At 56.2% G+C, this 264,524-nt stretch overlaps 14 protein-coding genes across 29 annotated transcripts; 4 read left to right on the top strand and 10 right to left on the bottom strand.

Moving 5' to 3' along the window:
- Window positions 1-7,325: 7,325 nt before the first annotated feature.
- On the bottom strand, window positions 7,326-10,548 carry ACTG1 (actin gamma 1). 2 transcript variants are annotated; one of them, XM_030534598.1, is made up of 6 exons: window positions 10,472-10,548; window positions 9,817-9,952; window positions 9,466-9,705; window positions 8,744-9,182; window positions 8,386-8,567; window positions 7,326-8,284 (listed from the first exon to the last, which is right to left on the bottom strand). In XM_030534598.1, the coding sequence occupies exons 2-6, from the start codon at window positions 9,937-9,939 to the stop codon at window positions 8,141-8,143; spliced, it is 1,128 nt and encodes a 375-aa protein (XP_030390458.1). In that variant the 5' UTR covers window positions 9,940-9,952; window positions 10,472-10,548; the 3' UTR covers window positions 7,326-8,140. The 2 variants fall into 2 exon arrangements, with proteins under 2 accessions (XP_030390458.1, XP_030390459.1); XM_030534599.1 differs by having other exon boundaries at window positions 9,817-9,949; window positions 10,472-10,543.
- A 16,179-nt stretch (window positions 10,549-26,727) lies between these two features.
- Window positions 26,728-32,617, top strand: FSCN2 (fascin actin-bundling protein 2, retinal). 2 transcript variants are annotated; one of them, XM_030534595.1, is made up of 5 exons: window positions 26,728-27,550; window positions 31,007-31,163; window positions 31,558-31,679; window positions 31,966-32,133; window positions 32,214-32,617. In XM_030534595.1, exons 1-5 carry the CDS (start codon window positions 26,728-26,730, stop codon window positions 32,417-32,419), a joined length of 1,476 nt encoding a protein of 491 aa, XP_030390455.1. In that variant the 3' UTR covers window positions 32,420-32,617. The 2 variants fall into 2 exon arrangements, with proteins under 2 accessions (XP_030390455.1, XP_030390454.1); XM_030534594.1 differs by having other exon boundaries at window positions 31,558-31,683; window positions 31,883-32,133.
- A 5,824-nt stretch (window positions 32,618-38,441) lies between these two features.
- On the bottom strand, window positions 38,442-53,970 carry FAAP100 (FA core complex associated protein 100). Of its 6 annotated transcripts, none has more exons than XM_030534585.1 (10): window positions 53,913-53,970; window positions 53,202-53,395; window positions 51,115-51,233; window positions 48,898-49,862; window positions 47,106-47,259; window positions 45,319-46,112; window positions 43,383-43,519; window positions 41,381-41,497; window positions 39,791-39,880; window positions 38,442-39,304 (listed from the first exon to the last, which is right to left on the bottom strand). In XM_030534585.1, exons 2-10 carry the CDS (start codon window positions 53,364-53,366, stop codon window positions 39,179-39,181), a joined length of 2,667 nt encoding a protein of 888 aa, XP_030390445.1. In that variant the 5' UTR covers window positions 53,367-53,395; window positions 53,913-53,970; the 3' UTR covers window positions 38,442-39,178. The 6 variants fall into 6 exon arrangements, 4 of the variants coding, with proteins under 4 accessions (XP_030390445.1, XP_030390447.1, XP_030390446.1 ...); XM_030534587.1 differs by having other exon boundaries at window positions 39,791-39,877; XM_030534586.1 differs by lacking the exon at window positions 53,913-53,970 and adding an exon at window positions 53,870-53,887.
- Window positions 53,971-56,409: 2,439 nt separating this feature from the next.
- Window positions 56,410-60,979, bottom strand: LOC115635743. The gene is made up of 4 exons (XM_030534890.1): window positions 60,593-60,979; window positions 59,552-59,651; window positions 58,891-59,020; window positions 56,410-58,481 (listed from the first exon to the last, which is right to left on the bottom strand). Exons 1-4 carry the CDS (start codon window positions 60,977-60,979, stop codon window positions 58,352-58,354), a joined length of 747 nt encoding a protein of 248 aa, XP_030390750.1. The 3' UTR covers window positions 56,410-58,351.
- A 3,114-nt stretch (window positions 60,980-64,093) lies between these two features.
- NPLOC4 (NPL4 homolog, ubiquitin recognition factor) lies at window positions 64,094-110,935 on the bottom strand. Its single transcript, XM_030534596.1, has 17 exons — window positions 110,839-110,935; window positions 107,159-107,239; window positions 99,026-99,138; window positions 96,989-97,171; window positions 94,221-94,269; window positions 93,249-93,343; window positions 91,931-92,054; window positions 91,031-91,210; window positions 88,173-88,259; window positions 86,565-86,636; window positions 85,415-85,541; window positions 82,588-82,748; window positions 73,467-73,538; window positions 70,592-70,687; window positions 69,174-69,290; window positions 67,543-67,645; window positions 64,094-66,906 (listed from the first exon to the last, which is right to left on the bottom strand). Exons 1-17 carry the CDS (start codon window positions 110,851-110,853, stop codon window positions 66,749-66,751), a joined length of 1,833 nt encoding a protein of 610 aa, XP_030390456.1. The 5' UTR covers window positions 110,854-110,935; the 3' UTR covers window positions 64,094-66,748.
- A 3,406-nt stretch (window positions 110,936-114,341) lies between these two features.
- Window positions 114,342-122,345, top strand: TSPAN10 (tetraspanin 10). The gene is made up of 3 exons (XM_030534600.1): window positions 114,342-114,618; window positions 119,267-119,871; window positions 120,956-122,345. The coding sequence occupies exons 1-3, from the start codon at window positions 114,499-114,501 to the stop codon at window positions 121,278-121,280; spliced, it is 1,050 nt and encodes a 349-aa protein (XP_030390460.1). The 5' UTR covers window positions 114,342-114,498; the 3' UTR covers window positions 121,281-122,345.
- A 933-nt stretch (window positions 122,346-123,278) lies between these two features.
- On the bottom strand, window positions 123,279-131,696 carry PDE6G (phosphodiesterase 6G). Of its 3 annotated transcripts, none has more exons than XM_030534961.1 (4): window positions 131,145-131,696; window positions 125,171-125,375; window positions 124,286-124,326; window positions 123,279-123,592 (listed from the first exon to the last, which is right to left on the bottom strand). In XM_030534961.1, the coding sequence occupies exons 2-4, from the start codon at window positions 125,314-125,316 to the stop codon at window positions 123,516-123,518; spliced, it is 264 nt and encodes an 87-aa protein (XP_030390821.1). In that variant the 5' UTR covers window positions 125,317-125,375; window positions 131,145-131,696; the 3' UTR covers window positions 123,279-123,515. The 3 variants fall into 3 exon arrangements, with proteins under 3 accessions (XP_030390821.1, XP_030390820.1, XP_030390819.1); XM_030534960.1 differs by lacking the exon at window positions 131,145-131,696 and adding an exon at window positions 129,940-130,567; XM_030534959.1 differs by lacking the exon at window positions 131,145-131,696 and adding an exon at window positions 125,998-129,349.
- Window positions 131,697-134,178: 2,482 nt separating this feature from the next.
- On the bottom strand, window positions 134,179-136,061 carry OXLD1 (oxidoreductase like domain containing 1). Its single transcript, XM_030534332.1, has 2 exons — window positions 135,963-136,061; window positions 134,179-135,335 (listed from the first exon to the last, which is right to left on the bottom strand). The coding sequence occupies exons 1-2, from the start codon at window positions 136,035-136,037 to the stop codon at window positions 134,856-134,858; spliced, it is 555 nt and encodes a 184-aa protein (XP_030390192.1). The 5' UTR covers window positions 136,038-136,061; the 3' UTR covers window positions 134,179-134,855.
- Window positions 136,062-136,225: 164 nt separating this feature from the next.
- On the top strand, window positions 136,226-142,247 carry CCDC137 (coiled-coil domain containing 137). The gene is made up of 6 exons (XM_030534685.1): window positions 136,226-136,342; window positions 137,401-137,531; window positions 138,296-138,491; window positions 139,031-139,113; window positions 140,762-140,841; window positions 141,249-142,247. Exons 1-6 carry the CDS (start codon window positions 136,278-136,280, stop codon window positions 141,459-141,461), a joined length of 768 nt encoding a protein of 255 aa, XP_030390545.1. The 5' UTR covers window positions 136,226-136,277; the 3' UTR covers window positions 141,462-142,247.
- Window positions 142,248-153,558: 11,311 nt separating this feature from the next.
- GPRC5C (G protein-coupled receptor class C group 5 member C) lies at window positions 153,559-175,254 on the bottom strand. 3 transcript variants are annotated; one of them, XM_030534687.1, is made up of 6 exons: window positions 175,117-175,254; window positions 174,365-174,438; window positions 160,549-161,604; window positions 157,568-157,662; window positions 156,706-156,852; window positions 155,754-155,890 (listed from the first exon to the last, which is right to left on the bottom strand). In XM_030534687.1, exons 3-6 carry the CDS (start codon window positions 161,561-161,563, stop codon window positions 155,837-155,839), a joined length of 1,311 nt encoding a protein of 436 aa, XP_030390547.1. In that variant the 5' UTR covers window positions 161,564-161,604; window positions 174,365-174,438; window positions 175,117-175,254; the 3' UTR covers window positions 155,754-155,836. The 3 variants fall into 3 exon arrangements, with proteins under 3 accessions (XP_030390548.1, XP_030390547.1, XP_030390546.1); XM_030534688.1 differs by lacking the exons at window positions 155,754-155,890; window positions 174,365-174,438; window positions 175,117-175,254 and adding exons at window positions 153,559-155,744; window positions 165,370-165,502; XM_030534686.1 differs by lacking the exons at window positions 174,365-174,438; window positions 175,117-175,254 and adding an exon at window positions 165,370-165,502.
- A 2,889-nt stretch (window positions 175,255-178,143) lies between these two features.
- On the bottom strand, window positions 178,144-183,017 carry GPR142 (G protein-coupled receptor 142). The gene is made up of 2 exons (XM_030534696.1): window positions 182,876-183,017; window positions 178,144-179,310 (listed from the first exon to the last, which is right to left on the bottom strand). The coding sequence occupies exons 1-2, from the start codon at window positions 183,015-183,017 to the stop codon at window positions 178,445-178,447; spliced, it is 1,008 nt and encodes a 335-aa protein (XP_030390556.1). The 3' UTR covers window positions 178,144-178,444.
- A 20,260-nt stretch (window positions 183,018-203,277) lies between these two features.
- BTBD17 (BTB domain containing 17) lies at window positions 203,278-209,020 on the top strand. The gene is made up of 3 exons (XM_030534695.1): window positions 203,278-203,388; window positions 205,392-205,668; window positions 207,014-209,020. Exons 1-3 carry the CDS (start codon window positions 203,295-203,297, stop codon window positions 208,092-208,094), a joined length of 1,452 nt encoding a protein of 483 aa, XP_030390555.1. The 5' UTR covers window positions 203,278-203,294; the 3' UTR covers window positions 208,095-209,020.
- Window positions 209,021-210,353: 1,333 nt separating this feature from the next.
- On the bottom strand, window positions 210,354-239,738 carry KIF19 (kinesin family member 19). Of its 3 annotated transcripts, none has more exons than XM_030534692.1 (20): window positions 239,275-239,738; window positions 235,630-235,710; window positions 226,970-227,080; window positions 225,979-226,066; window positions 225,286-225,422; window positions 223,824-223,949; window positions 223,085-223,279; window positions 220,289-220,435; window positions 219,821-219,943; window positions 219,085-219,241; window positions 218,266-218,440; window positions 217,804-217,987; window positions 216,663-216,933; window positions 216,108-216,229; window positions 215,534-215,691; window positions 214,623-214,728; window positions 214,002-214,095; window positions 212,972-213,366; window positions 212,493-212,637; window positions 210,354-211,609 (listed from the first exon to the last, which is right to left on the bottom strand). In XM_030534692.1, the coding sequence occupies exons 1-20, from the start codon at window positions 239,311-239,313 to the stop codon at window positions 211,458-211,460; spliced, it is 3,006 nt and encodes a 1,001-aa protein (XP_030390552.1). In that variant the 5' UTR covers window positions 239,314-239,738; the 3' UTR covers window positions 210,354-211,457. The 3 variants fall into 3 exon arrangements, with proteins under 3 accessions (XP_030390552.1, XP_030390554.1, XP_030390553.1); XM_030534694.1 differs by having other exon boundaries at window positions 223,142-223,279; XM_030534693.1 differs by lacking the exon at window positions 239,275-239,738 and adding an exon at window positions 235,796-235,889.
- Window positions 239,739-242,408: 2,670 nt separating this feature from the next.
- On the bottom strand, window positions 242,409-264,289 carry DNAI2 (dynein axonemal intermediate chain 2). 3 transcript variants are annotated; one of them, XM_030534711.1, is made up of 14 exons: window positions 264,221-264,289; window positions 263,110-263,300; window positions 261,462-261,623; window positions 261,188-261,309; window positions 260,194-260,336; window positions 257,222-257,335; window positions 254,088-254,227; window positions 253,638-253,760; window positions 249,215-249,438; window positions 248,608-248,743; window positions 247,837-247,983; window positions 245,781-246,005; window positions 244,932-244,976; window positions 242,409-244,041 (listed from the first exon to the last, which is right to left on the bottom strand). In XM_030534711.1, exons 2-14 carry the CDS (start codon window positions 263,290-263,292, stop codon window positions 244,033-244,035), a joined length of 1,773 nt encoding a protein of 590 aa, XP_030390571.1. In that variant the 5' UTR covers window positions 263,293-263,300; window positions 264,221-264,289; the 3' UTR covers window positions 242,409-244,032. The 3 variants fall into 3 exon arrangements, with proteins under 3 accessions (XP_030390571.1, XP_030390573.1, XP_030390572.1); XM_030534713.1 differs by having other exon boundaries at window positions 263,110-263,297; window positions 264,221-264,243; XM_030534712.1 differs by lacking the exon at window positions 264,221-264,289 and adding an exon at window positions 263,906-264,141.
- Between the last annotated feature and the right edge of the window lie 235 nt (window positions 264,290-264,524).

The raw sequence follows: 264,524 nt of genomic DNA, 5'->3' as shown, positions 1-264,524 counted from the left end.
GCACACCCTGGGGATGACAGACTGGATTTGGAGCGGAAACTCATCAGCGTTGGGTTCAAATTGCTAGTGGCATGGGAAGGGGATGGGAATAAAAACACTCCCGGGCCTTCTCTGGCAGGAAACGTTGCCCCGCCGCCACCTGCCTCCAGCCCATGTCCTGCATTTGGCTGTAAACAGTGCAGGGAGCCAACCACACAAACCCGCCAAGCTGTTTGCAGGCCTGGTGGAGCTGTGTTGGCCCCAGGATATTAGCGAGACCTGGGGGTGTGTGTGTGTGTGTGAGTGTGTGTGAGAGGAGGTAATAGCTTTTATTGGCCCAGCCTCCAAGGATATGTACAGGAGCAAACCCAGCCACTACGTTACACCCGCCTGGGGAAAACTGACCCACACAGCTGTAGAAGTGAGGCTAGACTCATCAGCCAGGAACAGAGCCTGCTTCTGTCTCAGCAGCCTCCACAGACAGGCAGGCAGATGGATAGATCAGGGACATTTGGGGAGAAATCTAACAGCTCCTTTACTCCCATTGAAACACACTTGACCGGAGGAGCTCTGGGGAAAGAGGGCAGGAAAGCTCCCCATAGTTTGTTAAAAAACACTAAGGGCTTCCTCACAAGGGCTATGTTCTGCTCCGAGTTACTTCAACAAAACAGGGAGCTTTTTTTCTCCAGTGTTCGGACCCCAATTTCGAGTTGATTGTACTAGAATTGGGGCTTAAAATAAACAACCCCTCCCCCCAGCCAGAATGGAAACGGTTTCATGGATGATTTTGTTAATTTCCGTTTAAATCAATTTTTTAAAAAAGTTTAAATTTTCACCCAAAAGGCTGGGGGGCTGGGGGTCGGGATTGAGGGGCAGCGGTAGAGTGGAGTGAGCCCTGGCTGCGATCTAGGGGGGCTGTGGGTCAGGACTGCAGGTTCTAAGTTACCCCTTCAAAATCTTTGAAAAGAGAAAAAAAACCAAACAGACTAAAACTGCTCCCTGGAGCCGTGCGTGGGTGCATCCCCCAAAAGCCGCAGCAACTCTCCCCGGTGGACACACTGGGATCCTACAGACAGAGGCCAAGGCCGGCCCGTTCGCCAGGCTGCCGAGCTGCAAACCCGCACAGCAGGCCCCAGCCCCCTGGCCGTGGGAACGGAGCACAGAACAGCGGTGGGAAGCTGCAGGCGATTGGCCTTTGGTACGCAGGGCTCTGTGCCTCTTACCCAGAGCAGGGCAGGAACTGGGAAGGGTAGGAGGCCAGGCTGTGGCAGGAGAATCGCTCCCAAGGGCAGAGGAGGAAGCAGGTGTCAGGGAAGCTGATTCTTATACACTGTGGGCATCGCACGCCTCTCCTGGCACATCTGAGCCGTCCCTGTGACTGGAGCTAGTGTCTCGGCTGGAGCCCACCACATGCCCAGCTGGTGCAATGAGACGCCACCTGGCTCCCATGGACCAGCTCCCTTTACCAAGGCTGCAAATTCTGAGCATGTTAACCAGACATTGGCCCCTAATGTCCATCGGTGGCCAACTGGCCTCTTGGCGTAGCACCCCCTGCCCACCTCCCCCACCCACAAGGACCTGGCACCGTGGGCATTTGCTGGGCTGAAGCTGCCTCATTAGCAGAAGAGAATCAATATTTCCCTATAAAAGGGGAGAGCAGAATTTATTAGCCAGACCCCTCTGGGCCTCCACATGGGACAGCTGGCTGCTGAATCCTCCGAGAGGACGGGCCTGTATCCTGAGACAAAAGAGAGGCCAGGCAGGGAATGGCGGCGCCGTGGGGACCCTGGCAGGCCCGGAGAGTTGGGAACAGAAGAGCCTGGAATCAAGAGAGCAACGGGGGGCTGGACCACAATGTCGGGTTCTCTGCAGCCACTCTAATCGGCTTATCACACACGGCTCGGCCAGGCAGCCGTCGCCCCGACTGCGCTCGCCTGCACTCGCGCCCCAGCTTGTCCAGCGCACGCTGCTGCCAGGCCACAGTGAGGAAAAGGTGCTAGGAGAACTTTCATGAAGCCACCTCTGCTCCAGGGATTCGCTACCAGAATGAGCCCAGCTCTGAGCCAAGCCCCATCTGGTGAAATGACAGCGCAGGCTCTCAAAGCCCCACTGAGAAAGCTCAGGGGACTCTTCGGCAGAGGGGGGTTATTGATTTTTTCCCTTCCTTTTCTTTTCTTTACATCTTCCAGTCAGGCAAATGGTCAATATTAAGAGAGGAGGAGGAGAATTCCACAGCTCTGCAGAGTCACCGTTGGCCCCTGAACGTCCTCTGGCACCGGGGCTCGGAGGCAGACGGAGAATGGCCATGGCACAGCAGGTGTCCACTGCCATTGACAACGGCAACGCTTGGTCCAGAGCCCCTGGGACCGCCTGCAGGAGGGAGAGCTGTGCAGTATGTGGGCAGCAGCATCAAGGACTTAGGAGGGTCAAATCCAAGGTGCTGATGCTATTTTGGCCCAGTCTTTGCTCAAGCAGCACTCCCAGTGACTCTGGGGTGGGAGGGGCTGAGCACCAATTGCAAGAGGAAGCGCAGCCTAGTGCTTATGGCCTGTGCTGCATCTCAGGAGAGCCAAGCTCAACCCCCAGCTTCGCCACAGACTCACTTGGTGACCCCAGCCAAGTCACTTTGCCCAGATGGCTGGCACCTTGCGACCCCCTGATGGGTCCTGACCCCCGATTTGAGAAACCCCCCTCTAGGGCACAGTGCCTGGGCCTGGCCCTTAGACAGGGGAAGCCCACCTAATGCAGAGAGAAGCAAACAGCCTAACACCCCTTTATCTGCAGGAGCCAGAGGGCGGTCACACACTTGCATTAATTCAGGATTGGGATCACTAAGAAATCCCAGCATAGGGCCAGATCCTCAGCTGGTGTAAATCGGTGTAGTTCTATGAAGCCATGCAAGTCTACCAATAGAGCAGCTGTCCCACAGGAGCTGAGAATCTGCAACCCCTGTCGTTCCAAGGGCTGGCTCAGTGTATCCCTTCCCTCCCTGCCCCCTTGCCACGCAAACACAAGGTGCCTTGGGAGGCCCCGAGTGCCTCACCCCTGTGGCATTGCCATATATGTCCAGCCAGAGACCGACGTGAGAAAGCCGCCCTTGGCCGGAACGCCTGCAGCTCTTAATTCGAAGGTGCAGGATGAGCTCACAGCTCACTGCTCTGGGATGCAGAGTACCGGCTACTGTGACTAAGCAGCCACATCCTTCCGCTCCCACTGCAGATTCCCCTGCAGACTTTCGTTCGTTCGTTTTTTTCCTGGAGTGATTAATGTGCAAACATTCTACCTAGGAGGTTAAGATCACTACATCATATCCTGTAATATGCGAACACTTGAAAGGGGATTTAGAGCTAAGGCCTTTGTGAATATATAGAAGCAAGCGGCTGCCAACGAAAATTTCTCCAACAGACAGATTCCACTGATTTAGCTTGACATCTGTTAGGCATCCCGAGCGGCACCTCTGAAGCCTGAATTGTTTTTCCACAGGAGAGGAAATCTTCCTGCCCTGCAGAATCCAAACCCAGCCTTCCACTCTGGTTGAGCCTTAACCATCCCTCTTGTTCATTTTAAAGGATATTTATGGATGAACAAAACACCTTGACTCTCCCCCCGCCCCCATCTCCCTGGCAAATCACACAGCAAAAAGCCAACGTGAGACAGGTTATGACTCTGTTATAGCACCAAACAGCTTGGTAAAAATTGCCACCTGGTGTTTTTCAAATCCGTCCCTACAGTGAAAATCTAGTCTGCTGTACCAGTGTAAATGCCTAATGCACCAGATAAGGCACTTGCCCCAACCCTCCAGTGGGACTCAGCATACAGCACAGTGCATGTTGGAAAACACCTTCTTAGTTACTTTTACCCACCAGAAACAACTGGTTTCTCTTCACACATATGCGAGAACTCACTGCCACAAGTTAGAACAGTGACCAGGTGTGTAAAGTGCAGGACTGCTTCTGTGTAGACACTCCCTTCGGCGACAGGAGGGGTTCTCCCATGGGCATAGGTACTTCACATCCCCGAGAGGCGGGAGCTAGACTGACAGAATTCTTCCGTGGACCTAGCATGGTCTGCACTGGGGATTAATCAGATTAACTACGTCCCACAGGGGTGTGGATTTTTCACACCCAAGTGACATAACTTTTTAGTGTAGACCAGGCGGAAGAACTCTGGCAGGTATATAAACCCTCATTCTCCAGGGCCCAGCTGATCTCTAGCTAGCGGGAGTCAGGAAGAAGCGTTCCCTGGGGGCAAGCTGCCTCATGCAGGATTTCTCCCTCTGAAGCATCTGGTGCCAGCCACTGTCAGAGACAAAACACTGGCTAGAGGGACCCCAAGTCTGATCCCATCTGGCCATTTTTAAAATAGCGATTGATGAAGGCATGCTTAAGGTAGGATTTTGCATGGAAATACTTTCCGTTGAAAAGAAGCTGTCCCTCCCATAGCGTTTTGTTCAGCTCAGAGATCTGAAAGCTTGCTTGGTTGGAAGCTCTCAGCACCCCCTTCCCCCCCTTCAGGGAGATGGGCCTGGAAGTGAAATTTTTAATTAACATTGGTATTTGTACCCAGCTGCCATCAGGAGTCAAGACCAACAGACTCAGGCGGGGTCCTCAGCCCCAAGATGGGGCTTTCCCTCTGCAGGTCAGTGGGGAGCCCCATGCCTCATGGAAGTGATGAACTCTGAGTCACGTCATTACAGCTGGGGCTTCACAAAGCATTAACCCCTCTCACTGTTGCTAAGGGAACGTAAGAATCTCTGTAATAGTGGGAAAGGCAAATGCAGAAATGACCTAGGCAGGAGGCCTTGGAAATGGAGAATAAAAAATGCAAGGAAAGTAAGAGTCCCTGGAGAACCTCCCAAGAAACGCCCAGGTTCTGGCCAGCAGTGAGCGACAAGGGCCAGGTGAGCAATGGAAAGGAGCCTAAATACCTCTTGTGGATCTGGACCAAGCAACCTTGTTTAGTTCTGCTTTTCAAATCGTGTGATTTGGCTTTTCTCCTTAGCCTAGGACTCCAAAAGCGTCTGTAAGGTAATAGGCCAGTCCTGTATCCCCGCAACCTCCTCGTGCTTATTGCCCTGTCCTGCCCCAACCCCACCCCCCCCCCGTACTCTTACTCCACATCATACATGCCCCAGGGGTGGCTGGTCACCACATTATTTCTATTTGCAAAGAGAGACTAAGCGGCTGAGGAGTCAGCTCATCTGAGCGCTGTTGTACAAAACCCATCTGCAACGTGGATTTGCCGCAGCAGCTTGTGTGTGACGAGAGAAATTCTGTGAGACTGTAAGCGCAGTTGCCATGGTGCTTTAACACAGCAGCACTACTGTTTAACATTTAACCGCAAGGTTCTGAACAGTGGTACAGCAGTAATTAGAGAAGCAAATGCAAGAACCTAATTGCAGCTCTGCCACTGATTCACTGCATGACCTTCAGTATTTCAATTAATTAGCATCTCATCTTCTCCCCCATTTAAGCCGAGAACAATACTTACCCTGCAGGGATTTTCTATGAGTTAGTTTGTGCAGCACATTGAAATTTACAGCCCTCTGTTGAATGCTCCATGTTATGGAAACCATAGTTTTCCACATGGCGCCTCTGCATATGGCTGAAAACTCATCTCTGCCTGCTGACAGGAAACTCACGAATGCTAAGCCCTAAAAGTGAGCTGCATATTTCAAACCCTATAGGGTGCCATCCCTTGGAACTTTCATCCTTATTTATACTGGGCAAAACTAGGCACAAACTCTTTGAATTCATCAACTTCCAATGACCCTGCCAAAGAACAATTGAAGTTTGAGCTACATACAAACTAAAATGGGTTGTTTGCAGGATCCCACCTGAACACAGGCCAGAAGCATTACTAGGGTCAAGACCTGTGCATGGGGCATCAAGGCCTCTAACTCTTGCAACCATTACACACACAATAAAAGGAAGGTTCAGGAAAGGAAAAGGAAATTGCAGGTAGTGAAGCACCTTAACATGTTTATACTACTTGAATCAGACACCAAACTGCACATTTAGGATAAAGTGAAAGCTGAGTGATGCTCTCCAAGACCAGCAACTGATGAGTTTCTGATGGGGGAAAGGAATAATCAGGAATCTACTGATTGGTCTGTTCACCAATGTGGCAGCAGCTTGAGTGATTAAAAGGGAAGAGTTGAGTCAGCACTGCAGGGAGGTGCATTAGCCCCCCAGCCAAGCTCCAAGGACTGTGGTTGTTACGGTGCCCCTTTCACAGCAGGATCCCCATGAATAATGGTGTGAACTCATTCCCCTTTCCCATGGAAGTTTAGGAATGGGTTAGCAGGGAGGAAGGGCTGTTTCTTGCCCCTCCATTAGCTCGAGGGGGGGTGGGGGCTGCCTGCAGGAAGGAGTTAGTGAGCTCAGGCAGGCTTGCTGGCCCCAATGAGTAGTCCACTCCTACCTTCAAGAACCACCAAGTGATGTTACACAGCTGAAGGTCTTGTGTATCCTAGAGGCCTATTCACCTTGCTTTGCTCCTTATGCAAAATTCTAGGTGGTTTAACAGAAAAGTCAGAAAGTGTAATGGACATTCAAGATCCTTTTCCCCTTACATAAGCCAGTAGCATAACTTATCAACATGGATCAGGCCCTGTCTGTATCATTAGGCAGCAAGCTAGGGGATGTTTCTCCTACCTGCACTACACTAAGGAAGAGATAGATTAAGAATGTGAAATTATTCTGAAGCCTGTCCATCTAGACTAGTGGTCCCTAAACTTTTCCAGGTGGTGGGTACTGGATTATGAACCACTGAGGACTGTGGCCAGCAGACAAGCATCTGCTGAAATGCCAGAGAAGCAGCATCAAGAGATGTTGCTGCTAAAAATCAGTGGCAACATATCTTTATGACACTGCTTTTCAGCAGCATTTTTGCAGTGATGCCACTTGCTGACACTGCTTTTTGGTGGATGCTTGTCCACCAGCCCGTATGTGGCAGCACATGATGCCCTGGTGCTTGCAGGCAGCATGGTAGGGACCCTGATCTAGACCAAGGTAGGCTTGAGATATTACCTAATTAGCTTTTCCCTGGAAAGGAAATTCCATTGTTAGAGCTCTAGTAGACCCCTACAAGCAAGATTTGAGAGGATCAAGTCATTGTCTGCACAAGAGCTGGCAACTTAAAGTAGGAAAGGAGGTTTGGCTTTAGAGCCAGTGTAGGCCAAGGAAGCCTGTTTTAGTTTGACAAATTGACCATTCAGGCAAGACTATACAAGAAGCCTGAGAATGTCACTGCATGTTTAACAAACCTTGCATACTATTTAGATCAAACCCACTACTTGGGATTCCAAGATCTCTCTCCCCTTCTGAAGAGACACACCCATGAAGTCATTTACTGCAGCGCTTTATTTTTCCTTACACAATGATGTGTTGGGCATTACAATTTCTCAACTTCAGGATGACTTACAAATTTTGGTTTTCTACTGTCATGTGAGAACATTAAGGCAACATACAAAAATCTTACATAAATTAAACTTGGTGTAAAATTTACAGGTGTAAATGCAAAGTTACTCAACTTGAGTTAAGTAACTTTAGCCCCAAGGATATTCTGCTGGAATACAGGAGGGGTAAGAAAATGAAAACTGGTTCCTAAGGCTTGAATGTAATGTCTTCCAGCCTTGCTAGAACAGCAACAACAGAAGTAGTTCTGATGAACTCCTACCAGCCTCTATATCAAAATCTGGAATACTCAGCGCTTTGTGTAGTGGAAGTCTGACCTCCGATACCCTGTACAAATCAGTCTCAAGCCCTGCAGAGTTTAAACAAGGTGTCACTAGTCAATACTAGCCCACTACCAGAACTAGCATGTCACAGGCCATTCTCTTCCACAAAGACAAGTTAACCTAGCATTTAGGTCACAAGAGCAATGGCACCTGTACCAAGGTTTAGATCAGATATGTACAGGGTATATGCTAAAATGTACACCAAGGGAACAGTTAACTTGAATACAGGGTCAAATCAGTGACAGCTCAATCCACCACTGATCTGTGTCTCAGATACAGACTTTCCAAGGGCAAGTTTCTTTTGAAAGAAGGCTTAATTCCAGTTTTATGAGGCTAGCATGAAGTGTATAAATTTGCCCAGGCAAATGTATACTATTGAAAATTCATGCAGCAAACGCTGTGCATCTGCTAGCAGTCCATTTAGAAGCATTTACGGTGGACAATGGATGGGCCAGACTCATCATATTCCTGCTTGCTGATCCACATCTGCTGGAAGGTAGAGAGAGAAGCCAAGATGGAGCCACCAATCCAAACAGAGTATTTACGTTCAGGTGGAGCAATAATCTAAAAAAGTCAACAAGAGGAGAAGTTAGTCAGTTGTCAGCACTGGCTCTATCTAGACAGGCAGTGAGTTATGGATAGTGGCTATTTTCAGTTTTGTTTACCTTAATTTTCATTGTACTGGGTGCCAGAGCAGTGATTTCCTTTTGCATTCTGTCAGCAATTCCAGGGTACATTGTGGTACCCCCAGACAATACTGTGTTGGCATACAGGTCCTTTCGAATATCCACATCACATTTCATGATAGAGTTGAAAGTGGTCTCATGAATGCCACAGGATTCCATACCTAGAGACAGGATGGTCAGACTTAGTACACATCTACAAGAGCACCATCCCAACCCCAGCCTGTTGTTGCAACCACAGGCTCACTGGAAAACCAAGACTTGCAGTTCAGGGATTCTCATTAATTGGTGATCCAGGCAAGGTGGGATTGGTCCTTGATATGGTTTAGTAGACACTTACCGAGGAAGGATGGCTGGAAGAGGGCCTCTGGACACCTAAACCTCTCATTGCCAATGGTGATCACCTGACCATCAGGAAGTTCGTAGCTTTTCTCCAGGGAGGAAGATGAAGCAGCAGTGGCCATCTCCTGTTCGAAATCCAGTGCAACGTAGCACAGCTTTTCCTTTATGTCACGGACAATTTCCCTTTCAGCTGTTGTGGTGAAGCTGTAGCCTCTTTCTGTCAGAATCTTCATGAGGTAGTCTGTCAGGTCTCGGCCGGCTAAGTCCAGACGCAGGATGGCATGGGGAAGAGCGTAACCTTCATAGATGGGCACAGTATGGGTAACACCGTCACCAGAGTCCATAACAATACCAGTGGTACGACCAGAGGCATACAAGGACAACACTGCCTGGATAGCAACATACATGGCTGGGGTGTTGAAGGTCTCAAACATGATCTAGAAGAGAAAAGTTCTATTTCATTACAAGAAATTAAAATCCCTCAAAGTAATGTTAGAAAACATGCTGGCATGCAAAAATTGATGTGTTGAGAAAGGAAAAGAAAAGAATGCAGGCAGAAATAGACAAATAAAAGAAACCTGAGACTTCAGGAAGGAAATGCCAGGAGTACAGAACCCTGAAAATATTTAAAGAACATGGTTTTTAAAAGATGTCAACTCAAGAGATGGTTTGTGAAAAAACAGATGAAGGTAGATCAGTGTTGTACTGCAGCAAGTGTACCTGTGTCATCTTCTCTCTGTTGGCCTTGGGATTCAGGGGAGCTTCTGTCAGCAGAACAGGGTGTTCCTCAGGTGCCACACGAAGCTCATTGTAGAAGGTGTGATGCCAGATTTTCTCCATGTCATCCCAGTTGGTGACAATGCCATGTTCAATAGGGTACTTCAGAGTCAGGATACCTCTCTTGCTCTGGGCCTCGTCACCTACATAGCTGTCCTTTTGCCCCATGCCAACCATGACGCCCTTTAACACAACAAGACAAGCTGTAAGTCCCAGAGCCCCATCTTGGTCATACCTGGCAGCATACCGGCGTGCTCTCATTTAAACAGAGCCTGCCACTGCTCGGCCACTAACCTGGTGTCTTGGGCGCCCAACAATGGAGGGGAACACAGCGCGGGGGGCATCGTCTCCTGCGAAGCCGGCTTTGCACATACCAGAGCCATTGTCAATGACCAGGGCGGCAATTTCTTCTTCCATCCTGGAGAATCTGCTGGAGAGAGGAGAGAGGAGCCTTAGCGCCAGCGCCCTGCACCCCGGGCCCCACGCCAGCAGGGCCGGGCTGCCCCACCCACGAGGCTGCGCCGCGCGCGGGCGGGCTCCACCCAGGACACGTGGGAGCGGAGTCCGGCTCCAGCAGCAGGGGCTCCCCTCCCCCACAGCCCCGCCCCGGGGGCCTGTTGCCGGAGCAACGCGGACGCTGCAGGCGGCACAGCCCGCCCATTCAAATCTCCCGCTCCGCCGCGTCACCGCCCCCAGGACCAATCACAGGCCCTGCCAGGCCGGGGCCCGCCCACGGACTCGCGCCATTCAAACGGCTGGCCAGGCGGTACCACCGCGAACCGGGCCGGGGGGGGGGCAGAGGCGCAAGCGCTGCCCACGGGCCCGCCGGGAGAGGAGCCCGAGTCCCCCGGCGAGGCGGCCGCAACGGGCGGCTCCGGGGCTGGAGCCGGACGGGGCCTGGCGGAGGCGGCGCGCCCCGCGGACGGGCTGGCCCAGGGCGCGGCCCTACCTGTGCGGCGGAGGCTTCTCTCGGCGCTGGGAGACACGAGGCTGCTGGGTCCGCTGCCGCTGGCTGAGTGAGACCGGTCAGCGCGCTGCCCCGCCCTTTTATACCCGGGGGCGCCGGCCCCGCCTCGCCGGCCGAGAACATAGCCATATATGGAGATCTTTCAGAAACACGCGCTTCCATTGGCTGGCGCGGCCCAGGCCACGTGGGGTGGCTGGCAGGCCTGGCCCCGCCTCTCTTGCTCAGCGCGCCCTGGAACCTGCATCGAAAACGAGCCGGGGGAGGGGAGCCCGGGGTGCAGCGGGGCGCGGGGGTCCCGTTCCCCCGGCAGCCGCGGCGGGGTGCGCCCTGCCCAGCCCCAGCCCCAGCCCCAGCGCAGCCCGGCCGCCGCCACAGCTGGAGCCAGGCCTCTGAGTCACAGCGCAGCCCGCTGCCAGCACCCCCGGTCCCAATAGCACCCGCAGATCCTGCACCATGCTCCCCAATAGCACCCCCAGACCCAGCGCCGAGCGCCCAGTAGCACTACCAGAGACTGCACTGTGTGCTCCAATAGCACCCCAAGACCCAGCCCCGTGTGCCCCAATAGCACCCCCAGATCCAGTGCCATGCGCCCTAATAGTACCCCCAGTCTGCGCGCCTCAATTGCACCCCCAGACCCAGCGCCGTGCGCCCCAATAGCACACCCATATCCTGCACCGTGCGCCCTAATAGCACCGCCAGACCCAGCGCCGTGCGCCCCAATAGTACCCCCAGTCTGCGCGCCTCAATTGCACCCCCAGACCCAGCGCCCAGTAGCACTACCAGAGACTGCACTGTGTGCTCCAATAGCACCCCCAGACCCTGCACCGTGCGCCCTAATAGCACCCCCAGATCCTGCACCGTGTGCCGCAAGAGCACCCCCAGATCGTATGCCCCAATGGCACCCGCAGACCGTGCGCCCCAATAGCACCCCCAGATCCTGCACCGTGTGCTGCAAGAGCACCCCAGATTCTGCACCATGCTCCCTAATAGCAGCCCCAGACCGTGCGCCCCAATAGCACCCCCAGACCCAGTGCTGTGTGCCCCAATAGCACCCCCAGATCCTGCACCGTGCGCCCTAATAGCACCCCCAGATCCTGCACCATGCTCCCCAATAGCACCCCCAGACTCAGCGCCGAGCGCCCAGTAGCACTACCAGAGACTGCACTGTGTGCTCCAATAGCACCCCAAGACCCAGCCCCGTGTGCCCCAATAGCACCCCCAGATCCAGTGCCATGCGCCCTAATAGTACCCCCAGTCTGCGCGCCTCAATTGCACCCCCAGACCCAGCGCCGTGCGCCCCAATAGCACACCCATATCCTGCACCGTGCGCCCTAATAGCACCGCCAGACCCAGCGCCGTGCGCCCCAATAGCACCCCCAGATCCTGCACCATGTGCCGCAAGAGCACCCCCAGATCCTATGCCCCAATGGCACCCCCAGACCGTGCGCCCCAATAGCACCCCCAGACCCAGTGCCGTGTGCCCCAATAGCACCCCCAGATCCTGCACCATGTGCCCTATTAGCACCCCCAGACCGTGTGCCCCAATGGCACCCCCAGACCCAGCCCCGTGTGCCCCAATAGCACCCCCAGATCCAGCGCCATGCGCCCTAATAGTACCCCCAGTCTGCATGCCTCAATTGCACCCCCAGACCCAGCGCCGTGCACCCCAATAGCACACCCATATCCTGCACTGTGCTCCCAATAGCACTCCCAGACTGTGTGCCCCAATGGCAACCCAGACCCAGCGCCGTGCACCCCAATAGCACCCCCAGATCCTGCACCGTGTACCGCAAGAGCACCCCCAGACCCAGCACCGTACATCTCAATCCGCTGGCACCCCCAGACCATGTGCCCCAATAGCACCCTCAGACCCGGCGCCATGTGCCCCAATAGCACCCCCAGATCCTGCACCATGTGCCCCAATAGCACCCCCAGCACCATGCACCCCAATGGCACCCCCAGACCCAGCCCCATGTGCCCCAATAGTACCCCCAGTCCATGTGCCCCAATGGTACCCCAAGATCCTGCACTGTATGCCCCAATAGCACCCCTAGACCTAGCACCGTGCGCCCCAATGGCACCCTCAGACCCAGTGCCCTGGGCCCCAATAGCACCCCCAGATCCTGCACGATGCACCCCAATGGCACCCCAAGACTGTGCGCCCCAATAGCACCCCCAGTCTGTGTGCTCCAATGGCACGCCAAGACCCTGCACCATGTGCACCAATGACAGCCCCAGACCCTGCATTGTGCTCCCCATGGCAACCCTATAATGAATTCTCTCAGCAGAAAACCTTTCCCTCTGTCCACATTCTTGGCACCTTTCACCTTGTAGCCCCACAGAAAATGACCTTTCCAACATTTCATGGCTGTGATCTGTTAACACTGCACAATGGCAGCCCCAGACCCCACATTGTGAGCCTGAATGACACTCCCAGACCCTGTGCCACGTGCCCCATTGGGACCCTTACTCCTTGCACATTGCGCCCGCATGACACCCCAGGCCCTGCAACGTGTGCTGCAATGACACCACCATCCATAGCAGGCACTGGGTGCCCAAAGGTATCACTGCCCCATGCCAGGCACTGGGTGCCCTGGTGGTGACATTGTCCCAATGGCACTGCCAGCATATCCCATTGACACTCCCACCCCTTTCCAGCCCTGGCATGTCCCACCCACAACACACTGCAGTTGTGCCAATCGCAGTACGACCCCACCACACATCTTCATCCGAACAGTGCTGCCCTCGTCCCAGCAACAGCGCCATCCTCTAATCCCCCGGACCCCCATCTCACTCTGACAGTGCCCCTGCCCCGTGCCCAGAGCCACCCCCGCACTGCCACTTCAGCTGTGCTGCTGCTTGGGAGCGGCATGGCTGCATTCTCACCACACCCCTGCAATCCGGCCCTGCAACTCGATGGCTTAATTCAGGGCAATTAGAGTCCTGTAGTGCCTTTCCTTCTGATGGATTCCAAAGCACTTTACAGCAGGGACTGGTGTCTCCAGATGGGCCTAGCGCTTGTGGTTAATATTGATTGCCATCTTCAAAAGGATTTACAAACATTAACTAATTCATGTTTCTCTTTGGTTGTTTTCATGGGCTCTTTGAGTGCCTCAGGGAGCCATTGCCAGGACGAAATACCATGCAGTCGGCTCCTCCTGGGCATCACAGTTGCAAGATAAAGCAAATACCAAGTTACTCAGGTTTATTCAGGCTTCAGTGCCCAGCCCTACTTTCCAGTGCAGCAGACCCTCAGCTAGGGGATTATGGGAACACTGAATAAATATGGATGATGGAGGACATGGTCGATGTAATTAAAAACCAGGGGAGGTGGAACAGGGAGTTTTGCGTAAATGTGATTTGATAAGCAAGGTTGAATTGAATATGCAAAAAGCAGCAGTGAAATGCAGCCACCTCTGGAGTGAAGGGCGACACAGCAGGCCCAAGAGAGAGCATCGTTGTGCCCAAGCACATCAGGGTACAAAGTGTCTCGGATGTGTCCGTGCAGCCGGAGCTCAGTTTCTGACGCCTCTTCCCGGAGCAAGCAGCGGTACTCAGCATATCTACCTGGATGGAAAGACCTGCTAGGATCTGCTTCTTTGGTTCTGAGGAATCTAGGTCAGTCAGGCTGGGGAGATGATTACTAATTGTCGATCGAAATCTCTCCATCGGATACATGTGTACGGGGGCTGGAGACAGAATGAAATGTGGAATGTGACTCTTTGCAGGGCTGTTCTGCCTGTTAGCCTATTGGCTGGGTGAGTCAGTGTCGTTATCCCCACTTTACGGTTGGGTAAATGGAGGCTGAGAAAGGTGAAGCGTTTTGTCCGAGGTCAAAGGTCAGCAGGTCAGTAGCAGAGCTGGAGCCCTGATGGCTAGTTACCGCTGTCACCGCTCTGCCTTTGAGGATGTTGAATGAAAATGCTGCATTGATTCCGGGCATGGCACTGTGCGGCCTGCAACCCTGGTTACCGGGGCTCCTCTGGTCAGAGTGACTGAAACGGCTGTTCTGGGGGGCAGTCCCCAGCATTTGTAATATCACCTTTATTAGTGCGGAGACTCAACCTCCGTGTGGAGAAAGGACCATGTCTCCTTGTCTCCAGAGCCCTGAGCACAACAGGTTGGTGCTACATCAACAAATACCTGTCATTAGCTTTAAGCAGGAAATGTAAGATTCATTATGGCAAGCCAGCGCATCCAAATGAAATAATACATGGCTGGATTAGGTGGAATAACGACCTACACAGGAGCCGACACAGTATCATCTCAGAGGAGGAACAGCTCGGAGAAGTTCCTGGCACAAGGTATATAGGGATCTCGGGTGGGGCTGGAAGTTACTATTTGGACGAGATCTTTAAAATGTGGGGGGGGTTCTTTAATATTAGATATTGGGTGATGAATAACCAACTCGTGTTTGGCTGGCTGTCCTGTTGGGTTCCCTCTAACAATAGAAGAGGCTGCTTTCCTTTCCTGTTACAGCCCAGGACACCTCCAGTGCATCTAGGAAAAACACATAATCTTCCATCACTCAGACCCCTGGGCCTTGGGGGGAAAATGGGTTAATCACCTAGTTAGAGAAAACAGCCATTATTCATCGCCACAGCACTGAAAGACTTTTACAGCCATACTCCAGAGGTGCTGATGGAAACCAGCTATGCCTGTTGGGACAGGGCAAGGGAGAGGGGCAGCTGCTGCTGTTAATTGTTCTCCTGTCCTGGCTGAATGGCCTGCAAAACCCTGTTTGCAGACAAGGGTCTGGATAGCCTGTTGCATACACGCAACACTAGCACCAGCCAGGTAAACTGCTGGGCCCTTCCCATCCCCTTTCTCCACACGCAGCCAGCCAACCAGCCCTGGTGCAGGTTCCCGTGACTCGTCCCCTCCCACAGACAAGTAACCTGTTTCTCTTCCTCTTGCCCAAAGTAGAACGCAGACTGCCAGCCCCACCAATCCCCACGGAGTCAATGTTAGTGTATCTGAGTAACTCCATATCAGACCCTGGGAGGGGCAGGACTAGCCCCCAGGTGAGCAGAATGACCCACCGCTGGGCAGAAAACTATTTTGCCTCTTTTAGACATACAGAGAAATGCTCAGATAATCAGTCTGACCTGCTGCCCCTTTACCCAGATCAGCTTGGATACCTCCTTCCCATCCTAAATCCAGTCCTGCTCGGGTATGGCTGCCTTCCTCTCTTCCCACCCTCCCCACTTCGGCGGGCTGTGGTACCCATCCTCCCGCAGGAGCAGTCGGGCAAATGGGCATCAAAGCTGCCACGGGGATATCACAACAACCCGCTGTCTGGCTCAAGGCTGCGTGTGCCGGGCGTCAAACCCAGCGATCCCAAGCTGTGTTAAAAGGACCTTGTCAAGGTTTCTCCTATTGCACTGTTCTTTTCTCCCTTCAGGGACTGATCTTTTCCCTCCCATAGTTATTTAAAAAAGAAACAAGTGGCCAGGAATTTAGCAACAATACAAAGAAAATGTGCGACTTCTTCTAGGTTGCCCCAACCCCCCAGTGTAAGGTATGAGGGCAGGGCCTGACTCCCTCCCTCCCATGTGGGGTATGAGGGGCAGGGCCTGACTCTCCTGCTCCCTCCGTATGCGGTATGAGGGGCAGCCCCCCCCATGTAGAGTATGAGGGGCAGCCCCCCCCCCGCTGTGGGGTATGAGGGGCAGCCCCCCCCGTGTGCGGTATGAGGGGCAGCCCCCCCATGTGGGGTATGAGGGGCAGCCCCCTCCCCCCACTGTGGGGTATGAGGGGCAGGCCTCCCCGGTGCAGGGTATGGGAACAGCCCCACCCACACCCCGCCGGTAAAAGGGAACTGCACTGTTTCGCTCTTCTGTGCCGTGCCCAGCTGGTGAGGTCCCCGCCCCAGCCAGGCTCTCCCCAGAATGTGTCACTCGCCGGCAGCGTGACGTGCAGAGGGAGCCGCCTGCATCGAAACCTCGTGGGTGTGGGTAGCAGGTGGAGCTTGCCCAGGTGGCACCAAGAAGCAGGACAGAGCCCGTGGCATGTCTATATTTGGTGATTTCAAGCTGCTGGCGGGGAGCCAGGCCTGTATGAGCTGGGAACCACCCACACCTTGCAAACACACCCAGCTGGCTCCGGGGCTGGACTTCGGCTCCCTGCCTGGTGATGGGGAGAGATCGGGGGCAGATAGGTGCATTCTTAAAGCAAGCATCATTCCAGCAGTGCCATAGGAACAGCCCCGGTGCCGACTCCCCAGGGACACCCAGCTGCTCCCAACATCTCTGCCCTCCACAGCCACAAGGGCCCCATGGGTCATCATGACACACCCACCGGCCATGTCCTCTGCCCTACCAGGAGCAGGGGGAGACTGTGGGTGGGGGGATTGGCTGGAGTCAGGGGAAATCTAGGGGTGAAGGAGATGTGGGGAGTGAGATGGAGGCAGGACAGGACCGGGGTGATTTGGCAGGTGGCAAGGTTTGAGGGTGCAGGGGGAGATCTGGGGGTGAAGGTAGTCAGAGATTTGGGATGTGGGGGAGGGGGAGTCTCTTCCATTTGGTCCTTTCCTGTTTTCCCCCAGACCATGCTGCACCATGACCTTTCCTGGGTCGCAGCCTGTGGGCAGGCAGTCCTTGTCCGTGAGCGCCAGTTTCTGTAGTGCTGGGAGGGACTGGGGAGGGGGGTCCCTCAGTGGCTGTGCAGAGCAGGGAGCAGAGCCCTGAGGAGATGCCTGGCCCCCCGGGGACAGATCAGCTGGCACTTTGGAGGAAGGGAGCATCTCTTCTTCCTCACAAGACCCTCCCCTCCCCGGACAGGTGCCAGCCCCAGGCAGTTTGGGGGACTCTACTTGCTGGAAGTGGCCATGTGATGATGGGAGCATCGGAGCCAAGCAGCCCCTGGTGTCTGTGTCATCAAGTCACCCGATCCCACCCAGCCAGCCTCCTGTGCCACGTGGCGTGCTTCCTGCCCAGCGCCCACCCTGCGCAGAGGCACCGTCTGCTCTCCCAGGCTTGCCTGCTCCTGGCTCTGCAGCCCAGCTCTGGGGGAGGGAAGTGGTGACCCCTGCTCTGACCCAGGACACATGGAAACCAAGCTGGGTTGCTCTTCACTAGGGCCCTGGCTGCAGCCCTGCGATTGCTCATCCCGTCCCAGACCTGGGCTTGCTGGGAGTGAGCCCCATGCTGCCCGTGTGCTGGGCTGGGCTGCCTTGGTGCTGATCTCCAGTCCCTCCCCAGGGGTGCAGCTGGAGGGTTTGCTGGCCAGCCCATGGCTCTGACGGGCAGAGTTCAGCCTGGTTACATAACTGCTCCTCTGCAGGGAACACAGAGCCACCCTGCCAATGCAGCCAGAGTGTCTGCCCGCCCGCTGCCTCCACAGGGCCACGGCTCTGACGGGCAGGCTCCCAGCAGGCACTGCATAGCCCTTGTGATGCGCAAAGAGGAGTCCAGCATGCTAGCTCCGTCAGGAGCCCCCCCCAAGGATCACGTCCCCCAACTCTGAGCAGGGATATCTCGCTGCGGAGGAGGGGCCAGGCTGCCTGGAGAGAAGGAACCTTAAAGACACATGTTGAGCAAATAGCATTTCAGTGTTGAGTCATCTGCAGCTTCAGGGCCTATAGTTGGGGTCAGGAGGAAACTCCCCGACCCCACATCCATGGCTACACCACCGCAGGCACAAACCCCCAGTGTGTCACCTAAGCAAGGGGGCCTTACGTGGCATCCCATTAGGCCATGGCAAAATCTTCAGCCCAGCTGCATGATGGGGTTTTTCCACCTCCCTCTGCTGCAGCCAGTGGCAGGACTCTGGGCAAGAGGGACCGTTCTGCCCCACTGGATTCCCCACTCACTCGGCTGAACAATTGGCTTTGTGCTGGGCCTCGACTCAGCGGGGCCCTGCTCTCCCCCGTGCTGCAGCTGAGCAGGGGGTCTGGCGGGGGGTGGGGTGGGGTCTGGCCCTGTCTCCCCTGGCTGTAGCAGCATCATACATCGAATTGTCACGAGCCTGCACCCGACGAGCGCCACAGGGATGCTGCCCGGGGGTAAGGCCAGCCCGACGCTGGGTGGCTCGTTGGAAAGGAAGGCTGGAGCGGATCGGAGCAGGGGATCCCCCGTGCCCCAGGCAGGTGCTGGGAGCTGGGGTTTGCTCCCCTCAAACAGCATATTTCGGTTCTGCAAATGCAGAACAGCAGCAAGTCACTTCCCTCTGAAAGGTCCGACCAGGCAGGGAAAAGTCCTGCCAGTAAAGGAAGAGAAGAGCTGAGGACAGCGCCACAGCCATGCTCCCTGCCCCCCTTTGGCGGTGCCACTGGCAGTTCTCCTCAGCGAGTCTTCCTGGGCCCCGGCTCCGCTGGGCAGAGCAGCCAGCTATTTAAAGACCATGCCCCAGTCCACTACCATGCTATGAACAGGGGCTTTGTGTCTCCATATTTCCCAGGAGGGCCGGGTGGGGCGGGGCCCCTGCTCAGACTCCAGTAGCCAGGGAGAGTCCTGGGCAGGGGGTGGACATGAACGGAGGGCACGGTGAGGCACAGCCTGCACTCTCCAAAGGCCCGGGGATGAGCCACAGCTGGTCCCCGCCCTCAGGAGGGAAGTTTTTCTCAGGTGAGAGCAAGAAGAGTCGTCTGCTGAGAGAGCCGATGGACAGCCCGGAGTCTTTCCAGCAAGATGAGTGTTTATAAAGTGCCATCCAAGTGATTTCCCTGTGTCCCAGCCAGGCCAGGCCAGGCCAGGCTGCCGCTCTCCCTGGCTCCTGTCCTGGGACAACTTGGGTGTCAGTAACAAGGAGTGGAAATAGCCTGCGAGATAATCGCTTTGGGTGTACATTCGGTTGGGTCAAGACGGGGTTAAGTCCTTGGGATGGAAGAACTGACCTGAACCTTCCCCCGGCCTAGAGCAAACTCAGACATTGCCAGCCCAGAGCCAGGACCCCGAGTTCAGGTGCCAACTGTCAACTGTGTTTAGAAACTGGTTGGAAGGAGCGTCTGAACTGACCCTTGCAGCCCATGTCCTGGGTTCAGCAAGGCCTGGTCTGCAGTGGCTGGGCCTGGAGCCCTCTGTACCCCGTACGTGGGCCTGGCTGGGGGACGCAGTTCCACCTGGCCTTATCCTTCACCCTGCGGGCAGCGGGTGGCTGCAATGTCTGGAGTGGGTGTTCATGATCAGGTGAGGTTGCCTGGCTCATTTCACCTGGTACAGGACCCACATCAGCTTTGCATATTGGGCTGTGGGGGCTCAAATCTCCACCCTCTCGTCTCTAGGGTAGTGCCCAGATGTGCTCTCAGCCGTGGGGCTAGAGGGAAGGAGGGAGGGATCGGGGTGTAGAATGGCTGGATATGCCCTGATTTCCTGTCTGGGCTGCTTGAGTATCAGCCTGCTGCCTTCAGCTTTTGGGCATCTTCCTGGCAGAAGCATCAGATTGTAACAGCAGGCTTGGTCCTCCGAGGTCCAGTGTGCAGCCAGGAATCTTACTTCCAGGAATGCCTCCGATGACGCGGCCTCTTCCAAGTGCCTTATTCATCATGACGCAGCTACCGGCACCCCTTGACCTCGGTCTTGTCCCAGTAGATCGATAGCCCTGGCTAGAGCCCCAGTGCAGGGAGGTGCAGCTCTGCTGTTGGCCCCCGCCCAGCTCCATCCGGCCTAGCTGTGCCGATGGCCTAGGGTGGCTCCTTAGCTCTAGGACAAAGCTAGCAGACCGATCACTGAGCCAGCCTGGGAGCCCTCACTAAGGCCAGCGGTCAGGGACAGCGGAGTCACCCCTGGCCCCAGCACAGGGTCAGGTCCTCACTAGCTGGGTTTGCCTGAGGAAAGCGCAGCCAGAAATGACGTTGGAACCGCCCCAGAGCCTAGCCCAGCTGCTCCAGTGAGCGTTAGCAGCCCACTTCCCAGTGGATGGAGAGCAGAGGGCCGGGGGGCTGGAGCCCTGGCCTAGGCAGGGTTAATATGTTGCTTCTGAAGCCCTCTGGGGTTGATGTTTATTTGAGATCCGGAAGCCAAACAGCCAATAAGGAGAGAAGCTCCAGGCCTCACCCTGAGTGGGGCCAAGCTCCTACAGAGCTGCAGGTGCTCAGCGCCCCCAGGACCAAGCCATATCCCCAGCTAAGAACACTCCCCCCCCCATTTGCAGAGACCCTCTGGCAGCCCAGGCACCCCAAGGGCTGCTGGCCATCAATCGCAGGCCCCAGGGGCTGGTCATTTTTGGGACCCACCCACCCCGGTTAACACAGAAACACACACACCAGTAAGGGCCCACCCAGCCCGTCGTGCATTATGTCATTTCTGGCCAGCCCCCCCAGCCCATCCCCATTGGCCCAGCCAGCACAGGGTCTGCCAGGAGGATTTCCCCAGAGCCTGGGGGAGCTCTCGCTAGCCAAGCACGGCTGGGCCTGCTCCGTGCACGGGTGGGAGCCCCCACGCCTCCTTGCCTTGTTTGCACAAAGCGAAGGGAAGATTCTGGGTTGGTTTCACGCTGCCTTTGCACGGGTACAGATGGCTCCCTAAGGCTGGGGGTTGATGGGACTAGTGGTGCTCTCACCGCTCCCCAGACAGCGCCCCCATGTGCACCCCGCTCACCTCCCCTCTCTCCGGGAGAGCTCTGCTCGCACAGAGCCCGGGGCCGGGGCACTGTAGTTCTGTGTGGAAGCCACCAGGTGGGTCCCTGGTGCCCAACAGCCGCTGTCCTGGCAGCCTCACCCCCGCTGCAGCATGTGCACATAAGGCCAGCGCCGGGGACCTCGTGCCGAGCACAGCCGCGGGGGTTTGCAACATCGCTGCAGCCTGAGCTCCGGTGACCTGCGCCCAGCTCGGAGGTGGGCACCAGGCCAGGGCAAAGGGGAACACAGCAGGATTATGGGGCAGAGCAGTGCACACTGGGAACAACCCTAGCTCCAAACCAGGGACATGGGATGAGTTGCTCAGTTCTCAGCTTGTTGCTTCTGGAGTTGGGCTGGGGGTGTGGTTTGCTCAGGCTCTCTGGCCTGGGAAGTTTCAACATATGCAGGAGACTCTAAGTGCTTTATAGATGGTTAGCTCAGGAATCGCTTCACCTTCCACAAGAATGCAGCCACTTCTGGGGTGGAACCCAGCAACGATTTAACAGCCACACAACACAACAGTTTCGGACAAGAAGTGAACCCTGGATCAGACACTGCAGGGGCAGTCTGGATCCCTCCACTGTAGGCTAGCTATAAGTGGGCTTAACTAAAAGGTGGAAGAGGGATTTTTTTAAACTGATCCCACTCCTATTCCTATCCAGATGGGGGTTCAGAAATGTGCCTTTTGCCATCCTTCCAGTGGGCAGGTGGCAGAGACATTTCCACCCACTAACAATCCTTGACGGGTACCCAGTGGGTGGGGGAAGGGAGCGGGCAGCTGTGGCTAGACATGGTGAAGTGCCCACCCAGGCGTGTGCGCTCACACCCACCCTGTGATCCCACCTACAAGGGACGGCACTAGCTTGGTTTCTTCTGCAGCTCTGATTACCTATGGTCGAATTCTGCCTTCCACTCCAGCCCAGCAACCCCACTGGCTCCAGGCGCTGAATTTGACCCATAATCTTTTAGCCTCTCCGAGCCCAACAGAAACCCAGGTCCCTGCTCATTTCCCTCCCCCGCCCCCGTAACCCACCGGGGGGCGGGCTGGGGTGGAAGGCAGGTGTGTCTGAGGAGCAGGCCTGGAGGGCAGCAGTCGGCCCTGCGAAACACTGGCACGGCTGAGTTCCAAACATGCCAGCAATCCAGCGCTGGCCAGCCCCCAGCCCAGCCCAGAAACACAACCTGCCTGCCGCGGATACATTACAGCGCTGCCTCCCTTCCAGCGGGCGTGACATGTGGTGGTTACACTAACCCGTGGCCGTGCGGCTCAGGTAATGTGCACCTGGCTTCAGGCAGGCGAGGAGCTGGCCGCGGGCAGCTGTAAGCGGAACCGCCAAAGAAAGCGAGAACTCAAGCATGAAAAAATTATTAGGCAACCAATCCCCTGGACCTATTTTCAGGAACAATGGCTGCCCCTTGGTCCCGCTGCAACTCGAGTGGCCTGTCAGCCAGAAGCTGCCCGAGCAATCAGAGCCTGGGCCTGTGGGAGCGAAACCATTTACCCAGACCAAGGGAGCTGCTCACCGGGGCCCGGCACAAGGAATCGGCCCCTCCAGCCGGCCATTGCTGATCCCCAGCGACCCAGCAGAGCGTGGCCGAGTCCCTCGGCTTCTCTGCTGCCTGCAGCGGTTCTTAGGGCAGCTTAACCCCTCTCCAAGTGTGTCACAGCTTCCCTCTTCCCTTTCAGCACCTGCAGCTTGGTGCCCAGCACTACACCAAGCACTGGAGGTCCTGGCCAGGATCAGGGCCCGTTATGCTCGGAGCTGCACAAAACTCACAGTAATAGAAATACCCTGCCCCAAAGAGTTAAAATCACAACAGAGATGGGTGGGAGGGGAAACTGAGGCATGGAGCAGTGCAGCGACTTGCCCAAGATCTCCCAGCAGCTTAGTGGCAGAGCTTGCAATAGAACCAGGTTTTCTGAGTCCCACCCCAGTGCCCTGTCTGCTAGCCACATGGCCACTCATGCTGCCCAGCCTGGTTCCTTGGGCTGGGAGATCCAGTGCGTCTGAGCCCTTGCACGAAACCCAGCCCCAAACTCTTTGTGGGCTGGTAAGTGGAGGTGTGGTCTCGTGGGAGTGATGCTGGGAGCAGCCGAGCATCTCACACTCTGTGCCAGGAGATGCTGAGCGCTGCGGGGGTCCAGCCAGGAGGGAAGCAGGGAAGCATAGAAGGAGCACATCCTGTTATGCATACCCACTTGGTTTCTTATCACCTCTTCCCTGAGTGCAGTGGTGGATTTGATTTAAGCCTTGTGACACCAGCCTGGGGTGGGACCCTTATGCCCATTTTATAGATGGGGAAACTGAGGCACAGAGCAGGGAAGGGACTTGCCTAAAATCACCCAGCAAATCAGCAGCGGAGGCAGGATTAGAACCCAGAGCCCACCATACTTAGCCAGGAGCTTTAACCACTAGGCCATGCTTCCAAACCTCTAGGGTGCTCCTGGGATGCACAGCTGAACTCCAAACCATTGCCCTGAATGTGGCCCCCAGCACCTGCCCCAAGCTCTGCCTCCCACCCACCCATGACAGGCCAAGACATGCAGCGTTATGCCAGCAGGACAAGCCCAGCTGACCTGGCTGGCGCTCAGGGGGAGAGGCATCAGCCTGTCATGCCCAGTGCTCTCCTAAAGACCTAGGCCCAATGGGGGGATCTGCAGCCTTCCGGCTTGGGCCCCGGCATTATGATTTCCACTGGCAGAGGATTTTGGTTATTAAGACACTTCCTTCTCTGCCTAGCTCAGCTCCCGGCTGGAGTGGGAGACGCTCTGGAGAACCGGAGAGCGGGGGGACGTGGCCTGGGCCAGTGGCTGAACACTGAGTGCCTGCATCCAGCTGGCCCCATCTCTTAGCATTTTGTCACTCCTGCACAGTTTGGAGAGTGAAAGAAATAGCCCTCCGTCAACCACTAGCACGCGCCCTGCAAGCCAGCCGGCTGACAGGCCCCAGCTGGAGCAGAGATGGGCATCGCGGGGGGCCCTGATATTTCTAGGGGACCTCTGCCCTCCCAACACACACATTTTTCAGGCCTCCTTGCCCATCAGAAAGAAGCAACCCAAAGGCAGGAGCCCGGTGTGTTCAGAGCCCTTTGTAGGTCAGGATTCACGTCAGCAGCCCCATTAGCCCAGAGACCCTCACCACACCGGATGGGACTTGGGAACGGCGAGCAGAAGGTGTGCAGGCTGGCATGAAATGTGGGCGAGGGGCTGGCATCCACTTCTGCTTCTGCTCCCCCGCACTGCCAGGGCAGAGAGGGACTCTGGAGGGGCAGAGCTGGCACGACAGGCCTTCGTGGAGGGAGAGATGAGTGTGTACTGGAGCCCTGGGCAGCGCTTTGTCCCCCACCAGCGGCCCCCCAGGAGGCAACGCGAGAAGGTACCAGGAAACCGCAGGGTGGGCTGGCACGTTTGACTCCCGATGTGTCTGATTTCTCTCAATCTCCTTCTCTCGCTGTGGGCGCCTCGGGGAGCTAGGCGAGGGGCCGGGGGGAAGCCGAGGGGGAGCCAAGGAGCTGGGGAGCACATGTCACCTGACACACAGGACACCCCAAGACATACGAAGGACCCCTGGGCTGCAGGACCCCTGCAGTAGTAACACTGCCCCCCATGGGGCCTGTACCCCATTGAGGAGGAGCACATGGGACCCCCTGGCACAGCTGCAGGCTCAGTCCCAGGTGCCCTGACACCCATTGCTTTGGGCCCCCTCTGAGGGCCAGGGCCACCCCCGAACCTGTTGGAGCCTCTCTCTGAATCCAGTGGGAAAAGGGCTTATCCCCGAGCAGCCAGCATGGCCATGGGTCAGGCAGAGCCGCCCCCCACACAGCCAGCCCAGCTCCCAACGCCCCCACCCATGGGGCTGCCAGCACTTCTCTGCCGAGATGCCCTGGCCCTGCCTCTGTGGTCAGCGCTTACCCTGCGCAGGGGACCGAGCAGCCCCAGCCCATCGAAACCCCACTGCGTGTGCCAGCCGGGACTCGCACCCACAGAGCCTGGGGGAGCGACACCAGAGGGCTGGGGACAGCCAGGCTGGAGCGCAGGCCCCCTGGCTTGGCTTCATCCCATGCTCCCATAGGCCACCTTCCTCCCCACTCAGACCCTGCCGCCTGCCACCCCATCCACCCCCCTTCTTTCCCCCTGCTCTTTCCTCATTGCAGGCCGAGGCCCCTTTGGCTGCTCTTCTCCACCCCGCCACCCCCCGCCAGAGCATTAACAAGGAATTTTTGCGCCTGAGGCAAGGGCCAGCTCCAGGCTCTTCGGCGGCGGGTCCCTGAGTCCCTCCGGAGAAAAGGACCCACCGCTGAATTGCCGCCAAAGAATGAATGAAGCGGCGGCAGCAATTCGACGGCAGGTCCTTCCCTCCAAGAGGGAGTCAGAGACTTGCCGCCGAAGTGGTGGTGGCAGAGCTGCCACCGAAGCGATGCCGATCGCGGTAGAGCTGCGCCCCTCTGCTTTGCCTGGCCCTTGTTACAGCTCTGCCCCCCGCCCTCTCCTGGCTGTCAGGCTCTGCCTGGCTGCCAGATGGGGGCAATGGCCCGGCTGGGCTCACACCCTAGGGCCACAGAGACGGGCCCTCCCCCTGCCCAGGGATGGCAGCCACGCTGGCCCTGGCCGTTTGCACCCCTGCTATGTCCCCTTGCAAACTCCCACAGGCTGCCTGCTCCCACGGCCCCCGGGCTGGGGTGACTGCCCCCCGGGGTACTAGCTGCCCCATGTCAGGTGGAGCTATTTGTGGGGCTGTTCCCCTGTGCTCACGACTTGGCCATGGGGCATCCTGGGGGCCGCCTGGGCTGCGGGAGGATTTGGAGCAGCAGGGGGTGCAGGACAGATGGAGGCCAGAGGCCCAAAGGGGGATAAACGGTTTAAACTAATCAAAGGGCCAGGCTAATTGTTAAGGAGCTTAGCGGCTGGGCCAGCCTGCTGCTGGGATGACCTCCTGCCGAGTCAGAGACGCCCGTAACCCTAGCCGGGTGCCCACGGGAAGGCAGCGCGGCCCCGGCAGGGGCGGATCGGGTTGCTGCCCAAGTTTTCCACCTGAGGCTCGGCGGCTCAGAGGAAGGAGGCAGAACCGGCCGCCGGGGGCAGAGCTCACCGGCTGCGGAGGGGTCAGGAACTCAGACACCAGCCGCGGCCCCAGCCCCAGTGGAACAGCCTTTGAGGCCGGCCCAGCGGAGCCGAACACCGGAGCAGAGGCTCCATCAAAGGCCCATTGTCTCCTGCGTCAACCCCCATGCTTGTGCCCACGCAAACCCCGCAACTGAGCCCATTGAAATCCAAGTGAGCTCCGTAATCTTAGCTGGGCCTCTCTAACGCCGGCCGCAGTGCCTCAGCCCGGGTGTTTCCTGGTCTGCTCCCCCGGCACGCCGGAGCGGGAGAGGTCAGCCGGAGCAGCTGCGCAGGGGCTGCTGGTGCTGCTGGCTGTGGGGCCAGACACCCAGATGAGGTTGGCATTCCAGGCTGCAGGTTAGATGAACGCAAGAGAGGCTGCACCCGGCGGAGAGGGACCAGGAACTGGGGCAGCGGCACGTCAGTGTGGCTTGGACTGAGGCACTTCGCTCTAATCCAGGTCTGCCTGGGGCCAGCTGCGCGTGGGAGTGAGTGTGCGAGCACGCACCCACCAGTGTCCTCAGCAGGGCTGGGAGAACCTCGGCTCACACCCCACTCCCCGGGAACCAACAGAAGATGCCAACCAACGGTATCCACCAGGTCCTGAAGATCCAGTTTGGCTTGATCAACTGCCAGAACCGCTACCTGACGGCCGAGAGCTTTGGCTACAAGGTCAACGCCTCGGCGCCCAGCCTGAAGAGGAAGCAGATATGGACCCTGGAGCAGGACGAGGCCGACAGCTCCGTGGTCTTCCTGAGAAGCCACCTGGGCAGGTACCTGGCCACTGACAAGGACGGGAAGGTGTCGTGTGAAGCCGAGAAGCCGGGCAGAGACGGGCGCTTTGCTATTGTCACCCAGTCGGATGGGCGCTGGGCCCTGCAGTCTCAGCCCTACAAGCGCTTCTTTGGGGGCTCGGAAGACAGGCTGTCCTGCTTCGCCCAGGCCGTCACTGAGGCAGAGCTGTGGACTGTCCACCTGGCCATCCACCCGCAAGCCAACCTGCTGAGCATCAGTCGTAGGCGGTACGCGCACCTGAGCGCCCTGGAGGATGAGATCTCCACCGACAGCAATATCCCCTGGGGCGTGGACGCGGTCATCACCCTCACCTTCCAGAACCAGCGGTACTGCCTGCGGGCCTGCGACAACCGCTACCTGCAGAACGACGGTGCCCTGGTGCCGGAGCCCAGCCCGCGCACCGGCTACACCCTGGAGTTCAAGGCAGGGAAGGTGGCTTTCAAGGACTGCAACGGGAAGTACCTGGCGCCCATAGGGCCCACGGGCACCCTGAAGGCTGGGAGGAGTTCCAAGCCGGGCAAGGACGAACTCTTTGATCTGGAGGAGAGCCACCCGCAAGTGGTTTTCCTGGCATCCAATGGCCGATATGTCTCCATCCGGCAAGGTAAGTGCCCCCCCCTTTTGCCCTCTTCCCTCCCCATGGGCAGCTCCCCTCTAGAGATGCCAGCGGAGTCTGTGTTTATGATCTATGGGGTGGGAGGGTGTCCTGCCCCCATACACCTCAACACCTAGAACCTGTGTTTCCTGGGTGCCACCCTGCCTGTTGTAATGGCTCTTTAGCCAAGCCAGCTTGGAGGGACCTGCTGGGGGCTCTGGGGCGGGCCCTTTGGGCTCGTGTGGGTCCGGGGCTGCCTGGTCAAGGCTCTCCTCCTCTCCCCCCCCTTTTGCTGTGGCATTTCAAGTGCACTCCCCACCCCTTCCCGGGCTCCTTCTCTGTCTGGAGTGGGGGCACGCCCCACTCACTGTCAGCCCATGCTCGGGCCCAGCCCCCCTGGGTCAGATTCCCAGGTGGTCCTGCTGTGGGCCTGGCTGGCGGGAGGCGGGGGCTGACACTTACCCTTTCTCCAGCTGTGCTCCTTAGTGGCCTTGGCACCGGAGCCGTCTGTGCTGAGAGGGGCTCTCCTGCTGTCTCCCTGGTCACGAGCAGCCCCTCTGGCTGGCACCCACGCCGTACGGTGGGGTGGGCCACACCAGTTGGTTCTTCAATAAACCACATTCCTGGGCCACCAGGTAGTGACCAGCCAGCTCCCTGCTGCACCTGAAGCCCATCAGCCCCGGGGAATGTGGGGTTCTCTCCTCCCACACAGCAACAGCCCAGCGGGTCCTTTGCCTGGTATCCTGGTAGCTAATAATCCCCTGTTGGTGGCACGGCCTGCGGAGCGGCCCCAGGGGCAGTGACCCGTCTTAATCAGCAGCCTGCTGTCCCGGAGCCCACATCAGCTCATAGTCCTTCTCCAGCCCTGTTTGCGATCAGGCGCTAGAGCCAGGCCCAATGCACCTTGCCAGGTGCAGACTGTCCTTTCCAGGGGTCCTGCCGACAATCACTTTCCGTGCACCGCAGCCCCATGCCTGCAATCCTCACTGCTGCAGCTGCTGTTGTTACTGCAGGGCCTGGGACCAGCGACAGGCATTTCCGGGGGCAGCGTCTTTGGCGAAGTGGGAGACTTTTCTCTCTGCACAGCACCTGCGGGCCTTCCCAGAGCCCAGCCCTGGCAAGCCGAAAGGGTATCAAAGGCGGCCCCCAAGGTGGTCCCTTCTCCTCCAAGAGCTGCCCTGGAGCTGCAGCAAGCAGTGCCTGCTGCCCAGCCCTGGGTTGCCGGCTGCCCCATGTCAACGTGGGTTGCACTCACCCAAGTTAGTGCCAGCTGGAGGCCACTGCAGGCCTTTTGCCTCCGTCCTGCCAGGCTAGTGTGCAACCTTACACTAACACACGGGTACACAGCCCAGTGCTAGTGCACAACCCTACTCTAACAAAGGGGGGTGCACAGGCCCCAGGCTAGTGTGCAACCCTACACTAACAAACAGGGGTGCACAGCCCAGTGCTAGTGTGCAACCTCACACTAACAAATGGGGGTGCACAGCCCAGTGTTAGTGTGCAACCTTACACTAACAAACAGGTGCACAGCCCAGTGTTAGTGTGCAACCCTACACTAACAAACGGGGGTGCACAGCCCGGTGCTAGTGTGCAACCCTACACTAACAAAGCAGGCTCTGCGTGTGAGTGAGAAAAGCCCACCAGAGAGCAGATTTCCACATACACTTTGACCAGTGGCGACGGCCGACAGTGTCCATCCCAGGAGAGCCGGTGTCTCCCGGGCCCAGCTGCGTGTTGGGGTGAAGCTCACATGTCGTGGAGCTGGAGAACATGCACCAGGGTGCCGTGGAGCTGGGTGTTGCCCCCCCTTCCCCTGCCGGGGGGAGCAGGGGCCTCCCTTGGGGCAGTGTGGCCCATGGAGGTGAAGGATGGTGAGGAGGTTCCTGCTGTTTAGCAGGCATGGGGGGTCAAAGCAGGTGTATCTGGGACATGGGCTGGCTCCCCCATGGGAGTCATGGCTCCGGTCCAGCCCTGGCAGATTTCAAGGGAGCTTGGGTGAGAGGGGGCAACATGGGACAGGCCCCCGGTCTCCGAACCAAGGCCTGATCCCCCCACAGCAGCCCTGGGGGCCATGGGAGGCCATGGGAGGCCATACCCAATTGGGGGGCTGCCCCTCCTGCCCCACCCTCCCCGCCAGCAGAGGAGACCCAGAGGGGCAGGGGCTGCCCAGCGCCTGCCTCCTTTTGCACTGAGCCACCTCCTCTCCCTGCCCAGTGAGTCAGCCTGGGCCATATGGGCCCGACGGGGAACAGGTGGCAGCGGGTGACGCTCCCTCCGCCAAGGGGCGCGTGCGGGCGGCGCTTTGCTCGCTGCTCCATCGCCATAGTAACCTGGCCCCACAACCCGGCCTGCGCACCACGGGGTTGGGGGGGGAGTGCAAGGGTGTGTGTGAGAACAGGAGTCTGGGGGGGTGTGCATAGGTTGTGTGGTGTGTGTACACATGAGTCTGTGTGAGAGAAAGTCTGTGTGTGGATCTGGGGGTGTCAGAATCTATGTGTGCGTGCACATGAGTGTGTGTGCACGTGGGATATGTGTGTATGTGTGTGTGTGTGTGTGTGTGTGAGCCTGGGTCTGGGTGTGCATGTGTACACATGGGGGTGGGTGAGAGACCATGGGTCTCCCTGAGCCCCTCCTGCCAGCTATGCTGCACGGCCTGGCGGTGACGTTGTGCGTGGGACGAAAAGCTGGTGCTGGAGGGAGACCCACCAAATTCAGGACACTGGTGGGGGGAGACCCAGTAATCTCCCAGAGTGCAGCAGCCAGCCATTGCCAGCACGCCCTGTGCCCCCTGCAAACTGCAAACACCTCCTGGGGGCAGGGCCCACAACCCCCTGGCTGCAGGCTGAGTGGTGGCTCTTTTGGGCACAGGCAGGGGGGCTGATGGGCACCCCATGGAGCGCCCGGGTTTGGGGCAGTGAGGGGTGGTGGGGCTGCCCCATGCAGCCAGTGAGCTAACCGCGCTGCTGTGCGCGGCCCAAGCAGCTTATGTGCGGGTGACGCTGAGGGCTGAGTTATAAATAGGGGGGTTGTGGTTCTCAATTGCTAAGCAGATGGAAACAGCAGCAATCAGGTTAACGAGCCCAATTAGTGCCGATTGTTTGGGAGGATTTGCTGGGCGGGGGGCACCCGCAGCTCAGCGGCTCACCCAGTGGAAAAGGGGGTGAACAGGGCATGGCTGGGGCTGTGACACAGGGAATTAGGGCTCCATGACCTGAGCGGTCAGCCATGCTCTGCTCACCCGGGTGCACGCCCTGACGGCAGGGGCTGGCAACGCTGGCTCCTGGCAGGTGCCATGCAGGGATGCTGGGGGGCTGGCCCCCCAGCACACATCCTTGTTCTCTATTAATCCTAACCGCAGCCCCTGCTAGCCCAGCCCTGGGCTCTGCCTCCCCCCAGCTCTGCCAGTGTCCCTCAGTCCTGACCCCCAGCCTTGCCCATGCCCTGCGGCCTCCTCGTTCCCTGCAGGTGTCAACGTCTCAGCCAACCAGGATGAGGAGATGACTCATGAGACTTTCCAGATGCAAATTGACAGAGAGACCAAGAAGTGCATCTTCCATTCCAACGCGGGCAGCTCCTGGACCCTGGTGTCCCACGGGGGCATCCAGGTCACTGCCACCAGCGTGTGAGTATGTGCGCCATCCTGCTCGCTCTCCTGGCACGCTCGGCCAGCCTGCAGCGCTCAGCTGGCCAGCCCTGGAGCCACAGCAAGGGCACCAGGGGGCAGGGGCACCAGCAGGACAAAGGGCAAATCAGGTCTGGGGTCAGCCCTAGGGGCTGAGCATGCATCATGGGAGCTGTGACCAGGCTGTTAAAGTCACTGGGGTCGCTGGCTGTTGGAGCACTGTGCTGGGGGCAGGTGCAGGCACCTCCTGGCAGGTACCTGCCTGGGCCAGTCTGCTGGGCTTGCCAGGCACTGAGCACCAAGGAGATCAGCTGCTGCAGGTGGCCCCTGCCCTGCCCAAACTGCCCCTTCCAGAGCCCGTCTCTGACTCGGGCTGTCTTGCTTGCTCCCCCAGTGCCGCCAACAGCATGTTCGACATGGAGTGGCGTGGCCGGCGGGTGGCCCTCAAAGCTGGCAATGGCAAGTACATCTGTGCCAAGAAGAACGGGCAGCTGGCCGCGGTTAGCGACTCCGTTGGTAAGTCCTGCTGCAGCCAGGGGATGCAGGAGCCTGGGACTCAGCGCCTACAGGGCCAGGCTGAGGGCAGCGTTGCTGGGGGCCGGTGGGTGAGAGGGGTTTGCAGCTGCGACGCCCAGCCTGTGCCAGCGAGCTCCGCTGCACCCCCAGCAGACTATCAAGGGGCAGGGTTACTGGGTGAGCAGGGGGTGCCTGGTGCCCAGGCCCTGGCAGAAGGGGTGGCTGTGGCCCCACTGGGCAGGGCTGCCCCACGACCCGCTGCCCACAGCCCTGCCGTGCTCCTCAGGGGAAGACGAGGAGTTCGTCCTCAAGCTGATTAACCGGCCCATCCTGGTGCTGCGGGGTGACCACGGCTTTGTCTGCTGCCACCGCGGCTCCAACCTGCTGGATGCCAACCGGGCCACCTACGACGTCTTCCAGCTGCTCTTCAGCGACGGGGCCTACCACATCCGGGGTGAGTGCCAGGCCGGGTGGGGGGGCGGGCGCGGCCTGGCAGGGCCCTGCCCTCACCCGCCCCCTCTGCTCTCTCCCCAGGCCTCAGCGGTAAGTTCTGGTACGTCGCCAGCAGCGGTGCCATCTGCAGCGATGGGGAGATGTCCGAGGATTTCTTCTTCGAGTTCCGGGAGCGCGGGCGCGTGGCCATCCGGGGAAAGAATGGGAAATACCTGCGCGGGGACCCAGCCGGCACCCTGCGCGCCGACGCCGACTCCCTGCCCCGTGCCACGCTCTGGGAATACTGAGCCTGCCCCCCGCCCCTAGTGCATAGACCCCTAGGACCCGTGCCAGCTGCCTGGCACACGCCCAGCGACCCCTGCTGGACTCTCACCTGCTGCGCGGCAGGGAGGGGCACAAGGGGGCATGCCCCCCCCCGCTGGGCAGCCGTGTGGGGGTGGGCTGGCTGGGAGGGGCTTGTGGGCTTGCAAGAGATTGACATGGTAGATGCCTGGTGTTAGTGCTGTCCTTGACCCCCCATGCCTGTCCCCTCGGCCCCCCCCCGCTGAGCTCATTAAAATCCAGTTGAGTTGCACACCGGGAGGGTCGCTCGTCTTCCTTCACCAGCAGCGCCCCACAGGGCCCCTGGCACCAGGCTGGCAGACCCCATCCTGGGACAAGGGGCCCTGCTTGTGCCAGGGCTGTGCACCACAGCAGCACAGCTGGGCGGGCTGCCACCAGGCCCCCAAGGCACCGCCCTGCCACTCGCTCAGCCCCTCGGCCTGGGGCCCTTGCTCCCCCAGCCCTGAGCAGCAGATTCTGCACATTTACCAGCCAAGCCTGGAGAGCGAGGGGAGGGGAAGGGAGAGGGATGGGGGCTGCAGAGGGAAGGGGGCTGGAGCGGGTGGGGGAGGGGGAAGGGCTGCAGGGAGGAATGAGGGGCTGTGGGGGGTGGTGGGGGGGAGTGGAGCCCAGAGATGGAGGGGGCCCAGTCCCAGCCTCTGGGTGCAGGCAGCTGGTGTCTCCCTGGGCATGTGGGCAGAGAGAACCCTGCCCGAGGAATCCCAGCTATGCAGCTGCTGGGAGCTGGCCACACCAGGCACGTCCTGCCCACCCCACCCGCTGCCAGGGCTGCATGCACTCTCTGCCCAGAGGCCAGGAACTGTCTCTGTCGCTCCAGCCCAGAGGTGGCTGCACCTTGCGGGCTTAGCAGGCTCAGGCCAGGATGGCACTGGGAGGCCCCTGGCAGCGGGTGGCCCGGGCGTTGGGCTATGGTGCCCCACACAGGGCCGGGGTCGCACTGGGGAAGCCGACAGGCAGCAGGCTTCCTGCAGGATCAGGCAGGAGGGATCCTGCCCTGGGCCCCGCTTGGAGCCGCAGCTGCTGTGAGCCAAAGCCTGAGGCTGGCGCCGGGGGGCTGGAAATGCAGGGGCCTCAGTGCCCAGCCGGGGCCCTGGGTTCGGAGGGCAGCGCAGGCTTGGCCGGGTGCCACCAGCGCTGTTCCCCAGCCCACCCCCTCGCTCAGCTGGCCCCAAGGAATGGGGTCTGGTCAGAACAGGGTGTGATGGAGTAGGGACTGTCTGTGTGGGGAGTGGGAGAGCAGGGGAGGACTTTAGGGGATGGACGATGCCAGGGCCTGTAACCTGAGCTAGGGAAGGGAGGGGAAAGGTCAACACCTTTGCCCGGGAAGGGGACAAAGGAAGGGAGTGGCAGGAGGGAAGCAGTTGGAGTTTGGGCTTGGGGCTGGGTGGGCGGAATTCAGGGTATCCTAGCTAGGATCCAAGCACCCTGAAAGCCCAGAGGGACTCGGTGGAGGGGTCCTGACTGTGCCTGCAAGCCCTGCTGTAACCTGTGTTCCTGTTGTCCAATAAACCTTCTGTTTTACTGGCTGGCTAAGAGTCACTGTGGGTCCCAGGAAGAGGGGTGCAGGGCCGGACTCCCCCACACTCCGTGACACAGGGCTCTTGGAGTCCCTGCGTGGGGCAAGCCTAGGTGGGGGGTGGCACTGCCCCTCCTGGGTATGGGGGGGGGGGGGACTCAGCATTTCAGCTGCTAAGCGAAGAGCAGGGGAGCGGCTGCAGCCCTAGGGGGATGTGTCAACTGGAGCAGCTCCCCCAGCAGGTCAAGCTAGTGCCCCCTGCTAGCCCCCCCCAGCTGTGCCAGGACCCCCTGCTAACCCAATCCTGGGCTCCCCCCCTCCAACACCCTGCACCCCTGGCTGCTCCCAAGCCTGCATCAGGGGCTGGGTCTCTGAGCTGTCACCAGGGCAGAGGTTATGGGGGCAGATGAGGAGCAGCAGGCCCAGTGCACTGGAAGCCCAGCTGGTGCCCCCCCCCGCCCCCTTCCTGGCAGCTGGCTGGGATAAGGGATGTGTGGAAACACCAGGCGGAAGCGAGGGGGTCAGAGGGAAATGGCAGGAAGAGCAGTGGGGGGGGATGGGACCTTCCACAAACAAAGCCCCCCCTCTTCCCCTGGGGTGGCCAAAGCCAACTTCACACCGAGCCAGGATGGGGGTGGGGGAGGGAGGGGAAGCATGGGGAGCGCAGGATGGGCGTGGGGGGAGGAAGGGCGGGAAGTGTGGGGAGCGCAGGACGGGGTAGGGGTAGGGAGGGGATGCGTGGGGAGCACAGGATGGGGGTGGGGCTAGGGAGGGGATGCGTGGGGCAAGCAGGAGGGGGCAGGAGGAGGGAAGGAGGAGATGTGTGGGGAAGTTGGGGGGGGGAATACAGAGCAAGGCCCATAGTGCCCCAGGGTTAGTGTATTTGCCTACCCAGCCAGGTCCCAAAGATCACAAGTGAAGTGAGTTGGGTGGGACTCGGAGAGCAGCCGTGGCCCAGGGTCTGGCCAGGGCTGCGGGTTGGGATTGAGGGGCACTGGCAGAGCTGGAGATGCGGGGGAGCTGGGTCAGGTCAGAACAGACCGCAGGAGTCCTGACCCCCAGCCCCTGCTTCCTGCCCCCAGCCTGCACCATCTCCCCCTGGCCTGGAGCGGGAGGGTCCCCGTCTCTGAGCACTCTGCTCCCTGCTGGGGGTACTGGAGACCGCAGCAGCTGGGCTGAGCCTCCTGTGGCTCCCTCCTGTGGGGGGCGAGGGGCTTTGGGCGCTGGCAGGCCCATGTCCCCGACAGGCAGCCCAGGGGGCAGGGCTCAGGCAGTCCTCAAAGAATCTCCCCTAGCTGCCCTTGGGCCAGGGGGTTTGGGGCCTCCCTCTGGCGGGCGACGGGAACTGCTCAGCTCTGTGTCATAGCCCCTGCACGGAAGCCAGCTGAGGGAGATTCTCCAGTAGCTCAGCGGTCAGGGGCCGTGCCTGAGGAGGAGACTCTGGGTCTGCCCCCGACCCTGCCGAGATGCTCAGATCATCCTGCTGGGTTCGCTGCAGCAGCTGCCTCAGCTCTAGCTGGGGCCCTGCGGCACTGCAGGGGTTAACGATCCTGCACGGGGGGGGGGGGGGGGGGGGGGCTGGGTACCGGTGAGCGTAGCTCTGCCGCCCTCTAGCGGGGGTCGAGCGCACTGCAGCTGCTGGGCCCGCCCCATTAACCCCGCAGCGCCCGAGGCCGGGGGAGGAGCAGCTGGGCAGCCCCCCCTGCAGGAGCTGGTCCTGCCTCAGCCCAGCGCCAAGGGGCCCCCTCACCCCCAGCGATGCTGTTTGCTCAAGCACTCCTGGCTGGCAGCTGGCCCAGCTCGCTGGGGGACCCCATCACCTCATTGCAGCACCATTAGCAGCCCGCCCACGGCTGCGCTGCCCCTCAGAGCCCCTGGGGCTGGACAGAAAATCAACAGCAGCCCAGACAGGGGGGTACCCCTGGGAGTGTCCAGCCCTGCAGAGACACCAAAGCCAGAGACCCCCGGCAATCCCAGCCCTGGGCTCCCCCCACCCAGCTCTGCTGGTGCCCCGCACTCCCGACCCGCAGCCCCTCGGCAATCCCAGCCCCGGGCTCCCCCCACCCAGCTCTGCTGGTGCCCCGCACTCCCGACCTGCAGCCCCCTGGCAATCCCATCCCCGGGCTCCCCCCACCCAGCTCTGCCAGTGCCCCTCACTGTCAGACCTGAGGGGCAGTGATGCGGGGGGAGCACCAGGAGGCCCAGGCTAAACTGCACCCCACAGGGCTAAGCCGCCAGGACCGGGCACTGAGGGCTGGGGCAGGCTGGGCTGCTCGGATGCCTGGGCAGCAGTATCCAGGACCGGGGAGGGGGCCTAGAGCCAAGCGAGCCAGAAGCCCCCCTGTGCGTGGCACTGGGAGCACCACAGGGACAGGGGGCACAAAGGACCTGCTCCCAGTGCAGCCCTGGGGGGGTGCAGTATGAGGACTCCTCACACTGGGCCAGGCCTCACCTGGCATCTCCCAGCTCCAGGCAGAGCAGAGAGAAGCATCACTGAAACAAGAGCATGTGACCCTACGTGGTCCCCTCCCTGGGCAGACCCTGCCCAGCACTATGCCAGATCAGCATGGGAATCCTACGGAGGGGCTCTGTCTGCACTTGGCTGGATCCTCCCAGCTCCAGCAGAGGGGGCGGCTACTCAGCTCCGTCGAGGGTGGGATCAGACAGCAGCGGGAAGGGGGACATAGCTACATCCCAGGCCCTGCTGAGACTGCAGGGCCCCCTGCCCTGTGCTGCGATGTGGCTCACAGCACCAGCGCAAGAGGGCTGCGGAGGGCCAGCCCGTGGGGAGTGTGAGTGCAGGGGCTCATATGCATCCTATAGGCCTCAGCGAGCTGGGCCAGCTGCACGGAAATCACTCTGGGGAGGAGCGGCCAAGTCACACAGTGCCAGCACTCCACCTGCTGCCAGCCCAGCCGCAGTCTATTCCTAGCTCTGCTACTGGTGAGGATGCGCCAACAAGAACAAAACCAGCTTGACTCTCAGCTCCCAGGCTTGCGACCAGCCCATGAACAGCACTGGCAGGGCAGCCACACGCCAGAAGCCGGGAGTATCCGGCTGCTCAACCCTCCCGCTGCAGGGCACGGGAACTGTCTGAGCAAGCAGCTTCTCCCTGGCAGGGGCCAGCGGGGCGGGGCAGAGTAGCGTGGGCTCTGGCCCAGCCCCTCTAAGCACACAGCGCGCCTTGAATACACAGGCACCAGCAGCTCAGCAGAACTCGCTCTCTGGGCTCGCTCGGCTCTGCCTGGCAGCTGGCTGAGATCCAATTAGGTTAGTCCTGCAGGGGACTGAAAGGACCCAGAGACCCAGATCTGTCAGCTCTGACTCCGTCCCCCACGCAGCGGAGGAGTGAAGGCAGCGGGGTGGATAATTACATTAGACAGCACCCAGCGCAGCCTGCCACCATTAACTTTTCCAAAACCCAGCCTGCTGCCCCCTGCCAGGGCTTGGTACCCACAGCAGCCAGCATGGCCAGGGGCTGTTGCCTCCTGCCAGTGGCTCTCTGCCCAGGGCCAGCCCTCCCGGCCCTGCCTGGCACTGTGCCACGGCTGCCCACGAAGGCAAGGCCACTGCAGAACAAAGCTCCCACGCTGCCAACAGAAAGGGGCAGCTGGGGCTCGGCTTGGGGGCGGTGTTCGAAGTGAGGTGCAGGAGGAAAGTGCATGTATGCACATGGGGGGGTGCTAGTTTGAGGCCACTGGTACTCCAGTGCCAGGGCAGTAGGCTCCAGCACCTCTTTTCTCAGCCAAGCGGGGGGAGGTTCCCACAGACCAGCTGTGCGAGCCAGGCACCAGCCAGCACTCGGCAGGGACAGACCCTCCGCAGCTCCCACCCCCTCAAACCAGGAACGTCCTGGGCTGAGTTAGCCCTTTGCACGGTGCCTCACACCAACGCTGCAGGGCCGGGAAGCCACGGGACGCTGAGTCAGACAGGACCAGCCAGGGACAGTGAAGCTGGTAACGCCTCACTCCAGCCAGGCTCGCTTTGTTCTCCGAGTGGATCTGGTGCTCAGGGGAGGAGGCCAAGCCCTGGAAGGGCCAGGCTTTGTCTGGCAGGTGCTGAGCAATCATTCCAGTCAAGTGTCCCTGCCCTGCCAGCACAGGCCCTCAGCACCCCTGCCCCAGGTACCATGTAGCATGGCAGGCTGGGGAAATGGTGTGAGCTGGCCAACTATTTGAACCCAGGCCTGCAGAGGGCAAAGGCCGCCATCCCACCCCTTTAGAGCCATAGCTCTCCCCCCGCCCCCAGCTTGCCTCCGGAGGGGCAGCGGTACCATGCTGGAGTGTGCTGCAGGGTGCCGGGTCCGGCGCAAAGGCTGCTCATGGGCAGCAGAGGGCACTATGCTCAGTCCGCGCGCTGGGGAACTGCCCGCACAGCATGGGGCAAGGCGCTTCGCAGGCCCAGGGGGACGGAGGCGGCTGCGATGGAAAGGAAAGAAGATGGGCACAAGCTGAGCGACAAAGGGTGATTTTCAATGGCACACGACAGATTCACAAACACTGGGACCTGCTGGCTTGCCACAGCACGGCGAGGAGGAACCCACCCCACAGAGACGCGGCAGATCCTTTCTAGAAATGACAGCTACCCAACCCCCCAGTAAAAAAAGGGGCCCCGTGGGTTGGGGGTGGGAACCCTGGTGAGCCCGTTAGGCACCCCAAAGCGAGACGCTATAGGGAGGCATAGCCCTTTCTGGAGGGAGGGGAACCAGCCAGAAAGCACATTCTCTGCGAAGATCCGGTGCCCGGCCAGGGAGCCGACTCTCAGCGCTGCGCACAGCAAAGTCACGGCCATTGGAACGAGAGAGAAGCTAAACGAGCACTACCTCAAACACGCCACCTACGCTGGCTGCCACACCACACACAACACAGCGAGCTCAGCCCTGCCGACACTCCCACCTCGGCCAGCTACTGTGAGGGGTGGGCCGGCATCTGGAGCCCTGGGAACGCCCCCTGCTGCTTAAAACACATCCACAAAACACACACACAAGCCCTGAGCTCAGCCTCGGGCTCCCCACTCAGGGTGGGGACTTGCACTGCCAGCATCCTCCCCCCTCCCCAAATCCTCCTCCTGGCAGAATCCAGGATTAGTGAGCAGGCCTGGCTCTGCCTGCTGCTCTGAACCCAAACGAGCACTGCCTGGAGTCCAGCGTGGAGCTCGCTGGCCCCAGCGTCTCAGGCCGGCCCTGTGCTCACAAGAGGATGAGGCTGGGATTGCGCAGCTGCCTGTAGACGTGCAGGAGCTTTTCCGCCGTGGCACTGGCATCGTCCCCGAGGCACAGACGGTCCCGCAGGGACTGCACGTCCTTTAGCAGCATCTGCCAGGCAGAGAGGAGAGGGGTTAGGAAGCTGGATCTGCTGCTGCCTGCCAGGCGCTGGCCCCTCCACACAGGCATCCTGCAGCCACACCAGGGCCCAGCTGTAAATGTCAGGGGCAACTTACAGATCTCGTGGCATGACCTGAAGAGAACCCCCCGGCCTCCCAGCTAACACCCCCCAGCCCTGCTGCCTCCCGGCTGCCAGTAGCTAAGCACTCAGCGGGACCACGCCGCTCTGGGCCTGGAAGCCTGTGCCAGTCTAGTGTGTGTCAGCCTCTGCAGGGTCTGGTTTTGCTGCCCAAGACCAAGGAGCCCCACCTACACGGGCACATGGCAGGGCTGCGGTCGGTGCCTGGGCTCGGAGTTTCATGCCCCGCAGTTCGGAAGAGGGGCGTTCTGCCCCCCTCTGGGGTTACACAGACGCACTCGCCCAATGCACAGATTACTCCCTGCCCGCACCACGTACCGCCCAGGAACGCTACCTACCTCGTGATTGGCTTGGATCTGGCACAGATACTGCATGCGGAGGTCAGGGGGACTGGAGCCCTGAGCTGCCTGCTCCAGCACCAGAGTCTGCTTCAGAACAGAGAACGTGGCGTTAGAGTGAGCTGCTTTGACGGTGCACTCTGAGCTTCCCCTAGCCAACGGTTGCCAAGGGAGGGAGCTTTGCCAGGCCAGACACCTCAGGCACGGCTACGGCACTGAGCCACCTACCCAAGGCTCCCTTCCTCCAGCTGGTTGGAGTTCGGCCAGGCCCCAGACCCTGCTCTGCGCCGGCACCTGTCTTGCTGGGACTCTGCCTGCCCAGGGCTGGCCTGCTGTTCCTAGCAGCCATTCCCAGCCTCTCAATGCAGCAGCATCTGAAACACGCCCCCGCCCACCCAGCCCAGGTTTGAACGCATTGCAGCACTGACTCCCACTCCCGTGTCTGCTCCAGCCTCCAGGCTTTCCAGGCCTCAGCACTCCCCACTGACTGACACCTAGCACCCTTCGCCGCTGCTCTGCCCACAGGGGCTGGGTATTCCTCGCTGCCTAGATGGCATGCAGGACCCTTGGGCACAGGACAGACCTTGGCACACACTGCAGGTGCCCCGCTCTGCTCCAGCCACGGTCCCCTTTAGCCGGGGCTGCAGAGCTCCGCATCACACTAGGAACTGACTGTCTGGTGCATCTTGTGCAAGGAAGCTGGCTCCCCGGATAGCTACAGGTGCCCTGCTCCATTTAGTCACTGCCCTTAGCACGGCCCACTTTTGGTTCAGGCTGCTACAGGCTCCAATGGCTTCTAGCCTGGCCTCCGGTGATGGGGAGTGTGTTAGCCAGGGCCAGCTCAATCGCACATTCCCCGGTTAGTGCCCCGTTGATTTCAAGCTGAATTGTACAGTTCTGCCAAAGGGTGGTGCCAAGGAGACCCCGTGTAAAGCAACTGCTCCAACCCAAACTGCACTGGGGTCCCTCTGAGCTCAGGCTAAGGTTGCTCTGCCTTTGCCCAGGCTCAGCCCCTACACAGCCCTAGTTCTGCTGGCTGGTCACGCAGTTTCTTGGCTCTAAAGCCCTGGCAGGAGGAGCAGCTGCTGCACTGCGGGCAAGGAGAGGCCATGCACAGCAGCTTATGCAGCAATGCCAGTGGCAAGCAGCAGGCTGGAGTCCGTTCTGGGGCCACGCTGGTGGGGAAAGCGCCAGGTGTCCTGGGATTCCCATGGAATAGCCGTGCAGCCACGGGAAGGACTGCCGGCTGGTCAGTGCAGCGCCATTCACACTGCCCACTGGGAGCAGCTGGAGGAAGCACGTCCTGGGTGCAACCAGCACAGGAAGGAAGAGTAGCAAGCCCAGGTGATGAGGGTCAGAAGCAGCAGCTCCAGAGAGTTGAAGGGCTTGGAGACACTAAACCCCTCTGACTGGTACGACCCAGGGACCCCAACTTAGCTCAGAACCAGGGCAATGGAGTGAAAGAGACAAAGCTCACTCCCAGCTAAACAACCCCCAGTGCAGGCTGCAAAAGGGGCAGCTCCTAGCAGCGTTCCCAGGCTGCTGCTGCAAGCATAAGCCCCCTCTCTGTCTGGGGGGTGCGATCTGCACCTGGATGCGCCGGACGACGGCTTGATGCACTCTGCACATATCTGCCAGAGAAAGGCTCTGGATCAGGATCTCCACGGCCTGGATCGGGCCTGCTGGACAGAGATTGTCCACGGCCACCTGCAAGAGAGAGAGGAGATCCTTACTGCAAACATTGCCAAGCCACAGGAGGTGTCTGTGCAGAGGGCAGGCAGACCTCTGGGGGATCCCCTCGGCAATACAGCGTAGCTGTGGGTGGAGGAGGGTTAGATGCGGATCCCAACAGCCAGAGATATCTGTGCTTTAGAGGCAGCAGCATGGGGCATTCATTCCTTGCCCCTTCCCGTCCACCACTCATCTGTACTAGGAACACCTCCAGGCTGGTGACAGTAAAGGGGACAGCAGCAGAAGAGGGGGACGATTCCCCAAGCCAGGCTGCCCTGGCCCAACCAACAACCTCATTTGGTCTCCTGAACCGAAACTATGCGGGGGCCTAGATAAGTGCAGAGACCCATCAAACTCATGGCATTTGGACTGGAACCCAGAAGTGGCAGTACTGCAGGAGGACAACAGGCTCCAGCCTTGCCCGGCAGCATACGGGGATGATTCGATGGCCATTCCCCGAAGGATTTAACCCGGGAGGCTTAGCCTGAGCAGAATTAACGCTGGCACTAATCACATTGGCAATATTAACGCTCTCATGCATGAAGCAACCTGAGCCAGGTCATTGCCAGCACACTGCCAGCTGGGACTCTCTCGCCGGAGGGTTAACCGGCCATGGCAGGAGAGCCGCTTCGCAATTAGTCTTTTTCTTTTGCACTTAGAGAGGGATTTTCGCATTAAGGGAAAAGCCAAAGCAGATCTGACTTAAACCAGTATCCAGACACATTTCCCCTCACTTCGCAGAAGTAGCAAATCCCAGCAAGCCAGTCAAGCAATGAGATGAGCAGTTAAAAGCAAAGCTTTACTGCTTCCCAGCCCCATGGATCCAGCAGCCGAGTCGTGATGCCGAGTCAGGGCCACCACTGCCAAGTTATGGCAACTCAGTAGGATCGGGAAGCAGCAGCTGGGCAGAGCCGGAGAGAAATCCTTATTCACACCAGCCTTGGCAACAGCAGCCAGACTGGGGAGTGGAAGTGCCAGGGGAAGGCAGCCATCTCAGAGCCGCTGGCTCTGTTTACGTTCTAGCTCGGTGCCTGGTGTCTGCACTCCTCAGGCACGAAGGGATATAGCCTTGGACGATCGTCAGCCCCATAGGCAGAAAGGAGGTCGTGGATTTTAAGGCATCACACTGGGACCTGAACAGTGCCTTGCTCTGCAATGCACCTGCATAAGCTTGGCCAAAGTGCCCACCTACCTGGCAGGGCTGGGCAGCGCAAGCATCACAGGGACAAGGGCCAGATAAGGCCACTGGCAGATCTGACGCATGGCTGAACAGACGCAGAAAAGGCAAGGCCGGGAACTGGCTCCTCATCTCGTTCCTTACCCACAAGACAATCCTGTGGACAAGGGGCTGTGTCCCCTTCGGGTCTGAGAAGTGAGGAACTCAGCTGACTCCTGGCCACCCTCGTCCCATGGACAGCAGGGGGCAGCACAAGCCTTTGAAGAACCCGGGGGGCAAAGGCAGGGGAAGCAGCCAGTTGGGCTTTCAACCATTAGCACGCCAGATCCCCAAACCTGGCAATGCAGCCAGGTCCATGTGGCTTTTCCCTGACCCCCACGAGTGCAACCCCTTGACGCCCATGGGCTTGGGCACCTGACCCCAGGGGACGTTCCCAACGGGGGCAGCATGGAGTTTGTGAGGAGGAGGAGCTAATCCTGGGCTTTGTCAAGCCCTGAGCGATGAAGGGACCTAGACCCTTCCTTCCCTTCCCACCGCAGTGGTTCCCTCCAGGTCTCCACAGGCAGAGCCAGGCCCCCAGCTTGCCATTGGCTGATCCCTGGCCCCAGGACCCTGGGGCAGAAGCCAGCTCTTCGTGGGGATGGAGCGGGGGCTGTTTCCCTGCAGAGCTAACCCATTCCTTGCCTCTCGGACGAGCAGCTGCACCTCGCCTCCACGTGGGGCCAGGCCCCGCACTGCCGACACATCGTGGCTCCTGAGTACCGCAGCCGCAGTGTTCTCCGCCAGCAGCCACTGCAGAGCAGCGCAGCAGAGCGAGGGTCCTGGGGGAAAAGGAGAGAGAGCAGAGCTGGTCAGGTGGCTGCACACGCTCCCCTCTGCAGCAGCAGCTGGGGTCTCTCCAAGCACGAGCCCGGCGCCTCCCCCGCACCGCTGTCATGTTAGTCACGCTAAGTGAGCCCACTTGGAGAGGAACGCTGCCTCAGAGCAGGACTCCCCTGGGCACCCTGCCACACTCCTGTGGCACTAGGGAGGGCAGCCACACACGCCACACAATGGGAGGGGGTCAGGGCCTCCAAGAAACAGTCCCCAACCAGTGCCACAGGATGCCCATAGGAGCAAAGGAGACAGCAGGTCTGGGCCCTTGTGGCCGCTCCTTTCTGTCAGAGGCAGAGCCTTCCCATCCGTTCTCCGAGGGGAAGGGGATCCGCGGACACAAAGGAGCTGCTGTGAGGGCTGGTTCTGTGTGGCCCCAGGACACTCGCTCTGTTAGACACTTCCCCTCCCGCAGGAGCCGAGTGCTGCCCTGTGGTTCTGGGTTCCCACCATCTCGTGGGAGACTCCAAAGTCTGATTTCTCACCCTGGTCTCTTGCGCAGCACAGGAAGGGTTTGCTACAGAGGAAGCGCCTCCTGGAGAGAGGAGAAGAGGGGGGCAACTGTGGTGCCTGCCACAGCAGTATGGTGGGGTTAACTCTACCCCAGGCCGATTTTCATTTCTCTGAGATCAGCGCTCAGCTCTGGCTAACAGTGCCACCGGCGCGAATGCTCCACAAACTGGCACGACCAACGGACCCTGCTCAGGAAGCCAGAGGGAGAGGCGCATTGGCAGAGCTGCGTAGGCGAGGTCTGCATCACACCTGGACACACACTGTGCAGTTCCTTCACCCTCAGCCACGTTGAAACCCACTCTGTTCAGACACAGCTCTAGCTTACCCCAACGGTGCCTTCACCCCACCTCGCACAGCCACTTCGAGAGACTAATCCAAAGGAGAGGGTGAGTTCTGGCACAGCCAGCAGGAGACAGACTGCCTGCTCCTCCTCGACAGGTGGCGACCCCACGTCCTGGCCAAGGAGAGATGCCACCCCACTGCAGCAGGCCTGGATGGGTTCCAGTAGGGGCAGCAGGAATGGAATTCCAGCCCCTGGTTTCTGGGCTGGTGGGGCTGGTCCCTGTCCATGGGTGTCTGTCGGGACTGACCATGTTCCTAGCCCTAGCTCGGCGCGGCAGCCATGGGCCAAGAGAGTTTACACACACAACCCCTGCTTGGCCCAGTACGTGGCTGTGGCTCCTTCTGCCCAGAGAGGCCAGTCCCCACATGAAGGTTTGACCCCATGGGAAGGGCTTTCCTGCCAGATCGCGCAGCGGTGGCAGTGCTGCACAAGTCCAGTACAAGCTCACGAGCCAGGGGATCATGCCCGGGCAGGGGAGGGTCACAAAATCCTGGTTTATAATAGTCAAGAACTAGCACAAACATCAGCAGCTCCAGGCAGCCGGCCTGGGTCTGGGCTTCTCGCTGCAGACACAGCTGGGGCAGAGACCAACTCTGGCAACCCTCATTTGATCACTTCAGACGGCATTTGAATATTTGAACACCCAGGGAGGCCAGCCACGTAGCTCCCACAAGCCTCAATGTCCATTATCTGTGGCCAAGTGGCCCCCTAAAAAGCCCTGGACACCAGACAAATCAAAGAGTGTCTGAGCATCCGAAGGGAACAACTGGAAAGCGATCACAGAGCCCAGCCCTGCACAGGGGAACGACTGCAGGGAATCCACCCCAGGACAACGCTGCCCGGACAGAAAAATGCACTACGACTGGACAACCGCCCAGGAGAATTACCAACCTTCACAGAAGCTCTTCAAGGCATTTTTCAGTAGCTCCGACGACACCTTGATAGAAGCCACTGATGGGGGTAGATACTCATCTCCTAGGGCGTCCGGTGCCTTGGGAAGCAGCTGGTCACTGACTTCCACGCTGCTGGGGTCAGACTGCACCCTGGATACTTTCAAGAAGGTCTCCACTGGGTCTGACAGTGTGGCAATGGAAGGAGGGGCTCCAGGCACTGTGCCGTCATCCAGACGAAGGCACTGCAAGATGTCAATGGTGCATTTGCTCAGGGGCAGGCAGATCCCTTCTTTATCTGGGGAGAGGCCAGGAGAGTCATCAGGAAGCAGGTCGTCCAGTGACTCATAGGAGTCCGACGCACTGTCCAGAATCTCTCGCAGGCTGTAGAAGAGAGCACAAGAGACGGTCAGAGGCAACTCCAACTTGGTCCCTTCGGCTGTGCCAAGCGGCAGCGTCACCTCTTTCTTGCTCCCAGGCAGAAGCTGGTCGATTGGAAAGGTGAACGTGGTGGCCGAATCAGCAGAGTCTTCGTCGAAGGCACAGGAGCTCATGAACAGCTGAACGCAGAGGGTCCAGCCTTGCTCCAGGCAGTATTCGCTCGAGTTCTCCAACACACAGGAGATGGTCCAGGTATCTTGGAGCAGCAGGCGGCTCCAGCTGGCGGTAACAGTGCAAGTGACAGGCTTCCGGCCATCTTGGTTGGACAGTAAGGCAGCACTCACATTCATCACCTGGTTCAGGCTCGTCAGCGCGCGGTTCTTCTGGTCCACCGCCTTTTTCAGGAAAGAAACTCTGTGGGGAGCAGGGGGAGAAGACAGCTCAGAGGTAACGGCTTTGGGACACAGAGCTAACGAATCGGAAACGCAGCCAGGCGAGGTGGCCAAAGGCTAGTAGTACACATGGCTACACACACCTAGGGCAAGTGGCACTCTCACTAAGGTGGAGAAGCCAAACTTCCACGGATCATTTCATGAGCCCTTCTAAACTCCCCCAGACACCACTGCTCTGGAACTTCAACAGCTGAGAGTGCTGGACAGGCTGAGTGCCCCGTCATCCCTAGAACTCTCCTGCGACCTGGCCAGCCACAGCACTGCTGCTCTTGGTACCCCAAATGCCCCTTTCACATGTGACACCAGATCAGCCTGGGCCCATTCAGTTCACGCAATGCTAGCCAAATCAGGGAGGCGGTATGATCCCACTCCCAGCCGCTTCCCTAGGAAGGCTCCTGATTTCAGCTGTGGCTACAAGAGACAGCAGTACAAAAAGCGGTGGCAGCTACAAAAGCAGGTACCTGGCGCTCTAGGAAACACACGCACACAAACCCCAAGGAGAGAGACTGGTTTAAAATAAGGCAGAGATAGATGAACGTTCAGGCCCAAGGCACACATCTGCCCTGAACAGGATCCCCATATGGGCATCCACTTTGGGATGCTTGGGAGTCACCAGCATCTTGGCCTCCCACCGTCTGTTGCAGAGGCTGTAAACACCATGCCATTCTCGGCATACAAGAGCGCTCTGGTTCGAAGGGAAAAGGGCAGCGGGCAGCACTGGCTGCAAATAAGGCTTTTATCATCCCATGGGGCTGGGGGCTTCTTCCCAGGCTGTCTCAACTCCGGATCACTCAGGAAAGGCAAATGTTTGAGCACAGCAGCCAACTACTAAAAGCACTTTACTGCCAACCTCTGAGCCGGGAGCTGATGCAGGAGAATTGAGTTCACTTCCAATAAAACCAAGGACTTCACAAGCTAACAGCCCACTCACAGCCATCAGCACGCTGCCCTTTACCTCTCCGAGACGTTGCCTATCCCAGACAGCAATTCCTTTATCCTTTGGCCAGCTTTTTCTGGGGTCAGCCTGACGGGATGAGCGTCATCAGGACTGCACAAGTCACAGCTCATCAGTCGGCCTTTAGCAGACAGAGCCAACAGCTCCGAGTCACCTGGAGTGGGGGACAGGCAGAGAGAACCAGGTTAGCCCTCAGCAAACAGACTAGGATCTCACACACAGTCCCCCGATGCAACTAGGGAGCAGCGGTCTACGTCCTTCATTCTGGCTGAGCCCTGCACCCAGCCGTGAGAGAGAGGAGCCATTCCCCCTGAAGATTGCAGGGATGACTGTACAGCCCTGCCTGCGGCCTGCAGACTGTACCTTCCTCAGCAAGCTGGCTCGGAGGGGAAGCTGTGGTGTGGGGAGGCAAATGCCTTTTGCATCCAGGGCTGTGGGTGTAACTCTGCCGAGGATTGTCTGATTAATCCCGACATAATGAGACATTCCTTTCCAGGAGCAGTTTGGGGACTGGGGAGTTACTTCTCCCCACCCCCAGACCCACCCAGGGCCTCCCAGAATACCAGGTGTCCTACAACAGGAATTTGGAGAGAGTTGCAGAGACACAGACTGTGAATGACTGTCAATGGGCTACAACGGGAAACCAAATACACAAAACGTTACACAGCATGCCCACCCTGAGCCACCAGTCCCCTGCAGTGGGCTGCACTCACTCAGCTCCTGCCCCTTCCCTCACTCACTCTGTTACCAGGGACACATGCATGGGAAGTGGCTCCATGCTGCCCACTGCTCCTTCCCTGCCCCAGAGACTTCAAGAGCTGGGCAGTGCCTCAGGATGACGACAGATGCAGAATAAGCAGCTGCGAGGATGCAAAGAGTGTTTCCATGCAGGTGCCCTCTGATCAACAGACATGCTCAGGCTGTGTACACAACCAACCGCTGCTGGTGCAGGCTGCTCCCCGAGTTCTGCAGAGGTGCCAGCAGCGCCCTGCCTTGCCCCACTTGTTCATGCTTTGGCAAATGTCACCTTACTCTCTTGCCGATTCTTTGGTGCACACATGTTCACAAAGCCACCAGCTTATGGGGCTCTGGTAAGAGTTAACAGAGCTCCCTAGCTCCTTCTCTGCCCCCATCTCTACGCATGGCAGAGAGCAATGGGAACAGAGCACTTTGGACTGTCCCCAGAATGCTACAACAGCACCCCACTCTGAGAAGGCAACACACTTGCTTCCCCAGCCCTCACTGGGGAGCAAGGCGTGGACATAGAGCTGTCAGGCAGAAGAAGGAAAGGAGCTTACGGACTCTGAACGGCTGTGTCTGGAGCTCTTCCCTGCTGAGCCCTTTGTCCGGCCAGCCGCGGTGTTTGGAAATTGCCTTTTGGGAAGTTTTTCGCTTAGGTCGATTTGGACTTGCCCCCAGCGCCACTCCACGCAGGATCCTACCTCTGACACAGACACAGCAGCCCCAGGTCCTCTTTATAGAGAGCACAACCCCTCCGACCGTGACCACAACGCCTACTGCTCCAAGGTGGGAGAGACACCCACACAAGGGACACCACAAAGACAGCCACATGGGGAGTTGATCTCTGAACACACATGACATTTCCTCTCCCATCCAATTCCTGGCTCGGCATGCTTGATGTAAACAACTTACAATAACGAGGGTGAGCCAATGGAAGCTGGACCTTTAACGAGGAATGGTGGAGAGGTAGAAACGGGAATACGCAGTTAGGACAAAGCTATTCCTGCCCATTTCAGCCCCAAGAATGACAATTTTTTACTGCTGGCAGTACCTTCTGAGGCCCGAGAAGACAAGGAAAGCGCCACAACGCTACAGATACTTAAACTGGCTGGAGACAGAACAGGAGGCAGGACATATGCAGTGTTATCTATGTTCTCGGGGTCGGAAGCGTTGCTGACCCAATCCAGGTCGACTGCGGAGATGTCCGAATGTGTGCTGTAATACATCCGGCTGCCGCCACCACAGGCGGCGCACAGGATGGGCCCTTGCAGGTAGTACTCCCTGACCTCTGGGACCTTGGCCTCTTCTCCCCGCTCTGCCTTCATGGCCACCATCTTGCCGTAGTGCCCGACCACCACAACACAGTCGCAGCCTGAGTCTCCAAACAGCTGCTCATCATCGGGATCGTCAGGGGCTTTGTGTTCTGTTCTCAAGGCTCCAATGAAGACAACAGGTTCTTCCAAATGGTGAAGGATCTTCACAGGTGGAGCCTGGCCTGCAACCTCACTGCAGCCATCTACAGCTTCCGAAGAATTGAGGGCCTTCAGCGGCACACAGCACAGCTGCCCGTCCGGGAAGCCACAGAGAATCATGGGAGAGTCGAGCATGGCAGCGTCTATGCCAAAGAGCAGGCTGAAGAGGGGCTCCTCCAGCGTGAACCCCCCCGAACACCACAGACCCTCCCCAGGCCCAGCTGTGCCTGGTGCGGACGCACAGCACAAGACAGGAAGAAAGTGCGAGGACAGTGCGTCCCCGTCGTCTCCGGTTTGGTCGCAGGTGGAGAATCCCACTTGGCTGATTTGTCGACATGGCTGGCTCTCCTGATCAGGGTCCAGAAGCACATGGAGTTTCACCCACCACTGGTCCTGAGCCTGGGACAGGGTGATGAGAACGTCGTTCAGCAGTGTGAAGGTGCACAGCGTGACGTCTGGGACGATGCAGGCATCGGAATCTATGGGGAAGACGCTGGAAGGGCAAGCGTCCTCTTTGCCATCGCCATCAGTCTGCTTCAATAACCTTCAAGCAAACAAGGAAAAGCTTTCAGTCAAGCCAGAGGGCTAAGCCAGCACTTCCTTAGCTCGCCTCTCACCCCCACGCTTACAGACAAGCTTACAAAAGGAGCATCCGCTTCAAGGAACCGCACTGGGTGCAGTGATCTGGAGAGAGCAGGAAGAGCCAGGGCTCCAGAGGGGTGAGTGGTTTGGAACATCTTAACCCTTTCAGTAACTTATGGGTGCATGAGGCCGTGATGGAGAACACCTGACCCTGCCATCCCATTCCTCTCTATCCCCCAACACCAGTGGCTGTTGGATGTGTGCATGCTGAAAGGATGAAGCACAGGTGTCAGATACAGGGCTGTCTGCATGGGTGGTACCGGTCCAGTCACACAGCCTCGGGACTTTAACGTCTAATCAATCACACAAACTGCAAACCTGCTAACCTAAGGGGAACCATGACCTTGTGCTTCGAGCTGACCCCTGGTGGAGTCAGATAGATTTTCCCCTTCTACCAACATGTAGCACTGCACAGGGGGCTAGGAGCACGGTTGGGCTGCCTCTGAAGCACCAGGAATCAGTCAATGCAAGTCACCACTCTCAATGGACTGGGAGTCTGACATGTGGATGAGATTTACTGCCAGGACAGTGCACAATCCAGCCCAGGAGCTGAGCCTTTTAATGGATTTTAACAAACATGCCTTGAAGCAGGCGGACTCCCACACACCAGGAGGACAGCCCCATTGGGAGGGCCAAAACTCTGCCCCATCAGCTCCCCTAGGATCACGGGGGGGGGCACCCCCACCACTTATCATGAGTAAATAAGGCATTGACAGTGACTAGACATCTGCCAGTGCCGCCTCCTGCCCTCTGGAGGACTCCTCCAACAGACAGCATAGGATGGTGGAGAGCACACTGCATGGACGGGGCGCCGGGAGACACTCTGCTGCCAGGGGGTTGATTCTTTTAGGGTGACTCAGAAGAGCAGGTGTTTCCCCTCTGAAATCTAAACCCCACTGCAGTTCCTTCAGGGCCTGGGGTAACCACACAACAGTTGGAGGCTAACAGGAGGAATGTGTAGATAGTCATATGGAAATCTTGGAGTCAGGAATGCTTGGAGACCACCATCCTTCAGGGTAACCCCTAGACTCCAGCCAGGTCTCGCTGCAGAGGGCTGGAAGCATGTGCCATTAAACCACCTGCTACTCTCCTTCGGACTTTAACGAGCAGAGACAAACTTCATTGTCCCTGCCAGGCTGCATTCCATGTCTCACCTGCTCTGCTGGTCCAGGGATACACAGTAAATGCCGGTTCCGGCACACAGGATGTAGAGCTTCCTATGAAGGGGGAGGAGTTCCACATGCCAAACTTGATCAGGAAACCTATAGATGGCCTAGATATCAAAAAGGGAAAGAGAATGTCAGTTTTATGCCGCAAGGATGGAGGCAGGAGGAAAGGTTGCTCCTGGTTTTTAAGCAGGCTCCCAGCTGCCCCTGCAAGAGCTCACCACAGGGACACAACTTATCAAAGCAGCACCACACAGAACCAAAAGGCATTGGGGCCACCTACCCAATGCCAGCTATCACCATCCCGCCTCCCCTTCAGCAGCCACATATCCAGCACCACCACTGCAGTGTGAAGACAAGACCCATGAAACTTCAACAGAATTATGCCACTGACACTGATGGAGGATCTGGCCTCTCAAGTCTCCCCAGTGCTTACTCGAGAACTCTATGTACAAGTACGAATGGGGTGATAACCAGCCAGCGCTGCATGAGGTACTGGCTTACGCTCAGCATTCTGTACATACACTTGGACCAGTGATGCTATGTGAGAACATGCATGTGTGACTGCATGTGTGTCAAAATTAGCCATTCAACACAAACATTTGCAACCTTCCTAGGAGCAAACTTCTCTCAGATGAATAAAGGAAACATTAGCTGGATCATATTTTCCCCTGGTCATTAGTTGAGGATGCACATATAGAACAACTGCAAGTTAAAACAGCCATTTTCTGAATATACTAATTGCCAGGAGTAAAACCATTAATGGGCAATATTGCATGTGTATTTCCAAGTTCAAAACAATCATTTTAAGACATGGTATGGCATTCTGCACTTCCAGTCTAAACAGTTGTGTAGTTGCTGCTGTGTGCTGTAAGCAGGTGACATTTCACCCCAGAGGTGGCTGCATTGCTGTGGTGATGGAAGCAATTGTAACTTGTACAGTGTTTTCGGACAAGCGGTGCTATAGAAATGGAAGATCATTATCGTAGGATTGAAAGAGTGGTGTGCGCACACACACACACGCACAATTTCAAAGCAAACATTCAGTGTTTTACACTAGCTAAGGATAGAAAAAAGAAAAATTCAAAACCCAGAGATGGCCTACTTCCTTGAGAAAGAGAAAACCATGTAGGAGGCTAATCCTGGTTTCTCACTGATGGTTTCCTTAGAAGTGATAAAAAGAATAAAATTAAAGAAGATGACATGTCTAATTCAGTGCTAAGGCTGCTGCTTATCACGGCAAAGAAAAGGGAAAAATCCACGGTGCACATAACTCAAAAATCGTCATCTTGTTGAAAAAAGGAAAAAATCTTTCAGTAATGGAATGAAGTGGTTCGTCCCAGGAAATGAGGGAAAAGGTCAAAGAGCGCCCTTCATTCGCCAGTGAAAAGGTTATTTGAAGCCATACTAGTATTTCACTGAGTGTTTGAAACCCTAACTCTGCTAAACTGGACATACATGGAGCTAGATTTGTGAAAACTGAGGGAGGAAGCCAGCTGGCTAGTCATTGGCGGCAGGAACTAAACCCAAGATTTTCAAACCTGCTCCGAAGCAAGTGGTGTAATGTCACAAGTGCTGAGAACCCAGAAGTGCGCAAGGACTCTCACAGGCACTCTGTCGTTCTGAAAAATCAGCCCACTAAGGACTTTGGCGCCAAGCTTTAGGCAACTGCAAGGGCACACCTGGATACGGAAAAGATTCTAGAAGCTACAGAAAGCCAGTGCCGCTTCAGCCATGCCCCCTAGGAACGGCGGACACATCTACATGAGCATTGTGTGTGTGGCAAATGGGGCGCAAGTCAGCAGTGCCCCAGCCTGCCCACACCGTTCAGCTGTGCGGATCCTGCTCCCACACACTAAAAGTTCCTTAGTGCGCATGACATACTCGTACTGTGGTCTTCCCTTCTCTCAGTGTGAGCCTGTCATGGCTAACCTCAGGCTTTACCCCTTCTCCAGGGGCCTATTTTGGCTGCAGTTACCCCGGGCGTGGGCACCTGGGCTAGCCCAGCCTGGGGGCGAGTGGCTACCTCACGCCACGGCCCAGCACTGCAGTCCCGGCGCAGGCTGGGCGCTCACCTTCAGCACCTTCCCTTCCTGGTCATACACATAGACGAACTCGCTGCCGTTGGAGAGGTAGATCTCGTTCTCATGGCACAGCACTCGGGGCTTGCCCGCAGCCAGCCCCCCGACCGGGCAGCAGAACCCAGCCAGGTAATCGACCCTGTGGCCCACGTGCGCCATCTCCTGCCGGATGGGCACCCGGTGCCAGCCTGGGGGGGGGAACGGAGAGAGTTATTGGAAGGGGGGAGCCTGACGGAGCCCATCCCAGAGCCCCGTGGGGGGGCACAGCACTGTTCCCGGGGTGCTGGGTTCCTGCCGGGGGGGAGGGGGCAATGCCCATCCCCCCCACGCTGCGGGGGGCACCCCAAGGCAACCCCCCAGGAGCCCCAGCTGCCAACCAGCAAAAACTCCATGAGAGAGACGCCGCCCTGCGACCTGTCCCAGCTGGGGGGGGGATCTATGGGCCTGCGGCCCCCCCACCTCCCGGGGCCCGCGCCCCCCCAACCTCCTCCGCCCCCCCGGGAGGGGCCCCGCGCCCGCCGCCCCCCCAACCTCCTCCGCCCCCCCGGGAGGGGCCCTGCGCCCGCCCCCCCCAACCTCCTCCGCCCCCCGGGAGGGGCCCCGCGCCCGCCGCCCCCACACCCGCTCCCCGGGGCCCCTCCCGGGGCCCCTCCCGGGGCCACCGCGCCCCTCTCAAGCCGCCCGGGGGCTTCTGGCCGCAGGTACCGGGCGGGGGCGTCTCCGCCTTACGGCTCCCTCCGCGGCCGCCGCAATGGGGCGGGGGGCGTTTGCGACAGGCCGTAAAGCGAGAATGGCTGCAGGGGGCGGGGCTCGCTGTGACACCCCCTGGCGGCGCCTTGTCCTGTAACCACTGGCCCCCACTCCCCTCCAGAGCCGGGGGGAGAACCCAGGAGTCCGGGCTCCCAGCCCCCCCCCGCTCTAACCACCAGCCCCCACTCCCCTCCAGAGCCGAGGGGAGAACCCAGGAGTCCTGGCTCTCAGCTCCCCCCCCACACACACACTCTAACCCACCAGCCCCCACTCCCCTCCAGAGCCGGGGGGAGAACCCAGGAGTCCGGGCTCCCAGCCCCCTCCTGTAACCACTGGCCCCCACTCCCCTCCAGAGCCGGGGGGAGAACCCAGGAGTCCGGGCTCCCCGCCCCCCCCCCTAACCACTGGCCCCCACTCCCCTCCAGAGCCGGGGGGAGAACCCAGGAGTCCGGGCTCCCAGCCCCCTCCTGTAACCACTGGCCCCCACTCCCCTCCAGAGCCGGGGGGAGAACCCAGGAGTCCGGGCTCCCAGCCCCCCCCCGTAACCACTGGCCCCCACTCCCCTCCAGAGCCGGGGGGAGAACCCAGGAGTCCGGGCTCCCAGCCCCCCCGTAACCACTGGCCCCCACTCCCCTCCAGAGCCGGGGGGAGAACCCAGGAATCCGGGCTCCCAGCCCCCCCCGTAACCACTGGCCCCTACTCCCCTCCAGGGCCGGGGGGAGAACCCAGGAGTCCGGGCTCCCAGCCCCCCCCTCCTCGAACCCACCAGCCCCCACTCCCCTCCCAGAGCTGGGGAGAGAACCCAGGAGTCTGGGCTCCCAAGGCCCCCCCCACACACACACTGTAACCACTGGCCCCCACTCCCCTCCAGAGCCGGGGAGAGAACCCAGGAGTCTGGGCTCTCAGCTCCCCCCCCCACACACACACACACTGTAACCACTGGCCCCCACTCCCCTCCAGAGCCGGGGAGAGAACCCAGGAGTCCTGGCTCTCAGCTCCCCCCCACACACACACACTCTAACCCACCAGCCCCCACTCCCCTCCAGAGCCGGGGAGAGAACCCTTGAGTCTGGGCTCCCAGCCCCCTCCTGTAACCACTGGCCCCCACTCCCCTCCCAGAGCTGGGGAGAGAACCCAGGAGTCTGGGCTCCCAAGGCCCCCCCACACACACACACTGTAACCACTGGCCCCCACTCCCCTCCAGAGCCGGGGAGAGAACCCAGGAGTCCTGGCTCTCAGCTCCCCCCCACACACACACTCTAACCCACCAGCCCCCACTCCCCTCCCAGAGCTGGGGAGAGAACCCAGGAGTCCTGGCTCTCAGCTCCCCCCCCCACCACACACTCTAACCCACCAGCCCCCACTCTCCTCCCAGAGCCGGGGGGAGAACCCAGGAGTCCGGGCTCCCAAGGCCTCCCCCACTGTAACCACTGGCCCCCACTCCCCTCCCAGAGCTGGGGAAAAAACCCAGGAGTCCTGGCTCCCAGCACCCTCCCCCACAACCCACCAGCACCCACCCTCCTCCGAGAGCTGGGAATGGAACCCAGGAGTCCTGGCTCCCAGCCTCCCCTCCCAGGGGAAGGGGAGGTTGAGGGCTGGCCTGATGGGGGCCACTGGTTGCCCTGAAAGCAGGGAAGCTGTGCTGTGAGCACAGGGGTGGCTCCAGCAGGATCAGGGCTGGGAGCTGGGCCAGGCTGGATGTTTCCAACACGCTCTGGCTGGCTGGAGTTCCCCTGGAGAGCGAGGGCAGTGCAGAGCCCTGGGGAGAGCATAGGGCTAGGAGTGGGGAATCCAGGATCCACTTCTCAGCTCTCGCAGACTTGCTGTACAGCTTTAGGGAAAGTCCCTTCCCTGCCTCAGTTTCCCCAGCAGTGGGATGCGTGACACCACTGCCCTTTTGTGAAGCATTTGGGATCCACAGATGGCAGAATGCCAAGTGGCAGCCCTCCGTTCACCCCAGCACAGTGGGGAGGCAGCGATGGTCTCCTATACGCCCCCCACCCTGCCTAAGAAGGGACTTGAGTGGCTGGCCAGGTCAGCCCCAGTCCAGCCTCACTGCTGAGACGGGGGCCAGTTAGCACTGCTGTGGCGGGGATCTAATGAGGGGGACAATGACTTGGAGACGCCTGCCCTTGGCTGGATTTAAACCAGCAACCTAGAACTAAGAGGCCAGACAGCCCTTCCGCCGTCAGAACTCGGGTCTGGAGAGGGCTGGAAGTCACCGAAGGTTTCTTGCGAGAGCTCAGGCTTTTGCCTGGCTGAAACTGACTCAACAGCCTGTGTCCTGGCACTCGCGCCTGGTTGGCGTTCCCGTGCGTACACAGTGCCATGCTAGTGGTAACTAGCAGGGTGGGGACAGCTATTTCTCCTCCAGGATCCCAGCCGTGCTGGCCTCTGGCCGGCCGGGGGCGTTTGCTGACGTTTCTGTTAAGATTCCAGCCGGAGAAAGCGGTGATGGTAACAGAAAGATCTTTATTTGAGGACGGTACACAAACTTCACCCTGCTGCACCCTGGCCCCACGCGCGCAGGGACCTGGGCAGCGCAGTGGGAGGGAACGCCACATATACTTGTGAAAGCGAGAGAGCAGGAGCTTGTTATTACAGCCAGGCAAAGCGATGGGCGAGCTGACACTGGCGCGGCCCTGGCCCGCAGCGGCCCCAGGCCTCTCCAGTTGCACTAGGGGCTGGAGCAGGGCCCAGATACTGTTATTTCCTCTGGGGCCCCAAGCCAGATTTGCTCTCGCAGCTCCAAAATGCTGATGCTTTGAGCCTCCTGCACCTCACCAAGTTGAATGTGAAACGCAGGCCATGGGGCTTGTCAGGGCGGGGGGGGGAGGGGCAGCGCCTGCAGCTCTCACCCCAGAGGGAACAGGCCGGGTGGCTGCATCGGTCGCTAGCCAGCTGCAGCATATCAGGGCAAGTTGGCTACGTGGCAGCTTGGCGTTCCGCTGTCCCTGCTGTCCCTCCGTCTTCCCACTCATGGATTCTGGCTCCCGCGGACAGGCGGGGATGAAGCAAGCAGAACAGGCATTTCCAAAATTTCTGTTTGTTTGTTTTGCCTCAAAACTTGAACGTTCCAGAAACTAGGGCGTCTCACCAGCGAGTGGCTGGAGGGGCAGCCAGCCATGTGTGCGAGGGGCGGGTTCTCCCTCCCTCCCATTGAGGGCAAAAATCAAGGAACGACTCATTTCCCCTAGAGCCCAGCAGGCTGAGCCAAGCCCCCCTCTGGCCCAAACACACCATGACCCGGGCTTTCAGAACTGCCCTGGCACAGATCGCTTGCACCTGCAGCCCCTGCCCTCGCTAAGCATGCCCACTGCTGCCCAGTCCCGCACCCTGCTGGGGGGTTTCCTAGGGCTGCCTGTATAGAAGGCTCTTCCCCACACACACCTGTGGCTCGGTCTGGCTGATTCCAGATTGGCTACCCACTGTTGGGGTCTCAGGCCCAGGGGAATGCAGCTGTGGGACATGGAGAACCAGGTCTGGCTAGTAAAGAATTCACCTGCACGTGCAAGCGAAGGGCAAGCTAGGCTGGCCTGGGCTTTGCAGGTGCTCACCAGCCTCCCCCATGCACCCAAGCCAATGCTCCCTCTCAGCCCCTGGCTCTGGTCCCACAGCAGTCTGGGCCAAGCAGGCCTCAGTTTATCTTATGCAGTGAGCAAACTGGGGGAGGGGAATGAGCCCCAAACCCCCTAAACTCACTCCCATGCGAGAGGTAAGTGCCTGATCTGCTGTGCTGTCCAGAGCCAATGGGCACTTGCTGGAAGGTGGCACCCCAGCATCCCCCTCCCCTTCAGCTCCCCTCCCACAAGCCCCAGCGTGTGCTTCAGTACAGCCAGCAGTGGATTAAGACCAGCTAGAGGCTGGATTCAAAGAAACCCACGCTCCCTGCAGCTCATGGCACTGCTGCCTGCTCCCGGTCATGGGCACAACACCCGGTCACGGGGTCCCTCCTCAGAGCCAAGCTCTGGGGCCAGGAGCTCCCCCCAGCATGTGATCCAGTGGATCCTGCCTGAGTCCACCCTGCTGGCAACCCTGCAGCTGTGGGGCGGTGAGCGGGAAGTGCCACATTGTGCCCCACCTAGGAGCCAGTGCTGATCCAGAGGGCAGGGGAATGCCCAGGTGCCCGGCTCCCAACTGCAGCCACCTGCGAGGAAACGTCTCTTTAGGGAAGAAAGAAAGACACATGCAGCTTCTAAACGCATGGGAAAGTCTGCAGCATTTCTGGCCCCCGAGGAGTGCGGTTGGGGCTGTCCCTACTGAGACCCATCTCCTGGCTGCTCCACAGGCTTCCGGTTATTCCTGACCAGGACCCGGCGGCGCTTGGCTGGGGCCACTGGTTTGTCAGCCTCCGGCTGGGCAGCCCTGATGGGAGGCTTGGCCGGAGTCTGGCCTCAGCTCGTGTTCATCTCATCCACAAAGGCCTCCACCCCCTCGAAGCGGGTGGTCAGCTCCCCCAGCCGGCCCTTCAGCGCGTTGAATTCTTTGTACAGGTCATCAAGGGCTTCGGAAAGGGATTTGATCCTATGGCGGGACAGTGAGGGAAGAGGTGAGCTTCCCCCCAGGCTGCACAGAGATGTACAGACCCCTGCCCCCCTGCAACAATGGGGGGGGGGAGCCCTTGCTGTCTCCCCCTGCCCCAGCACTAGCTGGTCAGGCATACCCAAGGCAGGCATCGTGCGAGCTTCCCACCCCACCACCTGGGCCTGGTCCAGACCAGCGTCTCCCCAGCAGTGCCCTATGGAGCCTGGACACGCGTCCATTAGCAACCAGACACCACAAATGCCTCTTGCTTGGGCCCACGTCTAGAGTGGGACCTGGGCTCGGTGAGCCCCAAGCCCTTGGTGGCTCTGGTCAGCATGTGGCCGGCACTGGCACAGGCTGGCTCCTGCGGCTGAGCTGCCCGTTGGAGTTTCCTGGCGCCCCGGCTCACCTGCCATAGTCAGGGAGCACGGTTTGGTGGTCGTACAGGAGCAGGTTCTTGATCTCCGTTACGATGGCGAATTTCCAGTTGTCCAGGACCACGGTGAGGTTGGCACATCCCCTCAGGCTCACCTTCTCAGCTGGGAAGGAGACAAACCTGGCTGCTGGGGGAGCTGGCGCCAGCGACTAGAGCTGGGGAAGGCTTGCCAAGCCCACAGAACCCCTCCCCTCCCTGCCCCCAGGACCACGATGGCTCCAGCTCTTGACTTTGGCCACGTCCCTCAGAGACATCATGATTCCCACGCCAATTGCTTGTCCCTAGCACTGTCCATCCGAGGCTCCCAAAGCACAGCACAGATGCGCTGATTCCTTTTCCCAGCCCTGGGAGGGAGCACAGGGTTATCAGCCCTGTCATCTAGCGGGGAAACTGAGGCACAAAGGGGCAATGAGTGGGTTCAAAGTCACACAGCACGGCACTGGCGGAGCTGCCCTGGAACGCAGGAGTCCTGGTCTGAGCTAGCAGCCACCTCTCCCTGGCAGAACCCACAGAGACAGAGGTGACTTGGGGTCAGCTGGGAGTGGCTGCTCCATGGCTGGGCCCCCAGCTCTGTGTCTGCAGCCACCCTGGGCCAGATGATTAAAGCTGTGCTGAGATTTTGGGGGGGCTTTACCTTCGGATCTGTAGTCCCATTCTGCTGGCTGCTGCCTTTGCTTTGCGGCACAGCTGAGAGCCACGCAGAGCAGGATGGGGAGAAACCGCTTCATGGTCCTCTGGGCGTGGACAGGGATTAGGGAGAGATCAGTACAGACAGCTCCACCGGCCCTATCCTAAGTGCACCCCCCTCAGCCACCCCCACAGGCCCTGGCCAGAGAGCACCCCCCTCCACCCCCCCAAGCATGTCCCCACTTCGGCTGCCTCCCCCCACCACTGGCCACACTCTCAGCATGCAGGACGCCAACCCTCCAGGACTGCCCTGCAGGCACCGAGGATTAATCTGGAATTGAAGATTGCCCTGTGATGAAACCTCCAGGAATACGTCCCTCCGGAGGTGGCGAAACTCAGATATTGGGCCACAAACATCTCTGGCCTTGTGCAGCCTTTGGCCCGTCCCCTCTGGATTCCTGATTTTATGAGCGTCCCACCCATAGATCTCCTGGCGGGAGCCCGGCAGGAACTGGGCCCTGGGCACCAACGCATGGGGCAGGGCGGGCAGGGGAGTACCCCGGTGCTCAAAGTGGAATTTGCTTCACACAGCGATTTCTGAGCTGCCTATGGGGAGCCGGGGACAGAGCATTAGCCAGAAGCTGGCAGTGAAGGACCCCAGGGTCCCTCGGTCTGTCGGTTCCCTTCCCAGCTCTCATCACCTTTGCTTGGAAACAGGATCTTTCTCCCTGCTCAGGCCCCCTGCTCTAGTGAGGTGGCAGAGGATGAGTGGCAGGGGCACTGCCCCCAGAGAGCCCTCAGCCCTGCTAACACCGGGCGATGCTTGGCCAGGGCCTGGTCCCCCCTGGAGCACCTCCACCCGGTGCCAGCCCTGAGCCACTCGTGTGGAACCCCTGGCCCTCGCCAGCAGCTGAGATGTCGCACAGCCGCCGAGTGCTCTTCCCCGAGCCAAGAGGGGCTCTGGCACGCACCGCGTGGGGAAGGGCTGGTGCCGCACGTGAGCCAGGCCAGGACGAGCTGAGCCAAGGGGAGTTTTTCCCTCTCCTACCTGCTGCGCTGAGATCCTGGGCTGGTGCGGAGAGAGGCAGCGTCTCGGCTCCCCCTTCTCTCTCTGGCTCCAATCTGCCTCCCTCCGTCCCCTTTTAACACGCTGCCCTGGAAGGTGGCCAAGCCAGATGTGGGCCTGGCAGCTGTGCCGCTGATTGCAAACAGACCCGTTTGGCCTGCCGCGGGGCCTGCGAGCTGCACTTTCCTGCTCCCTGGGGAAAAGGAAGGCATGGGCAGAGTGCGGAGCATGGCCGCGGGCCCCTCCCCAGCCAGTGGGAGCTGGCCGGGGAGACCGCACAGCAGATGGCAACAGCAGGAGCGCAGCGCTGCAGTTACAGCAGCCTTCGCTGTGGTTTGACTTCATTCGGGGGGTGGGGGGAGCTCTCATCCCGCCCCCAACCCAACACCAACTCTGGCCTTGGCACATGGTCATGCTGCCTCCCAGGGCTTCAGTTAGCAGCAGCAGTGACCCTTTGCCCCTGTGCCAGGTCCAGCATGGGCAGGGCAGAGCTTGCGGGGATCCCTGGAGGAGCCGAGGCCGTTGTGAACCCCAGTGATGCTGAGGAGGCATGAATGATGGGAACCTTGGGCTGGTGCCAGCTAGCAGGTTCCCAGGCTGGGCCAGGCCAGAGGGAGAAAGCCGGGGATGCAGGAAGTGAGTAGGCATGTCAGGAGCCAAGAGCCATGCCAAGGGTGGTCCCAGCTCAGAAGGGCTGCAAGGGCAGCATCTGGTCACTTGCGCTCGAAAGGGCAGTTCTGTAAGAACTCTGGGCCTCTTCTACAGCCTTCGCCCTGCGGGCCTGGCCTTCCGCAGCCTCATGCTCTGGAGAAGAGATGGTCCTTTGGTTCCTGCCCTTGGCCACTCCACTGACATTCCAATAACACCACATCCCACCCCAGAGGCGGCTGCATTTTGATGGCAAGGGAAGTGGCTCTTCTTGATAGCTTGTGATGCTATGAAGCGTCTCACAGCCCTGTCAGTTCATGCCACGCCTTGCATGCAGATAGCGTTACATGTAGTGCCCAGAACCATGGCAGCACCTGGCCCCGCCATGGACACTGCAGCCACGTCATCACCTCTGTCCTAGGCAGAGCTCTGCACACAACGGTGGCCATGAAATGACCAGGGTCTCTTGATGTGGCGTGTGTGCTCATGGCAGCAGAGTGCCCCTCTCCCCAACCTGATGCTGGCCGACAGCAGCCACCCCACGGTGAGAAAGGAGGCTGCCCCACAGCCTCCTGCCAGAGTGCCTCACATGTCTGCAGGTGGCTTTTCTCGTCAAGGGTTCCCGCCGCTGCTGCATTGCCCTGAAAGTTATATCAAGAAGCACCATCTTGCTGAGCTGCTGTGTCCAGCGCTGGCGCCCAGCCTGCACTGCTGTGGGCAAGCGGGGGAGTCCCGAGCCTGGACGCGGCTTCGCAAAGGCCAGGTTCAGACCTTTGTGCCTTTGTTCTGCATGAACCTTGTGTGCTCCTGACTCCCCCGCTGCAGCCCCCTCAGCTCAGCCAAGGGGGAGAGCGGTGGGGTTGGGCAGATCAGCAGAGCGCCATAGGTGATGCCCATGTCTCGTGGCCCTCACTGCCCCTCCCTTTTGCAGAGGATGTGACCCCCACCCCCCATCCACCCCAGGAGCCAAAACTTCTCACAGACAAGTTCAGCCCTTGGCTCCCAGCTTGAGGCTGATGCAGCCGGCTCCCTCCAGTGTTCGAGCTGAGGCTCAGCTCTGCTTTCTGAAGGTGGAGACTTGGCGAGCCCGGCTCACGCCTGCACTGGGGATGCGGATGGGGGTAGTGGGGGTGGTTTACACATAAAGATCAGAGGAAAAGCCATTTTCAAAATGCTTCCTAACTACTGCGTTGTGGAGCTAATTCAGTCAAGCTGGAGCAGCCGGGTTGTGGAGCAGCTGGTTTGTGGAGCAGCCTCCCTTGGGCCAGCTGGATTTTAACCTCCATTGCCTTGGTGCAGCCTAGCGCAGCTGCATCCTGGGCACCAGTTGCTCGCTGAAGGTGGCAGGGAGGCAGCCGGGAGGAATGGTGCCTGGGTGGGGTCAGCTCTGCCACCACCCCTCGGGGTACAGCAGAGAGCCCATCGCTCGTGATTGAGGGGTGGTTCCAAGCTCTCACGTCATGGCTCCTGGGGTCGCTCTAAGTTTCTGCTCACAGCCCGTTCCCTGCCAGGGCCCAGCCCGTGAAGAACCCCCGTTAAGCTGGCAGCTGGGGCCGGATTGACCATAGCAGGCGAGTCGCGTAGCAGCGCGGTTGGGGAGCCCCCGCCACACAAGGCCAGTGTTCCCCCAGAGCTCCCGCCACTGTCTCGGGGAGGGACTCTCCTTTCAGCATCAGGCCACATCCTGCTGGGCAGAGGCCTGCCGAGGGCTGCCCGAGGAGAGGTACAAGTCACCCACCTTTCAGGCAACCAGGGCTTCTTACTCCTCCTGCTACGGTGGCAGAGTCAGACACTGCCCCATCTACTCAGCGCGGGCTGCAGACCCAGCTCTGCTCCCCAGCGCCGGCAGGTGGCCCGGGGCAGACGGTTAAGATCTTACTGAACTAGCCAAGGAGCCTGTTTTGCCACCCCAGGGCCAGCCCTTTACCACCACCAGCCGGCCCAACCCCGGCCACCACTTCCCTTTTTAAAATGTCAGCTGACCCAAACGAAGGCCGGCTGGGACTGGCTCCTGGTCCCTGCTCCCTGCAGGACAGCCACCTCCTGCCTTCGCTGCTGCTCCCACCCCTAGGCTGGATCAATCCTCACCTGCCAGCTCAGGATCTCCAGCACTGCCAGGCACCTGCCTCCGAGCTGGCAGCATTCCCAGCTAGTCCAGTCCTGGGCCCTGGCTAAGCAGATTGCTGCTGGTGCCCTGGTGGGGGGTGGATAACGAACCTGGTCCGGCTGCTCTCGCCCCATTGCACCATCCAGTGGCTCCATTCTGCCCCCCGTTTCCTGTGGCCATCCAGCTCAGATTACTGACAAGAGCTGTCTCCATTTGTGGTTACGCCACATACAGCAGGGGCCAGGCTTCAGGGTGTCTGAGACAGGCACGTGAGCAGAAGTGGATGAATTGCTCCACCCAAATGTAGGACTCCTTGTAGCCCCTAGCAGCAGGTGAGCTGTCTCCCCGAGCCTCAGCCCCGTCACCCTGCTCCCAGGCACTGTGGACAGGAGGTGGCTGTGCAGCGGGGAGGGTTGGATTGTTTCTTTACCTGCTGGACGAAGCTCCCTTGGGGCACAGGCGAAGGATGCTCCTTGTGAGCGAGTGCCCACGGCCCTTGCCTGGTGCAGGCCCCATGGTGATGTGGCTTTACGTGCGGACAGCACAGGCCTGGCTCTCAAACCCCTCGTGTCCCCCGCAGCCTACACAGGCCCTGGTCTCACTGCTGCCCTGAGCAGTGGCAGACACAGGCAACAGGTTGGAGCAGAGGCAGCTGCTCAGCCTGGGTCAGAGAACCAAGCAGAATTCTGGCTGGAGGTGGGTCAATAAACACACCAGAGCCCAGCAGCCTGGTTCACATTTCAGATGCTTTTATTAGGTTTTACTTGCAGGGCTTTACTGAAGAGAACTCCAGTCCACACCCAACACGCACACCTCTGCAAGCCGAAGAGCACAGAAAAGTAAGAGCAGCTAGCCCCAGGGAGCCCAGGAGAGCCCCCCACACCAACCCCGAGCCGGACAGAGCCGCCTGCCCTCCAGGCAAACACAGCCAGGCAGCAATGAACTACTCTTCAAACAGCAGCAAGATGGCGCGAGGGATCCTTCAACTGCAAAGGGTAGAAACCATGTCACTCCTGCCAGCTGTTCGTGGGCTGCAGCGAAGGGGGTGGCAGTGCAGGGATGAGCTGTGAGAAGTCAAACTGTGTCCCCCCTACCAGCTTGCCCACCCCACTACTGGCCTGCTGGAGGGAGGGCATAAGGGGAAAAGCCCCACCTGATGGATGGGGTACCAAGGGTCTGTTTGACCCATTATGATCAGCCAGTCTGAGTTCCCCTATCAGTCTGGGAGGAAACAAGCTTGCAGCATTATCCTGTCAGGGGACTCACTCCTCCTGTTTCAACCCTGAGCTGCTGGTTCTCTTTGAATAACGAGAGGAAGGGCCTCGCTGACCAGCTGGGAAGGGGTCCTTACAATGCAGCTCAGGAAATGTTGGGGCATTTGCATGAGTACAACTGGAGAGAGGCAGTGAACCCTGAGGCCAGGTGCTGCTCCGGGAATGGCAAACAGGCCAAAGCTCAGCGAGACTCCGGGAGAGGGGAAGGCAGGCGTTGGACGGGCACTTCCCCAGGCTACCAGCCGCCTCTAGCCTGGGCTTGGGCTGGCCAGCTGGGCTGCTATTAAGGTCACTAATGCGCAAGCAGAGGAAAAAGGGACATGCAATTCTGCCTCAGTGTGGTTAAAAACAGAAGCAGCAGTGGCAGCCGCTGTTCTAAATTTAAAGGAGCAGTAGAGAGTGGTGATTTCATGGGAGACCTGCCCTTTGGGGCCTGGCCCCTACCCACACCCCGGCTGTGGCCCCCGAGGCCAGCGCTGAACCTCAGGCACTAGAGAGCAGCTAACAAGACTGGATTTGCCGCGAGGAGACCCAGGCAAGTTGGAAGGATGGAACATGCTGCATCTTTGCTATGGGGCTCACTTTGCTCCAGGGGAGCGGATCAGCTGCTGAAAAGGTGTGGGGCTCTTCCCTTTGCTTGGGCACCTGGGCTCTGGCTAACTCCCAAGCAGTCAAACGGAAAAGAAGCCAGGCCTGGCCTGGGGGGTCTAATGCAGAACGGGTGCTGCAAAGCAGACTTACAAGTTACATTCGCTTCCTAAGTGCCCCAGCCTCGCTCTGTAGAGGGGAGACGGCCAAGGACAGTAGTTCCTCCAGTGGCTGGCAGATGGAGGAGCTGGCACTAAATGCAAGGCAGTGGCAACAGCAGGAGCATGCACCGTATTGCCGTGCCTGGCTTGCACCCTGCGATGGGCTGTCCCCTTAAGGGAGAAAGGCGTGAGTGAAAGGACGCCTGCTCCACAGAGCTGGGGCGGCTGCCCACCAACCGCTTTAGCAAAAGCCCTAAGCTAAGGTGCCAGCCTCACCTCTGGTCTGGGACAGCGAGCTCCCTCTGCTTGTTCGCTAGCCCTTGGGAGATGTAGCCGGCAGGAGCAGACCCAGCCCTGCATGCCCTTTCAATCAGGATGCCATGACCCTAGGCAGGGGAGAGCCGAGGAGTGACTGCCAAATCTGCTTTGTGGAGAGGCAGCTCAAATACGTCTGGGCACCGTGCTGCTGGGCTGCAGTGAGGGGTCACCCAGGAGAGACAGGGCTCCTGGGTTCGCAGAGGGATGGATACCAAGCGCACGCCAGAAGCACTGCGGATGAGCTCCGGGGCGGGGCCGCTTTGCTTCTGGCCCAGCGCTGGTGCTCACTGTAGGTTCACCAGCTGCAGACCATTTAGTCAAAGCTGTAATTATGGTGGAGGCTCAGCCGAGTCAGGCACTGATGGCTACAGAAAACCACTGGAGAAGAGCCGACTGTTGACAACCCAACCAGGCATCGGAGAAGGAGCGCTGGGGAGGGGGGACAGCGATCCCCAGCTAAGAGCAGGCTGTGGGACCACGCCATGCCTACAGCATCACTTCCTCCCAGGCCATCTCCTGTGCTAAGGTTGCTGGGACAGGGGAGCTGCAAGCTAATCAAGGGAGGTCAGCCCCTTGCGGCCATGCACCTGTGGAGATGGCCCCGGAGCTCGCTCAGCTCTGAGGGAGAAGCAGCTGCTGTCGAATGAGATCAGCACAAAGTCTAGAGAGCCCCTGGAGCTGGCAGGAGAGCCAGTCACAGGATGACAGCGTGGGGAGGTCGCCCGAGTCATGGCAGGGGCAGCGGAGTGTGTGGACATTGAAGCAAAGAGTCTCCTCATGCTGGACTAACAGCATGGGGCGTTCCCGTTTCCAGCTAAAATCCCACCCACAGCCAGCCTGCCTCCCCTCCCTATTGCTAGGCCCCAGAAAGGACAGTGCAGAGCGCTCTGCAATCAGAGAGACAGACCTGGCAGCCCCCCCTCACTCGGTCTGCCCCTTGTGGCGCATCAATACGGGGGAGTGGGGCATGAGAAACCAGCCTGCTTTTTAAAGGGTTTGCCTCTGTATTTGTCAGTCTGCCCCTAGCCCCAAGCAGCGGGGGCTAGGTCCTGGGGAGGCTGCACATCTCGCAATGGTCTGTGCCGGGCTGGTTCATGAAGGTGCAGTGTTGGCAAGCCCACATGGCTGAGGACGCAGCATGTGTTGAACTGCCCATGGCACCATATTCATGTAACCCTGAGAGTGGGACACCAACCGTGCCTGTAAGGGAGAAACAGAGCAGAGGTCAAGGCTGGGAAGAGGGGAGGACTGGGGGCAGGAGGAGATTCACATGGGAGCTTCTACATGTAATGCAACACCCTAGGACAGGGGAGTGGTGCGGCCTGACCCTGGGACCTCTGGGTCTGAAACTAGCAGTTTCTCCTACCTCGGCTTAGAGCCAGAGAGGCTCATGCTACTAAACCTGCATTCCCCATGCCTGTGCCTGTGCCCAGCCCACTGTCTGGGGTCTGTGCCGAACGGGGTGGGGCACTGCACGGCAGACTGCTTGCGGCTGTGATGTCACAACGCCTGTCGCAGGCAGGAGACTGAGGCAGACAATGGCATCCAGAGATTTCCGTGCTTCTATCTCCCAGGTTTAGGATTGGCTCAGGTAAATCAGGCCAGGATTGAGGGTATCTGCTTCATGCTACAGCCCTCCCGTGGCGCTCCTGCCTTTGGCCCAGGAGGTGGGTACTGCCTGGGCCACCAGTGCTCTGAGCCCCTGCTGGCCTTGGGGGCCAGCTCATTCCCTGTGCAGGAGCACGGCTGTGCCAATCAGCAGCCAGCCCAGGCAAACCACTTCGTTACTCCCCATTGCTGGTCACAGGAGAACAGCAGGTAATTCTGGGAACTCACTACAGAGCTGTTCAATGGTGGCCCATTGCTCCGATTTCTTCCAGGTCTGCGCCAGCTCCTCGTTCCTGGTCCTCACCGCCTCCAGCAGCAAGCTGATGCTATCCTGTACAAGAGAGCACGCAAGTCTCAACCAGGGCACACGGACCAGGGCTGGGCTCCTGCAAGCCCCTGCCCCTCCACCTCGCACTTCAAGCTCCATAGTGAGTTTATTCCCCAGTGGCAGCCAGGAATTCTAAAAAAACCCTTTAGTTTGATCTTTCATCCTTTTTACAGAGGTGCCACTCTGGGGACACAAGCAAGCGGCCACTCCCTGCCTGGAGGGGGCTAGTCAACAGCGTTTGATTGGCTTTATAAATCCTGCTTCTAGTTTCTCCCCAGGGCTGACATGTCCCCTGATGCTTGGCCAAACAGAAGCTAGAGCAATTAATTCAGGGCGTGTCTAGAGCAGATCAGATGGTCACAGTGGTCCCTTCTGGCTTTAGAATCCATAAATGAACATAGGCTGGAGCCAAAAGGCATTCGTTGCACCCTCTGCACAGACAAGTGGGCCAGAAGTATCTGGTAACTTTGTATTCATGTTGGGCTGTAAGATTTAGCAGGACTGGATGAAGGCACCATGCACCTAATCACCATGTGGAGCCTTTACTCAAGAGGCCAAGGGCTGGAATAGCAGGAGGGCTCAGACAATAGTTTCGAGGTGTATGGGCAGGTTTACACAGGGGAAACTTGTGCAGTGCCTACCTACATTAGGTCTGGCTCTAGTCACCACTCCTAGCCCCTCGTTTCAGGAGCACTAGAGCACCTTCCGGGAGTTAAAACAGCCAGTCCACTGTCCCCCCGAATGGCAGCTGCTGCCCATTTCTGAAGCGAGCCTGCGAGACAGCCAAGGCTCGCTCACGCTTTTATCACAGAGAAAAAAGACTGGACAAAATTCCGAACACAACATCTCCCTGATTGGTCCTGATCTCCAGCTGCCCACTGGCAGCCCAGCTGTGCTGCACATGCTCAGTCTGTGCAATTCTCGAAGCCTCTGGAAAACACATGGCTTTTCTTGTTGGTCTGTTATTTAAAAATGGGAAAATATGAGTGGTGCAGATGTTAATGCAGGGCTTGATACACAGCCAGCTCCTCGTGCCAAGCCAGTACAGCAGAGCTGCAAAGACAGGAAGTAGTTGTCCTGGAAGAGATTTGGTGGCTCCGATCTTGTTATCATTATAAAAGGAATTTCTGATTCCGATACTTTTAAACCTTTCCAGCTACCTGAGCTGGAGCCAAGGGGCTGTATCCAGCCTGTGACCCTGCTCACACAGCCACCACCGACTCGCTGCTTCCAGCCATGCAGAGGCTCAGATAAATCTAGCCTCTTACCATCAGCCAAAAGGGTCACCGAGAAGGAAGGACAGTTGCCAAGCTCTATTTTCTCAGCAGGAACTACAGATAAACCAGCAAACAAGCTGGGTCTGAGGACTCAGACTGAGCGAACAGACGCACAGCGCTTTCCACCGCACATGCAACTGATGCTCCTGCCTTGATTCCTGAGGAGGAGAGGCTTGGTGCTGGTCTGTAATGCGATGCTCACTGCAAGCCCTTTGTGCCTTTGTCATTAGCCAAACTCATTTTCTATTACATACCTGCAGAGGCATGACCTCGTTGGTGACCAGAAAAAGGAGCAGATGGAAATCAGAGATGACGTCTAGGAAAACAGAGGAAGTGTTCTGAGATAGGTACGTGGCCAAGCTGTGGAAGTCCTGCAGAGATTGGAAAGGGGAAGAAAAACAACACAGAAGTCATATTTCCTTACCCCAGTGTGATAACCTGATTTTTCCTTTCAGATACACCGACAAAGAAGATTCTGGTAAAATTCCTTCCTCTATCAACAGACACAACTGCGATGCAGACTGACATCCTGAAATCAGAGAGCCTTGCAGACTGAATTGCAGCTGTTCACATGTCCAGAGAAAGGGAATCTGGAATGATTCAGACATCTGAAAGACCCCAGGGAGAGAGAGCTGAGCCCAGACACTGGAGCACTCAGAATGGCAGCAAGTCAGAGCCACACCAGTTTGGGGCAGAGAGGGAACAGGAAGATAATGCCCCAGTGGTGTCTTGGTGCCCCAGTCAGGAATGAGTGAGCTGGCTAACAGGATCATGCCCTCTGAAGCCTGCATCAGCCAATTGCGCTGAAGTGGAGTAGGCTCGCCAGGTGCAGAAGAGACCCATGTCTCACAGCAAGGTGGGTCAGGAATCCTTTAACCATACAGTTACGCTGACTATTTCATTATCCAGCAAACCCCTGAGTTGCTAAGTGATACATTCTAGCTGCCTCTCTCACAGCTTCTACAGGAGTTTGCATTTGTGCAGGAACTATTCACTCCCGATTCATTTTATGTCCAACTATTTCCGAAGAAATCTGCTACTTTCCATGCCAATCCCTTTTGTGAGACTGACCATTACTATTACCAAGAAACCCCAAATGCCTGCTGATTTGGCCAGCTCACATGTGGCTAGGGCAATCTGATAGCTGCCCCGTTCTGTAATGAACAGTTCAGCTTTTGAAAACCATTCCACAAAAGCAGCCAGTATTCTCGGTGTCAGCACTAAACCCAGGAGCCACTGTAGACCCTGGATGTCGTTTGACCGACCCCTAGCAGTGCGATGAAGCAGCGCAGTTTTGTCACATACAGGATGCACTCTTCACTAATTCTTAATCAAACACACGCCATGGAATTGGCAGCTCCTTTTTTAGAACTTACTTGCAAGAGGCAATTCTTGGCAAGCAAAACGGCCTAATTCATATCACTGGGATGGGTGGGGACTGGCGCATCCAGCAGGGATGATTTATAGGGAGGTGCAAAGCATTCAAAGAGGGAAGTTTTAATAAGCATATTGCCAAGTGTGGATCAAACTATGAGATGGCTCGATGGAACAGCTGCTGCAGTCTCTCTACTGCCGTCCCCTTTCAGGGGGCTTAGCGTAAGGAAACATGTAGAAGATTACATACACATGTATGATTGTACAGGTAGGGGAGACACTTTAAAGCATTCCTCACCTGAGTTTCTCCCAGCACGTCACGGTTCTCAATAGGGAACGGATTTTGAGAAATAGAAAAAGTGTAAACGGGATCCTTGGGGAAAGTTGTGGTAATCTGAAAAGGCAAGGAAGAGCTATTAGAGCAGAGCACTAGGATGCTGAGTAGACAGGCCAGGCCCGGTTCACAGGCGCCGGAGACCTCAGCCCACTGCCTCCAATAGCTGAGAAACACCACTCATGGCACAGCTCAGCGTTCAGCCAGGAAGGTCACAAAGTGATTATTATGTGGAACTTCTAAAGCCTTTTTCACATGTCAAAGGATATTTGATCAGCATTTCCCTTTTCCAGAGCAGCCCCAGCATTCAGAAACAGCGACATGGCAGCCGACTCTCCCCTGAAAACATACAGGCTCACACTGCAGACCTTCTCCCCACGCCCACTGATCTGACAACTGCGCCTGAGGCTGGCAATTTGGAACCGGCTCTTTTTATGCACTGGAAGAATTACACGGAGGAGGTTGGATTAGAGAGGCACTGGGGGGCACTGCTGAAATCTGCAGCTGGGACTTGGGGCAGTCTGAGAAATGAATAAAGAGGTCACCCAGATCACCTCTTTACATACATCTGTTTTCTCTGCACTACAAGGCCTGGCCTTGAGCACAGCCCAAGGAAAAACAGCATGAAACACTCAGGCCATGCGACTCAGCCCTAACCAATAGTCTAAGCCAGTGAGGTTCCAGGAGCGCCCCCTCCTGGCGTGGCGCGGTTATCACCTGGACAGGGTGCAGGTTTTGAACACCACTGGATAGAGGGGTGCTCTGTTACACACAGCGTGTTGGGGAAGGGGAACTTACAGCAAGTGAACTGAATAAAAATGGGGTTCCTTTATTTCTTGCCAAGGAAGATTAAGGAACCAGAAAGCTGGTGTCTTATCGAGAACTTGGCTTTTGCCATTTGTATCAGTCCAGTCCGAAACCTTTCAGCAACACGAGGTGCCTCAGTGCAGTGCACAGTCAAGGTATTAGAAAGAGCATCAATGGCACTGAAGCTGATACAAGCTTTTATCCAAACGGTAAGTGATTCCTCAACTGCTTGGCCATCCAAGTAGGCTCTCCTGCCTGTCTCTAATCTCGTGCAACTTTCTGCCACTGGAATCAGTCACTCCAGCAAAGGACGAGACCCTCTCTGATGCAGGGTTTCCCAGTCTCCTCCTAATCCTGGAATCCCCTGCCATCGATACACTCTTTGGTCAGCTTGCCCAGGCCCCCCAATCCTGTCACTGGATTGGTGGGGACTTTGCCAGATGCTCAGAAATCCCATGCAAGCAAGTGGACTCCTAAGTTCTTACTAGGTGGAACTGAGCCAAGTAGGGCTCAAACAAACCCTTTGCTGTCCTCTTCTGGCCTTGTGCATTTTGTTAAATTGAGCTATAAACGCACTGTCCTGGGACTCACTAATATTCCTCCTCTTTGCCGCTTACATCACTTGGAAGGAGGGTGACAGCTGGGCCAGAAGAACGTACAGGCCAGCAAGGTGCCTTCATACTCTGATTCTAGGCTATTAAAGTCTTATTAAAAAAGAGCTTTTCAATCAAGGATGTGTGTGCAGTTTGTAGCTGACATCAAAGATGCAGAACTAACACCCATTGAAATATTAACCAGAAAAATACTTGGTTAGTTTTTGGTTTTTTTTAAAGATGCTTCAGAAATTCAGTTTTCCATCATTCCAGACTCCTCCTAAGTGCATGTTCTGTCAATCTGTTTTCCTCTTAATTACACCCCAGGTAGTCCAAACCAGATGCCTTTACTGCTGGGGTAATAAATACGTTCCAGTGCTGTCAACTGGAATGGAACGTCTACAGGCTCCACACAATGGGTCTCATTGTTCCAAACGCAACATTTCACTGCATGAAGCACGTGTCAAAGTCTTCAGCCCAACATGGCTTTGATAAGTGACACACCCCACAGAAAAAAAAACAACAGAGAAGAAGAGTGCGTGTTGGTTTCCAGTCCATCTGCTTCCCCACATCTGGGCTTTCCTGGGGCAGTGCTTGGGACTTTTGTATTCACACTAGCAGCAGCTGGAGTGGACCAGTGCTTTGACCGGATTTAATCATTAGTGGCACCACCTCCACTCCCGCATTATTTTCTGTCATCTGAATGATCTGCCTCCCAGGCTCCCATCCAGGAAAGGCCTCCATTAAAGTTGAAAGACAGTTTGAAAGCAGAGTTTTAATGCTGCTCCCAAGTGCACTGGCAACACTTACTAAACAAGGCAGGGCTCTCAGATCCATTGCCCTTTGGCTCCCAACACTCAAGGATGCATAGCCCAAGAAACAACGCTGCTCCCTGGGGGGACACATTGAGTGGTGGGCAGATGGGACCTGAACACAGAACTGCAACTAGGATTCCTTCTCCAACATGAAAGCATTAGGAATTGGCAATGAAGGAGCTGTAGCCTTTTCTTAGTACAAATCCAGCTTGCTGATCACTGGAATGAGCAGTGTTCTTAGTCACTGCTATGAAAGAGACAACTGGAGCTTTCTAATTAGCTCCCAGTGATTTAGTGCCCAGAACGTCCATGGGGCTTACTGCTTCCTTCATTTTATGGATCCATTCTGTTTCATAACAGCGGTAAGACACTCCAAGAAGCGCCTTTTGGAGACGTAAATGCATTTCTCTGGCATCACGTCACCACCCAACCCAGAGTGCTGCACTCACGCAAAAATCTGCTGCCTGTTGCACTCCCAGGCTTGAAGAGCTGTTTAAAGAAAGCAAACTCGAGTTAAAACCTTCAGACCTTGTAGGCTTTTCAGAAGGTTCAGTGGTGCGAAAGGAACTCTGCCTCGATTCTACAGCCAGCTGCAAATGAGTAAACACTGCAGCGAATACTTACATCTATGATTAGATACTCGACAGGGAGCGGGCGAGCCAGCTGAGTGATTTCATTGCCAAACTTGTCTATGTCCTGAAATAAGAAGAGCACAGTTAGTGAACTGGGTGGGACTGGTGTAGTTCCCTAAGCTGGAACACCCGGATAAACCAGGAGCTTCTAAACTATTGGGATTGTTTTTCAGATTTATGAAAGACACAGACAGCTATTCAGCTTCCTCTGTCATTTTGTTGGGTGCTAAGTTACTGTTCGAAGGGCAGATGTGGAGCTGTTCCTGCAGATGAGGCAATGCTGGACACGATAGCTGCCCTTCGAACAACTTCCCTGCTTCTCAGATAATTCCACCCCAGGTCTCAGTTGACGTTTGAAGCAGACAAGCCAAAAGGTGCCGTGTTCCACAGCTGGACACAAAACTGACTTTCTGCACAGGCTGAACTGTCAGGTCAACACGCTGGTGTCTCCATTCAAATTACGAGCGCTTGTGCCCAGCACGTCTATTCACAGCCATTGGAAAACCCACCACTTTTTTTTAAATACACAGACCTGGAAAAAACATACAATCTGCCAAAGCCAAAACTTGTTTGGCTTTGTCAGACGAATTGAACATAAAATTTAATTATGAAGAAAAATGGCCAGCATATGTTCATTAATCATGAAATGACAATTAGACTTGATTTATGTTAAACACGCTGAGTTCAAACAGCTTCAGAAATAAATGAATAAGAACTGACTCTTTTCATTGCAGATTCTGTCAGAGGGGATTGTGTTTTCTACCTAAATCATCCCTTCACGTGATATAAATCATTCATCAAGCCACACATAAATCACACACCCATGATTTCCAGTCACAGACCTTACGGAAAAGTTCAGTTGCTGAGCTCTCTCAGCGTGGCTGGGAGGCAGGGCCCATGACAGTTACACAGACTCACACACGGCTCTCGCCCCTGGCACACACGCAGACTCGTACATGGCTCTTGCTCCGGCATGCTCAATTTACTTCCTGGGGAACGTTGTAAAAAGGCCATGAAATTGTCCCACACTGCAGACAGAGGGGGTGTCTTCTGGGGTTTTGTGAAGCACTCCTAAAACATAGCCAGCAAGCCAAACACTTCAGAGAGACACTCACAGATAACATTGTCCCTTTAAAAGCTACATTTTCTGCCTCTGAATATGCCGCTACTCAGTTACTCTAGTACAGTGATTCTCAACCACTGTGGGCCACATACGCACCTCTCTACGTGTTATGTGAGCTGCATCCACACAATATAAATATACTACCTGTACGGCCCGGAGGGTGTCACATGGGCCGCAGCTGTGTGCTGATTGGGCAGCAAGTGGCCTGCAGGTTGAGAACCACCACTCCAGTATTTATATATCAGAAACATGCAGGACTGTGGCCAGCACCCCCTGCAATCACTCTGGACAGTCCCCACATGCTCAAGCATGCCTTGGCATGCTACTCTGCTTGTAGAAGCCAATGGCACCCCTAACACCATGTGTCCCTGGAAATAGTTTCCCCTTTGTAGAATCAACCGTCCCATCTTTGAAGTTTCCTTTACAAGTAATTCTGATAAGAATCATTTCTCCTTGAACGTGACAGGTTGTTGGCCCCGTGGTTATTTTAGCAACAAGCCTGGTTGCTTGTGGCCTTAGAGCTCCCTTGCTCTGACAGCAGCAGCAGGAGACTTGGAGCCTTTTCAGAGGGATCACAGGGCCCGAAAGCCAGTCCGTGCCTAGAGCTCAGCAACACTGCAAGAATTAGGAATCAAATCCAATCAAGCTACATCAGTTCCCCAAACACTCTCCTGCCCCTGCAAGAAAGAACCTGCAACAACTCACACATAATTAGCCCATCTGGAATTCATTTTCAAATCTAATTAAGTTCTAATATGCAGAAACATTTTTCCAGCACCTGTTCGCTTTAATCTTCCCCTCTGGGGATTTCCATGATAAAAGCCTTCTTTTTAATGTCATGCTACTAAGGCCTGAAAGATATTTTCTAAAATTGTTACTACCAAATTGACACCTAACATCCCCCAGCTAAAGGAAGTGTCTGTGCCTCCCTCCCTGTGGAACGAAGTAGGCACCTTCCTCCTCCCCACATGTACAGTTTTATTAGGCAGTTACATTTTAAAGCTTAACAAATGGCAAGCTGGGAGGATTGCTGTGAGATCACTCCAAATTTGGCAGTCACCAGAGCACTAGCAGCCTTTATCCACATATGTGGTATACTATTCCTGTAACTCGGGATTCCGGGATTCCCAGTGCCAGGCAATGCCATGTGCTCTGCTTAGCAGCCACAGCTTCAAATGGAGGGCAGCAAGGAGTTAATGAAGGCTCAAATTCTACTCACTGTCTGGACAAGAATCAAGCAATAGGCCCCAGAGGAATTGGGCAATGAATCATCCTAGAGACAGGAGCGGAGATCAGCTCCTGCAATCCCAACAGTTTGAAACAGTTTGACCTAATGATACTGCAGCTTCTGTCTCCCAATAGGAAAATGATTAATCCATCGGCGCAGAGAAATATCATTAACCAAGGAAGTTACTCTCAACTTTCTCATGCTTCTGCTGGCAAGCTGGCTGCAGGCTTGCAACGGGGAGAGGACAGCTCGGGAAGGGTTCAGATTCTGAGTCGTGATGAACCAACATACATACGATCAGCCACCCACTAAGGGTGAGGGCAATACTCCAAACTCTCCTTTGCCATGATGCCTACAAAAAAACTTGACAGCAAATTGGACTGCTAGTGATCTGAGATCACCTACCACACTGCCCAATATCATCCCACTTGTGTTCCCCTGTCTGTATCCATCTATTGTCTCTTGTCTTACACTGACTGTCCTTGCAACAGGGACTGCCTCTGTGTTCCATGGGGTCCTGGTCCATGACTGAGGCTACTGGGGCCTATGCACAACAAATGGACCAGGACTCCTTATTCTGCAAGGGAAGAACGTTTTCATATGGAGACTCATTTACACTGATGATATTTTCCCTCATGATCAGATCTTCCCTCAGTTCACACTGCTTATGTTGCTTTGGAGTTAGACCAAGTTTATTTGGGTTTTTGAGTACACTATGACTTAGCTTCTACCTCGTGCTTTTCGCCTGTAGATCTCAGAGTTACACTACAAAGGTAAGCGGCATCCTCTGAGGCAGAGGTGAAAGACCTGCCTACGCTCACACAGCACTGGAAGCAGAACCCCGGAGACTCCTGACTCCCTGTCCAGAGCAGTCTCCATTGAGCCACGCTGCGGGCTCCCACTGGGATATTTCTGAGACTGAAGGAAACCTCTCCCAGCTCCAACACGCACAGCTTGGAGAAGGCCAATACAAGTGGGTATTAGTAGCATATTACATGCACACGCTTCCTCTTAGCACAGACCTAGGAACAGACTTTTCACTCCCAATCGCAATGGCATTCTAATGAGAACTCACTCACTCAAGACGCTGTAAAAGTCCACAGGGCCTGCTTTTGATTATTTAATCTTAGCCAAACTGCTACAGGCACAGAACTAGCCAATTTTCTGAACTATGCTAAGGACTGCCATGTGCTTTATACTCACTGAGAGGCAGCAGCATTTCCTGGTACAGACCAGGTGGCTACTGTAGGACGGCTCTCCCCCACCAACTGAGACAGGGTGACCTTTGAACATCTATCAAGTCTCTCACTGCTGGGAACTCTCTAGGTGTGGCAAGCTTCTGCAAGAAGAATAAACCCAGTGTCCGTCCTTCCATCCTCCCCCACAACTATCCTCGGCTGGGGACAGAGGACTCTATACTCAGGGAAGCTCCTCCCACAAAACAAAGGCATGCGCAAGAGGAGAACCTTTGTGATATGAGGTTTGTTAAGATTAAGATGGAAACACCCCCCGGTCCATTCTCTAGCCGCTCCTGAGCAATGGCCGGAGGGAGCAGCCACTGCAGCACCCTTCTGCAGGTTTTAAAGGAAGAACAAAAAACGGATTGCAGAGCACTCTTTTCTCCACTTACGAGAACTTTCCTCCATGTTTTGGTTGCTCAGAGAATTCCCGTTGTCATAACCTGCAGGCATTCCTCTAACGAAGGCCAGAGGTGGAGTTGTGTTGTGTTGTATGTAACACTCATCAGGCAGGAGGAGAGGAATTTATATATTGAGCTCCTGTAACACAGTCCAGTCCGAGACTGGCATTGAGCTAGGAGAAACTGGGCTTGGTAATCCCATTCGGCCTTAATAAAAAACAGCAAAATGCTGTCAAGTCACTCCAAGAGCTGGACGGAGTGGGGTTTTCCAGAGCTGGAACTGGAAGGAAAGTTGAACAGCTGATGCTTCTCACGGCTGACTCTGCATGAGGCTGAGCAGTCATCCAAATGCAAGGACCAAACTCATGGACCTCCAGCATGAGGGGAAATGTCCCTTTTGTAACACAAGTGTCATTAAAAAAAGCTTCAATCTTTTCCCATCCCAGAGCACTACAAGGATGACATTGTGTTTGTGCTGAGATCCCACATATTTGCCTAAAGTTAACAGGAGAACCAAGTCCCACAAAAGTACCAACCCATGACTACTTCCAAGGGTCAATAAAACTCAGCTCTCGCATTTTTTTGCTCCACCTGATAGACCGTTGAGACATTCGTTAAATAAGTCTAAAGCTTGAGTCCTGCAGTACTACCACCGACTTCAAGACAGCGCTGCAACCTGAGGTTCGCAACAAAATGCCACAGCTTGCTAATGGAAAGCCATGAATTCTGCAGATTAGCTCAAGACAGCTTGAAGAGTTTGCGACATTCACACACAATGCGGAGCAATGAACAGAAGCACAAAGCACACAGATGACTGTAAGGATACATACACCATCAAATTTCCAAAGGTGCTGAGCACCCACAGATCCCACTCCCTTCAATCCCAATATCAGGCCCCCAGTGTTTAAGTTACATTCCTCGCTTAAACAAGCTGGACAGATGCACTTATTTACTTCCCAGAAACAGGCAAAAAGAGTGAGGAGACAGATGGCAGGGACTTCTAACCTATTAGGATAAACCCAAGACTTCTGCAGTCCTGATACAAAATGAAATCTTTAGCCTGCCCATACTGCTGGAAAATGAACTAAGGAGGAGGTTAACAATACTGTGGTGTTTCGTGCTAGAGGAGAGAATGGTTACCATCATAATTACAGCCATTGTGTGTCTGCATATTGAGAAGAGAGGGGACCTTCAGCAGATTTGCGTGGAGTTACTGTTGTTGAGAAGTGCTTACCAGTCTTTCTGCAACATCGTTATAACACAGAATGTTGCACTGCAACACCTGATAGTCTTCACGAATCCCGCACCTTGAACTGCTCGGTTTACCAGTAGGATGGTTTTTCCTTTCGAGTTGATCACGATGAGAAAATTATTTAGCAGAATAATTTACATTCCTGTTCCCGAAAGCTCCCGATTTTCACTCCAGAACACATTTACAGCTTTCACACCCCATGGACTGAATATCCACTCAGAGAAAGCGCCATGCTACCAGTGCTAATGGGATGGTTTCTGTGAGTAGCAGGGCAAGAGGCCAATACAAAGAGAAAGGTAAAAACATACAGGAATCATTAGGCAAGCGGCTAAAGAAAAATACTTTGGGTTATGAAACAGAGCAAATCTGGTGCCATCAGTTTCCTGTTTTCATGATGTTTAAGACATGTCTCCAGCTGATAGAATATTGAGTCACACTGGTTCACATGGGAACCTTATTTTCAGCAACAGCTGTAACACACTGAGGGGCATACTAGCCTCTGACCCCATTCCACAAATGCATCTTGATGTGCGCCATACAAGAAAGCCTTGATGAGTGAAGAGAGCTGTTATTTTGCCTTGAAGCACCTCTTTGCCTGCTTGCCAGAGTCCTCGAACCTGTAACTCTCTCACTAATTTCTCCCAGCTGTATAGCTTTGATCCCTGACATAGGCTTCTATTTCTGCAGCATTACTAATTCAGAGACATTTCTTAAGTCATTTCAAAAGCAAAGATGACACATACTAAGAGCAAAGATACAAGATCTTTTCCTTATGTGATGAGCAGATTGTAGTACACTTGCAGCTTTCGACTTCTCCAGTTTTACAAACATCACCTTTTCTTACTGGCAGGAATTTAAAATGCATCTACTCCTTTATGCAACTAGTGGAGACAGGAATTTAATAGTTCCCTTCCCACACTCGGATGCTAAATTGTTCTATAAATATATTCTACACGACACAAACATTGGTTTTTTGGTTCTCATCCAACCATCACAATAAACTTACATTAATATAGCCCCTTTCATCCTAAAGTGCTTTTCAAGCTGATCCACACACTACATATATGGATTATTCTTGCTCATCAGTGAAACAGCCAACTGAGGTGAAATGTGGCAGCTGCTTAAGAGCACACAGCAACCCTGCAGGACTGCTTAGGGCAGGAAGCAAAAGGCTGAAGAGTAAAGGTAGGCAGACTAACTATCAAGCTGGACAATGCTCCTGCTATTGTGCTGACAGGAGTGGCCAGGGTGTTACATTACTAACCATCTTTGTCTTCTCACTGCAAGGTCAAACCTACTCAGGACTGTTGCTCCCAACAAAATGCTTAAGCAATGTTTCGCCAACCTTGCTGTCACACACCCAGTGACTATAAGGTAGTGTCTCTGACCTCAGGCCTTTTTGCATTTAATGAGACCCAAATGGTCTTTAAACCCAGAAGTGACTACGCTTCCCATCAGTTTAAAAATGTTCCAGAAAAAGTAAAAGGTACTGAATTCAAACATGTTGGGCTGCAAAGGACAACTACACCCACCCGAGCACCCCTCAAGCCTTCCTAACGCACATACTGAAAAAGGCAAATATGGGTCCGAGTTATAAAACATTTGAAATAATCTGAAGCTGACCCAATGAATCACTGGTTCATGGAAATTTCCACAGAACTCTGAAGTAATCTGTGAGCATTTTGTTTATGTCCACCAATTCGGGTTAAAAAGTGGAATTTAGAACTTGCTAGAACATACACTGGTTTCTCGCGACTCTGAACGTCTCATTAAAGTGCAGCACTACAATGGCTCTGGACCCGGAGACATGGGCTGTGGCCAATGCGATGCTCTTCCTGGACCCGAGTCGAGTCTTTGCCTTCTGAGATGGAACACGGCATGCGGGGATCCGCAGTCAGCATGAGCTGCACCTTCACATTCAAGATAAGCGCAATTGCACCAGCTTTATTTATTCAAATTAGGCATAGCCCCTGGCCACCTGTCAAGGTCCCAGTGAGAAGCTCAGTGGGCCATTTGGGCACCCTTTGGGAATTGCCTGTATGTTGTGGTGGTGGGGACTTAGAATCAGCTTCATTGGTGAGAACACACTTTGCAAGCACCACGTGAGGGGAAAGCCTGCTAGAGCGATGAAGAGATGTGGCTGGAAAGCGTTTCACAATTGCTGGTGGCTTCAGGGCAAACCAATAGTGTGGTATTGACAGGAAAAAACCGTGCAGAGTAGCTCACCGATCAGCAGTTTCCTGAACTTCACTCAGCACCACTTTGGGGTACACAAAAGCGTTCCTGCAAGATTTGCTATCGGTGGTGAACGCTGCCCTCATTTTAACAGCGCCAAGCAAGGCAGCCTGGCCTAGCCAACACTTCTCGAACAGGAAGTGCCACAAGCAGACCAGATCACGAACGTCAGATATAAATAAAGATGAGAGACCTGGCTTGGATGATGGATGGCCAATTCATTGGCAAGCATCTCCATTAATGTAATTTTCTCCATCCCTGTTTGTGAAGCACCAAAACACAGCAAACAGGATTTCTGAGAAGCAACACCATTATTCTCAACTTTCCAACCCAATTCTAGAGAGGCAAGAGGTTTGAAAAACTCTAGGAATGAATGTCTAAAGGGAATACTCATCTCTAACAAGAACTACAGACTCCATACATGCAGTAGTCCAGTTACTGACAGGGCTTTTGCATGCCACACTGCACATGTGGTTCTGATGGCCTAATCCTCTTGTAGATTCCTGCTCTGAAAGTAGGCTGCCTCCACTGTGCATCAGGAGGGGCTTCTGAGGCTTATCATGCAACCAAAGAGAAAGGCTCTAATAGCAGGCACCAACTGCAGCACGAGAGAGAGAAAAGACAGGGCTGTGGAATTCATTCCCAGGGGATGTTGTGAAAGCCAAAAGTATAACCGCGTTCAACAAAGAACTAGATAAATTCATGGAGGGTTGGTTCATCAGTGGCTATTAGCCAATGTGGTCAGGGATGCAACCCCATGCTTGGGGTGACCCTAAACCTTTGACTGCCAGAAGCTGAGAGGGGAAGACAGAGGTGGCTATGTTCTGTACACTCCCCTGGAAGCTCTGAGACTGGCCACTATCAGAGACAGGATACTGGGTTAGATGGACCATTGGTCTGACCAGTGCGGCCGCTCTTATATATTCCAGTCCCTGCCCTTTTTTTAAAAAGGTCTAACAACCCCTTCCTTCCCTGCCTTTATACTCACAGGCTATTGTTACCCTTTGGTTGGGGTATGCGTGGCGTCTCTCTCCTCTGGCTGGCGCTCTATTTGGGCAGACGGAGCCTTATTTTCCATTTTCCTGCTCAGTGTGTTATTGTAGAGTGCCTGATGCTGTTCCGTAGGTGTCTTATACAAGTATTAAATACAATAAATTCTCACCATCTTGTTAGGAACCTGCTTTTATGGCGGCTTTAACTTGGTACATCAATTTGCTTCACTGCACTCTGTGTGTAAATGTAATTAGGGAGAGCAGGAAGCAAATACACTCAGCGGGGGATTAAAAGTCAACAGAGAAGCATGGCAGCCACCGCCAATAAACACAGAAGACGTGGTTAATTCAGAGTGCCTGCTACAGGCCCTACGTGGATCACTGCAGACCTCATTTATAGGCTAGATAGCCAATGGCTACTACTGCACTGGGAACCATAATAGCACTTCTAGGAGGAGGAAATGGAGCTTACGCAATTACTTCCTGTGGACACGTGGTGAATGGTTACTACCGAAAATAGTTCAAAACCTCAAAGTGTCCTTTCACTGAGTTGGATAAATCGACTTCCAGACCCTCGGCAGAACTAGCCCATATGCCCTCTCTCACACATACTTCAGCTGTTATCTTTAGTCCTTACCCCTTACCTTATAGAATACGTCAGGCACATATTGCTCACTGCTGGACTCCTTCGCATAGCCGAGCTCTGGTGCATCCCGGCACGGCAGCAGGCACTCATCCCGTACCAGTGCCATGCACTGATTAGAGACTTGGTAACCCTCAAAGTGAACCTGGTTGTCGGGACCACCTAGAATAGAAAGTTACTTTTAAACCACTCCAGTGGAGGAATGGACTTATTCTTCTAAGTCCCCACTGGACAGCATTATGGATTAAACAGCCAGATTAAACATGACATTGGCTTTAGATATTGATGCAAGTTGTGTGCATGGTTTGCTATATTAGGAAGTACTTTTAAACAAGGATTCCCATAAATGTCCTATACTTACTTTATACCTCACCCGGCTTCAAGAGCATTTTCCCAGCTAAACTAATGGTATCAATTCCTGGGGTGAAACCCTGGCTGGACTCAAATCAATGGGAGTTTTGCCATTTATTTAACTAGGCCAAGATTTCAACCTAGCGTCACAGCCCTCAAGCCTCCCTCTTCAGCAGAAACACTCTCCAAAATTAAAACCAGGACTGTGATTCCTGCTGTCCTGTTTTATTTCTGTGCACTAGACATTAAGGTCTACACAACAAATTCCAGGCTACAACAATTTAGGTTGATCACCTGGCAAACAGGACTATGGGCAAAAGCATAACATTTTCTCAGCCAGGAATGGATGGGCCAGGGGAATTTTGACACACAAAACTGGAAGCCAAGACACTAGCTTCAGGTGGCTTTGTCACGGATCACAAAATCAGTGCTTTAATTTGGCTAATTTAAGCATCAGCAGGCTGTCCGCTATTAGAACACGATGAGATATCAGAGAGAAAATCAGGCACATATAAATGGTAAGAGTGTGTTGCTAATGTGTGACACCGGACGCTACAAAGAGAAGTGAAATTAATCCATGCAGGGGATCTTAAAAAGGCAACGGTGATGATGCAAACCGCACATTTACATTTACACTGCATACAAGGAACAAACCAAGTGCTTGTTGAGAAACCTGATGGGCTGATTTAACAGAACAGAATGAAATTATCTGGACCAGATGATCAGGAAAGGAAACATTCATTTCCTAGCCTCAGATTCCCTCTGTTCTGGGGCAAACACTCCCAGAAATGAAACGTGGGCCAAGACACGAGGAAGGCCCGAACAAAGGGAACCACCATTTCCTCAGTAAAACACCTTGTTTGAAAAGGGATATACACATTTATCTTGTAAGAAAAGATGAATGTGTTTAGCAGCCTGGAAGGTGTGAGGCAGCTGTCTGGTCACATGGACCTTTTACTGAAAAAGGCCCCAGAAACATCTATAAAGCTTGGGGCTCAGAGGAGGCAATATCATATTGCACTTTAGTTCTTTACATTGGAATTCATGCTTTTTTCATTGTTTAAAATAGACCCCAGAACCTGGCCCAGGGAAACCTTAAACGACTACATCTGTGTCATCTTGGAGATGAACGGCAGATTGAACTTTTAATTCTGTAATTTCCCCACCACATGCCAATGGGTCCAGGAACTGGCCATGTGCATCAGAGTATTCTACTCTACTCTGCAGAAGGTCTCTGAAAAATTCTCATGTGACAGAAGCCTGCAAGATGCTTTAGACATTTTATTTTGTTGACAAAAACATTTCACACACTTAGGAAGATTCTGAATTTATTTGAAGGGTTTTTTCTAGTATCTGTTTCTCACTGATGGATACATGAGGGAATTAAAGGTCCCTGGCTTTACAATGAACCATCACAAGTAACTTTCAAGACCCCAAAATTCTTGTGTACCGGTACTGCAGCCTCCATCATTTCAGTTTACAAGGCCTGTACATAATACCCTTGGGAGTTAGAGAATGGTGTTCCCCAAATTGTCTAGAATACATCACCACTGCTGGGTAGCAAGAGCATGGAAATCAAAGCCACTTCTCATGCACAGCAGTGCTCTAACTGGCACTCTGGCCTCTTCCACCCTTCCTATGGAGCTAAACTTACAAGAGATTAATTAGCATGGTCTAATGGACTGAATACTGGGCAGGGAGTAAAGAACTCCAGAGTTCAAATCCTGGCTCGGCAGCCCACGGCCAGTCACCATCTCTGGGTCTCAGTTCGTAATGTGGCCAGTACTCATTCCTAATCTCCCTGGAGAGAGGCTGCTGTCACTGAGTGCAGAGTGCTCTGAAGATGTGACATGTCACGCAAGCACTAGGTATTATAATTCTATTAGCTAGAAGTAACTAAAAAACAGAAGGGGCACTTGAGAGAGAAGTGCCTCCCAGAGCACAATTACGTTCAACTGGCTGAAATCTGTTTTATGAATCGGGTCTCGAGTTCCACAAGTCCACGCTCCCTAAAGCATGTTATTCCAGGGGCTCAGGCTGCTGCTTCTGTGGAGTCTCAAGAGCAGGTGTAACATTTAGAAGACAAACAGGCAGTCACCCTTTGGCCATATGGTATTTGTTGTTAATGCTAATTTTTTTTCACTCCTGGGTGAAAATTCTACGGAGGTGAAGTAAGTGTGTGTGTGTGGGTGGGTGGGAGTACCCTCCATTGGTCCTAACTGCATTGAAGGGGCCTAGAGAAACAGTTGGAAAAAGAACAGTTAGAACATGGAGTAAGGGAAATCTATTTTACTTGATGCGTTTGAGAATGACCTAAAACTTGTTACTAGGACTGATGGGAGACAGTTTGAAAGATTTCAGGTGGTCAGAACAGTTTGTAGCTTGATTGGGAAGAAGTGCATGTTCCTTTGGGGTGACCACAAGAGAGAATCCCAGGAGAAATGAGGGTTTAAGGGCAACTCTATGCCACTTTATACCTGTAGCCATAACAGTGACAAATTTGGATCCAAAGTGACCATCTGGAGATAGGCGACATATGTTGGGATGCCGGTTCTGAAAGTTTCCAGCAGTGATGCACTCTTCCGCACTTAAAAAATATGTATCCTAGGAAAAAATAAAAACAAAACACAGCAAGATGATGGAGCTATGAGATGTGCCCCACCTCCATTTCACTGGGCTGCAACTGAAGATACCTCATTAAAAATATGCTTCTGAGTAAAGCATTTGTGAAAGCTGTGAATTGAATACTACAAACAGAGGGTGTAAAGGACAGAATACAGGGGACTAGCAGTCAGGAAGGCCAGAATCCTAAACCTGGTTCTGTCCAGGATGGTGTGGTCCTGGTAAATCATTTCACCTTCCAGTGCCTCGGTTTCTCCATCTGGGAGACAGGGATAATATTGATCTACATCACAGGAACATAGGAAGGTTGAAGTTTTGAAGATAAAAAGCACCATTCAGATATTACAGTATATCAGGGGTTCTCAAACTGGGGGTTGGGATCCCTCAGGGGGTCACGAGGTTATTACATGGGGGGTTCGAGCTGTCAACCTCCACCCCAAACCCCGCTTTGCCGCCAGCATTTAGAATGGTGTTCAATATATAAAAAAGTGTTTTTCATTTCCAAGGGGGGGGGTCGCACTCAGAGGCTTGCTATGTGAAGGGGGTCACCAGTACACAAGGTTGAGAGCCACTGTACTATAAGCACTCTGAGGTTCAGGCAGCAATGCAGTCTCCAGAGGAGGCCATGCTGATTTGCTCACCAAACTCTCACCCCTTACGTGAATCTGTGCCTGCTCCCTACACTCTGCCAAAGTGCCTCTTAATCAGTCGTTCTGTCTCCGGAGTGGGGGAAGGAGACTTCATGCTGCTTCCCATCCCTGTGAGGGTTCCCAATCAGCATTCACTGATCACGCTCCTGCCCCTCCAAATGCCTCTGAAGACCCAGGTGTACCCTGAAACCCTGTAATTACAACAGACACACCCCACCCTACACTGCATTGGCTCGACTTGCGCCTTTCATTTCTGCTCTTCGGGGCAGGATTCTGCTGGGCAGAGCCTGCATTTTTGATGCTCCATAAACAACAATAAATACAGAAAGTAATTACTGATGCTCTTGCTCCTCACCTTGTTTCTGCTGTATCGAACAGTCCCCTTCCGTGTATCTTCAGAGACCAGATCCGTAAATATCCAGCCAACCTTTGAATTGAAACAAAATAAAACAACAACCCCCCCCCCATTTTTTTTTTAAAAGGGCAATCTCTTTCACTCGACCGAGAGGTTCCTCGGACCTAGTTGCAAGAGCCTGCTGTGCGGCACCTGATGAAAATTACTCTCCCAGCTGCATGGTGCTCATCTGAACACAACTTGCACATCTGCAGTATCAGCTAGCCAGCCGAGAGGACTTGCAGTTCTTTATGTCTTGCTGGGGAATTTTTTCATGGAAAAACCTGGAGGCTGCAGGGCTTCCTTCCCCTCCCCCACAGCAAAAAGCCATTTGCTGTGCAATATTCACAGTGAAGGAGCATCAGCAACACCAGTGATCTCATTTTCTGACACTAGTAGTCACTCGTTAACATAAAGCTAACATTTCCCACTCAATTCTAATGTATCCCCAATCCCAGCCTGCTCTGCTCAGAGCAGCAATTTATTCATGCCTTTTCACTGCACATATACTACAGATACCCTCTTTATTCAAATCCTCTCCTGCAACTCACTTCTACAATATCAAGCCGTTCAACTAAGAAATGCTGTTACCCACTCGCAGGGAGGCCACGAGACAGACGAACCATGCACTGCAGATCTGCAGCCAACAACTATGCATTTTTAACCTTGGTGATTTTAACAGACTCAATGTGAGGAACAAAGAAAAAACTGGAGTCAAATAACATCCACAGATTCCTTGCTTCAGACTCTGTCAGTAAGACACAGATTTTATCTTGAGAGAGCAACAGAGCTCACCACAGACGTGCGAGTACGCCTGCCTCTGAGCAAGACCTCCAGCTCGAAAATATTCAACATCAGAAAATCTCAGAACATTCAATACTTAGTGGTAGCATGGCACAGTGAGTGATACCCTCAGACAGCCTGGAAAATTAAGTATAGATCTGAAAGTCATCTGCACACAGAGGACACTGAAATCCATGTATCTTGATTAAATCACTGACAGGTTGCAGATACAAGAGAAATAAAGGACTAAAAGCTGAACTCCACATCTAAATTGTACACAATATAATTCTTGCCATATGTAGCCCCAAATGAATACTGAGAGATAGGCACTATGGTTTTGATAGCTGGAATCCTGACCAAAAAAACCCCCCAAAACACAAAAATACTCCACAGAACATCTCAAAGACAGAATAAAAGCCACAAGAAAACTCAAACCACAACTGTGCCAAATTAGCACCTGTCAGAGATGCTGCGGAATGTGTTTATCTGAGGGGAAAGCACGGCGAAACATCTAATCCCTTTGATGTCGTTCGAGACAGCGGACTGTTGAGTTGCGCAGAACAGCCCCGCTGTACTGCTCAATATTTATGCACAGAGACAAATTCTTATTTTACTTTAACCCCTAGAAGCGTAAGAGCTATCGGCCCCAGTAAACATACATTAGATTTCAAAATGCGCCCAGCCTTCATTTTACCCTGTCAAGCCAGGTGCGAGGAGTGACTGCTGCACAGAGAGACCCAAGAACCCCTTCTCCCAGACACGCATTAGCCAGCAACATCTTCCTACCTTTCTCAGGCCAAGTTTTGCAGCAATCTCATCCACAACCTCGGCTTTGGGATCTTCTAGGAGCTCCAGGCTGTTCTGTGTACCAATCTGTAAGCAAACAACAGAACTGGCTCATAAATCAAACATTCAAAATCCAGGGCAAACCAGTTCCTATGATTCTGGCCATTTCAAGAGAGGCTGTCTAGTGGGTGAGGCAGGGGGCTGGGAACTCAGCTGCTGGGTTCCATTCCCAGTTCTACCACTGACTTGTGAGGACCCTGGGAAAGCCAGTTTATACCCACCTCACAGGACTCCTGTGGCTTAGCCTGCAAAGCACGAACAAAGGGGCTCTATCTAGACAATTACACATCGAGCCCATCACTATGGTCTCGGAGCACTTCTAGAGAAAGGCATAGATGAGACTATTTTTCTGAATCCCCGTTCGACTTGGCAGGTCTAAGCTCCTGTTGTGTTTGTTCGAATGTTAGAGTAGCACGTAGGAAGGGACTTGGTGAATCCAAAAGCACGCTCAGGCCTTCCTCCCAGCTCTGGAAATCAAGACTCAGCCATCTGGGTGTGCTTTCAAAGGCAGGAGTTTTTGTTGTTGGGTTTTGGGTTGGGGAGGAGGAGGAGGAGATGCTCTGCCAGACAGAAGAGCAGAGTTTTCTCTCTCCAGAAGAGTGGAGGAAGCTTCCTCGCTTCTGCCTTACACACCATCGTGGTGCTGGAAAAGACACTACAAGCTGTACTGGCTTCCAATGCTTGTGTGTGTGTCTCTAAAACATATAAAAGGCTTATAATAACACTGTGCCAACAAGCTGGGCTTGGCTGTCCTGGCATTTAATAAAACCAGCAGAGCTGTTAAAGGCTTGAGAGACTATTCACATACGCATGCAGTAATCATTTCTCAAAGAGCTGAATGAGACTTTCAGTATTGACTGCGACTTTACTCCTAGTGAATCCAACGACAAATCAGGATTAATGAAATTCATGCTCCATGCCTCCCTACACAGGGTGTGTACATATACACGCTAAACACATACAATTTGAATTCACTACAGAGGGGACGAGAAGAGTCAAACTTGATCTAAAATCCATCCCTGGGAATGGCAGCTTTATCTCTCCTTCTATGCTGCAATACTGAAACACACTGAAACTGCTGAAGATGCCAAAGCTTTAACACTCAGCTTCCTAGACTGTGTGGATTTCAGGGAGATCTTTAAACATGACGCGAAGGCAGTTGTGGTTAGACAGAAATACGACATCTGCTGCTTTTCAGGATAACCCTACGGGGCTTCTTAGTCCTTAAAAAGAGAAGTTAAATACTACTCCAGCTTCACTTTTTTGTACCCTTACTTGCAGATGAAGCCTTGTATATAATGCAGCCCTTCAGTGAGCAACTATCCAAGGAGATACCTCCAATATCCTTTGCTAGTCTTAATACTGCTAAAGAGCCTAAGGCTCTGTCTACACTACGGACCTTACAGAGGCACAGCTGCACCACTGACGGCATAACTAAACCACTCCCAATGAGCAGCAGTAGCTATGTTTTTGCCAGTGAAACCTATGTCAGTCCGGGGTGTGTTTTTTCACAACCTTGACCAACATTTCTGACAAAGGTGGTAGTGTAGACAAAGCCTAAGATCTGGCTGCTCAGTTCCATTCTAAATCAGTAGGAAGTCAGGACTTACAATAAGATTTCTGAATGCCCTTGCACACCACGATCCTGAGGTACTATTCTTACTCTACAGTGTTGTTGTAGGTGTGTTGGTCCCAGGATACGGGAGAGACAAGGTGGAGGAGGGAATATCTTTTATTAGACAAGCTTTTGAGCTACACAGACCTGGAGAAGACAACAGAAATTAGTCTAATAAAAAATATTACCTCCCCCACCATGTCTCTCTACAGTGCTAGACATTTTCAATTACATTGTTAAACTTACACAGCTTCAGCTTTTTAATGTCTGATTCAATTATTAAAAATCTATTTTATGCCTTTGGTTTCGCTGGAACTCCTATTCCTAAAACCAGCTGTGGTCCAACACTTTGAAGTTAGGGCCAGAAGGGTTCTCAGGCAGTGACCGGCGCCACCTAGTGACTTTTACAAGCAACAAATCTTAAATCTTTATTGTAAAGTTCACTGTGTATTTATGGCCCTATACGCAAACAAAAGACAACCCAAAATGCCACAGTAGAAGTTAAAATATGAAACTGGTGGCCAAGCTAGGGCATCGGACCAGTCTTCACTAAGGTGTCAGCCAGCTCATCATCAAACTTTAGAGTTTGGAACAAGAGCAGCAGAAAGAGAGAGACAGTGTCAGGTAAAATCAAATGCTAATTTACTCTCTTCTAAAATGCAGGCTACCAAGATAGTGTAAAGTTAAAACTTGAGGCATTCTGCTCCAAACAGATCTGGCCACCCTCGCATAGCAATGGTAGATTTCTGCATGGCCGATTCTTATCTCAAAGAGAAACAATGCAATGTTGACTCAAAATGTTGGTTTTGTTGATGTTTTTACAACATTTAAGGGCAACAGAAATATTTCCCTGGGCACATTTTGAAACAAAAATTTCCCACTGAAGCCTTTGCAACCCAAACAGTTCCACAGAGAACCTGAAAGCGAAACCCACTCTAAGGAAGTCACTTGCACTGTGTTTTCTTTTGCAGTTCCCTGTGCTTGGGCAACTAAAATCATAGAGCACAAACAGGGAAAAGCAAATGTGAATGGTAATAATCTATGATTTTTATCTTGACAGATTCCCTCTAGGATCTTCTGCAGAAAACATCACGTGATTTCCTGAACAAAGTGGGTTCTACGTTCCCCGATCGCCATCTTTAATAAATAAAGCTACAACATTCTTATGCTGAGTTATTTTTACCTGTGGAGGTTCATAGATGGCAGCTACCTCAGCCCTGATGCCCAGAGGGATGTCCTTGTGCTCTGTATATCGTCCGTATAAGTACCCAAAATGCTGGTTCCCTGTCTTTCTCCAGAAGTCGAGGAAGCGATCAGCAAGTGTGTGGTTCTCAAACATTATGTTGTCAACGTGCCTGTATTTCTGTTAGATAGAATGCAAGAGTGCTTTAGGCCAGCAGCCTGATTCCAGACCAGTGTAAGAAATTAGCGTGTCTACTTCCAGTCCAGTCACGTCTCTCCAGACCTGCCTGGGGTGTCCCCCAACAATTAAAGAAAAAATCAGAATCCTGCTGAAGTAAGGGGAGGGAAGGGGAAGCTAGCTTGCTCCATCTCCTCCTTCCCAGGACTGCTCTATCCCTCCCTGCTCCAAGCTCCTGCGGCAACACCACACGACTCTCCCCACCAGAGCAGAACGCAGCACAGGCAGGACGCAGGGAAAGCACTCAGAATACCCAGCACCCAAAATCAGTTCTGGCTTCTTGCTAGGACCAAACTCCCTCAATCCTTTCTGACTGCAAAGTGTTGCAGAATTTCAGTGGATTGCAACAAGAAGTTGCAGGTGGTTTTTCGGATCCCATGTGGACAGAGAGTTGAGAAGCACTGTCCCAGCTCAGGTCAGTGCAAATGTCCTCTGCACTATGGGGAAATTCCTGAACCCAGCACATTTCAGAGTCGCTCTCTGCAGCAGCTGAAGACATTATCCAGCCATTTCCCTAGCACCTGCCAATATGCAAAGGCTCCCAGACTCCAAGACAGCTGCTCTCCTGGACGTTTTCTCCGGCTCAGAAATAAAAAAGGTAAATAACGGCTTCTCTGTGTAGAAGAACAAAGAGACCTCAGCACAGCCAATGCCAAGACTCACCTGTCTGTTGAGTGTGATAGCACTTGGCTGGCACTTGGTGCAAATGCCTTCTGGCCAGGGAGGATGCCCCTCACAGCCAGATTTAATCTTGCAGCTGATATTTTCCAGTGCAACGAACTTCCCCCTGAATAAGATCAGAAGAAAGGTGGGTTTTCTTTAGCATATTAGGATACCCTTTGCCTCCTAGAAAGAATCTAGCAAGTCAAGCACCTTGTATGTAACAAGGCACGGAACAGACATTGTGCACTGATAGTTTGCACCTCTATAGGATGCTGCAGCTTGTCCAAAGTCACACAGTAAATTCAGCAGCAGAGCTAGCAATGAAAGCCAGGAGTCCTGGTCCTTCTGCTCTAGCTACTGGACAACTTTCCAGTAAGCTGATGGCACCAGCAAAAGTGTCAGAAATGCACATAAAAGTCATTTGGTTGCAGTTTAAACAGTTTATATTGCACATGGCAAGGAATGTGTTACACTGCATGACCAAAATTAGTTTCCTTTTTTGTGCATAAAATTTATTGCAAGCTGGAGTCCTCTTAAAATGAGAATCCATGCTTGAGTTTCATTTCAGCAAGACAACCTCCTCAGAGAATGAAGGGAAGGTTCCACTTGTTTCCTCTTTAAAGGAAAGGCATGCTAGAATACTAATGAGTTCTCAGCTCCAGGGAAAGGGACATCGTCCTTCACAGAATGCTGCTGATCGCCTCAGTTTGTGGCCTTGCTTTGGAGCCATAGGTTTGCATCTGACATCCACTGGCTAGCTGAGTGTGTTCAGCACTTCCTCTGCCTAAGGTACTTACCTGGGCCTCTTAACGGCGTTATCTAAACTATCTAAACTAGTAATGAATTTATCTTCACAACCCCGTGAGGGAGGGAAGTCCTGTCACCCGCATTTTGCAAACAGAGAACTGCTGCAAAGAGTCTTTCCCGAAGTCACATAGGGAGTCCGTGGCAGAGGGGAACTAGGCCCCAAGGGAATCTGAGCTTTGATTTTCTACAAATCTTAGTACTTAACTGAAAAGCAGAAGTGAATTGTGGCTAAAAGCTCTCCTGATTCACCAAAGCACCGTCCATCCCTCCCTGAGGTCGACTCCTGGCTTCTTGATCATACCGTGCCCTTTCTTCTTTCTATCTGATCTTCCTTCCAACTTCAGCAATGCTGCTTGTAAGCAATTACCTTGCCACAGTTTAAAGTGAAGCTACTTCTTAGGATTCATATTCCCAGGGTTACCATATAATAGCTATTACCACCAACATTCATGCAAGGTTTGTGTACTTTGTTGTAGCTATAAGGCTCCCTTAATTGCAGTGAGTTTCTTACTTGTCTGCTCCTCCGGTCAGCTTCCTGATGTAGGCATGGAACGACATATGCTTCACAGGAGGTTCCAGATGGTTTAAATAATCTTCATCAAAAGGCTGCCAAAAACACCACACAAAGGAGAGCCAGGTCAGACACCTGTCTGATAATACACTGATCACTGAACAAATGGCTGTTCTAGATTCAACTTTCCACTGGCTCCCAGTGTGGAAACAATCAAGAAACTCTGGGCCTTTTTTCATGACAGTTATGGTCTCACGTGACAGGTACAGTGGGACTTCACAGTATTTTTAATATTCATTCATACTTGCTCAAAACACAAATATTCTCCACAAATCACAGCTAGACTCAAAGGCACAAGGCATTTTAAATAATGACAAACAAAAAGACCAGCTGACCTAAACGTTCTTTCTGAGGTTGTTTGAACTCATGGGGGGGAGGAGACCACATTCATTTGGGGGAACCATTTCTGCATGCATTAGGGAAACAGGTGAGAGTATCTGTTGTTATTACGGTTGTTTTCAATCTAAACAGGGTGCACTGGAAATCTGAGGAGAAGCATTAAGATCCGTACGGGGGAGGGGAAAGGAGAGTGAACTGAACGCAAAGAGTGGCACAGAGATCCAGAGTGAAAATGAAGAGAGAAGACAAAATCTCATACACAAAGGTTTGCCTGGGGGCTTTTTAAAATATTTTCTGCTAAATCCATTACAGCAGAAAAACAAATGCTTTAATCATGAGAAATCCTAGGGCAGCATTATAGCCAAAGGACCAACCTTGTTTCTTTGGCTATTGTTGGTGTGAACGGGAGGCCTTGGGTAACATATCAGAAGTCTGCCTCTCAGAAGTGCTACCATTACACAGGCAAAGCTTCAAGAAGTGTTTAAGCAGGTACAGAGAGTTTGGAGAAAGAAGGGTGACTTCAGAAAGTAATATAAATAAGAGATGGTTGAAGTGTTTAGCTTGACTCCTTACCTCCAGTGGTACACAATGCACACATTTACCCAAAGGGCCATGTCGACACCTGTGTGAAAAGAAAATAAAAGGTCACATTTAAAATGGGAAAGACACTCCATGCCAGACTTTACAATCTTTGTATAGTATAGAGATCTGGAATGTTTGGCTAACCATTTGGGCCATGAGCATCCACTGGTACATTATGAGCTAGACCATGGGCAAAAGGAAGGAATCAAAAATAATTTCACATACATTGGGAGCAAGATCTTGGATTTAACCTACAAGTCTGAGGTCACAATCATTCTTACACACCTGTTCCACTGGCAGACATCTCCACTAGTTAAACACCTCTATGCACAGGCTTCAGATTATAACCCCTAAATTTGCAGAACTCTCATTCAGGGCAGTATTTCAAGCCAGATACGCAATGCTTTGTGGTGTGGGTGGGTGGTGGCAAGAGGCTGCATTACGTTAAAAAAACAAGGACCAACACACTCATCCTTTATCAGTTGCATAAGGATGCTCTTGGAACACACTGAAACATGCTCTTATCTAACTGATAAAATCCTGCTGGGCCAAAGTTAAGACAAGGAAAAAAATCCCCTTTTGAGGTGATCTCCTTAGAAACCACAGGAGCCCTGCCAGGGCATTAAGAACTGGTCAGTACTGGTTCTTAAGAGCAAACCCCAGCAGATGAACATGGCTGCTGACTCTCACTAGGAGGATATGGATGGGAGCCAGCGCAGCACTGCTTTTAATAAGGTTGTATGAACATTATCTCCCACATTAAAGGACCACTACAGGCTGCTAATGCACTCAGCAGAATGCCAGCCTCCCATCAGGTTTAGATTGATATGCAGCCACAAATACAGGCACAACCCTGGCCATACATTTTTTATCATCATAAATATTTGTCACTGTGCTTCGACTCCCTGCTAAGAATACCTTTCTTCTCTTGAAAAATGTGGTCACGTTAAACCTAGGTTTTGGTTTGGGGTTTTTTAAACCAAGAAGTGAAGAGTTTTGCTTTTCTTGTTTGAAGATTAATGTGCCATTTCCCTCATTAATCATCAGCTCGAAAAGGTTAGATAATATTTTCCATTTAAAGGCTACGCCTTTCTGAGCTTCCCTTCTGCTGCAGCACTAAAGATGACAACATAACAGGGCTGGGTGGGGCACTCAGGTTAAAAAAAGTCCTGCTTGTCTTTAAATCTTTTCTCAACACCTCTGAAAAGTTACTTCACAAAGGGGGATCTAGTTCCAAGTCTGAGGGTAAGTGAAAATAGTAATTAGTGTTGGCAATTACCACCATATATTTTCCCCAATTAATGCTATGTGACCAGCCAGGCCAAAAACATTTTGTTAAGGTGTGTTTAGATTTAAGGCATTATTAAAATACCTTAATGTTTATTTTTATGGGAACAAATACTACATTGCTCATCCAAAGCTCCTCTCAGCCAAAACCAGGAGGCAGTATGGTCTAGCAGACAAAGCACTGGACTGGGAGTCAGGAGACCTGGGTTTTACTCCCAGGTCTGACACTGGCCGGCTGAGTGACCTTGAGCAAGTCACTTCCTTCCACGTGCCTCAGTTTCCCCATCTGTAAAATGGGAATAACGGTACCTGCTTTGTAAAGCACTTTGAGATCTACTGATAAGCACTATATATAAGGGCTAGGATTATCTAAACACACTTTATAAACACGATGTCTCAACTTTCCCGTTAGCTAAGCAGGTATCCCCACTTTATAGAAGGATAAACAGAGGGCACAAGAAATTATTACAGTGACCCCGAAGGGAGCTAGGCATCGTGCCCAGGAGTCCTGACTCCCAGTCCCTAGGCTAGCTGCTAAAAAACACTTCCAGACACTCCTTTGACTCCTGTGATTTTGCTGTTCTAAAAACTGATGGACCTGAGATGACAAAGTTTCCCAGCAAGTCCAAGAATGCATTCTGGAGTGGCTGCACAAACACCCCCACCCCGGCACACAGGTATCTTGTAACAAGGGATAGCTGTGGTGGCTTAATCTGGGCATGAGGGGGAACATTAGTGGGGTGGGGGAACAACCAGAGCTCCTGACCAAAGGCATACATGAACTATTTGCAACTGAGATCCTCTGTTATTCCTGGATGCCTAGGTAGCAGCCTTGGCTAAAAGGGATTTTTTCCGTTTGTGGCTTTCATGTGGGATCCAGACTATGCCACAGTTTATCCATGCCTGTCTCCTTAAGCCTGGATTAATGTAACACACACTATAGGAAATACACACAAACCATATGGAAAGAGAAACTACTGCAGAATGCAGCCCGCTTCTTATTAGGCAGGTGTCACACTGGGAGCATATTCCAGAATTGTTCTGCACTAACTACCAGTACATTTCTAAACAGAATTCAAGGAGCTGATTTTAATCTGTATAGCTGTAAGGGGGTTGGGAAGAGAGAACATCATCAGAGGCACTTCAGCTGGAGCGACCTTGGTTTAAACAGGAAGTGGCTGTCAGCAGGTCCTTCTTGGCAAAGGCCCTACAGTTTGGAATCTGTTTGCAGCCTTGGCTTGCCAGAGCCCAGATTTAACTTTCTAGGATAACAGCAAAGTCTATTTTTCCTTGTGGGTATTTGAAAAGGGGTAGGGGAGCCAATGAGCGGTGTATGGTTTAGAAGGAAGACCGGTCATCTAACACTCTTACTGGTTATCAGTTTCCTACTGAATGTTATTTTAAATTTTGTTAAGCACCGAGCATGTGCTACAGAACTATAGAATCTAGTTAGAAAGCACAGTAGTATTTACAGTTGCTGGTCTCGATTCCTGTAAATCTTCCCATCCTGTTTGATTAGGTACTGGTCGATCTCATCTTCCACCACGTGAGGGACGCCCAAGGGGCGCAACAGCCCTTGAGAGATAGAGGTGTCCATGTTCTCAGAGGAAGAGCCAGCAGGGCTCGAGGGGAAGAGGAACAACATATCACCATGCCTATGTGGGGAGAAAGAGAAAGAAGCACTGCTTTGGAATGTGCCTAACTTCCTACATACACAGTGGGGCAAACAGCCGTTAGGAAAGCATCCGCTCTGTAGGTTAGAGTACAGTTCAATATGCATTACCTTCACCTCCCTTTCTTTCAGCAATAACTTGTTTGACCGTAATTTTCACTGTATCCACCCTGAGGAACCTACGGATTCTGTCTGAGTTACCTGCTGAAATGTCTAAGCTTCCTTACTGGCATATAACGGCCTTCATTAATGCACATCTACCACAGCTTCCCAGGTACCCGAACCTGAAATCTGGAGACACGAGTAGAATAAATGAACTAGCACAGCACTAACAACTACCTTCCAAAGCCATTTCATTAGCTAGCTAATGCGTCTGCTGTTTTGCCCATTTGCATTACGAAGCTGCAAGATGCCTTCAAATACAGGTGCTGAACTCTGCCTCTTAGCACCAGCAAAATAAAAAGGCACCTTTCACCAAGAACAGAGCCCAAGAAACAGAAAGAGAACAGGGAGGAAGAGGTTAAAAGGAGAGAAACAGCAGCTTCAGCAGGGCAAAGGGCTAACTAGGTTGCCTACACTTGTAGTGGGGTGTCTTCCGAAGGCCTTTTGTGCACTATTAAGGAACAAAAATGAGTTAGCTTTGTTTGGTGCCCTTCCTTTTGCACTGACACCCACAGTAGAAAAGGTGATGGGTGGGCTGAAAGAACATTACCACTAGTCTCTGATGAGGGAGGGCTGGAGCTCAATGGACTCCAGCAGCAATGCAGCGTGGGTGGAGGAGTGCAGAAGATAGGGAGGAGGAAAAAATGATGCAATTCCCTCTTGGCCATAGAGGAGCAAAGGAGGAGTCTGGTCCAGGCTTACTACAGTAGTGGGCAGCACTATAAAACCCTAAGCTAGTGGCTACCATGGGCTACCAGACAGTAACTTCTGGTAGCCCACATTTCCACAATACTGCAACCAATCCAATTTGCCTTGTCACTAGTGACAAGCCTGACACGGATGTGACAAAGTGGGGATTTTCCCTGGTTATGTTGTATGTGAGTCTTACTGTTTTGCATGAATGTTGTGGCCTCGGTTTCTCTGTGTATTGCACCAATGTCTAGGTGGTAGGATTAAGGGAGTGTGACTTTTGTGGAGGCTACAGCTGCCTCTTTGTAACCTGAGACCCAGGAGGGGGATGCGACCCAGGTGGCCCTGAAACTGAAACAAAGGCCGGAGGAGGAGCAATGAGCAGGGCAGGGGCCAGGCAGCTGGAAGCTAAGGCTGGCTTAGGGCTCATGGGGAGGACCAGAGCCCTGGCTCTGGGCTCCCTCCCCCTCAAGATGGACTTGGCTGAAAGTCACTGATTTCTGTAATAGCAAGCTCTGTTCTACACTGTGTTCGTGTCGACTAATGAACCTTCTGTTTTACAGGCTGGCTCAAAGTCACATCTGACTCCGGAGTTGGGGTGCAGGGCCCTCTGGCTTCCCCAGGAGCCCCGCCCAGGCAGACTTGCTGCGGAAGTACAGTGTGTAAGGGGCTGCTGAATGCGCCGAGGTCAGACTCAGGAAGGTCCAAACTGTGTAGGCTTCTTACCCTGGAGGACAGTCTGCTCAGAGAGAGGAGGCTCCCCCCAGAGTCCTGACTGGCTTCACGTGGAGTAGTTCCAGAGCACTGACCCGGCGACTCCATGACAACGGACAATTGCAGGGAATACTGAAGCTCACAGTTTTGTCCATTAGTTACCACATAGGCACAGAAGGGAGACATTAGGCAGGTTTGCCAAAAGGGGTAAGGCACATTCTACTGTACAACATTCTCTCTGCATCCCTGGTGGTCTCTGTCAAGAACTTACTTGATTTTCAGTAGATGAAGGGATTTGTTCTGGGAGGCTGTGATCTCACCAGTCCTGTTTCTATTGACGTACACAGAAAAGCCATTATTCCTGAAGCCAAACTCTTTTGCAACCTAGGAAATAAGAAAAGAATGAGACAATACAGAACACTTCACATCTGTGTCCTCACTGTGCGGGAGAAAATAGGAAAGGCCTAGCAGAATTCTCTGCTACAGATATTTTAACTGAACCCATCCTCCCGTCAGGTAGAGAAGATTGTCAGGGAGCTAAAAAACACAAACCCTAACAAGGAATTTACAAGAAAACAAGAGCTGACAGAAATATGGACCTCTACTTGTCATAAAGACGACAATGAAAGCAAATAAAATACATATGTAACACTTATCAGAGGGGTAGGCTCAGATGGAGATGCACCTGAAGAAGTGGGTTTTTTTTACCCATGAAAGCTTATGCACAAATAAATCTGTTAGTTTTATAGCAAACACTCAATGTTACATATAAAAACAATGAGGAGTCCAGTGGCACCTTAGAGACTAAGTGACCTTCACCTGGGGTGAGGAAGCACCAGTCACTATTATCCAAATCTCCACTCTCCCATGCCAGCTTCTGCGGAATACTGCACCAAGTCACCTTTGCCCCAGCAGACCCCAAACCCCTTTCCTTCCTCACATTCATCTCTGCTTTCATTTCTCAGTCACAATTTTCCACACAATCTTCACTCTCTCCTGCTCCTTTTTTCAGTTCCTTACACTGTTGGCCATGTGCCTTTCTTTATGCTGGACTTTACGCTTGCAAAAGCCTCTTCCTTCAGACTACCAGACAGCTTCCCTTTCATCCTTTAAGTGCCTCAATTAAAACCTACTTTCTCTTAAGCTTGCAATGCTGACTTCAGTTAAATAGCATCTCTGCCCATTTATACATCTGATCTTTTAAGAGCTAGTCAATTTAAAAGCTGAGTTAGAAGTAGCTTCAGGTGCTGTACCTGCTCCCCTGAGTCCCTATGCAATTTCTGTAGCTTTATTTTTTTAATATATAAAAAATATTTCTCCCCTGTTGCTTGTGTCAAACTCACAGACAGAGGAAATGGACTACACACAAACAACACGGAGTCTGGTGGCACCTTAAAGACGAACAGATTCATTTGGGCATAAGCTTTCGTGGGTAAAAACCCCACTTCTTCAGATGGACTACACACGGGACACAGCCAAGCGCATGATACATAAAATGCTGGCAAGCACACACAATAAAATGGAAAACAAGAGATTACAGTTTGTTTTCTCTAACCTCTCAGCTATAGTGAACTGAGGTGTGAATTTTAGCAAAAGAAGGTCAGTTATTCAGAGGAATGCGATTTCTAAATGGTCTCTCTAACTTATCTGAGGCGAATAACCAGCTCCTCAGGTCAGAGACCTCGTATATTACGGAGACAGCAAATTCTACAGCTAGGAAACAAAATTACAGGTTTTCCCAGGTTTAAAGTTCTAACCTGAAGACAGACGGTCTACTCATTGGGCCCTTGCTGCGTGAAGCAGAGGAATTCCCATACTATCATGCTCAGTAACCTGGCCTGGGATATACGGTGTTATGTGCTCTGAAAGAAGGAGTGCCAGGACGATTATGTGCCTTATGGCATACCATTTTGAAATTAATTCGGCATTTCTGCAGGATCAACTAAGAGGAGCTCACAGGCCAGGAAGGAGTAAAGCCCTGGTTTATAAACCATAGCCTCAATAATTAGCACAGGCTACAAAGAAAGTTATGACAAATACAGTGAAAAGGAGATTTGTGTTTTGAGCAAGATATGTTTGAAAGTTCTTCCAATATGCAGGTACTCCTTTAACAGAATTCTGCCTGTCCCTCATCTTCAGTCTATACAAGCTTTTCTTAAAGTGTCAAGTAAAAGATTACATTTAATCAAACAGAAAAAGCTATAATCTGATGTTTAAATTACAACTGTCTAGTTAGATGTAACACTCACATATATTGGCATTTGAGTAGTAAAACCTAAACCCATTAGGATTCAAGAAGCCTAGTCACTGATGTATTACAGCCTGTAATGTCTCTCTCAGAACAAATCCTGTATCCGAAAGAAAAACAAGAGTATCTCCCCACAGCACAAATCTCAGAATGCTTACTTCATCCTCCCTAGCAAGGTAAAGTGAAATCCAAGCAGTTTGGAAGGAAGGATTAAGAACACAATAAAACAAGATATTCCTCTTGCTAACAGAAAAGCACTGAGCTTAAAGATTCCACGCTCCTCCCAAGGTCCCAGGAGTTGGAGAGGAGAAAAAAGATTGTAGGAGAAATGCAAAATATCTGAGCCCACGTCCAGACTAACCCACAGCATCGGCGGGTTAAAATCGATTGCTCGGGGATCGATATATCGCGTCTAGTCTGGACGCGATGTATCGATCCCCGAGCGCGCTTACATCGATTCCGGAACCCCATCAACCCGAACGGAGTTCCGGAATCGACATGGAGAGCCGCGGACATCGATGCCGCGCAGTCTGGACGGGTGAGTACCTCGATTTTAGAAATTCGACTTCAGCTACGTTATTCACGTAGCTGAATTTGCGTATCTAAAATCGATTTTAATACCCTAGTCTGGACGTGGCCTGAGATTCTTGCTCCCTCTAAACAATGAATTTGAGACCCCAACTGAGACCCGATATAAAATTAACAGTATGTGCTCCGCACACTTCCAATTATGGAATTCGTTCCCCCAGTAATCTGTTCCCTAAAGACCACATGCGGATCTCAAAGCTGCTAAATATCTTTCCTTAACATCCAGAACTATTTGGAAGAGCCCCCGTGACATTCAGAGAACACTGCACCGGAAAACAAAACAGTACTCAAGGAGCGAAGTAAACAGCTACCAGTTCATTTCCACACAAATATTGTTTAGGAAGGCCAATCACTTGTGGCAGATATTGAATATTCTCTCTGTATTTCCCATTTAATGCTCCTCCACAATCCCATTACTTATAGTATTTAGCATAATGTTGTGTGTATACCTGTAGGAGAGCACTTCAACCTCCCTGGCCACACTATTGCAGACCTTAAGGTGGCCATCCTGCAGCAAAAAAACTTCAGGACCAGACTTCAAAGAGAAACTGCTGAGCTTCAGTTCATCTGCAAATTTGACACCATCAGCTCAGGATTGAACAAAGACTGTGAATGGCTTGCCAACTACAGAACCAGTTTCTCCTCTCTTGGTTTTCACACCTCAACTGCTAGAACAGGGCCTCATCCTCCCTGATTGAACTGACCTCGTTATCTCTAGCTTGCTTGCTAGCATATATATACACCTGCCCCTGGAAATTTCCACCACATGCATCTGAAGAAGTGGGTATTCACTCACGAAAGCTCATGCTCCAAAACATCTGTTAGTCTATAAGGTGCCACAGGATTCTTCGCTGTCTATACATTGTAGTTCTTTCCTTTCAGCCTCCCACTCAGGTCTCTGATTCATTCAGTGACATTGAATCAGGGTTGATGTTGGTGACATGACTGAAAGTATCAAGGTGGAAAAGGAATCAGATTAACTCCCTCTGCACACACTGTTAGCAACAAGAGGAATGGAATGGGAAAGCATTTCAGTTTAATGCAGTTCTGATAAAATGTTACAGTATTTCCCTGTATTACCGGGCGATGCTTTGGAACTGCTCCCCAACAAGCCAGTCAGGACTTTGGGGAGCCTTCTCTCCCTTGGAGCAGACTTGTTCAGGGCAAGAAGCTCACACGTCTTCACCTCCTGGGTCTCTCCTTGGAGTATTCAGCATCCTCTGCCCCTCCGTGCGCTTCCCACAGCGAGTCCATCCCAGCGGGGTCCTGGGGAAGCTACCGGGTCCTGCAGCCCCACTTTGCAGTCAGACGTGACTCTCAGCCAGCCAGTAAAATAGAGGTTTATTTAATGACAGGAACGGGTCTAAAACAGAGCTTGTAGGTACAGAGAACCGGACCCCTCGGCCGGGTCCATTTTGGGGGTCAGTGAGCCAGACCCCCACGTGTGCCCTCAGCCAGCTCCAGACTAACAATCCCTCCCAGCCCCTCCTCTCTGCTCAGCCCCTTTCCCGGGCCAGGAGGTTACCTGATCCCTTTGTCTCCAACACCTTCAGCCAGCACCTTTGCAGAGGAGGGGCCCAGGCCATCAGTTGCTAAGAGACAGAGTGTCAGGCATTTAGGTGCACTGGCCCTTTGCTCTGCCAGATACTTAAAAACTGCCTAGGGTACACTGAGTCACCAACACAGTATTCAGAGAAAACATTAAGAACTTTCCCAGTTCGTCACATCTCTCCCCCCTTCGAGACCGAACTGAGCGAGGTCACTCCAGCCAGTGACCTGGGGAAGTTCGAACCCACCAACGTTCCCATGGATGCCCCAGCATCTCTTCCATTTCTTGGTGTGAGTTACACCAGGACAGTTCAGTCTTACGCCCTCCCTTAGGTTGGGTGTGCCTGATGGCACTTGCAGGCCGCATGTGGGAAGGTTTATGCGGCTTGAACCCTTTTGCTACCCCAATACCCCTGGGGTTCAAACAGGGATGGAGTGTTCTCCCAGCACTTAAGAGCCCCATCTTGGCCTTGGCCAGCCACTTCCCACTTTGTGGCCCAGACACAACACCTTTGCCGTCCCCCCTTACACTTTCCAGCTTTTAACGTCAGTCCCACCTCCTTGAGGCAGCCCAGCCCCCTCTTTACCTGGGACACCTGTTCCTCCCAGGTCTGGCTAAGGATGCACATGATATCAGTGTCTGCTAGGGCCAAGTTCTCCACCGCCCTCTGCTTGTCTAGAATCTCCCCAGGCCTAGGCATGGGGTCGACATTGGACACCGTGATGGCTTTAAGCTTTTTATAGCCCCCATAAAACCAGATCATTCTGTCTCCCTTGGGGATCAGCCCCATGGGTGAGGCCCATGGGCTGTAAAATGGCTGGATTCCATCTAAAGCCAGCATGTCCCTGACCTTTCTTTTCAGGTTCTGGGCTGCTTTCCCAGAGACTCTGAATGGGGAACACCTGATGGGGAGATTGTCTCCCACCTCAGGGAAGAGATCCCCCAGGGGGTCTTTGCCCCTTTCCATCCAATCCTCCCCCTTCAGGTCCAGGGGTCCCCTCACTCTCCTTCCATTCAGCAGCTCAAATGGGAAGAACCCTGTGGATTCCTGGGGCACCACCAGCTGCCTTCCGATTTCCCCCAGTTCTACTTCCCCTTGGGGAGCCCATTCCCGGTACAGGAATTCCTCGTCCTGCAGGACTCTGTCCCTGCAGCCTTCCCCAAGGGGGTTTGCAGCGCTGTGGCCAGCAAGTTCCCTCAGCTTCTCTAAGGAGGGATCCCTCTGCAGCTTAGTCTGGGATTCAGCTGCTGGGGCAGGGAGTGGGACCTGCTCCCTCTCGCTGGCTGGGCCTGGGGTCACAGCCCCCCTGAGCCCTGTCCCTGGTAGCTCCCTCCCTGCTGTGTAATCACTTCCCAGCAGCACGTCTGGACCAGGCAAACCTGTTTGGCAGCTGACCTGCCCTGCCTGGATGTCCCCCCACTCAGCTGGGGTCTCAGCTCCCCCCGTGCTCAGCGCTGCCCTTGCTGTCCCAGTGGGGGCAGGCAGCGAGCTCTCTGCTCTGATTACAGCATCAGAGCCAGTGTGAGCCCCCTCTCCGGTGTGCAGGGGGGCGGGGAGCATCTCTCCCTCCCACTCAGCCCCAGGGGGCTGGTTACAGGTAGGCAGGTATCCTGAGCCCAGCAGCCCCTCCCCCCTGCCAGCCAGGTCATTTGCATTTTTAATGACCATTTCCATCCTAGCCAATTGGTTTCCTGGATTTGAATTTAAACCCTCGGCCGTTACAGGAGCGGGGCCTGGATCCTGTTCCATGGGGAGACAGTCACCCCCCAACAGGGCCTCCAAGCCAATATCCTGGAGAACCCCAACTACCAACCAGCCCGACCCCTCCTGCGTCTGGCACAGGGATCTGGGCCATAGGCAGGGCGAGGGGCTTCACCCCAGGGAACTTCACCCAGGTTCCACAGTCCCTCAGCATCTGGGGCTGCACCATCACAGTTCTCTCTGTCCCAGGGTCTCGCCCCTGCAGGCGTGTTTTCCCACTGACCCCTGGGCAGCCCCCTATGTTTCTCTGTTCCACCATCACCAGTCCACGCTGCTGCTGCTTCTCCTGCAACTTTTCCTTGGGCTCTTGCTTTCTCTCACGGTCCTCTTGCTCTCTCGGGCTCTGCTCCCATCCCATCCGTCTCCAATCTCCTGATGGGGAACCCAATCGTGAAGACCCTCGTCTGATTGGGGACCAGACTCCCGGGGATGCCTGGCTGATGCTCCAGCTGCTCTCAGATCCTCTTGTAGCCCCATCTGGGGCAGGAATCTGCTCCTCAGAGCGGTCCTTCTCCTCCAACTGCACGATTATTTGTGCCTTGGTGAATTTCCCCATGCGTAACCCTCTTTTTGTGCACAGGATCACAATGTCCTTCTTAAGGATATGGTGATAGGCCATTACTTCACCATTCCCAAGTGGCTTTGGACTCACAGGCCTGTGTGCTCTTGGCTCCCCCATGGTTTTTAGGAAGAACACCTGGTGTGCCAGCCCTTCTCGTGATCACCACCTCTTTGCCAGGGTCGAGCTGCAGACTCCTCCACCCCTGGGACTGCTCCTGCAATCCCCAGGGGAACCCTGCTACTGCAAAATTCTTCTCTCTCCCAGGGTCGAGCGGCAAGCTCCTCCGCCCCTGAGACTGCTCGCTGCAGTCCTCAGGGGGACCCCATTACTTCAACAGTCCTTCTCGCTGGTCACACACTCCCAGAGGTTAACTGCTCCCTGAAACCGTGCCTCTCTGAGCCTTCAGCACACCTTGTCCTCATTATCCCTCCTTTGTTTTACTGCTCCCCAGTCACTTACTGCAAGCAGCGCCATTCACGGGGTGCAGTACATCCCACCGCTGCCACCAGTTGTCACGGAGTCACCGGGCGATGCTCTGGAACTGCTCCCCACCAAGCCAGGCAGGACTTTGGGGAGCCTTCTCTCCCTTGGAGCAGATTTGTTCAGGGCAAAAAGCTCACACGTCTTCACCTCCTGGGTCTCTCCTTGGAGCATTCAGCATCCTCTGCCCCTCTGTGCGCTTCCCACAGCGAGTCCACCCCAGCGGGGTCCTGGGGAAGCCACCGGGTCCTGCACCCCCACTTTTCAGTCAGACGTGACTCTCAGCCAGCCAGTAAAACAGAGGTTTATTCAATGACAGGAACAGGGTCTAAAACAGAGCTTGTAGGTACAGAGAACCAGACCCCTCGGCCGGGTCCATTTTAGGGGTCAGTGAGCCAGACCCCCACGTCTGCCCTCAGCCAGCTCCAGACTAACAACCCTTCCCAGGCCCTCCTCTCTGCTTAGCCCCTTTCCCGGGCCAGGAGGTTATCTGAACCCTTTGTCTCCAACACCTTCAGCCAGCACCTTTGCAGAGGAGGGGCCCAGGCCATCAGTTGCTAAGAGACAGAGTGTCAGGCATTTAGGTGCACTGGCCCTTTGCTCTGCCAGATACTTAAGAACTGCCTAGGGTACACTGAGGCACCAACACAGTATTTAGAGAAAACATTAAGAACTTTCCCAGTTCGTCACACTGTATAGATGTACAGATCAACCAATATATAGTTCAACCCACTTTAAAAACAAATCATGTCTCATCACCCAAAGTAACAGTTTTCAAACAGAGGAGCATAACTGATTTTTCAAGCAACCATATCTTAAACACCTTCTCAGTCATTGCCTTATCAGAATGTGAAAACAACAAAGAAAATGACACCAGAGAAAGCTGAGGCAGAGAGGTTGAATTTGTTTGAATAAATTAGGAGGAGGGTGTCAAAACTGAGTTTATAGCAGAAAGCCAGTTTCACTTTAATTGTGGAGAGATTGTTCTGACTAACGCATGCTGATCCACACAACCACCAGCAGGCTATCCTGCTTAGGTTGAGCATATATCATTCATTTAAGAAAGTCTCTGTGTATACACTCAGTAAGCTAAGTACTTCCCAAAAGCACAGCCATCTAGAATGGCTAAATTCTGGGCAGCCAGAGCACCCTCCTAGCCCAGAAGAGAGCAGGGAAGCCAGCAGATAAGTGATGAAATGCTGTAAGCCAGGATACCTTTTTTAGAAACGTTGCAACTGTTTCTCGTTTTGCTGCTGTGATGCGCTTCACCCCCTCTGGTGACTGGACCCGGATTATCTGCGGAGAATTAAAAGGTATACCATGTCACATGACAAAGCAATACCACGACCTGTCCTGGTTTTGCTTCTGAGCAATAGAAGTTCGCCAATTTAAAAGACATGAAAGAAAGCGAGTATCATCACAACCTCTCACCCTGACCACACCCTTTTCCCATGACTGAAGTCATTCTTAGTATTTGCTAGATACATTACTCTGAGATGTGAGGCATTTTTACAAACAGATTTAAAAGGTCAATAATGGCACTGAGCTTATTTTTCTGATGAAACTTCTGGATTTAGACATGAAGCAAAACATGCAGCATTATTAGAGGATAACTCAAAGCTTTTATGAGCGCAGTTTAGTCAATCCCCCAATTTCCTTTACAGAGGAACTGGGCTACTTGCAGTATTAAGGGTCATCTTCAGTTTTATTTCATTTCAACAACATTACTGATAGTTGGCATCTATCTCCAATAAAGAGAATAAGAGAATTAAGTCATTGAGGCACAAGGCATTACTGGGGGACGTTAATAGACTTTCCACTGCAAGCCTCCATTTGAGATGGGAGAGATGAGTAAAGCCACTTGCTTTTGGGAAAAGAGGCCAAGGGAATTATTCCCATAAAGGCAGACTTGGCTGTGGATCAGTGGCACAACCATCGGTATGTCTTACACTTCTCAGGAGTGTGAAAGTGACTAAGCTCAGCCAGCACCTCAGAGCTGCTGCAAGCCCAGAGTACAAAGCAGCACGGGGATATGCAGTGAAGAGCCAGGCTGCAGAGAGTGCTCTTACAAACACCAATCTGCCAAGGTGAAGGACAGCAGGGCAGAGCTTGACATGTGACAGCAAGAGGCTGCCAGAGCGCTCCAGAATGCCCTTCTTCAAAGTTATTTTCTCACGTATCACCGCTCCGACGTTGTGTGTGTGAATGCATGGAACATGCTAGAAACAGGAAACATTTGTAACAGACTACTCTTTCGCCTGAGTGCAAGTTGCTGCACTCTCTCTTCCCCCAGAAAAGTGTGCATAACACAGGTGAGGTACAGATTCATTAATACTATATTTCAGGGTGCACCTTAATGACTATGGGATAACCCCACCTTGCTTTGATTTTTCAAACACACATGGAACCCAAACACATACTGCATTTCCTGCTTGGAAAGCTTACTTACATTTAATCAGCGTAAGAATGCCAAAACAAGGCTCTAAAGATCTTTTTAAATGTTCAAGCTTCTCCCACTTGTGGGGCTTACTAAGAATATTTGAAGGGCTAATGAGACCCAGGCTGTTGAACACCCTGAAGCATTCTCTCTGCCAGTGGCTAAGAGAATGATGTCTCCACACAATTCCCAGGCGGCACTGGAGCTAGCCAGAGATCAGAACAGACAACTGAATATTTAACCACCTGGCACTAGCATGGCAGCACACTGGGTCCTAACTCGAACCTTTTCTGCAACAATATATGACCAATCAGCTGCGTACCTTATTTTGGTGCGTTCAACTCAGGACAGTGTTTCAGATAAGATCTCCAGCATTAATGCCACAGTAACTAACATGAAGTGTGTGGGTGAGAAAAGGATTACTTTGCCATAACCCAGTTAAAAACACATGTTCTCTGCTGCTCAGGTGATCCAAGAAAATGCTAAAAGGAAGGTAATATCAGTAACATCCAGATGTTGAGAGGAAGGCAGATGCCAGTTGCTGCATCACCACAGATGCCCCCAAGAACACACACACGAGGTCTAATAAGATCTGGATGATGTCACTGTTGGCCAAAGTTTTGCCTACAAGAGAAGCATAGATGCTTGTGATTTTGGAAGTCTATAGAGATACTTGGTTTTCAACAGCAGGGCTTGCCTGGCAGCTTTAGAAAGAAAAATCTAAATACAAACCCTGTTTTGTTGCAAGGTTCCAGAATTTTTCAAACACTTTCAATAACTTTTTGTTTTGTTAGTTTCTACACCCAGTTCTCCCTCCACTGGAAAGAGGGTGACTAACGCGGAAGAACACATCAGAGGCCAATGACCGACTGGGCAACAGCATGCAACAAATGAAATCAATTGATTCAGCAGCCTAACAACTGGCAAATTACAGGCCTATTGAGATAGACCTTTACAAAGAGTAAAGGAACGGTGTTTATATGCCGTTCCAGTTAAACTAGTTTCTAGCATGGCTGATCAACTGATGTGGATGAAGCCAAACCGCATTCAAAGAATAGCATTCTAGCCTAAATTTTGGCTAAAGCAGAGATCCGCAACCTTTGGCACGTGGCCCATCAGGATAATCTGCTGGGGGGGGCTGGGGCAGTTTGTTTACCTGCAGCATCCACAGGTTCTGCCGATCGCAGCTCCCACTGGCCGCGGTTCACCACTCCAGGCCAATGGGGGCTGTGGGAAGCACCACTTCCTGCAGCCCCCATTGGTCTGGAACAGCGAACTGTAGCCAGTGGGAGCTGTGATCTGCCAAACCTGCTCCAGCCTGCCAGCGAATTTCCCTGATGGGCTGCATGCCAAAGGTTGCCAAGCCCTAGGCTAAAGCCAGAAGGTGGCTTTCGAATAGAGTTTTAAAATGGTTCTGCACCCATCCAAAAGGGCCTTTGACTTGCAGGACTTTGGGGAATTTTCCCACTGCCACTCCTGGACACCAGTAATTTTCATCTCAATGTCATCCAGACCTACTCTAGACAACACGGTGGTAAACATACTGGTAGGTGGTCCAGCACACTGCTAGAACCGGTGCAGCAGTATTGGTGGGAGAGTTTTAAGGGAAAGTTCAGAGCACAGAAAGGTTTAGGCACTATCCACACTGGGATCACAACTGTGCTATGAACAACCTTTGCACATGGTTGTCAATAGCAGTTTCCCTCCCTAGTGCAGATACAGACTATGACACAACGTATCTGTTGTATGTGCTGGATGGTGATTTAGAGGGGGAAAGAGGGAGGTTACATTTAGCCTGATTTTTAATAAGCCTATCAAGCGCTCCAGACACACATGCAGACCGTTTCATGGGGAAGATGTATTTTAATGTTTCTGGTGGATCCTGTCCTTCTTCCCCCAGCCCAATGGAACCAATACTTTAATCCACTAACATCTCAAGCTCAACTCCCACCCCAAAACTTAAAAGCCTGGGGGGCGGGGGGGGGTCTTCAGATGGGCCCTAAAGGTTACAAACAGTTGGGCTGTGCCAGAGCCGGCTCTGAGGAACATGGGAAGATGGTGAGAACGCCAAGATCTCCAGGGAGACCCTGTCTTGGTGGGAAAAACATCGACTCGCTGCTCCGGGGTGGGAGGGTTTCTGAGTCGTTTGGGGAGGCTGAGGGGTCTCACTTGACTGCCTCTGCCGGGGAGGGGCGGCCGGACGGGTTCCCGAGGAGATGCCCTTTCCCGGGGGGCCCCTCCCTGGGAGTTCGGGGTATTCAGCTGCTCGCGGCCCGGCCCGGCCCGGCCCGGTTCGGTTCGGTTCAGTCCGGGTCCAGGGAAGGGAGCGGGCTCGGGGGCCCTGCCTGGCGGGGAGCTGGATTCCCGGGGCCCCGCCCCGCTGCCCCAGGGACCGGGCCCGCCCCAGGCGCAGGGCTCCCAGGGCCGATCTGCTGCCTCATCCCCGGCCCCGACTCACGATGGTCTCCGCCATGGCGCTGCCCGGCCTCCCCCGCCTGCTCCCGGCTCCGGCCTCCAGCAACCCCGCTCCGTGCGCGCGGCGTCTCGGGCCCCGCGGCCGCCAACCCCGACAACAAGGTTCCGGCCAGGAACGGTCCGTCCCGGCGGGGCGCCGCAACCCGCCCACAGATCCTCCCACAGCGCCCTCTAGTCCCGCCCCATAACCCCCCCGGGTACCCCAAAGAACCCCCTCGGTCCCGCCCCATAACCCCTCCGGGTACCCCATAGAACCCCCCGGTCCCGCCCCATAACCCCCCCGGGTACCCCACAGAACCCCCCCGGTCCCGCCCCATAACCCCTCCGGGTACCCCACAGAACCCCCCCGGTCCTACCCCATAACCCCTCCTTGGGGTACCCCATAGACCCCCCGGTCCCGCCCCATAACCCCTCCGGGTACCCCACAGACCCCCCCCCGGTCCTACCCCATAACCCCTCCTTGGGGTACCCCATAGAGCCCCCCGGTCCCGCCCCATAACCCCTCCGGGTACCCCACAGAACCCCCCCCGGTCCCGCCCCATAACCCCTCCGGGTACCCCACAGACCCCCCCAGTCCTACCCCATAACCCCTCCGGGTATCCCACAGAACCCCCCCCGGTCCTACCCCATAACCCCTCCCTGGGGTACCCCACAGACCCCCCCGGTCCCGACCCATAACCCCTCCTTGGGGTACCCCATAGAACCCCCCGGTCCCGCCCCATAACCCCTCCCTGGGGTACCCCATAGAACCCTCCTGGTCCCACCCCATAACCCCTCCGGGTACCCCACAGACCCCCCCCGGTCCTACCCCAAAACCCCTCCAGGTACCCCACAGAACCCCCCCGGTCCTGCCCCATAACCCCTCCGGGTACCCCACAGACCCCCCCGGTCCTACTCCATATCCCCTCCGGGTACCCCACAGACCCCCCCCCCCGGTCCTGCCTCATAACCCCTCTGGATACCCCACAGAACCCCCCCCCAGTCCTGCCCCATAACCCCTCCCTGGGGTACCCCATAGAACCCCCCCGGTCCCGCCCCATAACCCCTCCCTGGGGTATCCCATAGAACCCCCCTGGTCCCACCCCATAACCCCTCCGGGTACCCCACAGACACCCCCCCTGGTCCTACCCCGTAACCCCTCTGGGTACCCCACAGAACCCCCTGGTCCTGGCCCATAACCCCTCCGGGTACCTCACAGACCCCATAACCCCTCCCTGGGGTACCCCACAGAACCCTCCCGCTCCCACCCCATAACCCCTCCGGGTCCCCACAGGACCCCTCCCTGGGGTACCCCACAGAACCCCTTCCCTGGTCCTACCCCATAACCCCTCCCTGGGTTCCCCTCTGAACCCCCCTGGTCCCACCCCATAACCCCTCAGGGTACCCCTCTGAACCCCCTCCCCAATTTGGCCCCATAACCCCTCCCTGGGTGCCCCACAGAACTCCTCCCCCCCTGGTCTCACCTTATACCCCCCCCAGTCCTGTCCCATAACCTCTCCCCCTGGATCCCACAGAACCCCTCCCCCTGGTCCTGCCTCATAACCACTCCTCGGGTACCCCACAGAATCCCTCTGTGTCCATCCTGCAGGATAGAATCATTTGTGCCACAAAATCAGCCAGTAATGAGACCAAGTCTTGATGTTATCTCACTACTGCATCACATTGCTCTACATAACCTCTGGCTTCTTTCATCCCCCTGCAAGCGCATGAGAGCTGGGACTGTGCCTAACTCTGAGGATGTGTGGGGAGCTGGTTGAGAATTATCCCTGCTTCTGACCCTAGTGGTGCTGATGGGGCAGCCCAGCTGTGTACTGGTCCAGCAAAGATGGCACTACTTCTGAGTCTGGGTCCTGGACCGGAGGGGCCCCAGTCCGGCTCCCTGCGAACTGTCATTCTCTGCTCTGGATGGGGAGGAGCTGAAAAGCAGGGAGGATGTCAGTCATCACCTCCCTCTGCAAGGACCACTGAAGTGTTCATTCAGCACCTGTTAATTCTCCTGTTAGCGGGTGCACAAAGGGGCCTGCTGGAGGAGTGCAGGAATTGTGTATTAGAAGGGGCAATCCAGGATTGTTCTACAGGACTGGGCAGGTTAGATACAGGGTAACATTTTCAAAGGTGTCCAAGTGACTGGGGAACCTAACTCTCATTCTCAAAAGGAACTTAAGCCATATCTACACAACAGCTGCTACAGCTACGATGCTGCTGCGTGCCGCTGTAGTGCCATAGTGTAGACGTTCCTACATCAGTGGAAGGGGGGTTTCGGTCTATGTAGGTAATGTCCCACTTCAAGAGGTGGTAGCTAGGTCAGTGGAAGAATTCTTCCTTCAACCTAGCTGCATCTACGCCGGGGCTAGGTCGACCTAACTCTGACACTCGAGTGAACTTTCCTTTTACAGCCCTGAGCGACACAGATAGGCCTGGTCTGGTAAAAATTAGATCAACCTAAGTGCCCTCACCTCGCAATGAGCTCTGAGCGCTCAGGTGTCTACGGCACTTGAAAATGGGACAAAAGCCATGTCTAGTCTACTCCCGGCGCTGGTATAGTGATGTGGGTCGGGGTGGGGAAGAGACGTGATCTCTGAGTGACAGAGCTGGGTTGGCAAAAGCCCCTCATGTAGGGGCTGGAATATGCTAGACCAAGTACAAAAATGCAGCTTTGTGGATATAAACAGCACGCACATGAGGAGCATTTTGCTGCTATACTACACAGGTAGAGCTACCCTGGCAAATCATTCCTAAGGCAGATCTGGCTTTAAATTCCTAAGTCACTTAGGCACCTTTGGAAATTTGACCCCAAGGCTGGGATTTTTAAAAGTGTCTAAGGGAATGAGGTGCCTAAATCTCATTAACTTTCAATGAGAGTTGGGTGCCCAATGGCTCTTTGTGCCTTTGAAAATCTCCTTATAAGTCACTTTTGGAAATTGGATGGAGGCTCCTAAGTCACATAGGCTCATGTCCTTCAAGGTATTTAGGGAGCCAACGCCCACTGATTTCCTTAGGTGTGTTTGAAAATGGCACCGATGACCACTAAAGAAATGCAAATAAAGCACCTGCTTTCACAGGGCCAAATGGCTGAATGAAAGTGATGTCAGCGGGAGCAGGGGTCAGCTCTCAGCCTGCTTCTATTCCCTGGGGATAATTAATCTGACATCACTGCATACCTGCAACTGCTGCAGGTAAACCCCAGGCTAGAGTAATAAAGCTCCAATTGCCTCCAGGGGAAGGACACAGCTAGAGAAAGGATGTTACAAAAAAATAAAATAAACTACAACCAGCCAAATGACAATAAGGAAGGATGTGGGGGATCTCTCGAGAACCCTGTTCTTTGTAATTACCTGCCACTTACAGCCCTCAAATGGTCACTTCATTTCTTTTTGCAGTCATTTAATCAAATAACCTTGAAGTATGCACAGCTATGTGGCAAGACGGCTTCTTAGAAGCTTAAGAACTGGTATACTCAGGGCACGCAAGTCAGCATGGGCCTCTTTAATTGCAGGGGCTACTTAAGCCATGAAATGTGACTTCTCACATGACAGGAGCCTGACCGAAGTGTCTGCCCAGCCCCAAAGCTCTGACTACGCTGCTCACAGCGCCTCGCCTGTGGATCCTTCTGCCTGCTAAAGCAGGGGACCCCTGCAGCAGGATGGCATCTGGACATGGCCCGGCAAGAACAGGAGAGAAGCTCTTCATGATTGTCACTCCCTTTGCTACACGGTTTTCCTTCAAGGTGAAAGACGATGAGAGGAGCCCGTTGTTACCACAGGTAAACGCTGGGTTTGTGTTACACGCTGGCTTGGTGCTTCTCTTTGGAGTATGTGGGGGTCAGGCTCTGTGACTCAGCTTAACTGCAAACCCGGAACTGATTTTAGGGGTCTTAGGAGCTCCTGAAAATAAAAGACTCCAGTGTTCTTTGGGGCAGGGGAGATGAAATCCTTAGCCCTAAGCTCTGTTCTTCGTCTGCGAGGGGCACACCTGGAACATCTCCACTGAAGTCAAGAGCCACTCTTGACTTGTGCAGATGAGCCAGATTCTTGCCCTGGCTTAAATCTCTAAGGTTACAACATGTTCCCAAAGTCATTCGCTCCCTTCACCCCTGCAGTTCTGCTCTCCATCTGCTCTGTGCTTCCTTCCTGTGCTTGCCACTAACGCTAATCACGGCTGGCATCAGGTTGAGCAAACTAAGGCCATGTCTACATCTAAAATTTTGCAGCGCTGGTTGTTACAGCTGTATTAGTACAGCTGTATAGGGCCAGCGCTGCAGAGTGGCCACACTTACAGCAACCAGCGCTGCAAGTGGTGTTAGATGTGGCCACACTGCAGCGCTGTTGGGCGGCTTCAAGGGGGGTTCCGGGAACGCGAGAGCAAACCGGGAAAGGAGACCCGCTTCGCCGCGGTTTGCTCTCGCGTTCCCGGAGCCACCCAGCAAACCGCAGGGAAGGAGACCTGCTTGCTCGGGGTTCCGGGAACGAGAGAGCAAATCGGGAAAGGAGACCAGCTTCGCCGCGGTTTGCTCTCGCGTTCCCGGAGCCACCCAGCAAACCGCAGGGAAGGAGACCTGCTTGCTCGGGGTTCCGGGAACGAGAGAGCAAATCGGGAAAGGAGACCAGCTTCGCCGCGGTTTGCTCTCGCGTTCCCGGAGCCACCCAGCAAACCGCAGGGAAGGAGACCTGCTTGCTCGGGGCTCCGGGAACGCGAGAGCAAACCGGGAAAGGAGACCCGCTTCGCCGCGGTTTGCTCTCGCGTTCCCGGAGCCACCCAGCAAACCGCAGGGAAGGAGACCTGCTTGCTTGGGGTTCCGGGAACGAGAGAGCAAACCGGGAAAGGAGACCAGGTTCGCCGCGGTTTGCTCTCGCGTTCCCGGAGCCACCCAGCAAACCGCAGGGAAGGAGACCTGCTTGCTCGGGGCTCCGGGAACTAGAGAGCAAACCGGGAAAGGAGACCCGCTTCGCCGCGGTTTGCTCTCGTGTTCCCGGAGCCACCCAGCAAACCGCAGGGAAGGAGACCTGCTTGCTCGGGGCTCCGGGAACTAGAGAGCAAACCGGGAAAGGAGACCCGCTTCGCCGCGGTTTGCTCTCGCGTTCCCGGAGCCACCCAGCAAACCGCAGGGAAGGAGACCTGCTTGCTCGGGGTTCCGGGAACGTGAGAGCAAACCGGGAAAGGAGACCCCCTTCGCCGCGGTTTGCTCTCGCGTTCCCGGAGCCACCCAGCAAACCGCAGGGAAGGAGACCAGCTTGATTACCAGAGGCTTCCTCCTTCCACGGAGGTCAAGAAAAGCGCTGGTAAGTGTCTACATTGGATTACCAGCGCTGGATCACCAGCGCTGGATCCTCTACACCCGAGACAAAACGGGAGTACGGCCAGCGCTGCAAACAGGGAGTTGCAGCGCTGGTGATGCCCTGCAGATGTGTACACCTTCAAAGTTGCAGCGCTGTAACTCCCTCACCAGCGCTGCAACTTTCTGATGTAGACAAGCCCTAAGGTGGACCTAGAGGCCTGGTTTGCCATGGGGTGTCATGAGGCTGGGTTCAGATTTCTGTCTCCAGCACCTGGGCTGGGCCTGGGCTGGAATCGGTTGCCTTCCCCTCTTCTGATGGCGGCACAAGGTTCCTCCTCCCAACATCTGTCTGTTACTCAAACCCTTCCGCTGGGCTTCCCAGTGAGTTGTCATGACACAGAGGCCCATTGGTGGTTCACTACTCTGTCAGCAAGTCCTAGCAGGCCTGACAAACTCGCCACACCCAACACTCTGCTGTCATGGTGCTTACCTAAACAGCGATGTAAGGGATCAAAGGCTGGCCAATGGCATGCTGGTCACTAGCATCATAGTGAACTGTCTGTGCTGACACTGTACAGGGAATTGTGTGTCTGTACGGAAAGAGTGTTTTCATATCTGGAGCAAGGCAGAATGGACAAACAGCTGTTCTGCCAGGCAAAGAAAGTGATATTTGCATATTAAGTCAGGTTGGGAGGGGATGTGAAACTGACATGGCAGAGCAGACTGGAGTGTGAACACCAGGGGCCATCCTGACTGTGGGAACAAAGACAATAAACGCTGGGCTATCTAAGGAGATGCAAAGGAACATTTTGTTCTCCATTTTCTGGGGAAGCCCCTTGGAGGGTGTGGGGAAATCAGGACAGCCTGGATCCTGGTATGACTGAAAATTGGCAGCTCGATCAAAGAGGGAATCCTGGGAAGAAGCCCTCCAGACTGGCTAGGAAAGGGAGTCACTAATCAGTTTGTTGTCTTTGTAACCATTCTCTTTCCACTGTCCAGTCCCGACCCGCACGTGACTTGGTCAGTCTCAGCTCTTTGTTCATAAACACGTATTTGCTTTAGATCACTGTGCGAAGTTATTACAAAGGCCCTGATCCTTGTAGCCACCAGCTGTGTGTACGCTGTCTCTTCAGGGACAGCGGCCTTGGTAGTCACTGTGAGTGTCTACTACCAGGGCTGGACACTGTGGCGAGAGGCTTCCACGGCGTTCGGGGACTGGGGTACGCCCAGGGCAGAATAAAGGCTGGCAGAGCTTCCAGGCAGATTGTCGGGGAGGCAAACAGGCTGGGGGGCTGACCCCCAGTTTAGCACCAGCAGGTCTCTCCCTTGCTCAGGCAGGGGGGTAACAAGGTGACCCACAGTCCTTGCGGCCCGAGGGAGCGGCCAGTGAATGTGGGAGCTTGGAAGGGAAGGCCAGAAGGAAACAAAGCAGAGCACTGTTTTGCTCTGTCCTATCACTCCGGAGTTTGACTGGGGAAGATAGTATCACCAATGTAAGCAATGACTCACTCATGCTTGAGTAAAACCAGTAGATCAGAGCAAAGTAAAGCAAAGCCACTGTACACTGTGCCCCCCACAGGCCTCTGGGGCTGTCTACGGCTTCCTCTTTGGCATTTTAAAATGGGCTTTGTATTAACAAACAGCATAAGGCAGTAACGGCCTCGTAAAGCCTTGATCAATGCAAACCGGGAGAACCACCGCCCTCCTTCTGGTAATAGAGCAATGACTGGAGCCCAGGCATCAGGGAACAGCCTCTTCTCTTAGCCGTACTGCAGCCCAGTCCTGGCCCGGACCCCGCAGAGCCAGGCACTGGACAAACACCCGACAAAAAAGTCCCCGTCCCCCCCCAGCCACCCCTCTTCGCAGCTCTGAAATCTCTCTTGCCACAGCTGCACTTTCAGTTTAAGGTCTTTCCCCTGCACACCCCATCGGTTTCTGCTGCAGCTAAGGAGCCTGGCTCCTTGTCTGCTCATGGCAGCGAGGGCTCCCTGCTACTGCTCCCCCAGTTCTAGGAACAGAAGTGAACTGCTGGTGCAAAACCAGATGGGCGCACTCATGGCTTTGGTGAAAATGGCCAGCGTTGGACACGTTTCCTTCTGGGGACTTTAAAAACACCAGCCCTCCCCCCAACCATAAAATTTGCAGGACATTTGTCCCTGGTCCCCTCCCCTTTGCTAACTACCCCATACCCAGCTGTTGGCCCTATGCAGGATTGCCAACCTCAAATGTTCAAAAATCAGGAGTCAGCTCGCCAAAAATCAGGAGATTGGCTTTAAAGTCAGGAGATGATATAAAAATAATAGCTGTGGTGTTCCGTTATTGGCCTTCTGCTTTCGGAGCCTTTCGGGTGCACTGGGGTCCCATTGGGAAGTTTTCTGCACAGCCAGGAGGGCTAGAAACTTACTTTTCCTTTAAAGAATGAAGGCTGGAATCATCACATATCCACCTGACTCCAGGAGCTGGGGCTTTAAGGAAACAATAATTATCATGAGATTCATGGCAAAATCATGAGAGTTAGCAACACTGCAAGTATGTTCCAGCTTGCGGTGCCCGGGGACTGCTCAATCTTTCGACACACAACACAGTCGGTATTTGAGAGCTTTGAAGTGAAGTGTTAGATTCATTTCACTCATTTATCCTGCACAATGTCTGCAGATTAGCTGAGAAGAGAGGCTGTTCAGGAAGCTCGGGGCAGACTGAATGGGTTGCTAGTTTTGCATGAGAAGGAATTAAATAGCTGAAGATCTAGCTAGTGCTTCTATGACTTCGTAGAATGGCAAATCCAGACTCAGTTTGCATCTCTTCAGTTCCCTGGTCTATAACAAAGGGCTTACCAGGATAACGAAGGCCGTTTGAAATGTTCGCTTCCTTAAATAATAGTTGTGCTGGGGGAATCGATCCTTAACCCAATGCATTAAAATCCTACATAATCAGGGAGGATGCAAAAAACCAAAGTTTTGAGGGGGTGAGGGAAGCAATAAAGTTTAAGTGCAACAGAGAAAAACTTTTGCCAAGTCTGAATCTTGTCCAAGGGCTCTAGTGGAGTAGGACTTCCCAGAAGAGAGGACATGCTTGTGCTTTTCTGCTCCTCACTGAGCCAGGAAATGATCTGTTCTTTCTCTCTCCCCCCAATCAGACACGCAGACTGGGCAAGCTGCTTTCTTCACCCAACCTCCCTGGCCCCCTGTTCTCTGCCGCTGGAGACCCAGACGCTGGATTGCCAGAGAAGCACCCAGGAAAATGGGATCTTCTACTGCCTCCCAGCCACAGCCTGGATTTCTGCAGCTATTGCATTAAGTACCTGACTTTCCTCTGGAACCTCTTGTTTTCTGTGCTGGGCTTGCTGATCTTGGCCTTTGGGATCTGGGGGCTCCTGGCCAAGGAGTCCCTGGTAAGTGAGCGTATAGCCCATCTGGGCTCTGACCCCATGCTCTTTTTTGTCCTGGTGGGTCTGGCCGTCAGCACCGTCTCTCTGGCAGGCTGCGTGGGAGCGCTCTACGAAAACACCTGCCTGCTGAAGTTCTTTACTGGGGGAGTCATCACTTTTGTCATCTTGGAGATTCTAGGTGGACTCGTCCTGTATTCTCTGAGACACCAGCTCAAGGGCTCCCTGCAGAACACCATGCTGGAGGCTGTCCTAAGGTACCAGGATGACCCAGATCTGAGATTCATCATGGACGAAATTCAGATGGGCTTGCAATGCTGCGGCGCGGAGTCCTACCAGGATTGGCAAATGAACATGTGAGTACAAAGGTTTGGGCTACAGCCATGTTGTCTGGCTCACTTGGGAGGTTGTGGAAAATCTCGAATCCATTTATCCGGGCTAGCAAAGCACCACGGCATTCCTAGTCCAAATGCTCCTTGCATGCAGGAGAGCCAGCATCAGCTGACTCAGCTCCTGGCTACATGCTTATGCTGCAGCTGCCTGTGCAGCTTCCTAGCATGTCAGGCTGAACACAGGCAAGCGGCGTGTTGCAGCCACACACCTTCAGCCTCACTCACGCTGCACCTGGTGCAGGGTAATAAACAGTGACGCTGCCTTGCAAAGCTCATGGAAACTTACCAGCCAAGGCACAATCTGCGCTCCCATTCTTTCTGTTCTGGGAGCGGACTTGCTGAGGGCGAGTCCACAAGGCATTTGCAAAGCACTCCTGGGCCTCGCCTCTCTGTGTGGACGGAGAGCCAGGTGGGTGGACAGACGCTCGAGGAAAGCGGTTGTGTTCACGCGAGGAGTGAGCTGCTGTGACTGGGCCATGGGAAGATGCTGGTCTACAGTGCTGGAGTCCCAAACTTCTCCATGTTCTCCTGCAAGGGAGGCTCTTTGCTTTGCTTTTTCTTCTTACAATGACCCAGTGAAACTCCAGGGCAGGGCAGGGCAGGGCGGAGCAGTGAAGCCTCGGTGCAACCTCAAGGCTCTGGGCCGTCCTTCTATCGCTTGGCTGGCAGGTGCGTTTGTATATGGTGGGGAGCCTTTATCCCCTGGTGGGATGTGGGAGCGGGGCTGGGCCAAGGAAATGACACCATTAAACCAGCCTGAGAGAGGTGCTGGCAGGTAACGTTCCCACTCAGGTTCCAGCCGCCAGCCCCGCAACTCGAGCACAAGTCTGAAGTGGGCCTAGTGCAGCTTGGCCCACTTAACAGAGGGATCTCAGACTAGAACCGCTGCAGTCTGTCCTGGCCGTGGGAGATGGACCCCAAAGCTGCAGCTCAGGCTTCTCTCTGCTCGCAGTGAGCAACGCTGGCAGCTGCGGTGGTGAGCACAAAAGCACTGGGCTCCTCGAGTCACCTCCAAAGAGAGTGACGGATTCTCCTTGGTCATTCGCAGATATTTTAACTGCAGCTCCCCAGGTGTGCAAGCCTGCGGCGTTCCCGCTTCCTGCTGTCTGAATCCCCTGGAGAACGGCACCATCACAAACTCCCAGTGTGGCTTCGGAGCCCTCGGCATGGAGGAGTTTGAGGCTCAAAGTATCATCTCCCTCGGCGGCTGCGTGCCCCAGCTGAGCCGGTGGCTTCGTGGCCACAGGGGGGTGCTGAGCGCCTACTTTGTGTTTCTGATCCTGCTTGAAGTCGGAGGCTTCTTACTGGCAACCAAGTTACTGGCAGACCTGGCATTTGTCAGAGCACCAGGGTGGCAGCCAGGGCCTTGGTGACTCACCGCACGTGGCTGGAGGTCAAAGCGGGATCCTGGGGCGGAGCTTCAAGCTGATGTGATTGAAACGGGGGCTCAGAACCGCTCTCCAGCAGGGCAGGATGGACGGGCCGGGCCCGCTGCTGAGCTCGGGTTCTCTGACGCCTTGCCCTGTGGGAAAGGCTGTTTGGTACAAGCTCCGGTGTGAATCTAAGCCGGGCTGCTTGTCTCAGCGTAACCTCCCCGGTGGACACGCGGATTCCAGTGTGAAGTGGCGCTATCATTCCAGCTGGGGTCACGTGAAAAGGGGTGGAACCACGCCGAGAAAAGCCCCTCGTGCACTGGCAAGAGGGCCACTGGGGGGAAAGGGGTTTAGTTCTGGGACTTGTCTGGCACAGGCAGGGAACTCTGCTGGCCCCACTGAGCCTGCTGCAGCGGCTCCCTGGGCTGCGGGAGATCAGAGCTGAGCCCTTCGTCCCTGGCTGGAGCAGCAGGGCGTGTGCAGGAGAAACAGCCCACCTGCACCGCCCCTGCCTCTGCCTGCTGCTAGGAGACCCTCTCTCAGTCACCGAGGGGGGAACCCCAGGCCTTCAGCTAAGCGCGAGGGTTCCTGTGTCGTCCCCCCCCCCCGTCTCCAGCCCATGTGTGCTGCTTCCCATCTCCCGCTTGCTGTGGGGAGGCCTTACCCTGCCCAGCTGGGGCTGGACAGCTTTGTAGTTACCTGGCAAATAAATCTCTACCTGTTCCCTGGCTGTAGAGGAGGGGCGTGACTGGGAAGGGGCCCCTCCGCAGTGAGATACCATGCAGGGCAGACAGGGCGAGTGAGCCCCGAGGACTGACAATCGCTGAGTCCAACGGCTCTGCTGTTAGAAGCCGCTGCCTTGCAGGACTAGGCCGGACGCGCCCAGCGGCAGCCATCTCACTTCCCTTAAGCCCACTCGTGGCCATGGGAAATGAAGGGCCAGATTGCCCTACCCTCAGCAGGGGCGGGGAGGGAGGGGTTAGAAGCCCAATCCAACAGCCCCCTCCGCTGACTGCACTGGGCCTCAGCTAGGCCTTGCAATGAGATGCAGCCTGCAGAACAGAGCCTTGGCCTGCTTGGCTGTGCAGAGCTGCCCCTTGACTGCCCAGTGCTGGCTGCCCCAGCCTGCCACACCCTCCCCTGCCAGCACGGCTGACTCAGAGGCTCCTAGCGGCAGCATTCTCTGCCCCCCTCCCGCCCCCAAGGGGAATCTCCAGGTGACTAATGTTTGCAGCCCGCGGAGGATGTGAAGTGCTCAAGCAGAGCTTTGTGCTGAGTGGGAAACGGCCCTAGCTGCTCCCTCTGCCTCGCCTCTTGGCACAGCTGTATCAATTACCCATGGGCAAAGGAGGCCGGGCTCCCAGCTTCCAGAGCTGCTTACACAAGCAGCCTCTCTCAGATCAATAGACTTCCATGCCACCACAAAACGCCTTGAACCTTGACCCCCTCCTTTCACCCAAGCAGCCAGGGTTTATGCTACCTCTGTGGAGCCCACCCCCTGCAAGCAGGGAGTTCTCTGCTCCTCCCCATAGGTGGCTGCATTTCCCCAGGGCTGCCTGTTTTGAGACAAGGGGCAGGGGACGTTTTAAGGAGGAGAGCTGCCTGGCCTTGGGGAGGATGTCTGTCTGAAAGCATTTTCAATGAAAAATGGGGAGGTTTGGTGGGGGGGTGTGATGCCTGGGTTTTGGCAAGTGCTGGTAATTAGCCTGTATAATCCACCCTCTGTAGTTTGTAGTAATGTAAAGCTACCTTGGCTCCTGCAGGGAGAGAACCTGCCCCAGCCCTAGGCAGCTGTGAAGAACAGGCCGCTAACGCACAACAGAGGGAGGATCATTCTACACCTCACACTGCAGCCCCGGCTCCCACCTCCTCCCGTTTGCTGAGTCTGCAGCCCTAGTGAAAATTCCAGGGCTTTCAAACAATTAGCAGACATTAAATGCCAAATCCCACTGGCCTGGCTCCAGCAGGTTGGGCAAGCTGAGAGGTGAATGAGACTGGTGGTACACAGCATGTCTTGGGGAAATCCAACACGTCCAGGCTGCATGGGAGCGTCAAGGGTGGAATAGAGCTGGCTTGGAAAGCCAGGTCAGACTCAGAGCAGATTCGACTGAGCGTGTTTATTTGAAAGAGCTTGTTGAGGCTGGTCTGGTCGCTAGCAGCGAAAGCAGCTGCAGCCCTCTCTGTATAAATAGTGACACTCTGTGGGCTGCTGTGAGACACACGCTCAGAGGCCGGCTAGATGATGCCGTACTGCGCCAGCTCGTGGAGTTCCAGGTGACTGAAAGCTTCCCAGGGGCAAATCACGGTGATGTCTGAAAGGGGAAAACCAGACAGAGGCAGGAGTCAGCGTGAGCCAGGATCTGGCTGCTGTCTGGGCAAAGCCCTCTCCCCAGCACTGCTGCTTGGCACATTGTCCCTGCTATAGGTGCCCCTAGTCCCAATTCAAATGGGGCTCGTTCCATGCCAGCACGTCCTGCCTGTGCAGTGGAGACCAGTGCCACAGGGCTGGGCGCTGTTTACCCAGGGCAGAGCTCTCCTGGGCCCTCTGCCTTTGTCACCCAGCAGTTCTGGAAGTTCATTCTCTGGTGCAGGGGGAAAGGGGGTCTGCCAAGGGGGAGGGACGGGGTGGCACAGGGAATTAAGGCACAAGTTCAAGTCCTGTTTTAGGCCATATGAGAAACTGACCCATGTGCAGTCCCTCCTGGTTCCATTTATCCACAGCAAACCCAGCCAGGGCACAGCTGGAGGCCACTTCTCAGGAGGGGACCAAGTGGATGGGGAGCTGCAGGTCAGGGCTGAGCTGTGGGTGGGGTGGGAGTCCAGCACAAGTCGTAGTGGAAATGCAGAGGGGGGTTGATATCTGCACAGCTGTGAACATCTCCTCAGGGCTGAGGTGTCTCTGCAGAGCGGGGTGGGGGAGGCCTGGCTCCTGCCGTTAATCTCTCCCTTTCATGTGGAACACATTCCCTATTTCCAAACCAGTCAAGCCCCAGCTGCTCAGTTACCTGTTCCCAGCCCCTCCATGCCAGGGATGTCATCACCGAACCTGCAAGGAGAGACACCATTACATCACTCTTCCTGCCTGGGCTCAGCCTGGAGCATCCCTAACACCCCCAGTGATCTGTGACCCCCAGCTCTGCATGGAGGGGTGTGGGATGAGGGGCTGGCCAGAGGGAGCCTCTCCAGCAAATACCCCTTGCTGGCTCACTGGCCAGAAACCCAGCCTTGAAAGAGCCCATTGCCTGAGTCCCCAGCAGCGTAGGGCAGTGAGGTAGCTGTGGTTCTTTGCACCCTAAGGGAGAACTGAGCTCTAGGCAGTTCACTCTGGGTGTGGAGTCTTTGCAGACCTGACACCTGCAGAATCTCACTGCTGCAGTGAACTGCCGAGCCCCCAGCTGGCTGCATCTCCCTGGACGTGGTCAGTGAATGGGCGATAGGGTGAAAAGACCTTCCCGACTCTGGTCCTCGGTGCAATGGGTGGTCTCCTCTCATTTGGCTGCTGTTCAGGGCACTCCTTTCTCTTTGTTAAAGCCCCCACCAAGGTCTCTGGTGCCAGTGGCTCCCCTCCTGCTGCATTGTTGGGCTGTCCCGGTCGAGTCCCCTCTAGCCTCACATGGGTTCCCCTAAAGACCACAGTTCAGGGGGAGAGTGGATGGGGGCGGAGCAGTCTCACAGCAGGGCCCTGCCCCCGAGCTATCTGGGGTGTAAATGCTCAGGGGCTGCAGCTGTTACAGCTGGGGGGCAGAGCCCAGGCCCAGAGGTTAGTCCTGGCCAGAAGGGACTGGCAGTACACTGAGCCCTTGGGTTAGGCCAGTCACCGCAGGCCCTGCCTGCTCACCAGCACAGGGAGACCAGACTGTAAGAGCAGCACTCCCACCCTACGTGCTCACCCTTGGGTCCCCTTCTTGGGTGGCCTGCTCTTGAACTGCCTGGTTTGCCTCTGTTTGAATTTGGGGGGCCCTTTCCTGGGGGTGGCTGGCCCTCCAGTCACCCTGGTGGCTGACTTGATCTCCAGCTTGGGGGGCTCCAGGCTCATGCCTGCAGTGGGGTGTCAGCTGCTGGTGCAATCCACTGGCTCCAGGTCCCGGCTTCTCCCTGCAGGTCACACGTTTGGCAGCAGAAAGAAAGAAAGAGAATTGGCCATGTGAGGGGAGCAAGGAGATGGTGGCCCACAGTGCCCGCTGAGAAGGGCCACCAATGCAAATGTACTGCCGCCTTCCTGGGTGGCTAGCGGCAGCTGGATGTGGTCCCAGCCCCCTTAGCCAAGGGTGTAGCAGCAGGCTCCTCAACCCAGCTGCTGCTAGAGGGGGGACACAGCAGCACCCCAGCGGGTGTGGGCCACCCAAGTCTGCTCGCCCCTGGGAGCAGGGAATGTGGGTGGTGCATGGGATCACACCTCCCTCTAGTGGCTGACTCACTCACTGACTACCTGTTAGTGCTTTAGCTGGTGGGGTAGGGGATGCGCTTTCTGGTGCTGAGCAGCCACAGTTCAATCCCCACCCGTGACCCTGGACCAAGGTTTTCAATGCCCGCAAGGGGCTGTAGCTACCCAGCTCCTGGGAATGAACAGGAACTGGGTGGCCAACCCCTCGTCAGCTCTGGCCCTCCTGCCCAGGGGGCTGGTGCACACAAGAGCCAAGAACAGAGCTGGCTAGCTAGGAGTGGGGATGCAGACCCTCCCTCCCACGCCCTTTAAACGAAAGCTTTAGCCACTCACCAGCCCAGAGCGGGCCAGGGCTCCGTTCCACGGCTCGGTGACCCACTTGCCAGCCGCCCCGCCCCTGCTGCAGAAGAAAAGCTCCTGCAACCTTGGAACTGGCTGAGCTCAGACAGCTCTAAGCTCCTTATTGCAAGGACATTGCCAGCACTAGGGAACGTGGGTCAAAGAAGGGGCTTTAGCGTCTGTTTCTTTAAACAGCAAATCCCTGAAGTTACAACTGTTTGCTCCTTCTCCCCTGACCTCCAACATCCCAACTCTCGTTCCAAGCCTGTCGGGAACCTGGGGGCAGCGAGGGCTGAATGAATCTGGGAGGCTCTTTGCTGGGTGCTGTTATTGCTTCTGACACTGGGGGTTGGGAGCAGCTGGCGTGCTGCAGCTGCTTCTGGTTGCTGGTGTCCTGGCACAGGGAAGATCTGAGCATGCAAGGTCAGCTGGGACCAGCACGGTGCAGAGGTCTCCTCCCGCCGGTTAGTGTTCAGAAAGCCCTGGGGTCACATGCTTAGCCGTGTGCATGGCGGATAATGTGTCACAGCGTGTTAACAAGGATATTTCAGTCCCACAGCACCTGCGTGGGACTGAAATATCCCTGCTGGCTTGTTTTAAACTGTGCATTTGCAAGGACAAAACAGGTCCTTTCTCCCTGGGACTGGGGCCCTGAAGTCTGTCCTCCAGGGCGCTGATCCAGCACGTTTATCAGTATGGGCTGTTGCAAGCACAGGAGTTATTGGGTCCCAATTAGCTAAAAGTCACATATATTTAAAAAGACAACGATCCAGGTCTACAGATAACACGTCGCAAGATTAGCATTAAAATGAGCTCTCAGAGACCGTTCACCGTGCACACTGCTGGTTACGTTTCCCTCTCCTGGGCAGTGAAAATAGCCTAGTCGAGAGCCAGTTTGATCATGTAATGAGAGACTGTCCCACAATTCATACCCACCAAGGGCAGAATTAAGGTTACATGGGCAAGCTTAATTCTGGCATTTTCTAGCTTTTGAGGGAAAGGATGGAGCTGTTAGGAGATAAATATAAAGGGACATGATGAAAGAATACAACATGACTGGAGAGAGAAGGCAGGTAGGTGATTTCAATGCATCCTTCAGAGCACAAGATGCTACTCAATCAGTGAAAAGCAGCAGATTTAAAAGCAATATGAGGTAAAGGTTTACAGAGGGCCCAGTTACCCTGCAGAACTCATTGCCACAAGACACCACTGAGGCCACAAGCTCAGCTGGACCCACAAAAAGACTGAACACTTCTGTGGGTAATGAAAACATACATGAGTTAAAAACAATCTCCCCCCTCTCCAAGTTTGGAAAGGCCCTAACCCCTCATGTGTCAGGCCATGAACTGACCTTTGGAGTAGGTGGAAATGTTACCCTATAATAGCTCGTGGGTGGGGAAGCTTCTGAAAAAGCTGGGGCTGGCCACTGGCGTAGATGGATCCCTGCTCTTGTCCAGCCTGCCAGCTTGTGGGTTCCTGCGCTCCGCTCGCCAGCCTTAATGCTGTTCTTTTACAAGTAGCCATGTGGGACCCAGTGCTTGCACGGTCAGTTCCTGTGCAACATGAGATGGGAATAACTGGTGGGGAGGGGTGCAGCATCCATGACTTCTGCTCCAGTGTTAGCATCTGGCCCAATTGTACCTGGGAACCCAAACTCACCTCCCGGTTGCCAGCTCTCATGATTTTATCACAAGTCTCAGCACTGGGGTCTTTCTTAAAGCCCCAGGCCCCCTGCATCACGCCAGTATGCAGTAATTTCAGCGTAGTGATTTTCTAGCCCTTGCAGTGGCACACTGAACACAAACCCTAGAGGCTCAAAGACCAGAGCTCTCATGATTTTTAAAGCCAATCCTGTATTTTTTTAGGGGGGGGGGTGCTGACTCCTAGTTTCTTGAATGCTCGGGGTTGGTAAATTACTCTCACTCCGTTGTTTCTATGAAGGGGTTTCTGCAGTAGCATCAGTCTTCTATGCCCAAGAAACATCTCCGTTCCAGGACGAGTGACCCGGGGTGAAATAGCAAAGCATCGCCAGTTACAGTCACTCCCAAGTAAAACCTCAGGCAGTTTAGCAAGGCCTATATAATTTGTGAAAGGAGAAATGGGTTTTTAAAGGCCAGATGCTGGTCTCCCAAAGCCGGAGGGCTAGTATGCTATCCCGCAAGCAGCCCTCCCAGGCTACTCAATAGCCTACTAGCCCCTGGGCATCGAGAGGTCAGATTCTAGCCCCTACTGTTTATTTCTCATGGACAAATGATCAGAGTTAGGAGGTGCCTACAATGAAGCTTGGGTCTTCAACAGCGAGTGCTGTTACACAGCCCCTTATTTGTGAGGGATTTCAGTGATCCCCTGACCCAGCCACCTGTGCAGTTGCTACCCATTCACAGACGCTGCCCCTTCGAAAGACCGTCCTCCTGGCTTCTCCAGCTGCAGAGCAGCCCCTTCACCCCACTCTGTGTTCTGCGAGCAGTGGCATTCCCTTCCATTACCAACACCTCTCACAGCAGGGAGCTGGTCTGGGCTACAAGGCTGGAAAGGGACTCCAGGCTGCAAGTCAGGAGACTTGGATTCTAGCTTTGCCTTTGCCATATCTTGATTACATGACTTCAGCGTGCTCTTTACCCCACTGGCTGACTGGCGCATTCACACTAAGCTCTGTGGGGGGGGTGGGGGGAGTCTAGCACTCCCGGGCTCTGATCTGGCCAAGAGCCGCTAGGTGCTATTTCAATGCAAATAATAAAGTTAAGCATAGGTGTAATCTATTAAGCAGTCTCCTGGGAAATAGTGCAACATCTGCCTGTTTGCAGGATAGGGGCCAGCGTCAGCAGCTGTTGCAGATCCCCTCTCTAGTAAGGCTTTAGTTTAACTATTGTCTCAGAAACATTTGGGGACTGATCCACGGCCATTGAAGGCAGTGGTGAGTCTTCCCAGCAGCTCAGGGCCTTTGGAGCAGGCCCCTCAGCACTTACAGCCACAGCAAGCCAGAGGAAAAAACTTCTGCAAACAACTGGACAGATTTGTGTATCCTGCCTCCTCTGCAAATACCCAGAGCGGTACTAATCTGAGCAGGGCTGCTCTCCCCAGTGGCTGGGCAAGAGGTCAATACTTCTGCAGATACTAGCCGGGGGCTAGCAAGCCTGATGGGGCTGACAACAGCCCCAACTTGCTCCATAACAAATGATTGCAAGGGGAAGGGGAACAGGTCGACACTTGGGGCTTCCCCTGGCAAGAGCAACCAGTCAACACTCTCCCTTTCAAAACAGTTTTCAGCAAAACCCAGCCTGTCTGCAAAAAGAACATTTCCTTTCCCACCCCCTCCACTGTTTCCAGGCGTTTTCCCCTCCCTTGGATCCACCCACCCCACTTCCCAGTTTGGAACCAGAAAAGGGGAAAGAGCAAAAACCCAGAACATTTCAGTTAAAAAGAATCCCATAAAATTAATGTTTTAAAGATTTTCTTTGAAAATTCATCCATCGTGGCAAACTCCGGTCCTGAGCCTTTGGCTGCCCCTCAGAAACAGACCGAGCCACCCAGGGGTTTGCTACGGGCGCTCGGCGGCTCTTTCAGCAGCCGGGAAGCACGGACAGCTTAGAGCACCCCAGCTATTATCTGTTTGGTTCTTTGGTGCCTATCCAGACTAGCCACCTTGGAGCAGTTCACGGCAACAGTCTGATAAGATTCGAATTCACCCTGCACCGGCTATTGGCACCACGGCCTAGTAACAACTCCGTTCACCCCTCCAATCACTTGGCATCCACAGTGGAAGGACCGACTAGGATTTTAAAGCCCAAGGAAAGGAACTACAGTCTCACGCAGAGTGGCAGAAGCGGACAGAGCCAAGGAGGTGAGCGAGACGAAGGCTGGAGCACACTGACGCCTTATGTAAGAAGCTGACCAGCAGCAGCACTTGGTCTGTTGAAAGCAGTGGGGATTACTTACCCCGCTGCAGATGTTTTCCAGGGCCAGCTGCACCAGGCTGGCACTAGCCCCAGCCAGCTCTGACGGTCCGTGTCCTAGAGACAACACTCCGACGGTCCTTGCGGGCGGGTGGGTTTATTCTGCTCCTGGGTAATAGGATTATGACCCTTCCTTTAGAAACGGGTAAGCTGATCTCATTTCTAATGGGATGTCCCTCGTTCGGGGTGAGGAGATGAGAGGGAAGGAGTTGGGGTAATGCTATTGCAAGACACTGTCTGCTCCCACTCATCTGATTCGGTATTTGATTGTTCCGAGGGGCATTTGCTCATCTCTCTGGCTCTGCCCAATACCTCAGTGTGCACTGGGGTGTTTGGGGTAGAACAATTTCTAGCAAATAAACTATCGGCTGGACTTTGCCTCCTCTTCAGTTTAGAAGCTTGTTGTTGGGAGATCCCTGGCTGGCAATCAACGACCCGGGTGTTCCCGGGAGCAGACTTCGGCCTGCAGCTCGGCCGGGACAAGTATTCCAGACAGCAGAGCTACTCTGAGTGCAGGATCCTTGACTGGCCCTTTCAGAACCTGCTGTCCCAGCTGTCAACAGAAAATGTGCTTTGCACAAATCTGCAATATTGGGCTCAAATGGGCTGATTCTCAGAATGCTACTGCCATGAACCACAATTGCTAGAAGACTGGGCAAAGCGACTGCTACGGGGCTCAGAAAGCGAGCCCAGATCATTGCAGTGTTCACCAAGCTCGGCCTAGGGGCACATGACATTTCCCTTCCGACTCATGACATGTATTGCCATATGGTTAGCGGCGCACCCATGGACCCCAGCCCATTGCGCTAGGTGCTGCATGCACATATATCCATCGGACAGTCCAAGGAGCACACAAGCTGAGGGAAGGCATTAATTAATAGCAGCTACAGTGCAATTAGCGTGTGACACCAAACAAACCAGGAGACGAAGTCACTGCCCCTAGGTTCATACAGGACAGGAAACCCCATGATACGAGGGATGGGCCCCAGACTCAACCCATATGGATCCCAAGCTGCTGTCCGATCTTGAAAAGCAGCGAGGTCACCGAAGGCCTGGGCCCCTGGGATGCTACCCCATACGACAGCATCCTCCAGGCCGAGGCTAGCAATGCTCTAACCCCTCCTGTGCTGATGAAGTCAATGGAAGCCACAGGGCCCTGAGCCACTTGGAAAAAATCAGACTACTTACCTAGCAACCAAGCCGGGATTCAGGTGCCCACCTTTCCAAAGGCTGGCCCTGGGCACTAATGCAAGGGACGGTCGTTACTGCTCTGTAATTTCCTGTCTGGTATTCTTAGGAACCTAGGAACTGCCAGAGTGGACAGAAGAAAGGGTCCACCTACTTCAGTCCCCAGTGCTCAACCCTGGCCACAGCTAGCTGCTTCAGAGGGAGGCACAAGAGGCTACATAATGGGCATGTTATTCCTTATCTGCCCACTGGGGAAGTTTCTTCCTATCTCCTAGTAGTGAAGCATGACAGTTGATATCCCTTCCCCATTTTAATCCTATCTACTGTCACGGTGGATGTTCCTCATTCTCCATAGGGCTGTTTAATCCTGTTCTGACCACTGCTAAGGTGTTGGCCCCACCTGACAATAAATATCTGTGACAGGGAGTCCTATGGGCCAAGTGACTATCACGCATTAATAAAAGGACTTCTGATCACTGCTCAATTTCTTGGAAATGCAGCTCCTTGGTCTTTGCCCAGGTTTCCTGTGGAAGCACCAGTTTGTCTGCTGGATGAGTATCATTCCAAAGCTAATCCTCTTGCACTAAAGCAATTAGAAAAAGGCATAATCTCAGTACACTTTAATTGAATTTCAGGCCCTTCCACTAATTACAATTAGTTAGGCTTCAGCAAATAGGATTATGCGAATCCAGGAAGGTTTTAAGGACACCATCTGAACTGGTTACTTTCTGATAAAGACAAGGACCCCTGTTAATTATTGATTCTATCTTGAGTTTTATGAGCACAGGCTGCTAAATAGCTAGCAGGTCTTAGTGGCACCTGACTTCATTAGCCAGATTCTGCAGCTGGGCCGGGGGTTAGTTTCAGTCAAGATTTCATAAAGAATCTCAGACTCTACAGCCAAACGCAGCAAGGGCACGGCTCTGGCGGGCAGAGCTTTAGGGGGGGCTGGTGCTTTCTGACATGGACCCCTTAGCAAATGGGAGAAAAATGCTATCATTTAGCACAAAGAATGCGGGACAGATTCCTCCGCGGACCCTAAACACCACTCCAGGGTGCCTGGGGAGGGGGAGCAGATCTGCGGTGCCAGGTGCGGCAGGAAATTCCATCAGTGCAAAGCACTGCACCACCCCAAGCATCTTTGGGTCAGCTGCCTTGCTAGGTGTGGTACAGGAGGTGGGGCTCCACAGCACATGCCACTACAGAGCTTCTGTGCTGTGCCACATAGCACAGCAGCCGCTAGACAGCTCTTGGAAGGTGCTGCAAATTAGAGCAGCCCTGCAGCTGCTCTTATTTATGCCTGCGCCATTTTGACCACCACAGCAGCCCCCGTGCCTCTTGCATGCCACACTATGCCTCCCGTGCTCCATCTCCTGGAGGCAGGGAACAGACTCTCTGTCATCCTCCATTCATACAGAGTGTCTTCCTTCACAGATGCACAAATCCCTGAAATGCAGCTACATCTAGGGGCACAACACCACAGCCATTTGCCAGGGAACCATTCTCAGAGGAGACAGCAAAGGCCACTGTGTACAGTGGAAGCAACAGGGTGGATTTAAGAAGGCAGCAGGCAATTGTTCACACTTGAATCAGAGCAGGACTCCACAGCTAAAAATCACACACTGACCTAAGACCTTTACCAATCTGAGCGGTCAGCAGGCTGGTTTTAGATCCCGCCTCAAAAACCTGCACCCACAACAGCACAGATCCCCCTAGCACCACACTGGGGCAATGGTCCAGCACGGACCCTGAGGGAACAGCTCTCCTACACTACTTGGGTTTTCACAATGCTGATTACCCCTGCTCTTAGGGAGAGAGGATCACATGACTGCAAGCCCCCTTCCGGCAGAGCCCAGCACTCAGCTGCAATTTTGATTGTAAAATCCCCAAAGTTGCTTTTTGCTGTTGATTGATCTCTCTAGCAAGCAAGGAAACCTCTGCCCCAGGGAAATAAATGCTATGCTCTCATCTCACAATTCTGAGCTAAGCCAGGCTGTTCAGTGCACTGGACTCACCTGATATGTTTTGGGGGGAGATCTCCAGGTCCAAAGTGTCACTAGGGATCTATTGTCCCCTTACAGAACTGAAAGGGGACCCACAACCAGCAGCTGATTTATACGCTCTGCCCCCTGGTTCTACTGCAGTGAGAATGTCTGAACAGAAGAGAGTGGGACAGATGTGTGCCTGAGATGGACCTAGCCACCTCTGCAGGAGTTTCCTCTCCCCTCCAGGAAGAGAAGAGAAACCCCATTTGCTGTTGTTTCTTCATGCAAGAGAACCTCCCCCATTCTCACAAACAGCTGCAAAATAACAGGTGAGGGAGCAAACTCATTAAAAAACCAGCCAAGTGAGGGCACTGAACAGGGTTTTAACTGTGTGTGTACCAGGATAGCTTCTCTTTACTTTGTGGTAGCAAGCCTGGCACAGTGCAGACTATATAATCAGTGCAGGCTCAGGCGACTCGCTAGAGCTCCGGTATTAAATCTTTGCTGAGAAGGGGTACACAGGATCTCAGGTTTAGTGTGGCTTCGCAAGGTTCTGCCCGGTTGCTAACACAAGCAGATCCAGCTTTCGCCTTGCAGTCTATCCCATCTGCAGTCAATGGTCTAACGTACACACTTCATTCAACCGTGATGCAGACAAAATCCACACGCTCACTGCCCGGACTGGGTACTTTGCCCTGACTAGGCTGGGGTGCCAAAAGTCAGCTGCAGCCATCTCGGGTTAACCAGAACAAGCAGCATGGCAAAAGGCTGGTGCCACTGCTTGGTACCTGCTGAAACCCCCTTGTGCAGGGACAGGTACCCACGCTGAATACAGTCAGCTCTGAGTCCAGTGGGCCAGCAAATCCCACTGGCCCAGGGGAAAAGCCATTTCCTCAGGAGGATGAGGGGACAGGTTACAAACCCCAGCGAGGCCTCCTCTGAGAAAAAAAGCTGGGCTCCGGCAGCCAACCCATCTGAGGGGCCAACATGACAGAAAGCCTCAACAACAAGTGCTTACAACATGCTGAAGCCTCTAATAAGTTTAGAAAGACACAGCAAACAGGGTGGTGCTAAAGGGCTCCCAGGCCCTCCCAGGGAACTGCCGGTTATGCACTAGGCTCTTCAGCTCCAGCCACCCAGCAGCTGGGTGAGGAAGTAGTGTTGAGGATCCAGAGGGGAGCACAGCTGGCCATGCATCAGGGGAGAGAGAGGACTATTTATCCAATCCACAGTGGGGTTTTAAGGAGGGCTAACGGACTTAAACTCCCAGAGAATGTGGGATTTGAGTGCTGAATTCTTTGTCCCGTTTGGGATTCCCAGCCTAGATGTTAAACAAACACTCTTAAAGCAGTGTGCGCCAGGAGCGACTCCATTGCGTTAAGCATGAAGTAGGGCCAGGTAGGCGTTGCACAAGCCCAGAACAGAGACACACGCCTAGAAGAGGTTCACATTTTTAAGCACACGGGCATGAATTTATTTTCACCCAATTTCTGCCAAGAACTGTAACTCATACCAGTAAATAACAGCAATCCTTTTCCAACCGGTAGTCAAACTGGGCTCTTGAGCCCAAGAACCAAGCTTAAAAGGAGACGGACAAACTATGTTAAAAGAGGAGCCTTTTCGGAGAAGGGTAATAAATAAATATGGGCTCGCTCGCTCTCTGGAGTTTGTCATGCCATGGGAGAGGAGGAGCCATGGCAGAAGCCAACAGTGTAGGCTGTGAACATCAGTCTTTCTTCATGCGGAATCGGATTTCCATCTTTAAAATCATTTTAATGTTCTCATCTTCTATGTGCTTTTCCACAGCTGCTAAGGCCTGTTCTCCCCCATCCTGATAGTGCTTCTGCAGCTCCTCTACATATGCAATCCAAACGCAGTTGTGGCAGCCACTCATACAGCAGTTAGTGGGGGGAAGGAGCGTTGGGGGCTTGGAAAAAGGGGGCTCTGTGTCTTTCAAAGGTTCTGAGCCCCCCGCAGCGCAGGGATCTCCGTCACTCTGCTGGGGATCAGTCTGAGAGCCATCTCCTCGGGTGTCCGAATGGCTTAGATGGTGGCTAAAATCTGCATTTGTCAGGTCCATGGAAAAACTCCGAACATTGCAGAAGCAGCTTTTTAGGTGGTCTCTGCGCGGGAGCCCATCCCAGAAAGGAAACCCACATCCCTGCAGTCTCCAGCGCTGCGTGCACCTGAAGAGTTGTAGATTTACCTGGCAATGAATAACAAACTTACAAGAGATGTTGAACTGTCACATGCTGACGGCTTCGCACAGCCAGGTCTGGTCCATTGTTCTGATGGCCACCCGTGCCGATGGGACTATCCACGCAGCCCCTGGGGTGGGCCCAGCAGTGTGCAAGACTCGCAAGAGCAGCTCGGGTGCAGGGAGAAAGGCAGGATTCGGTCCGCCAAGTGCACTCGATAACCCCGTATTGGGGATGGAGGAGATGGGTCCAAATACAGGCAGGAGATCCCTCCATCCCCATCCAGCCTCCTCCCCCTCCCCCATACAGCCCCCCTGCTCCAACCCTGCTCCCCCAAACAGCCTCCTCCCCCCATACAGTCCCCTCCCCCGTTTAAACCCTCCTCCCCCAACTAGCCTCCTTCCCCTCCCCCTCCAGCCCCCCCGCTCCAACCCTGCTCCCCCAAACTGCCTGCCCCCCCGCTCCAACCCTGCTCCCCCAAACTGCCTCCCCCATACAGCCCCCCCGCTCCAACCCTGCTCCCCCAAACTGCCTGCCCCCCCGCTCCAACCCTGCTCCCCCAAACTGCCTCCTGCCCCTCCCTCCATACAGGCCCCCCCGCTGAAACCCCCCTCCCCCACAGCCCCGGTGCTCACCTGGGAACAGGCCCCGCCCGCGCTGCTCCGCCCCGCCAGGCCCCGGCCGCACCGGGCCGCCCCCTGGAGTAACATCCAGGCCGCGGCGCCCTGACAACGCGTCTCGCCTCCGCGTGAGCAGCAGCTTCCTCAGCCAATAGCCGCATCGGTTCCGCTCGGCGCGAACCAATAGTTGCGGAGAGGCGGTGCCTAGGGGGCGGACCAATGGGAGTAGGGGATTGGAGGGGCGGGGCTCCGGGGTCAGCCGGAAGTGGGGGCAGTCAGGCGCGAGGAGGAGTAGGAGGCGCACGTGGGCGCAAGCTGCTCCCAGGCCCGATGGGCAAACAGCCGCCGCCGCCGCCTTCGGGCTGCGGCGTTCGGGGGGAGCGGCGCAGGGGCAGGTCGGTGCCGCCCCGGGCTCGGTATCTGGGCTCGATGGGGCGGGCCGGGGGGTCCCCTCCGGGTCCCCCGGACTCTGCGGGGCGAGCCGGGCGCGCCTGGTCCCTTCCCATCGGGCTGGTCTCCTGCGAGCTCCTGCCTAGCACAGGCCAGTAGACACCCCCCTCCAATGGCGCCTGCATCCAGCCTCTGAAGTGTGCGACTGGCTCCGCCTTATCGCCCTGGGATGCCATTTCCCGCCCCGGTCCTTGGGAATCTGCCTCCGGGAACCCACTGCTACCCCCCACCCCCGGTCTAGTGAATGTGGGACTCTTGTTTTACCGGCCGGCAAGGCAGCAGCCCAGTCCAACCCCTCGAAGGGGGGGGGTGCAGCGTTGCGTAGCTGTTGGGCCCAGGATAGCAGAGACACAATATGGGGAAATATCTTTTGTTGGACCAGCTTCTGTTGGTGAGAGAGATGAGCTGTCGAGCTTACGCTGAAGAACAGCCCTAGTGTGTCAGACCAAAGGTCGATATAGCCCAGTATCCTGTTTTCCGAGAGTGATCAATGCCAGGTGCCCCAGAGGGAATGAACAGAGCAGGTGATCATCAAGTGATCCATACCCTGTTGCCCATTGCCAGCTTCTGGCAAACAGAGGCTAGGGACACCATCCCTGCCCATCCTGGCTAATAGCCATTGATGGACCAATTCTCCATGAATGTATCTAGTTCTTTTTTGAACCCTGTTATGATCTTGGCCTTCGCAACATCCTCTGGCAAAGAGTTCCACAGGTTGATTGTGCGCTGTGTGAAGAAATACTTCCTCTTGTTTGTTTTAAACCTGCTGCAGAGCTCTGTCAGCTCACTAGGTTGTCTCTTTTGACAAACAAAAGCTGGTCCACTAAAACATATTACCTCACCTGCCTTGCCTCAGTGAGAAGAGGGACAGTCAGCTGGATAGACAAACCCAGTCCACTGGGCCTGTTTCTCAGCTCAGACTCTGCCTCCTATTTACTTGGCCCTGCGTGCTGCACCTTTCCCTGTCCTGGCTTCTGACCACGGTTGGTCTCTTCCTTTTCAGCCACGAGAAGAAGAAAACCAACTCAAAGCCCAAACATGTTGATGAGCAGGAAATCCCTTATCGGCTTCGGGAGCTCATCAAGAGCAGAGAAGAGATGAAGAACCCCAAGAACAGGAGGAGAAGGAAAGCAGGTAAAGGCCAAGATCCCTGGGGCCTTATTAACCCACCTGAAAGATCCCACCACACTCAGACTAGGTCTAGTTTACACTAGTTACATTGACTTCACTGAAAATGGGACGTGGCCCCACCAGAGGTCCCTTCCATTGAATATTTTGGTTCCAGGGGTGGCCAGTACCAGCAAGTAGCAGAGACCCTGGAGGAGGCAGTTCTGGCATCATCTGCTGCCAGGTTCTGTTCCTCCTACCCCTTGTCAGTTGCTGGTCATCTCATGCTCTGACACAGGAGAGTTTATAGCTCTTCTTGGGAACGAAAAAAATCTGGGTTCCAAATTCCCAGATTTACCACAGAGGCTGGGCAGGTCATTGTTTCTCTGGGCTGCCCTTCCCCACGTGAAAACTGGGGACAGCACTTCCGTGTCTCTTGCTCTTTATCAGGGTCTTGGATATTTGGTGCTGCCACTCTAGCGATGTCTGAGATTAGTGAGGCTAGAAGAACGGGCAGGGGAGAGGATTTGGATGTACACGACTGTCCAGTATCTTGGAACCTGCTTTGTTCTGGCCAAGCCCAAAGGGTTGCTGAGTGGCAGCTTGAGGCTGCGGAGCAGATTCTAAACATCAGAGGAGTCAGGTTCTGTGTCAGCTTCCAACGGGAGTAGCAGGTGCAAACACCCTATCTAGATCCTACGTCCCTAGGATTTGTTGTGCCTGGGATGGGCAGAGTCCACAGATCTTTCTTCTCCCTTCCTCTGTCAAATGTGTTGTGATCTTGGCTGCAGCGAGCAAAAGGAAGCCTGCGGCCCAGGATGATATTCCCGTGCCCAAGTTCAAGAGGCGGAAGCAAGAGTCGGTGTCGGCTTACATCCAGCGCATGGAGCAGGAGACCCAGCACGTCCTGTTTCTTACCAAAAACCAGCTGCAGCGCAAGCCTGAGACTGAGGAGCCGGCCCCAGAGAAGTCACAGAAGAAGAAGGAGTAGGTCTGGGGGGAAGCTTATGCTGGAATGCTCTGATGTTGCCTGGGGAGAAGACCAAGCCAGTCCCCAGAGGGAGAAATTAACTGACACCAGCCATGGCAGAGACTGGTCCTATCCTCCCCCTGGGGCCAGTACAGGAACTTTCCCTCCAGGGGGCAGCATCGTCCATTGTCAGCCATCCAGCAGCTGGTGTTGCGCTCACGCAGGGCAGCCTTTGCAGACCTGTTCTGAGAAGGCTGCAGCACCTGGGTGATACCCAGAAGGCTGGGGTGGGGGGGGTGCCCCTGGAGGTGAGGGAGTGGAGTTGTCAGCTCTTAAAGGGATAGTGTCAGGTTAAAGATAGGGGGACCCCAGTTCAGAAGGTGCTGCACCCAGTAGTAATTAGAGACACCCTCTGCCCTGGAAGCTCCCAGTCTGAGTCAGGTTTAAATCCTGTAGACGGGTCTGTTCTAATCAGAGCGTTAGCACCCTTCCTCCCAGCACCCTTTTATTAATAAGCTCTCCCTTCCTTCTGAATGACCCGGCTCGGCATCCTTAGATTTCAGAATAAACGACTGGAGAAAATGCGAAAGAAGAGAGAGGAGAAGAAAGCAGCAATGCTGGAGAAGGCCTTGTTCCAAGGTAGGAGCGGGTACGGACCGGCAGTGCTGCGCTGGCTCTGGGCACAGGGCTGGAGCATGGAGCCCTGTCTCTCTGCCATACCCAGGGGGAGGGGTCTGCAGATGGGAGAGGGGTGTAGAGGAGGTTTGCGTTACCTGAAATTTGGTCCCAAGTTCTTCTGCTTCCTTGGCTCCTCATTGTCCTGGCTCTGTGATGGGCTGCATATGCCCAGGGAGCTTCCTGGGAACACAATGTGGGGCCCAGCCAATAGCTTGCTGATGGGGCAGTACTTCCTCCAGCCTGCCTCGCGAAATGCTGCCCGCAGATCCTTGTTAAGCTTGGCATTCTGCTTCGCTCCCTGTGCTGTGCTGTTCTGCAGCACTGTTCAAAGCGGCTCTCCCCAGAGGTGGCTGCATTTCAGCAGCAATCACTGTATATGCTGGGTCTTTAAAAAGCTTTGGGGTGGTGGGAGCTGTTGGGTGTCTCTGCTGGTTCCTGTTGACCTGAATTTGATGGGTTCGTTTTTATGGCTCGCCACTGATCACATTTGACCAGAAGATTTACAGGTTTCTGTCCAATTTAGACTACAGAGTTTAAGAACTCAGAGAGTTCTGTATTGGGAGAGGACTCTTGGGGTGCTTGGCAAGAACACGTACACTGAGGACAATACCAAATTGATAAAATCTTTATTGCCTTTAACATAAAAATATAATGAAACTTATAACTGCAAAACGGTAAATGAATTTCAAAACTTCTGGTGGTAACATTTTTATAACATACTCACCCCCTTCCTTGGGAGCCTAGTAATAGGAGGTGAAGGACCAGCCTCACTCCTGGCAGGCCTGATTACACGATGGTGCTGGCTTTCCCAATGGTTAGGAATGTTGAGTAGTTCTACTTCACTGCACGAGCTGAGCTGACAGCGTGATAGAAGATTGATGACAAGCACTCCACGAAACCGAAGCTTTAGGAGTTAGAAGATCTTAGGTTTGTTTTCACTCCTCTAAATTCTAACTTACTAAGCGCTGTCTTACAAGGTATTTTATAGGATCCTGACCGATATAATTTAGGCCCAACCTACTACACTCAAATCTTGTTTCTGTATCCTAAGAAATTTATGGGGACCCTTCTCCTATAGGTTAGTGGATTATGACACTTACTTTCTAAATATATTAATAAGGATTCTCTCACTCCAAAACTGCCAGCCTAGACTCTCTGGATGGCCGCGAGTTGTGGTGTACCCTGTGGTTACCAACCGGTTGTAGAAGCCGAATAAACCTGTGATATGATGTGGATAGTTCCTCCCTTTGGTTCCCCAAAGTTCAGGGACCATTCTTATCAGTGCCAAGGGTTGCCAGCTTTTATGCTGACATATTTATAACTAATTCCAGTTTCTGCTACATAGCAGATCTTACAGGCCAGTAGGCTTCTTGCATTTCAGCAAAACTCATTATTAGGAAACACATGCCTCAATGCACCCTAAATTCCAAGGAATTAATACTGATAAAGGAAGAATGAAATGGATTAATTTTGGAAAAGGAAACATTAATTAATACTGCTAGCTGGATTAGGAGGATATAATAGCTAGCAAAATAATCCTATGGGCTACACTTGCACCACGACCGAGATCTCAAGAAACGTTTGTCTCCTTCCCGCCCCTTCCTTTCAGATCCAGTCCAGTTTGGTGAGGTCGCCATGCAGCCGCCAGTGCTTACCGTGAAGCCCAGAAAGGGGGTAAACAAAGAGAAGGTAAACTGTTGCTCCCATCTCATTTCAGCCTTGGGCTTGTCACCCAGCCCTGCCAGTGCTGCTCAATCTGACCCTCAGCCCTCCCTTCTTTTCCCCCCCCACCCCCCATCTGCCTGGGTCTCTCAAGCAGAATTTGCAAGTTGTGGGGTTGCCGAACTCTCTTTCCAGGGCCCTGGATTTGAAGCCAGCTTTCCAGAAGGACGAAAGCGGAGTGGAACCAGCCTGCTGGCACCATGGGGCCTCTTGAGCTTAGTAGGAATTTTCTTGACAGTAGAGACTTGGAAGCCCCTGGCATCAGTCGCTGCCCTTTGGCAGGTGCCTTCTCCCTGCGCCCTGCTCTGCGGTGGGCTCCATTCCTGGCATTGACCCTCTGTCCCTTAACAGTGGTTCTCTTTCCATTTCTGTAGGCTCGTCCGAGGCAGCTCCTGCTGACGGCTCTCCTGGCTCCTGGCCACGCAGCTCCTGCCCGGAAAGCTGTCCCCATGTCCCTCGCTCGCCAGCGCATCATGGAGGAGGAGAGGGAGAGGGTCATCCAGGCCTACAGGAACCTAAAGAAACGCAGACAGCAGCAGGCGCCCGAGAGCTGCCTCGCAGGGGACAAGCAGGAGAAGCCAGTCTGAGCCCTCGGGCAGCCAGTGGTGTCTTGTGGGGGGGAGATGTGGCCTTGGTCTCTGAGTACACGTGGGGATGCTGATATGGTGAGAGGTGTCCTCAGGTGCTCCAGGGATCTGCTGTAGGGTGAGGAGCCCTCCCCAGTCAGTCTGACTGAGTCACCAGGACGCAGGCCCAGGAGGGCAGGATCTCACAGCCCCTCCCTCAGTGTGTGGAGCACAAGGCTCTTAGCCAAGCAGTGACAGCAGCCAGCCCTCACCTGGTGTAACATGCTGCATCAGGCCCCAGAACTCTGCTCTGCCGCCTTCCTGCTGGAGCAGAACCACCTGTGACGGGAGGGTGCAGGTCACTCCAGCCCCCAGACCTGAGTCTTTGGGATCAGCTCCTTGTCACTCGCAGGCTCAGCCCAGAGGCGACACTGTTAGCAGCAGGAGGCAGGCACGGTGCCATGGCCTTGGCTGTGTGCGGAAGGGAGGGTAAAGGAAGGTGCTGGAAAAACCCATTTGTGACCATGCATCCCTGCTGCTCTCCGAGTACCGCCTGCCTTCTTGGCTGGGGGAGCTCACTGGGCCAGCGCCCGGAGGTGCCGAACCTGCTGACAGGAAACACTCTTGAAGGGGCAGTCTCACACGGCGCTGCCTGTTTGTGCCCTGGACCACCTCACCCTCACCGGGCACAGGCAGGGCAGGCCCAAGTGGTGGCTGCAGAGCCGGCAGGCTGCGACTCCCAGCCTGAGCTGGGGGATGTTTGCTTCTTCAGCCAAACTCAATAAACAGCAGGAAAACGAATGGAAATCTCCCTCTGCATTTCTTCACCCATCTTAACCCACCTTTCCTGCCCCTAATCCCCGAGCAGGGGTCTGCTTCCTTCCCTGCCCTGCAATAGCAACGACTCCCCTGCAGGTGGCAGCCTGCACCCAGCACATGACCTGGCTAGCCAAGCCCCTGGCCCCCTCCCCTTGGCCTGCATTCCCCACCGTGGGCATGACTGCTGGCCTCTGGCAAGGGGAGACTATCACGTGGCTACTGCGCCCATCGCTACAGCCGGGAGAGGGAGCTCCTGCTAGGTGCATGGCTCGTTCCATAGCCCGAGGCAGACGGGCTGTGTGCTAACAGCACTGGTTGAAACTCAGGACTCCCGGGTTCTCGTTGCAGCCTTGCTGGGCGACTTGTGGGCTCTGTGTGTGCCTGTGCCTCAGTTTCCCCATGTGCTATGGAGAAAACCAGGGTTTGAGGTGGGATTCCCCTGGGAAGGTTGGTCCGACTGTCACGGGGTGGTGCTAAAGAGGGCAGCATGTCTTTGGTCTGTCCCTGGCAGGCCTGTCTGCGTGGCACAATGGGGGCCCCCATCCATACCCTCCCCTCGCCCCAAGTCAGGCTGAGTTCCTCAGCTGCTCCTTAGCCCTCTGTCTGCCTCCATGCTGGATGCTCCTCCTGCAGCTTCTGCCTGGTAGTGAGGCTGCTCCTCTGTCCCTGTGCTGGGGTCCCCTTACCCAGCTCCTCTGCTCTCACCCAGACAAGTGGGGAAGAGAATGACTTTGGGGCATTTTCTCAGCAAGCCACTGTTCTGAGTAGGTCCTGCACACATGCAGTTCCCAGCCCTCCCCTCCCCTGGTCCCTGAGGGGGTTCCCTTCCAGTTTTAACAGCTTTTAGTTCCCCTGGGATCCTCCCTTTCTAGCCATTGTGCCTCCCCCATCCCAGCTCCCTGGCACCACTTCCAGGAGCAAGGTGGTGAGGCTGAGCACAGGACTCTGCATTCAGCAGGGCTGGGGCTCCCCCCATGTGTTAGACTCAGGATGGATCCCGGTCTTGAGGCCAGGAGCTCCAGTGCCCCTGGGGAAGGTGGGTGACAGCTCGTTTGGGGGGCAGGGGCTAAGCTGTTGGGTGTCCTGAGGTTTTCTGGGCCAGACATCAGGCTGCCTTTGACTGGTTCCTGCAAAGGACCTGCCGCCTATCCCCCAGACACACTCCACCCAGGACAGAAGCCCCAGCTTGTTTGAACAGACACTCTGTGGCTTGTACCCAGCCTGAGCTGCTGGGGCCTTGTGCTAGGAGATGGGCTGCGCCCCACCGGCTGCATGCATCTCTCCAAGGGGTAATTATGGCTGGTGCCTGTCAGGCTCTTCCCTGATGCACTAGTCACAGGCCTGGGCTCTGCGAGCACTGCCCCAGAGAGATTAGCTCCAGGGGCTTGGCCACTTGCCCCCTCTCCCAGCCTGACTGCAGTGACCTTTCCTGGCCGGAGGGAGGCTCACGTTCTACCCTGGCACAGCCTGCAAAGGGTTGTGGTTGGAGCCTCTGCCAGCATAACCCGGAGCCAGCCTGGAGACGGGGGCAGGAAGGAATATGAATCCCTGCCTCATGGGGTGTTGGGTGTGCGCATCAGGGCGCTGGATCTGCCTGCTCCATGCCCTGTGTAACCAGCCTAGTGCCCCCAACCCATGCTCCTGAGGTGGCATTGCCAAGTGAGGGAGCCCAGCAGCTGCCCCCCTTCCACCAACTTTCACTCTGCCCCACCCTGCCCCTCTCCAGACCACGGTTCATGGGCTTGAAACAACCCCCGGTTCCTCTGACTCCAGGCAGCGTGCTGCACCCCCGCCCAGCACACCGCTGGCTGCTCCAGCCCAGGGCTTAGCCACCCGGAAGGCGCAGAACCTGGCTGCTGGGCAGATCAATGGCCCCAGAGGTTGGCACATTGGGCCCAGCACAGAGGGCTCTTTGCTCAGCAGCTGTTTGTGATGGAACAGGCTGGGGGAATCCAACCAGCCCTGCAGCCACCTGGACGGGGGGAGGATTATGGCAGGGTGGGGTCAGCGAGCAGAGGGCGCTTGGCACCTCCCTGTATTGGGCCCACCGAACCCCTGCACCAAACTCCCCTCTCTGCCCTGCTGGGCAGCGTTCTTTGGCCCTCGCCTGAGCTGATGAGACCTGGGCCTGCCAGTCCTGCTGCTTCCATAGCACAGGCTGGCGGGGCCGCCGGAGCGGGACTCATTCCCCCTGCCTGTGTTTGTCTCTTGCTCTCCGGGCTGAGCACTCAGCCCTGCCTGCCCTGCAGCCCAGCAGAGTGGGACACCCTGTCCCAAAGTCAGCAAGATGAAAATCTGGCAGCTGCCTCCTGTGTCATCATGGGGACTTGGCAAAGGTTCTGGCCCAGCGCACCCAGGATCCCAGGGAGAGGCACCACATGCCCGGCTCCAGCTGATCCAGCCTCTGCTCTGTGTCCCTATTTGCTGAGAACTGGGACCCCCCCTGCCAGTGACTGCCCCCTGCCCTGCCCCATTGCCGGGCCTGCTAGGCACCCCCTTGTGGCCAGCTGTGGCATAGCAGCTCTCCAGCCCTCCCCCCCAGCCCCACGGGGATTTCCAGTGACTCAGCTGGGTCACCATCTTCAGTCCCCCCCTTCCGAGGTCACCGCTGTCCAAAGTGAGAGTCCCAAGCTGAACAAACCCTCCCACCTCTCTGGGCTATTCCTCAGTCTGCCTTCAGGGCTCAGCTTGTAGCCCCCCTGGAAGAGTTGCCCCCTCCCCCCCAACCTCTGGGCTTTAGCCCCAAGCCCCATATGTCATAGCTAGGTCTTCTGCTTTCTCCTGGGCCACTTCCTAGTAAGCCTCTTACCTTCACACGTCTCCCAGTCTCTTCCCTGCTTAAGCCGGGTCTCTCCCAGGCCTCCCTGCTCCGAGCAGTCTACCTGGTTCTCCTCACAGCTGGGCTTTGTCACCCCTCAAGCCAGTTTCTCCCTGTCTGCTGCAGCCACCTTCTGCCCTTTGTAGGGAAGTGCCCAGTCCCCTCAGGTGGGGCTTGGTCTGTAATCAGGTTGGCTTAGGCCCCAGCTCTCCAGCCCACGGGACTGTTACTACCTGGGTTGGAAGCTCTTTGGGGCAGGGATTCGCTCTTGGTTGCGTGGGTTCCAGGGCCCAGCTCCATGGAGGGCCCTGACCCCGATCTGGATCCACAGGACGCCTGTGATACACCTGGCGTTTCCCACACCGGTGAAACACTCGCCCTACGTGACAGCTGGTTTCCTCACTTTTCCAGGGTAATTTGACTGATCAGGCCCAGCCAGCGCTGTTCTTGCTGGGCCTTTGGGGAGGTTTCACCAGGGTTCATTGAAAGAAAGTTTTTCCCCTGTGTCTAATGCAGCTCTAGAATTTGTCTGCCGGGTGACACATGCTGGCCAGACACAGGGCTTGTGTCAGCTGGAGGCCTGACTGGACCAGTTCAATCAGTGCCTGGTGCTTGTGCTCTTGGAAGTATAGTGCAACACCCGCCCCCCCCCCCCCCCCGGCTCCTGGGCTCCCTGCACGCACCACTCCATGGAAGCCCCTCATTCCCCTGAGCTTTTACCTCTGCGCATTGGCCTAGCTCCATCTTACAGTTGCACTGCAGGAGGCCCACAGCAAGCAAGGCCCCTTGAGCAAATACAGTCCCTGGGGCTGCAGCACCCTGGCTCCGCCATGCCGGTGGGTGAGGAAGGGCCTGCCTGGCTCAGGCAGCAGCTCCATGGATAGCAAGGCTCACTCTGTGCTGAGCAGGTGTCTGTCCCGCTTTCCTCTGCAAACCCTGGGTGAAGTGGAAGGGCCCCTCCCCTAGCCCCGGCCTCTGCAGGTGTTTGTACCAGGTGCAGAGAAAGAGGCGATGCAGGGGCTGGGCTGAGAGCAGCAGCTGAAGTTCACTGGGAACAATTACAGAGAGCCCCGGGGAGAGGGAACTAGCTGCAGCTCTTGCTGCGCCTCCAAAGGCAGTCAGTGTGGAAGCAGAGCCAGCCCTGGCGGGGAGACTGCTGGGAAAGGGCCCCTCGTGAGCACCCTGCGCCCCTATCATAACCTTAGTCCCAGATTTGGACCTTAGTGTCCAAAATATGGGGGTTAGCATGAAAACCTCCAAGCTAGTTACCAGCTTGGATCTGGTACTTGCTGCCACCACCCAAAAAATTAGAGTGTTTTGGGGCACTCTGGTCCCCCTGAAAAACCTTCCCTGGGGACCCCAAGACCCAAATCCCTTGAGTCTCACAACAAAGGGAAATAATCCTTTTTCCCTTCCCCCCTCCAGGTGCTCCTGGAGAGATACACAGACACAAGCTCTGTGAATCCAAACAGAGTGACTCCCCCTCTCCGTTCCCAGTCCTGGAAAAAAGAAGCACTTTCTTCTTCACCCAGAGGGAATGCAAAATCAGGCTAGCCAATTCAACACACACAGATCTCCCCTGATTTCTTCCTCCCACCAATTCCCTGGTGAGTACAGACTCAATTTCCCTGAAGTAAAGAAAAACTCCAACAGGTCTTAAAAGAAAGCTTTATATAAAAAGAAAGAAAAATACATGCAAATGGTCTCTCTGTATTAAGGTGACGAAATACAGGGTCAATTGCTTAAAAGAATATTGAATAAACAGCCTTATTCAAAAAGAATACAAATCAAAGCACTCCAGCACTTATATTCATGCAAATACCAAAGAAAAGAAACCATATAACTTACTATCTGATCTCTTTGTCCTTACACTTAGAAACAGAAGATTAGAAAACAGAACTACTTCTCCAAAGCTCAGAGAAAGCAGGCAGACAGAAAACAAAGACCTCAGACACAAACTTCCCTCCACCCAGAGTTGAAAAAATCCGGTTTCCTGATTGGTCCTCTGGTCAGGTGCTTCAGGTGAAAGAGACATTAACCCTTAGCTATCTGTTTATGACAGCCCCCTTGGCAGGCTGGCGTGTGGCTGCCTTGCTCGCGGGGCCCTCAGCTCATGCCAGGTTTCCTGCGGATGCTCTGGCAGCTCGCCCTATGTGACAGCTGGGGTGGGAGGGATTGCATGGCACAGTGCAGTTGTGGTCCGGGGAGGTACCCCGAGATCATCCAGTAGGGGTCACTTGGGGTCGCCCAATGTGAATGAAAAGCTGCAGACCCCAGTAGCAGGTGCCCATGGGGTACGCTCTGCCAGCCACCTTGGGACCGGCCAATTCACTCGCCCACTGACCCACTTTCTCCTCCAACAGCAAGCGAGGACATAGGGAAAGAATCCAAAGTGCACTGAGCCCCCACCCCTGCTGTGCTGGATTCCCCAGCAGGGTCCCTCTTGGCAGAGGGAGTCGTTAGAAGCCGATTTGCTTCACCTGCTGCTCCTGGACAAAGGCAGGGCTGTTCAGTGACCATCAGGTGTCACTTTGGCTTTGCTCGCAGTGTTTGCACAAAAGATTTCCTGTTGGTGTTGATCTGCTCCACAGCCCCTGCCTGCCTGGGTCCGGCCGGCTCTGACGACAGCATTGCGTCGCTCCATTCTTGGGTTTTCTTTCAAACGGAGATTCAGTGCTGGTGGAAGGTGCTGGGCAGACAGGCCTGCCGACGGGCATCCTCTGTTGCCCAAGCAGATATAGGTTGGATAAACCAGGTTGGGCCCGGTGTCGCATGGATCCACATAGCTGCGTTGTCCTTTGCATTCAGGCTACAAGAGCTCACATTTAAGAGCTGTGATTTTTAAGCACTGCATAACACAAAAAGCCGAGTCTGCTTGGAGCCACAGCCTTCCACCATGGGGGTGACCTTTGGTCTCCGCAGCCGTGCTCTGCAATGGCCATACTGGACCCTGACATCTCTGCTGTGCCAGCAGGGTGCCAGCTAGTGCCCAGGTTTCCCTAGGACGGGCCCTCAGAGCTGGACTGAGAATCACCAGTGGTTTCAGGACCTTAGTTAGGTTCCAGAAGAGCAGCAGGCAGTGGAAGCGGCCAGGTCTGTGGGCTAATCTTCAGCCTTGGCCACACACTGAGAAGCCAGAGGAAAAATCCCTATTTCTGGCTGGCATTTTCGCACTGCAGAGAGCATGCTGGAGCCAGCAGTTCCCTGCTGCCTTGGAGGGGGCCTCGCCTGTCATTACTGGGGTCACTCCCCGGTGCCCCTCTGCCCATCGTATCCAGGGGATTGGGTATGAAGCAATGGTGCCTGAGCAAAGCCCCACGGGCCGCGACCCTAGGCGGTCACTGGCTGCAGTTGACGTGCCCAGCGCTATGCAGCTAGCCCCTGAGCTGTGCTGTCTGAGACGCGTGGAGACCATGGCTCTCAGTACAGGCAGGGCGGCCGAATTGGATGGCACATTACGAGCCCCTCAGCCAGCTGGCTCATTGTTCACTCCCTTCCCTTCCGTGCCCTAGGCGTGTGGCCGGAGCAGTCTGTGCCATGCGAGAGGGCAGGGCCAGGGTCTGCATCAGCTGGGCACAGCCCCCGCGGCCACTCCTTCTATGCCAGTGGGCTGAACAGAGCGAGCCCGAGCCCTGCCTGCCAGGCGCGAGAGGATCTGTACTGTTCACACCTCTCACCTGCTGGCAGCCCAGGGAGCCCAAGGCCAGGCAGGACAAAGTGCTGATCCAACGGGCTGGGCAGTAGCCAGGGTGGGAGCCTCCGAGCGCTGATCTACCCTGAAAAATCCCCCCCTGAGAGCTGGAGCTGCTGACCTAGCCCTACGCATGAGTGTTTCAAGTGTAGTCATAACCCACGACAGTCTGAGCCCTCCCCAGGCAGATTACAGCCTTTCTGAGCAGCCGCTGCAGGTTGAACACAGCTGGGCTAGTCAGACCTGTCTGGAGAGCGCATGTTACCCCCACCCTCGCTGTATGTACCCCAAACGCTCTGGTCCATCACTTCCGCCTTCGCCAGCTCGCCCTGTCCTGAGCAGCCCCCAGGGCAGGGACTGGCTGACAAGGGACTGGCTAATAGGAGCAGCGGTTGGAAGCCGGAGTCACTAAAGTAACCACCGCGGGCTCCTTGCACCGAGCAGGGCTCTCTACCCCCCGACGCCCGTCCTAGACGTTAGCCAGGGCCCCCCTGCCCAGTGCCTCGCCCAGGAGGGCTCAGCCTGCAGCTGGGCCTGGGCCCAGTCCCACGCTCAGCCCCAGCTGGGCGTCTCGGCTGGGACCTGGTTTACGTGGCTCAGGGTGGAGGGCCATAAACAATACCATGAACGCCGCCATGGCATCAAAGGCAAGCACTTGTGAGGGCTGGAGGCAGCTGGGTTTCCCGTCCCCTCCGCCCTTTGTGCTCCCTGGATGGGCTGCTGGAAAGGGCAGCGGGGTGTGTTTAGGAGGCAGTTCGTGGCCACGAGGAGCTTAAACACACATGCGTTGCTTGGATACCCCCTTGCTGCTGGCGAGGTGCCTGGTAAACACCAGCTGGCTGGGGTGGCAGCCCCCTTGGGAGCCTGCGGGCTGGGCCCTGGGGCCTCCCCTGACATGCACCTTCCAGAGCTGGAGCTGCAGGCTGGGTAGTGGCGGGGAAGGGAGCCATGGTGCAGCTGGCTGGCTGGCAGGGCCCAGTTCGGTTTGGTTCCCCAACTGGGGGATCTGTGAGCCTGGGGAATCGCTGTGTCCTTGCAAACTAGACCAGGCAGGTCCAGAGCAGCCTGCATCAAGCAACCGACCTCTGGCCTTTCCCAGCTCGGGGCTGTTAATATGTTACCAGAGCCATTGATAACAGCCAAATCCTCCCCGCTTCCCATTTTCTGCCCTTCCCCCATGGAGCTGGGAGTGAAGTGGGATGTGTGGGTCACTGCAGGGCAGGCAATGCAGGGGCATGTGTCTACTAGCCTGGTTTGCTTGCCGGCCTGGAGGGTTTAGCTGGGTGCAGTCGGCTGGTTACTGAGTTGGATCTGGGCTTTCAGAAAGGGGGACCCAGAAATCTGTGGGGCCCTGGCTTCCAGTCCCTGCATGGTGGTTAGAGCAGGGCCCCTGTGGGCATGTGGGGCCTGGGTTGAGTCTGGTTTGCCTGGCCGGGGCCAGGGCTGGTTCAAGATTTCTAAGTGCACAGAAAACAAAGCAGCCCAGAGAAGAGAGCAGGGGTGAGCGCTAAGCAGAGAGAGAACAGGGGTGGGCAGCGGGGGCTGCTAAGTGACGCTGTGCGGTGTCGCACCATGTCCTCTCTGGAGGGGGGGGCCTGAGCATGGGATCTGTGACCCTGTCACCTGCGCATTTCTCAAACCTTTACAGTCTGACCCAGCGGGGCTGCACATGCTGAGTGAATACCAGCCCCTGCGCCCCCATGGCTCAGAACCATGAGAAACCCACCAACTCCCACTGCAGGGCTTGTGGTGCAGATCGTGGGGTTAGTTCTAACCTACCCCAGCCCCCGAGCACAACCATCCACTCTCCAAAAGGGACCCGGGGGGCCAGGCAGAGCCCTGGGGAGACACTGGAAGGGCCTAAGCTCCTGCCAGAGCTGCTGGGGCTATAGGAATGGCTGTAGGGCAAGGGGGCTGCCCACTGTAAACCCAGGAGGCAGGGAAAGGAAAGCCAGAGGCTCAAATCGTGACCAAGTGGAAAGCAGCCCCCTGCCCGGCTCTGTGCCTTTACTTTACAGACCAGATGCTGCTGCCCCGGACACCTCCGGGCAGGTCTCACTGCCGATGGGGAGGGGGGGGAAGACCTGCCCAGCCCCACTTCTGAGGGTGCCTTCAGCTCTTCTCTCAGCCTCTGCCCCCAGGTTTACTCAGTAACCTGTACACTGATCTTTGAGCAGATAACAGCACAATCAAGCCAGCAGCCAGGAGTGGGCAGTGAGCAGGAGCCTCCTTCCACCATGAGGCTTGGAGAATGATAGGACCGTGGGAGAGCCCTTGGGTGGGTGACAAGTGCCTTTGTAATGAGGCACATGCAGACAAGTGTGCGCACACTTGGCAGGCTGTGTGAGAGAGCGATGGTGAGTGTGCTGGGCAGTGTGTGCACAAGTGTGTGTGTGTGAGAGCACGTGCAAGGGGAGGGGGCAGGACAGAGCGTAGGCGGTGTGTGTGAGCAAGCGGCAGGCTGTGCACCAATGTGCGGGGGTGCAGTATGGACCTGCAGCGCCAGGGTGTATGTCTGTGTGGGGATGTCCGAAGTGCAGACTGCAACCCTTGCCCTGAAGCTGTCTATCAGGTGCTCAGCCCAGGACCCCATCCTGGTCCATGCCCCTCCAGGCAGGGGCTGGGAGATTAATTGAGCAGCCTCGGCCCAGAGCTGGGCCGTGAGCTGAACCCCAGGCAGCCCCGGAGCCCCAGGCCCAGCAGAGCCCCACTTGGGCTCAAATAGCCCATTTCCTGCCTGGGCTCCTCTTATCTTGGTGCAGCAGCTACTGGCAGTGCGGTCGGACCCTGCATGCGCCAGGCTGACATCGCCTCTCACACCCACGCCCGGTGCCCTTCCTCTGCTAGGCCTGGCAGGTCTGCCCCGGAGCCAGAGAAGGAGTCCGACAAGCTCTGCCTGGAAGCTGCTCCTGACCCAACGCCCGGTTGCCTGCCGAGAAGGGGTGGGCGCTCCATTGCCAGAAGGGGACACGTTGGCATCGTGCCCAGGAGGAATGGCAGCCCAGGGCTCTCGCTGCTGCTCCCTGCCCTGCGAGGGCTGCGTGCTATTGGCCGCAGTGCCCTGGTTAATGGCACCTGTGGAACGGCCGCCCACGAGCCCCTTTGCCACCCTCTGGGCAGTGGGCTGGGAGACAGAAAAGCCTCTTGAGTCTCTCCTTGTGCGGCCCCAGGCCCAGCATGGGGCTCCTTCTTCTGGGCTCAGCTGATGGTTCCTGGCTCTGGCATTACAGGGAAGGGCCCACGGGCACAACTCAAACATGGAGCCGGTGGCAGTGGAGCCACTTCACCTAACTGATGTGCCCAAGCCCGAGCGCCGACTCCAGCACAAAGCCCCGGGGAGAGAACCCAGGTGTCCGGAGCCCCAGTGCCATGGGGTAAATACCTGACCACAGTCCCTCTTTCTGAAATGGGGGTTTGACTCCGGCTGCCCAGGGGGCTGACAAGCAGCTCCCCAGCCTCTTGGCCAGCTAACCTGTTCCCCCGCCCCCCCGCAGGGTGCCCCCGTCACAAGGAGGAAGAGATTGCAGGCTCCCATGAGGCCTGACTGAGGAGCTCCACGAGCTAAATAATTCATGGAGCCACTGTTTGCTCAGGTTCCTGCTTCCTGCCTGGCCGGAAAATCACTGCAGAGGGAGAAAGACAATCTGGGCAGGAGAAACCTCACCTGACCTTGGTACGTCCTTTACCACCCTCCCTCCCCCAGCTGGCTGGCCCAATCGCCTGCCCCAGGGACACAACATTCAGCCAAGCAGTTGCACCCGCCTGGCACCTCTGGGGCTCCAGTTCAGAACGTGCATGAGAACCGCCAGGGGAATGAGTGTGGTAGGTCTCAGCCCCACTTCCCTGTTCATGCTTGTGACCCACACCTGTGCTCATCTCAGCCTGGCTAACAGTCTCCATTCTGCAGAGGGGCACAGCGGGGGAGCTGCAGGTCAGGAGTGAGGGGCATCAGCAGAGCTGTGGGGATGGGGAGCCCAGGGCAGGGATACCAGGAGGCTGTGGGGCAGGATTAAGGAGTGGCAGAGTGGGGGGTCGGTGCGTGCAGGGGAGGACAGGGCTGAGGGCTGCAGAGTGATGGTTGGGAATAAAGAGGAAAACTGGGGGAGGCTGGAGAGGACCCTGCCTCCAAAAAAACAAAAAAAGAGGAAGCCAACCTGCATTGTCCAGGCTCCCTGGGAAGGGTTGGGACACCCCGTTTCCTTACAGCCCATGGCAGGATCCCACCCCTGCCACCTCGCTCATCCACATTCCTCCTGCTGCAGGCCAGCCTCCCGTGGGGCGACCTGGGGAGCAGGGCAGGCGCCGCCTTCTTGGGAAGGGACGTGCTCAGCAGCACCACGACTTGACCCACAGAAGGAACAAATCGGACCATGGGTCCAACGCTTCCTGCGAGGAAACAAGACGGGGAAGGCAGGAAGCTCGGTGGGGTTTCCAACCGGCCCCGGGAAATGAATTCCATTAGGGCAAAGCAGGGGTTGGGGAGGCTGCAGCTTGTCACCTGGAACGGTGATTTCCCCTCAGCCCCTTGTTCCAGGCACTTGTGTCAGCAGGACGGACTCAGTCTGGCCCTCTGAGCTCCAGCCACCGCCACGTACAGCTGCGCCCCGACCGCTCTTCCCTCCTATTATACTGCGGGGGAGACATAAGTGAATTCCCCTCCTCCACCCAACTGGCCTGCAAGACGTCCCCATTCCCTCTCCCACTCCCCCCCCATGCGCCCCCTCCCCTCCATTCCCCGTCTATCCAACCACAGCTCCCCTCGCCGAGCCGGACAGGGAGCAACGACTGCGCCACGTAGGAAAAACCAGCTTTATTCTGCACACGCTGACCGAAAAAAGCCAAAAGTCACTGGGGGAAGCTGGTCCCTGTTCTCAGCGGCACTGGGGTGATCCAGAAACCCACTGCTGACACCAACATGGACTCACTCCCACTGGATGCCGGGGCGAACGAGAGCAGAATCTGGACCTTCGCGTGTCGGAGACCAAAGATGGTAGAGGGTCTGGCTACGCCCACATGGTATAGGCCACGCCCACCCCATAAAATATATTTGCTTGCGGGATCAGTAAAAACCAAATGCTCTTACAGTCCCTGTGGGAAGGCCCTGAGCGCGCTGCTCTCAGAGGCTGGAGAAGAGGTCAAGGGTTGTTCAGAGCGGGGAGGGGAACCAGGCTGTCAAGAACCCAGGACAGCCCTGGATCTCTGTCTTTCCCCCCTCAGTCTCCTCCCCTTCCCCACACCACGGCCTGTTTCTTGCCTCTGATCTCACTCTGCGCCAGGAGATCACTTGCCCTCTCTGCAGCCAGTGGCATGGGAAGGGGATCAGTGCCATCATCCCCACTTAGCAGATGGGGGAAACTGAGGCACCGAAGGAGTCAGGGCAGGGGTGAGAGCTGTGGTGCTGCTGGTCTGCATTCTGACCCCAGCTCCACATGGCTCCACGCCTGTGGTGGAGCAGGGGAGGGATCCCGGGACAGCTGAAGTCAAGAGGAAGCCCTGGGAGACCACGGCAGGTCTCAAGAGCAGCTGGCTGGCAGCGCAGGATGGTCACAGGGTGGGAGGGGGACAGGACCCCAACCCCAGTTCTCCTCCACCTGCACATCCACACAATTGGGCTGCCAGGTTTTGCTGCCCCTGTCCCCAAGCAAGACCATTGCCAGCTCCCCACACAGCACGAACCCAGTTGCAGCAGCTGCCCCAATAGTCACCACACATGTGCATGGGCACTTGCTGCCGTTCCATGGATCCTGCCGCTGGCCCCCCTCTGCACCCGGCTGGGGAGACCCCCAGTCTGAGCACTGCGGGCCTGGGGCAGGAGAACAGACAGCAGTTGCTGCAGAAGGTCAGCCTTTGCTGACAGTTCCCATACAGCAGTGCAGCAGATCCGTGTGCAAACACCTCTATGCCCCTCGCTCTCCAAACCCAGGACAGAGACGCCCAGGAGAAAGCACCATGAGGTCTCCTGTGTCAGCTGTGGGGCTGACTGAGAACACGTCTCAGAGCCAGGCGGCGATCCAGCCAGAACCTGTGCTCTCCCGGCCAAGACGCGGTGGGGAAGATACCACATGGGCTTTGCAACAGGAAGGAATGGACCCCAGGGCAGGGCCTGTGGAGGACACCAGTCCTAGGACTCAGCTTCTTCCATGCTGGGCTGAATGGGCGTGGCTTGAGGGCAGGGAACGCCACGCAGCCCCTGGAGGGCCCCACATCCAGGGCAACAGTCGGGGAGATCTGTGTGGCTCTGTCCAAGGCAGGTCCCAGCCGAGACCTGCTCAGCTCGGCTCCCTGCAATTGGAGGCTCCATCAGACAGGTGCTTGCCAGTCTCCCACATGAAGCTACGGCCTTCGACGCCTGCAGCCGCTCTCTGGCTGCAGCCACTTGTGGGTGGTTCTCCTGCATCTGGACACCGAGTGGCAGATTGTCCTGGGGCTTCAGGAGGGCACAGGGAGCGAAGCGAGGGAGCCAACGGGCAGAGTGGGCGCTGCAGCAAAGCTAATGTGACTCATGCAGCCAAGAGGCGATTCCCATAGGGACGAGGTGCAAGGCAGCACATGCTCACCGCTGCCAGGAGGGACCCCGGGGGTTTACAGGAAAGGCTGTTCCCACGATCAGGACCCAACCTCAGCAGCTCCTGGAGCATCCCAGCCCATAGGCAGCCTGTGCAGTCCAGCATCCCCAGCAGGAGGATCAATAGCACAGAGGGGCTGAGAGCCAAGCCAGTGTTTAGCAGAGTTTCTGGGTCCTCTCTGGGGACGGCTGGGTGGGGAAGAAGCTGGATTCTCTCTCCTCTTCTGGGCGTTGACCTGCCCTGCAGGAGGCTCTAGGATCAGTTCCCGTCGTTGGCCTTGGCTTGACTGTCCACGGGTGGGGAAGCAGACAGTTTCCCTCTTTGGAGGAAGGGGATCGCCGGTGTTTCTAGAGCAGCAGGAACCAGGGCGGGGATCTCTACCACCTGCTCTTGCTGTATGGAGAGGGAGCCTAAAGCAGAGAGACGGAGATCAGGACTCTGCAGCTAGGAGGCACAGCCATATCTTCGACCCAGAATTCCCCTGGACATGGCCAAGCTGGAGTCAGTAGGGGGTTGCCCACAGGCCTCTCACGTTGTCACACGCCCAAGTCTGGGCCTTGGTTGAAATAAAAAAACTGATTGTTCTGACAATCTAGAAATGAGCCAGTTCCTGCCCGGGACAGGTCAGACCCCACCAGAAAGGCAGCGGTAAGAACCCCGCGATGCCAAGGAGGCGGCTGGAGAATAGTGCGTTCTAGTCGCGCAAGGGCTTTGCGGTGTTTCGTCTGAAGGGTGGATTTCCTGGAGAGGCCTGGACACACAAACCTTCTGTTTGCTGCATTCAGAGAGCAGGGAACAGCCCACCTCTATCGGCAGGGACGGGCCAGGGTTAGAGCCAGGGCCTGGGAGCCAGGACTCCTGGGTTCTATTCCAGCCCTGCTACCACGTGCAGCGAAGAGGAGGGCAAGGCCTGTTGCCTCAGTTTCTGCATCGGAAACACCAGTCCTGACCCCTGGGAAATCTGATCCCCAGCTGTGGAAAGAGGGTTTTTATTCCCAGACCTGCCACTGAGGTACTAGACCTTTGGAATGAAGCACAATCGATTTCTGATCCTTGCAGCTCCCCAGGCCAGCTGGGAAGGCTGGAGTTAACAAGAGGACACAAGGACAACGGGTCCTAGTAGCAATACAGTCCCTTGGACTTACACACAGGAGGCATTTCCACCAGGAGGTCTCCAAACACCTTCACAAAGCGGAGTATCTGTTTAATCCCTATTTAATAGGTAGGGAAACTGAGGCACAGAGCGTGACAGTCCCATAGGGAGACAGTAGCAGTAGAATCAAAGCTCCCCCACCTCCCCGATTCCCAGCTCCCCCTGCTGTAACCACTCGTCATGCTGCCTCAGTGGTAAAGCTGCACATTATCACAGACCTGGATGCCCTTGCCATCCTTCTGGGCTGCTGCATGCCAGCTCTGTGCCGCATAGGCATCCTCTGCACGTAGGGTAGAGTTGGCACTGCTGATTGCCTGGCTGTTGGCGGTGGCCCGGGGGAGAATGACGTCATAGTTGCCTTCGGACTGGAAAGAGAACAAGTGAGGGCAGGGCTGAGAAGAGACATGGCTGGCACTTCGGAGTGGCCTACCTACCCCTCAGCTCTCCTGGGCTTGCCACCCAGCCCCATCCCAGCGTCCCTGCAGGGAGGGGCTCTCCAGGCACCAACAGGCCATTCAAATCAGCTCTCACAATCTAGGTAGAAAGTGCACGGCCTGTCCACACGCCTCCCTCATGTGCAATGGGGCCAGGGGTGCCCAGATAGAGCGCACCCGTGCAACCCGCCCTCAACCCAACCATGCCAGGCTGTGTCTGGCTGCACCCTAAGGTGACTGGAATCTGGAGCAGCTCACAGCAGGATGCTGGGGACCAGCCCCTTGCTCAGCTCACTCCCATAACACAACTGAGATCAGGCCCCACCATGCCAGGCGTTGCAGACGCCATGTGGGAGATGATCCCTGCCCAGACAGCGTCACAGGCTGAACAGGCCAGACAGGCAGAGGGCAAGAGGGGAAACCGAGGCCAAGAGGGAGGAGCGACTTGCCCAAGGCAGCTCAGCAGGCTAGCAGGAAAGCCAGGGATGGAACATACACCCCCCGGCGCCGTGCCTCACTCAGCCACAGCCTTGTGTCCTGGCCGGAGAGCGGGGCCTGTGCTGGGACATTATCCCGTCCTGCTCCCAGCAAGCGGCCGCTGGCCGGCTGACATGGGGAGAACACACACACTCCTGGTCTGACTTACGGGCCCTTTGTGCATCAGAGCCATCTCCGTGGGCTGGAATACGCTCGTCACCAGCTGCCCGTTGTACCCGCTATAAGGTGACACCGGTTTCTTGGCTGAAAAGAGAAAAAGCACCGGGCTGCTCTCAGAGGTGGATTCAGATTTATTGGGGCTCTGGGCACACAGAATATTTGGGCCCCCTGCATGCCGGGGGCAGAAGTGCTGGGCCAGGGGGCCCATGCCCACCCACTTTAACATGGGCATAGTCGCCTTGGGCAGGCGCGGAGCAGTGGCAGCAGGGGAGCTGATCCAGTCTCTTCCCAGGGGGGCAGGGACACGGGTCAGGGGCTGTTCTCAGGCCCCCCGGCTCCCCATCCAGCGCTCCCCATGTCAGCTTTTACCACTGCCCAGATCCAGCTTCTGGCCTGGCCAGGGGGTGGGGTCCTGGGGAAGAGGAGGAGCAGGGGACAGGGTCACAGCTCAGGCACCAGTGCAGCCCCCCCACTTCTACAAGGTTCTGGCACTCCTGGGGTCCCCAAAATGGCCGGGGCTCCTGGGCACAGGACCCATGGGCCCATGCATTAATTGGCCACTGGCTACACTGAAAGGGAGTAGACAGACTTCTCTCCGGCAGGCAGGGACCTCCTGGCTGGACACCGGCACAGATGGCTGCGGTCTGACACACGCCCACTGAAATCAATGGGAGCTGGTCCCTGAGATCAGCAGCCTTTGGATCGGGCCCACGACAATGGCCTTGATGAAGATGGAGCCGTGATGTGCTGTTTTTCATGCTGCCTTAAGAACCGGGCAGCCTTCCGGCGCTGCGCAGGCAGGTGGCAGCACTTGGGAGGCGACGTACAGACCGTTGAGTCACAGAATCACACAGACCTGGGGCTGGAAGGGCCCTTGGGAAATCAGCCAGTCCAGCCCCCGCGGCAGGCAAACCTAGACCACCCCAGCCCAGGGCACCGGCTGGCTCAGGCCTGCTCCACACGCTGGCAGAGCCACGTCAGCTATAGTTACTCCAGTACAACCTCGGGTGGAGCCACACTTACGCACCGCTCAAGGGGCCTTATGCTGGGATGTTTTAGGGTTATACGACGGGACTGCCTGCGCCAGCAGGAACTGGACTCAGGGACCCGTCTGCTCCCATGTTCCTATCTTATTCCCCAGCGTGCACAGGAATAAGCTATCCTGGTACCAGCACCTGTGTCCCGCTCTGACTATGGCCCCTCTGGGAGGACTGTGCTGCTCTCACAAGACCAGCGTCATTAGCGGGGTCCAATGTGCGGGTGCAGACCAGCCCTCCAGAGTAGAAGGCGGCTGTGAAGCAAGGATCTGTTTATGGCACAGCATGAACAAGCAGGTTTTAATGAGCTAACTCAAAAGTGGTCCTCCCCCCAGGGGCGAGCAGCTGGGGGCTGGAGGCAAGGCTTGTTTGGCCCCAGTCCCAGCAGCAATTCAGTCACATGCAGTCTTAGCCAATCGGGCACCGGTCCATGTTATTTAGGCGCGAGCAATGGTTTGTTATCGTAGGGTCACTTGGGAGCTCTGGCCTGCGCATGCTGGCTGGTTATGGGGGGGCTGCGCCTGCATGGCAAACACAAACGTGTTATTGTAGGGTGGCTTGTGAGCCCTCGGTTACACGTGCTGCTTTGTTCTTGTCTGGCTTCTCGATAGAGCCGTGGCACCGCACAGGTTTGTTATTGCAGGTCGTAGCTGGAGGTGGGAGGGGCAGGAGAACTAGCAGCTACACTTTCTCTTAGTGGAGGAAAAGCCCCTGAGGAGAGGTGTGCTCTTGGCAACACGCACAAGGAAGAAAACGGTTGCCCCCCCCCCAGCGGTAAAGTCCCAGGCCAGCACACAGCCTGTGTGTGTTTCCAGAACGACAACAATTGAAGTCATTATTTCAGCCGGTCCAGATATCTGAGCAGATAGTGGGCTGTCCCCTCACCAGATCCAAGCGTGTAGGTGGTCTCTGTCCAGGTCCTGCTGGATGGACCGTGTCACAACAAACCTTCCCACCAGGGCAGGCTGCCTGGCTGACAACTCCCTCCCAGGAACCACACTCTGTGCTCCACAAAGGGGTGTTTGTATCACTGTAGCAACCGGGGCCCCCGTCAGCATCAGGGCTCCACGGTGCTGGCTGCTGCCCCCACACAGGGCCCTGCCCCAGAGAGCTCAGCGCCTAACACACCACGACACTACCTGAGGGAAAGACGCAAGAGGGGGTGAGGTGGCCAGAGGGGAGCAGGGAGAGAGATGGGCAGTTGCCACGGGCGCAGCCTGGAGCTGCTGAGTCATACAATTAGAGGACATAAACAAACAAGTTTGATCTCAGCCACCTCCCCAGGCACTGGCCTTGCCACCCTCAGCGGGGGTAACATCAGACACGTGGGTATAATGCCAGATATAAACTCCTCCCCGTGCACTGGGGCTGGTGGCCTCCAGTTCCCTGCCAAAGCCATGGTTCACAGCCCGCTATGTCCACGTTATTGGCCAGCTCTGTCATCAGCAGCAGCCTGAACTCCACCGGTCCCTGGCCCCCTCCCAAATATTTGACTGAATGGATATAGGGGAGGGGGGGTCTCTCGATGGAAGCCGCCCTGTGTCACAAAGGGCTCAATCCTGCACAGCGCTGAGCTCCCCCAAGAGGTGCTATTCAGCTAGCTCCCGTGGAAGTCAGGCGGGCGGAGGCTGCTCAGGGCCATGCAGGGCTGGACTCAGGGAACAGCTCACAGGCTGGTCCCCTGGCCCGAGGTTCAGCTCCCATAGGACGGTGCTGTTGGGCAGCTCCCAGAACACACGTCCGTGCGTATGAGCGTGTGTGCACACGAAGGATGGACCCCGAGTCAGCTGGAATTTGCCGTGACAGGGGAACCACCAGCACCACACCCCAGCACAAGCCCCATCTGCAGAGGGACGTACAATCACCCAGAGACACAGCTGCCTCTCCCACCCCAGTGCCTGCAGCCCCTTTGCCCAGGGGCTTTCCTGCCTACCTGAGGAGGGTTCATCCATGGAGAAGGCCTTGTTCTCCACAAACATGCTCTGGGACTTCTGCTCCTTCAGGATGGTCTCATAGCCCACGCCCCTGGTCGGGTACATGTCGTTCTCGTAGGTCTGCTCTGGGCCTGGACGCGTCACGTGGGAGACCTCAGGGATGATGTAGAAGACGACAAAGACGCAGGCATTGGCCACCAGAGCAATGGCCAGCGTGGGGTCGTCCCAGGCCGGGCCCCCCCTCTGTTGGTTCCCATAGAGGTACATGATGATCCAGACCACCCAGATGGTCATAGACAGGGAGGTGGTGAGGAGGATGAAGATGATGTGCTTCCTCCAGTGCTTGTAGCAGCCACACAGGGCGGGCCAGGGGGCAGCGAAGGCTGCCAACAGGAGGAACATGACGAAGATGAGCGCCATGACGAAGTCCTCGTTGGCCACAGCGCAGGGGTCCTGGGAGGGGCCGTCGCTCCTCACCAGGGTGATGAGCAGCCACTCGGTATTGATGATCACCTCAACCAGGGCCAGCAGCAGGGCCACACCGAAGGTCACCCAGCCTTGCAGCCCATGGTTCCTCCTGGCCAGGAAGTTAAGGGTGATGGCATGGGCCACCAGGCAGGAGAAGCAGATCCCAAAGAGGACCCCGAAGAGGAAGCGCCGCGAGGTGCAGGTGGAGAAGTCTCGCTTGACGATGAAGTCGAAAGTCAGGCAGAAGAGGCCGAACGTGCCCAGAAGGAAGAACGCCTGAGTCCCCACCAGGCTCTTTTTCCTGGGGTCCTGCACAAAGGGCAGGCTGGCCACTAGGATGATGGTGAGCACGAAGCTGCTCACTGCCCCGAAGCTGGCCACTGCCTCCAGCACGATGCCCCAGGCCGCTGACAGGTCGCAGAGGTTGTAGTACAGCAAGGGCAGGTCCGTGCCGCACCCAGACGGAGGTGGCTCCTGAGCTCGGCACACGGGCAGAAATCTCAGCGGGAGCCACACGGACATCAGCAGAAACCAGGGCGTGGCCATCCTGGGCTGTCACGAAGGCACCGGGCGGGTTCCCAAGGAGCCTGTAAAAATTGGACAGATCGAGAAACGAGGTTGGTAACCTGAGAAAACAATTCATCAGCCCTGGAGATTGGGACCCCCCAGGGGTGTGGGCCTGGGAGCCAGGCTGGAATCTCACCAGCTCACAGCTGGCTGCTCCAGCTGCTGACGCCTGCCCCGGGCTGCTGCTCAGCCTTTCACCATGGCCTGCTGCAAGTTTCCCAGGCTCTCGGGGGGTCGTCTCTCTCTACCTGCCAGCAGCACCTGGCTCTTCCAGCCACTGAGCCCCGGCCTTCTCACCTGCACACACTGCTTTCTCTAGCGTGTCCTGCAGGCCCAGGCCCCAAACCACCCAAGTGCACCTTCGCCTCAAACTGCCTCAGCCCTTCCTGCCCAAAACATTAGCTCTTCTCTGCCACTTGCTCTGTTTTTGGCAGACTCAGTATCCCCGGGATTCACACACTCCCCCACCTCGATCCCCGCCTCCTGCCACCCCCCCCTCACATTCCCAGCTCCACTCCACCCCGTCCCTGCAATGTCACTGCCGTACTCTTCAAAATCAAGAGCCGTGACTTTAATACAATTGGCTACTTTGCCGCCCTGCCCCTCCCGTCCTGTCCCGTCCAGTCCCATCCCACTGGAAGTTCCAGCTAGCTGGGCTGCTACGGTGGCCGGTTTGCACCACCTAGTTAAGGCTCCTGGGTTTGCACCTTGCTCCTCCTCCATGTGACTTGGCAACTGTGGCCCCCTCCTAAGTCGGGTGACCAGATGTCCCGATTTTTTAGGGACAGTCCCGATTTTGGGGGTATTTTTCTTATATAGGCTCCTATTACCCCTCACCCTGTCCCGATTTTTCACACTTGCTGTCTGGTGCCCCTACTCCAAAGCTAAGTAGGGCTGGCCCAGGCCAGTGCCCCATAGGAGAGAGTCAGTGGAGAACCCTAGTGCTAGGAGTGTGGAAGCACAGTTGTTTGGGTGAGATTGCTTGGGATCACTGAAGATCACACAGCCTGGATGTCCTGGCCAAATCCCAGGCTAGGGGACTGCATCCTTCCTAAATCCCTCGTGCCCCCCATCCAACTGGACGTGGCTTCGTGTCCTAAACGGGCTGAAGGGGCTGTGGTGTATTGCTAAATGGCTGCTCTGGCTCCTCCCCAGAGGTGGCTGTGAATGGATTCATTCTCGTCCGTACAGCTTTCCCTGTTATCGTTTGGAGTCTGCGCGGGACGTTGCTTTATCCTCTCCCAGAGGAGGAAAGTGAAACCTGCAGGGGCTGGGTGAATCCTAGGCCCCAAAGGGAGACCAGATTGCTCGGGAGGTCCTGGTCCCCAGGCTTGTGCTCTGACTGGTTTGCCGTCGGGACACACGGGGAAGTACTGGGGAGTCGGACGGATCCATCCCTTCCCCAGGCAGCAGCTACGGAGCCTTTCCTATTAGGGAGGAACAGGAGCCGCACTTAACTCTTTACACCACAGGATGGAAAGCTCCCCTCGCTGTCACTTGTCTCCTAGCAGGCCAAACCCAGGCCCGGGGTAAGTCATGGGCCTTGCCCCTGCTTAGGCCAATGTTTGCCCCACGTACGTCAGCCTGGCTTAGAATTTCCTGCAGCTCGGATGCCCACACGCTCCAGGAGCTGCTTTGGCTCAGTATATGCTGATACCATTTTTCCGGAGACCTTTACAAGCAGCATGTTGTGTCCGGGGAGGGGGGAGCAAGGACAGAGCCTTGTGGGAGAAGGATCCGGCCTACAGAACGGGGCATGTGGTTACTAGTGGGATCCACAGGGGCCTGTTTCAGACCCAGGTCTGGGCAGAAATCTTCCTGCTCCCACCCTGCACCAAGCCCACAGGGAGATTTTCTTACCCATCTAGTACATTTCAGGCCCCTTCCTCCATCAGCTGCTTCCTCGTTCCACCCATCCCCATGCCTCTCTCCCCTGCTCTGTGAGGCTCTGCACGAAGGACATCAAGTCAGAGCAGGTCACGTTTCCTTGTGCTTAGCCCAAACCAGCCACAGGCAAACGGCTCTTTGAGGTTTCACAGCCGAATCGAGCCACAGAACGTGTGCGGTGAAACAAGCCTGACCCAGGCTCTGCGAGCAGCCCCCCATCTCTGGTTCCAGGCACCTTGCTCTCACACAGGAGCCAGGCAGCATCTCAGTCTCCCCTCTGCTCCTTGGGGGGGCTGGCTGTGGCCACCGCATCCATCCTGGATTGCCTGGGTCTGGTCGTGGGGTGGAGTGTGTGTGTATATGACAGAGGAAAGATAGGGAGAAGAGAACCATGTCCTCTCCTCTCCCCATAAAACCTACTGGGACAGAACCAAGGCTTCCCTCTGCCCAGCACTTCCCTTTTCAGGGTGTGCCTGTGTCACTCCGTGTCTGATATAGCTGGGGAAACTGAGGGCCAAACAGGATAAGCCACTCACCCAAGTCACAGAGAACAGAACCCAGGAGTCCTGGCTCCCAGCCTCCCCCGCTCTAACCCACTAGCCCCCACTTTCCTCCCAGAGCCAGGGATAGAACCCAGGAGTCCTGGCTCCCAGCCCCCCCACAATCCCCCACTCTCCTTCCAGAGCCGGGGATGGAACCCAGGGGTCCTGGCTCCCAGCCCCCCACTCTCCACCCAGAGCAGGGGATAGAACCTAGGGGTCCTGGCTCCCAGCCCCCACTCTCCTCCCTGAGCCGGGGATGGAACCCAGGAGTCCTGGCTCCCAGCCCCCACTCTCCACCCGGAGCCGGGGATGGAACCCAGGAGTCCTGGCTCCCAGCCCCCACTCTCCTCCCTGAGCCGGGGATAGAACCCAGGAGTCCTGGCTCCCAACCCCCACTCTCCTCCCAGAGCCGGGGATGGAACCCGGGGTCCTGGCTCCCAGCCCCCCACTCTCCACCCGGAGCCGGGGATGGAACCCAGGAGTCCTGGCTCCCAGCCCCCACTCTCCACCCGGAGCCGGGGATGGAACCCAGGAGTCCTGGCTCCCAGCCCCCACTCTCCTCCCTGAGCCGGGAATGGAACCCAGGAGTCCTGGCTCCCAACCCCCACTCTCCTCCCTGAGCCGGGAATGGAACCCAGGAGTCCTGGCTCCCAGCCCCCACTCTCCACCCAGAGCCGGGGATGGAACCCAGGAGTCCTGGCTCCCAGCCCCCACTCTCCACCCGGAGCCGGGGATGGAACCCAGGAGTCCTGGCTCCCAGCCCCCACTCTCCTCCCTGAGCCGGGAATGGAACCCAGGAGTCCTGGCTCCCAACCCCCACTCTCCTCCCAGAGCCAGGGATGGAACCCAGGGGTCCTGGCTCCCAGCCCCCCACTCTCCGCCCAGAGCCGGGGATGGAACCCAGGAGTCCTGGCTCCCAGCCCCCACTCTCCTCCCTGAGCCGGGATAGAACCCAGGAGTCCTGGCTCCCAGCCCCCACTCTCCTCCCTGAGCCGGGGATGGAACCCAGGAGTCCTAGCTCCCAACCCCCACTCTCCGCCCAGAGCCGGGGATGGAACCCAGGAGTCCTGGCTCCCAGCCCCAACTCTCCACCCGGAGCCGGGGATGGAACCCAGGAGTCCTGGCTCCCAGCCCCCACTCTCCTCCCTGAGCCGGGGATAGAACCCAGGAGTCCTGGCTCCCAGCCCCTACTCTCCTCCCTGAGCCGCCCCCCGCGCCCCAGCCCCCACACAAGGACCGTCCCAAGCTCGCCCAGGCGGCCCCTGCCCGCGGCACTGGGGAGGGGGCTGCTCGCTCCCAGCGGGGGGACTCGCCCCTTTGTTCGCAGCCGCGACCCGCTGGCCCCGGAGAACTCACGGCCGGAGATCCGGATCCGGGGTCCCCCGGGGGGTTAAGGAGCCTCCGCTCCTGGGTCCTCCACACCCCACGGCGAGGGGCGCTTGGGGCCCCGGCTCCCGGGCTCCGGCTGGGGCGCGCTAGCTGCACAGCCCCGGAGCCTGCCAACTTCTGCCGCCCAGCGGCGCCGGGGGGCGGCCGGGCTCCTACCTGGGCGGTGATCGAGGCGTGCGCGGAGCCGGGATTGGCAGCCCGGCCCGGCCCGGCCCCCCGGGGGAAGCGGCCCCGCGCGGCGCTCTCAGCCCGGGCTCCCCTTCTCCGGCCCGGGGGCTGCTCGCAGCTCGCCCGCTGCGCTCCGCTCCCCGAGCCCAAACTTCCCGGCGGGCCCGGCTGCAGCCAGCGCAAGCCCCGGGGGACGGGGCTTCTCCTGCCCGGAGACCGGGTGCGGGGGCTGCCTGCGCCCCTGCTGGGGGTGCTTCGGGATCGCCCCCACTCAGCGCCTCACGCCCCGGCCCTCGCCCCCCTCCCCGGCTTCCCCCGGGGCTTGGCCACGTCGCAGCCGATTAGCCCGGCCTGGGCCGGCCTTGCCCCCCACCCAAAGGGGTTTGCCCCGGGGGTGGGGGCAGAACCTGCGAGCGCCGCATCCCAGCAGGTCCAAAGTTTCGGGGCATGTTCTGGACACACAGCAGCGGAATCCTGGGGGCGGGAGTTGGAAATCCGCAAGAGGGCAAATGGGGAACACGGGGGACCCCTCCCCCCCCGCATGTGTCTAGCACCGCCACAGCTAGAGCCTGTTTCTGGGCCCTGCTCATCTGCCCAGGGCTGACACCCTGCAGGACTTCTCTTCAAGACAGCCAGTGATGAGGGGGGAGAACAGGGCACACGGCCCCTGCATGGGGTGACAACACGGGACCCTGGCACAAGGGATGGGGGAATGCGGGGCACACAGAGACACTGGTGTGTGTGTGTGTGTGTGGGCCTGCTATGGGAGCAGGGAGAATGGGGGCACACACACACAACCCCTGGCACTGGGGAGTTAGGAGGAGTTGCAAGGAGTCCCTTAAATAGAAGGGTAGGGGAGAGACATACACAGAGGGGGAATGCAGGGAGCCCCCAGTACAACGGTCCCAGGAGCTGTGGGTGCTGAGCTCTCCCTCCCCCCTGACAGATCCCAGGTGTACCATGCTGGGCACCCACAACCAGAAAGCGTCAGCCTCCTGCATTGTCCTAGCCCCGCTCCTATGGTTCTCTCGCTTCACTCTGCAGTCGGCCACCCTCATCCATGGGAAACTGCAAAAGGAAAGCGATGAACCTTCTCACTGCCCATCATTTGTATAGGGCCTACAAAAACCCTCCTTTGCTCCCCCTGCAGACTGCAGCAGATGTTTACTCTGGCTATCTGCAGGCCTGCGCTGACATGGCAGTGAGGAGGATACACGAATGACCCAGAGAGCTGCTGTGTAAACTTTCATCTGGGTTGGCAAAGGGGCTGTACAAAGTAGGTACATACAGCACTCATGGAATGCAGCTGACTCTGGGGTGGAGGGCAGCAGCTATATGACTGGTGGACAGCATGTCACTGGGCGAGGGTCAAGGAAGGAAAATTTGGGGCAAAACACCCGTAAACACCCCTTGTCTTCCCTCCCATGACAACGAATTGCCAGCACCGGTGAAGTGCATGGCAGTCACTTGACGGACACCGGGCCGAGCGGAGCCCGTGGGACTGATGGTGTGTGTGTGTGTGTGTCACACCTCAGCCAAGCTCAGCGGTGCGACTGTGAGCTCCTGTGTCGTGGGGCAAATTTGATGGCGCCTGGGGGATGAACATGCCCTTCCCCTTCTGTCCTGCCCTGACAGACTCCGGCCGGCGTGGGGCGGTTCCATTGTGCAGCAGGCCCTGCATCCCTGCTGGGTTACCAGGGAAGCAGCTACCAGGCTGCTCCTCTAGTCAGCTGGTTCCTGAGGGCCTGGTTTGGCTCTGACCTCCAACTACTGTCTTTGGGGAGGGCTCTGGGTACACCACGCCAGCTAGGATACAGGGGCAGCGTCTGAGAAATCCCAGGGGCCCCATGGCTCCTGTTGGAAGGGGGTGGCCCCAGCCCTGCCCTCACCTACATGGGGGAAGCAAGTGGAGCTGAGAGCAGAACTGAGGCCTCAGCATTTACCCCGCCTGGCCGGTGCCCGCATTGCCCTGTGGGGTGGGGACGATGCAGCCGGGGCCTCAGAGGTGATTCACCCCTCCCGCTCAGCTCCTGGGGCACAAGGGGGCAGCTCAGTGGGGCTCCAGGAGGGACTCAGTCCCGCAGGAGTCTCCTGCTTCCCCCTTAAAGACCTCTAAGGGAAGAGGGACCAGCCAGCAGCTGGGAGCAGGGGAGGCCACCTGGGGAGATGCAGGTTCCCCAGCATCAATAAACTACTCCGCCCCCATGTTTGCACTCCTGCCCTGGAGGTGCTGACCCCCAGGGCCACGGCTTCCACATCCCTGCCAGCCTGGGTCCTGGTGACTCTGCCATCTTAGTGCCCTTTGCTCTGACCCCCCCCATGTACACCCTGTCCACGGAGCCACCATGCTGGTCTGGCATGTGGGGGAGCGTGGGATTCCCATAGGAGGCGGGGGGAGGGATGTGCCAGGGTGTCCTGGGAATGGGGTGGGCTGGGGGGGGCACTAGGTACTAAGCAGGACATGCTTGGCTAACATGCAGACAAAGCCCTCAGAACCGAGGCATAATGAGCGCGACAATAGAGGAGCTAACGGGGAAGTGGGGGGAATAGAAAGGAAATAATGTCAAATCCCCCATTAGCTCAGACGTCACCCGCATACTCACGTGGCGACGCACAGGAGCAAGTCTCCCCGCACTGGGCTTCCAGCCCCCAGCTCAGGGTTTCGAGGTTCCCTTGCTGTAGAGGGGCACAGGAGGCCGGATAACCAGTGCAGTTCTGAGTACGGACACGTGTCTGGTGGGTCCGTGGCAGTAGGAAGTGTTCACCACATCATTTGTTTGAATGCAAATAGTGAGGGGCTGAGGGGCTCAGGGATTGGGAACAGGCTGAAAGGCCTTTCACGTCCAGCTAAGGGCACTCGCCTCTCGGTTGTTCCCAACTGGGGACTGTTGGGTGCAATGAGCTGTTGGGTTCTGGGCCCAGTTCCATATCACAGATAAACTACAGCCCAGTTGGTACTGATTGGTGAGCGCCAGAGCTAAGGGGTGAATGGAGGCTGCAATCCTCTCTCACCCACACAGGCTGAACGCTGGCAGGGGGCAGCGTGTGGGGAAAGCTCGGCCTGTGGCTGCTCAGGGACATCACATGCCTGAGAATCAGGCGCCTTCCCCCCGCACCAAATTATTCAAGTTGAAAAGCAGGGTAATTGAAAAAGTTCACATCTTCGTGTAACATGTTTGTAAAGTATGGGCAACGTCCTCACTCACTTGGAGGATAACAGCCTACTGCTGCTATGCATTAATGGAGTTACCCTGATGGGTCAGACGGTAGTAGACTCTGTGCTTCCCGGTGGCAAATCCCAGGTTCACACCCTGCTGATGATCCCAGATGGGGAGTGTCAAAGCTGCCATGTGAATGGGAACACCCCTGGCTCTCAGATACTCGGGAGGGGCTAATGTGTGCATTGAGCAGCGGCATCTGGCATTCTAGCCAGCTATGCATGCAGCCTTCACTTGCTGGGCTGTGAGGGAAGAGGCCCAAGAGACCCAGAGTAGAGCCCTTTGCTACTGTCACAGGAGGCTGGGGGCTCCTGGGAGCTGGGAAATGCTTGTGTGGAAAATGTCACCTGACTGTGGAGAGCCTTTGGCAGGGCGCAGGTATAATTAGAAAAGCTGGCAGCTCTCTGCAGCGAGAGGCCAATCCAGGAAGAGCCCCTGGAGTGGGAAGAAAAGCCCGTTGTTGAAGAAAAGAGAGAGGTTTTCGAAGCCAGTACTGCTCTGCCCTGCGGTTAGCTGGGTCAGCGGTGCCTGCTCAACCCTGGGGGAAGGGAGAGGGAAGCCAGAGCCAGACCCGACGGCAGCAGAACCCAAACAACCTGAGCACTCCCAGTCCCAGGCGGATGAGCCCCTGAGGAACAGGTGGCAGGTGGGACGGGTGGGGCCAGGGAAGTGCAGGGAGTTAAGGTTCAGCCGCGGGAGGCTGCACGGTCAGATGGCCACTGCAGCACAGGATGTGGTAAACCATCACTGCTGCTATTTCGGGAGAGTGAGGCACGAGGGTGAAGGATTCAGCTGAAATTTCAACCCTACTAAGGCAGTTTCTGCTCCCCCCCCGGGGTTAGAAAGTGGACGGACGGATGGACACACACAAACACACACACACTCCCCTCCCCTCCCCTGTAATCGCTTTAAGTTGAGACTGTTTGGCCAAGCAGAAAGTTGTGTTCAGTTCCCCTTGAAATCCCTTAATCTCCTGTGCTGTATCAGATTTCAAAATATGACTTGCTCTCCCGTGGTGCGCTTTGCTTTGGTTTGCTTTTAAACAGGGCTTGAAATGCCTTTGCCTCCCCCAGCTGCCAGGACTCCGGGCACCGACTGGCTAATGCAGGTGAGAAGCAGAAACTGGAATCCAGCTATGCCCCCATGAAGACCATCTAGGAATTCACCTGCGTCCCCAGGTACAGCAGAGCAGGACGAGTGGTGAGAGCAGAAGGAGAACTGGGCTTGATTCCCAGCAGCGCTAGATGCTCTATAGGACTTTGGGGAAGGCCTCTCTCGGCCTCAGTTTCCCCATCTGTAAATGGGGGGATACTCCCCTACTTCACTGGGGAAGGGGGGCTGGGAGGATCAGTCCATTCATGAATGCAGAGTGCTCAGACACTAGAGGATGGGAGCAGGGCATGGAGATGCCAATCAACAGATAAAGCAAATCAAGCCGTTATGCCAGCGGCTGTGAGCATCAGCAGAGATGGGCATTGCCAACAGCCCTGCCCGTCCCCAGCTCAGCCACTCATGGTTTCGGGGGCTTTGCTCTTGGTGCAGGGCAAGTCCAGGCCAGATGTGGGTGAGGAGGTGAACGGGCAAGGGGGTGAAGAATCCAGGAGTGTGGCCCCCACAATAGTTGGAGCCCCCAGGGCCTGAACGTGTCACTGCCCAGCACAGGGTGGGGCTGGATTTGGGGAATGGCAGAACCTGCCTCTGAACAGGGACCCCTGAGTCATGTGGGGAGGCTGGTGGGACAGTCCCCATGGGGCTGTTTGTGTGCAGATTGGGGGGGCTGGGGCGGAAGGGAAGACTGAGAGGGTTTGTAGGGGGGGAGACGGAGGAGTCCATCTGTCCCGCCAAATAACCTTGCTGGGGTCCCACATGTCCAGTCCTGGCCTAGGGAGCCAGCCCAGGGATGGCGGGCGGCTGGGTATCTGCATCTCCTCCCCCAGATTGAACTCCCTCCCCCCGGGCTAGGCACTGGGATGCTGCCCCCGTGGCCCCATGCTGCCCTTGGCACTGAATGAGACTTTCGCCCCATCTGGCGGCTGCTGCCGCCCCAGAAGGGTTTTGTCCTTGACTAACAACAACAAACAGCACTATCTGGGCCGGCTTCCCTCTCCTGCCGGCCGTAAGTACTGACCCATCACCCCGGCCCCGGCTAGCGCCACACATGGCTTCCTGAGGGCTGTTTCCTTCCGCAGCCCAGAGCTTGGGTTTATTTTGCCAGAGGCTGACTCAGCCCTCCACCTGACACTTGGCCTGCAGGCACTGTTGCCCCCCGGCCTGTAAATTCTGTTCAGGGCCGTGCGTGGTGGCACTCCAGCTCCGCTCGCCAGCCAGGGCGAACAGATGGCTCTTGAGCACCGAGCCAAGCTGTGCACCGAGGGATCGACCTGCAGCCAAAGTCTAACAGCTCCTACCCACTGGCCAGAGGTCCAGCCATCCATGGTGCCACTGCTCAGAGACCGTGTCTAGGCTCCTCCAGGCCTTCCCCCTGCTGCTTTCACAGGGGAGGCTTCACACCCCAACTCTGGCCATTCACAACCTTCCTAACATGCAGGCCACCATTTGTATAAAGGTCCTGCAGAAACTGTCACCTGATTCCCCCTGCTGAGCCCAGCCATCTGCTGGTTGGTGCTAGGTGACCAGATGTCCCAATTTTATAGGGACAGTCCCAATTTTTGGGTCTTTTTCTTATATAGGCTCCTATTACCCCCTACACCATCCCGATTTTTCACACTTGCTGTATCACCAGCGACTATAATACACGAAGAGATGCAAAGAAATTGGAGCTATTGCCTAGCACCATGGGCTTTGGTTGCGGAGAGCAACTGGCTGCAGGATCAGGCCCTACTAAGGGAAGATTTTCCTTTCACTCTGCTAAGAAGGAGAGAGAAAAGATTCAACCAGCTAAATCAAGATTGGTTGCTGGATTTCTTTGCAGGCTAAACTTTCTTCTCTAGTCATGCTGGTTTCGGTTTGTATCTAGCATAGAAAATCAGCTGCATATTCAGGCTTCCTGGAACTTATCAGCTTGTGTCACCACTCCATTGTTATTAGAACAATTCCTTTGCTTGTTTTAAGCAAGCAGAAAGACTCACCTTCAGGAGAAGGTTATAACACTTTACTTTGGAGGATGTGGCCCATTGCTTACATTGTGGATTCATGGGCACATTCCTGTCTCAGCTGGGCCTGTCCAGAAATCAGCCCCTCGGTAGAAACTCACAAGCTTTGCAGATTTTCATTTTCCTCTTGCAAAAACAAAACACAGTTGCTAAAAGAAAGGGGCTGTTGGTGCAGGAGGGAGAGGGGGGAGTTTTTCACCACAGGGTGAACTGGGTAAAATTCAGAGTTATTAGTGTGCTATAGGAGCACCCAACCAAGAGCCAGGCCCCGCTGCACAGGCATGGAAGGAGAACCAGCCCCTGCGCCAAAGAGCTTACAGTCTAAACACACCAAAGGGTAAAAAAACAGGGAAAAAGTGACATGGCCAAGGTCACCCAGCAGGGGAGTGGCAGAGTCGGAAGCAGACCCCAGGTCTCATGAGCACCAGGTCAGGGCCCAAGCCAGTGCTCTTGCTGCTTCCCCTCGGGGAAATGCCCCTCACTTATTCCCCCCACACTACAGCACCCCATAGCAGGCGCCCCAGACTCTCCATTGCCAGTTGCAGCTTGTTGGCTTATCACTGTAGCAGTTGTATTCATAAAGATGCACCCGCCCCCCCCTTCACCAGCACCTCGACCTGCACACGTGACCCCCCCGGCCTGCCCAGGCCTGGTGCAGCACAGAACTGGACACAGCGCTAGTAAATTCTCTGGAAATGTTTATGAGGTGCAGTTACTTTGAGCAGGCAGCAGGCAGGCACCTCCTCCCAGCATTTAACAGCGAGCTAATCTCTTCACAAATGTCCCTCAAATGCCAAAATGAATGGGCCGATCACCTGCCAAATATCACTGGTTCAGTCCAGGGCATTCCCCCTGCCAGTGATATGAGCGTGAACAAGGGACAGTGCAAAGCAGCATCACACCGTCGGCTTCAGCTCACTGTCTCACCCAGGGGTGCCAGCACCAGGGCAAAAGCCAAAGCCCCCGTACCCAGACTGGATTGATGTGCCATGAGCAGCTGGTGAGGGGATCCTGGCAGCCGTTTATGACAAGGCCCTGTGCTACCCAGTCGGAGAGTGCCTGCTGGACATGGCGACGGAGCCATGGCCCACTGCCGATGAGCCTAGCTACAGTGGGCTGATTGCTTCTCGGCTGGGTTCCTAGCAGACAAGTGTCCTCAGCACGTGGTACAGCCACACACCCTCTGGAGACAGAACTCCCTGTCTGACCCTAGAGCAAGGCTGAGTTTGAGGCACATTGCTGGGGGCAGCTTTGCCTGACATCCGGCTGTGCTCCACCTGCCCTGGGGGATAGGAAGGATGTGGGTCCGCAGGGCAGAGTGGGAAGGTTGCTGGGTCAGATGCTGCTGTCACCGGTGCAAATCTGGACAGGAGCATTGCCAGCTTTTTTGGCGCCCTAGGCGGAGGAAGGTCCTGCCGCCAAAATACCACCGATGACTGGGGCAGCCAAATATCTGGCCACTGTGGTCACCGCCTCCCAAATGTTAGCGCCCTAGGTGACCTCCTAGGTCACCTAATGGGTTGCGCTGGCCCTGAATCTGGAGCAGCCCCTCTGAAGTCAGTGTGTGGGCTGAGAAGCCCTTGTCTCTGATGGGTGCACAGCCAACCCCTGCCTCTGGTAGCCTCCTGTGGGCCAGGGCAGCCTGAGAGGTGAGCAGATGGCACACGAAGCCTTGGATGGAGACAATGGACCTGTTACGCCGAAGGCTGTGAGGCTGAGCGGAGCCTGCCCAGGACTGGTTAGGCGGGTCAGCAGGTTCCCTCTGCCCTGGGCACTCCATGCTGCAGATGTCCAGGGGCTCTGATGAAAGCAGGCATTGCCTTGTGCGTCTGGGTTTCGCCCACGGCTGGCCCTGTGGGGTGTGGCGGCTTGCAGCAGCCCTGTGTGCAAGCGGGACTCCCAGGGTGCCGAGCTGCATGGTTGATGCAGACTTAGCGTGGGAAGCACGGTCTGGCTTTGGGAATTACTCGGTGGGATTACGCTAAGGATCTTAAAGACGACTTAGGATAGGAAAGTGGGGCAGGCAATCCTGGTGCGCTGCATGGCTGAGCGAGCCCACGGTGGCGGGCGGGCGGGGGGGGTCGGCAGGTGAGCTGCTCCGTACAGACCAAAACGCAGCCGTTCCCGATTCCCTCCTGCCCAGTCACAGCCCAGAGGGACCAGGGCAAGACTCCTTCAGCTACGCATCCCCTGCCAAAGGCCAGCCAGGCTCAGCTCTGAGACAGGAGCCCTGCAGTGGCACCAAGGAACAGTGCCCTGCTCCCACACTTACTCCAGCGTAACCCCCTCGCTGGCAGGAGACGATGGTCTAGTGCGTCGAGCCAGCTCCAGGCCTCAGTCCCCTGCAGCTGTGAAACAGGACTAACCACATGGGCCCTGGCACCCAGTGATGTGTGAGGATAGACACAGTAAAGACTGTCAGGTGCCCAGATACCACGGTGATGGGAGCCTAAAAATACTTACAATAGGTGCATCCACAATGTTCCTCTGGCTTCATGCTGGCACAGCAGAGACCGGGTCTGGGCTAGCATCCACCTCTGGATTAAATATACAGGAGGAAAAAATCAAAGCAATAATCACACGCAGCGTGTACAGAATTCCATCCATGTGGATCAATGCCCTTCACAACAGCCAGCTCCCTGCTGCAGGGGAGGCATCTATCCCCCTTTCACAGAAGAGGAAACTGAGGCACAGAGCAGTGAGGGAGGATTACAGCTCTTGGGACAGGGCCCGTCTAGGTCCAAACCTGAAGCACGCTGTCTTTGCAGCCCCACCTCCCACGGACACAAGGAGGATGATTAGGGAGCAGCTTTCTGTCTCAAAACCCATTAGGACCCGGCATCTCATCAGCTCGGCTTTAGGAACAGAGGAAATGAGGCCCAGAGAGAGGATGGGAGTTGCCCACGGTCACCCAGGAGAGCCGGGCTAGTCCCCAGGTCTCTCAACCCGCAGCCCAGCACCTGACCCACTGGGCCACGGTGTCTCAAAGGGCAACATCAGGCTCCACACGGCGCAGGTGGAGCAGCTGGTGCTGCGCTCCTGTCCCAGGAATTCAGCCGGCTCCATCCTCGCTAGCGAAACCAGAGCCCAGCCTGGCTTTGGGAGGCGGAGAGAGGCAGGGGCAGCTCCAGCCCAGGCCGTCTGGGATTCAGGGGGCCCCAGCTTGGGCCTGGAATGACTAAGCAGCGCTGGCCCTGTGGTACTCGCGGGCTCACGAGGCGATGGCTGGCAGCTTGGCAGAGGCTGGCTTGGCTTTGCCGGGCAGCCAAGTGCTCCCCGCAGCCATCCCATCACCAAGGTGACATCTGGAGTTGCAGAGATGGCACAGTGCCAGGCCTGGGCTGGAGGGGCACATGCCACTTGAAGCCTTAATGAAACGCCGGCAGGAGTGCTGGCAACTCCTGTCCGCACCTTGGCAGCTGCTGGTTGCAGAGTGCTGGGGGCGGGGGGCAGCGAGGGCTGCAGCTGGGTGTGCAGATAAACATAGATACACCCCCCGCTCCCCCCTCCCTGTAACACACCCCATCCCTCCCGCTCCTCCTCCATCCCACTGCAATGCTACAGGCCTCCCTCTTCCCAGGGTGAGGAGCCTTTGAAAAAAACCCTTTTCCCATAAAAAAGCAGATTCCTGCCTTTGTGCAAGCGCCCTCCCTGCTGAGAGGAACCAGCAGGAAAGACAAGGCCCTTTGTAAGGGCTGCAGGGCCGGGCTGGGCCCAAGGGCGTCTCCCCCAGGAGGTGAGTGGTGGGGAGCTCTGGTGGCAGGGCCGGATCCTCAGGCTCAGTGCACGGGGGTGCTGAGCTCTTCTGTGGGTGGATCCAGGGCACCTGGGCTCCCTCCTGCCTCTGCCCCAGACTCACCACGGGGCAAGTGGGTCGCCAGCTTGTGCCCACCACTCATTCATATGTGGAAAGTGCTTGGTGAGCCTCCTTCGGAAGGTGCCAGGGAAGCCAACGGGGCAGTTACTCAGCGTGGGGAACCTGCCCCAGCCTGCCGGCCACTGGCCCAGCTGCCAAGCCCCGCTGAGGAATGACTGATAAAGGCACCTGATGGTTCAGTCCCAGTCGATGCCCAGGGGAGTGCTGCGCCCAGCACTGCCATGCAGCCCCTCTGGGGTGGAGCGTGGCTGTGTTTATCTGCCATGCCCAGGTGGTGGCAATGAAAGGGCCGATCTGTGGGGCGGCGAAGGGACAGGTTTGGGCTGGGAAAGCAAAGCGCCACTGAGGGTGACACAGGGAGGAACAAGTGACTCATCCAGGCCCGGCTCCAAGGCAGGGGCGGGGGGAGGGAGGGGGTTCCTGCAAGGAGCCAGTCAGGCCTTGCCCTCCCTCCCGCTTAGCTGGGAGAACTGGTTCATCTGGCTGTGCCGGGGCTGCCAGGTCCCCTGCCCTCTGCTGACAGCCAGGAGATGAATCCTTGGTCAGCCCTTCACGCGTTGCCATTAGTGTCTGACTCGAGGGTGACCAGCTGGAGCCCCTCCGGCCTGGGAACTCAGCCTCCTCCCGGCCCCCAAGACGAGGCCCATGTGATCAGGCTGAGCAGCCACGTGTGCAAAGTCAGGCCTGGATTCCCCAGCTGGCAGTGGGTTGGTGTAAAAGTCCTTGGCAGTGAGGGGGCGTTGGGCTGGGAGAGGCATTGGGAGGGTGGCTAGGGGGCTTGAGGCAAATGGCAGAGGGGGAGCCCAGGGCGGATGAGGGGTCACTTGCTGGCACTGAGCTCTGGGGGGCAGGGAGGAAACAGAAATGTCTGTGGGATCCGGCCGGGGCACAGCTCTGCCAGGAGCCAGGAGTGTGTACTGGGCAGGCAGCTCTGAAAGCTGGGCCCTGGCCAAGATGACTCTGGGGGAACCTAGTTCCCCCCAACCTGAAACTGTGTTGCTGATGCCCCTCAGTCTTGACCTGCAGCCCCCTTGCTGTTCCAGCCATGGGTCTCTGCTACTCCCATCCGATCTGCCGACGGCTCACAGCCTCCCCCCCCCCCCCGCACCAGTATCAGGCCCCATGGGATAGGAGAGCACTTGAGGGGGAACTTCAAAGCGAGGATTTTGTTCTTGTAGGGTAGGGTGACGAGACTTCTCGATTTTATAGGGACAGACCGATTTTTGCATCTTTTTCTTATATAGGTTTCTATTATCCCCCACCCCCGTCCTGATTTTTCACACTTTCTGTCTGGTCCCCCTATCGTAGGGTTACTTGTGAACGCCAGGGCTGTGCCTGGTGGGTTACTGTAGGGGCACTCAGGGCTGTACGTGGTGGTATGTTATTGTAGGGTCTTTGGGCCTGTGCTTTATTATAGGGTCCCTCGTGGGCACTGGGGCAGCCGGATGAGGCTGCGTCATGGAGCCAAGCCCGTGCATTGCAGACCCCTTCGGGCTGGTTCTATACAGCCTGGAGTGGGAGGGAGGCCAGGCCACCCCAGGACACGGCGCCAGGTTCGCTCTGGGAAAAACGAGCTCCAAAGCGAGAATTTTGATCATGACGTGGACGTTTATTGGACTTGCACTGGCAGTGTGAGTCAGGGCCCTCGCCACGGCCCCACCAGCACCAACTGTGCCCAGCGCTCCCGGCTCACGCTTGGCACCCAGCTGCTGTGGCTGGTGCTAGTGCCCAGCTTCCCCGGCGGAAGCTTTGATACGGGGTGGAGCTCACGCGGCATCACAAACCTTTTCAGCTGCAGGAATCCGGTAGCTCAGCTGGTCCCAGGACCCCAGAACATCCACCAACACCAGCGTCCCACAGGCAGAGCACCACATGCACAGCCCTTTGCTTCAGGAGTGATGGGCACTGACGCAGCAAGAGATTAAATGCTCCGACCTGACTGAACTGGCATTTCGGGGGGCCAGAAGCTGCAAATGGCCGGGCGAGCAGTCTGACCTAGTGGTCAGGGTTCCTGGGTTCCATTCCCATCTGGGTCACAAGCCTTGCCAGGTAACTGTGGGCATGTCCTTTAGTTCCACACCATCTCGGCTTCCCCACCCGACAATCAAACGTCCCTGGGATACGTGGTGGGATGCTAAGGGCTTAGCACCCTCTGCAGCATCCCCAGACACCGGTGTGTCTCCTCCCTCTGGGCCCAGGCATTAAAACAGGCCTCCCCACAGCCTGACCCTTGCTGAGGGCCCAGACGGACCTCATGGGAGAGCAGCACTGGGTGGAGCGGCCTAGTGCACTAGGCCTGGCACTTACTCAGTACGGTGTCATGGGCTCAGGATCGGGCCGGCCTGGTTCCCTTCCGCAGTCAGAACATGAGTTCACAGCAATCACAGATGCCTCAAGTCAGGCCCCTAGGTCTGAGGGTTCCTGCTCTGTTGGGGCCACTGTACCAGCTGGCATCTTGCCCATACCAGCTAGTGCCAGCTGTCTCCTATCCAGCCAGTACACTGTAACTCAACTCCTTGCCCTGGCTGCTGCACGTCATATCTCGCCCTCAGCTCAAGCCCCTCGGCGGCTGGGATCCACAGGGACACGTGGGAATGGGGTAGCTGAGCTACACATTCCCATGACTGGGAACCCTTCGAGAGCAGGACCACACCGACTCTGTTGCCCTAAAGGGACACATTCTCCAGCAGCCCCAGCGGTTTCAGAGCCGAGTGCAGAAAGCCCCTGTTTGTGGGCTTGCAGAAGGGACTGCAGGAGCGGATCACCTGGCCGGCCGTGCGGCGGAAGGTCTTGCTGACGAAGCAGTAGAAGAAGAAGTTGACGGTGGTGTTGAGCATGGCAATCATGTTGGCCAGGTTCAGAGCCACGTGCAGCCTCCGGTTCTTGTTAGTGGAGCCCATGTAGATGTGGAAGAGGATAACGAACGTCCGGGGCGCCCACAGCACAGTGAAGATGGCGGTGACGGCCATCAGCATGGCGATGGTCTTGCCCACGCGCCGGTGGTGCCCATCCACCCGGTTCCCACACTTGAGCTTACAGACGATGACGGAGTTGGTGGCCAGGAAGATGCTGCAGGGGATGAAGTACATGGTGAAGCAGTGAACCCACTTGAGGACCTTGTCCACGGTGGTGGGTGGTTGGGAGTCGTGCCAGATGTCCAGCCACCAGTAAAAGGGGATCCCGGTGGCCAGCGCCGTGCCGAAGACTGCGGCGATGATCTTCCGGGTGCGCTCGGGGTAGGAGAGCATGCGGTAGCGCAGCGGGTGGCACAGCGCCACATAGCGGTCGGCCGTCAGCAGCACGGTCACCCAGATGGAGGCATGGTTGGCTGCAAACTGCAGCACATTGACGGTGTGGAGGAAGGCATGGGGCACCTTGTGGGCCAGGATGGCCATCTGCAGGATGAAGCCCATGAAGACAATGATGACCTGGGTGAGGATGTCGGAGGCGGTCAGGGCCAGCAGGTACCAGTAGGACGATTTCTTTGTCCTGGCAGCCAGGCGGGACAGGGCGATGGCCGTCAGGATGTTAACTGGAACAGGGACAAATCACAGTGAGAAGCTGAAGGCGTTTGCCCAGCCCAGAGGGAAGGTCTGAGATCGGCTGGACCTGGGGATGAGTGTGCTCCTATAGCAATGCATAGCTCCAGGCAGCATCTGGGGTCACCTGAGCATCTGCCCCCCCCCCCTCAGAATCTGCAGGGAGATGCCGCCTGTGAAGTTACTGCTTGCAAGGCAACCTGGCCCTGAGCTGGAGAGAGGAACCAGCATCCTCCCCGCTCAATCTCGACATTCACGGCTGGGGCCGAGGAGACTGCCAGCCCCTGCACTGCTATGGGGGGCGTCTTGGGCTGAAATCAAATGCCAGGTGCTGGGAATGGGCCAGGGGTAAGCTGCACCTGGGGATGGAGGCTGGGCTGGGCAGCTATAAATACCACCGCGCAGGGCGCATTTGATGGGTCAGCCTGAGAGATGCAGATGCCGGCTGTCCCTGAAAGCCGCGGCAGCTGGGCCTCTGCTCACCCAGGTTTGATGGCCCTTTGGGCAAAGCAGGCCAGGCAGAAATTAGCCAACCTTTGGGGGCTGCCCGCATGGTGCCCCCTCCTGGCAGCCTGCTGTAATTGCAAGCTGGGCATGGAGAGTGAAAGTTCACGGCTAGGAGAACAAACGCTGCTGTGCGAAGGGGGGACAGACAGATGGACTTAGTCCACACAGGCCACAACTCCCACTCCTTGAGCTATCCCATGTCTCCCGCTCTCCCCTGGGTTCTGTTCCTTCCCCCCGCTCTCTTCCCTTCCCCTCTCTCTCCTTTTTCCTTTTGCCTGAGAAGTGTCTGGCTTAGCCAGCCACCACAGTGTATTTTGCAACAGTGCTGCCAGCCTGTGACCAGAAAGGCAGCGAAATGCAAGGTCCTAAACAGCCTGTCGCTGGTACAAGTTTGCCAGGTCTCAGGGTGGCTGATCAGATCGTGGGCTGGGCCTGGGGTTTCCCAGCAGCGAGGATGCAAGTGAGAGTTAACAGCAGACACTGAAGGTGCATTTTCTCTCATCGCTGTTCTTCTCTCTCCCCTTTTGTGGGTCTTTGTCTTGCTTTGTCCTCTAGGAAACGAGATGGGACTTTAACAGCAGCGCCAGCTCCAGCCCCCCTCCACTAAAGCCATCCCTTTCCCCAAAGACCATTATCACCGTCTCAACACCGTCTAAGAGCCGGTCAGACAAGGGGGGCTTTGTAAAACCTCTCTCCAGCAAAAGGGAATGGGAACAAGGGCTGCTGTCAGCCTGAAGCCTTTACTCAACCCGTTATATTCCAAAGACTCTCACTGGTTTTCTGTACCGTTATGACCAGGCGAAAAGGCCGTTGAATGGTGTGTTTGCCATGGTGCTAAACGGGCTCAGGGCTCCGGGTACCAGCCCCCAGACTGGCACTTTTTAATGCTGGACAGTGACTGGGTCATGTTAACACCGACTCTTTGGGTCTGAATATTCCATCTACATTCACACTCCAGGCCCTAGCCCGGCTTGCTGGGATGTAGCCCTGCAGATTTAGGGCCCTGGATCCCTCTCTTCTCGAGATCTGCCTGGGGTGGCCCTGTGTTAACAGGCCCTGGGTTGGCACTTTGAGGGTCTCTCGGGGCCTCCTGTCAGCCCGAGCCCCAGGTATTGCCTAGGAGCTGGGGTGAGAGCTGCCTGTGCCTGCCCCTCTGGGGATCAGTTAAGCTGATCTCTGCTCAGAGGCTCAGTGACAGGCACGTTCCAGAGACTGACCCTGACCCAGAACCTCCCAACCTGCCCTGGAGATGCCAGCCACCTCCTGCTGTATGTGCTCGCTGGTCTCCCCAGTGCTAGGCCATGGTCAGCAGAACAGCCGGCTCCCGCCTGACAGCATCAGGGCTCCCTCCTTCCCCGGGGGCTGGCACGCGCCCATGCCTGCAGTCCCCATGTGCCTGTGACCCAGGTCATTGCAGCTCCACACGCTCATGTGCGGGTGTGCTAGGGAGGCCCAGGGAGCAGCTGTGGATGCCGTCAGTGACTGGCATTAGCCTGGCACAGTGGGACAGTGCTGGCAGAGGGCACTCCGGGTGCAGGACGGAGGGGAGTTTGCAGCATGGGCCTTTCCAACATTCTGCCTGGTCCCATCAGCTCCTCCACCCAGCGAGCTCTGAATTCACCCAGCAGGTGCTGACAGAAACCTACAAGGCTGCGAGTGACCCTGAGGTGGCCTGAGGATGTGATCACCACACACAGACTGTGCGATCGCGGCTCACTACTGAGGCAGCACAGACAAACGAGGAGCAGCCTCAGCTACCAGCCCTGCGCCTCTGCTGGCTCTGCACACTCTGGGTGGGTCTATGGGCCTGGGGAAGGGGGCCCAGTGTTACCCTGAAATACTCCCCTCACCAGGCCCTAGACGCACTCACCAGAGCTGGGCAAGAGTTTTCCAAGGAAACATTTTTTTCATTAGCAAAATGTCAATTCATCACACCGGAGCTGTCTGTGTGTGTGTGTGTGTGTGTGTGTGTGTGTGTGTGTGTGTGTGTGTGTGTGTGTGTGTGTGTGTGTGTGTGTGTGTGTGTGTGTGTTCCACCACCGCTGGAGGCGAATGTTTTTATAAAGACTCTGAGGTGTCCCAAGGCTCCTCTCCAACATTTCCTAAAGCAAGTTTCATTTTTGTATTGGAAAATTGGAGTGAATTTGTCCTTTAAAACAGGTTTAAAAAATGCTACAGGTTGAAATGGAAACAAAATATTGCCAAATCATCAGAAGGATTCGATTGCCCTGACCCGACATCTTGGTTTGCAAAAACATCCGAGCTTCCACCCCGCTCCGGCAGAACTAGCCATTGGGGTGCAGCGGGGAGTCATGGCTCAACTGGCCGCCAGAGGGTGCCGGGACAGGCCAAATGCAGGGATGGAAAAGGCAAGCTAAGGCGCCCGTGTCTGCTCTCCGTCCCAGGTACAGCTGTCCCCTCGGGTACAGGCCTGTGGCCTTGTGCCTCTCACAGAAGTTCAGGCCCTCTGAGCAAGAGCAGGATGTGATACCCACACCCAGCATCCTCTCTGGCTATGCCCCAAATGGGGCACAATTCTCAATGCTAACCCGCCGGCCTGGGTGCCAGGGGGCCCTGGGGAGCCCAGACAGCCTCACACCCTCAGTCACAGCACCCTCCTCCCCTCCACGCTCCAGATTGTGGGCATCCCTTGCTCGGGTTGCCTGGACCCCTGTACTGCCCCGGCCCATCGCTTGTCTCTGCCCCAAACTGATCCAGACGCACAAGGTCGGCACGAAGCATTAGACGCGGCACAACCCCCCACTGAGATCAGGGGGCCCAAGCCACCCAGGATGAAGCCCCGCTAGCTCCAGGGAGGGCCTCCAGTGTAACTCTGGTGCCATCAGCAGGGCAGAGGTACCCTCTCTGCCTGGCCTTTCTGTGAATCCCCTGGGTTACGCAGCCTTCTGGTGAAACGCACCACAGTCAATCACGTCCTTCCCCCGGGGGTAAGGTGGCGGCTGTGTCTTGGGTAGCCCCGAATCCCTGGCCCTGGAGCAGCACCTGGCCTGGTGGGGCAAGGGAACCCTCCCTCCTCTGTCCCAGCCTTACTTGGCAGCCCCAGGCCCAGCAGGACGCTGTAGTAAATTACAGGGATGATCCCCTCCATGCAGGGCGACCACTCCTCCCACTCCAGCGGCTCGGCATCGCTCACCCAGGCCCCGTCTGTGCTGTTGGGCAGCAGGAACATCATCCTTCACCATCAGCAGCTGGGGGGAGAAAGGCAAGGGTATCAGAACAGGCTGCAGGCTTCCCAACTGCCTCTGCTTAGTGCCAGAGCGCTGGGCTCAAACCCTGTTCCAGGCCAATGCCAGCGTGGGGCATGGGCCAGGCCCCAGCAATGCACCTCACACGGCCAAGCACACCTGGTGTCTCAGGACTGGAGTAGAGGAGTTACATGAGCACGTGTGAGCACCCATGTGTAGGCACCAAATGCACAATTCATTAGTTGCACACAGCATATTACAAAGTGGGCATTTCCCAAGCTAGCCACTGCCAGTCCCAGAGGTTCCTTTCTGGAGTAATAGGCTGGTTGCCAAGGTCCAACCCTGGGTGATCTTGGGCTTCTCCCCCTCCCTGTCGTACTTCCCCTCTCTGGGAGGGCTGGGGTGAAGCGCCCAGGCAGGCGAACACTCTGTTACCAGAGAGCTCGCGCCGCAGTTTATCTGCTCAACCCAGTTACTGGATCAAACCTTGTGTGCTGGGGATGCAGCTACCACAGCTACCAGTGCTCAGCGCATTCCCGCTCTGTGGCGCCAGGGACACTCCAGCCATGCAGGTGCAACGACAGCCTGTGGTTATTTTCAGCCTCATTTCGCGGGCCAGGAGTATTTGCAACGGGCGATTTGAGGCGGCGCCAGCACAGAATGAGGTGGCTTATCGAGGCCCCGACTGGAAGACACCAGGGCCCGGACCATGGGTCAGTGCCAGCATTGCTGTTAGTCACTCGAGTTACAAATGGTCAGGGCTTGCAAGGTGCAGGGCGTGGGGAGCAGATCGGGCCCTGCCGTGTAGCAGCTCAGATTGGCTCCCCAGGTGCGAGGCCTGGACTGAGCCCTGGTGGGCCCGGTTTATTCACAAAACCACGACACTTTCGCAATTGGCTGAAACAGGGGACTTTCTAAGCCAATCAGAAGGAGCCCTGGGGTAAGGGACAGGTAAGTATCTGTCGTTACTACAATCAGGGTGAGGTGCTTTATGATTGGCTGGCTGGGTCACCCCCTCACTATGCACCTCCCTTTGTTCTCACTGTAGGGAAGTCTAGTAGCACAAAGTTAAGGGTGCCCGGCGGGTAGGGTGACCAGACAGCAAGTGTGAAAAATCAGGATGGGGGTGGGGGGTAATAGGAACCTATATAAGAAAAAGACCCAAAAATTGGGACTGTCCCTATAAAATCAGAACATCTGGTCACCCTACCGGCAGGATCTGGTGTCCTTCCCGAAGGCTGAGTTCAGCAAAATTCAGCCCTCTCACCCCAGGACATACAGCTCTACGGCCTGTGCCCAGATAATCCGTCCTCTGCCCTCTTCGAGTGATGCCCCAAGACGCCCACAGCATGACCCCACGCTCAGCTTTTGCTGATAGTGCCAGGAACAAGGCACATGGCCAGTCTGGGATGGAGCCTAGCGCCTTCTCTTCGTGTGTTTTGTGAAGTTCAGGTGAGCTGCACTGCCCGTGGGATCTCTGCACAGCCATGCCCCAGAAATCACCCCACACCTGGGGGATTTCACAACCCCTTCCCAATGCCTTTGGCTTACCCAGCACAAGACCCACACACCAGTGGCACGTCTGGCTGGCCAGCCCCAGGAGTGCACTAGTGACCCATGCTGCACAGCTGTGCTGAAATGAGGCAACCAGCATCCCATAGCGTACCTGGGCACCTGTTTCCTTCCATCACACGCACAGGGTTCAGGGCAGGTGCTCAGACCCCCTGCCCCCGTGCAGGGCCCCCCCATCCCCGATAGCCCTATAGCACAGCCACACTCTGCCAAGCTTCACCACCAAAGTCCTCTACCATTCAAGGCAGCTGCCCACACAGAGTGCCTGCCGCTGGAGAGCATGCAGCTGAGTCCCAGCGGCTCCTGCTAGCTCACAGAGGGCAGAGGGAAGGTTGCTGGATCCATTTCTTCACTCTGTGGTTCCTGGTTTTCCGAGGTTTTGCAGAATGGGGGAGGCTGGAAGGATGGGGGATACCACGGGGCGACCTTAATGCGTGAATCTTATTGAATCCAGCCCCAGGTCCCAGCATGTGGTAGCCTCATGTTTGGATAATGGTAGCGCCCTGTAGGCCTCAACTGAGATCAGGGCCCCACTGTGCCAGGTGCTGCACAGCAACAGAGTAAGAGACAGTTCCTGCCCCAAGTTGCTCCCAGTCTAAACAGACAGAAGGCGGGTGAAGGGACGGGCATTCTGCCCATTTTACAGATAGCAAACTGAGGCCCAGGGAGGTGCACTTGCCTGCCCAAAGGAACCTATGCAGAGCCATGAATTTAACCCAGATCTCCTGAGTCCCAGCCCAGGGCTTTATCCACGCAGTCACCCACGCTAATCCCTATTAGCCAGCTCTGTGCATACAGGACCTCTCGCTCCTTCCCTGCATGTGTATTAGACACCGTGTGAGGAGCAAAAGTGTAACCACCCCCTTCAGATTCTCAAAACCGGCTGCGCTACCGTTTGTCTGAGCTCCACAGATGCCACAGCCCCAGACCTCAGTGCCCTGGCAGGATTTAAGAACCGGATGTGGGGAAACAGCTGACAGATCAGCCCACATCCTTTTCCCCCAGGATCCCTAGGACGGGGGTGGGGGGGTGGGATCCAGGCCCAGTGCTGGTGGCTTGAGGTTATTTCAGCCCCTCTCAGCAAGCTCTAAGCTCTTCTTTGGTGTGTCTTGTGCCCGCTACACCAGCACTGAGTGAGGAGCTGACCTCGGGCTGCTGAGCCCTTGGGGGCCAGTCCCTGGCCCTGGGGTGTGGGGCGACCCCCTCCGGTGGTGCACTTGGCCTGCTGACCGGCGCTGCTGCTGCTGCACCTGGACAGATGTGTCCTTTCCTCGGGGTCCGTGTGCCCTTGACTCAGCAGGGACTCAGCTGAACAAGGAAGGGGGGAAGCAGCTGCCAGTCCCAGCTTGTCCCCAGGTGCCAGCCTGTGGCCCCTGCTCAGCCTGCTTCTGTCCTGGGGGCACTTGGGAGTTGAGTATTTAACTGTGCAGATGCTGCCGGGTTCAGATCCTAGGGCTGGCCGCAAGAAGCATGTCTGCACTCACCTCCCTAGGACTCTGTCTGTCTGTCTGTCTGTCTGCAGGCTGCTTTGTCCCGGGGGTTGGGTGGGGGGACATTTGGCCTCTGAAGCTGTTAGGGATTCACCCTTCAGGGTCTTGTCCTGCCTCCAAAGTGCAGAGAAATGAACAAGCCAGAAGTCGCCAGCATGTTACAGCAGAGAACCCATCACGTCAGCAAAACGCTTTAGCCAAACCCCAGACTGGAGCACGGCCCCCTGCTGGAAAGGACCCCCCAGCACTTACGTGCCGGGGAGAATTCACCGGACATGCACATTGCATGGATCGCAACCCAGACACCAACCCAGGGCAGGGAGAATGAAGGTAGGTAGGTCGATAGATAGATAGATAGGAGTGTGGGGATAGATAGATAGATAGAGGGGGTGTATGGGGATAGAGAGAGAGAGAGAGAGAGAGAGAGAGAGATGGATGGGGTGGATGGGGATAGATAGATAGATATAAAGCTGATGGGGTGTCTGTAGGGATGGATGGACGGATGGATAGACAGATTGCAGGGTAGGTGGGGAGAGGTAGATAGATAGATAGAGGGGGTGTATGAGGATAGATAGATAGATGGATGGAGATAGATATAAAGCTGATGGGGTGTTTGTAGGGATGGATGGATAGATAGATTGCAGGGTAGGTGAGGAGAGGTAGATAGATAGATAGGGTATGCCAATAAAATTGGTAAATCATATCTGTATAATCCACTGGGCAAACTCTGACCCCTCCCTACACTCCCCCAAAAGAGTCCTTTATTGACAAGCCGGTAAAATAGGACCCTTTCCCCGTCTTTCAGTCCAGCCCTTCCCGCAGTGGGCTCTGGCAGGCGGGCTCCGGTCACGTGCCCTGGCCTTGTGTCCGGGGGCGCGTCTCCCCCTCATTCTGCCCCACACTTGACATCTTGCCCTTGGCTCTTTCAGAGCAGCTGCCCTCGGCTGTAGGGTCTCCAGCACCCGCCAGATGAACTTCCCAGCCTGCCCCATGGGCCCCACGCTGGATTCCCGGGCTCTTACCTCGTTGCCCCTCAGCAGCACCTGTCCTGGAGTCTTTTGCTGGCCTCACGCCACCCGCACAGCTGTAGTCACTGATCTCTGCCCTCCGAGGGCGCGCCCAAGCACCTCACCCCATGCACCGTCACCAGGGAAGTGTGTGCACGGGCGCCTGGCAGCCAGCCTCCAGGGGGAGCGGCTGGAGGAGATGCTAGAGCAGGTGTGGGCTGAGCTAATGGAGGCAGGGGAGGGAGCCCCTGACAGCGGCAGGGCAAGCAGGCTGGGGGCAGAGTAGCTAGGCTTGTCCCCCTGGGCCTGGAATGAAAGTCTCCAAAGGGTGGGAGGGGGAGAGCCGGCAAAGCCCTGGAAGATGCCAAGGATCAGCCCTGCACTGGTCAGGCTGATGGGCAACAGGATCCCCTAAGCCAAGCCCAGAGCTCAGCTGACACCCGGGGAGCGATGCTGCCCGGTTTGTGCCCGGGGGAGGGGCTGCAGTTCCCATGGGCGTGGGGAGGACGGTGGGGGATTCTGGCTGCGTTCGGGAATCAATCACCAGACTGCTGGTTAGGATTGGAGCTTTGGCAGCTCAGAGCAGCGGCCCTGTTCACCTGCCCTCTGGATGGCCCTCCTCCCCGCTCTCCCTCTCCGGTGCTGAACCCCAGTGTGCCCCTGCTGGGTTTGGGGGTGTCATTGGGGCAAAGGGGGGGCTGAGACAGAGGCACTGGAACCCTAGAGTCACCGAAGGGACTGGAGAGGTCATCGAAAGGAGCCTTCCTGCGCTGAGGCAGGACCAAGCGTTTCACCACTGCCAAAGGCCTCCCAGAGCTCCCGTGCACTTGCCTCCCTTGGCCAGCTCAGCCAGGGCTCTGGCACACAGTCGTGCACACCTGTGCAGGATCACACCCACCTGCCGGGTGCACTACCCGGCGAGAGAGCTCACTGGGCGTGCCGAGCATGTAGCCACTCGCCAGGTCACACTACAGAGAGCTCAGCTGGCACGTGGGACACCTAAACCAGGGTGCCTGGCCGGCCCCGCACAGAGCACTCAGGCTGGTAATCGCAGTGCTCAGGTATGGATCCGGGTGCTCTCAGGTGGGCTCCCCAGAACGAAACCTGGGTGTGAGGTGTATTCCTTCCCCGCACACACATACCCCAATCCAACCTCTGCCCTGACCCAGGTGCTGCACTGTATGCTGGGAGCTGCAGCCTCTGTGGCCAGTGGATCTGATTTAAAACTAACAGCAGCTGCCATCTGCTCCTCACTGAATACAACGCAGCCCTCGAGCTCCTGCCTGGTCACCAATGCATCCCCCACCACCAAGCCCCACATTGCACAAAAGTGACCCTGCTCTTATGTTGTTCTACATACAAAGAACAACTTTCCCCCTTCGGTCTGACCAACCTCGATTTGTCATTAACCAGCCAACCACGCAAGCACACCCGGAGTGAAGTCGAATGTCCAGAAGAGAGTGCAGCATGTGTGACTCGCCTGGTACCATGATGCGGGAGCCCTGCCAAACGAGGCAGCTGGCCCTGCTGACAGACACACGCCTTGGGCATTTCAAGGTGCAACGCAGAGAAAACAACCAGAACAATTACTGCAAATCCTATGCCCCAACCTGGCAGTAAACAAACACCCCCATGCTTCAGATATGCCTCCGTGCGGGCAAGGCCCTCTTTGTAAAACAAGGGATAAAAGAACCTGGTGTATACTACACAAAGCATGTCCATGTGTGTCCTGAGCCCTGCACAGCATGTGTGTCCCCATGTGTGTGTATCTACTGGAAGGCTGTGTGTGTGTGTGTGTGTGTGTCCCCGGCCCTGGGAGAGCTGCAGCTGTCATTGTGGCTACTTGAAGTGATAAATCACAGCACTGAGCACCTGCCACTTTCCATCCCGCTCAGTCAGCGCCCTGGCCTTGTGCTCACAACATCCTGCCCAATGCAGCCCATCTGCCCTCTCCCCGACCCAGGCTTTCCTTGTGTTTGGGGCTGTACTGCTGTGCCCAGACCTGGCTCAGTGAGCCATCTGGGGCCCCTGACTCAGACAGTTGCCAGCTTCAAATGCTTGATGATAAAGTGCAAGAAGCTGCCCACCCAACGGCCAGTTGGCTGTAGGAACCTGCCCATAGAAGAGGTTTCCTCGGAGCCGCCCTAGTTAGTGGCGGGCTGATGCCCGGAAGCCTGGCTGGCTGCGGAGCTGTTCTCATGAGCCGTGTAAATAGCCAGTCCTTCCTCTGCATCCTGCCAAGCCCTGCGCTCCAAAATACGTCCTGTGCCGGCGAGTTTCCCAGCCCCGAGACGGAGCCCAGAATGCGCCTTCTAGCCTGGGCCACCCTGCCAGCAACGATTCTTACCTGACACTGTGTTGCCCGACCCTGGCTGGGGCGGGTCCCCCTGCTCTGCCCCACAGCCTCCCCAACCCTAAACTGACCCGAGTGACGGTGTCAGCGGGCGGCACTCCTGCCCCGGCACTGCTCATCCCCTGTCCAGCTCACTGGTAATGCCTTAAACCACATGGGGCCTGGCCCAGACCCTCACTGTTCACCTGGGCCCGGGGTGAAAAGTCGCCGAGCCAGGGTCTCATCCCTCACAGCATGGCGGTTCAGCCCTGAGTCAGCAAGCCACAAGCTTAGTCCCATCCCCAGTCGGGCCTACAGGCTGCCCAGCTGCTCTCGGCCCCGGCTGGACTGTGGAGTTCCAAGGACCACGCCTGGCGCCTGCTGCCCCTCGCCAGCCCTGAGATTAGCCTGTGCCAATGGGCAGCGCCAGCTCTGGGCTTGGCAGCCCAGCAGTAGGCTTAGCTGGGCTCCCAGCACCGGAGCAGAGGCTGGCAGGAGCGGGGGAGGTTCAAAGCCGCGTGTTCCCAGTTCATTAGCGCTGCTTGGGCCCAGGAGGAAATGGGCTGGTTAATCAGTGGGGGGGTTTATTGCCACGCTCTCCATCGATCTCCATCCCCGGCTGTGCAGACCTGGCCCGGGCACCGAGGGCATTTCATCGCGGTAAGCCAGACCCCGACGCCTGTGTCACTCCTGCCCTTAACAGCTGCAGGCAAACTGGGGAAACGGCAGGCAGGGGGTGTCCAAGATCCTCCCCCCAAGCTCCACCGGTGCCCCTCAATCCCGACCCGCAGCCCCTCTGCTAGGCCAGCCCTGGGCCGCCTATGAGCAGATTGCCAATCATACAGTGATTTTGTGGGGCACGTAAACGAGGTCTAGAAAGCCCACTCCTGCTTTTCTCTCTGAGCCAGGATTTGAACCCACAGCTTGTGAGCAGCTTGTGAGCCCAGTTAGCCCGCTGCTGGTGTCTACGCATTTTGTACAGAGTGTGGGGCTTGGAAGTGCACACAGAGCTAACATGGGGCCTGGTTGGGCTCCTTGCTATGCAAGCCCAGAGCCAACAGGGGGGCAGCGCAGCACAGACTTGATTGCTGCAGAGCACAGGGGAAAAGCAACTCCTACAATCCTGACATCCTCTCAAAGCATTTTCCTGGGTGCTGGGCGGGGAGGGTGCGGGGTGCAATGGTTAGAGAAGGGAATGGAGCATCAGGACTTCTGGGTTCCAAATCCACTGGTGACTTTGGGAAGCCTTGGGTGTGCCGCTTCCCCTCCGTGTGCCGCAGTTTCACCAGCTGCAAAATGGGGCTAACGCTATGTCCCTACTGTATCTGGGAGTGGGGGAGTGGGGCTGGGAGGGGGATTCACACTGGCAACTTGCTCTGCAATTATATCAGAGCAAATTAATGCTGCAGCACGGGGATGATGCTGCCCCTTTCTTACAGCCTGGGGAAAGTGCCTTAGATCCCAGCTGGAAACCCAAAGTCTTTGCAATACCAGCCTCCGATTCTGCCCCCAGGCCCAGCACACAGCCCCTCCCATTGCCCACAATCTCTTCCCCAACAAATTATGTTCATCTCTGTGTCTGACAATTTGGTTCTTTACTATAGTTTCAACCAGTTTGCCCAGTACTGAAGTCAGGCTCACCGGCCTGTAATTGCCAGGGTCACCTCTGGAGCCCTTTTAAAAATGTGGTGTCACATTAGCTACCCTCCAGCCCTCTGGTAGAGAAGCTGATTTAAATGATAGGTTACGGAGGACAGTTAGTAGCTCTGCAATTTCCCATTTGAGTTCCCACAGAACTCTTGGGTGATACCATCTGGTCCCGGTGACTTATTACTGTTTAGTTTATCAGTTTGTTCCAGAACCTCCCCTACTGACACGTCAATCTGGGACCGTTCCTCAGATTTGTCACCTAACAAGACTGGCTCAGGTGTGGGAATCTCCCTCACATCTGTGAAGACTGAAGCAAAGAATTCATTGAGTTTCTCCGTAATGGCCTTATCGTCCTTGAGCGCTCCCTTAGAATCTCGAAGGTCAGCGGCCTCACTGGTTGTTTAGAGGCTCCTGCTTCCAATGTATTTTAACATTTTTTTGCTGTTACTTTTGGAGTCTCTGGCTGATTCTTCTTCAAATTCTATTTTGGCTTCCTAAATATATTTTTCCACTCCATTTGCCAGAGTCGATGCTCCTTTCTCTTCCTCACTAGGATTTAACTTCCACTTTTCGAAGGACGCCTTTTCACCTCTCACTGCTTCTTTTACCTTGTAGTTTAGCCATGGTGCCCCTTTGTTGGTTCTCTTACTATGTTTTTAATTTGGGGATTCATTTAAGAGGAGCCTCAATGACGGCATCTTTAAGAAGTTTCCACGCAGCTTGCAGAGATTTCACTCTAGTATTTAATTTCTGTGTAACTAACCTCCTCATTTTTGGGTGGTTCCCCTTTCTGACATTAAATGCTACAGTGCTGGGCTGCTGGGGTGTTTTCCCCGTCACAGGGATGTTACATTTAATTATATTATGGTCACTATTACCAAGTGGTCCAGCTATAGTCACCTCTTGGACCAGCTCCTGTGCTCCACTTAGGACTGAATCAAGACTTGCCTCTCCTCTGGTGGGTTCCAGGACCAGCTGCTCCAAGAAGCAGACATTTAAGGTATCAAGAAACTTTATCTCTGCCTCCCGTCCTGAGGTGACATGGACCCAGTCAACATGGGGAGAGTTGAAATCCCCCATTGTTATTGAGTTTTCCTGTCCTGAGGTTCCCCTCTCCGTCCCCACAGCCCTGTTCGATCCAGCCCCACAAGTGCTGCAGAGCCAGGCAGGACAGCATGGGGTAAGCCCCTGTCATAACTCTAGTCCCAGATTTGGACCTTAGCGTCCAAAATATGGGGGTTAGCATGAAAACCTCCAAGCTTAGTTACCAGCTTGGACCTGGTACTTGCTGCCACCACCCAAAAAATTAGAGTGTTTTGGGGCACTCTGGTCCCCCCAAAAACCTTCCCTGGGGACCCCAAGACCCAAATCCCTTGAGTCTCACAACAAAGGGAAATAATCCTTTTTCCCTTCCCCCCTCCAGGTGCTCCTGGAGAGATACACAGACACAAGCTCTGTGAATCCAAACAGAGTGACTCCCCCTCTCCGTTCCCAGTCCTGGAAACAAAAGCACTTTCCTCTTCACCCAGAGGGAATGCAAAATCAGGCTAGCAAATCCAACACACACAGATCTCCCCCTGATTTCTTCCTCCCACCAATTCCCTGGTGAGTACAGACTCAATTTCCCTGAAATTTCCCAGTAAAGAAAACTTTAACAGGTTTTAAAAAGAAAGCTTTATATAAAAAAGAAAGAAAATACATAAAAATGGTCTCTCTGTATTAAGGTAACAAATACAGGGTCAATTGCTTAAAAGAATATTGAATAAACAGCCTTATTAAAAAAGAACACAAATCAAAGCACTCCAGCGCTTATATTCATGCAAATACCAAAGAAAAGAAACCATATAACTTACTATCTGATCTCTTTGTCTTTACACTTAGAAACAGAAGATTAGAAAGCAGAAACTACTTCTCCAAAGCTCAGAGAAAGCAGGCAGACAGACAAAAGACCTCAGACACAAAATTCCCTCCACCCAAAATTGAAAAAATCCGGTTTCCTGATTGGTCCTCTGGTCAGGTGCTTCAGGTGAAAGAGACATTAACCCTTAGCTATCTGTTTATGACACGCCCCCCAAATTGCAGACAGTGGGGAAGCTCCCTGGTGGCGATTTCCATCTAGAACTTTAAAATAACCAGATTACTACAACACATGCACCTTTACATATACCACTAAGTATATAACTAACAGACTTCTACATTTTAAGAACACTTTTTAACTACTGAATTCTGGGAAACTCTCACGGGAGAGTGCATCAGCTACTTTGTTAGAAGCTCCTGAGATGTGCTGAATTTCAAAATCAAAATCTTGGAGAGCTAAACTCCAACGAAGAAGTTTCTTGTTGTTCCCCTTGGCAGTATGAAGCCACTTTAGTGCAGCATGGTCAGTTTGTAGTTGGAACCGCCGTCCCCAAACATATGGGCGTAGCTTTTCCAGGGCGTACACAATGGCATAGCATTCCTTTTCACTGACTGACCAGTGACTTTCCCTCTCAGACAGTTTCTTGCTGAGAAACACGACAGGATGGAAGTTGTGATCTGTTGCTTCCTGCATGAGCACTGCTCCTATACCACGCTCAGATGCATCCGTGGTTACTAGGAATGGTTTGTCAAAATCCGGGGCCCTGAGTACAGAGTCAGACATGAGCGTTGCCTTAAGTTGGGTAAAGGCTTTTTGACACTCATCAGTCCACTTAACTGCATTTGGCTGGGTCTTTTTGGTCAGGTCGGTCAATGGGGCAGCGATTTGGCTGTAGTGTGGCACAAATCACCTGTAGTATCCGGCCAAGCCTAAGAAGGATTGGACCTGCTTCTTGGACCCTGGGACAAGCCACTTTTGGATAGCATCCACCTTGGCCTGTAGGGGGTTTATGGTTCCTCGACTCACCTGGTGCCCCAGGTAAGTCACTCTGTTTTGGCCTATTTGACACTTTTTGGCCTTAACAGTTAGTCCGGCCTGCCTGATGCGCTCACCCCCAGGGACTGGCATGCTCTGAAGGATGCAGAATGCAGAGGGGCTCTCAGCCCAGCTCAGCCCGGCCCAGCCCACCTGGCCAGGGGGAGGCCAGATTCCCCTTTTGGCTCCTCTCCCCAAGCTCATGCTGGTTGCCCCTTGGCGATACTGCTGAGGTCTCAGCTGGGGTCACTTGCCCAATGCACCCCCAGGTGCCCAGTCCCATGGTGGGCACTCGGCTCATGAGACTCCACGGTTGGCAGCGATCCAGCCAGGCTGCCACCCCGCCCTGCAATCTGTTGTTTTCCAGGCAGGCTGTTAAATGAGCCGTTGGCAAATGCAGCCTGAGCCTTTAATCTGCAAAGAGCAGGCGGGGAGTGCGGCATCCCCCAGCACCCCCTGCACTCCCAGGCAATGCAGGAATCCCAGCATGACCCTGTTTGCGCACCCCCAGCCTCACTCACTCTGCAGCAGACAGCATGTGTGCTTGGGTGCTAATGCTGGCCATCTGGAAGGCCAAGGGTCAGCAAAAACCTCAGAAGCCTTTTGTCCCCTATCTCTCCATGCCTGCATCCCCCGAGGAGGCTGGGCTCTGAGCTCAGCAGATCTGGTGAGAAGATATTTACACAAGCACCTCTCAGCTCAGCCATCAACCCCAATGGCCAGCACCAGGGGGGATGCCGCAGGCCTAGGACATATTGCAGCCAGAGCTGGGAGTTCCTTGCTCACCATGGTAGGTCCTGCCAGAAATCCAGGGCCAAACCTCGTCTAGGAACCCAAAACCCACACGAGGGGAGCGTCCCATGCTAGCAGCTGGGCCATATAAGAGGATAAGAGTCTACTCTAGCTGTCAGCTAGTGGAGCTACTCCTTCAGACCCTGCTGTCAGCTCATTTAGGGTTGGTATACACCCAGCGAGCAGGTACTGCCCAGGTGGTAGCAGCATAAGCTCCCTTCCCCCCAAGCCTCCATCCCCTGCATGGACGCCCTCAAAGGAGAGGGGAGTTCAGTTTCCTTGTCCCCTCAGCTCCTCATTCCCAGGCTGCCGGCAAGGGGGCTGGGTAATACCAAGAGTGAGCCTGGGCTTGCAGTGTGGGCAAACGTCCACGAGGAACCGCTCTGGCCCCACCCAGCAGTTCAAGGGGAATGGCTTTTTGCCCCTACAGCCCTGGCCAGGATTCGAACCTGTGGCCTACAGGGTCTATAAAGACTATGGCATAATTCTGCTCTTCACAAAGAAGCAGAAGGAAGACGCGAGGGCCAGCTGGGATCTCAGGTCTCCCTTGTGAAACAGTCAGCACAGGGAAATTGTGTCTCAGTCTATTAGAATTCTTTGCGGGTATCAACAAGCATGTGGACAAGGGTGACCCAGGGATACAGGGTACTTGGAGTGTCAGAAAGCTCTGGACAAGGTCTCACACTCCAGGCTTTTAAGCAGAGTAGGCAGTCATGGGATAAGAAGGAAGGTCCTCGCGTGGATCAGTGACTGGTTAAAAGATGGGAAACAAAGGGTAGAAATAAAGGGTGAGATTTCACAATGGGAAGAGGTAAATAGTGGGACCCCCAGGGGTCTGTATGGGGGCCTGGGCTGTTCCACACATTCATAGATCCTTTGGAAAAGGGGCTAACTAGTGAGATGCCAAGGTTTGCAGCGGATATAAAATTTCTCAAGCGCGTCAAGTCCAAAGCTGACTGCGAAGAGCTACAAAAGGATCTCATAAGCCTGTGAGACTGGGCAACAAAATGGCAGATGAAATTCAGTGTTGACAGGTACCAAGTAACGCACACTGGAAAACATCATCCCAGCTACACGTACAAACGGATGGGGGCTAATTTAGCTGTTACCACTCAAGAAAGATCTTGAAGTCCTTGTGGGTAGTTCTCTGAAAACATCCACTCAATGTGCAGCGGCAGCCAAAACAGCGAACAGAATGTTGGGAACCATTAGGAAAGGGAGACGGGGGGTCCCGGGGAAATGTCTCCATCAGTTCGTGTATCCAGGGTTCGTCAATAGGGGACGTGTTCTGATTCACGTCAGTCCTGATCCGCATACCTGGCTCTTCACCGTTTGCCTGGCTTTTCTTTGGGCGCTTCCCCGGGATTCAAGAGGCACTGGGAAGGAGGGGGAGGAGCGGGGATGGGGCGCGCTCGGAGGAGGGGGTGGAACTGGGTGGCAAGAGGCGAGTCGGAGGTGAATGAGGGGACAGGAAGAGGCAGGATGGGCCATTATCTCTTATGGGGAAAGATTCTCCATATCCGTCGCCCTTTTCAGGAACACAACCCTGACGTATACCAGGGACCCCCTGTAGCTAATAATATCATAATGCCACTGTATAAATCCATGGGACACCCACCTATTGGATTCTGCCTGCAGTTCTGGTCGCCCCATCTCCAAAAAGGTATGTCAGAATTGGCAAAAGTACAGAGAAGGGCAACAAAAGTGATTAGAGGGATGGAACAGCTTCCATACTAGGAGAGATTAAAAAGACTGGGTCTGTTCAGCTTAGATGACTGAGTATGTTAGAGGTCTGTACACTCATGACTGGTGTGGAGACAGTGAACAGGGAAGCTTTATTTACCCCCTCACATAACACACGAATCAGGGGTCCCTCAATGAAATGAACAGGCCGCAGGTTTAAAACAAACACAAGGCAGTATTTCTTCACACAGTGCTCAGCAGCCTGTGGAACTCGTTGCCAGGAGATGTTCTGAAGGCCAGAGGTATAACTGGGTTAAAAAACAAATTAGCTAAGTTCCTGGAGGACAGGTCCATCTGTGGCTATTAGCCAAGTTGCCCATGCTCTGGGTGTCCCTAAACCTCTGACTGCCAGAAGCTGGGACCAGACAACAGGGGATGGCTCACTCGATAACTGCCCTGTTCTGGTCATTCCCTCTGGGGCACCTGGCATTGGCCATTGTTCAAAGACAGGACACTGGGCTAGATGGGCCATTGGTCTGACCCAGTGTGGTTGCTCTTATGTTCTCCAAGCCCCCAAACCAAGCAGTGAATGAACCTCTTAGGCCCCATAGCTGCACCCACTTTGGGAAGGGGGTTTCTCCCACAGTCCTGCTGAAGTGGTTGAAGGTTTTCAGGAACCCAAGGGGAGCAGGATGCTGTTCCATGCTGGGGAGGGCTCCACGGAGTGCTCTCTGGGTGCCGTGACCCTAGGCAGCACACCTACGTGATTGCTCTGCATTAGCACCTCCAGCTTGTTGACTCAGGGTGCTTATCTCCAGCTGGAGGGGCATTGCTGGAACGTGCTGTTTCACACGCCTGAGATGGTGGAAGGCACGTGGCAAGCGAGAGCACAGAGCTCACATACCCTAGTGCTGTGTGCAGGACAAAGCCTGGTGCTACTCGTGACCCCATGTGGTCCTGCTCGTGCTCTGGCCCTAGGGACCCTGGCCCAGCCTGACTGCCAGATGCTGCTGCTCCGCCAGCCGGGCTGGACTCCAGTTTTGCTCAGGGTTGCAGTTGTAGCTCTGGCTTCCCCGCATTGTCCCCAGTGAGCACAGCCCCAGCCTCTGGGTGGCACTGGTAGTGGTGGCAGCTCCTTCCGGTCCCCCCAACACCTGCCCCGGCAGCACCTGGCCACGTACCTGCTGAGCCCAGGTGGGCATGAGCTGTGGCACCGAGGTGCCCTCTGGTGGGCAGATGCATGCGCTGCACTCTCATGTTCTATATGGCTGACCTTGCTAGCCCTGAAGCAGGCCCTGGCTGCAGCCCATTCCCTCCTGTGAGTAGTGCTGCCGGATCCGGCTCTGCCGTTGAACTGATTACATCGCTGCGTTTCCTTCCAGCCGCGCATCGGCACTGCCACACGCCTCCTGCGCCCTTCCTGTTCAAAGCAAAATGACCCCAGGAGACTAACCCTGGGGCTTCCACTCAAACAGCAGGGGCCTCGCACACGGAGCCAGAGGAGCGACCCTGTTAGCTGGCAGCAGTTGTAGGCTCTCATCCCCCTAGGGGACCAGGCACTACAGGAAGCTGTGACAGGCCCTGGGCTAGGAGCTGACAATCCATCTCCCAACTGCAGCTTAGTGGGGTCCCCTCCCCGAGCCCCTAGGCAGCCAGCCAGCTACTCAGGGACTATGTCAACATCTGGGAGCCCTGTAGCTAAAGCCTCCAGGGAGGCCCAGGACTGACAGGCCTTGGGGGCACGGAGTGAGGCTAACGAGGGAATTCACGCTGCCTGCTCTGCAATGGGGTGCTCAGAGGCAGCTGGGGGGACATGGGGCAGTGCCACTCAGAGCAGGAAGATGAGGCCAGCTGCCCATCCCAGCTGCCAGGGCCCCCTCCATCTCCTGCCTTTGGGTCACACCTTTTCATGCAACCTCACCCTGTGCCCAAAGGCAGGCCCTGCTGTCCAGTGCTGAGGGCCTGCGGGGTTCCCTGGACATACAGACCCCTTGGCACATTGGAGGCTGGGAGCAGAGGGTCCCCCCGACCGGCAGACGGTGCCTGAGCACCCCAAGACGAGCTCCCACCTGCCTGGCAGAACTTGGAGAGCAGCAGCAGCTCAGGGGCTCCAGTGGGGCTCCTTGATGAAGCACTGCTGTCCGGGACAGGGCGCTAGCCAGGGTTCAGGGCTCTGCTGCCAGGCTCAGAGCAGGGATCGTGGGTGCAGAATCCGGATTCCCTTCGTCCTGGTGCTGCGAGTGCTCTAAATGTCTGATTGGAAACCGAGTTAGAGGCGCCGATGGCTGGGCCTGGATGCAGGCGATTTCAGTGGCAAGCCGACGAGCAATCTGTTTAGCGCAAACCGAAATAAGCTGGTCGTGGCCCCAAAGTGAGAGTGGCCAGCCAGGGCTTTGCCCCTTGTCACTAACTGGGCTCCAGATCCCAGCGCTGGCTCAACGGGTGCAGCATGAGTGTGAGGACGGGGCTGAGTTACAGAATATACCCGCGCCTGCGAGCAGCGCCAGCCACATGCAGCAGAAAGCGGCTCAGGCCCCTCTGCCCTGGCCCAGGACTCCCACAACTGTCCCTGCATTTTACACCTAGCGGAGACCTGCTCCGATGCAACTCAGCTGAGTCCAGGTGGATTTCCCAGGTGAGTCAGGGTCTCCAGCCCTTGCTGGGCAGCAGTTTCTGCAGTGCACCAAGGCAGCGGAGTTAACTTACCGTCCGTCTGGGGGTTTGTTACATCCAGGACCCCAAAGGGTGCCCTCTCAGTGTAAATGCAACAAGGACTCGCGCCTACAGCTTATCCCAGGGTGCTCCCCCCCCCCGTGCTGCATGCTTGGCTGTCTCTGGGGTGGAGCGCAGCACCCATGGCAACACCCAGTAGCTTTGGACGGGGCCTGGAGAAGAGTAGCAGAGCCACAGGGTGCAAACATGGAGCCTGGCCAGAATGCAGGGGGTTCAGACGCTGCGGGCTCTTTAATGCCTGCGCAGGGTCGGGGACTCCTCCAAAAGTCAGAGCTGGGTGAAAGCGGCTGGTTGGCACTTGGGGTGGTGAAATCTGGGCAGGCCTAGCACAGCCATTGTGCCTGCTCTGCAGGGCAGCCGGGAGGGGAGGGGAGGGGGCCGTAACAGGATGGCCAAGAGCTCCATTGTCTTCTGTTACTGAGCTGGAGAAACAACTGGCTGGTTGCCAGCGTGGGGAGGGGCAGGAAGGGGGGAGAGAGCGGGCAGCGGAGCCAGGCGTGAAGCGCACACCAGCCGGGCAGGGTTTTCACTTCACTTGGCAGCTTCAGACAAAAGCCACACTGAAGCAGATGCCAGCTCTAATCCCATCAGCCCCGACAGCTACTCGATACATGGGATGGGCTAATCTCCCCCACCATGGCACCGGCCTGGACTGGCTGCTCATGAGCGCTGAAGGTCACAGCAGTGCCTGGGGGGAGTGGGGTGTGCGTGTGCAAACCATCGAAGCTGCTATCTGTCCCCGGCCCCAGCCCCAGCCCATGTGACTGCCAGCAAAGGCACATTCTGCTGATCTCGCTGGGCTGGGGCCCTTTGAGCCAGGAGGAAGGATGTCCTTGTGGATAAGGCACTGGGCTAGGCAGCTGCTCTCCCATAGACCCCCCGTGTGACCTCGGCCACATCATTGCATCGTCTCGGGCCTCAGGTCCCCCATCTGTAAAATGGGCAGAATAGTTTGTGTTAAAAACTAGAATGAGGGCACCCATGAACTGGATTAACAGCCAGCAACCTGACAGGGTTTGGAATGTAACTGGGATCAGGGAGTTGCCATGGGGCAGACGTGGTTCCGGTGGGGTCGCAGGGATCGGCTCTTGGCCCTTCGCTATTCAACATTTTTACCAATGACCTGGGAGAAAACAGAAGCTCATCACTGGTGAAGTTTGCAGGTGACACAGAAATTGGGGGAGTGGGAAATAAAGCAGAGGCCACGTCGCTGAGACAGAGCCAGCTGGTATTGCTTGGTAACCTGGGCGCAAGCAAACGACGGGTGTTTTAATAAGGAGAATTGTAACTGTAAACATCTAGGAACAGAACTCTGGCCGTGCTGCCAGGCTGGGTGTTCTGCCCAGGGGAGCAGCGACTGTAAAAGATTTTGGAGGGTGGGGGGTGGAATTCAGTCGAACATGAGCTCCCGGTGCAACACTAGCCAAAAGCGCCGATGGGATCGTGGGATGCACAAATGGGAATCTGGAGGAGCAGCAGAGAGGTTATTTCCCCCCTGTACTGGGCACTGGTCTGACCGTGCTGGGATCCTGTGTCCAGTTCTGGTGCCACGATTCAAGAGGGATGTGGATAAATCGGAGACGGGTCAGAGAAGAGCCACGAGAATGATCAGAGGGTTAGAAAACCTGCCTTGTAGTGACGGACTCCAGGAGCTCAGCCTATGTAGGGGAACTCAGAGACGGTTCTGGGGGGACTGGATCCCAGTCTGGAAGCACCGACCTGGGGAACTTTGATAACAGGCTCTTCAGTGCAGCAGAGGAAAGTCTCACACCATCCGCCAGCTGGACGCTGAAGCTGGACACAGTCAGCCTGGGAATAAGGTGGAACATTTTTAACACTGAGGGTAACTAACCACGGGAACAATTCCCCAAGGGGCCTGGTGGATTCGCCATCCCGGCAATTTTGCAATGAAGCTGGGATGTTTGCTACAAGCTCTGCCCTAGGGATTGTGTGGGGCAGGTCTCTGGCCTGTGCTCTGCAGGGGGGTCAGATGAGATGACCACAACGGTCCCGTCTGGCCCTGGAATCGATGACTCTCCACCTCCCATCTTGGTTCAGGCTGAGAGCTCTTTGGGGCAGCGTCCAGCACAACGGTGCCTCGGGCTCAGTTTGCTCCTATAATACACAGAAATACTTAGGGTGGGAAGGGGCCAGGTGACCCCCAAACCCCTCTCCCTGCTCAGCTAGCAGCCCCACCAGGTAAAGTGATACCGTTCGTTACCTGGCCCTCACAGCACACTAAGTGCTTTGCAGATAAGGTGCCTGCCCCATTGTTCCAGATGGTGAGGAGAGGATTACAGTGCCTGGGCTGGGGGAGACAGGGAGACCCAGGCGCCTGGCCAGTGGGTCTCCCAGAGCGGAGCAGATGGGGACAGTTAGCCGTGAGGGGTGGAGGGAGCAAAGGGGGCTGAGGGCGTGGAGGGGGCTGAGTGGTGTGGGGTCTCCTGGGCACTGGAGTGGGGCTGGCCGTTGTCTGAGCTCTGTAGACATCTGGAGACCTGGACTTTCAGATTAGCCACCAAAGCGCCCCCGATGCCGGGGAGAAAGCAGTGCCATCACGGTTGCCAGTGCCAGCCTCCAGTGCCGAGCTCTGCTGTCCAATGGGGGGAAGCAAGGACACGTCATCGATGTCCTGGCAGCCCAGGCCCAAGCGATCGACCAGCTGCGCTTTGCCAGCCGCTCCGGCTGCAGCAGGACACGCTCACATGTGTCAGCAGCTAGTGCCCATTGTCACGGAGTCCCCGGGCGATGCTCTGGAACTGCTCCCCACCAAGCCAGTCAGGACTTTGGGGAACCTCCTCTCCCTTGGAGCAGACTTGTTCAGGGCAAGAAGCTCACACAGCTTCACCTCCTGGGTCTCTCCTTGGAGCATTCAGCATCCTCTGCCCCTCCGTGCGCTTCCCACAGCGAGTCCACCCAGGTGGGGTCCTGGGGAAGCCACTGGGTCCTGCACCCCCACTTCGCAGTCAGATGTGACTCACAGCCAGCCAGTAAAACAGAGGTTTATTCGATGGCAGGATCATGGTCTAAAACAGAGCTTGTAGGTACCGTGAACCGGACCCCTCGGCTGGGTCCATTCTGGGGGGCAGTGAGCCAGACCCCCACGTCTGCACTTCACTCGTCTCCAGCCAGCTCCAGACTAACAACCCCCTCCAGCCCCTCCTCTCTGCTCAGCTCCTTTCCCGGGCCAGGAGATCACCTGATCTCTTTGTCTCCAACACCTTCAGCTGGCACCTTTGCAGGGGAGGGGCCCAGGCCATCAGTTGCTAGGAGACAGAGTGCCAGGCATTTAGGTGCACTGGCCCTTTGCTCTGTAGCAACCACACACCCTTATTCCACCACCTAGATACTTAAGAACTGCACAGGGGACACTGAGGCACCAACACAGTATTCAGAGCAAACATTAAGAACATTCCTAGTTGGTCACACCCATCACCTGGGCAGGCTGGCATCAGGCACACCTCTCCCGGGCATGCAGTGAGGAGACCCGGCTGCACGGCCCAGGCCCCTTTCTACCAGGGCCCTGGATGGAGAGCGTCGTGTGACCCCAGTGTGCTTGGTGCAGTGAAAATGTTCAGCTGCCATGGGGGGCCAATTCCTGACCCTGGTGTAAATCCGGAGCGACTCCGCTGACTCTAGTGAGGCTGATTCCCTCTGACCCTAGTGTAAATCAGGAGCGATGCTACTCCATCCAGTGGGGGCCGATTCCTCTGACACCAGCGTAACTCAGTAGCGATATTACTGACTCCAAGGGGGATGATTCCTCGTGACCCCGGTGTAAATCTGGAGTGACTCTGCTGCCCCGTGACCCTGGTGTAGACAGGCACGTGCCCTTCCAAGCCAGCGAGGCTGCCTGTGCCAGCCGTGCCCACGCGGTCGAGCGCAGAGAGCGGGATCAAGTGGGAACACGCGTTGGCATTGCGTGGCGTGAGCCGCCGTGCTGAAAGGAATCAATTCACCATCTGAAGTGGTTTCCTTGGTAACAGCTGTTGTCCGTTTCCACCAATCAATGGCGCGGGGCTGGGAGGGTCAGTGTCCTACATAAAGAGTCAGGGCGGCACATCACCCGCTCAGAGCAGGGCTGATCCCCTTCGCCGGGCGCTGGCAGAGCCATGGCTGGGCGGCTGGGGGCCAAGCCAGCCGCGCCCCGGCGAGGCGGCTGCAGCTGGGCCACCTTCCTGCTGCTCCTACTCCCTGTCCAAGCAGGTAAGGGAGGGTGCCTGGCTGCTGAGCTGTGGGGCAGACCAGGGACTGATGGGGGCGGGGGGCCAGGGTGGGGCAAAGCAGATGGCTCTGGGGAAGGGGCCTGGGTATCCAGACAATGTTCCTGGCACTGCTGGGAAAGGGGCTGCCACTGGCAGCTGACTGGGGCCACAGGACAGCCAGAGACTGAGGCATCCACCTTGACCTTGGCGTTGCAACTTGGGCCATTCAGCGCTCAGCCAAGCCCGCGCCCTGACGGCACCCTTGGGTGCTAGCGCCCCAGCCAGGCCCATGGGTGCGGCAAATCCGCGCCAGGACGGAGCGGCCAGGCCCTGAGCTGTGGTGGGATGGGAACGGCCCCCCGCCCCTCCGGCCTGACTTGCAAGCAAGTTGCTAATCCCCACTCAGCTGGGCTTAGTGGGGAGCTCATCCGTGCAGGGAAGGGTAATCCGCAGGAGAACCGCTGACAATGTGGATTTAAGAGCTATAATAGCGGGCCAAATTCACCGCGGGTGCAAGCAGCTCTGGCTCCAGGGAAATCGAGGCAATTGTGTCTGCCACGTAGGCCAGTACCACGGGGCTGGGTGCCAGGCAGAGGGAGCCCACAGGCCCTGCCATTGGCATTCAGAGGCCATGCCCAAGTTGGGGGCATTTCCTGCTCTCCGGATAAAGTCACAAACCCAGTCACCGCTGGCTTTTCGGTACGGATCCACAAACAGCGCGAGTTTGCCAGAAGTAGCCGCTCCGGGCGCTGTCCCTTGAAGGAGCGATTCCTCCCCGCAGCCCTGCATCTCCTCCCATCCTGGCTGAGCAGCGGGAGCAGGAAGCTGCTGGAAAGCAGCAAAGGGAAACTTGACTTGGCAGCTGGGTTTAATTCATCCCGTTAGCTAAGTGGCAGCGTTTTCATTGAGTTAATGATGGGCTGTGAATCAGTCAGGGTGGCTGGGAGCCAGCTCCTCGGGGTTAGCAAATACTCACTCTGGTAGCCAGGGCCGGGGGAACCTCTCCCACTAGCTGGGATCGCCTCTGGGGGAGTGGGCTCCTCGGCTGCCCCGGCATCCTGGGCAGTTGGCGCTGAGGGGCAGCTGGCACTGGGGGGCAGCAGAAGTGTGTGTCATGCTCCCAGTCGCTCCACGGAGTGGGTGGTCAATGAGCCCGTGGCCAATGCAAGAGACTGGGGTCCTCTGGGAACAGGCCAGCTGCTTAAGCCATTTCTTCTTGCAAGGGGGCTCCCAGCAGCTCAAGCAGGCTACCGGGGGGAGGGCTCAGCTGTGGCTTAGGGAGCGGCACCAAAGCCCCAGAGTCAAGTAGCCCAGGGCTCGGATCCTGCCCTCCTGCGCACACGTTACGCTGATCTTCCAGGAGCTGTTCCAAAGCAAGGGGATCTTCTGCCATCCGGGGAGAACGAACCCGCAGCACAATGATAATGTCCCAGGGCGGGTTTCTCCTCCCACTGGCCCCCGAGAGACCAGGGCCTGCGAGCAGAGCCAGCTGGGACCCATGCCAAGCCCAGGAATGGAACGGGTCATGCTGATTCTTTGTGGTTCCTCTCAGGGCACCAGGGGGGCGCGGGCTGAGTCCTCTGGGGCTGGGGAATGGCTGGACAACCCCCTGGGTCTCTTCCAGCTCTGACTTGGGGGCGTTTGTAACTCATCGTAGAGGACTGCAGGGGGGCTGGGCCGGGGGCCCCCCGTGAACACTTTGCAAGCTGTGCAGAGAGGCTAAGGGTTACAGCATGTTGTGTTGCGGCTTCCTGTGCCTGCCCACAGCAACCCCATTACCTCCTCTATTGTGCTCACAACCCCTCCTCATCTCCCCATTACCATCCTCCTCCCAACCCCCTCCCCCAGCCCCATGTGCCATTCCCAGGCCCCACCAGCCATCGCTCCCAGGTGCCCTTGCCATGGGCTGGCCTGGCCCCCGCTTTCCAAGACCACCTCCCATGTGTCCTGCCCTCCAGCACCCTGCACATACCCACAGTTCAGCGTGTCTGTCCCCCCGCACAGCCCAGAAAGCGGATCTCAGCGGCGAGGCCGCTGGGGCCACCATTAACCACTCGCTGGCGCTGATCCACCGGCTGCAGGAGCTGCTGCAGGATGGCAACACCAGCGACACCACACTGCGGGTGCGCACCGCCGGCTCCGACGAGGTCAAGGTCTTCCACACCCACCAGCTGCTCCTGGCCCTGCAGAGCGAAGCCTTCGAGAGCCTCCTGCACAACCAGACCATGGTGACACTGCACGAGCCGGCCGACAACGCTGTGCTCTTCGAGAAGTTCATCAGGTGTGTGGAGGGGGCGGGGGGCTCTGACTGCCCTGGGCAGGTGGGGAAGTGGGGCACTGACACCCCTGGGCAGGTGGGGTGGGGGGAACCTCCTCACACAAGGGACCAGGCCACTGGCACCACTCCCCCATCTGGAGAGAGGCTGGGCACAGGGAGAGCCAGACAGGCCCGATGCCAGCTACAAAATGAGCCAGGAAAATACTGGCAGAGGGGCTGAGAGAAGAGGGGAGGGAGGGTTTAAGTGGGGCCGGCTCCAGGCACCAGCAAAGGAAGCAGGTGCTTGGGGCCGCCAATGGGAAGGGGTGGCATCAGGGCCGGCTCTAGCCATTTTGCCGCCCCAAGCACGGCGGCACGCCGCGGGGGGTGCTCTGCCGCTCGCCGGTCCCGCGGCTCCAGTGGATGTCCCGCAGACGTGGCTGCAGAGGGTCCGCTGGTCCTGCGGCTCCAGCGGACCTCCTGCAGGCATGCCTGCGGATGCTCCACCGGAGCCTCGGGACCAGTGGAACCTCCGCAGGGACGCCTGTGGGAGGTCTACCAGAGCTGCCTGCCACCCTCCTTGCAACCGGAAGAGCGCCCCCCGTGGCATGCCAACCCAAGCACACGCTTGGCGTGCTGGGGCCTGGAGCCGGCCCTGGGCGGCATGTCCGGGTCTTTGGCTGCAGTTTGGCAGCAGGTTCCTCAATCCCTCTCGGAGGGAAGGACCAGCCGCCGGATTGCCAGCAATGAATGAAGCAGCGTGGTAAAGCTGTCGCCAAAGTGCCGCCAATGGGGAAGTAAAAAAGCTAGAGCTGGCCCTGGGTATCAGGGCTACAGGGCCCCCACTATCAGGGAGCTGGGCTCAAATCCTCATAGGGGAGCTGTACAGAGATGTCCCAGTCTGCCCCAGGCCACACCAACAATTTAGCTTAGGGTGACCAGATGTCCTGATTTTATAGGCACAGTCCCGATATTTGGGGCTTTTCCTTATATAGGCACCTATGACCCCCAGCCCCGTCCCGATTTTTCACACTTGCTGTCTGGTCACCCTAGTTGTCTGGCAGTGGGTCGGGGTTGAGGGGCACTGGCAGAGCTGGCGGAGGGGAGTCCAGGGCTGGGCTGCCAGGGGGCAGTGGGTCGGGATTGAGGGGCACCAGCAGAGCTGTGGGCAGGGGGAACCCAGGACTGGGATACCAGGAGGCTGTGGGTCGGGAGCGAGGGGCACCGGCAGAGCTGTGGGCAGGGGGAACCCAGGGCTGGGATAGCAGGGGCTGTGGGTCGGGAGTGAGGGGCACCGGCAGAGCTGCCCTTCCCCATGAGGTGTGGGGAGAGCTAACGCCGGGGGTGCTGTGTCACTCTTTGCGCCCAGGTATCTGTACTGCGGGGAGATCTCCATCCTGCTGCACCAGGCCATCCCTCTGCACCGGCTCGCTAGCAAATACCGCGTCTCCATGCTCCAGCGCGGGGTGGCTGAGTACATGAAAAGCCACCTGGCCAGCGAGTCCAGCCAGGGCCACGTGGTCGGCTGGTATCACTACGCAGTGAAGATCAGGGACACAGGCTTGCAGGAGAGTTGCCTGCAGTTCCTGGCCTGGAACCTCTCGGCCGTCATGGGCGGTGCCGAGTGGGCCACAGTGAGCGCGGAACTGCTGGTGCTGCTGCTGGAGCGCTCCGACCTGGTGCTGCAGAGCGAGCTGGAGCTGTACGCCGCCGTCAAGGAGTGGCTGGGCCGCAAGCAGCCCGAAGCCCCCGTGGTGGTGAAGGTGCTGCGCTCCATCCGCTATGCCATGATCCCCCCCAGCCACCTGTTTCACCTGCAGAAGCAGTCGACGGTGATGGTGCGGCACTATGGGGCCATCCAGGACCTGCTCTTCCAGGCCTTCCAGTTCCACTCCGCCTCCCCCATCCACTTCGCCAAGTACTTCGACGTCAACTGCAGCATGTTCCTGCCCCGGAACTACCTCTCCAGCTCCTGGGGCTCCCTGTGGGTCATCAACAACCCGGCCCGCGACGACCGCAGCACCACCTTCCAAACCCAGCTGGGCCCCAGCAACCATGACGCCAGCAAGCGGGTGACCTGGAACGTCCTCTTCTCCCCGCGCTGGCTGCCCGTCAGCCTGCGCCCCGTCTACTCGGACTCTGTCTCTGGAGCCATCCAGTCCATCCGGATCGAGGACGGGCGGCCCCGGCTGGTGATTACCCCGGCTATGACCAGCTCCGACTTTGCGGGCGTCAGCTTCCAGAAGACCGTCCTGGTGGGGGTGCGGCAGCAGGGGCGAATCTTCGTGAAACACGCCTACAGCTTCCACCAGAGCACGGACGAGCTGGGCGATTTCCTGGCGCACGCCGACCTGCAGAAGCGCACCTCCGAGTACCTGATTGACAACTCCCTGCACCTGCACCTGGTTGTCAAGCCCGTCTACCACTCGCTGATCAAGGTCAGGAAGTAGCTGGGCAGAAAGGTGCTGGGGACTGGCTGCTCAGGGTATCCCCGTAGCCTGGCGTGCTGCGCCCAGACCCTGGAGAGGGCGGCCTGTGCCCCACGCAGAGAACCACTGAGCTCACAAAGCTGGGGGGTTCCTAGGTAGAAGTGACTTAAAGCAGCGAGATTGTTTCCAGAGATGTACCTGCAAGGGCAGCTCCACCCCTTCCGACTTCAGGGCCCCTGTGGGCTGGGCGGGGGATGACCACGACGCCACGTCTCCCCCAGGCTGGGCTCTCGGGGTGCTGGGAGGGTCAGAGCCTGCGGATACAGGCAATGGAAGAGGTGTCCCTCCTTGGGAGGACACTGAGAACCAAGCCCCTGAGTGTCTCTCTTCAAAATTCAACCTCCGCGCCCCCCCACCCCCGCCGCCCTTTTAAAGCTAGTTCTGTTGTCTGCTGCATGCACCCACCCCCAGCTCCCAAGAGGGTCTGACACACACTGTCACTCCAGGCTTGGAGCAGGGAGGGCTTGTCTGCACTGGCAGGTTCCATCATGGGAACCAGCTGGGTCCCCACCCAACGCTCCCATCGCTCGCGCTCTGGGCATCCTCAGGGCCAGTCATCCCGGCTCCCAGCCTGACAGTGCTAGCGCAGGGCACCTGATGGGGGTAACTGAGGGAATTCAGAGTGTTCCCCAGGAGGGATTCGCCTACTCAGCTCCCCCGGTTCTGCTGTACCTTCTGACCCGGCTGAGCACCCAGGGCCCCCCGCACTGCATCACGGGACGTGCCAGGCTGGGAGTTCCCAGCAAGCGCTGCGTTCTCCTCTCATCCTTCCAGGGACCTGATGGACAGACAGACACCGGCTGCTTCTCTTTGCCTCCTGGGCGATGCTCGGGGCCTCCCGGACAAACGCCACTTGCACCAACTTCCAAATAAACAGCCGAAAAAGAGCCTCTGGGTGGTGCTGCTTTCAGGGGGGCTGTCTTGTAGCATCGCAGACGTTCCCTCTGTCGGGACATCAGCCTGAAACGCTGCTCACAACAGGTAGCAGGGTGACCTCTGGCCTTCTGCCCCAGGGGCTCACGGGCCTCAAAGCCGGAAGGGACCATTCTGATCCAGTCTGACCTGCCTAGCCCAGGCCAGAGCCCCTCGCCCTGCCCGGCACCACTCTCTGGTTCGAATGGTTCCCACGATTCTGGGGGCTCTGAACGGTGGCAGCTTCGCTGAGCCTAAATTGCTTCCAAAACAGCCAGGTAAACCTGGCCCAGCTCACGCCCCATGACCACGGCAAAGGCTGGGCAGACTCACCAAGCACAGCACAGCCGGGAATGGGGCCCGCCTGGTGGTAAGGCTCATTTACCAGGAGGTAATAAATGGTGAACAGATGGTTCAGTTAACACTTAAATCAATTGTCAGGGGCCAAGAGGCTGTTCATAACCATGTGTAACACCTGGGCTTCTGGAGCCACCCGTAACACACACTAGCCATGGCAGCTGGGGTCTAACAGGTAGCACTTGTTATTAACCCTTTATACTCAGAACCTTGGTACCAAGCGACCCGCGAGCAAACCCTGCCCCGAGACACAGCGAGCGCTGACCAGCCCTGTGGGAGGGGCCGGCCAAGACACAGCGGAATTAAATGACTTGCCCAAGTCACACAGTAAGTGGCAGAGGCTGGAGCAGAGCACAGGGCTCGTTGCCAGCTGCCTTGGCCCTCAGAGCGGGCCCGAGTTGGCTACTCGCACCAGCCTCTCCAAAGACAAGGAAAACAAGCAACCGAATGCTGCAGAAGCACAACTGAACTGGGCCGTAGAATCTCAACAAATCACTTTTAATTTAGCCTTAACAAGAGGAATAAAAAACAACGTTGCCAGGTAAAAACCCCAGGCTCAGAGTCCCGGGAAATACCCGCAGGCCCCAGGGCGGCCCCAGCAGCCCCACAGCCAATGAGCCGAGCCCATGGACTGAGCCCAGCAGTGCGCCCCCCTGCCCCCAGACCCTGTTGCTGCAGGGCTCCCAGGCCTGGCTGGAGTCCGGTGCCATCCTAGTTGCAAGGGCCTGGTCCTGAGCGCTGCAGGTCCTGTTGGCCATGCTAGGGCAGGACTGGGCCCTGGCCAGGTGGAGTTTGGCAACACGATTTATTTACAGCGTAACCAAGCCAGCCCCAGGGTCCACACGCCTCCTGCCTGCTGGCCACACCCAGGAGCTCCCCTCCCTGCCTCCACTCACCCCAGGAGCTGGGAGGGCAGGAGGCCACTTTGGGGGCACCCCCAGCCCTCCCCCCAAGACACCCGCAGACAATCCTCAGCCACAGCTGGCCCCGGGGGAGCAGAGCCGGAGGGCCCTGAACTCCCCACTGACGGTGCACACGCACCGTGCATTCAGTAAGGGAGGGCCGGGGGTGCCCCCAGCCAGATTCATGGCCACCAGCTCTCCAGCAGACCACCAATCCCTTTGCAGCAGGCCAGTCCTGCTGTTATTCTGCCAGCAGGGGGTGCTGCTGAGCACTGCGAGACCCTCCAGGGACTGGGATCTGCAGCCCCTGGGGAGCAAGGGAGTGACATGGGGGGCTGGAAACCCGAGGCCGGCGGTGCAGGCAGGGCATCAGTCCCTGCAGACTCAGGGAGCTGCAGCACTGATGGGCCGTGCAGGGACCCCGTGGAGGCAGAGCCCTGGGCACAGTGCAGCCGGCACGGTGGGGTAGCAGGCAGGTGTATGTGGGTGGCCGCGGTCACAGGAAGCTCTGGCGTGCGAAGGGAGTGTGGCACCCTGAGCCCAGCCCATGCCCAGAGGCCAGTGGGAGGGGTGGGCGAGGCCAGCAGTCTGGAGGGAAGGCACAGGGCAGCAAACCACGGGGCCTGAGCTGCATGGGTGCTTGGCGTCCGTCCACACGGGGTCAGCGGGATGCCCAGCGCTCCATTGCCCCCACCTGCCGCACGGCAGCTGGGGTGTGGGGCTGTGAACAGAGCGACCTGCTGGGAACAGGCGACTGGCCATCAGCCGAGCGACTCTTCAGAGGGAGCTCCCTGTAACCCTCGGCAAGGCGGACGCGGCGGCCTGAGTGCTTCCCGGGCGGAGACTGCTGGATGGAGGGGTAGAGAGAATGTGTCCGGACGGCTGCGGAAGGGACAGACTCCAGCAACCAGGGCTGCGGGGCAGCTGACAGGAGGGAAGAGAATCAACTGTCCATGAGAACTATGTTGGTAAATCCCTTTCCTCCTGCAGGCTCCCTGCCCTGCGCAGGCTCTGCCCAGAGGAGCCCCCCGCGCCCTGCTCACCCCCCTAGTCCCGGCAGTGCTGGGCACGCCAAGCCTCCAGGACAGTCCTGCCAGGCCCAGGCTTTCGAAGCCCCTGCCCTCGCAGTCCGGGGCTGTCTGCTCTCAGCCCGTCAATAGCGCCGGCTCCTGCCGTCCTTGGCGTAAACGCTGGTGCTGTTCAGCGTGATGTAGCTCAGGCGGGAGCGCTGGCTGGGCTGGGGGCCTTTCTTCAAGCTGCCGGGATGAGGGAGGGGGAGTGGGAGAGACGCTGGGTCCCCCGGACCTGGGGGAGAGGGAAACAAACAGAAGAGTTTTGCAAAGTGGAGCCCGGCCCCAATCCGGGTCCCACAGCAGCTCCCCACCATGGGCTGCGCCTGCAGCACAGGATAGGGCACCCGATGGGCACAGTGGCCACAGGGCGGTAGTGGCCAAACATAAAGGGCCAGCAAGGCATGCTGGGAAAAAACGGCTCTTATGTAAAGGGCTGGGCTGGGCTGGGCTGGGGAGACTTAGCCCACGGCAGGGAAGGGGCCCTGGGTAACCAGGCGCTCGGGTGCTGCCCCCAGCTCTGCTATGCCAATGGTCCCTGGCTTTCGTTCTCTCTTTCCAGAACCCCAGAGCTCGTTGTGGGAGGAGCAGAGAACTGGCCCATGACACAGCTCATCGTAGGGAAGGGATTGGACAGGCAGGACTGGGGCTTTCGCTGCCCGCTGGCCTGTGGGCACCGAGTCTGGGGGCGGCGTCAGGGGACACAGCGTGGCCAGCAGAAGGAGCTAGAGGCTGCCCCCCCGAGGTGGGGTGGAGGGACCCTGGGAGGGCAGAGGGGCGAGCGGCTGGCCCTGCTGTGGGCTGGGCAGTGCCCGATGTGTGAGCACTCCCATTTCTGACCCAGAGGCTGACGGGTGAGGGGCTGGGGGGGGCCACTCATGCCCCGCCTGGGACGCCAGGCCCAGTTCCAGCAAGCCAGGGTCCCGCTCTGCCTGAAATGGAGGCAGGACCCCATGCCCTTGTGCTGCCCAGGGGCTGGAGCACGCTGCCACTGGCACCGAGGGGGATGCCCTGGCAGAAGTGACTGTGGTGGCCCGGGCGCGCTCTGTCTGGCACAGAGCCAGCATGGGCAGCCGTTGCTGGGCACCCTGGCCCCAGCCAGCCTGAGGCTCACCCACCTGCATGCTGGCTCTGCGGGAGCCTCCCTTTGGCTTTGCCAGGCGCTTGGGGGTGTGGCACCGGCTGCCCCCCTGCCGGCATCCTGTGCTCAGAGTTGCTCTCGAGGGGGGCGCACCGGGTTACGTTGGGCTTCGGTCCTTGGAGCTGCGGGGGAGAAACGGTCACAGTGGCTCGGGGGCAAAGCTCAGCCGAGGGGGCAGCTCGGTGACTTGCTGGAGCCCTGGATCCCAAACCCTGAACTTCGGATCCAGGGTTACAGCCCCCCCACCCACGCGAAAGGGAGCCCAGCATGCAGTGCATTGTGGGTAAGCTGCAGGCTCATCCTTGCCTGCCTGGCACCTGGCTCCTGCAGTGGGAGCCTCACCCCCAAACGCACAGCCCCAGCCGCAGCCCCGCTCTGCTAGCACGGGTGCTGGCCCCAGAGGGGCTCTGCGGGAGCAGCTCCTAGGGGATCGGCTGGTGTGGGGATGGCACGTACCCCGTGGCCGGTGACCTCGAAAGACCTGGACCGTCGCTTCCGCCTTTTGCCGTCCAGCGATTCCTCCCTCTTCCCCTTCTTGACACCCTGCTTGTGCCCCCGGAGCCAGGGTCCGGGGGAGTGGCGGGAGCGGAGGCGAGAGGCCGTCTCCCCGGTGCTGCTGGACAGGTTGTCCTCGCTGGCAGCATGCTGCAGGCCGGGGCAGGGCAGGCGCTGGGAGGCGGAGGTCTCCGGGGAGAGGGGGTCTTCGCTCTCGCTCAGGGAGTGCAGCGACAGGCTGCTCCGCTCCTTCGTGGGCTCCAGCAGGTGCAGCCGGTCGGACTCCAGCACCCGGGAGCGGCGCCGGGCAGCCTTCACCACAATGCTCTTGGTGCTGCTCAGGATCTCCCTGCGCTCTGCAAAGAGTGGGCGCCGGCGTGAGAGAGCGAGGGGTCCCCCCAAGTCGTGTGGTCCAGATCTGGGGGGGTTGGGCCCCTCCCTGAACCCCCCACCCGGATCTGCAAACTGGAAGCATCGTACCCTCAGCCTCATCTTCACCGTGCCCACGGTGCCCCTAACGCCCGGAGGGCAGACAGTCCACATCAGGGAAGAGATCCGTCCCCGCAGGGCTCTGTGACCTGCAGCGTTTTGTGGAGGGGGGGGGGAAAGGGGCGAGCACCGGCTACCCTGAACCCTGCGGTGGCTCCGTGGCTGTCATGAGACAGGCGGGGGCGGGGTGGGGAGGGAGATGGCCCATTGCTGGTGTGCATGGGCCAGCAATGCTACATGTCGTACTCCGTACCACACTGGGGGCCTGAGCCTCCCTGCCCAGCTCCCTATCTCCCCACAGTTCGGGGGCCTTGGGAATGGGATGGCCCCAAACCGAACCTAAGACATGACCCCCACCCCTACGTTACCCAGAAGCCCCGACTCTTAGGGTGTGGGCGGCAGGAGCTGTTTGCCACCGTCCTGGCACCGTCTGTGCCTTCCCTTCCCCAGAGGAGGAGGTGAGGGCGCAACTGGGCCCCACCCCACGCCAAGAGCTCCTCACCTCTGCGCAGGGTGACGTCCGAGCAGTTCTCGCTGCTGTCCGGGGAGGAGTTGTGGTGGCTCTCCAGGCTGGCCAGGCTCCCCCGGTGCAGGTACTGGGGGAGAGATGGGAGGTGAGCGTGTCTGGCCACTGCCTGTGGCAGAAGCATCTGCTAGCAAAGGGCGCTGCTCTGCACTCACTACCTGCCCGGTCGGGCTGGGACAGGACCGGTGAGTGCAGGGCAGAAAGGCGGTAAAAAGCCCAGAGCCCAGCCCTGCCCAGGTTAAACCCAGAGCAACCTCAGCCTGATGCCAGGCAGTGTGAGCAGAATCCAGCCCAGTTTCCATTGGAGTTTTCGATTATGAATCATCCACACTCAGTAACCGCCGTCGAGCTCAGAGCCCTGGGGGGCTGGCGCTGCACAGACAGTGAGGAACAGCTCCTGCCCCAGAGAGCTCCTGGGCTGACGAGGCAGAAACCGAGGCACAGCAGCCCAGTGGTGGGGCTGGGACTAACCCCAGGACTCCTGGCTCTGTGCAGATCTCCAGCTACTAGTCAACGCTGCCTTTCACGCAGGCGCGTCCGTGCCCTGGGCCCCTGGCATCTCCCACACTGGGGCCTTTCCCACACTGCCCCACGCACCTCTTGGGTCACCATGCCGTTCACGTGGATCGGGGGCGGGGTCAGCACAGCCGAACTCTTGATCTGCCGCACCCGAGGGCTGGTCCTGAACACCTGGGCCGGGTCGCTGCCGGAGAGGGAAAGTTCCCTGTCACACCCAGAGCGGAGACACGGCACAGAGTGAGGGGAAGTGCTGAATTCACATGCACGGGACGCTGTGCTAAGAGGCTAATGGCTCCCGTTGGTGGAGTCTTGGATCCAAAGCCCAGCCCAGACCTCAGGAAAGCCAATGGCTCTGCCGGCTGCCCCAGTGCAGGCTCAAGGAGGAGCAGTCAAGCCCGTGTATCTGGCAAAGGCAGCAGCGAACTGGAGCTGCCACGTGGAGGACAGAGCCAAGCCGCATGGACAGACATTTCCCTAGCTGCAAACGCGGGACTAGGCCGTGGGTTGCAGCCAGGCGTTGCACCAGGAAGCCAGGAGAAGCAGTGGTGTGACACGGATGGAAAGCAGAGACAGCTACTTGGGCACAGAATGGCAGGAGGGGCGGCCGTGGGGGGTTCTGAGCTAGGAAGCTGCCTGCTGCTGTTGGTTCCTACTGTGCTCGGGGAAACAGGACTTTTGTAAATGAACAAAAACATCATTGACTCTGTGTCCATTTCTCCTCCCAGCCCCACACATCAGGGAAGGGCTGTGGCTGAAGGGGCAGCGAGAAGGTTCCCTTTGCTCTGAACGTGGCCTCTTTGGGCCTAGCTGAGTCTGGCAGCCTCCCCTCTGCCCACCTTTCTGCATCCAGCCACTTGTCTCACTAACGCCTCCCCCAGAATAACGGGCAGCCAGAGCCGGGTCCTAAACACAGACACCCATGAGTGCTGGACTGTCTCCGGGCCGGAGGTGTGGCACTCAGCCCCTCCTGCCCCCAGGCAAGGCCCTACCTCTCTGCGTCCAGCACAAGGGGCGGGAGGGCGTGCCTGCGAGAGTGGTGCTGCAGCAGCAGCTGGTGCTCCGAGCCCAGCGTCCTCACGCTCTCCTGGTCAGAGTCCAGGGCGCTCTCTGCAGCCGGGAGCTGGGGGATCTTGGGCAGAGTCGTGTCCTGCGGGGGAATCAGCTGCTATTACGCCCATCCCAGCTGCCCTGCGGTTTAGGGGTCCCCTGGGGGGCGCTGCAGGACACAGCCCCCCAGCTGCAGCTTCTCTGCCCCTCACTCACTTGTGGATTGGCCCTTTGGGGCTAGAGGGAAACCCTCCATATTGAGCCCCCCAACCCCCTCCCCTGGAAAATTACCTTGCTCTCTGATTGCCCCCTCCCAACACCCAGGCCCCCCCAGCTCCCCACTGTGTGTGCTGCACATCTGGGGGCTGGAAGCAGCACTCACTTTGCCCGAGTTGGAACTGGTCGTGTGAGGCCCAGAGAGCACCCAGGGACCCGCTCTGTTTCCAAGGGGTGAAGCAATGTTCTGATCCCTGGGGTGTGAGCTGAAAGGGACGGAGCAGTGTCCCCCACAGGTACCTTCAGGGCTTTGGCGGCCACGCGGTCCAGGCTGGCGACCTGGTCCAGGCTGCCCTCCTCCAGCTCCCGCAGATAGATCTCATACAGCTCTTCCAGGTGGTGCGGGACTGAGAGGTGATATTCTGCCAGGGAGAGGAGTAGACAGAAGGGGGGTCACAGACTTAGGGGCACACCCCCCAGACCTACGCAGGGGCCCCCAAGCCTGCATTAATCCTGACGCACAGGTCCCTGGGCCAGAAGTGAGCCCGGGGGGGAAGGGGCTCGGGCCAGGCCAGGAGGAGACGGGGGCACTCGAGATGACATGATCACGTCGCGACATGACATCATCACGACATAGCCCCGTTGCATGGCAACACAGCCTCGCCACGTCATGACACAGCAGCAGCCCATTGCGATGTGGGCTCATGCTGGCGTGACAGCCTCAGCACGTCACAATAGCGTCGCATTGCAATGTGACCCCACGGCACCGGCTGCAGCAGGTGTGCCAGGGCCCTGCAGAGCCCCCCAACCCCCCCAGGGTCCCCCAGCCCAGGGTGAGGGGGCGCGGTCCCACACCGTGGATGATCTGCCTCTGCTGCTGGATGATGCGGTCGCAGAGGCTGCGGTGCTGCTCGAAGCGCCGGACCACATAACTCTTGTGGCGGATGACGTTGTCCTTGAGCAGGGCGCTGGACTGCATCTCCGTGTTCTCCAGCTCCAGCTCGTGCACCTTGCAGAGCAGGCTCAGCACCTCGCGCTGCTCCTCCGAGCTGATGCGTCGTGGCAGGACCTCCTCCAGCCGCCGCCCCCGCTGGCGGATCTCCTTGAACTGCTTCTCCAGCTCCACCTGGGAGTGCAGAACAGCCCAGGGCCCCGCATCACGGGCCTGCCCTTCCCAAGGGGTCACAATGGAATGGACTGGACCCCTGGCCAGACGGACCCCAGCTTTCCCAGGCCTGGGCGCCCCACCCCCAACTCTGCCGGTGCCCCTTGGTCCCACCCCACAGCCCCCTGGTATCGCAGCCCGGGGCTCCCCAGCACCTCTGCCAGTGCCCCTCAATCCCGACCCGCAGCCCCCTGCTTGCCCAGCTCTGGGCTCCCCATCCTCCAGCTCTGCCGGTGCCCCTTGGTCCCACCCCACAGCCCCCTGGTATCCCAGCCCGGGGCTCCCCAGCACCTCTGCCAGTGCCCCTCAATCCCGACCCACAGCAGCCCCCTGCTAGCCCAGACGTGTGCTTCTCCCCAAAGCTTTGCCAGTCCCCCATAATCCCAACCCACTTCCCCTGTTATCCCAGTCCTGGGTGCTCCCCAGCAACTCTGCCGGTGCCCCTCACTCCCGACCCAATGACCTCTGCTAGCCCAGCCCTGGATGCCCCGCCCACAGCTCTGCCAGTGCCCCTCACTCCCGACCCACTGCCCCCTACTTTCCCAGCCCTGGTCTCCCCCATGCTACAGCTTTGCCGGTGCCCCTCAGTCCCAACCTGCAGCCCCTGACTAGCCCAGCCCGGACCAATTCTGACCAGAATCTGGCAGTCACAACAGCTGATGCCAATCGAGTGGTGGGGCGGGGGCGGACTGTGTGTGGGGGCACCCAGCACTGGGCTGAGACCCACCAAACTAATTTCCCCCCCATCAGGCCCCAAAGCCCAGTCCCACAGCACCTCCCCCCCGAGCTCTCCCCTGCCCCTGCCCCCACCCCCACCCCCACGCCAGGAACCTTTTGCTTGCGCAGCTTCTTCTGCTCCCTCATGAGGGCTGCGATGTTCTCCCTGGCCGAGATCACGTCCTGCGGCTCCGGCGCATCTGGCTGCTCGTCCCCGGTATCCAAATCCTTCCCGCTCTTGTCCTTCCTCAGCTCCTCCCTGCACTTCTGTGTGCGACGCCTCTTCTCCTGGTCCCAGCTGGAGCCGCAGGGGAGAGCACGAGCATCAGCCCCTGGGCCCCGGGCTATGCCCAAGTGCTGACGCGTGGCACTCCTCACCCACTGATACAGGGCAGTAAACCTGGCTGGGCATTACCTGGCTATACTGACCAGCCCCCGCCGGCAGCTGAGCCAGGGCAATCTCCCCAATATGCCCAGCCTGCCAAGCCAGTTATATTATACAGGGAGGGGGGGAAGGTTTCCTGGAGCCCCAGTGACACCCCAGCTCTCTGGGGTGCTGGGCAGGGCCATGCTTACTCTGCAATGGTCAGCAGGTGCCGGGTGCTCTCGATCTGGATCTCCATGTCGCTGTTCTCCAGCTCCATCAGCTGGCGCTGCACGTCCATCTGCTCCTGGAAGGCGCTGATCAGCTGTTCCCGCAGCTGGTCCATCTCCTGCCGGCCGCAGAGGGAGCTGTGGAGCTGCACCTCGGCTGTAACAAACGAGGGGTGGGTTTGGTCACTGCGGGGGTGCCTCCTGCAGGATATGGCATGTACAGAGCAGCCGCCACAGGGCCGGCTCCAGGTTTTCTGCTGCCCCAAGTGGCAAAAAAAAGAAAAAAGAGCCACAGCAGCGCGATCATGCCGCTCCACTTTTCGGCGGCAATTCGGCGGCAGGTCCTTCGCTCCAAGAGGGACTGAGGGACTCACCGCCAAATTGCAGCTGAAGACTTGGACATGTCGCCCCAATAGCGGCCGGAAGGCTGCCCCTTGGTATTGGCCACCCCAAACACCTGCTTCTTTAGCTGGTGCCCGGAGCCGGCCCTGGGCTGCCGTACCCAAGACACCGCATGCATAGGGGCATGCAGGGATCCCTCCTGCATCATCAGAATCCCCCTCCGCCAGGGAGAGGGCGCGGCTGCCCAGGTGCCTCCACTGGGGAGAGGGCGCGGCTGCCCAGGTGCCTCCGCCAGGAGGGGGTGTGGCTGGGAGCCCAGCACCTGGCTCTGGCGGCAACAGGGAGTGGTGCCACCTCGGTATGGCACGGAGAGGGCAGTGCAATTGAGGCAGGCGTAGCCCGTGTCCCACGAGCGGTGGTAGGCCTGGCAGCAGGAAGGGTCGGCCCAGTAGGCTTTACCTTGGATGTGGCGGATGTCGCCTCGCTCACCCTGGGCCGGGCGTGGCCCCTGCGCGTCGATCTTGCATTTGAGGCGCTGGATCTCGCTGCGCAGGTCCGAGATGATGCTGGTGTACTGGGCAATGTGGTACGAGACGTTGAGCAGGTTCCGCTTCACCTGCGGAGACAGGGGGCGAAGGGTCAGTGTGTCGGGGAGGTGACCCCTGCCAGCACCACACCCCGACTGCTCCTGGGGAAGAGGGAAGAGGGCTGTCTTCTAGAAGGCAGGAGGGTGGGGTGCTGTGTGCCCAGCCGAGGGGGAGGATCAGGATGCCGGGTGTGGGGGAGGATTGGGGTACAGAGTGCCCAGGCTGCGGTGCTGGGTGGGGGAAGGGAGGGCAGGGCACCAGGTGCCCTGGGACGGGACCCTGAATGAAAGGAGGGAACATGGGGCGCCGGGTGAGGGGATGGAGGGTGGGGTGCCAGGTGAGGGAAGGGTGGGCAGAGTGCCAGAAGGGAGGGCGAGCGCCGGGTGGGGGAAGGATGGGCGGGGTGCCAGAAGGGCAGGCGGGACGCTGGGTGAGGGGAACGGCAGACGGGGTGCCAGAAGGGAGGGTGGGCACAGGGTGGGGGAAGGGCAGGCAGGGCGCCAAGTGCCAGAAGGGAGGGCGGGCCCTGAGTGGGGAAAGGGTAGGCAGGGAGCCGGTTGGCGGAAGGGCAGGCGGGGCGCTGGGTGGGGGCCAGGTCCCAGCCGTACCGTGGTTTTGATGCTCTTGGCACGGTCAGCGTAGGTGAGGGTGCTGCGGGACTCTTCGAAGGCGCTGCTGGCCGGGCTGATGTGCGCGATCATGACCGTGCGGCTGTTGCCCCCAAGGGAGTCCTGGCAACAGAGGATTGTGGGGCTGGGTGTTGGCTAGGGCCGGAGGCTGCAGCCCTATCCTCAGCCCTGAACTGGAACGAGCTGGGCCCAGGCCCCTCTGCCTACCCCCAGCCTGGTGCTCTGAGCCCACGCTGTGCTGGTCCCTTGGCCACACATCGGTGGTCCTGACCTCCAGCACACACTGCACCCCGGTCGACGTGGGCCAGCTGAGCCGTGCACAGCTGGTGCCATGTGACTCACGCTGGGATGCTCCAGCCTCTGGTCCCCTCCCCCTGCCTGCACCCAGCTGCCCGCTCCAAGGGGCTGCCCTGGCCCAGGGTCCGGCGGGCGCTGGTCCCGCTGTACCTTCAGGAGGCGGGTGAGCTTGCTGTCGCGGTAGTTGACATACTTGTGGGCCCCCTTGTCGCTCAGGGCGTTGATGCAGTTCCCCAGTGCCAGCAGCGAGCGGTTGATGTGGGCTCCCTCCTTCATCCTCTGCCCGCGGTTCTGGGTCTGCGGGGACAGGGTGAGGGCGTGAGGCAGGGATTTGGGCCGGGCAGCACAACGCCAGCCCTGGGGCAGGGGCACACGGGGTTTTGTACGTGGCCACTCACGAGCCTGGATTACACCCCGGCTCGCAGGCACACAGCAGCACACGGAAGAGTGGGCTTGGACACGACAACGCCTAGCAGAGCGACAGGGGTTGTGCAGGGCGTGGGGTTTGTACCTACCGTGCTGCCCACACAAGAGCTCCCTCCGGGGCCCCTGCCAGCACCCCCTGCAGGGCATGGCACAGCATGGCGTGGTGAAGGGCCCACTCCTCCACTGGCAAAGCACTCGGGACTAGGGGCATTTGGCTGTTTGGAAACATCCCCCCGCCCCTCCCTGCTTAAATGGTCTTTTTCTTTTTAAAGAAGAGAAAATCAAAGGCAACGGCCCAGCTCTGAGCAAGAACAAGCCAGTGCAAACAAGCGACCTTACAATAACAAACCAGTGCCCATGAACGACCCTACAATAACAAACTAATACACACAAGCAATCCTACAACAAATCAGTGTGCACAGCCCAGTGCCCACAAACGACCCTACAACAACACACCAATACACACAAGCACCTCTAGCAGACCCCAGTGTGCGGTGCGAGCCCTCTGCTTGCGGGCAGCATGTCCGTAACAGAACCTCTCCTAACCCGATGCTTTCACCTGACCACAAGCCGCAGGCCAAGTTACAACATGAACCAGCCAGGAGTCCAGGCATCTGACCTGGCCCCCTACGGGAAATCGCCAGAGCCCCCCTGAAATACATGCTGTGCCCAGTAAATGGAGTGTGGAAAAGGGCATTGGGCTGGAGGGCTAATCCCAAGCCTGGGGCACTAGGGGGCGCTGTGAGATTGACTAAAGCGGGCAGCACCAGCTGGCAAAGTCCATTGTTCTGCCTGGCACCAGGACCGCGTGGGCAGAGCGGACCCGGGAACGAGGACTCCAGTCCCCCACGCAGCCCCGGGGAGCACAGCCTGCAGATGAACCCGGCACACAATTGTGTGGGATGGTGACACATGGGGGTCCTACTCCCCAGGACTGATCCAGCCCCAAAGCTGGTGAATCCAGGTCTGGGTGCCCCGGCACTCATCAGATGAACAGTCTGACCCACGGCCCACTGGAAGCGCCAATTGCTGCGGTATCTGGGGCAGTAGGTATCATTGCTGGCACACCAAGGGGGTGGCAGCGTGTGTATTATCATGCCCATCAGCCTGACCTACTCCTGGTCCATCGCCCAGCTGTGCCAGTGCCCCTCAGTTCCGACCCACTGCCCCCTGCTAGTCCAGCCCTGGCTCGCCTGCGGCAGAGACTGGCAGCTGTGTCCCAGCAGCACAGCACAGCACACGGGGCACGTCTGACCTAGACCAAGGTGGATATATTTGTGCGACGAACTGGGACTGTTCTTACCATGGTCTGTGAATGCTGAGTGGGGGATCTTGGCCTGGGAGGACAATCTGCACTGGGGGATGGGAGACTGGCTGGAGTGGGGAGACCTGAGCATGTAACGTGAGAACCCAGGAAGGGGTGAGAGGCCAGGTGACACCTCTGCCCGGGGAAGCTGAACAAAGGCTGGGGTGGCGGGGGGAAGCCAGAGAGGGAGAGGAATTTTTGAAAGCTGGCTGGGAAATGGAGGGGAGCCCCGAGGAGGCTCAGGCCTCCCAGCGGAGTGGTGGCCTCCCTGGGGCTCCAGATGGACCTAACTAAGGGGGGTGTTGTTGTCTGTACTGGCAAGACCTGTTTTGGCCTGTGTTCCTGTCATCTAAATAAACCTCTGTTTTACTGGCTGGCTGAGAGTCACGTCTGACTGCAACGTGGGCGTGCAGGACCCTCTGGCTTCCCCAGGACCCCGCTGGGGCGGGCTCGCTGTGGGAAGCGCACGGAGGGGCAGAGGATGCTGAATGCTCCAAGGAGAGACCCAGGAGGTAAAGCCGTGTGAGCTTCTTGCCCTGAACAAGTCTGCTCCAAGGAAGAGGAGGCTCCCCAAAGTCCTGACTGGCTTGGTGGGGAGCAGTTCCAGAGCATCGCCCGGTGACTCTGTGACAACTTGGCAGGCCCAGTCCCAGGCAGTGGGGTGGGTTCTCTGTCCTGCCTTACGTACATTCCGTCTCTCTCCATTCAGGACATGGAGGGGCCAGCCCCACCTCGAAGACTTGGGGGGCTCTGGCAATTGGGGGGGAGCCATTCCTTGAGTCCTGAAGCCTCCCTTCAGCAACTGATTGTGTCAGAGGCTGTCTCCTGGCCTCAGTGACCCCCTCGTTGAGATCTGCAAAGCTGCAGGTCCTCAGCCCCAGCTCACAAACACAGCCAGGAGACATGGCTCGACCGCAGCTGCACAGCCAGGCTGCAGCGGCACTGGGATTAGAACCCACCAACCTGGCTCCCAGCCCCAGACCACGTCCCCTCAATGCATCACGCAACTGCCACGTCCCCAGCACAAAACGTGCTGCAGCACGCAGGCTGAGACCCTCCACCCCATCTGAGAGCCTGCCCCTGGCACCTCCCCACATCTCCGTATGCCCACCCTCCTGTTGCCCCTCGAACCCATGGTGCAAGGAACTGTGCTCCCCCTGCACCGACCGGCTGCTGGCACTGCTGGGTTCCCGCCTGGAACCCCCTCCCCGTACCTGAGACGCCCTCTCAGAGCCAGCCAGGTCGATCATGAAGAGCCGCCCCACCCGCACCTCCTGCATGATGTTCCTGATGCGGCTCTTCTGGCGGACGGTGACCTGCAGCACAGCATGGGACCGCGACGACGTCTGGTTGGCGGCCGTGGGCTCCTGCATCCGCTGCTTGTTCCCCTTCAGCAGCAGTTGCATGACCTGTGGGGCAGCAAGCGGACGAGAGGGAGACGGTGGGCGGGGCGAGAGAGGGGTAGAGCGGGACATGGCCGGTCATTCTGCCACCCAGTCCCTCCAGCACCCTGCAGCCCATGGTAGCCTCGCGTCGTTGCTGGGCACCCCAGCCGCACATACAGCCTGTGTCCCTGGACGTTCGTTCCCCTCTGTCCCCCAGCCCACCGCGCCGGGTCAGTACACGCCCCACCGGCGTCCAAGCAGGGACTCTGGGTCCCGCCTTCACAGGATGTCACTTCAGCACCGCGCCAAGCAAGGGGAGGGCTGTGGGGCCGCGCCGGGACAGCACGCTCACAGGACTCGAAGGACGGGACTGCCGGGCAGGGCGCCCATGGCCAACAGCTGAACCACGGCTACTCCAGACCCAGCTCTGCTGGCCCGGCACCCAGGCACGGGGCGAGTCTCTAGGCTCCTACGCTCGGGGCCAGGAAAGGCTGTGGTTGGGGGTGTGTGTGGAGACAGGGGAGCTGCAGGATTGAAAATCGTACTGGGGTCTGTGCCCCACACTCACCTCCTTGGCATTGATGGTGGAGACTTCTGTGATCCCCGCCACCTGGATCACTCCCTTGGCATCCTCCCGCAGCTCCAGGAAGCCCAGCGACGGGTTGAGCAGGTCCCGGATCATCTCGTTGTAGATCTAGTCATGGTGGGAAGGCGCAAGCGGGTGGGGATTGGCACGGGGGAGGGAGAGCAGCAGCCAAACAGCACCCCCTCTATGCCTTTGGCCGTGGCAGGGGTGAGCCATCCTGCGCCAGCTGCAGGGGCACCACCTTGGGGCCTCCCTAGCCAGCCTCTCCACCTCACATCCGGGCTGGCCACCCCCTGCAGCAGATCATGAGGGAGCCCAATGCACCCTCCCCAGCCAGCCTGCCTTCGCTTCCCATCAGCCCTGGCTGCCTGGTTCTTGGGATCACACCCTGCCGTGCTGGTGTCCACAATGGGGCCAGCGTGAGACATGCCAAGGAGGGGCCTCACCTTCCCCCAAGCCAAGGGCATCTCCTCCTTCGGGGGGGGCCAGGCAAAGCACCAGGCGGCAGCAGGGAAATGCAGCTAATATGCAGGGAAGGGCCAATCCCCCTCCACTGGGCATTGACCCGTCGGGCTCCTGCCCTGACTCTGTGCAGAGTCTCGCCAGGACACTGATAGCAGCTTGCAAGAGCTGCGTGTGAGCACCCATGCCCGCCAGCGTCTGCACCAGGCATGCTGGGCATCGTTGGCTGATGGCTTACAGGCTCCAGTGCCCCAGGCCTCGGTCTGGCTCCCAACCCCCCACACTACTAGGGGTGAATAGCTCAGAGAAGGAACATGAGCATCCTCTGCTCCTTGGCACTTGTGAGCCCCCTCAGGCCCAGCGTCTGCTCCCCACCCTGCCCCGGAGCAGCCCTGGCATGAGGCTCCAGGAGCTGGCACATTGCTCTCAGCCCTGCCCCTCTGGACCAGGCTGGCGGCAGGACTGGGCCGGGTCCCGGCTGCACGAGGGAGCTGGGTGCGCCCCTAGTCCCTGCCCAGGCCCCGCTCCCGGATATTTATCCTCTCAGCCACCCCGGCCCCGTTACCTGGCTCCCAGGGAGTCTTTGTGGGTGGTTCCTCCCCGGCAGCCGGGCTGCGTGTGTCAATATTGTACTAGCCCATGCAGGCAGCGAGCTGGCAGCGGAGTCCCCGCGCGTTACCATGGCAATTATCTGCCCGCTGGGCACAGAGCGGATGCTCGCTGGACCACAAAGCTGGGCGACTGAGACAGGCAGGGAGGGTGGGGTGACCTCGGGGGCCGCCTGTCTGTACGCACGCGTGCACACACACTATGCAGATATGGTGTATGAGCACTACACACATACAACCCGTCTGTCCCCACACACACTACACAATATAGCCTGTATGAGCACCACACATACATACACAAACACAATATACAGACACAACCTGTATGAGCACCACACACACAACCTGCCTGTCCTTACACACTTGGGCCTTACCTCGAGGTAGGACATGGACACCTCGTACTCCATGTCGTCACTGGTCTCCTCAATGGCTCTGAACAGGTCATGGAGGGTGCGTGCGTAGATGCCGGGCTCATGGTCTGTGCCCAGCATGGTGTACGTCTTCCCACAGCCTGGGGGGCAAGAGGAAGGCAGTCTGGGCTCTCTGTGGGGCAGGGGACCCTGTGGGTCTGTGCTGGGCGGAGAGGGGACGGGGCATCCCCCGTGGGTCTGTGCTGGGCGAGGAGGGGACGGGGCATCTCCCATGGGTCTGTGCTGGGCGAGGAGGGGACGGGGCATCCCCCGTGGGTCTGTGCTGGGCGAGGAGGGGACGGGGCATCCCCCATGGGTCTGTGCTGGGCAGGTAGGGGACCCAGCCATCCATGGCTCGCAGGCATCCCCTGTGGGTCTGTGCTGGGCGGGGAGGGGACCCAGCCACCCATCGCTCTCAGGCATCCCCTGTGGACACCTGTTTCACCCTCCCCTTTGTGGCTCTGAGACAACTCCTTAGCACTGCCAGGGCTGGGGGCCTGCAGGCCCTGGGTCCCCCCCACACCCTGCCCTCCTGCCATCCCGGTGGCGAGGCTGAAACGCCACCATCCTGGCCAGAGGAGCAGGTGGCGACTGGCCCGTTTGGCTCCCTGCCTCAGCCCCTGTGGGCGAGCGTTCCCAGCATCGCGTGGCCCTCACCAGTGGGGCCGTAGGCGAAGACGGTGGCATTGTACCCCGAGATGATGCCTTCGATCAGGCCCTTGGTGGTGGCACGATAGACCATCTCCTGCAGCCAGAGAGCGTGGGAGGGTGACAGGCCCCGGGGGGGGAGGCAGCACAGACAGATATGTCAGGATTCGCCCCCCCTGCCCCCCTCGTGTCCTGTCACCTCCCCCCCCCACAACACCAAGGCAATTACCTTGGACCAACCCCTCCCTAACTGAAAATGGGTGTGCGTGTACCATCCAGCCTCCCCCTGGGTCCCAGGCCCCTCCCCAGCTATCCAGCCGCTTTTACTGACCTTTCCCCTGCTCTACTCACCCACCCGCAAGTAGCCACCCCCAGGGTGCTGGGACAGACCCGCAGTCACCCAGCATGCAGAGACAGAGCTTAGACCCTCCTGTGCCCCATGCCTTGGCTCCTGCCACCCAAGGTGCAGGAGAATCACCACTAACAGAGCAGTATAGGGCTGCTGACACACAGCTGGGCAGCTCTGATTCCATCTACTAGATGAGTTCCAATCCCCTTCCCCGCTGCCCGGGGCAAACAAGGGGCTCAGAAACCTGCTGAAGGGTGGGTCTCTGGGCATTGGAGGAGAGGGGATGCACGGTACGCTCCCACGCTCTCCCTGCCCCCCTTGTTTTGGCTGTCAGAAGGGAGCAGGGAGCATTTGATGGGGGCAGCCTCTCCACTGTCAGCGTAGTGTGGAAATTAGCATGAAATGGAGCTGCTGAAACCAGACCCAGGGCCTGGTCTGGCCCAGCCCCACTGCCCGACTGCCGTTGAGCACCCGCTGCCATGGCTGCTATGTCGCGCAGATGGGAAGGGGGCAGGGCAGGGGCAGAGGATGCTCGGATAGCAAGGCCCCCCGTCCCCCACCAAGGACCTCCCCAATCCTGCAGACTCGGGGCTGGGTGGCCCATGCGAAGGGTTTGGAGCCCAGCAGGATTCCCAGGGCCCAGCTCCTCACCTGAGTTGCCGTGAAGTCAAAGGCCATGTCAAAGACGTAGGATTTCTCACGGGAGCGGTTGGCTCGCAGGATGTCCTCAGGGTCCTCCATGGGGTCCATGAGCACCACCACCTGCCGGGACACCGGGTGCCAGGGGTCAGCAGGGCGTGGCCACATGCCAGCCTCCTTTCCTGGGCATCCCTAGGATCAGGCCTGCCTGCCCCACATGCTGCAACCCCCACTCTCCTTAGGAAGCCGTGTGTCCCAGTGCAGCAGTCGGGGGGACGAGGGATGGCAAGGCTGGCACTGGGCTGCGGCATGCACTGGGCTGTCATGCACCTTCTACAACAGGATGGCAGTGAAATGACCCTCCGCTGGGTCTCTGAGCACAGCCCCCGGCCTGCCCCGCTGACCAGGCTGGGCAGAGACCATCTCCCAGGGAAGCCGGCTGCGGCAGGGGGCCATTCCGCTCTCCGGCAGGTAAGCAGCTCCCTGTGACTCCGGGATTGCACCTCCTGGACAGTCCCTGACCCAAGAGGCTCTCCAACAGGCTGAGACACCCCGAGGCCGCATGCCAGGGGATGGAGCCCCGAGGGCCAGCTGGGAGCCCAGACACTTGGTGCCAGCTGGCAGCTGCGTGGCCTGGGAAGTGGTGCTGCCCCAATTTGGGTTCAGTCCAAATGGTTTGTTTCCATATTGGCCATGTTTTAATGTTAAATTTGGTTTCTATATACAAAAAACCCGTCACTTGCTAAATGGAACGTCCTTTTGGAAACAAACCATGGCATCTCTGGTTCCAGCCCTGGCAAAGCAGGACGTGTTGCTTTGGTCAAAGCTTCTCCCACCACATTTTCCAAAATGAATTTTTTGTCAAAACAGACACAAGTTTGAAAAAAAAACTGGTTTAGTCAAAAAGGTGTTTTCTGAGGGGGATCTGTTCTGCTGAACATTCCCCAGCCAGCTTCACTGCTGACATCAGGGGAGAGCCATGTGACAGCCGGCTCCATCACGCCCTCCGCGCTGGCTAGGTTCCCCGCTCTGTCATGCCCCCCGCCCTGGCATGGCTCGATCACCCCCACCCCACTTTAGCACAACTCCCAGCTCCATGGTGCCCCCGCCCTGGTATAGCTCCTGGCTCCGTCTTCCCCCACCCTGGCATGGCTCCTGCCCGTCCCTCTCTCTGTCTCTGTTTGTTGCTACCCTCCTCTGGGAGCTCAGGGTTTGCAGCCTTTTAATAACTGACCTGATTCAGCGATGTGAGACGGCCTGGCCCCTGGGGGCTCGACTGGCAATTAGCAGCACTAAACTAGGGCTCAGCTGCACTCTGGGGAGATCCCTGCAGGCTTGTATGGGGCACAGATTGTCTAGCAGGGACCAACCTCTGCTTTGGCCTCTCCCCCCGGCAGGGACAAATGGAGAAGGTAGGTCCAGAAGGAGACGGTCTTCGCACTCACCAGGGAATGCTAGCCAGTGACCTCCCTGCTCCCGAATGGCCCTTTTGAAAGCTGGGGGTCACCCGGGAACTGGGCCCACAGGCTAATGTCACTGCTGCTCTCCCAGGGGAGCTAGGAGATTAGGTTTGCCGGAGTGGCCTTTATTTAAAGACTAGCTGGGTCTCAGGTGTCCGCTGGGGAGACACCGCTACAGCTGGGTGGTGGAACCGAGTCAGGGCTCCGGAGCAGCAGCTCCGTTTTCCAGATGGCAGCATGCAGAGGAGAACAAGGGCGGGAATTGCGGGGGGCTGTGGGTCCCCAGCAGAGCTGGGGCTGGAGAGGGGCAACAGCAAGGGGCAGAGCTGGGCCCCCTGGTCCAGCACGAGCCATACAGAATCCAGAGAGACCTGGGCAGCTGGTCCCCGAGGCGAGTGCCAGGGGCTGCGGGCTCTGTGCATTACCCAGCGTTCTTCACTCACCCAGCCCCAGACCCCCTCCAGAGAAACAATGATCTTCCTTTGTTCTCCTGTGAGCACTGCTGCCCCTGGCTCCTGCTCCCGGGCACGGCCTAGGGCTGCGGCGGAGAGGACAGGCCCATACTTGCTGCTGGGACATCTCTCCCCATTCACAAGGCACCTGGCTGTTTGCTGAGGCCCCACTAGAGGAGATAAGCCGTTCTTCAGCCAGGCTAGCAAGGCGGAGGCTGGCTCTGGAGGGGGTGGCTTAGGGGGCCCGGCTGTGCCTGGGTCAGTTGTGGGGAGCCCAGCAAGACAGATTGCCCAGAGCACTGAAATAAGGAGGAAATGGAGGAGGATGGGGGGATTCAGGGACCCCCTGGAGTAGGATCCCCGATGGCTCTAGGACCAGGAGTCCACTCCACTTGCATGCACCACCCCAGCGGCAGCTGGGAAAAGCTGGATGCCAAGGGCCAGGCGAACCCAGTGGCTATCGCCCCAGGTCCAGCTCCGGGGGCGGTTCCACTGGAAATGCAGCCGCACCTCCCAGCGCTGCCGTGTTTGGCCCAAACAGCCCCCTGGCTCCGCGTGCTGCCGCCTGGCATCAGGTTCCTCTTTGAGTGGGTGGGAACGAGACTCAGGTTGGGTTTCAGAGCAAGGAGAGAACAAAACCGTCTCAGAGCCTCTTGGCTGGGGCTCAGTGTAATCTGATCAGCAGCCACCAACCCGGCCAGGCAGGCACATGGCCAATGGACCACCAGCCTGGCATCCCACCCCGTGGCCATCCCAGGCAGAAGGAAGATCTCCCCAGTGTTGGGGCAGGATGTTTCAGAAGAAGCCGTAAGCCCCCAGAAAACACCTCCAGCTCTGCACTGCTGCACAGGGGATGGGGACAGCCCTGGAACCCCAGCTGCTGATCTGACGGTGCCCTCAAGCTGTCCCTAGCATCCTCACCAGCATCCTGGCATATGCCAGAGCTAGTCACAGAAATGCACAACCCCCAGCTCTTTTCTGGCGCTTGCCAGCCCTTGATCTCCACACACCTTACAAAGGGGGCCGATATTTCAGGCCATTTTACGGATGGAATCTGAGGCACAAAGAGATGCAGTGACGTGCTCAGGGTCACCCAGTGGGCTGGTGGTCAAAATGGGATTAGATCCCAGTTTGGTGCTCTAGCCACTAGAGCCTCCCTCAGCTTCCAGGATATCCTGCTGCAGCAAGTTCCAGAGGTTAACAACCTTCTGCACATAAAGTAAGCGCACACATACAGCACATTCAGTGAGTCCCAGGCACAAGCCCCAGATCCTTCTTACAAAGGGCTTGCTGTAGCCGTGCTAAGACTGTTGCCAAGGCAACCAAGAGGTGGCAGCAGAAGATACAGGGGTCTTGCGAATACGTTCCCGTCTCAGGTGTGGGGGATGGCCCATCAAGCTCACAAGCGGCGAGGAGACAGTACATGTGCCTGGGATGGGGGAGCGGGTGACCAGTACAAGCCAGGATAAAATGCTTCAGGCCAGATTCCCAGCTGGTATCAGCCAGGGTCTCCAGCAGGCCGACAGAGCTGCCCCACTGAGGCTCCGTCCCCTCCAGACTGACTCCGGTGGGGGCAGCGGTGGGAAATGCAGGAGGCTGAGGGACAGGACAGAGCGTGCGGTGAGGACGTTACCCTGTGCTGCCTGCCAGGCCTGGGCAAGCCAGTACTGCCAGGACAGCGGCACAGGAAGGACGGGCTGCAGGGGGAGGCTGCTCTCCCGTTGTGCCTCCTGAATCGGGGCATTGTTCCCGGGGCCAGGGCCGGCCCTTAACGAGCGCTTTGTGCGGGGTGCCAAGAGAATCCAACTGTCCTCCCCTGCGCCGATCCAGGCCTTTGATCGCAGTCCTCTGTGGGCCAGCGACACACAAAAGCGGCTCTGTGCCGCGCAGCCCGAGGGTGGGGCAGCTGCCCTGGCAGCGCCAGCAAGGTGCCCTCCATGGGGGGGACAAGCTGGGAGCGCTGCCCCACGGGTGCTCCCCACACCCTCTGGCAGCAACACAGCAGGGGGCACTCTTGCTGCCTGCACCAGGGAGTCGGGGGAGTCAGGGTGGGGAGTTGTTCACCCTGGCTGGGGGGCGGGTTCCCCGACTATCCCCCTTGGCCATGCTAGGCTAGGGAGGGAAGGGCTGGATCCACCAGACCTCCCGGCCCATAGCTGCTCCCTCCCCACCCGTGCTCAGCCCCTCCACGGCCACTTCCTCCAGCCCTTCCCCCCAACGAGGAGGGGGGGGCACACAGCCAGAGCAGCACTGCCCCTCCCCCCACCCACTGCCTTCTCCCCGTCTCCCATTTCAATGCAGATTTTGACCTTTCCCGAGTGCCAGGCTGGCAGGCTGGTGTCTGTGTGTGTAACCCTACCCGGGGGGAGCGGGGTGGCGTCACTCCACCCCACCTGCCCTACTTCCAGCCTGGCCAGCATGTCCTAGGTGAGAAACAGAGTCCCCCCACCCTCCCTGGCTGTGGGCATCCCCCTGCCCCAGAGCCACTTACTGGGGTGCCAGGTCACCAGACAGGGTTAACATCACTCCCCCCCCACCCCCAGCATTCTTTCTGTTGCAAGTACTTCTAGGGCTCCTGTAGTGTCCCGCTCTGCTTTGTTATTGTAGGGTCTCCCATAATGGCAGAGCTACACACACTGATTTGTTATTGTAGGGTCTCCCATAAGGGCAGGGCTACACACACTGGTTTGTTATTGTAGGGTCCCCCACAAGGGCAGGGCTACACACACTGGTTTGTTATTGTAGGGTCTCCCATAAAGGCAGAGCTACACACACTGGTTTGTTATTGCAGGGTCTCCCATAAGGGCAGAGCTACACACACTGGTTTGTTATTGTAGGGTCTCCCATTAAGGCAGAGCTACACACACTGCTTTGTTATTGCAGGGTCTCCCATAAAGGCAGAGCTACACACACTGCTTTGTTATTGTAGGGTCTCCCCTAAGGGCAGAGCTACACACACTGGTTTGTTATTGTAAGGTCTCCCCTAAGGGCAGAGCTACACACACTGGTTTGTTATTGTAAGGTCTCCCCTAAGGGCAGGGCTACACACACTGGTTTGTTATTGTAGGGTCTCCCAGGGCTGCGGGCACTGGTTTTTGTTAGATAAAATCCATGTTTGCATTACAATTACAAAGATCAGAAAGAAGCCCTGCTCCCCACCTCCTGCCCTCCAGCACAGGGCAGCGACAGGGCCCCGCACGCTGGCTCCCCAACAGAATGGGCTCAAGCAGGAACTAGCAAGGGCTGAGCTGGGCAGGACAGATTCCTGACACCATGGGGATGGCAGAGGCAGGGTGAGACAGGCTGCAAGGAAGCCCCCATAGCCCCCGTGCCCATGTGCTGGGATCAGGAGAGATCCTGTCCAGGCCCCCAGGCCCTGGCATCCCTGTCTACCCGCCCCCCCCCAGATCCTGACATGGCAGCTGGGTTTGTCTCCACAAGTTCCATTGCTTGGAGCCAGCGTTGACCCCCCCACTCCCCCCGCCTGGCCTGTGCACAGTCGTTGCCACGGCGACTGGGTGCTCCGATAAACCATGCCAGTGCATGTCTGAGATAGCATTGTCCCCTGGCACGAGCGGGCCCACCCCGGCCCCTGTGCACCCGGGGGAGGGTGCACATGCTAGCCAAGGCAACCCAGAGAAGTGGCTTGCGTCTGACCTCCCAGCCCCTCCTCCCTACACACGGGAGTGGCCAACACCCCCCACCCTGATCCCCCACACGGTGCGGGCAGAGCCACGGGCATATGATGGCTGCTTCCCTTGGCCTGGACTTTGTTCTTGGTTTTACCAGGGGAAGAAAATCAGCCAAAGAGGCCCAGAAGGGGAGGCTGTGGATTTGGCATCCCAGCGAAGCAGGGGCAGGCACTCCTTGGAGGTCAGTGGGGGGCACTATTCCCCCTCGCTAGTGAACACGGTTGTGCTGGCACCTGGATCCCAGACTTGCCGCATTCCCCTCCTATCCCAGGCCTAGGCTCCCCCCGCTTAGCTCTGCCAACACCCCGGGATGTAAGGCCCTAACATGTCAGGTCACCTCTTTTCTCACTTGCAACGCCCCTGCTGTTCCAGCCCTGGACAACTGGCTGGTTCTCCAGCTCTGGGGCTGTCCAGGACAGACCCCACCGCTGTCCTGCCTGGTGCGCCGGGCGTGCGTGAACAGACTGTGCAGAGGAGTCCATACGTGAGAGCCGGCCTGCTTGTGCAATAGTGAGCCATCCTGCCATGCCCTGGGAGCTGGGGGAGGAGAAGTCTTGGGGATGTTCCTACCCCCCGTTGCTACGAAGAAGGGAATGAAGGAAGAGGAGAAGGAAGGGGAAAAGAAAGGCAGGAATCCTAGATGGGTCTGGAGATGGCATGAGAACATGACAGGGAACACGCTCCTCACAGCACAGCCCCAAGGCACCCGCCTTCCGCCCAATTCTTATCTGACACCCAGGGCCTGGGTAAAGCCGAGGGCACCAGCTGCCAGAGCCTTGTGATTACAGCAGGACCACAGGAAGTGTTTAGCCCGTGTGAAAACATGATGCAGTGACATCTGCAGAGAGCCTGAGGCAGTCGCTTAGAGCGGGGATGGCCCCTGCATCTCCCTGGGGCATCACCTCTAAAACCTGCTGCTCTGGAGCCTGCCAACCTACCCCGCAAGCTGGGTAACCGCCCCTTCCCTGTCCCCATGGTCTGGGCATCAGCCAGGCCCTCACTCAGGCTCTGGTAACGCACACAGACCTCAGAGCTAGATGGAAGTGCCAACGGAGCCGTGTTCCATCGCGCTCGGGAGATCAGGTCGATTTTGCTGGAATCTCATTTTGCATCAGAAGGGGGTGGGGAGTTCTGAACTGTCCCACTGCAGGCTTCTTGGCACAAAGCATTTCACGCTGAAAAGACCTTTTCCTTCAGCAACGGGTTACCAAAGGGAAGCCAAGGGTGCGCTTTCGAAACAAAGCCAAAAGCCAAACAAAACGCCGCTATTTTGACAAATCCAAACGTTTCAATTGCCCCCAGAGGAATTTCCCTTCAGAGACTTTGGGAATTTTCAGGGTTTTGCTCTGATGCAGAGTGAAGGCAGACACCGAAATCCCCAAATCCTTTGTGAAACAGAACTTCCATTGTCCCCTCCTGGCTCTAACAGACAGTCCCTCCCTCCCCTGCAATCCCCTGGCACCCCGAAGGGCCCTGCTCTGTCCAGCTCCCCACCTGGTGAGCCCTGGGCCCAGCCGCCAAGAAGCAGCTCTGCTTCCAGCCCAGCCAGTTACCATCTGCCTGGAGAGTCCCTAATGCAGCGCTCAGCCCAGGTAAACACAGATGGCAGAGACAGCCCCGAGCTCACGGCCGCCTGCTCTTCTCGTAATTGCTCGAGGGGAGTAAAAATATCCTGCTAATAAACGCAGCTTAATTTCCTCCTGATGTGAGGCCGCGCTGGGGCTGGCGAGTGGTAACCCGGCGCCAGTGCTTAGCAGCTGTTAATAGAGCTGGATCGATAATGGAACGGGGCGAGGGGAAGGCCAAGGCAGCCAGGGTCAGACAGCGCCAGGGGACATGGGAGAGGTCGATAGGCCCAGACCCTCAGCCAAGGGCCAGATCCGGGGAGTTTGTTCCAAGGGTTTCTTACACTAAGGAGCTGCTTCAGTGCCATGAGAAACCCTCCATTGGCAAACCAGCATGGGCAGGCCCGGGGCTCACGCGCTCACAGGGGCAGGCTGGTGTTCTGATGAACCCTGCAGCAGCAAACCAGAGAATACCTGGTCTCCTACAGCAACAGGTGGGCTACCCAGAGTATCTCCTAAGGTCACGCAAGGCTCAAGGAGGGGGAAAGCAAGACGCAGCGGTTAACCTTTTCTCACCTGGCTCCCCGCCACCCCCCTCACCCACTGAAGGTAGGGATTGATTCTGGGACTGGGTTCTGTTTCCCCCCATTTCAGCGTTTAGTTTTGGCTATGCCAGCGCCCGGTAGCTTCTGGGGGTTGCAGCTGACAACCGGGAGCAGGAATTGTAGTGCTCCAAGGCAATTTGCCATGTCCAGGGGGAGGGTCCCCAGGGTGCATTTAAAAACTCTTCCTCTTGGGCAGTCCCAAGGGAGGGGGTTTTACTGGCTGCTTTAGATTTTAAAGGAAAGCCAGAGTGACCCCTAATTAAGGCCAGTGGCCCCTGTGGGGTGGGGGGCCGCTGGAGTGCTGGGCAGCCCAGCCATATTCAGATGCCCAGCAGGAGCGCTCTTTGTGGGCACATGGGCCCAGCGGGTATAATTCTACCTGGGTTTCTCTAGCACCTTGGGAAGCAAGTGATTCAATGCAAAACCAGCAACAAAGGAAAGCAAGTGTAATTGCATGAAAACACCTTGCTCTTTGCTTTTTAAAGGGCATCGAGAGAAAATGCTCCTGGAAGATTTTACTTGTTGTATCCCCGTCTCCCATCACAACACTTAGCAAGAGGATTTCAAGAGAGACGCTGCCAAGTATCTTCCATTCACACCTAATGTGGGAAAGGGCAGCGCGAGCTTCCTCCATACGCTGCTCTGCCAATGCACCTCATTCTTAGCTTTTAGGCCCCTCCTTGCTAGCCCAGCTCTGCCAATGCCCCTCAATCCTGACCTGCAGCCCCCCAGCCACACCAACTTTTAGGTTCATTTCTCTTTAGACTGGACACCGGGGGCTTTGATGAAATGCCCCAAAATCACAGCCAATTACTCTGACCTGAGGCAGGATTTGAACTTGGATCTGCCAGGGCCCTGTCCCCTGCTCGCCCACCCACCCTGAATGCTCCTGCCCTACCTGTTCATCCACTTTATGAGCTATGAGAGTAGCTCCTTCCTCCAGCTCCACCATGCTGATCGGCCGTATCCGAAGGGCCACCTGGAAGACAGTGAAGAGAGGGTGAGAGATGCGGGCAGCGAACGGAGCCAGTGGAGGGAAGACAGAAGAGACGGGGAATCGGCACCTGCACGTGAGCCATGGTGCTGCCTGGCACGGAGAGTCTCCAGAAGTTCCTAGCACTTAGGAAGCTGGCTGAGTGCGACTGTGCTGCCGATGTCCATTCCCCACCCCACGCCTCACCTGAGGCATCGCCTCTCTAGCGAGGCAGCGCAGAGGCCCTGGCGCGCCCTCCCCGATGGCCACGCACGCAGCAATTACAGCTTTTTCCTGGAAGAAAGAAAACACCGCTGGGAGCAGATCAGCGGCTCCGGCTGCACACACCAGCCCTGTCGCCGAGTTTAAAGCGACAGCTTCAGCCAGTCTGTCCACAGAGGGGCTTTTCCCTCCCTCTAACCCTAAGCTCTTCACTGCCTGGCCAGCTGCTGGAAGGTCTGGGCTGCAAAAAGCTTATCAAATCCGTCAGTTAGCGAAGCTCCCTGCTAGCGGTTTGATCCATCAGCCCAAGGTGTATTCAGCATGCTTGGGTTTTGCAGAAAGGTTTGGTCTGTGAGAGCTCAGATGCTGACGGCTAGTGATTCCTGGTGCAGCTGTGGAAACCAGAGCAGCCAGGTCTGACTAGCTCCCCAGACACTGTGGCATTGGTTCTCTCCTTCGCCTCATTCACCCCATGTGTGTTTCACAACTGAGTGGGTCCCCTGCCTGTCTGGGGGAGAGTCGCTATAATGGTCACGTTCCCTACAAAGGGACCAGGAGCTTGGGAAGAGGCCAAGTCCCACCCAGAAAGTCCAAAGCCAAGTGGCTTGAGATGCAGGGCTCAGTTCTGGGCCCTCACTCATCCCTGGTGCTAATGGGGGTGAGGCGTGGGCATGGAGGAGCGGAGTAGCCCTATATTTGGGAGGGGGTCAATTCAAGTACTAGTGGGTGTCTGAGCCCTGGAAGTGCCCACAATGTGCCAGGTGCTGTCTGTATGCCAGGACACAGCGCCAAGGTCTTCATCACCCAGTGGCAACACACCTGGATTTGTAACCTTTTGTATCCTTCATGTTGAAAGGGTCCCAATGAATATTAAGTTGTTAAAGATAAAGATGCAATAAAACCCAACTTAGCTTTCAAATTTGAGCCCCTAGGGAGGCCACAGAACATTTAGGTCGTAGAGAACCACTAGGAATGAGCCAACCAAACTTTATTTAAAAAACTGATGGTGAAGCAAACAGGCATGCGATTTCCACACACATAACGCTACAGTTATACTCCACTCAGCAATGAAATAGTCTATCAGTGGGGTCACAGCGTGAAGTACAGTCTTAGAATCCCAGAGCCTCACCGGATCCTTTGGATGTTAATTGGCACTCACTGCAATTTAGCAAAACTGCTCCTTGTCTGCTCCATGATCCTACTAATTAATATGAATCTGCCCTTTACCTTCATTCTGTCTCCACCACTGCACTTTATTTACCTGAACATCTGCACCAGCGCCCTTCCCATACTGCCAGCACCGAAGCATTTCAATAAAACATTCACGATTCTCAACAACACTCATTAGAAACCTCGCATGAACAACTCACAGCCCAGGAACCCAACCATGGGGCCTGGCCATGCTAACTTGTACCTTCCCAGAATGCTCTGCTTCCAACTTACCTTCAACACTCTTGCACGAGCAACTCCAATTTCGCAGACTCCTGTGCACTTTGGCTGAGTTAGTCTCCATCCCTAACGTCTACTTATCTCTTATCCCAAACCACCCGAGAGGCTCCCTGCTGTAAAACTGGCAGAACCCAACCTGCAGCAGAAGCTTGGTGAGTAGCTAGAGCCAAAAGCCGAGGTCTTTGGACTCATTTGTAGCAAATACTGCACCCCCAGACCTGTGTGTTACCCCCACACCAGGCATGGCTTCCTAGCGAAGGCCAAGCTGAGTTGGGCACTTAAACATTGTCTATGTTAATGAAGCATCAGTGTGTGAGCACGATCAGTGGGCCGCGGCGCTGACCAGAATCTCTTGTATGAACAGATCACTAAATAGCATCTTTCCAGCCACTAACGCACATTGGCACACGTGGGAATTGTGTGGGGAGCATCACCTGAGCCCTGCTATGGGGGCAGCACCACAACCCCGCAGTGCAGACGGACACATGGGTTATTGACACTGACACGCTTACTCAGAGACACTCCAACACAACCGTACAACAGAAGCTGTCTTTCCCCACAACATACAAACCAAGACGGGGCTGCGGGGTGGAGAGGGGCTGGTCATAAGAGCACTGAGCTAAAAGTCCAGCCACATCATTATGCCCTATGGGAGATTACACTCTGGGGCATGCACACCTACACACTGCACACCCAGCGTTTGCTGCTCACGCACACACACACACACACACACACACACACACACACACACACACACACACACACACACACACACACACACACACACACACACACACACACACACACACACACACACACACACACACACACGATACAGCATCCAATGCACACTTTACAATGTGCACTGCTTGGCCTCAGATCCGAAGGAAGTTGAGGACACTTGGTATCATCCAAGATTGGGCTCTTATTGTTCCTCTTACATTCTTTGCTCTGCAGTATCTTTCTCCTTCTGTTCTGAAAAACAGGAAATCTGGAGAGGTGCTGGGATTTTTTAGAAGACAGTTTTACTGCTCTCCAGTAAACAGTTCCTTTAAAAATACAGGCATCATCCTCTATGAATCTTTGGTTTGTGAGTGTGTGATGCTGCTGCAATTCATGACAGCAAAGTGTAGGAGGACAAGGGATGTAAAATCCAGTCCTAGGATGGAGGCTATAGCAAATACTTTAATAGACTCACAAAGGAATATATATTAGTACACACACACACACACACACACACACACACACACTCTGGAGGTCTGTAGCACTGAGAGTTCCTGACCACACCTTTATTCCAGGTGTGTAAGAGCTCCAGGGGGGTTTTACACACACACACACGTGCACGTCAATCAATGTACTGCTCCATACACCTGTACGTTACCCAGGCATGCACACATCCTTTCCCCAGCTCACATACAGGTTGTCACAGTGTACAACAGCCGCAACGTTTCAATCAAGGGCTCTATTACTGCAGGTTCCCTCTAGGCACGAGCGTGGGCACAGAGGGCCGGCTGCAGCCCAGTCGTTACATACAAACACAGCTAGAGACTCTTACAGTAACTTGACCCAGCGGAGCCGGGGCATTTCCGGACTGAGCAGGAGGCAAGGGACGACTAGCGCCCACCTCCCCACCCCCGGACCCCCAGGCCCTGAGGCCCACATCCAAACTCCAGCTTTTGCTCCAGTTCTGACCAGCCACCCGGCCCTTATTACCCTGCCAGACAGGACGCGAGCATCATTAACCAGCAGGTACCAGGTAGGCAGTGCGGAGGGGAATTCCCCACTCTCCCCGGGTTCCCTTGGTGTGCCACCGGGCATCACTGGGCACCGCTGGCAGCCAGTCCGTGCCAGCCCTCCCCGCTGCCCTGAGCGCTAATCAAGTGACAGAAAAGAACTTACCGTGAGTTGCTGGTCTCTGGACTCCTTCCCCTCCTTCATGATCCTGGCAGGTGCACAGAGGGGCTAGAGGGGCAGGCCAGCAGCTGGCACAGGCATGGCTCTCAGGACCCCGCGCCCGCCACTTCCCAGTGCCCCTCCACAGCCCGGTCACTTACATCAGCTGTTTCCTAAACAACCTGAGCCTTAGGCTAATCCTCCCAGCGACAAAGGGGAGGCGGACGACGTCAGCCCTGCCTGCCCCTTTCCCATCCACGGGTTCCGGGCCTTTTGTCCTCACTGCTCCCCTGGAGGCGACAGAGCCCCGAAGGGCTGGGGTGCAGCATTCCTGCTCCCTTCGGGAGCTCTGCCTGGGCTACGCTCAGGAGGGGCCCTGCCTGCTGCTTTCGCTGCCTGTGGGATCTCGCCGGGTCCCCTGGAGATCTTCAAACTGTACACAACAACCGCAGCGCGGCAGGCTCCTGTTGACACAGTAGCACACAAGCAGCTGGGCTGGGCTCTGCTTTGCTCAGTCGCCTTCTGGCAGCAGGTATAGGGTGTGTGTGTGTGTGTGGGTGTGTGTACACGCCCTGCAGCTCTGCCACAGGGGAGCTGGGCGTGTGAACTGCGTGCATGCAGGAAGCGGGCATGCGTGGCGTTGGGCATGAAGGGTGGCTTTGTGAGAAGTGCCTGGGTGCTATGTCTACATTCTTACTGCACCCCAGGCCACGTCTGCACTGCACACCGCTGGTGGTGGCATGTAGGGGGGTTCACAGCAGGCCGGGTCCACACTGCAGTGGGGAGCTACTTGTGACGGCTCCAGCTGCGGGGAGGCAGAAGGACACTGCGCTGCTAAAACCAGCCGTGTCCACGGCGGAGGCACCGCTTGGCCATGCTGGGGACACACGGTCTGCACGGCTATCAATGTCTGTGCTGGGGATGGCGCAGCGTGTGCAGTGTAGATGCACTTTTAAAGAGAAAACATCCATGCTTTTGCATGCTTTGAACCTGTGCTTGCTTGCCCAGCTGGGGTCCATCTAGGTCAGGGGTTCTCAAAATGGGGGTCGGGACCCCTCTGGGGGTCACAAGGTTCTTACATGGGGGGTCACGAGCTGTCAGCCTCCACCCCAAACCCTGCTTTGCCTCCAGCATTTAGAATGGTGTTCAATATATAAAAGTGTTTTTAATTTATAAGAAGGGGTCGCCCTGGGAGGCTTTCTATGTGAAAGGGGGCACCAGTATAAAAGTTTGAGAATCACTGTTCTAGGTTATGACCTCTGCAGAAGGTTTATGTGTGGGGACTGTCAGGGGTGGAGAGAGAGTTGGGCTAAAAAAAGGTGTAAAAATCATGAAGCTGCTTCCAGTGTAGACGCAACTTAGGGCTAAAAAAGGGAGTAAGTCTGGAGTAAGCTAACCGTGTAGACGCACCTGGAGAGAGTGAGAGTAGGGGGAGAGCGTGTGTGGGTAGAGGGGCATGCATCAGTCTCTCGCTCGCAGGACTCTCCTCTGAAGTTTCACTCCCAGTTCTCTGGCTCAGCGCCGTGACAGACTTTTGTCATGTGATGGAACCAGGAGCATTGTGTGCATCACATTCACCACTTAACACCCCTTCTTTGAGCCCTGCCAGCCAGGGTCTGTGTGACGTGGAGAAACAGAATGGAAAGATGCTACAAACCATCAGCAGGATTTAATCAATAGCTTGGAAGAAGACAGGCCAGCCAGAATCCAGATGTACAGGCGGTTTCAGACTCAGAAATCAAACCAGGCTCTTTTGAAATAAACCGAATCAGACATGTTCCCCCAGAGGGAGGCAGCAGCTGTCCCTACACAGAGCCCCAGTTGGACAGGACAGTAAGAGGCGCTGTAGGGATTTGACTGGCACCAGTGTGGCCTCTGGGGGCAACTGAGGATTCATTTGCAGGTTCGTTAAAGGTGTCTATTTCAGCAGAAAACGGTGGCCGTTTGCGGAGCTGGTGTCAAGCTCAGATGGAGGCGGGCAGGGCTGGCCATCTTAGATCACCCGGCGACTGCGGGACAGCAGGCGACCAGGCTTCTGGGCAGAGTGTTTTATTTCCCATAAAATCACTTGGTTGGTTTCCCAAGCAGCAAATACACCCAGCGTCTGAGTGTGACGGGAAATTGAGGCCTGGCCTCTTCAGGGGATCAAAGATTCCCGGACATATCTACCAAAAGGAAGGATCCTGTCCAAATCTCTCTTTGGACATTACATGCTACTAACCTAACTTCCCTGGCAACCTCTATCAGAAAAGGACTCTTCTCTTCCTGCCCTCAGACTGCTGGGTTGGGTTGCTGTGCACCTCGTTTCACCCCAGAGCTGGCTGCACCACATGCGATCCCAGCAGCACACTCTGGTGGATGCTCAGCTGCCCCAAAGTGCCGCTGGGTTTCTAGGGCGCCTGGCCTTGGAGCAGGAATTCAGCCTCACAGCCTCTGCATCATCCCCCTTTACAGCGCGAGAAAGTGAGGCACAAGAAGGGGAAATGACTTGTCCAAGGCCACAGAGAGCGAGAGGCAGAGCTGGGTGTAGAACCCAGGAGCCCTGGCTGCCCCCGACCCTGCACTGCACACCTACAACACTGGCTAAGGCCCAGGCGACTGAGAGCTGGGAAAGAACATGTTCCCCAGGGGAACACAGTTTTGCTGGGGAGGGCTGAGGACTCCCCCCCCTTCTTAGCCTGGGCTCCTTTCCCAGCTGTGGGGCCAGACCCCTCCCCTCAAGCTAGGGCAAGCAGGGGGGAGGGAGAATCCGCACTGGGGAGATTGGGCTAGTGTCTGAGAAACTGGAGGGGGAGCGGTCTCCATCTAGACCGTACAGATTCTTTCTGCAGCGATACGGCCTTCCCTGTCCATCTGCGCACTCGAGCCCTCGCCAGGCTCGCAACCTCTCGATCTTCGCAACCTCCTTTCCTCTGGCCTCGCCACGTGCCATCTCCCTGCTTGTCTCCCGTCAATGATCCCGTCCCCAGCCTGGCACTTGAAGCACGGAGCCCCTCTGCCAGCTTTCCCTTCTCTAGCACAGCGGCTCTCAACCTTTCCAGACTCCCGGCCCCCTGTCAGGAGGCTGATTTGTCCTGTGGACACCAAGTTTCACCTCACTTCAAAACTGCTTGCTTACAAAATCAGACACAGAAACATAAAAGTGTAACAGCCACTTACTGACAAATCACTGACTTTCTCCTTTTTACCACAGAATTATAAAATAAATCCAGTGGAACATGCACACTGTCCTTCCATTGCAGGGTACAGTACACAGAGCAAGTCATGGTCTGTATGAAATGTTAGTTTGTACTGACGTCACCAGTGCTTTTTATGTAGCCTGTTGTAAAACTAGGCGAATATCCAGAGAGTTGCTGTCCCCCCAGCAGACCTCTGCGTACGTCCAGGGTATGCATACCCATTCTGTGCTTGTACAGTGCCTAGCGCACTGGGCCTCTGCTCCACCACTGGGCCATCTGGGGACTATGGTGACACAGAGAATAAACAGCCACAGTAACAACACTCAGATGACCCAGGCATGGGGCAGGAGGGATTTCCCCTCTCTGGGGGAGGAGCTAGGGGGCAGGGCTACTGAGGGACAGAGTTTGCTCTACCGGATGCAGTCAGGACTCCTGGGTTCTATTCCTGGATCAGGGTGAGCCACTCCCTTGCTCAGTGCCTCAGTTTCCCCATCTGTACAAAGGGGATGACTACACCGACCTGCCTGAGAGGCCACATGGAGAAGGGGCTCTGTACAAAAACGCTGGGTGAGCGGCCCGGAGAGCTGCTTTCACTTTCCCAGCCGCAAGCCATTGGAAAGGCCTTTCCGCAGGGCAATGCATGGGAGCCCCGCAGCTCTGAGCTCTCCCTGCGGAGCAGCAGCTTCAGGAGAAAGCTCCTGCCCGGAACAGACTGAAGTTACAGCCATGAACGTGCAGCAGTCTCCCCGTCCCCGGCTGAAGTTTCTAGCCATGTCTGCAAATTACCGAAGCAGCGCACATGTATTTATACAAGGGGGCTTTGCTTCTGCCATGATCATCTTCCTGCTGTTGCTACACAGCCACTCAGTTCCCACTTCTCCGGGGCACATGCATGCCTGCAGCCAAACACACACACGCAGTACATCCTCGTAGCCCTCCCCAGGAAGTATTCCAGTGCCTGGTCCCTTTGCTGTCAGCAGGAGAGTCGCGAGTTTGGAACCAGCCAATCAGTTCCATGACCCAAGCAGATCCCGCGTGGATGAGTGTCACAGGGGAACCTCGACAGACTAGACAGGCTGCCCCAGCTGCGATCGCTAGGCCTGGCGAGCTGGCACAGTGGTTGCAGGGTGCATGTTGGGATAAGGAGAGGAGCCAAGTGTTTGACCAGGAGTGTTTGGCCTTTTGTCATGTCATAAAACCACCTGCTTATTGAGGGGAAGGGGAACGTCCACGCTCCTGTGGGCAGGTGGGTGAAGGAGAGCAGGCGCAACAGAACACGGCACAGACCTCCAGTGGCGGCTGCTGCTACTCTGCCTGCGGGTCTGCGTAGGGGAGACAGCACGGTGTCTAGGCAGACAGCGGCGCCCGGGGAATGGCTGCCTGCTTCCTCCTTCGGTCCAGGATGCAAAGCAGATTGCAACATACAGATCCCGCCACCCTGACATCTGTCGGACCCAACCAGACATGGCTTAAAAATGCTGCTGTTTATTAATCCAGTCTGTTCTGTAGAAAAGATCAAAAAGGGAAACAACCTGCACTGGTACAAGAATAAATTAAGTGTGACTGTGCGAGCCACACGCCAGGCTCACTCCTCCTGCGGAGAGAGAACAGTGGTTAGGCCAAGGAGGATCCCCTGGGGTCCAGAGTCTCCTTCCATAGACAGCATCCCAATGCCCTGCCAGCCAGGGGAGTGGGGTTCCAGATCTGTTACAGATGCAATGAGCAGGCTCACAAGACAGCAGAGCTGAATCCACCCTTCCTCTTTCTGGCTACACTGGCTATGCTGCGTGTCATCATGCAGGACGCCTGGGTCTGAGCACTGCACGGGATGGAGGCTGACAGGAAGCCTCCTCTCCATGCCGGCCCCAAGGCAGCTGACCGAAGGGATGGGATGGCTGCCTCAAAGGGGGCCGCACAAGAAGGCTGGCTGCACGGAGAGGTAGTGTTAGCTGCTCACGTGCAAGGGGAGAGGGGAAGTTCATAGAGAAAGAAGCAGCAGCTGAGAATAGAGGGCTGGGCACAAGCTCCCAAGCCAAACCCGCCTGGTGTCCTTAGGAAGGGGACTGACCCCACAGCATATCCCGAGTGGGGCTGGTTGGAAGGAGAAAGACGGGCTCCTCCCACTGAGAATACAAACCCCTCTTTTCCTACAGCACCCAGGGGTCCAGCTACACTCTGGGCGCTGCCACGTGGGGGACCCAGTTACCCAGTTCCCTCCTGCGGTGCAGGCGAGATGGACTCATGTTCCCCAGCTGTGCTGCAGCATTAGGCTTTGTACGGCTGGGACAGGGGTGTCCCTAATTTTGGCTCCTGTGTGAATGTCACATGGGGATTGGCAAGTGACTGGCAAATTGAGGTGCTCAGAGGAGGGACACTGAAAAAAGCCACAGGGTGCAGCGTGGGGCTTTTCAGGAGTCGAGGGGGGTAGAAACAGGGAATCAGTCTATGGTAGGGAAAAGGGGGTACCCTGGGGTGTATCCTGACCTTGTAGGGGCCTTCATCCTCGTTTTCATCTGTAACTTCCTTCTCCTGAAAGGAATAAGGAGATCATTGCATTCCAAGTCCCCAGGCATGGAAAACCTGCTCTTACGGACCCTCTTTCTCTCTGAAACAGGCTCCCTGCCCAGCTCTGCTGCCTTGGCTTTTGACCAGTGAATACTTAGAAACGCTATCAAAATCAGCCCCCCATTCTTGTGGAATCTGTGCCAGCCTGGCAGAGCTCCCCAGAACAGGCAGCGCACCGGTAAATGGGACAGTGCAGGCAGTCAGAAATCAGCTTCTCCATAGAAGCGCAGTTGACACTGTACTTTCCTGGGGGGGGAGCCAGTACTGGAGGATTTCGTGAATAACTGCAGTTCAGTGACAATGGTGTGAACAACGCAGCGCCAGGCTCACTTCCATCAAACCTACACTCAGCTAAGTGACTGTCAGAGGATCGGGGTCCCCTGCAATGAAATGAAAGCAAAGGCAAACAGACCATTAGCCTGCAACAGCAGTCTGTTCCTTGGGCTCTCCCTGCCCTGCTGGGTGAATGCCATGTTCTCAGACAGGACAGCTGATATAAATGTCACAGGTCTAAGACATGTGGCAGGACTGGTAGGTAGGGAAATCACCTCTGACTTTTAACTGAGTCCACATGATTTGGAATCAGCAAGTCCCTTATCACAGGGACCTGGCAGAGCAGAGCTGCACCTCCATTTGGTCTCCTCACAACATGTGATGTGCTGTGTCATTCCCCCGCCCACGGGCCTCCTAGACACCAGTTCCAGGATGCAGCACCATGGTCAGAGAGCCACCCCTCCATCCCTTTGGCAGACCTTGTCTCTGTGCTACCTGGCCTTTCGACAGCTTGTCTGCCCGCTCCTTCCTCCTGATCTCTGCTTCGATGATCTCGAAGAACTCCTTCTGGACTCTGGCCAGCAGCTCCTCAGGCTTCTTCTCCTCCGTCTCCACCTTCACGTCCTCCTCCTTGCCCTCGGCCTTGGTGCGCTCCTTCAGACGCATCTCCCGGTGCCGGGCCTCCAGGATCTTCTCTCGCTTTGTCTCTCGCTCAAACATCTGAGAGGCACAAGGTGCAGAGAGGGCTAGGGCTCAGGGACCTGGGCCCCCAGTAATAGGGCTGTGGGAAGGAATCCTGGGCCCTGAACTAAAGCAGAGCCCCTAGGAACCCATGCGGTTAGCCCCTACAGCGCGGCCAGCTGCTCCCCTCCTGCCCCACAGCAGGCCTCACTGCTCTGTGCACACATTAGCCATGCTCTCAGCATTCCTGCAATCCCCCTCCATCCAGGGATCAGCCACAGGTCTCCTTCACATAGCACGGGGCATGGAGTCCCCGCGAGTGGGCTCTCTGGTGCTTAGGTCCCTGCTGCGAAGCAGTTACACAGGTGTGACGAACTGGGAATGTTCTTAATGTTTTCTCTGAATACTGTATTGGTGCCTCAGTGTCCCCATGGCAGTTCTAAAGTATCTGGCAGAGCAAAGGGCCAGTGCACCTAAATGCCTGACACTCTGTCTCCTAGCAACTGATGGCCTGGGACCCTCCTCTGCAAAGGTGCCAGCTGAAGGTGTTGGAGACAAAGGGATCAGGTGACCTCCTGGCCCGGGAAAGGGGCTGGGAGGGGTTGTTAGTCTGGAGCTGGCTGGGGTCAAGGGTGGAGGGCAGACCTGGGGGTCTGGCTCACTGCTCCCCAGAATGGACCCAGCCGAGGGGTCCGGTTCGCTGTATCTACAAGCTCTGTTTTAGACCCTGTTCCTGTCATCGAATAAACCTCTGTGTTACTGGCTGGCTGAGAGTCACGTCTGATTGCAAAGTGGGGGTGCAGGACCCAGTGGCTTCCCCAGGACCCCGCTGGGGTGGACTCGCTGGGGAAGCGCACGGAGGGGCAGAGGATGCTGAATGCTCCAAGGAGAGACCCAGGAGGTGAAGCTGTGTGAGCTTCTTGCCCTGAACAAGTCTGCTCCAAGGTAGAGGAGGCTCCCCAAAGTCCTGCCTGGCTTGGTGGGGAGCAGTTCCGGAGCATCGCCCGGTGACTCCGTGACAACAGGGCGAGTGCGTCCTGGCGGATTAGGGTGCCTCGGGATGAGCTCCAGGGCTTAAAAGATAGGCACCTCACCCTACTCCATGGGCCGTGACGAGGAGTTGCCACAGCGGCTGGGGGTGCTGGAAAAATCAGGTCACTTACTTAGGAACCCAAGTGTTTCCCCTGGTGCCCACCACCAGGAGTGGGGGAGTGAGTCTTTGTCTTAAAACTCCTCCACACACCAGGGAAATGGAGAGTGCCAGCCCCGCACAGCGCAGAGGCGGAAGGCTGGAGAACACAAGGGGCCACATCCCTGGTGTTAGTGAGACCTGGAATGCCACCAGAGTGCCCCCTTTCTGAAGGATGGGCCCAGGATTGCCTACCTCTGTACCCCTCCTGACACTACACAGAGAGACCCTGTGGGAAGCCTGGACTACACCCACCGCTGCACCGGTTTAACGGCAGGTTTGATTTGAAACCCATTTCAGTTAAACTGGTGCAACATTGTGTGTGGATGCTATTACCCAGGTTAGCTACACCTGGGGGCAAAATGAAACCCACAGAACCAGACTTAAACAGATATAAGTGCATTCACACAGGACTTTGCACTGATTTAACTAAATCTGGTTTTAATCCAATTGAAGTTAAACAGGGCAGCTTCTGTGTATAGACAACCTGGGTGCCTCAGAGCACGTACTCCCAAACCGCTAACGACCATCCATGCCAGCCGCTTGCATCGCACCAGTTCCTACTGGCAAACTTTATGAGGGAGATTGGAAGCGTCCGGGTTCAAAGCAGACCTTGAGCTCACCTATGGCAGCTACCGCAGCCAGGCCCACGCTGCCACTTGCAGCATAAGAGACACTCACCGCCGTGGCTAGGTTCTTCTCGTTCCTCTGCAGGGTACAGAGCCCGGAAGAGACCTCCAGCAGGGTCACTGTGCCCAGCTTAGAGCCGCAGCCAATGAAACGCCCGTTGTCCTGCAGACGCAGACTGAAGAGAGGCTCATCACAGACCTGGGGAGGAAGGACCATTTGGGGAGTTTACTGCTTAGGTGCTGCCCATCACCAGAGAGTCAGGGCACCTGTGTCAGGGCAGGCTGGCCACACGGCTCAGCATGTCAGGACTGACTGACACAAGTGCCTCAGGCACTATCATTTATACTCACTGCAGCTGGTTTTTAAAAGATGTTTTCGCTTACGTATGACATGGCCTAAATGGGGGAGGAGGGAGGCCTGGCTCCTGCAGACTGGAACGCCACGTGGCACCCAGATACTACGATGATAGGCACACTGGAAACACGGACATAGTAAAAGCTTGGTGGGAACAATTCTTTCCTCCAGGTTTGGGCAGCCCAAACAGTGAGATGCTGGTGAGTGCCCGTGTGTGCACCAGAGCTTACGCCGGCCACTTTATTTTCCGCATGGCCGGGCCGGCCAGGATGCGTTTGCTAGCTTGCTCCTGCTGCAGAGCTCTACACAAGCAACTCAGATCACTGCCTGGGTGCAGCCTCCCACCGGCCTCGGGAGAGGTCTGCGAAGCACCTACCACACCCCTGCAATGGCTTAGATCCCCGCAGCTCCCACCCAGCGGGCGAGGAGGAGACACAACGGGAAAAGAAGACGTGTTTCTGACCCAACCTTCACGCTGAGGGAGGGGTTGTTCTGTTTGAAGAGGAAGTCCCAGACATCAAGGGTCCCGTCCATTTTGGTTGTGAAGAAGACAGCTGGCCGGATGGTGCTCCAGCACCCGTCTGTTAGGTAGGCCATGTGGTACCTGCCAACAAATCCAGCAGCTCTCCGAACTCATTCACACCATTTGGTGCTGAAGAATCCACATTACAGAGCTATGCTACATTGGAGTAACTGCCACATTCCCCGAGTGCGTAGCATTGCTGTGCTAGATATGCTAGGCAGCTGCCTCTCATATATACGGGGGCTGAGACATATAGCTGGATACAGAGTGAATCCAGGTCCCTTCACTCCTGTTCTGCTTCTGTCTTCATTACCTAGCTCTGCAGGGGGAAATCGAAAGAAACCTAATCATCGGGGGAGGAACAATTTCCTGCCACCACCACTTGCAGGGGCAGCAGGCGGGATTTCCAAAGCCCAGTGATTCAGGCACTGAAGTGCCATTAAAATTAACTGAGAATTGTATTCCTCTGTCACTGAGATACTCCTGAAACCCCATCCTGGCCTATAAATCAGGGATAGAAACAGTAAGTGCAAAATAAAACCCATCACCTACTTGGTCCACATGATGGACGATTCCTTGCAGTCCTCAGACCAGATCCGAGCAGTCCAGTCCCCGACTGTCAGGAAGTTCTTGGGGAAGAAAGGGTTCCTTGCCAGGGCATAGATGGGGCCATGGTGCCCACTGTATGTGCCAACTATCTTTTCAGCGGGTGTCTTGGCCTTGCGGTTACAGGTGATCACCACGCCTTGTTCCGTCCCCACCATGAACTTGGTCGGCTGTGGTCAGAAACACAGTGGAAAGCAACTGTCACTGGGTGTGGGGATGCTCTTCCAGCAGGAGAGGATCTCCCACGTGAAGGGCAGGTCCCAGCAAGGGGTTTGTTCTCCTCTAGATGAGCGGAGGGCGAGGGTGTAGTTGGATCCAAGTAATGCCCGTAGGAGTTATGCAGGCAAACTTTCTTCAACGTGCATCAAGAGGAGAAGTGAAGCCGGCACTGAAAACTGGGAGATGTACTATTAACTAGAGCGCTGTTGGCGAGATCCACAGTTCTAAGAAAAGCCCAACTCTGGCTTCCCGAAGCTGGCAAAAGTAGTGTGGAATCCGCTGACGATCAAGTGACTGCCTAGAATACTGGCATTTCCCTGGACGTGCACAAGTTATTTTTTTTGCCTGCACTTCATGTACTGTGTATATAAACTGAGGTTACATTTCTTGATGGCTTGCTGGAGAGATGGAGTCTCATCCAACAGGCCTTCCCCATCCCTACATTGTCATATACAGCTCGGCTCCTTTGTCTTCAGGGCTACACTTAAACCAAAGGCACTTCCACAGGGCTGAGGTTTGCTCTGCAGAGCCAGCGCCAAAGCAGCCCCCCAACTCTCAGCCCCTGCTGGCCTCATTGCTTTGTAAACATCCCAATGTTTGTGCACAGAGCAGGATACATACCAGCTGCAGCCCCTCACCAGCTCTGAGCAACCCTGCATTCTCAGCGATTACAGCACTGCTTGGCTGCCCATGCAGAGATAAAGATGCTTATCATGGCTAGGCCCCTGCTGGCTCTGGAGATTAGAGATCCCTTAGAGTCTACATCTGATTATTCCTGTCTCGGCAGCATCCAACTGCAGGGATAGCCGGGAAAGGGAAGCCAAACCGCAACACTGGATAATTTACCCTTACTAATGGAGAACCCAGCAGGCTGCCCAGGGAAGAGCCCTACATATGCTGCAAAAACTCTACTTTAGCAACAAACAACAATCTCACACCATTATCACCCCAGTCTTCTAACAGAGACCTTTAGTTGCATGCCAAGATTAGGAGAAAATCAATAAATTCCTGGTTTGTTAAGTCTGGTTCCATGAAGGAAATCCATGCTGTGCACAGAGATTACCACCTGCGGCATTCAAGATGCTTTATGGCACTGGCCAGCCTCGCTCTGAAATTCAAGCAGATTTGTACACAACCCATGTGGGCCCACATCCTGCTCTCAGCATGGCAGATGTAAATCCAGAGTAACCCCATGGAAGTCAGTGGAGTTACTCTGAATGCAGACAGATGTGGTGCATGGTAATGAAGCATGTGAAGGGTGTGGAAGCTCAGGAAATCAACATGTTTGAGAAATATAAACCAGTGTGTAGAGAACCTGGTTTGCCTGCTGTACCCTACAGAATGCCAGGACCGTATGAGATGTCATACTAACTGGGCCTACAAACGTACCCAATGCGATGCTGGCAGGCCAGGTGCGAGCTCATGCCAAGGTCCCCGTTCTCAGTTAAACACTGACACTGGCTCAACAGGGTTCGTATTGTTAAAACAGGGATGAGAGTTTTACAAATGCATTTAATGTTTAGACTTTATTGAATGCGCTTGTGACTTGCAGCCGGCATTAAGCTCACTTATAGCATCTGCGTCCCATATTGTAAAATAATATTTGAGGGGTTGTATTGTGAACCTCTTGTGACTGTGTCAATCACCAGACAGGAGAGACATATTAATTAGTTTCAGAGTAGCAGCCGTGTTAGTTTGTATCCGCAAAAAGAATAGGGGTACTTGTGGCACCTTAGAGACTAACACATTCATTTGAGCATAAGCTTCGTGGGCTACAGGTCACTTCTTCAAATCCATTAATTAGTGTGACAGGTTGATCTTCAACAGAAGGTGTCATGCCCTTCCCAACAGGAAAAGTCCATCAATATTAGATGGACTATCGTGGGATGCTGCAGCTAGAATTTCCCTACATACTGTCAGGAAGAGGACAAAAGACTTTTGCTGTTATTCTGCCTCCTCCACAGGAAGATGAGCCATGGCTTGGACCCCACCCATCAGCTGAGCTTTGCAACCAAAAGAGCAGGTGAAGAAGAGAATAAAACCCCTAATGAAGAGGAACTGATTATCTCTGTGCTGCTTGAGACTCTGGGGAGGCAAGTTTTTCTAGGCATAAGCAAGAGATCCCCAGCCGCGTAGACTGAGTTAGCCCTAAACAACACATAGAGCTTGCTTATTATAGAAGCTTCTATTATCTTTTGAAACTTAAGATTGTAATTCATTTGTGTTTTTATGTTTACCTGCTTTCACCATGTAAATAACCCATTAGTTTCCTCTTCTGAGTTAATAAATCTTTAGATAGTTTACTATAGGATTGGCTACAAGCGTTGTCTTTAGTGTGAGATCTAAGATGCACCTGACCTGGGGGAAGTGACTGGTCCTTTGGGGCTGGGAGTAACCTGACTACTGCTGTGATTCTTGGTGTAAGGGACCATCTATCACAAAGGCCGGCTGACTTGGGTGGTGAGACAGATCGGCGTATCTAAGAGAACTGTCTGTGACTCCGTGTTATGGCTGTTATAGTGCCTGAGGAGTTTGCACTTGGTAATTGGTTGGTGAACAATAAGGGGTTCGTGCCCTGGTTCCTAATAGTCTGCCCTGAAATTGGTACTCACACTCTTCAGTCCCTGCAGAGAGGTTATACCCTACATGTGAGCTCAGCCGTCGGAAGTGTGTGAAGGTTCGTAAGATGTCCCAATAACCTATAATAACAAGTGTTGATGGGGAAAGGTGCAGAGGCAGACAGACAGACTGAATCAGTCTAAACACAAAGGCCTCCTGATATAGCTCAAGGACTGTTATAAGATCACGCTGAGTAAATGAGAAAAGCGTGGGAACCAGAAATCAGTGAACCACAACCGATGCGTCGGAAACTAGGCCTAACTGGTGGACAAAATAATGGAGGATGGGCTATTCTGCCCATCACAGCCTTTTGGGGTCCTTGAAGAAAGACTTTGGGAGAAAAACTGTCTGCTGGAGTGAGCTTCACCATCACGGCTACCATCCCCACCGCCTCTTGGGACTACCTTAATTCTAATCCTGAGAAATGTCCTGGCCAGAGTGGGGCAGAGAGAGGGACCCAGCTGATGCTGCCACCTCCCCCTGGCTGAACCCCAAACACCATCTGGGGTGTGTGTGTGTATCTCTCTCTCCCCACACCTCCATGTGTCCTTTTCCTTCCCTGCCTTATTTCTTCTCTTTCCGATCTCTCTCTTTCCTTCTGTGTAAGAAGAGTCTGGCTTAGCCATTCCAAGACTGTACATTTTACAACACTGCTGACAGCCTCTGACCAAAATAGCAGCTAAACAAAATACCCTAAACAGCTCCATGCTGGTAAAAGTTTGCCAGAACTTGGGGTGGCTGATAAGACCATGTTCTGTGCTTGTGTTTGTCCAGCAGCGAGACTCAACATCAGAGACAGAAGCTGCATTTTCTATCTCTGCTGTTCTTTTCTCGCCCCCTTTTCCGGGCGTCTGTCATGTTTTGTCTAATAAAGAAAACAGGACTGAACTTTAACTTAAACAACCACGACAATGCCAGCTCCAGCCCAGCTCCACTCACGTATTCTCTTTTCCCCCAAAAGAACAATTATTACCACCTTTAATGCCATCTCAGTGCCTGTCAAACAAGGGGGTTTCCCTTCAAAGACTCTCCAGCTACGGGAAAGGGAACAAGAGCTGTTTTAAAATGAAAGCCTCACTTAACACTTTACATTTCAAAGGCTTTCGCTGTTGCCCTTCTTTTCTGTCTCTTTAATAAAAGGTTAAAAGTTTTCCTAACCATGCGTTTACCAGAGTACTAAGTAAGCAAATGCCTCTGTATACCAAACCCCAGACCTCATTTAACACTGGTTAATGTCACACAGTAATTGTGGCCCTTTTATTCCACCTACATTAATACAACAGACATGTAAGTTCCCTCCTCCCCATCCCCTTGGCCATAACCCAAGCCGGTGCCTAAGGATTCCACCACTGGGTACTTCTGCCCTGAAGCGTTGCATCCTGGCCACCATGCTTCTGGCCTAGGAGTACTGCACGAGCCTGCTAAGCTCCGCTCAGCACCTTGGGACACCTGGGGTCTTTGGAACAATAGCTACCACAGGACACTGCCTCCAACTTGATCTCTGGGGGGAAGGACAGCAAGCAGCACTCACCATGGTTGGTTCAAACTCCAGCGCGATGGCTCCTAAAGCGTTCTCCAAGACTCCTTTCCTGCTGATGTCCATCACCAGTGTCTCCGTGGGTTCGGTCAGCTTACGAATATCCCACCACAGGACCTGGTGGAGGGGATGGGAGACATCAGAGTGGCTCGCTCTCATAATCCCCAGTTTTTTTTTCTCGTATACAGATGCTGGCACTTTTACTACCCAGCATCAGGTAGCAGCTGGTCTTGAATCAAACTCATGAATGACTGGACCTGCAATGGCAGGGCACACGTACACCCACACTTCCTCTCTGTGGGAGGGGGGCAGTAGAGTGTCCTGGAGCAAACTAATTCTCTTCCGAGCAGAAACTGTCAGTGCTACCAAGTCAGACGTGGCCGTTGGTGATGCCAGGTGCTGGCTGTGCAGAGACCACAGACCACCTTTTCTCTTGGCCTTTACCTGCCCATCGGTAGAGGCGGAGAAACACTCTGTGCCGGTTTTGGATTGAAGCCAGATCATACCATACACGGGGTCCCTGTGGCTGAATTCTATGGTGGAAAGCTCCACCGGCTGTCCTCCTTTCCTGGTGTCCCAGTAAGCTGTGAAGGAGGAGGAGACCATCAGCTGTGTCATATACCCTGCCCCGCTCCACTGGTTGCAGCTCCCTGAGAGGACCTGGCAATTAACCATTCCCCCTAGTGTTTTGGTTCTGCTCCACCTGGCTCCCACGAGTTGTTTCTCTTCTCGGTGCTTGCTAACGGGATGAAGCGAACGGGGAGTTTGTCTTTCTTTGGCTATCACTTCAGCAGTGCCGCAGTGATGCCAGGAATAAGGAGAAGGGTTTGCAGTTACCTGGCACTTATGTTGTGCATTTCATTGCAAAAGAGCCATTAAACCAGCCACTGATTTGGGCCTCACCTACACTGGGGTTTTTAGCTGCCAATATAGTAATACACTGACCTAGCAAAACTGTTGCAACTCCTAGTGTGGACGGGCTGAATAAAGACTAAACTGTGGGTTCCCCAGGGCAGCCTGAAGCTGGAGTGAGCAAGTCACTGATGCAGCTACACCAGCAACCAAAAACTCCAGTGTAGGAAAGTCCAAGTGTCCCAACTGCCCTTGGAGAGGCAGGGGATGACCACTATCCCCAGTAGAGATGTATGCAGTGGTGCTGGTGCTACTCCAGCTGGGGGTCTGGGTGCTTGGCCCTTCAAATTCAGGCCCCAAGGTCACATAGCAGGCTGGCGTCAAACCACTGCCCAGCCTGTAACTCACGCACCCTCTAACGGCTCTGCAGGAGCACAAATCAGCAGAGGTCCTTGTGATGAACTAGGAATGTTCTTAATGTTTTCTATGAATACCTTGTTGGTGCCTCAGTGTCCCCATGGCAGTTCTTAAGTATGTGGCAGAGCAAAGGCCAGTGCACCTAAATGCCTGACACTCTGTCTCCTAGCAACTGATGGCCTGGGCCCCTCCTCTGCAAAGGTGCCAACTGACGGTGTTGGAGACAAAGGGATCAGGTGACCTCGTGGCAAGGGAAAGGAGCTGAGCAGAGAGGAGGGGCTGGAGGGGGTTGTTAGTCGGGAGCTGGCTGGGGTCGAGGAGTGAAGTGCAGATGTGGGGGGTCTGGCTCACTGCCCCCCAGAATGGACCCAGCCGAGGGGTCCGGTTCGCTGAATCTACAAGCTCTGTTTTAGACCCTGTTCCTGTCATCAAATAAACCTCTGTGTTACTGTCTGGCTGAGAGTCACGTCTGACTGCAAAGTGGGGGTGCAGGACCCTGTGGCTTCTCTAGGACCCCGCTGGGATGGGCTCACTGTGGGAAGGGCACAGAGGGGCAAAGGATGCTGAATGCTCCAAGGAGAGACCCAGGACGTGAAGCCGTGAGAGCTTCTTGCCCTGAACAAGTCTGCTCCAAGGGAGAGGAGGTTCCCCAAAGTCCTGCCTGGCTTAGTGGGGAGCAGTTCCAGAGCATCGCCCGGTGACTCCGTGACAGTCCTGCATAAACAATGGGTATTATATACACACATCTCTGCATCAGGCAGATGCTGCTGAGGAGAATCCCTAGCACAGCATAAAGGCAGCTCCCATTTTGGGTGTAAATGATTCCCCAGCCCTGCTTTTGCCAGGGTTGGGTGTCTGGGTTGATCCTCTGCGGACGTGGCAGAGTGGCACTCGCTTGCTCTTCCTTGGTTATAATTAACCAATTGAATGTGACAGCGTGTGCTCTGCTGGGCCGTCAGCTGCATGCCTGGGGAGCCCTGGGAAGGATGAGGTGAAATTGACTCTCTCTTCCATCACCTAGGGAGCGCATGATAATGTCCTTCTAATGCATGCCCTGCCAGATCAGACTGCAGCTGCAAAGGGCAGCGAAAACAGAAAAATGAGCGTGATTAAATTGAAAGGCTTGTGTGGCTGAATAAATAATAGACTCTTACATGGATCTGGCAAAGGGGGAGCCCCTTTTAATGTTTAAAACAAGGGAACAAAACTTATTTTACAAATGAAATGAAGGCAATTATTCAGAGCTTTTCTCATGCTGCCGTTCACTTCCTGAGGCACATCAGCAGGGAAGCGAGCAATAGCAGGTAAGCCTACCCACCAGCAGCTACCCGAGACACAGTGTTCTGCACAGCACGCGGGCTCAACAACAGCAGCCTCCTGTCCTCAACTCTAGCCTGCTTGATGACATGGTGTATCTACAGCCATGCAGCTAGGAAGGACGCTCTGGTTAGCAAAGACATGCCAGGGCATCGCCAGAGAGAGCATTTGTGCTGGCGACGGTAGCTATTTGAACACTACAGAGCAGAGTCATCCCAGGGCGAGGGCGAGGAAGGTTCCCCCACTGACGTCAATGGGATGCAGCTGGGCTACTGTTGACAATAAATAAAATGTTTATGGGTGTTGGTGGACTCAGTCCTGTCCACATCTCTCTCACACACCCCTCCCGTCCCCACTGCGCTGACTCCAGCAGGCGAGAGGCAGTAAGGACACGCGCACACGGGCAGGTTGGATGGACACAGAGACCCACCGGCCCATTCTACATAATGGGACTCAGTCACACTGGTGCCAGGCAGTGTGTGTAGAAGGCACAGGAAGCTCTTACTGACACTGTTTGGGCTGCACCAGTTGTACGGACAAGCCTGAGCCTCCAGTTCCCAGGGACTGCTGATTTCACTAGCACTGAAGTTACTTAGTAATTCAGAACATTCCACCAGCTACATCCATGTCTGTTTCCCATCTGGAAAATGCCTGACACGCTTTGAGGGATAAACAAATGCAATGGCCACCATTTTTAAAGTGGTTGTTCTAGGAAATAACACAGCCTCCTTGTCCAGGGCGACCCACCTCCACCACTGTCAGAACGGGCTTCGCCTGGATCACTATCACATCACGGTGAATTATCTAGCCACACAGCCTGCACGGCCACCACCTGCTGCCTAATCGTGTGTTCCAATTCAGTATTCCAGGCCTTAGAGTGAATGACACTAAGGAGTCTTTATGCAGATTATCACTGGAGCAAGGCTAGCGCAGAATTAAAATTAAGCAATTCCCCCAGTAGTGTTGCTTTATATAAAATCCATGTCCCTTACCGATCTGTCCATTATAGCATCCTCCAACCAGGATGTGAGAGTCTTTGGGGTTGTATTCCAGGCTCACAAGCGGGGATGATGGCCTGAGAACCAGGTCTGGTTTGTTGGGATTTTCTACCGGGAAGGGACAAAACAGAGAAAAGTAAAGTTTGAATGAAGCCCAGAAGGAAAACAACATTTCCAACTAATTCAGCTCAGGAATGATGGACACTAGCCAGTGACCTCCAGAACCCACGTCTTTCCAGCATCTTGCCCAGCATCAATGCTAGCGAGAAGCAGGATAGAAACCGTTACTGCAATGTACTAATCCGGAGTAGTCTCTAGCACCTATGCAGCACTCTTCACCTGAAATCACTTTACAAGTATTCTCTCCATTGTACAGGTGGAAGTAGAGAGAGGAAGTGACTTGCCCAAGGTATCACAACAGCCAGGAAGAGAACCCAGGAGTCCTGACTTCCAGTTCTGGGCCTGAAGTAGACGAGCAATTCCTCTCTCTGCCTCAGATAAAAATGCACCTCATAATGTCCCCCCAAAACAGACTATTAGCCATGCCACGTCTTGGGGCAGAAACAGGAGGAGTGTTGCATTGAATGCTCGCTTACTGCCTGCATTCGGCAGGACTCTTCTCCCATTTAGCACCTTGCTTCTAAAGGGGAAAAAAAAGCAGATGGGACCATTACTGAGGAGCTCCAAGCTGCTGGGAATGCAAGTCACTAGACAGACAGCTGGGAGAAGAAGGAAGGTATCCAGCTTCCTTATCTGTCAGATTGTGGTTGCAGCCCCCTGTGGCTGTGAAAGGTCTATTCACATGTGAAAGGATGGGGGGAAGGAAGAGGTGTCCATTCCTCAGACTCCACTGCCACCGCCCGGTTTGCTTGTCATCCTTTTGTTTTTCAGTGGTGGACTGAGTCCTGCTTCCAACATCCTCATCAATCTCAGCCCCCCCACCCCCAATCCCGACTGCACTGAAGTTCTTTACACCTGGGAAGTTCCTCAGCAAGGCGATTTTCCCAACCCAGGGCTTGTGTTGCTTCTTGTTTTTTAACAGAATAGGCAATTACGCTACTTCAACAATCCAGCATGTCTGGAAAATGTAATTGAGCTCATTGGAAAAAGCGAGAAGGGCTCTATGCTGGGAAGCCAGAGAGTCAGGGCTGGATTCCAATTAGGCCCTGAGGGTGCCAGCATTCTAGGGGCGCCTAAAAGTTAAAAGTGGCTTAAAAGTTAACACATTCAGCTCCCCTGAGGGCAGCTGGGCTCCTGGTGTGGGTTGGTGGTTGCCCAGCATGTGGGGCTGGAGCAGGGTGAGCATCCAAGTCAGCCCACCTGCGGGTGCTGTGAGCTGTGGCTGGGGGGATGGGGTGGCTGCTGAAGGTGCTGGCTGGGAGCGTCCCAGCCCCTTCCCAATCTCGGCCACCCTGCTGCCTCCGCCCCATGCCAGTGAGGGAGAGGGAGAGGGAGAGGGAGGAGCATGGCCAATGCCTCACTCGTTTACATGGGCAGAGCCGGAGCACTGCTTCTGTGCCAGGCTGTGGGAGGGACGGAAGACACCCGGGGACTGCTTGCCGTGGGGAGAGGTAAGGTCCCCCCCCTTGCACCATTTCTGGGGCAGGTGGGCTGCGCCCCAGCTCAGGCTGGGATCCGCATGTGTGGTGGAGGGTCTCGTGCCTTCCCAGGGAGGCTGTGTTTATATTTCTTTTTGTTTCATTTTTTATGACAAACACAAAGGTCAGCTGTAGGCAGTGGGGGTGCGGAAGACGCTGTGCCTAGTGGCACGTAAGGTGTGAATCTGGCCCTGCAGACAGTGGGTCTTTACAGGTTGTTTTCCATATTTTGGTCAGGTTTCAGATACCTTCAACCCCAATTCTCATTCCCCCATGTGTAAAACCGAAGTCAATGTCCCTTCTACTCTCCCAGGGGGGTGCTGTAAGGGTTAGGCCTTGTCTACACCACAAAGTTGCAGCGCTGGTGAGGGAGTTATAGCGCTGCAACTTAGGAGGTGTACACATCTGCAGGGCATCACCAGCACTGCAACTCCCTGTTTGCAGCGCTGGCCGTACACCCGTTGAAACTCGGGTGTAGAGGATCCAGCGCTGGTCATCAGGTGTAAACACTCACCAGCGTTTTTCTTGACCTCCGTGGAATAAACAGGTATCCCAGCAAACCAGAGGAGCCCTCTCTGGTAATCAAGCAGGTCTCCTTCCCCGCGGTTTGCAGGGGGGTTCGGGGAACGCGAGAGCAAACCGCGGGGAAGCAGGTCTCCTTCCCCGCGGTTTGTTCTCGCGTTCCCCGAACCCCCGTGCAAGCAGGTCTCCTCCTCAGCGGTTTGCTCCGGTGTTCCCCGAACCCCCCTGCAAGCAGGTCTCCTTCCCAGCGGTTTGCTCTGGTGTTCTCCGAACCCCCCTGCAAGCAGGTCTCCTTCCCCGCGGTTTGCAGGGGGGTTCGGGGAACGCGACAGCACACTGCGGGGAAGGAGATCTGCTTGCACGGGGGTTCAAAAAACACCGGAGCAAACCGCTGGGAAGGAGACCTGCTTGCACGGGGGTTCGGGGAACACCGGAGCAAACCACTGGGAAGGAGACCTGCTTGCAGCGGGGTTCGGGGAACACCGGAGCAAACCGCTGGGAAGGAGACCTGCTTGCACGGGGGTTAGGGGAACGCGAGAGCAAACCGCGGCGAAGCTGGTCTCCTTTCCCGGTTTGCTCTCGCGTTCCCCTAACCCCCCTTGAAGCCGCCCAACAGCGCTGCAGTGTGGCCACATCTAACACCACTTGCAGCGCTGGTTGCTGTAAGTGTGACCACTCTGCAGCGCTGGCCCTATACAGCTGTACTAATACAGCTGTAACAACCAGCGCTGCAAAATTGTAGATGTAGACATACCCTTAGTTAGTTAATACCGTCAGAGCACTTAACAGACATGAAGGACCATGTTAGTGGCAAGCATTACTAACTCTAGCATTTTGCCTTCTTACCAAGATCCCATATGTATGACTCATAGCTCATATCTCTGGAGCTTCGCTGGAACTCCAGGCTGGAATAAGCTACTGCCAGCTTTTTGCTTCCATCCGGGTGCCAGGAGAGATGCGTGGCGGTCCTTTTGATTAAATTTGGATCCCTTTTTGATAATAAAACAATGGCATTAACTTGCTAACAATTTTGTCATGCTCCAGGCTATGCAATAGTTGCCCACGGGAAGTGGCGGGAACCTCAATTATAACAGGTTAAAACCCTTGAATATTGATTACAGGTAACAATCCTGCACTGGGTTGTGACAGGAAGACCTAGATGAGCCGATAAACCTTTCCAGTTAGAAATTTATAGAAATTCAATTACATTCCAGGATCTAACTTTTAAAAGTTACTACACAGGCCCTAACACTGAAAAATATCTTTGAGAAACAAAAGAAGGAAGATTCCTTTGACACTGTGGTACAAAAGATATTAAAACTTGGGATACTCACTGAAGAGCCCCATAATACCCCAAGTCCACTAGATCCTCCCCATATGAACATTATTTGACTGTTTTTTGAAGGACATGTTAATTACTGCTCAGAACACAGGGAAGGAAAACCAGTCTGCTTTCAGTGATCAGAACAAATAATCCGAGCGAGGCGGGGCACTGAACTCTTGTAGTAATTGCCCATCCGAGAAGAATGATTTGGAAATACCCAAAGGAGTATCTACATTCATATATTACTTTCCAAGGATGAAATTGACAGGGTTGGTCTGAGTGCAGAGAGAGTTTGTCTCTGTCAGGAGAAAGGCTATACCTACAGCCTTCCATTCAAATAGCTGGGATGTCCTGCAGTGATGGCTGTTTCAGTTATACCTGCTCCTGTCAGCAGAAGCAGCTTAACAGCGCCGGCTTAACTGAGGTAGCCGCCTCAGCTGGCCCAGTGGTCAGTATGGACTGGAACAGAATAGTGAATGCTTAGCACACAGCTTAGCACCTCCTGACTGCCCATACCTGAACACATTGATGGTTTTTGCAGATGGAGGCTCATCTGCTACATCTGCTGTCTCCTCATCGTCAAAGTACTCCTCGTAGATATTGATCGCATTGTTCTGTTTGATGCAATGTTCCATCAGCTGTGAAGCAAGCCATGCAAATAAGCCGTGATGTGACATTTGGGAAAACTACTGGCTTGAGAGGGCAGGCAGCAAGCAGAGCATGATGGGAAAGGGAGCTTTAACACATACAGACAGGCAGAGGGGAGGAAAGCATGGGACAGTGGCCTTACACTGCCGAGCTGTATGATGGTGTTGACATAGTTCTCATCTTTCTCCACTTTTTTCCGGAAGCGAATGGTCTGCTCCATCTCCAGCGGGTTGACGTCTTTTGGCCACCCTCCTTCCAAGTGGTTAACCCCCTCGTTTTCCATCTCAAATCTCTCCGTGTTGACCTGAAGTGTTACACAAAGAGAGAGGGAAGCAAGATACAAAGATGATGGGCTTGGTTTTTAAATCTGCTCCGTGGGGTCTAGCATTTACTCCCTCACTGATTCCAGATCCAGCCAGTGCTCAGATTTCCCTGGCTTTGTAAGTGCTGCAAACCCTACCTGGATTCTCAAAACTCAGCCCTCTTTTCTCTGGCTCTTATGCCATCGCCAAGACTAGAGCCGGCAGTCAGAATAGAACAGGCTGTTCAGTTGCTGATGTACAAGGCAGACTAGAACCCTGCACACTCCTCTCCGCCTGCTCTGCTCCTGCAGGGCAAAGGGGAGTAAACCCTATTTTCATCAGTGCCATCAGCAGATCTGACTTGAACACACACACATGCAGATGCGGAGAAGCTGCCAGCATTACAGCCACTTTTCTGGCCATAACCAAGTGTTGAATTTATAGTCCCCTTTGTGGCTAACAATGGAATTATGAATAATCACTTCACCAAATGTCTGTAGTGCTCCCACACAACTTCCATCTACTGGAGTGCAGTGGGCATCATGTAGCATTACACCTTATTGTTTATACTGGGCAAATTACAAGGGAGGCACAGAGCTCATCTGGCAGTGTTAACAAATGGGACTAACAAAGTTGTTACTTTTATTACTCCTCACACAGGAGAAGAAGGGTTTCCAACTATGTGATTGCAAACAGGGGCCAGCATTGGAATGAAGAATTATTGGCTACTTCTCCACTGTTCAAACCCGAAGTAGCACCTCATATCTCACCCAAGTGGAGCAGATTGGCTTTGCAAAGGATCAGTCCGACTCTGGGAGCTCTTAAGAAATTATTCATGAATTGTTTTCTTTATTTACCATCACTGACTGCAGAGAAGTGAGAACCCCCCAACTGCCCCCTTTTTTCATGGAATCCCAGGTTTGCAACACACTAGTCTCTTCCCTGCTATGGCAGGGGTTCTCCTCGGAGGATCTCAAGCCATGCTACAGACATCCATGGAGCCTCACACCTGGTTTCCTGTGAGGTAGCTAAGATCAAATCCACTTTATATCTTAGCATCTTAGAGCTGCCAAGGTCACACAGTGAATCAGAACCAATAGAACCCTGTCTCCTGCTTTAACCACTAGACAAACTCAGAGCTCTTAACTGTCCTGCAGGAGACAGTAATGAAAACATTAGCTCCATCTTGTGAATTTTGGGATGGGTGAGAACCCTGAGATAATATCATTGCAAACTTCTCTGAATGCCGTACCATTATTACAGCAGCAGCACCACTGTATTTCTTCCAGAAGAGATCTTGATACCTATATCCTCCTCCTACAAACGTGGTCCCAGAAGATCGCCAGTTTATCACTGACTACGGGCACCTTGCATTGCTGAGCATAGCCAACTTTCAACTCCCTCAGTGACACATCTCTCTTATCCTGTCAGAGGGAGCCTTGCAAGTAAGTATTCATTAAAAGAGAGCTCTGTTTGCTCCCACTGTACCTCATGCTCCGACATATCACTGGCACACTGTATTGCAGCATCAATGGGGTCCCTCTCTATGAAGTTTTTGGCTAGGCTCGGGTCTGGCTGGATGTCCACGTTGGTCTCGGCCTGCCGGTCGGAGAAGTTGCATTGTCGGCCAAACTCACTGCGCTTCTTCACATACACGTAGACGATCTCCATGGTGCCTGCTGAGGAGAGGGAGAAGGAAACGTTGCACATTTGCACTGCTTCACACTTACCATTTCACTGCTGTATTGCACAGCAGATGCTTCATGGGGGACACAGGAAGATATAGTCCCTACCGCAAGGGATTACATTATGTGTTTAGAAATGATAAGAGAGTTTAAATTAGGGAACAATTCTGGACTGGATGATCCAGTGGGTCTTGCCTCTCTGATTTCTACTGATCTGTTTTGTAAGCGTAACCCTACTTTTTTACATGCAACAGGTTTTCCCACCATTTCCTTTGACCTATGATTGCACAGTCATGAGATGGGGGCCTTGGCCTTTAAAGAGCAACCTCTGGTCTACACTGTTTTTGTTCCCATTTAACTATTTCAGTTGGGTGGGAGCAGTTTTATTGTTAAAACCACATGCCCAGCATGGACGCAGTTATAGGAGTATAAAGGTGCCTTACGCTGGTACAGCTTGTTCCTCTAATCATTATTATAGGAGTATTTACAGGAATAAACTGAGGCAAGCACCTTTATGCTGGCAGAACCGTGTTCATGCTAGAGGGTCAGACCTCCTTAACGATACAATTTCAAACCAATACAGTTAAAGCAGTACAAACCTTGGCCCCAGGCGTGGCTCCCAGCAGAGCGAACCCAGGAGTCCCGGCTGCCGGCCCGGCTCTGCCCCCTTGGCCCCACGCGTGGCTCCCAGCCCTAGGACGTTGGCACCTGCGGGTCCCTGCTGTGCCAGGCGCTGCACGAGGAGCACCCCGCAGCAGGGGGCAGCCGCGCTGGGTAGGAGAAAGGGGGGCCGGGCTGAGCTGCAGGGCCCCTCCCTCACCCGGGGGGTGGAGCCCAAGGGGGGCCCCCGAGCTGCAGGGCCCCTCCCTCCCTCACCCGGGGGGGTGGAGCCCAAGGGGGGCCCCCTCCCTTACCCGGCGGGGGGCAGATCCGCTCCGGGCCCGGCTCTCTGCAGCCGCTGGGCAGCGTGTCCCCGTTGCCCAGCAACGCCCGCGGGGCCCGGAAGCGGAGCAGTCACGTGACGGGCCTAGCGCCGCCGCCATGTTGGGGGGAGGGGTAGGGCAGGGTGTTAAATGAGGGCGCAGAGCACATGCGCGTGCTTTGGCGGGGGGAGGGGCCTGGCCTATCCCCCAATCCGCCCCCCCCCAGTGCTGCTCACCCCTCACCCTGGCCTAGGCCCCTGCAGGCCCCACCCGGCCTGTCCTCGCACCCTGGGCC

The sequence above is a fragment of the Gopherus evgoodei genome, chromosome 15 (assembly GCF_007399415.2).
Source record: "Gopherus evgoodei ecotype Sinaloan lineage chromosome 15, rGopEvg1_v1.p, whole genome shotgun sequence".
Taxonomy (NCBI): domain Eukaryota; kingdom Metazoa; phylum Chordata; order Testudines; family Testudinidae; genus Gopherus; species Gopherus evgoodei.
Note: the sequence above shows the minus strand (reverse complement) of the source record. Positions and strands in the feature narration are given on the sequence as shown.

What these genes read in the sequence shown, in the direction of transcription:
- ACTG1 (XM_030534598.1), bottom strand. Translation starts at nt 9,939, where the DNA reads ATGGAAGAAGAAATTGCCGCCCTGGTCATTGACAATGGCTCTGGTATG. An exon ending in ACAGAGAGAAGATGACACAG is followed by an intron (nt 9,183 to 9,465) that starts GTACACTTGCTG and finishes TTTCTCTTCTAG; the next exon opens with ATCATGTTTGAGACCTTCAA. An exon ending in CCAGTACAATGAAAATTAAG is followed by an intron (nt 8,285 to 8,385) that starts GTAAACAAAACT and finishes TGACTTTTTTAG; the next exon opens with ATTATTGCTCCACCTGAACG.
- FSCN2 (XM_030534594.1), top strand. Translation starts at nt 26,728, where the DNA reads ATGCCAACCAACGGTATCCACCAGGTCCTGAAGATCCAGTTTGGCTTG. An exon ending in CAGGTCACTGCCACCAGCGT is followed by an intron (nt 31,164 to 31,557) that starts GTGAGTATGTGC and finishes TTGCTCCCCCAG; the next exon opens with TGCCGCCAACAGCATGTTCG. An exon ending in GTTAGCGACTCCGTTGGTAA is followed by an intron (nt 31,684 to 31,882) that starts GTCCTGCTGCAG and finishes CCTGGTGCCCAG; the next exon opens with GCCCTGGCAGAAGGGGTGGC.
- FAAP100 (XM_030534585.1), bottom strand. Translation starts at nt 53,366, where the DNA reads ATGGCGCACGTGGGCCACAGGGTCGATTACCTGGCTGGGTTCTGCTGC. An exon ending in ATAGGCAACGTCTCGGAGAG is followed by an intron (nt 46,113 to 47,105) that starts GTAAAGGGCAGC and finishes TGCTCCCCACAG; the next exon opens with AGTTTCTTTCCTGAAAAAGG. An exon ending in CCGTCGTCCGGCGCATCCAG is followed by an intron (nt 39,881 to 41,380) that starts GTGCAGATCGCA and finishes TCTGTTCTGAAG; the next exon opens with CAGACTCTGGTGCTGGAGCA.
- LOC115635743 (XM_030534890.1), bottom strand. Translation starts at nt 60,979, where the DNA reads ATGAGAGCTCCCCCCACCCCCCGAATGAAGTCAAACCACAGCGAAGGC. An exon ending in CCAGGATCTCAGCGCAGCAG is followed by an intron (nt 59,652 to 60,592) that starts GTAGGAGAGGGA and finishes GTCCACGCCCAG; the next exon opens with AGGACCATGAAGCGGTTTCT. An exon ending in ATGGGACTACAGATCCGAAG is followed by an intron (nt 59,021 to 59,551) that starts GTAAAGCCCCCC and finishes TCTCCTTCCCAG; the next exon opens with CTGAGAAGGTGAGCCTGAGG.
- NPLOC4 (XM_030534596.1), bottom strand. An exon ending in CTTCATCTACTGAAAATCAA is followed by an intron (nt 97,172 to 99,025) that starts GTAAGTTCTTGA and finishes CTCCCCACATAG; the next exon opens with GCATGGTGATATGTTGTTCC. An exon ending in TGCCTGACGTATTCTATAAG is followed by an intron (nt 73,539 to 82,587) that starts GTAAGGGGTAAG and finishes TTCTTATTTCAG; the next exon opens with GACATAGACAAGTTTGGCAA.
- TSPAN10 (XM_030534600.1), top strand. Translation starts at nt 114,499, where the DNA reads ATGGCATCTGGACATGGCCCGGCAAGAACAGGAGAGAAGCTCTTCATG. An exon ending in GGAGCCCGTTGTTACCACAG is followed by an intron (nt 114,619 to 119,266) that starts GTAAACGCTGGG and finishes CCCCCCAATCAG; the next exon opens with ACACGCAGACTGGGCAAGCT. An exon ending in CAGGATTGGCAAATGAACAT is followed by an intron (nt 119,872 to 120,955) that starts GTGAGTACAAAG and finishes GGTCATTCGCAG; the next exon opens with ATATTTTAACTGCAGCTCCC.
- PDE6G (XM_030534961.1), bottom strand. Translation starts at nt 125,316, where the DNA reads ATGAGCCTGGAGCCCCCCAAGCTGGAGATCAAGTCAGCCACCAGGGTG. An exon ending in CCCAAGAAGGGGACCCAAGG is followed by an intron (nt 124,327 to 125,170) that starts GTGAGCACGTAG and finishes CTCTCCTTGCAG; the next exon opens with GTTCGGTGATGACATCCCTG. An exon ending in CATGGAGGGGCTGGGAACAG is followed by an intron (nt 123,593 to 124,285) that starts GTAACTGAGCAG and finishes TTCCCCTTTCAG; the next exon opens with ACATCACCGTGATTTGCCCC.
- OXLD1 (XM_030534332.1), bottom strand. Translation starts at nt 136,037, where the DNA reads ATGTTACTCCAGGGGGCGGCCCGGTGCGGCCGGGGCCTGGCGGGGCGG. An exon ending in CGGGCGGGGCCTGTTCCCAG is followed by an intron (nt 135,336 to 135,962) that starts GTGAGCACCGGG and finishes ATTCATTGCCAG; the next exon opens with GTAAATCTACAACTCTTCAG.
- CCDC137 (XM_030534685.1), top strand. Translation starts at nt 136,278, where the DNA reads ATGGGCAAACAGCCGCCGCCGCCGCCTTCGGGCTGCGGCGTTCGGGGG. An exon ending in GGAGAAGGCCTTGTTCCAAG is followed by an intron (nt 139,114 to 140,761) that starts GTAGGAGCGGGT and finishes CCTTCCTTTCAG; the next exon opens with ATCCAGTCCAGTTTGGTGAG. An exon ending in AGGGGGTAAACAAAGAGAAG is followed by an intron (nt 140,842 to 141,248) that starts GTAAACTGTTGC and finishes CCATTTCTGTAG; the next exon opens with GCTCGTCCGAGGCAGCTCCT.
- GPRC5C (XM_030534687.1), bottom strand. Translation starts at nt 161,563, where the DNA reads ATGGCCACGCCCTGGTTTCTGCTGATGTCCGTGTGGCTCCCGCTGAGA. An exon ending in CATGGATGAACCCTCCTCAG is followed by an intron (nt 157,663 to 160,548) that starts GTAGGCAGGAAA and finishes TTCTCTTTTCAG; the next exon opens with CCAAGAAACCGGTGTCACCT. An exon ending in AGGATGGCAAGGGCATCCAG is followed by an intron (nt 155,891 to 156,705) that starts GTCTGTGATAAT and finishes ATTTCAACCAAG; the next exon opens with GCCCAGACTTGGGCGTGTGA.
- GPR142 (XM_030534696.1), bottom strand. Translation starts at nt 183,017, where the DNA reads ATGATGTTCCTGCTGCCCAACAGCACAGACGGGGCCTGGGTGAGCGAT. An exon ending in GCTGGGCCTGGGGCTGCCAA is followed by an intron (nt 179,311 to 182,875) that starts GTAAGGCTGGGA and finishes TCCCTGTTCCAG; the next exon opens with TTAACATCCTGACGGCCATC.
- BTBD17 (XM_030534695.1), top strand. Translation starts at nt 203,295, where the DNA reads ATGGCTGGGCGGCTGGGGGCCAAGCCAGCCGCGCCCCGGCGAGGCGGC. An exon ending in CCTACTCCCTGTCCAAGCAG is followed by an intron (nt 203,389 to 205,391) that starts GTAAGGGAGGGT and finishes CCCCCCGCACAG; the next exon opens with CCCAGAAAGCGGATCTCAGC. An exon ending in CTCTTCGAGAAGTTCATCAG is followed by an intron (nt 205,669 to 207,013) that starts GTGTGTGGAGGG and finishes CTTTGCGCCCAG; the next exon opens with GTATCTGTACTGCGGGGAGA.
- KIF19 (XM_030534692.1), bottom strand. Translation starts at nt 239,313, where the DNA reads ATGAAGGAGGGGAAGGAGTCCAGAGACCAGCAACTCACG. An exon ending in GCTCTGAGAGGGCGTCTCAG is followed by an intron (nt 220,436 to 223,084) that starts GTACGGGGAGGG and finishes CTGTCCCCGCAG; the next exon opens with ACCCAGAACCGCGGGCAGAG. An exon ending in GGACGTCACCCTGCGCAGAG is followed by an intron (nt 213,367 to 214,001) that starts GTGAGGAGCTCT and finishes CACTCTTTGCAG; the next exon opens with AGCGCAGGGAGATCCTGAGC.
- DNAI2 (XM_030534711.1), bottom strand. Translation starts at nt 263,292, where the DNA reads ATGGAGATCGTCTACGTGTATGTGAAGAAGCGCAGTGAGTTTGGCCGA. An exon ending in GTCATACATATGGGATCTTG is followed by an intron (nt 257,336 to 260,193) that starts GTAAGAAGGCAA and finishes CCTTCCCGGTAG; the next exon opens with AAAATCCCAACAAACCAGAC. An exon ending in CCGCCTCTACCGATGGGCAG is followed by an intron (nt 253,761 to 254,087) that starts GTAAAGGCCAAG and finishes CCCCTCCACCAG; the next exon opens with GTCCTGTGGTGGGATATTCG.